We start from the raw sequence: 216,778 nt of genomic DNA, 5'->3' as shown, positions 1-216,778 counted from the left end.
AGGTTTTCATTTAAATGAACTTTTAACTGTTTGTTTAGTGTTTTAGGCTTTACATTTTTTTTTCTTTCTGTAAGCATTTGTTTACATAGTGTTTACAATTTAATGACGCACAAAAGCTTTTTAACTCATTCCAGCTTAAAACCTCCTAATGCTTTAATATTTCTGTTTTATTTGTTTCAGGTTACTTATGGAATATGGTAACAGTATTCAAGCGAACTCCATTTAATATTCTTTTTACTTTATATTTACTTTTTACTAACACTGTTAGCATTCTCCATTTGGAACAGTTAATAATTTGTATCAGTTTCAGATGTTTGTTACAGCCAAATATGTCATGAATCTGATGACTGAGGAGCTTTTATTTAGACACGACACAAAACAAAATGATAGGTGTTAGTGTATTCCCAGTTTGACACCTGTTCTCTCTCTCTCTCTCTCTCTTTGTTATAAATTATTTAAATGTACAAGTGTTACATACTTCAGTCTACCCGTCTATGCACCTTTTCAGAATGCATGCATGCAAATACATGCCAGAAAATCTTGTTTTAGACATTCCACCGTTATCTGTTATTCTGAGTCTTAAACTACAGTGTGCTACGTGAGTAGAGAGAAGAATTCAATTAACTGTTGCAATAGTTGTGTATGCTTCATAACCTGTATTTTTCCAGTGATGATAGATTCTACAATGAAAAAGGCAGTCAGAAAACAAGATGACTCGCCAGAAAAAAATAAAACAGTATTTCGGTGTAAATAGTTTGAATTGGATTGTGAACAATATAATTCTTTTTTTGTTTTTATCAATATGCCACTTTTAAAAAATGTTTGACACATTCATTATGTGTCTGTGAGAGAATGCATTAGTGATGTGTGCACATGCATGAGTGAGTTAATGAATCGCTAATCCATATTGTGAAGTCAGACTGTTGGTCCACAAAGGGGAAATTCCTTCAGATTAGATTCCTTGGTCTTTTATTAGGATAAAGAGCTGTGATGTATCGAACAGTAGCAGACGACCGGTCCCCACCCAGTCTTTCAATTCTTGTGCCTCTACAGGACACTGTCCAATCATACACCCTGTGAGGGCAGCAGTGCTCATTCATACCCCTCTCAATGAGAGGCCTTTTGCTCCTGTCATTGAAGACACCCATAATTAGCTGACCAACTCAGCTTGACATTTACTCAAATACTCACACACACAAAAACTTGTAATCTCTTCTTCTAATCTATTGCCCCACAGAGGACAACCAATGGAGTTTTTGTTGGTACCCAAAATAGTAGTCCAGTTGTGTTATTGTTTCTTTTTCATGACGTAAAAAAGGAATACATTGTGTGTTTGTGTGTGCTGTAAAAAGGGAAGTAATTATTTTAATATTTGAGATTGGTGGGAGCTCTGATGAATAGGTTACTGTTGCCCTTTGGATCTTTTGTAGGGTGCCCAATATGGAGCTGTTATTGCTCATTTAATGCATTTCACCCTATACACTACTGTTAAAAAGTTTCTGGTTGGTAAGATATTGTTTTTATGTTTTTGGAAGAAGTCTCTTATGCTCACCAAGGCTGTATTTATTTGATCAAAAATATAGTAAAATGTCGTAAAATATTTAAAATGTTTTCTATTTTACTACATTTTAAAATGTAATTTATTCCTGTGATGGGAAAACCGAATGTTCAACAGCCATTACTCCAGTCAGAGTATGATCCTTCAGAAATCATTTTAATATGGTGATTTGGTGCTCAAAAAAGGGAGTTATTCAAGTTTCTGCCTATGTCAAGCATCTCAAATCAGTCATTATGTTTCAATTTGGTTAAGTTGTTGTCTGGGTCACAGAGATGCTGATTCAATTACATTTTAAGGCTGTTCTTTTGACATTTAGACAAAACCATTTGGAATTCAGGCACCGACATTTTGGCGGCTGCTTTTTTATTTCCCTCAACAAAAGAAATTCCCTTGTTGGAGAGATGTCACACTTTTTACCACTGATATATACTGCAGATGCGACTCACAAATGCAGCCATGTTTCTAATTGTTATTTAGCAACCTCTGAGTCTTATTTTACATGCTGTTACAGTTTGTTTTCCACCCTCAGTTTATGCAAGTCATTTAACCCTCTGGACTCAACCTCAGGTTGTTCAAGTGGGTCTGTCACTGTTGGTAAAATACTGTAAGCTACTGTAAGTGTCTTTATAAAAGCATCAGCTACAAGGCAAATTACTCATTATTTACTAACAATTCTAATTGCTTTACTTTGGTTTTCAGCTTGTTACATATTGGGCCTCTTTCTACACCGTGGTCCTGAACATCAAAATTATGAATCAATTAAACATGTGCAAGGACTTACATTGGGCATAGTCAGTGTTATTTAATTCAGTTACAGTGTGCAAGTGTTGTGATACAGTCTGAACATGTCTTTATCAAATTACTTTGAGGTCATAGCCCACAAAATGTTTAATGCACGTAAAGCACTGCTCTACGTAATAAGATAATATTGTTTTGAGGATAAAAAAAGATTATGAAAGCGCTCTCTGATTTGCAATACAGGTCATTTTTTTAAATTATGGATTTAACTATGTGTTCATAACACCACTCATCCACCACAAACTACTGCCTCTAAATAGGGGCTGGGTATTTCTGAAAAGCGAACATGCCTTCTGTCTATTCTTTAATTGTTTTTCCTTCTTCTTTTTGTCTAAGTTATTCTATAACAATGACCAAACTTTTGCACAGCACATATAGGCATCCACAGGAATGGTCTTTGCATAACATAAACATATAATCAAATTACCCAACCTGATCCCTCATATACTTATAAGAAAACAATGCATTGTGTATTTTAATACAAAGTGTAGTCATTTTAATCTTAACCCTGGGTGTTGTTTACTTTTCTGAATGCAGAGCCAGAGTATCGCACCATAGCAAAGTGGCTTGTGCAAACTCGGTTGTGATTCGCAAGTGTAATTTACACATTTAAAGATTCTAAACAACATGCATTGGAGCGCAGCCAAATATGCAATTAAGGCAGAGACAGAGAAACCTCACTGCATGGTTGGTTTAGATGCATCCATGATGTGGACGTAAACTACAGTGCCCTCTTAATTCGAGATTTCCTGTAGGACACGTTCCATAGGCCTGTTTTTCTGTGGAGGCCCATCCGGCACCCAATGTTGACATTCATAAATAAATGTCTGTAAATAAAACCAGGGCAGAAGCTTACATTTTTATATTATTTTATAATTGCAGCTGCATGACATTGAAAAAAATATATTTTTGCATACTTTTAATAAAAACTTCTGTACAATTTCATGAGAAATATAAATGACAGTGTAGTTTATAATGAGCCCTTTTTGTCCTCAAATGTTAGGAGAAACTGGTAAGTGTTAGTAAGACAGTACAGTTATACCAAGAAGTAATAACGAATAAAATGTAGAAGTAACACTAACAGACATTTTTTATATACAGGTCCTTCTCAAAAAATTTGCATATTGTGATAAAGTTCATTATCTCCCATAATGTAATGATACAAATTAAAATTTCATATATTTTAGATTCATTGCACACCAACTGAAATATTTCAGTTCTTTTATTGTTTTATTACTGATGATTTTGGCATACAGCTCATGAAAACCCCAAATTTCTGTCTCAAAAAATTAGCATATCATGAAAAGGGTCTCTAAACAAGCTATTAACCTAATCATCTAAATCTACTAATTAACTCTAAACACCTGCAAAAGATTCCTGAGGCTTTTAAAAACTCCCAGCCTGTTTCATTACTCAAAACCGCAATCATGGGTAAGACTGCCGACCTGACTGCTGTCCAGAAGGCCATCATTGACACCCTCAAGCAAGAGGGTAAGACACAGAAAGAAATTTCTGAACAAATAGGCTGTTCCCAGAGTGCTGTATCAAGGCACCTCTGTGGGAAGGAAAAAGTGTGGCAAAAAACCCTGCACAACGAGAAGAGGTGACCGGACTAGGCTTGCCGCGATAGACGGTGTTGACGGTGTTACCGGTTTTAAGCCCCATCACCGGTGACATCACTGTGACACCGCGATGTCTTGACTTTTTTAAAGTATTCGTTTTTGCTAAAAATATTTATTTGAATTAATTAAAAATAATAATTATCAATTATGTAGTTCAGAAGAGAGCATACATTATAATTAAAAACTGAACTGTGCAGTGCGTGCCAAGAGCTAGTCACGTCACAGATCAGCAAGCATCAGGATTCCATTTAGCACGTGTGGAGATGAGAACGAGTCAAATAACAGAAAAGCTTATTTCGAAAGTGAAAGTATAACGCGCACGCATGTAAAAGCCAGACCTGCCAACTTTTGAGTTTAGGTTTTACACTTACACACGCAAGGTCTCTCGCTCGCTTTCCCTCTCTCCCGTACGCGCGCGCTACGCGGTTTGAAGCATAATCTCTGTCTCGCGTGCGCGCTCGCTCTAGATTCCAGGAGATTTTAACTATTTTGCGGTATAATTAGTCGATCACGAGTGGCTCAACAGGTAGATATATAGATAAACTCATCTTCCAGGGATTTGACCGACCAGGTTGACACTTCATGCGTGAGAAATCGGGAGTGTGGCGTGAGAGCGTGTGAAAGCAATCAAATGCGTGTGTCTCGCGGCCAATGCGTGAGAGTTGGCAGCTCTGTAAAAGCTTTTTAACCCCCCCCCACCCACCCACCCCACGGTGACACCGGGATTACCGGTGTTGTCAAACGTCGATTAACCGGTGGGAAATTTTCCTCACCGCGGCAACCCTAGACCGGACCCTGAGGAAGAATGTGGAGAAGGACCGATTCCAGACCTTGGGGGACCTGCGGAAGCAGTGGACTGAGTCTGGAGTAGAAACATCCAGAGCCACCGTGCACAGGCGTGTGCAGGAAATGGGCTACAGGTGCCGCATTCCCCAGGTCAAGCCACTTTTGAATCAGAAACAGTGGCAGAAGCGCCTGACCTGGGCTACAGAGAAGCAGCACTGGACTGTTGCTCAGTTTTGCATGTCATTCGGAAATCAAGGTGCCAGAGTGTGGAGGAAGACTGGGGAGAAGGAAATGCCAAAATGCCTGAAGTCCAGTGTCAAGTACCCACAGTCAGTGATGGTCTGGGGTGCCATGTCAGCTGCTGGTGTTGGTGCACTGTGTTTTATCAAGGGCAGGGTCAATGCAGCTAGCTATCAGGAGATTTTGGAGCACTTCATACTTCCATCTGCTGAAAAGCTTTATGGAGATGATTTCATTTTTCAGCACGACCTGGCACCTGCTCACAGTGCCAAAAGCACTGGTAAATGGTTTACTGACCATGGTATTACTGTGCTCAATTGGCCTGCCAGCTCTCCTGACCTGAACCCCATAGAGAATCTGTGGGATATTGTGAAGAGAAAGTTGAGAGACGCAAGACCCAACACTCTGGATGAGCTTAAGGCCGCTATCGAAGCATCCTGGGCCTCCATAACACCTCAGCAGTGCCACAGGCTGATTGCCTCCATGCCACGCCGCATTGAAGCAGTCATTTCTGCAAAAGGATTCCCGACCAAGTATTGACTATTGAGTGCATAACTGAACATAATTATTTGAAGGTTGACTTTTTTTTTTGTATTAAAAACACTTCTTTTATTGGTCGGATGAAATATGCTAATTTTTTGAGACAGGAATTTTGTGTTTTCATGAGCTGTATGCCAAAATCATCAGTATTAAAACAATAAAAGACCTGAAATATTTCAGTTGGTGTGCAATGAATCTAAAATATATGAAAGTTTAATTTTTATCATTACATTTTGGAAAATAATGAACTTTATCACAATATGCTAGAAGGACCTGTATATAGCCTACCTGTATATTATAATTAATTAAACAGGAGAAAATTCTGATTCAGATAAATAGTTCTGTAATTTAACATTCAATAACATGATTAAATCTATTACAAACTATAACTAGACTGAAATGTAGGCTACTTAGCTCAGAATTGTATTTTGTCCTAAAATTTCAACTTTTGCCTCAGTCAGAGGCTGCCTCAGAGGTTGGTAGCCATATAGTACCTTTCTAAATGGTGTTACAGTCCCAGGTCTTACTCTGGTTTGATGCTGTAAGGCGTGTCTGGCTGCTCTCCATGTGATACTGATGGGAGGAGGGCTCCTAAAAGTGAACCTACAGACCCGTTTCAACACTTTCCAAAGCAGACAACCCTCGGGACGGACTGCAGGGCGCATTTACACGGGCTGTTGGATACCTACTTCCTTTTGAACGCTCATTATTTTCCTGAGAGTGGAGAAACAGCGACGTTATTCATCATGGGAGCGACACCATCCGTGCAGCGGGACGCGAAGAGCCCTGAAGATGCGCCAGAGGACATCAGCGCGGAGCTCAGCGACGCTCAGGATGGAGAAACCCTAGATGGCAAGGTAACATTACGCTTGAAAAGAAATATTATCGTTATGAGCTGACGTGTGTGCGGATAAAAGAGGGGTAAATCGCTGAACATGCTCACCTAAGTATCCCCATTCGGGACCCCTTGAGTCAGATGCGTGGCGCAGCTAGTTATTGAGCTTTGCTTTATGTAACGTTAAACACCTGATACCTCCTGACAGCTAGCTGGGACTGCGTTTGTGTGATTCGGCTTAGCCTTAGCAGGTATAACGTTAGGCCTATTTGGAAAAAAACGTTGAAAGCTGTTTTCTTGTGCATGTTCTTTAAGTTTTATTTTAAGTTTAATGGGTAGATTTGCAGTAATGCAGTATTGAGGTAACGTTATAGTCAGATTGACTCCACTGGTTAGCGTACAGCAGCGGTGCGATATTTTCCTTTCTTTTATTCTTTTTTGCTTTTTCTTTTTTTGTCCAGAGACAACAATATCAGATTTCGTCAGGAAAAAGAAAATTGAGATATAATTTCATTTCTATCTTGTTCCCAAAACCTCATGATGAAGGTGAATGTTCTCAATATTTTATGACATGGGTCTCTGAGTCATAGCGTGGCTCTTTGGTAGGTGGTTGAATAAGTTATTTGTTTGACATCATACTAGAATTATCATTCAAGCAATTCTGCCTTTGAATATATTATTCAAAAGCAGTAGTGCTGTCAATACCGAATAGTAACATGAGGCTGCCTGCAGGTCAATCGAAGTCATCCTGATATTTATCACCACCACACGACACAAGTGTGATAATAGCCTACTTTTATGCAGGAGTTCTATAAACAAGAAGTTAGAGTTTAAAAGAGAATATAGAGTAAAAAAATGGCTAGTAGTTTGTAGTGTATATTCATATTTGTAGGATTTTTTTCTAGGCTTTGTGAGTTGCTAAGCAACAAATAGAAATAGAACAGGTTGTAAGTGGAGCAACAGTAATTCCCTTTATTTCTTCAGGTATTCTGTGATGATCACTGTTTAAGGTCCACTCTGGGTTTTCCATTTCCTGCTCACTGATGAGAGAAACCCACCTCAGAGTGATTCTGGGGCAAGAAAAAACATTGCACTCTAACAACACACTCGCATTGCAATTCATATTTATTTAATGAATTGGTGGCCAATTCGTACAATCACATATGTTTTCATACAATCTGCTTATTGTGCATTGATGGTTAGGGTGGGGATGGTAGTTCATACAAAATCCCCACCTCGTAAAATAGTGTTTTCCCCCCAAGAGATCAGGTTGGCTCCAAGTAATCTGGGACTTTTTCACTCTTGCGTGATGCCTTACTTAATTTAGACGAGACACAAATTTGCACTATGCTGTTATTTCTTGTCATGTGCGAAATCACGGGATGCATAACTTACACCTTGGTGTTATATTACTTTCAAAGAGCTATGTATCAAAATGACATTGGCTAATGTAGCCAGGAGAATGCATGAAGAAATAAGAGGGGTTTACTAGGATTCAGAGGAGTGAAAATGAGCATCTTATACTATGATGTACCATTACATTCTTGCATTATTTAAAGAGATGCTCCAATGGGTATTAAAAGGGTTAGTTCACCCAAAAATAAATATTCTGTCATCATTTACTGACCCTCATGTCATTTCAAACCTGTTTGACTTTTTTTCTTCTGTAAAACATCAAGAAAGTTGAACAATTCAAGTTATTATTATTATTTTGATCACATACACAGAGATGATCAAAACCACAACTGACTGCACACTATATTTTTGTATAGTCTTTTGACAATTTTACCTAATGTTAAAGGGGTCATATAATGCCATTTTTGTACAAGCTAGTATGATTCTTTAGGGTCTAAATTAAAAGTTTGTAATATACTTTAATTAAAAATTCTCATTAGTATTGTAAGAAAACAATTATTTTACCTGGTAAAAAACAGCTCTGTTTTCAGCACGCCGTTTCAGTTTATATGACTTTAAATGATCATGAGCTTTGCTGACTCCGCCTCTCTGTTCTATGCGTACACCAGAGCCGGCTCTGGCGTACTCCGTTTGTAACACAATAACCATAACACGTTGTTCAGTATAAACGTGGGATTATGCATTATATTGAGAACGTCATACATAGAAAACATGCCGTAATGTACCCTGAGTGTAAACCTTAGACGCATTCATTGGGAAGCGTGCAGCTAGCGATTTACAAGGATTAATATAAATATTAATATAAAGTTTAATAAAACGTTACACTCACTTCAGTTCTTCTGGAGCAGCTGCAGGAACACGAATAGATGGTACCGATCCTTTCAGGAGCAGCTTCTTAGGAAAACCAGCTTTATACCTCCTCGTTTATAAAGCAGTCTGGTGTGTGAAATGATTTGCGACGTTGCTCGTGGGGAATATTCCCTTCGAAAACAAACTCAGCCACTGCGTCTTCGGCGGTTCGGATTTAGGAACATTAAAATGACTGCTGTGTTCGTTATTACACCCAAGAACAGAACACCACAATCGCTTAGACGCCATTCTGCTCATAGACAGCTCCAGCATATCAACAATGACCGCGCCGGTCCGCGCGGACTATGATTGACAGCTCGCTCACGAGCGATGGCGGGTCTGTGTTGAAACCCTTCTGTCAATCAACAATCGTGGGAGGGGCTTCCGACCATGTGACGTCACAGGCTCGAACGGCTCGATTTGAGGCAGGGGAAAACATATAAGGAGATTAAAACAAAACCACTGGATGGATTTTTATCATTATATGATGGCTGTGTACAGGCACTGCCAACACACATTTCAGTACAATCAACTTGTAAAAGTGCATGTACCATTATATGACCCCTTTAACACAATGAAAACCCATATTGTTTACATTTATTATTTAAAATTTGCTTTCAAAGAAATAGAATTGAAAATTGACCAAGCCATTCAAGGGATGATCCCACTGTATTAATTTTACACATTCAGAAATAGACACCATATTTGCTTGTCTATATGCTCTTTTACATCAACCATTAGATACAGCCTTCTGGAGCTGTTGTTTACAGGTTTAGGTTTGAGAAGACTTTTACTAACTTTTGTAGGTAACATATCTAAGTTGTTCCTTACAGACGAGATCAGCACATAACAGTGTTAAATATGAAACTTTGCACAAAAGATATGATTGTTTTAGGAGAGTAATGTACAGAAGAAATGTGATAGGACACATTTTGTTCCAGACAACCGTTACAATTTGATGTTTTTTCCCCTCTCAAACAAAGTACAAACAAGACAATGACCTTGCATGTTGTTTCCCCCCAGCATTTCATTCTTCTTCTTCTTCTTCTTCTTCAGCTGTTCAGTTTTATATAAAGTGCTTGATGATGGTCGCTGATATTGTCTCACCAGCTGAGCTTGAATAGAGTATGCACCTTTTTAAAGGCAATCATAGATAGGTTAACATAGTTGTTGAAACAAGACCTTAGATACAAAAAGACCTGTTAAACCCATCCAGTTCTGAATTTTGACTGAAACATGTCAAGACCCGTTTGAGGTATGGAATATGCAAAACTCGAGTGTTTGTTATTTATCAGATAAGGACCCTTGAACAGGTGTGGTCTGGTGTTTGTGTGTGTGCGCTTTAGCAATACAACTACATGCTGTGTATACAGCGTTTGTGTGAGGCGCCCTACTGGAGATGTGGTTGATAAACATCCTCTCTGGCGCACATAGGAATTTTAGTAATTCCTCTCTCGCTTTCGCACACTCTAGAAATGGGTCAAAACATGGATGGGGTTGAACACCTACTCAGACATCCCCTCACATTGCAACATTTCCTCCCCCTAAAATGCCTCTAAAACACTCACTTTGTTGAAAAACCAACAGGGGCTGAACCTCGGCTCTCGACCCTTTTCAGGCTAAGTCCCCGATTCTTTTAAAGACTCAATTGCAAACATAAACTCACAATAATGCCTGTGTTGGCCTTACAATGAGATACACACACAGGCCTTTTCCCAAACCAACAATGCACTGATTGACAAGTTCATAAACACCCTTTAGTTGTGATTATCTGGATTAGATTCACACTATTCAACACTCAGAAGTGGTTTAACTTGAATGTGTAAACTTATTTTAACATTATGAAGGATGGCATAAAACCCTTTACATGTCAGAGCGGTAATGAGAGAGGGGTGGTGTGGGAGCATTTGCAATCAGATAAGAGCCTCATAAAGGATGGGACCCGAGAAGAGGGGGGAGTGGAGAACGAAGAGAACAGAGGGCCCATTTAGGATGGACTGGAGGACAGGTCCCGGGGCAGAGGGGTGCTGTGTGTGCATCGGCCCGAAGAAAGAGAACTAGGGAGAGAGAGAGAGTGATTCAGGGAGGGGGGCGTGGGAGAAAGATGGCTGGTCTGAATGGGAACATATCATGTAGAATGAGTGAAAGAAAGGGCACTGGGAGGGAAAACAAAGATGGATAATTAGCTTGTGCTTTTCTGCTAGGGGTGATGAGAATGGTAAAGATAAGAAATGGAGAGGGGGATACAGTTTTCTTTTTGTGAAAGAAATGAGAAATAACATTCTTGGTTCAAAAGAAACTGAACAGATGCTGTATGAGATGTCATGCTGACTCTCTAGCTGTCACATTACAGGTAGTGTTGAGAAGTGAGATTCAGGTGAGGCCAGGTGGAAAAAAAAACGTACTGTTAGATAGACAGAGCAAATGTGAATGGATGTCCCAATTCTGCCTGATCTCCAGATCTCAACTCAATTGTGTCATCTTATTATGAAACTTATGAAACATAGCTTTAACAGTAAGGTCTAATGTAATAACATTAGGTATCATGAACAATATTTTTGTAATTTCTGTTAACTTTATTCATGCCATCACAGACAAGGCTTAGGTCTAGTCACTCACTACAATGCATGCTTGTCTTAACCGAAAGTAACTTGCACTGACATATCTTAAAATATGTCAGTGCCATTGATTGGTCCCAAGATGCACACCAGTAATGCTTTTTTTCTAGCTACTTAAATGTCCTAGTTTAACTAAGGCCTAATCCTGGCTTAATCTAAGCGCTGTCTGTGAAACCAGGCCCCAATGTATAATGAATAAACGTGAATTAACAATGAACAATATTTATAAAATACTATTAACCATAACCAAGATTAAAAAATGCTGTAAAAAAATGTTTTCAATGCAGTTCATGATACCTTATTCATTAACTAATGTTAACAGATTGAACCTTATTGTAAAGTGTTACCAAATAATGTTTTATATGAAGTCTGCACTTCAGCAGTTTTTGAATCTTCGTTCACATTGTTGATTAAAATCAATCTCCTTCTGTGTAACTGAGGACCCTGACTTGAGATCAGTGATTGTTCATAGAGGAACAGTGCTCAATGAGTCCTTTGGTCAGAGGATCTGATCCAGGATCAGCTGATGAGTGCAAATAGGAGCTGGAGTAAGATTATGTAATATAGGATGTGATGGAAGTGCACACAGACATCAGGGGATCAGTGGTTTAATGAGGGTTTGGCATCGGCGGCCTGTCAGGCTGTTTGCTCCTCGTCCCATTCATACTAATGCACCAGAGTGGGGACTTCCTGAGGTTTGACTAATTTGTTAAATGCCTCAATCAGTTGAAAAAGTTGTCTGTTTAGCTACATCATGTAATATAATATTAAATAATATAATATAATAGTCTAAATAAGTATAGGCCTAGAACCTGCTGATCATATTGATGTATTCATTTCTTTAATGCAATTGTCATATCACAGTTTTGAATTGCAGTAAGGAAGAAGTAGGCTGTATGAAAAGACCATTAGTCTTTTATTAGAGGAGAGAGGGAGGCACTTAAAGTAATTCACTCAGATGAAGGATGCAGATGGAGAGTGAGCTGTCATCAGCCAGAGAGAGGAAAGGTAGAAAAGAAGAAAAAACAGATGAGTGAAAGGTGGAATGAGGAAAATATATTTAGTTATGATGTCAGGTTTTGGAAAAATATTTCGTCCCTTCTTTATAGTGATAATCTGTCTATGAGGTGTTTAGTGAGTGTTTATTACGTTTTTGTTGGGTAATTACATTAGTCATTAAAGGGACCACCCTGTTTCAGAGCAGGACTTCCTGTCCAGAAAAGGAAATTAGAGGAGGCATGATGCTAATGAAGTAACTTCCTGTTTAAAGATCCAGTTATTCTCCTGATTATGTGTTGAACTTGTTTAGACCAGATATAGTCACATGGAGCTTGTCTATGTCTTGACAGAGGAACATGTCTATTCTCAAGTGTGCTTCTCAAGGGTGACATAATAAACAATCCACTTTTACTGAAGTCAAACTGAATCACTTTTATAAATATATAACATGCTAAAAAATTTAGCAAAAGATGTCATAACTATATATATATACATATATATATATATATTAGTACACATATTCCATGTAGTCTTTCAATTGATGCAAGTACAAAAAACAAGTGCAAACGCCAATTCTTATATAAAGAAGAAATGCTGTTAACATTTGTTTTAGATGGATATAGCAAGTCACACTGAAAGACATGCCAGCTTTGTATATACAATAATGACATTTATAATGTTACAAAATATTTATTTGTCTAATAAATACTGTTTTTACATTTTTTTACATTCATTAGAGAATCCTGACAAATTTGTAATTGTTAAAATATTTTTAATATTAAGCAGCGCAACTGTTCTTGAGCAGCAAGTCAGCAAATTAGCATAATTTCTGAAGGATCACTGAAGACTGGGGTAATGATGCCATCACAGGAATACATTTCATTTTAAAATATAGTAAAATAGAAAACCTTTATTTTAAATTGTAATCATATTTTACAAAATTGCTGTTTACACTGTATTTTTAATCAAACAAAATCAGCCTTAGTGAGCATAAGACACTTCTTTCTAAAACATTATACTCTTACTGACCACAAACTTTTTCAACTGTATTGTATATGCATTGATTTGTTTACTAATGTATACTTTCATTTGGAGGAGCTTTAATCCGCATTTGTGTTTAGAGATACAGGCAGTCCTCTCACTGATTCTGACCCTGCCAGTGCCATGTCACCCTCTCTTTGGCTCTCTCTTATGAGTAAGGACCTGTTTACATGGGTCAAAAATAGAAGGGTTCTATTTTCACCAGCCAACTCTCATTGTCCTCCTCCATCACATTCACTCTCTTTTTTTGTTTTCCACTCCCCTCCTCCCCTCTATCCCTCTTTAGAAGTAAAGTTGGCCTCATAAAATGTTAATAAGTGCCAGAGTTACATAAAAACACAGTCTTCCAGAATAGAAAAAAAAACAGAGGCCATTGAGGGCAAAGGTAGAACGAAGAGACAGTTTGAAATACACAAGACGTACCCTCTTTAATTAACAATATGGAGCAAAGAAATATTTCTTTCTCCTTTTTTGCCCTTAGTTTCACTTGTTTTCTCAAGTAAACAAGCAATTCCATCGTATTTCCTTATCTTCACTGTAGATGGGCTTGTGCTGATAAAAGTAAAGCACTCTCATTTTGGAGAAATGCTTTCATCAGGAGTCAGCATCAATAACGTTTCATTACTGCCCTGCCAGAAAAAGACAATCCCAGTCAACCGCTTACTTTTGTCTGCACTTCAAGCTCAAGAAACCTATTGTACTGCTGAACAACAACTAAAGGCTCCTAGATGGGTTTGCTTCACAGCGTAATACAAATGTAGTGGAGACTATTGACATTTGAATATAAACATCATCGGGAAGCTTCACTAGGATGGATTCTGGAAGGCTTTTGGATTTAAATGTGAATCCTCAAGCACAGGTGAATGCTTTTGAATATAGGCTACTTTGGCTGCTTTAAATGACTAACAATCATGGATTAAATTATTGGTATTCTCGTGCATTTTGTTTCCAGTTAAGTTATATTTATGAACAAAGGAAGATGCTGAGGGTGTTGCTAACAATAAAAAAAAAAGCAGTGTAATGATGTTCTTTTCTCTGAAAATTGAATTGGTCTGGCAGATTGTGGTGTCCAGCTGGTCCCAGATTGTCTGCATGCTAGTTTTATTGCTTAGTAATGCTGATGTCATAACTGTTGTTTCTCTGTAAATGGGCAGATGCAGGTCGAACTGTGCTTAACACAGTCATAGATCCACTAACCCATGCAGTGTTTTCTGTGATGCTTGTAGTAGCTATCAGCCTTAAAATCAAAGAGATTATGCAAATATAAACACTCCCACACAGAGTGGCAATGATGATGTCAACAAAATTAGGCAGAAGCCACAATCAGTGGACGGTACTGGATGTAATGTCATCACAGACAGGAACCACTCCCATTCAAATGAACCTCAAAACATGATCTGATATGTATTTGTTCTTGAAAAAAAAAGAGATGGCTGCTGAGCTTTAGCTGAGATTTTTGCAATAATTATTTCACTGCTCTTTTATTTCAGAAATGAATCAAAGATTTAATTGATCATGATTCTTTAGCAATTCTTTGTATAACAGTTTGTCTGAAGCTGCAAAACAATCTTAGCCATCAAAATGGAACCGCTCTTACAGAGACACTAAAGGGCAAATTCACTAAACCATTTAGTATGCTGTATTTCAGTGCAAACCCCTGCATCTTCTTCACTAACCACATTTGGCTGGCACGTTTAGCATTGCTTTTACCTCTTGTGGAAAGCATTTTCTAGCGATGATGACCACAGTAATGCATCAAATCAGGGAGAAGAGCATTATACCGTGTATATAAATCTAGGCGCATCCATGTAGCCGAGTACAAATTGTGTTCAGCACAGTTTTTGTTTTTGTGCTTATACCATATTTGCATAATAACTTTAGTGAATCTGGAGCAAAAACGCAGACAGCATATGCAAATAAACAATGGTATATGAGTACACATTTCAGTCTTTGTGAATCTCCCTTAAAGGGATAGTTCACCTAAAAATCTAAATTCTGTCATTAATTACTCGCCCTCATGTCGTTCCAAGCCCGTAAGACCTTCGTTCATCTTCGGAACACAAATTAAGATATTTTTGATGAAATCCGAGAGCTTTCCCCTTTACTACCTTTCTGGGCCGTGAAAGTGGTGATTACATTGCAGTCTATGGAGGGACAGAAAGCTCACGGATTTCATCAAAAATATCTTAATTTGTGTTCAGAAGATGAACGAAATTCTTATGGGTTTGGAACAACATGAGGGTGAGTAATTAATGACAGAATTTTCATTTTTGGTTGAACTATCCCTTTAAAATAGGATTTTCCTTGTTTATGAATGCATTGCATTTTAACGGTGTGGGTGACCTTTAGCTGTGCCCCTTCGGGAGATGTAGTTCAATGAGATCAATGAGATGTTGTAATTAAAGTGTGGATTCCACTTAACATAGAGTCATAAGGCTTTGGCAGATTCATCTTTCTACTCTCCTAACAGCTCTTCTGAGTTAAGAGTTAATGATGATATTTGTACCCAGCTGTTTGTGGTGTTTTCATCAACATCCCTTAACAACTGATTTCTAATCATTGATGAAAGGATGTGGACAATACAGGAAGCTTGATAGAAGATTGTGCTGGCTGTGATGGAGTAAAATCAATATTGAAAACAGGCCATATAGCATTCATTTAAGTCATGGCAAAGCATCACTAATGGATAATAATTATGACTCAGTGTTTGTGTGTAAATGGCTCAGACCACCATGGTGAAGTGGTTTGTTTAGACAGTGTACTATTTCTTCATGAGAAAGGATACTTTTTGTGTAGCTTTAGATTATTTATTTATATTGGTATGTAAAACTTTATTTACATAGAATTATTTAAAACAGAGTTTACAAAGTGCCTTGCAGAAGACACATAAGTAAACGTTCACATAAATACGTATGGAAGCAGACTCAAAAACAGAATAAGAATAAATAGAAATAGAAAATAAGAAATTAAAATGAAAGAGGAGAATGAGATTAATTGGGGAAAAGGCATTTAAAAGTCTATTTAAAAGTGATAATTGAGTCAGCTGCTTGAGTTTTGTAACTGTAGTTTCATAATGAAATCAGATGATCTGAGTGATCTAGCTAAAATATATTTAGTAATCATATTGCTAAGGTATAAAGGACACTATTAAGTGCTGGAGTTATGTACGTCCTCGGCATAGTAAAACAGTCTTTCTCTGTAGATCATTTCTGTGTCTTATTTAATTGGTCTGTGCCATCCATAAAAATTATGGTCTCCATACAGACAAAGCCCATTTCAAGGAAAGTTAGATCACTCTGCAGCCATATTTGCAATGCTCAAATAGTGTAAAAATTTTTTTTATCTGACTTTACCAGGTGTCAATTGGCTTTTTTATTTAGAAGGCGGACCACATTGCGCATTGCACTTTCTGCCATTCGTAGTAATATGAGTGCACTGTCTTGGTATAAAACATTATGACCACCTGCCTAATATGCTGTTGGTCCTTCATGTGCTGCCAAAACAGCGCCGACCCACCGAAGTTGACCTGTGGTATCTGGCACCAAGACGTTAGCAGCAGATCCTTCAAAGTCCTGTAGGGTGCGAGGCGGAGCCTCCGTGGATGTACATCCCACAATTGGATTTAAATCTGGGGAATTTGGAGGCCAGGGAAACACCTTGAACTCTTCATAATATTCCTCAAAAATCATTCCTGAACTATGTGTGCAGTGTGACTGGGTGCATTATCCTGCTGAAAGAGGCCAATTCCACCAGGGAACACCATTCACCTGAAGGAGTGTACCTGGTCTGCAACAATATTTAGGTAGGAGGCACGTGTCAAATTTACGTCCACATGAATGGTCGGACACAGGTTTTCACAGCAGATCACACTCCCTCCACCAGCTTGTCGTCGTCCCACAGTGCATCCTGGTGCCATCACTTCTCCAGGTAAACGGTGCACACATACACGGCCATCCACGTGATGTAAAAGAAAACGGGACTCATCAGACCAGGTGACCTTCTTCCACTGCTCCGAGGTCCAGTTCCGACATTCACCCTTTCGACGGTGGACAGGGCTCATCATAGGCACTCTGATTGGTCTGCGGCTACACAGCCCCATACGCAGCTGAGTGTGATGCACTGTGTGTTGTGACGCATTCCTCCCATAACCATCATTAAAATGTTGTGTGACTTGTGCCACAGTAGACTTTGTTTGCTCATTGCTTCATTGGCTTGTACATCGATGAGCCTTGGGGGCCCAACACCCTGTCGCCGGTTTGTGGTTTGTCCCACCTCTGATCACTGTTGGTAAATTCTGACCACTGCTGACCAGGAGCATCCCACAAGCCTTGGCGTTTCAGAGATACTCTGACCCAGTCGCTTAGCCATAACAGTTTGGCCCTTGTCAAAGTCGCTCATATCTTTTCTCATATCTTTATTTGCTTACCATCTAATCTTCCCAGACCTTAATATGTGGTCTTGTTAGGAGATGATTAACGATATTCGCTTCACCTGTGACTGGCTTATACTGATGAAACGAGATGTTATTTCAAATGGGAATATAAACAGGTGAAACAATAAAAGGCTTCAGAATCGAGCCTGGAGGGACACCCAAAAGACATCACATTACATGATGTTTCATTAAACAAAGTTCGGGAGGAGCACGTTCAAATAATCAATCTAATTAACTTGTCATCAACAATCATCATGTCTATCCCATCAGCATGAGAGGAAGCATATATAATGCACTCAGTCGACTCACCTACACTCCTCTACAGTTTTTCAGCAAGCCTTCACCACCCTGACACCTTACACTTGGCTTGTTCCTTCCACAGCCAGCAATACAGGGGGAGTACTCTGGGTTTGGGCCGAATACCGAGTCCAGAGCCCTCTCCTCGGACAGCACGCCAAATATGTATACCATTTATTCTATCTGACTTATTTGTAAGTGTGAACTCGTGAAATTGTATTGTAAGTATGGCACCGTTTACATGGTATTGTAAGTATGGCATCGTTTACATGTCTCCAGTTTGATACTGTCCCCATATTGTTTGTAACATTGGCCCTCATTTACAAAACGAACGTACAACAGAAAATTGGGTGTATGGTCATTTCCACGCAAAACTTGGCATTTATCAATATAGACGTGAGGGGTGGCTACGATCAAATCTCATGTCAGGTCTCAGCTCGTGAACGGAAGTTTTTGAGTTAGCGTAAACTTGCTTGCAGCATAGGAAATCTGTTGGAGAATTGTAATGAAAGCATTTTGTTTAGAAAAAAAATTCAATTAAGTATAAAAGGAATAAAACAAAATATATTTCCCTTAAATAATGAAATGATTAACAAAAGAAAAAAACTGTGTGACAAGTAGAAAAGGCTACGCTCGTTTTTGTGACACTCTAACGCATTGTATTTGTTTTCTTTATATCTTTATTACATCCAACTTCACGAGCGCACACACAACATATCAGTTCTAGCGTTGCTAACTTGATATTTCAGCCATTCATCATCAAACTAAAATGCAGTCAACCAAACATAAAAGTTACAATGTTCAATTTAAATGGTCCGCTGTAAAATCAGCATGGCCAGCGCCCAACCAAGCACATTTTGGATATTGGAACACGAGTGAAGTACAAGGCCTTGTTTACATAATAAATATAATTTAGCAACCAAATGTTAGATTGCGAATATGGAAACATTTGGATTTGTGTCGAATGAGAGATTTTATTGCTATTTTCATTCTTGTTCTGTTCTGAATACCGTTAAATTGAATGGATTTGTTGTGGATTGAGGGGAACTAAAATAGCCTAGGCTACAGTGTTTATAATGTTTGTAAATGTTTCGTTTTATTTACCCATATTTAATATACAAATACATTAATTTAATTGTTTATTCATTTAATTGCAATTTCGAGTTTTTTTGGGGGGGAGTGAGATCAATTTCTCCTTCATGAGATTACTTCCTCTTCTTGGCCGGGTTACGTTAAAATCTATGGGCAAGGCTTTCTAAACCGTGAATTTTTAGGGGCGTAATATTCAAATGACGATTGTTTTGAGCTGCCACATTTATCTAGCCTCGTGAGACCATCCTGATCTCGCGAGCTTTCAAGGTTTCACTCGCAGATCAGTCTGGATACTTTCCGTTAAAGAAAATTTGGGAGCAGTTCACCAAACGAACGTCCAATCAGCGTTGGCTTTGAGGCGGGTTGAGGTGTGACGCAACGAGAAGCGCGTCAGTTCAGTCTAAAGAACATGTCGGCTTCAGCGGATGAAACTAGCATCAGCGTGGCTATCGAGCAAGTTTAATCGGAATTACAGAGTATTTCTTCACTGAAAGAAGAGCAAAACACTGCTCTGGAGGCTTTTCTCAGAGGAAAAGATACGCTCTGTTAGTACGTCATATGCTTCGTTGATCTGATTGGTTGATTTGGCCCGTCTATCACCAACATAGGCCAATCAGCTAACCAGTATTTTCGTCCCTTACCAAAACTACTTCAACGGAAGGTTTCCAGATGGATATGCGGAGCAAATCCATCTGGCGGAGTCAGGTTAACATTTATCAATGTGCAATCATTCGTACGATGGGATTGGCAGCATACGAATGTTTCATAAATCATTGTAAGATGATTTCTGTGCTCGTTTCTATGTTAAATTGGTAAATGAGGCCCATTGGGTTTGCAGGACAACTAAACAAAGGAGGAAGGAAGCGAGGGGAGGAGTTAAGGGCATCCTGTATCAGGCGCATGCGCTGTTTCCCCTTCAATGCAGTGCAGAGTCTCATCCACAGTGCTGTACCAAAAATAACTAGATGATGTCCTCTCTCTCTCTCTCTCTCTCTCTCTCTCTCTCTCTCTCTCTCTCTCTCTCTCTCTCTCAGAGGACAGAATAACTCTTCTTCATCCTTGAAAGACAAATCGTGACTCATGCCTCTTAACAAACTGCTGTGTTCCCTATTTCTGGTAATGGTTCAAGTTTCTGTATATGAGCGTTGGGAGGTGGACGTTAGAATGCACATATTAAATTTGTAGCATCCAGGGAGAGTTGTAAAATCGCAGCACAATCATGTATTGATTAAAAGGTCATATATCGCTCTGGCTGGCAGCCATGCCAGGACATTTGGAAAGGTTATCTTCAGATCTATACCGAGAGTTACAGTATATAGAAAATCCTAGAAGGCCCTGTAGTAAACACTGATTGCATTTTCTGGTTTTATTAGAGATAGAGATGATGTCTGCTGTTAAATTTGGTTTGTCTCCTCCTGACTGTATAATGGTTCATATACATATGAACATACTATATAAAAAGATTCATATACAAAGTTTTTGAAAAGTTTTTCTTTCTTTCTGTGCAACACAAAAGATGATATTTTGAAAAACGTTGCTAACATAAACAATTTTGGTGACTGTTAACTTTTACTTTATGGACAAACAAAACACGGAGACATTTCTTAAAGCTGCAGTCCGTAGCTTTTCCTCTTTGTCGCCATCTCTCTGTTCGAAATCTGTAACTGCAGTGATTCGCGGAATTATCATCTTTGCGTGGGTTGTAAATCGGCATGAAACAGCGCGGATGAACACAGTGCTTTGAGGCGAGTGCTGCTGTCAGTCACCGCGCTGTGTGGATACTGTCATACAGAATCACAGATTCACTTTTTGAAAGTTTGACCAACATAAGAATTTTCATAAGAAAATGTCTTCTGAACAAGTAAGTAACATCCATTTTTGTTCTGACCAACTAAGGGGGAAAAAGCATTCGACATGATAAGCTTCGTTAGATTTAATCAACGCGATTTACAGCAACCGTGCAAATTATAGCCTACTTTGTTCTCAAATTGTTCATGTTAACAACATCACATCAGCATTGCGTGACTAATGTTAAATTTAATGTGTTTTATGGTTACCTGTGTAGTTCAGAATTCATATTCTCCATAATAGCAAAACGAGAAAGGCACAACAAAGGAAACTCCATAACTGTGTGAATTAAGAAAACGTACTGTTACACGATTGAACTATTGAAATGTCTTAACTTACTTGTTCAGCAGAAAAAAGCCGTCTCTTCTTCCGTTTTGAACCCCTTCAAAACACGGAGTTCACGCACTTTTCAAAAGCCCCGCCGATGTTTAAATCCTTGTGTTCGCATGAGACGGTTTCTTTCTCTTTCTCTAGCCACCTTAAATCCGAAGTACGAAGTCTTTTGGGTTTTATAACTGCTGAATCTCCAGTTGACACTGATGATTGTTGTTTGGATCTTTCTGGATGCCATAAGTTTAATCATGTAAAGTGCTGCGAGAAAAGCCTATACACATCTAAACATCTCATCACGCGCAGTATAGCCGAAGGAGCCGAAACTCCTTCTTTATGTGTACGGGTGTGACGTCATGACGCAAAGACATGCTCGAATTTCCTGCGGAAACCCACCAGTACCACTGGAATTAAAATCATTATTACAAGCTAACCGTTTTGAATCTAGCTATGGCAAGCAGATAGTTTTGACCACTGGCATAATACGTTTTTTTTTAATATAATTATTTTGGATTATTTTTAACTTAAAAAAGTTGCGGACTGCAGCTTTAAAATATCTTGTATATTCCACAGAAGAAAGTCAAAGTGATGACATTTTTTATTTTTGGGTGAACTATCCCTTTGGGATTCTTTGAAAGTGTTTGTGAATGTGCATGTCTCCACCAAAGCTGGTCACATGCTTCTACCACAGTAACATTGTTAGGGCATAAAATAAAATCAAGCATGTGAGAATCACTTTGAGCTCGACCCCTTTGTCTGAAACAATTCTGCATCTTTGGTTGGATAACAAGATCATGTGGCTGTTGGTGGCAGTGGGTGAACTAATTTTCATGGAGTTGTATCTAATCTTCTAAGGTCTTACAAGCGAAAATGGTAAATGCACTTTCTGTCTCTTCAACAACAGACGGGAAATGTAATTTGAAAGTGTAAGTAGTCACAGTTCACGAAAGTGTATCAAAGACCCTGCATCACTGACAAGTAGTTGGTCAATTGGTTAGGCCAGATGCGTGCTGACAGTTTTTGTAAGACCCTATAAATATGGTCTAGTGACGGCCATTTAGTGCAGAATTTTTCTTTCACTCAACAAGAACTTTCACTTTTTTTGCAGTCATAAACTGATCCAGTTTCACTATCCCCACCAGATCCTCATGTTAAACTCTGACTGTTGTTTAAAGTAACAGGAAAGTCACATCTGAACATTTCCTTTCTTCTTATGATCTGAATCACAGGAGGACCCTTGGGATAGAGTGAGAGGCGGAGGTTTATTGTTTCAGTCCGACAGTGAGGGGGGGGGGGGGGGGGGGGGTGATCTGGGACGGTCCAGCCGATCTGCCAGAGACACAGGGAGGTCCTGTCCTATCACATTGATGTTTGCTCATAAGGGTGGCCTTAGTGACAGCTGTTAGGGGAGTGGAAGGAACAGAGGACTCCCAGTATCGGCGGGAGACAAATAGTGGATCAGGAAAATGCACAGTGGGGTGGCTCGCAGCTTGGAAGGCTCTCCGCACGGACATTTATGTGTACAAGTTCCTGGAATTCGTAACAAAATCGCTCCTTTTTTGTATATACCTCTCAGTCTGTGCCAAAAAACAAATTGCTCTTTCATCAAACAAGAAGTTAAGAATTCACTGCATATGTTTCCATGAAACAAACAATCTGAAGCCAACACGAAGGACGTTTTAGCAAAGCAAGCACTTAATCTCTTTACAGCCTTGCAGATATGTGATTTATCAAGTCAGGGCGAAGAAATGCAAAGCTGTCACTATGCTATTTGTAAATGTGAAGCTCAAATCCCTTAAGTTTGCCAAAGTCTAATAAGTTTAGGCAACAAGATGATGTGTTTGTCTGCCTTTTGAAGCCACAGATCTTCCCCTTCAGTGAGTGAAAAAATGGGCGGTTTGGACTGACACTCTGGTTTTGATTCAGACTTTGAGAATGCTGATGATTTGTGGACCTCAAAGACTGATCTTGAGCAGTGTTACTGATTCAAATTGACTCTGTACATTTGATATGATAGGCATGTAAGGGCGCAGTATATTTTGGTGGCCTTATTGTCAGGATCAAGTTGTAATCGCTAGCCTGTTCAAACACTGGGGCAGTTTACCACAGTAATACTACACTGGTGTAGATTGTTTGTGAAGTAAATGACTTAACTGAGATAGACTGAGGTTTGCTGTGTGTTGCCAGAGACTGATCGTTTCACATCTGTGTTTGTGTCGAAGGAGATGATGCATGCAGTTTGTGGTCTCTGAGGCTCCAATACTGAGTATGTGTTATCCAAATTCGGATGTGTATCTGTGTGCTTAACCCCCTACACAAAGCAAGTCTTTCTCTCTTGTGCTGGATGAGTAGTTTACTGTTTTGAAATTCAACTGAAATTTTGAGCAGATTAAGTTAAATGAGATAAATATGTGTATATCAAAAACAGCAGTTTGTTGTCCCAATAACTGTCTCACTAAGTAAATCTCCAGAAAGCTGCTAGCAATCATTGATTAATAGAGTATGAAAATGATGTAGCCAATTTGTCCTTATCAATAGTGAATGAAAGCATAGTGTTTTGGACCCTATTGACTTTTATCATATGGGCATTCTTCAAAATATCTTCTTTTGTGTTCTGCTGAATTTTACTTTTTTGAGGTGAACTGTACTTTTAATACTTAAGTATAAGCAATAGGTGAATGTGATAGGGCAGGAGAGAGAATTATAGTGTTATAGTTATAGGGTTATATTAATAGTTTGGTGGCTTTTATACAGTTTTATACAGTGTAATAAAATGCTTAAAGGGTTAGTTTTTTTTGTAAAATTCTGTCTTTATTAACTCACTCTCATGTTGTTCCAAACCGTTATGACTTTGGATGAATGATCCCTTTAAGGCAATAAGAGCGATTAGTTCCTCAGTTTCAATTTATCTGGAGCTGTCTGCTGATTTTAACATGTTCAACCATCAGCTGCTGATTTTGGATAGTTTCTGAATCGGAGGTCTTAGTTCCCTGTAGACTCATTTGAAAACAGATTCTATCATGTTTTGTTTCCACACTCTGCAAACACGCCACAAGAGTCCCACAGAGTTCAGTGCTCTGACCACTGATATTGTCTGTCTACAGCTTGATTAGTACATCACGTTTTCTCTTATCACTTCTATAATGATGATACACAGGTTCACATCTAAAAATCCCCTTGTGTTCTCAGTCTGTATCCCTGACCTCCCTAAACTTCGAATGTTTCTCATAATTACCTCATCTACTGCTTGCTTCACTCTCTCCTTTCTCAGAATTGGCAGAATTATATTTAAACTCTTGCATGAGGCACATATATCATTGTGTACGAACTAGTTCTCCATTTGTCCTTCTATGTTAGAAAATGTCTTTATCCTTGCCTCCTGGTGATGAAATGACATTCCCTAAATACAGTTATACCTGCTCTGACAATTCTACAGCATAGTCTTCTGACAAATATTTAGAAATATAAATGCCCTATATATGGTATAATATAACCAAATTAGATTTATAACCCAATTAGAATTATTATTAAGGGTGCATGCTAGTTCTTGCTGTAAGATTCTTGCTGTAAATCAAATGATGAAGAGGGATCCATCTTTCCTCTCCTGTTTTCTCTCTGTAATACAGTCCTCATCAGCAAGGGGCCAAAGGGCAGAGGTTAACAGGCACGGATGAACCATGACCCCCCCCGAGGGGATTTTTATTGCGTTGTGTCCCGTATATTTGGATGCGTATAGTGGGGTTCAAGTCTGGGACCACTAGTGAAAAATTTTAACTTTTCTAATTTGCAAAATTTTTCTTCTTATCTTATCAAATTATATTATCAGCAGCATAATTTGAGTGAAAAGTTGAATTGAAAAATTAACATAATTTTTTTTTAAATGTCTTTGAAAGTTTGTCCCACATTTTCTGTAATGACAGCAGCACTCGAGCTGCATGAACTCCACAAATTTGTGTAAAGTCAAACAAATAGATATATTTTCCAAAATCAAGAACTTGTAGCATTGCTTACGTGTCATGTAATGTCCCCTCTGGACCTCTCACAATGTATATGACAATTTTGTTATTGTGCTATGCATCCATTTATAATCTGTAGTCATATAACACGTTTGCAGCAGTGCTTATGAAAATTGCTGATATACTAGCCTGGCCTTTCAGTTTTATGAGATAGCTATATAAGAGTTTGATATATACGATGATGTCTGTAGTTTACACCCTGCTGAAGGCCGTTTCTCACACTGTAATTCTGTTTAAATTGCCCTTTAAGAGACTGAGGCCACACTGGGAAAATGATGTCTCAAGTGTTCAGGTATTCTGCAAAATATATAAATTATCTAACCGTTCATACCAAGAGGTCAAGGTTTGTCCATTATTGTTTTATTATTCTAGTGACAAAAAAAAATTCGAATTATATCTTAAGTTCATACAGTGATATTCATACACTTATAGGGGCTCCACTTGTTTGTGGTCATTTTAAATCTGTAAGTATGTCAGTTTTAATTTAAAGTATACATTTATTAACAGTCCAAAATGTCATTGAGATCAACAGTCTTGAAAACCTCCAGAAGGTCACAGATCTGTCAGATGAATGCTATAGTACTAGTATTTGACAACTGGATAGATGTTTAGAAGGGCATAAATTCTCCTCTCCTTTGCTGTCTTTTTCTGTCCAACAGTGAAGAGATTTGCAACCTCTCTGCAGAGTGATTTGTGGGATGGACAGCCGTCCCTGAACCTCTGATCTGCAGAATGGAACAGAGAGACTGCAGAAGAGGGGAGGAGGAGGAGGAGGAGAGAAAAGGAATCTGACAGATGACTGCAATCTAGGGCAGGAGAACAGATGAAAGCATTAAAAAGATGGGGGTATTTTCAGATAATGAAGTTTTAGGAAAGACATAAGAACAGATTCAAACTCATCAGGGGTGAAAAACGGGATAAAGATGCAACCCCAGCCCAGACAATAAAAATATTTTGTAATATAACATGTAATATTTAAAACACTTTATTATTTGTTTTTAACTCTACTGTTCTGCAGTAAAATTCTCTTTAAAGGAGATCTACATTTCTAATTTTCATTCATGGAGATAATAACACGGAAAAATGTTTTATATTATATAATATACAAATGGGTAGTTTTAGTTATGTGTTAAACCATGTCTAAATAGTATAAATTATGCTGCCTGATTCAATTGAAAATCCAAACATATATGTCATAATGGCAAAATTATTCCCCTAATATAATTTCATCATGACGATAAAATTCCCTTGCCCATCGTGTTTTTGACACTCATTGTGTTTTGACACCAAATGTTTCTCATTGAAAGCAATGAGTACCCTGCATATCGAACAATTACGCTAAAGGGGAGCCCTGTGTGTTAAAAAGTGATGCAGAGGGATCCTGACCAAGCGTCCATATGTGATGAGTTGGGAGTGAGAATGTGTGGAAGAAAACATTGTTTTTGTTGTATTAATGTACAGCATAAATGTGCTGAAATAGCAGAGCACAAGGCCAGTCACAAATCACATTTGTGACAACATATACACACTTATACCTGATGTCACACCTCTGTGCAAACCTCCCACCCACAAGTGTGTGGTGCCGTAAAGACAGATTGTGTTTACCTTTAGTTATTTCAGTTAAACAACTGTCACACTTAAGCACACTGACTCGCACATTCTGTCAGTTTTTGTTGGTTGAACAGTTGTTAAATGCCCCGGGTGAGTTATGATCTTAGCAGGAGGCTCAGACTTTGCACCTTTTGCAGAAACTGCCTAATTGGCCAATCAGAATTGTATGCATTTTAAAAACAGCAAGATTTATTTAGCTTAATTTATCCATAATCAATGTCGTGTCAGTTTTGCCCTTGTGTTCACTGTTATAATTGGTATAAAACCTTCCTATATGGATCAGTATGGTGATCTTGACTTTTTTCAGCTTGAAGATTTCAGCAAGCGTAGTAAGCATCAGGCTACAGTTGTCTAATAGTTTTTGCATGGATCTGATCAAGAAAATTACATGTTGAAAATTGAAGTAAACAACTCAAACAATAGCTGACATGATGTGACGTCTTTCATTAAATTACATTTGATCTTGTGATGATGTTCAGACAGTACAATTCCTCAATAAATTTATTGTGGAGAATTGATTTTCATAGTTTATTTATTGTTGCCAAATATGGAAACATTAATGTTAGTTTTCAAACAAGTGATATTGCTCACTAAACCTGGAAAGTTTTGGGAAAGTTCCCAAAGTTCTGGGAATTTTGGACAAAAAGAGAAAATGGGATGGTAAGATTTTTTTTTAGGGTTTTGAAAGAAGTCACTTAATTTTACAGAGGCTGCATCTATTTGACTAAAATACAGTAACAATAGTCATATAAAAAGGAATAATTTAAATATTATATAACAATTTAAAATAACTCTTTTCTGTTTTAATGTGTTTTAAAATTGAATAGTGTCTGTGATGGCAAAGCTGAGTTTTCAGCATCATTACTCCAGTCTTCAGTCACATGATCCTTCAGAAATCATTCTAATATGCTGGTTTGGTGCTTAAGAAATATTTCTTATTATTATCAATGTTGAAACTGTTGTGCTGCTTAAAGGGATAGTTCACCCAAAAATGAAAATTAAGTAATTAATTACTCACCCTCATGTTGTTCCAACCCCGTAAGACCTTCGTCCATCTTCGGAACACAAATGAAGATATTTTTGATTAAATCTGAGAGCTGGATCACTGCTACATAGGCTTCATAAGGGATAGAAACTTGACGGCCCAGAAAGTCATTGAAGAAAATGTTTAAATAGTCCAAGTGACTACAGTGGCTCAACTATAAGTTTATGAAGCGACGAGAATGCGTCGTGGAAATCTCTTGAACTCTCCCTTGTGGGTCTTAGGCCCACAAGGAAGAAAAGTAATAGTTGAATAAAGTCATTATTTTTGTTTGTTTTTCCGCACAAAAAGTATTCTCGTCACTTGATAAACTTATTGTTGAGCCACTATAGTCACATGGACTATTTAAACATTTTCTTCAATGACTTTCTGGGCCGTCAAGTGTCATTCCCTTAGGAAGCCTATGTAGCAGTGATCCAGCTCTCAGATTTAATCAAAAATATCTTCATTTGTGTTCCGAAGATGGACGAAGGTCTTACGGGGTTGGTACAGCATGGGGGTGAGTAATTAATGACTTAATTTTCATTTTTGGGTGAACTATCCCTTTAATATATATAGGCCTATATATATTTTTTTTTTTGGTGGAAACCATGATACACTTTTTTTCAGTTCAAAACAGTTCAAAAGAACTACATTTATTTGAAATAGAAATATGCTGTTACATTATAAATGTCTTTACTGTCACGTTTGATACATTTAAATGTCCTTGCTGAATAGAGGTATTAAATTCTCTTTGAAAAAATCGTACTGACCCCAAACGTTTAAACAATGGTGTATTTTTGACACCTTAAAAGTTATGGATCTGTTAATGGCAAGTGATGTCAGATCAGATGAAGGAAGGGAAGAAACATAGCTTTGATAGGGGAATTTGGGTGGGGTTGCCCCCATCAGGCTGGAATTCTGTGAACGGGCCTCGGAATGTGGAGAATGACTGTCAGGAGGAGATAGGCCTGGGGGTCAGAGGCCAGGATGGGTTTAAAGGACACCTGCTGGGTCACTGTCAAAGCTTGTGGCTTGAATCATCTCGCTTATGTTTATTTCTGCCTCTAAACAGAAATGAACTTTCTTAATGTAATTGCATCGCTCACATATTTTCCTCAGCCCCACAAGAGAGTATTTTGTGATTCCTATCACTGTTCTATTATTAAACTAGCCTGAAGCCTTTAACTCAATAAAATTGGGCTGCTCAGAGTGAAATGTCTTTTTGATATGATGCTGCTTAATGTCTGTGATTCTTGTTTTCTCCAAACCTTAAAGGACTTTAAAAGCCAAGCAGACAGTAGAAAGGGAAGGGAAAGGTGATAAACTATATCTTTATCATATACATACCAAAAATCCTGTTAACCTTTCAGAAGCTTATTTAAATCGGTAAAGTTACTAGAGTATAAAGGTGCTATTTAGATTACAGTCCTGTCCAGCAATGCTGACTGAATCCTAAATGTGATTGGCAGGCCACATTTTAGAATCGGGGCGTTCTGTCCTGGCTGAAATATTTACTGTACCTGTAGGAATTGTGAATGCTTGGTTATGTGGATACACCATCTAAATTCCTGAGCCAGTCAGATCAACTGTGTTTAAATGTTTGTAAATGTGTTTTTCTACATCAATGCTATTTTGAATAGGAATGTAGTCAACATGAAAGCTTGCGCTGAAATTAAAACCATGAATGTCAAATCCCCTCAAATCTTGGTCTTCAAGTTTATTAGTTATTCTCTTGCACCTGTTTTAACACTTTACTATATACACAAGAGAAGTGCCAAACCTTTAGGATGGTGCACAGCTCTTTTACTGGATCTCCAAAAGTGGTGGCTCCCTTTTGGAAGGTTTATATTTCAAATAAATGCTGTTGTTTTGAACTTCCATTCATCAAAGAATGTATGTACAAAACATGTATCACACTTTCCAAAAAAATATTAAGCAGCACAACTGTTTTCAACATTTATAATAATAAGAAATGTTTCTTGAGCAGCAAATCATCATATTAGAATGATTTCTGAAGAATCATGTGACACTGAAGACTGGAGTAATGATGCTGAAAATTCAGCTTTGCCAACACATGAATAAATTACATTTGAAAATATAACAAAATATAAGTTTTTTTTATTGTTATAATATTTCACAAAATTACTGTTTTTAACTGTATTTTTGATCAAATAAATTCAGCCTTGGTGAGTGTTATTCAAAAACATTTTAAAAAATCGTTCCGACTCCAAACTTTTAAACTTTAGTGTATACTATAATGTGTATATTTATTAAATAAAAAAACACACTTGATTATTTCTATATGGCGAAAATTCAAAACCAAAAAGCTAAAACTACAAATGAGTAAAGTCTGGTGCAAAGAGAGAGCAAGAAGCATGTGAGAAATTTTTACAATATATCACCGTTTTGACTAGCTACACTAAATTGTATCGCCAGTGCCCTGCTGAAAAGATCATAGTACAATTATGACCCTTTATCTCTCTGTTTCTTTCTTTCTAGCCTCTTCAGAAGAATGGACAGATCTCTATTTCCAGTCTTAATGGGAAGACAGATGATCAGACAGAGTATAATGGTCACACGGAGGAAAACCCACCGGCTGAGGGTATAATATGCTCTTACTATATACGCTTGTACATTTTGTGTATATATCACTCTTATATCTTTATTACCATGTCTGTGTGCGTGGATGACAATGACTGACACTAATAGTTGGCCGCCTCCCAGCATCAGGGGTCTGTGTGTGTGTGTGTGTGTGTGGCTTAAGATGTGATCTTTATCTTTTTATCTGTGTGCCCTCGTACCCCAGCTGATCCTTCCCATAATCCCCAGCTATCCTAGGGATGAGAACACCTACATAGAGGCTACAGTGAGTGGACACCAACATAGACCTAACAATGGACTGTGAGAAAACCCTAGAGCAATAATGCATACCGTGTTTATTTATATTCCTTTTTTGCATTTTTTTCTTGCTTTTCAACTCAGAGAGACCACCGAGATGCTGCCCCCCAATAATATTTAGTAAGTCATGACCTAGCTGACCCCTTAAAGAGACCGGTGAATGTTTTTAATAAGCTAGCCTCATTGCATGTGTCGAAATCTAAGGTGTCTTTTATTTTTGTGGTCAAATAACACACTTTTTTTTGTGATCAAATGGAGGAATTTCATCATAAACAAACTGAAAAAAGGAATCCATATTGTAGAATAACAAACTAGTATATATTGAACCATGAATTTGTACATAATTTAGGTGAGGAAACTGCCAAGATAGGAATAAGAATTTGCATTTCGATGTGTATAAACAAAGAATTGTGAATATAAAATAAGTAGTCCACCATTTTTCTGTAGCTTAAACAGTAGAACATAGCAATTACAACACTAAGGTCATGGGTCTGATTCCCAGGAAATGCATGAACTGATAAATTGTACACCTTAAATGCAATATAAGTTTCTTTGGATGGGAAGGATCCCAACTTTTCATGAGAATCTATTAGAGAAGTGCCCGGTTCGTGAATGAATCATTCAGAGAATATAAAATAATTATTTGATCACAAATTGGACATTGTTATTTCCTTCATGAATGCTATTTCTTGTTGTCTAAACATGTCTTAAACGTGTATAAAAGCAAGAACGAAAGAAAAATTGACTGGGAAACAGATCTTACCACAAAGGAAATTACAGGAAGCAATAAGACCAAATAAGACCAAATAGACTGTCTTCTGTGCCACATCTGACAGTGTAGACACATTCACATGCAAATAAAACCTGTTCCTTATCTTTGTGGTTGTAGATGCAGTAAGACATTATGTAGAAAAGTCTCAATCATGACAATACCAGGACAAGCCATTGAAATACTGGCTTTATTTAATCTGCAAGATGAATGCTATAATGCCAGCCAAGAGTTTTTAGCCATCATTTTCTTGCGTGCTCAGTGCAGCCATTCATTTTCTCCAACATCCCCAGAGTACCAGAAAAACCCCTGGAACGTGTTATAGAAGTGTACTGTGTAAAATGAATGTTGATATATCTGTCCTTTCTCCAAGAAACCTCCCAAAATATGATGCTGTCAGTTTTTAGTGTAACTTAACAATAGAAACCATGTACGAAGAGTCACAAAAAGTCACATGAGAGTGAAGTATGATTATTTTGGTGTCCACTCTGCCAGAAATATCTTGTGAAATGTCTCCTCTGCCAAAATCAACACAGAAGAAAGTAGTGCTCTCGATATTAAAAACACATTCATTTTTACCATTTCCTTTAATTAGCATCTTTTCGATTTTCGAATACCCCTAGCTTTTCAAATGGTCATGGACACACAGCCATACATGCACGCTTAATCACACACACCTGAATGAACTAAGGCACTTGCGTCAGCATAAAATTACAAACACACATATTTCCCTGACCTGCATCTGATACATTTAAACAAAAGTTTGCAAAAGAATGAACTTCTCCCACCCACTTAAACACACACACACACACACACACACACAAGCTGGCTGCCAGGCGTTTAGGAGGCGCGGTGTGAGTGAGTCCAGAGAGTGAGCTCAACCATTATCTCATACACAGTCCGCGTGCGTGCGTGCGTGCGTGCGTGCGTGCGTGCGTGTGTGTGTGTGTGCTTCGTAGAATCATTTTACCAGAGCTGCAGTATGATTTGCGGTCAGTTTCATGGAAAATTGTGAACATATTTTTATTTTGGTTGAGTACTTGTTTTCTAGTTCAAAATGACAAAAAATATTCAGGTCAAGGTCTTTTGAAACTACAAACTGCACTGATTTCTTATGTTGAGGTCTATTAGTATTAGTAACTTGAGGGATTTTCTTGACTGAGTAACCATTTGATACTATGAGTTTCAGTAATACTCAGACACACAGATGAGGAAAGTTGAGATGACATGAGAATGGAATGTGAGAAGTGTGGAGCGATGAAGGGCTTGGCAGAAAGAGAAAACCACAGGGAGAGTGTGAATATATATTTGATTAAGTGTAATTTTATTCATTTAATTTGCGCCAATAAAATTGTTTAAGAGATGTAAAGAAGGCATTAATCAAAAGAAATAAAAGTAAAAGCAGAAAGAGAGGGTAGTTTGATTTTTGTTTGGCTGTTAAACATTCGTCCTGACTATTGACATAAGGATATTGAAAGTGAGATTTGATCTGGATAGAGGGAATACACAGTTCAGACAATCAAATGTTGGCTTGATATTTTCCTTTACTACACGTTGACATAATCTCCCTAACGTATTACCTTTAGGTCATTCATGAGAAATTTGATTGTCTCATATTGTCATTGAGCTAAGTCATGTCGAGAACTAGTTGTATAATATTACACAAAAAATATTTTTCAAATTAATGATGTTCTTTCAAACTTTATATTTATCAAAGAATCTTGTAGATATATATATATATATCAGGAAAGGTATCACTGTTTCCACAAAAATATTAAGCAGCACAACTGTTTTCAACATTGATGATAATAAGAAATGTTTCCTGAGCACCAAATCAGCATATTAGAATAATTTCTGAAGGATCATGTGACACTGAAGACTGGAGTAATGATGCTGAAAATTCAGCTTTGCCATCACAGGAATAAATTACATAATATAAAATATATTAAAAAGAAAACAGTGATTTTTAAATGGTAATAATATTTCACAATATTACTGTTTGTACAGTATTTTCTATCAAATAAATGTAGCCTTGGTGAACATAAGAGACTTTCAGAAGGTAGTGTGTAATATATATATATATATATATATATATGTTTGGATTGCAGTATCAATGACATAGCTACATAGAGCATAAGTAATCCAAATGGACCATAACAGTGGAAATTATGAATTATGATGTCACTGTTACAAATTATACCTTGCACTGTGACAGCTCATTGGAGTAGCTACTTGTTAGGTACTTTGTAAGAGTCATTGTCAAAATGTCCTTTCCGAAAATTGAAAAATTAGCTGAGTGAAATAAAATGACCTAATTGTCAAGGAAACTGGTGAGGGAAGAGGAAGCAATGACGCAAAAGAACGAGCATTCTTCCTGTGCTGCATTCCTCAGCTTCCTCTATCCATAGAAAGCAAAGGAAACGGCAAGAATAACAGGGAAAGCTTGATATAGAGATATAGAGAGGAAGGTACGAAATGAAGAGATTGTGTTTTAAAGATAATGTATTGAGCAAAATCAATTGAAAGTATAAAGCAGGAGAATGCGGGAAACTTAGAGACAGTCTTCTGATAGGAAGCCAGATCTTCACACAGCTCTCATTTCCTTTTCCTCCCATTATTTCGGCATCATCTTCCTGGCTCGAGGAACTCGTGCATAGTTGAGGGCGTGTGTATCTGGAAGTATGCGAGTACGTGTGAGAGTTGGGGTCTACAATGACGTCGTAGCATCCCCTGCAAGACCCCAGGCCAGTGGGACGCCCACCTCCCAATGGTCCCAGCCAAAACAGACTGCCGACTGCTCACGTTTCGGTGTTTGATCGCATTCACCTTGTGGAAAAGATAACACGGATGTCATTCTGAGTATTGGATCCACAATGCCAGACCATGACGGCGATTGGCTGTTGGTAATTTATCATATCTTACTACATCAGGCAAGATTAGGTCATTCATATTAATTAAGTCCTCAAATATGACTCAGCTTTTGAGTGATACATACAGGAAGATGTAGAGGACAAGCTTCCTCTTTCGAGGAATGTCCATTACAGTAAATGGGAGTGACTCACACTGTCTTTAGTGTGTGAGAGTCTGTTCTTATTGAATTCCATTCCTATGGAGTCACTGGGGACAAAAAGTCTTTCCCATGTGTCAAATCCCTCTGATCTGAGCCCCATGTCTCTGTCTGCTGCTATAGATCACAATAAAGTCTGAGGGTGGCTATTCATCAGCTATTCAAGAAGAATTTCCCCTCTAGCTTTGCACCCAAACACTTATGTTGATGTCTAGTGCTATAGTCCGGTTCAGTTTAGAAACTTAAACATCACAATAACATTTCAATCAAATCATTGTAATACAATTTGTGTCTGGTCAAGTGAATAATACAGAAAAAGCTTTTGGTTTTTGGCTGAGATAAAATACCAATCTTAATCAGATGAGTTTCTGCATAGTCTTTAGGTTCCAGACCAAACTGGATTAGAGTTGTTATCACCCCTTTAGAAGAAGATTTCAGCTGGAATTCGCACATTCCATGGGAACAATGGCAAGGTGTGAGATGTCTGATTAGACCCTTGTATGCTGAAGAATCTCACTGGCATTCTTCAGCCATCCTCCTTCAACAAAGTTGAATGAAATAAGTTGCCTCAGTTAACGCTTTGAATGGACCATTTGCACTGTAAAGTGGCAGCATCAGTACATTAGCACTAAACTACCTAGTCTGAGACGCAAATTTGAATATAAAAAATCACTTTACCTGCTAACCTTTCGCTTATAAACAATTCACATTGTTAATAAGGGAGACATTTTTATTAAACACAGTAAAATATTTCAAAGCAACTGACATCTGTCAGAAAAGGTTATATTTTAACATAATGTTCAGGGACCACCCCCCACCCCAGAAATCTATGTGGCAACTTATATATGGAATATTAATCACAAGTCACTAAAATGTAAATATTCATGTTTTTCTGACTGTTTTCTCAAGGCAAAGTCAATTTGCAAGGACAAAACATACAACTTTACATTTTAAAATGTTGATGTAAATAAATAAAATCAAATAAATATTAAATAAATAAATAAATTTAATGCAAAATACAGCTTTGGTTAGAAATATGTTATATGGCTACATTATATGGCTGGCACACTGAAAAAAGGGTGTAGAATTAATCATTTCCATTCAGAAATTGCTACATTTCACAAATATTAACAAAGACATGAGCAAAACATTGATTTTTTAACTAGACAGACTGAAACAGTACTTTCTTGTAAAACTCAATTCCAATAATCTTGAAAATAATTGTTTACAGTTTTTTCACTCACAATTGGCAGGTGTGGCAAAAAGTTGTATACTTATAGCAGAGCTCTTGGACTGAGAGTGTTGTGGAGAACATGTAAAATGTGAGCTCGGTTGAGTGAAAGGGAGAAGAAGCAGAAAGATAAAGATATAGGAGAAGATATTGTGGAGTTCCTTGTTTCACCCTTGTCCATTTTATATGGAGCCTGCTGTTTAGGAGACGGGAAGGGGAGATGAAGCTCTGTAAAACATCATGTACAGAAATGCCTTTGATAACATGAGTAATCCTCCCTCCCTTCACACACACATACACACATTTTAACTATGGTTTGACCATTTCTTTCGTTTTGAACAAAAAGTTGGAAAAAGGAATGTTTGTGTGAGTGGGTGGAGGGAGTGTGTGAAGAGGAGTGGAGGGGGAAGAAAGAGGGAAACTCATTCAGTAGAGAGGGGCTGAGAACAGCTGAAAAGTTGAGGAGGAGGAGGGGGAGAGGGGGGGTCATGGGTGGGGTGGTCCCACATAGGACATGTGTCAGTGTCTGTTGAAATGTGTTTTACCCTCCCGCTCTCCTCATTCTCACCCAGAAACTCAGAAGAGGAGACGCCTGACCCCAACACAAGCTCACAGGACAGAGAAAGAGAGGGAAACAAGAGTGTAGCTTTAAAGCCAATCAGCTGATCATAGTCTGAGAGGAAGCAGGACATTTACAAGAGGGGAGTTCAAAAACGCATCACTGTCATCGAGTTAAACTGATTTTTTTCTTTTTTTTTCCTTAAAAGAGATTGTAAAAGTTTTTGAAATGCTTGGGACAATAACTCTAACAGGTAAGATGCATCTAAAATCTATGACTTGTTATAGTTGGGGCGTATTATGGTTAATATTTTAGGACAGGGGAGCAATAATAAATGAGATCGGCACTGTAGGAGTGGATCATCTTATGAATTTATTCAGTAATCAGTCAATTCAGTAAAATTGTGGACAAATTCTAATAAATGATCTGTAGCCTATGGTATCATTGTGTAGAGGCTAATGTTATTAAATAGCCTACTTGAATATTTGTTATTCATCAAAAAAATATAGAATTTTTCATTCAAGTAATTTATTGCTTTCTCTGACATATCTCAATTTTTTGTGTGTGTATGTTTAATTATTTTTGCATTTCATTGATTCTTGGTCTTTGATAGAATCTAGAACTTATGGAATATCAGGGATTTGTTTTTAAATTAAAAACCGTTCTGTATATTGACAGTGTGAAGCATTAACCATTAAGTGTGGGAGACCAGCCTAAACCTTATGTTTCATTTCAAACCACTTCGTATTAATTTTTAGTATGTGAAAAAAGTACAGCTAGGTGGGTTTATACATGTAACGTATAGAATTCTTGGAAATGTTCAGAGCTGATGGGCTATAGTGGTCTCAGATGTCCTTCTTTTTAAGGAATTTTAATGAGTTTTTAAGCCCTTTAGATCTTAGTCAGGGTTCTCTACAGAGTTGATGTGGGTGTATGGAATTGATTACCTTGCTGCACATGACTTCAGAGAGTGTTTTGATTAGCTGGGGATGTTTATTAGGACTTTTTTGTGGATGTTCTTATCTTTGTTTATAGTAGTTTAATCTATTTTGTCCTAAATTGACAATTTAATTTGACTTCAATTGGCTTAAAGGGATAGTTCACCCAAAAATGAAAATTTTGTCATCACTCACTAACCCTCAAGTTGTTACAAACCTGTATTAGTTTCTTTCTTGTGTTGAACACAAAATAATATATTTTAAAGAATGTTGGTAATCAGGAAAAAATGATATGGAAGTCAATGGGCCCCATCAACTGTCTGGTTACCAACATTCTTTAAAATATATTATTTTCTGTTCAACAGAAGAAAGAAACTTACACCGGTTTGGAACAATATGAGGGTGAGTAAATGATGACACAATTTTTTATTTTTGGGTGAACTATCCCTTTAAATTTCATATATGCTCTAAACACATCTATGTCAAAGGGAGTCACAGAGTTACTAAAGTGTAGTTATTTAGTGCAGGAGGTGGGGTAGTTGGCCTGGTGGGGGTCGGACAGTCAGTCTACCGCTGCAACTTCCCTAAACACACAGACTCCACTAATGAACAGCCTATATTTGCATGTAACAGCAAGGGGTAGTGGGTTGTTGACCATTACCTCAGGCCCATCTCAACAAACATCCACCCCTCCCCCACATTTTTTAGAAAGCCCTATCACACCACTGTGATTTCAGATGGCATCTTCCCCCACCCATTCCAAAATGCTCACCCACAGTTTCACACTTTAGCAGCCACAACAGACACGCTATTTTGAATTCCTTGGCTCGAGTTTCCCCAGTATGAGCCACCATTAAGACAAAGGCAAATGTAGGGCAACTGGCGGCTTCACCAAGTCTTTGACCCATTTTGTCTTTAATGTACTCATGTAAAAATATACATGCATATATACAATGTGTCTTTTTGCATGAGAATGTGTGTCCTTCATATTCTTAAACTTAACTTGTTAGTTAAAACTATAAGACGAAACATCTGGGAATACACCCAGAAGGAGATGTTTTTTTTAAATAACATAGTAAAGATTAATTAAAAACATATAATCTATAGTTGCAGATTTATCAAGTCCTGTATAATGTAAACAAAAAAACATTAGTGCATCTTTAAGGTGGGTTTCTAGTTTAATGATATTTCCTCTTTCCAAATGTTTGTCTAATTATGGTACTACCCTGACATTTAGATCCCATCCAACTTTAACACTTTTACAAACACTGCACAACCAGAAATGTTTAAATTATAAACCTTACTTGTGTTATAAATCAGTCTTCCATATCACCGAGGCTGGGAGATTTCTGTCTGTCATTCTATATGGCTTCCCATAATGCCCGTTTCCCATTTTACAATAAGGATTTTAATCATGGTAGTTTAAGTTCCAGGATGGACAATAGTGTGGGCCCCCACCCCTTTTAGTCAAAGCAGGAAAAAACAGAGGCCTATTGTGAGACAAAGAGGACAACACAATACAGTCTTCCTAAGCTGAAGTTTAGATTTTGGTTTGGTCTGTGGGGGGTGGGGTGATTTGTTGTATTGTAGGGGGATGGGGATGCCTTTGCATCACAATACCATATTGAATTGTGGGATTAGGTTTGTGCTTCATTAAATTTAAATCATATATTGAAAACATGGAGCTCCATTTTGTTTTAAACCTACACAAAATTGATTGATGAATTTAAGAGTGATTTTCCACGGAGTGACCACAACACGATAAAGACCATCAGTATTTTATTTTAATGACCGTCTACTGATCTGAAAATCTGAAATGATGGTAGGCAATATATAAGTCAGTCCAGTTGTTTCATTGTATGAGTTTCAACGTTAGGGTAATCAATCCAAGACTTTACCAGTCACATAAAAATAAAATTGTTCTAAACAATGTATAAATCATTTTGACCTCTGGCTTAAGTTGATTTGGTTGATAAATGGGTTTGCTGCCCCTTTAACTCAGCCTGTGTCATATAATTGCGTAGGAAGGCAAGTAATGTGATATCCATACATTAAAAATGCTTGGAATTTGTTTTTAAAGTCACTGGGTGGGTTTCAGACTCCAGAGCAAGAGCAAGCAGAGCCAGATGTGAATGGTCCCTTGCTAGGTTGGATGTCAAAGGGAAACTGAGCCTCCAGGAGGCCCACACTACATCCAAACTCGACTCCCTCTTCCAAGCCCCACACCCTCAAAACTGACCCACTCCTGTCAAAACACAGATAGTCAAGGGAGGAATTTAAGACATTATAAGTTTGTGTGTGTTTGTGTTCTTTTGTTTATCCCACCTGTTGCAATTTTAGTTTTTAAAAATATCGGATGCTTAAGAACTGGACACATATACAGGCTTATGGTAGATTAATAAAGTAATATTACAAACCACCCCCTTCATTATGTGTTTGCTGTGTTTTGTTAAATACGGTCAATTTCATAGTCTACAAGTTTGGCAACATAGCCTGCATAACTGTGAAGCTTACAACATTGAAATTTCCCCTGGTTGCCTTGATGTAAAATCTTGTCATCATTCCCCAGATTTTATTAGGAAAGAGACCAGAAAATGTAAGCTTATTATCAAATTACCATCATATGCCTGATTAAATCTGTACAGGGGGTGAATATTTTTGCAGTTTTTCTAGCAATGTGGCTCTGATTTCCTTCAAATGCCACAACCCTCCATCTTGAAATAATTACATTAGATCATGTATTTGCTTTTATTGCTCTAAATAGTTTTTTCTACACTTAGTCATTTTGAGAATTGGCTATCCATAAGAGACAAAGGACTTTTATAAGGCTTTGAGTGTTATTACATTTGATAATCTGTTAACTCATTCCTTGATGATTCTAATGATTATGGCTTCATTTATGCCATTTGTGAACTCAAGTATATTGAACAACTGTAACTGAAAAAAATGTACTAGAAACTTTACTAAAACTTTGCATATTTTTCATTGCAGTTGGCCAGACAGACACAATCTCCCAAAAAGAAGACAGCCCTGAAACAATTGAGGTGCATCAGGAAGAGGTTACCCCTCAAGTTAATGGAGAGAAAGGAGACGATTCTGCAAATGCAAATGAAATTACAACCGCAGAAGAGAAGGTGGTAGAAGAAAAACAAGAGGAGACAAATGAGGTGGGCTTCAAGAAGATATTCCGTTTTGTTGGATTCAAGTTCACACTGAAGAAAGACAAGAATGAGAAGACTGAGCCTGTGCAACTTCTGACAGTGAAGGAAGCAGAGAGTGGTGCAGATGCAGCTGCTGAGGAAAAGAAAGAGGAACCTGCAACAGAGGAAAACAAATCTGTGGAAGACAAATCACCAGAGACCACAGAAAAAGAGCAGGAGGCCACGACTGAAGACGTGACTGATAAGGCAGAGAAACCAACAGACCAAACTGTAGTTGATACCCCATCAGAGACTGAAAAGGCAAGTGATGGGGCAACCGAAAAATCTGCTGAAGAAATGGGGACGATATCAGAGAAAGAACCAGAGTCAGAAGTGTCAACTGAATTGCCCACAAGTCCACCCTCTCAAGAGACACAGAGCCCCTTTAAGAAATTTTTCACTCAGGGAATCTTTTCTAACCTGCGGAAGAAGACAAGCTTCAAAAAGCCCAAAGATGAGGAACAAGTCAAAGAAAAGTCTGCAGAGGAGGACATTAAGGAAACTGAGGAGACAGCAGATGGTGTTGTTGAGGGTATAGAGGAAGCTAAAGTGGATGAAGAGAAAGAACCAGCTGAGGGTGAGCAAGTAGAGAAACTCTCTGAAACAGTTGAAACTGCAGCTGAATCAACTTCCACTGAGACAGAAAAGACACAAGATCTTAAACTAGAGGCTGAGACTACAAGTGAAGCTGAAACTTTGACTCAGACTGAAACTGCTGAAGCTCCAGCTGCTGAAACTGTTGATGAATCCCAACCTATTGATGATGCAAAACCAACAAGTGACAAGCCAGATGGTTCAGATGAGGTGACGACTGAAGCTGAAATCCTGTCATCTCAGGAGAAAGCCAAGGCTCAGGGAAGCCCACTTAAGAAACTGTTTACAGGAGCAGGTCTAAAAAAGCTGTCGTCCAAAAAGCAGAAGAGTAAGAAAGAAGCTGAATCAAAGCAAACAGAATTAAGTGAACAAGCTGCTGAAAACATCCAGTCTTCCACTGAGTCTGCTGAGCCCCAAAAACCTGACAGCGGAGCATCTTCTCCAGAAGAATCTGGTGAGCATCTTGTAGGGGAGGTAACTCAAGCTGAAGTGGCTCAAGCCGTGGAGCCTGATGGTGAACCAGTCACTTCTGACAGTGAGAAAAAAAAAGATGGAATTTTACCTTGGTCCTCTTTCAAAAAACTAGTCACTCCAAAAAAACGAGTCAAAAGGCCATCTGAGAGCGAAGATGAAGCCCCTGGAGATAAACCCAAATCTTCTACCCTATCTTCAACTGAAAGTGCCGTCTTCGATGAGAAAACTGATGAGCCTAAACCTTCTGAAGAGGTACCATCTGAGTCTAAAGAAGAATCACAGGCAGAATCTAAGGCTGAGCCAAAAGTTGAGAAGCCTGAACCAGTTGCAGAGGAGTCAAAAAGAAAAATGGATACATCTGTGTCCTGGGAAGCTCTTATTTGTGTGGGGTCAGCTAAAAAAAGGGCCAGAAAAACTTCTGATTCTGATGATGAAGAACCTAAAATTGAGGAAGAAGTGCAGAAGTCTGGAGAAGAGCAGACGAAGACTGCAGAGTCCCCTCTTGTAAGCTCTGGTGAAGCTGATCATGAGAATTTGGCTTCTTCCCCCGAACCAGAGGAAGAACTTGTGTCTACCTGGGAGTCCTTCAAGAGGCTGGTAACCCAGAGGAAGAAACCTAAAGCAGAAGACAAGTCTGATGAAGCCTCAGGCCCAGAGCAGACAACCTCTGACAGTGAAATCCCCAAAGAAGAATCCTCTTTCTCTTTGAGGAAATTGATTCCACGCAGAAAGAAGAAGTCTGATGGTAAACAAGAGCAGGTTTCTTCTGACGTTGGCTCTGCAGAGGATGACTCCGACACTCCAGCTGTGGTGCCTCTTTCAGAATATGACAATGAACCATCTGAAACAGTTGCGGTTAAGGCAGAGGAGGTGAAGCAGGAATCTGCACCAGTAACTCAGACAAAGGCTATAGCTGAGGATAGATCACCATCTTGGATCTCAACCACTGTGGAAAATGTTGAGGATGAGACAGAGGGAAAGCAATTGAGTGACATACCCGAAGAAGGAGACACAGCTGCCACACCCAAATCAACCGATAACACCATTGCAGAGGACATTGTCGAGCTTACATCAGAAGCTGTTACGGCCCTTGAACAAGTAGAGGAGACTGAAATGGTTTCTGCTGTTTCACGCGTTACAGCATCTCCAGTTACATCAGGTGAGACAACTCCTGTCCCAGGTGATGGTGTAGAGAAGACTGATGTAGTACTACAAGAAGCTGTGGAAACTATCAGTGTTACCGAAAGTGCCATAGCTGTCACCATGACTAAGGAACAGGAAAACGTAGTTGGCGTCATCACTGATGCTCTTCTGGGTGAGTCAGACATCAAGGAAGAGAAAACAGTCTTGGTTGCACACAAGAAAACAGAGGCAACCGCTGTTTGCACCGGCCTTGACACTAGTGAAATAAAGGCAGTAAAAAAAGAAAGCCTCAATCAGAAGCCTTCAGTAGAGTCAGTCACAGTTGTTACTCAGGCACTAGTCACAGCGTTAGCTATTGAAGACAAAACGCAGGAGCCTGAAAAGGTCAGTGTGACTGAGGATAAGGTTCATGAGGCTCAGATGAGTGTAGGCCAAGTAGAGCTCAAAGATGAGCCCATAGACAATGCAGTTGAGGACAAAGCACAGTTTGAAGAGATGAAGGAGATATCTGAAGCTGAGAGTGAGACTGTGAATGATCTCCAAGAAGTAGCAGCAGTCAAAGTAGCGCTTATCAATGCTGTACAACAGGAACCAGAATTTCTTGAAGAGCCGGTGGTGGCAAAAAAATCCCCTCAGGTTGAGGCTGCAGGTCCTGTTGAAGCAACTGTTGAAGAGTCAATCTGTGCTCAAACTGTAGAAGTCACAGAAGTTACTGTTGCTGAAGGTGAGAAAGTGCGAGAACTGGAGGGTCTTAAAGAGGCATTTGCCACTGTTGAGGTAGCATCTGTGGAGGGAGTTGCCATGGCTGTAATAGAGGAGGCCATGGCAACCCTTCCAGAGGTGCCTGTTTCTCAAACTGCTGGGTCTACGGAAGATTGCATTCCTGTTGTGGCCACCACTGAAGAATTTGCAGTCATCAAAGAGACTGTCTGTGTTATAAACTCAACATCTGAGACGACAGAATCCCATTCAGCAGATCTAGCTCATGAAACTGTTATGGAAAAGGTTCCTCTTGTTCTTCCCACTGGTGACCACAATATCCAGGTTATAGTGAATGATGTTGAGGTTGTCTCTGCTCAAGGAGTCATTGAGGGAAACTTTGAAGTAGCCTCAACAAAGGTTGGTGTTGTGTTTGAGGAAGTTATTGAGAATGCGAAAGAGGAAACTGAAGTGATCCAGGCATCCCAAGTGACGGAGGTAGAAATCATTGAGAAACAGAGCAGTGTTATTGTGCAAGAGGTCATTCAAAATGTTGTGGAGAACCTTGCTGAGGCACATGCAGAACAAAAAGTGTCTGAGAAAGCCACTGAGGAGGTGGAGAGCTGTACCACATCAGTGGAAGTCAAACTTGAAGAGTTCCCAGCGGTTTCTGAAATAATTGAGGAAAAACCTTCAACAGAAGTAATTTCAGGGGAAAAAGCTCCACTAGAAACAAGCCCAGAGAAACCAAAGGCATCTGACAATAGCTGCAAAGACGACAATGAACAAACTTGGATTGTCACCGAGAAACCAACAAAAACAGTCAATGAAGCCATCCTGATCTCTGAAACAGTCCCAGTCTCTATCACAGATGAAATCCATGCTCAAAATGAGGAGGTTGCCACAGTCTCTGTGGCAGATGTGCATCAAGAAACAGAGGTAACAAAAAGTGAAGTTGAACTAAAGCAAGCAAAAGAGACCAAAGAAAGTGAAGAAGGAAAAAGTCAAGTTGAGTCAAATTCCACAGAAGTGCCAACAGAAATCAAGCAAGAGACACAAGATTCAGAAGTTTCAGAAGCCATACCAGAAGAAAAGATGACAGAAACATCTGCAAGTCAAGACCAGTTTGTAGCTGAGCAGTGTCAACTGGCACAGGAGGTACAGATTGAGACTGCACAGGAGTTTAACGTGGGTTTCATAAATGTCATAGATGCAGATATTCAAGACATTGAGAGAAACATGAAAGAAGACGGTTCAGATGGTCAGGAATCAGTAGTAGACAGGCCTCAGAAAGACTTGGAAGAGCCTCAAACGAAGGTTTCAACACAGGACACGACAAACCAGGGAGAGTCCAGAGATCCAGATTGTCAAAAGACGGATGCTAAATATTTACCTGCCAAGCTGGAGACTGCTACTGAGAAGACAGCAAATGCCATTGCAGTAGAGGAGGTAGTGGAGGAGGTGGAGAATGAGAATGAGCCTGTCTCCACAGAGGTTGTCACAGTGTCATGAGCAGGTTAGTCTTTATAAATTTATTGAAATTGATTTGTTATTTTTATTTTATTTTTTTATTGTAGAACAAAAAAACAACTATAACAAAATATTAAAATGTTTAAAATTAGTTTTGTTCATCGCAAACAAAGGAGAAATAAGGTTCACATTAGTTAGTAAACTTCACCATCAAACTTCATGGTACCTTTTTAAAAGCTTCAATTGATCTTAGTTTTATTAGGGGTGGATTTCCATTCGGTGAGATGAAAAAGCTTTTGTTCCATGTACCAGTATCCAAGGGACCTTCGGTATCAAAGCAGGAATGCCGCTGCCTGACCCTTCACTTCACTGCTGGGTCTTAAAGGGAAGCTGTGTGAAGAGAGATGAACTTGTGGTGAAAGACCGAGTCTAATTCCCCACCCCCTCCCTGATACACTCTCTTATTCTCTTCCACTCATCAAAGCTTTTAATATGTAGTTAGAGAACCAATTAATTTGATAAGATACACTGTATGAGCAAATACAAACCATGGTAGTGTCATATCAGCATATGAGCAGATAAAATGATAAAAAAATCATAAAAGTTTTACTCTATGATATTGATAGATTATTATTCATTCAATTAAATAAGTCTTAAAGTACCGAATGAAGAACAATGCTACCTGACTCTCCATGTCAGTTTCCCCAAGAAATGATTAAGGAATGCTGGGTAATAATATAGGAGGGGCACTTGAATGGGTAATACTAAATTACAGTAAGTACATTGACATGTTTAGTTTTTGTGTAGTCAAGTTACAGTTTTCATCGAATACATGTTGCATGTCATGTCTTTTGGAATGTGCGCACAAAGCTCTTGATTGTTTATGATAGTATGATTATTAATGAAGCCAACCTGCATTACCTAGATGAATTAAAAAGATTAATTATTGTTTTAGTCCGACTTGAATCAGAAAGTGCACATAAATATACTTGATACTCATATTACATTTCAAAATTATTACTTATATTCGCAATAAAAACATTCATAATCAGAGGCAATTCCATAAAATAAATACATGTATTACTCGTCACCTATTAAAATAATTACACTGTTCAATGAGCCCTAATGTTAAGTGTGACCAAAAAAGGAAGGGGATGGGAGAGGAAAGCTGGGCCTGGGTGTGTCTGCTAAATGTTTGATGAGTGCTAATGCAGCACTGCAGTAGAGCAGACGCTGGTGATATATAACATCGCAGCATGAGCTTTGGTGCAAGGCTCACTCTCTTCTCTCTCTCACTACCCCCTTTGCCTTGGTGACTTGTGCTGAGTCATACAACAGAGTGAGACAGTGGTTTGGAGGCACAGAAGATGCAGTGCAGATGGAACGAGCAATGCGTGCATTAATGTGAAATGATTGGTGACAAAGTAGGATAGTAGCTCGTCATGCTAATTGATTAAAGAGCTGTGAGAAGAGCAAAGGAAAAGAGTGCAAAGTGTATTGTAGTTTTGCAATAGCATTTGAATTAACATTAGCAGACTTAGCAGTGTAGCCTACCTGATAAATAAGCTTAAAATTTATTGCAAACAAAATGAAGAGCTGAATGTACTAGCATTTGGTTGGCTTTTTTTCTCATCACTTTCCTTTATGTCTTGCAGTCTGCATGTAAAAAGCGGTCACATGACTGGGACACCGAGCTTTCCGGAAAGCAGGAAGTGAGTGGCAGCCATGGAGGACACTAAGAGACAGTGCTCTGTCCCCCAACTCCCAGAGCAAGAGACTAAAGTTCAATCTCTCTTCTCTCTCTCATTTAATCCATCCATTCATCCCTCTATTCCTCTTTCCTAATTCACTCTCACTCAGCTACCATATCAATGAGGTCTTGTGCCTCACTGGACTTATCAAGTGATGTCCCCTATTCCCACTTTCCTGTTTTTTGCCAAATTGCTTCAGATGCCATGTTTCGACGTGTAACTTACGATGGACATTTTCATTTTTTTATTAGTTGTTAAGCAGTCTGCCGAATGGAGAGAATATGTATGTGTGGATCTTGTATGAGCTAATGTGTGTTTGTGATGGAGTAGGAGGGTTGTTATTTTGTATATTGTATTTATATCTAAAATATTCTCTCAACCCTCTCAAAAACATTCTAACCCTCTAGAAACCCATTGAAATTATGATGTCATGCTGGTGTAAAATTACAAAATATTATTTAGACAAGTAATTTGAGCAAATATGGTACAGATACACCTTCTACAGCTATAGTAAATGAAAAAGTGCATAATATGCTGTGGCTGTAATGTAAAAATGAGGTCAAATTCAGTGAACACTGAAACACAATATCAAGCCGTTATCATCTCCATGCTCACTGTAGATATACCACTTTTCTGTCCCTTACTGTGAAATGTTGTATTTTTATTATGTATATTTATCATGCACAATCACAATGAACGATTTTACCATTGATGCGTGACATTTGATATTTTAAGAGTCAATTTGATTTTGCTTTTAGTGGTACCCTGTGAAAATAGATGATCACGATGATGATAAACGCCTGCATGAGTAGGGATTGTTTAAAAAGGGACATTTTATTGTCCTCAACATACATGTGCACTTCACTGTTTGACGGCCTTAGCAAAATGCATGTTTTAACACCTAAAATGCACCTGAGGTTAAGGGAAAACTGTGAGAAAATTGTGCGAGGAGAATTGTATTTACACCATCTATTGGTAAACTCCAACACAGGTTGTCCAGTTACACGTGGGTTTGATTCACATATAAGTGGGTAGTCAGTAATATAGTGTAGAATTTTTTTCCCCCGCATTTCTAATCTCTGTAACAAGGACTGTTATTTCTTTGAAAGACATGTAGAAGCCTTATTCTCAGTCTCTTTGAAATGAGTAGTATTGTTGCCATACATGCAGACAATTATGGCAAAGAAAAGCATTTCAAAATATGTAATTTGACAGTTGTTGCATATTTGGATGATGATGGTGGCAAACTGTTAAAGAAAACGTTTAGACTGTCAGAAAGCAAATGACAGAGACTGAAAAGGGGATTCCTATCTTCAATAGAAAAACAGCTCTGCTACTACTGTCAAGCTTTGAATGAACAACCCCCTCACATTATTTTCTTAGCTTTTTATAATACAGTCTACTGTGAAGCTCTTTAACGTTTGTACAAATTGTATACCTATGTACCTTAAGTCATGTTGTAATATTAACAAATAACCAATGAAAGCATTAAGGAATGTTATAAAACCAGTAGCATGAGCCTCACCACTTTTTGTATTCTTCAAGCTGTTAATAGTATGGACACAAAATCATGTCTATATTTCATTCAAATAAAGCTAGTGTAAATCAAGCTGACTAGGTTTTTTTTTCATTACCCTTCTATGTGGTTTTGTTTTTGAGCGTGTATCGCCAGGTGGTGGGAGGATTCTGAAAATACAAAGTGAATATAACTGAAATGGCATGAGTAAAATGCTGGGAATATTCAAGCAGGGTAAACATTAAGTTCAATACTTTTTTGCAAGTTTTGATGTAGTGGCACCGCAATGGTGCCATCTAGTGGCTCACATAACTAAATTTAAACGAATAAATAAACCTATGCTGTTTTGCTTTTCAAAAATAAGCAGCACTGCTATTTTGTAATATTAATTTATACTATTATGTGTATCCCTCTGATTGTTAATTTCACATGGATGGAGGAACAAAGGCAAAATATTTGCCCTCATGATTGGTTATGTGAGAAGGATCCACAGTTTACCAAAATCCTGTACAAAATTGCCTAGCAGAGAATGGGCTTAAAGTTTGGTGACAGTAAGACTTTTTAATATTCTCTAACGCTCACCAAGACTGCATTGATTTGTTAAAAAATAGAAATACAGTAAAAACATAGTGAAATATTACAATTTAAAATAACCACTTTCTATTTATTATTTCAAACGTAAATATTTTAAATTTGTATATATTTTTAAATTTGCTGAATAAATATATTTATTTATACTCAACCCACACTTTTGAACAGTAGTGTATATTAAAGAAAACAACATGCACACTTCAAAAACATAAGTATTTATTATCATTATTCACAATGAAAATGCAAAGGAAGTATTTTTTTCCAGAGACAACTGTTCAAGTTCCTGAGGAGCAAGAGATCACAGTATACTTGCCTTGGCTTTGGGGTTTGTGCGTTTGAGGGGGCACCTTTACCCCTCTCCTCCCCTCCCTATAACTGCCTCAATGGGTAACAACTTGCATATGTACAAATAATAAAGAGTTGTAACAAGACTACAGAAAAAAGGCATTCCATTGCATGTATGATTACACATAATTTGGACAAGGCCTCCTCCTGTCCCTTAACATCACACTTAAATTTATTTGTAACAAAATAAAGCAAATGGTCCTTCCTGGGCTCTAATTAGCTATTCAGTAGTAACTTAACTCACAGTGCTAAAATATATTCCTAGGAGATCTTTACAAGGAGCAAGATGGAAGAAATATTTAGCATTGATTGTAAATTGCCCTGGTTTAAAATGGTTAAAAAAAGACATTTCCTGACGTAGCACAAGTATAATCAGAGTAGTCAGGGATCTTTAGTAGATATCAGTGCTTTAACAGCATGACCTCACTGTCAGTTTCATTAGAACATAAAGACCGTCAATGCAGAGAGGACAAACATACAGACACTTGTGCTACACTAAAATGGATAATATTCGACAGTAAATGCATTGATCAATATACAACCTTTGAGATTATAAAATTCTTTGTAAATAAAGCACTGTACATAAAATTAGAAAAGTTATACAAGGCTCAAAAATAAGCAAATTAGGAGCATACTCGAGCAAATCGATTTCATGGCAAAATTCAATCTGGGAACAGTGACAGAAATGTTTCCCTTCAAGCTACGTTATGTACATGTGTACGATTGGCCACAGTGTTTTCTAAATTCACACACAGTAACAGCTTTGATTAAACACACAGCACAACTGTAAACATGTTGAAACCACAGTGAGAGCAACACAACCAGATTACTGATGAGCTGCTGTTGCCGGCAAACAATTTTACGGCATGGATGTTTATCATTTAGGTGGTATTGGCACAAAAAAAGTTCTGTAGTAAACGTGAACAAATGTGAAATATACCGTGGGTCACATTAACTCTAATATAAATGATGTTCGACAAGTAATCTGGCACTGAATGAAGGTTATCTACAATTGCACCTTGCACTTGCTAACCCAAAGCATGTAATAAAAAATTAGAAACAGAAAGAAAAACTTTGAGATCTGTGGAACTCCTCAGAGGCACTGGAAGATAAAGTTGACTTTGATCCTCGAACCTTTGATGCAAACTTCAGGTTAGTCCGATATTGCATGTCCAAAACCGGTTGAGGTAGTGAAAACATTTCTTAAACCAATATCCACACTCAGCTGCTCAGATCTCATTTTTCATGGAGGCGACATACAAAATCATTTTTGGTGCTATGCTCATGAACTTAGGATTTTGAGGATTACTTTTTATTTTGAGGATTACTTTTTTTTTTTAGCATTCTATCGAGTTACCAATCCAACCTAATGTAAAGTCTAGACTGATCTGCACTGAGACGAACGCAGGATTCCAGCAGTTCACTACATCCTTTTCCTGTACAGTTAGACAGAGGAAGAGCTTTAACCGCAACAAAAACTGCAAATGACCCGAGTAACCAACAAAACCCTTGAAAGAAATACAGAATGAAGCAGGAATTTGACTTGTTGGACTAAACATACAGTAAATCTGTTATAAATATACAAACCAAATTTATGTTAAAAAAAAAAGAATAACGCAGGAAGCAGTATTTTTCAGCAAAAGTAAAATCCCCAGAAAAAATTACATATATATAACAGAAATTTCGATCTGTAGCTTAACTTCTGATCATAATTTACCCACAATTCAAATGCAATACATTAAAAAACAAACTATATTTTGAAGTGGATGAATATGGAGCTACTCCACAAAGACTTCCTCTGTTTTGATGGGTGTTATCAACGGCCCACCATTGGATGAATCCGAGCCTTCGTCTTTGGCCAGGTTGTCACTGTTCAGCCCACTGACGCCCATTTCTCCAGCCACTCCACCCGAGAGCGCCCCCTGGTTGAAGCACAGGTGCTTGATCACCTCATTGGGGCTGGAGAAGGTCATTTCACACACATTGCATTTGTACGGTCTCACTGACGAGCCTAGAAACAGCGCCTCCATTTGGCTGGAGTCATCTGCCCCGCACAGCTCCATGCTCTGTCGGTCCACCATGGTGTACGCTGGCTCCGAGCTCAGGTTCATGCAAACGTGCCGCGCCGCCTGGTTGGCCCGGCAGAAGCTCTTTCCGCAGGCGCTGCAGCGGTACGGCTTGCCTGTGTGGATGTACATGTGCTCTCTCCAGTGGCTTTTCTGGATGAACTTGCGGCCACAAGTGGAGCACTCATATTTCCTCCGCTTCACTTCCCGCTCCATGTCAGCCGCACCCTCTAGGTTGTCAATATCAGCAATATCGGATGGAGGAGGTGTGTCCGCCTGGGGCTGCGCCGTGTACAGGCTGATTGCAGTTGTCGTCGGGATGGGCATGGCGGTTTCAGGATGCGCCGAGTCTTTTAAGTACAGATGCTGCTCGCTGTCACTGGCCACATCCACAATGATGGGAGTGGCTGCGGAGGCTTCGCTGCTTCGGAGAACTTCCTCCACCTCTGGTGTGGCGGCACCTCCGGTCGCCATGGGGGAAGCCGCACCGACGGACTCTAACACAAGGGGGAGCATAGCCTGAGTGTGTAGAAGCAGGTGCTCTCGTAAAGTTCCTCGCTGAGTGAAGCGGCCCCCACAGACGTGGCACGTATAATGCTTCCTCAGAGAGGTATTTCTTCTCATGATGCTGGGCTTCACATGCAGAATGGTGTTGGTGTTCAGGGAACATGACGGGGCCTCACCTGCAGATGTTTCCATCTCTGACCCTTCCCTCACAAACTGACTGATGCTCGCAGATGCTTCCACCTCCGTTTCTGTCAGATCGTGCCTGTGCTTAGATCCAGGCCGCATCAGTGAGGTAGCTTTGTTTGTGGTTACGCCCTTCCCGTCGAGTAAACCCCCACCTTCTAAGTCGAACGGCGAGGAGAGATGCGTTCTCGCTGAGAGGCGGTTTGTGAGTGTGGCCTGTTGGTCTGATATCTGAATGCCATAGAGAGAGGACGAAAGGGGAAGGTTGACCTCAGGGTGTGCCTGAGTTGCATGGTTAGACAGACTTGCCTCCTGAATAAGAGGGTAAGCATGGAGGAACTTGACGCCCTGCTCCAGGCGAGCTGGGTCGATAAGCTGTGTCGCCAGTTTGCCGGTGTACATCAGATTGAGGAGGTAGCTGAAGATGTCGGGCTGAATGTCAGCAGGCTTCAAGCGGACGCAGTCACTGGTCGAGAAGACAAAGATTCAACGTCAAAAAAACACCGATCTTTGTGCTGTGGAAGTGCTTTAATACTTGCTTATTAGAAAAGAGCAAATTTTAGCACAAAATATTTATTGTTCATTTTTAAAGGGTTAGTTCACCCCAAAATGAAAATTATACCATAACGTACTCACACTCAAGCCAACCTAGGTGTATATGACTTTCTTCTTTCAGACAAACACAATCAGAGTTATATTAAAAAATATATCCTGGCTCTTCCCAGCTTTATAATGGGAGTGAATAGAGCCGGAGTTTTTGAAGCTCGAAAAAGCACATCCATCCATCATAAAGGTAATCCATACAGCTCCAGGAGGTTAATAAAGGCCTTCTGAAGCGAAGTGATGTGTTTTTGTAAGAAAAATATCCATAATTATAACTTTATAAACTATAATCACAGGCTTCCGGTAACGGCCGTATGCGAGTCAAGTTCCGGCAGAAGTGCTGACACATGACGTATGGATGTAGTAGAACACATGAGTGACCATACTACACATGACGTAGGATGTAGGAGAAGCATAAGCTTAGGTGAGAGTTAGGGGTGGGCGATATGAGCAAAAATTCATATCACGATATTTTTCACTGTCTGGACGATATCGATATTATATCGCGATATGAGAGAGAAAAAAATGGAATCACATTTTAGTACACCTTAGTTAAATTACAGGCAAAATATGTATTTTAACACTAGATAACTAGAAAAAGGTGAGGCATTTCATTGGACATAGACCTGAAATGTGTTTTTTTATTGTGCCATTTTTTTTCTCAAAAAGTGCAAACGTGCAACATGAGGTAGGCCTGAATGCACGTGTTATGTCTTTCCACTTTTTGCTCGTCTTGTCATAATGAGAACCGGCAGCGAATGAAGACTTTATTGATTTCTGAGTGAGAGCCGTCTTCGGGTGTGCTCTGTCTCCGGGAATATCTGTTGTTATAGTTTTGCTTTTTTAAATTAGTTTTTATTTTAATATCGTTTTCAATTTTGCTTTAAATTTCAGTTTAGTTTTAGCTAGTTTCATTAACGGTTTTGTTAGTTTTTATTTTGCAAACACATTTCTATATAGTTTTTATTTTATTTAGTTTCAGCTTTAGTAATAATAGTTCAGCTTTAGTAGAGCAAACAGAACACTTCCAGTGTAGACCAAAGCGAGACGTTTAATTTAAGTTTAATGTTTGCACAGATTACAGTTAACTCTTGTGCAGACATCTTAATAATAAAAATAAAATAATGGGTTGAGATTGAACAAAGCACCAAATAAATAGAACTTAAAAGTATACAAGAAAAAAACAATGAACATTTTCATACAAAATAATTCATTAGTGTAAGGAGACAGAATAAAGGCCTACAGTTTGTACAATATAAAACCCATTACGTCTATGGAGAGTCCCCACAAAGATAGTGGACCAGTGTGTGTGTATGCGCGCGCTTATGTGTGTGTCGTGTGTATGCGCGCGCTTATGTGTGTGTCGTGTCCTGTTATTCATAGCCTAACGTTACATTGCGGGGAAATGTCTCCACGTGGATAATATTATTAGCAGTAAATGTTTTGTAAAAACAAAGATAATAATTGCAGCTTTCAGCCTTTCAACCTTCATGAAAACATGACATCTCAAACATACAGTAGCCTGGAACTTTAACGTTTTTTTGTGCTTGAGGAACTTGTTTTGGTGTTGCACCCGCGTCTCGCAAATGAAACGGCATTCTAAAAATGCTGCGCTCAAGTTAAAAGTCAAACTTGCGTTTTATTACCTTTGGTATTTCCCATTCCACGACAAAATATGCATCCTTTATGAACAGCCGCTTAGCACTAGCTATGTGTTATTGAGCGCGTCACAGGACAGCGGTTAATCGCCTCAGCAACTTCACGCGTATGAAGCGCCAAATCAGCCACTTCCTTAAACAGCGTATTCGATTCTGTATCGTCATTAGTGTTAACAGTTGTAAAGAGTACCAAATTGAACAAAACAATAAAACTGCAAAATTTGAATTAATGAATACGGTATCCTCGGTATCGCAAAATCCATATCATGGCACAACATAATACCGGTATTCACGTTCATACCGGTATAGCGCCCACCCCTAGTGAGAGTAGATGCCTCTCCTGGTTCAAACAAACAGGGCTGGGCAACAAACTCAAGCTCCTCTGACATTTCTCTTTAAAAATTCTTGCTTTAGACTTCTAATTCAAGACAGGTGTTTTGTTTGCCTCTATCCTCTGCGCTCCCGTGTTCGTCAATACGTCATACGTCAGGTCAGAGGTTACTCCTCTGCCGGAACTAGACTCGTGTACGGCCGTTACTGGAAGCGAGTGATTATAGTTTAGAAAGTTATAAACATGAATATTTTTCTTACAAAAAATTGCTTCGCTTCAGAAGGCCTTTATTAAGCTCCTGGAGCCGTGTGGATTACTTTTATGATGGATGGATGCGCTTTTTGGAGCTTCAAAAACTAGATAGCTATTCAATAATATTCACTATTGGGAGTGAATATTTAGGTCATTCACTTCCATTATAAAGCTTGGAAGAGCCAGGATATTTTTTTTTATATATTTATTTCCGATTGTGTTTGGCTGAAAGAAGAACATTTAATACACCTAGGATGGCTTGAGAGAGTAAATTATGGGATCATTTTCATTTTTAGGTGACCTATCGCTTTAAGGGATTATTGTGCCTTAAAAAAACACTTCTAAAATATTGATCTTAACAGTACTAACATGCACAATCTCTATTGGTATCAATTATCAATATTGGATATTTGTGCATGTTCATTTCCTTTATAACATTTTACATTTAGATTACCTTTGCCATCATATGACGCTCACCTTTATTTAACATTTAAAAACACTAATTAAATAATAATGATAAATGTAATCTTTAAGGCTGGAATACACTACACAACTTTTGCCTAGATATTTCCCCCGATCTGCAGTCTGGATGAGTTAGTTTCCAAAAGGCAGAGCCATCCTGCAGATTTTGGGCAGTTGGAATTGGCAGATTTTGAAAGGGCACAGACTAGTGTTTTTAGCTTCACACAATGATTCTATCCAGTCAGAGGATATTGAACAGGTTTAATATTTTGGGCTGATTTTAGAACACATTGTTTTTATTTGTCATGCGTCTCCTATCAATGAAGCGTATGCTTTTTTCTGCGCGAGTTTGTTGTGTTCGGGGGACAGCTTGAAAGTCTGGTGCAGTTGCGCTATATGTCAGAGCGCTGACCACGAGGCTACCGGCTCCGACATGATACAGTTTTACACTGTAATCATTTACAAACTCAGCAAGTGTATGATGCCTAGTGTTTTAAGAAGTGTTCTGATTTGAAAATTTGTGTAGTGTATTCCAGCCTTTAGCAAATCTCAAAATGATTATCAATTTTTATACAGCGAATTATTATGTTGTGATGCCTAAATTCATTGTAGCATTGGAAATGATTGATTTTAGTAGTTAGTGTTTTATTTTATTTTTACTTAAACAAAATAGTATAGAATTGTAATGTTGGTCATTTATTGATTATAACATGAGAATAATTATCACCTTACCATATCAACACATCCCTAGCTTAGGCACAAATTGGACTTTAAAAATAACATGCAAAGCTTTTACCTGTCCTGGTGTATAAAGAGCATTCTGAAGTAGTTCGAGAATGCGGCCAGTACGGCCTTGTGTGCTTTGAAAAAAACATCGCCGATGGCGACCGTGCAGTCACACAGGAAGCCAAACTCCCTCTGTGCGTTGAGCTGCTGAAGAAGGATAAGACCATGATTGGCCAACTCCATACTTCCACCTACACAGAAAGGGCCAGAGATGACAGTCAACTTCCTGTCTACTACAGACCACAATGCACCAAAAAAAGACTAGAGTGAAAGAAGGTTGTTAAGTTGTCTGTTGACCTGGACTTAATCAGCAGTGAACAGCCACAATTATGAATTCAACACTGTTGGATTAACAAAAAGCTCAACTCTAAGGAACACTTAGCATAGGAATATTACAACCAACCAGTAATATTGCTCATTCTTAGGGTTAAGGATTTGAACAAACTTTAACCCTTAACCCCAAGCATTACACTTTGGCACAAACTCTTCCCCCATGATTTGTGCTACTAACATGAACCTTAAACTGTGTGTCTTGTTGGGAATGTGAGCTGTTACTTCAAGCGATAGGATTTAATTACAGTGCTTTTAAGGCACTCTGATACAGCATTTCATTTACTAAAGCCTAAACACTAATTATTTTGCTACTTTAGACTGGCAAATCTACTTCTCATTCACACTGAGCAATTCCTATTGATCAAGCTGAAGGAAAGTTTTGCTGAGTATGCATTCTCAAGACATTTACAATCAGAAAAGCTGTATGTGTGGTTTTCATATTGACCCTCTGTTTGAGATATATCTTGAAAAATGTTCAGACCTTGAATTATAACAAATCAGTTTAAATGTATTCTTCATATAGAATAAAATTATAGGAAAGGTTTTAATTCTAGGGTAAGAGAAACAATAGGATAGAAAACTATATTATCTGAATATTTTCATATCATAAGAAAAATTCCTTAGAAAAGATATTTAAGACAACTAACTGGTTATTCAGCTTGCAAAAAGACACTCAGACTTGTAACCCTGAAAACACAGTCCCAACAGAGCGGTCAGATACAGCCAAGGGCCAAACATCTGAGGAAACCTTTGAACCCTGATCCCTGAGGTTATTAACCCTCAACTACCAGAACCAGCTCAACAGCCTCTGTGCCTTGAGTGTCCATTAGCCTAAAGGTCGATCACAGGCTTTGGCTTTGTGTGTCACATGACTGGCTCTTCAGACAGCATTCCTGAGGCTACTTACACACAACCCCTCTTGGGTGGAGAAAGGACGCACCCGTAGAGTCTACAGACTCACTGTCAGTGGTCTTTGAAAGCATGGGCTGTAACGTCACATAGCTGTGTGTAAAAAGACTGGGGGCGGGGTGACTCTTCTTCAATCATCCAATCCCATCAGTGATTTGGACTATACTGAGACCTACTGGCCTGGCCTGGATGAAGTTCACTTCACATCAAAGCCGTTTGCTTATCTTTTGTTTTGTTCATTATCATTTTTTGGTCTTCAACACATACACATATATAAATATTGCATAAAATGATTCAATCCCAATTATATTTTGTGTTATTGATATTGGTGCGATATTGGTGGCATGCTCTAAAAAAATGTTTGGTTGCTTTGTAAAGAACTTTGAACACTGTCTGAAAGTGGTTGGTTTGGTTAATAGCTTTTTCTTTTAAGCAGCTACAAAGTTTATAAAAAAAATGACAAAATTTGAATTGAAGCAAAAAATGGTATTTAAAAAATTGGACTAAAAGAAAAAGGTACAAGATCGTGTATTTAACTGCTTTAATGAGAGAAAGAATTACAATCCCATAAAGCATTGCGAATTAAATTGAGTCAAATTAAAAACAAAGGGGGAAAATATAATACTAGCCTACTTATTTAAAGATGCTGATTATATATTTATATATAAAGCAACTGTTAAAAAAGTATGTTCTATATAATATGAATATACTACTCATCTCACATTCTGTTTTTCGGCTAGTATAACAGTGAATAAGGCATATTTGGACGCAGAATGAATGTCATTCGTGGAGCTTCATGGAAGCTGGCAGGCACTAAAAAGATGTTTTGGCAGGCGATTCTCTGTTTGGTGGAGATTCTCTGCAGAATCATGGGTAATGTATTTTTCCCTCCAGAAATTTTACAGTTGGATTATAAATTGAAATAATGCAGACTGACGGCTTCACCAAAAGCATATACCACTGACTACAATCTTGTAGCTCACAGTATGTCTGTCTGTAAAGGTTTATGTTATTGTTAAAAATCAATTCCCATATAGAGAAAATTTATGGAATTTTTACTTTGTGAAACCGACTGTTGTACTTTACTGCTCATTGCATTTTGTCATGTGATGTCAATATGGCAGCACCTAATGAGGAAGTAGAATAAAACTGCTCTTTCTAGAAGACTGATGTCGAATGGGTGTACATCATTTCTAATATTTCCTAAAAGTCTGTTCATTTCTTTTTGGTCTACTTTTAATTCGCAAAACTTATTGAGTGGACCTTTAACTTTAGTTTTTTACTCAAGTCACCAAGCTTTCAGCAATCATCAAAATTTGACGGAATATACAAACAATGACATGACAGATTTTATGCAAGAACACTTATAAACCGCTTACAGGTGTTTCCTGGTACCGAAACATATTTCAAACGAGCATTGCAGTTCCTCTTAACTCCAGCTCCAAACCAATCGCTACAGCTTCAACTTGCTCTCATTGTGGTTTGTAAACTAGCTCCTCCCACTACGGAGACACGTGGAACGGACAGATCTCCCGCAGAGACCGACCACTTCCGCAATCTGCTTTTCTTCGCAAATAGAAAATAAACCGTCAAAAACTGAAACGTGATGACTGATCCGATCACGCGCAGACGCTCGCTGCTCGACCAGCACATGATCCAGCAACCTTATCTCGAATATAGCGTAAAATCACAACAATAACAACGATATAAACCCAGATCGGAGCTTAGCGAGCATCAGAGACGAGAAGCAAAAATAAACGGAGCTTCGTGAAACGGACACACACACACACACACACGGGGGGAAGGGGTGGTCACCGAATAAATAAACTAAACTAAAAAAACAACAAATACAGAAATGAACAGTTAACGATAAAGGTTGACTGGTGTAAACACCCACGTACCTTTCCTCCGCTAGAGCGTGTGGAGTTCGGTGAGTCGATGTTCAGTACCGGGGGACTTGTCCGTTGGGCTCGCAGCTGCTCTGTTCCTCTCAAACGCAGCATTGGCGGCGATGGTCGTCGGTGTTTTCCGGTCGGGTTACGTTACAATCACATGACTGTCTAAAAGGGCTTAAAACAGCGGTTGTAAAACCCACTTCCCTGGGATGCTAAAACAAACGGTCTTTGGCGCTAAGAGCAGCTAAAATGAGTGAACTGGTGAACGAGGTGTGTCTGTCGTTCTCCTCGTGTGTTCACGGTGCGGCGGAGATGAATGTTGAGCTATCATTCAGAGGCGACGATCGTTGGTGAACGTTACACATAAACGGATTTTAGTGGAGTTGGATAGCCGTAGGTCACGCTACCCACCCCCACATGAAGATAACGTATCGAGACAGATACATGCAGCAGGGCTAACGTTATTTGCATTTCAGTTGACAGACTGAGCACTTTTACAGCCAAGAGAAACGCGCGTATAATTCAAAGAACGATGATTTCACACCCACAGGCTACAATCAACTTAATGAGGCGGCTTATTATTATTATGTTAAAAATTATACATTTAAAAACTCGTCAAGTTTTTTTAAATGGCGAACAAATAAATATGGAAATAAATCATAAGCCTATTTATTTATTTATTCATAATTGAGTGTGTGTAATGTTTATATATATATGTGTGTGTGTGTGGGTAAAATAAGTTTAGTCATTTTTAACCCTAACTTATTTAAAACATGGTTAAAAAATGTATTTAAAAAAATGGTTTGGAGAAGACCATCAGATTATTTATTTATTACCATTTTTGCAGGTTTAGTCCTCCATTGGTTTACATCTTTTTATGTATTTGCAACAAGTGTTATTAAACATTGTTTATAAAAATGGTAAGAGTCCTATTAATTTTTTTGGTCACGTCTTTAAAAGATACTTGTTTGAAAATCTTACCATAATACCATAATAAAAAAGCAGATTTTTTTTCTTTAAATTTTTGTTTTCCTTATGATACCAGAAAGATGATCCCATTCTATGTTCTTCTCACTAATCAATTAATTTTAATGTAATTATTTGGACCATCCTGAGGTTCTTTATCTATACGTTAGATATTATTCCTTTAAATGCATTTAGCCTTTAAATAGCTACATTTTGTTGTAAGAGGAATTAATTTGATTTCCAGAATGTCTTTTTTAAGAATCGCTACCTTGAGAAAATCACTAGTTCCATTCTGAACAGTGCAAGAGGTGAAAAGATGTACATTTTCCTTTCCAGAGTTTCTGAGCTTTCACCATGCTGAGGGCAACAGGATGTGAGCTCGCTTGACCAGGCCTGCTAAAGATGTCAGGAAATGAATAACACTGAGGAATCACATGAACAAATGCATGCAAGAATTGTGAGAAAATGTTAAGAAAATATAGAAGAGTAGTCTACAGCCTGGAAGTTTAAGACAGCAAAATGAGGATGCCAACTTTAAGTTGTGGGTTTGCGAAAAAAGAACAAGGAAAGGGAAGTTGAGGGGTGGTGTCTCAATACAGAGAAAACAAGCTGTCTGTTAGGGCCATGTGGTCTGGTGGGGTGATAACGGCATCTGGCCTGGGACTATGGTTTCTGTTTCCAATTTCTGAAAATCACATTAGAATCCAAAAATATGGTTTAAAATGGTCTGTCTGTAGACATAATAATAAAAATGTAACTGTTTAGTATGTTAGTATAGTACCTATATCAAGCGAGCAACATGTTTGTGCATGTATATTAGATACATAAAACCTAAGACCTGATTTATCTTTTTTTAAATCAATGACAGTTAATAAGTAACAACCCATTAGATTCATATTTAAGGTCTCTTTCATGAAAAGGATATCCTGAGACTACTAACCTGCTGAAAACGTTTAAACCAGACTATGCTGGTCTTTTCTGGATAAGCTATTGTTTAGCTCTGTGGCCGGCTGGTCACCCAGCTTGATCAGCTGAAAAGTGCCCAAAACCCTCTGAAACCAGCCAACACACCAGGCTGAGAGGCCAACTACAAACCATCTGGTTAAAATGTTTTCTTTTTCCCCCACCTGTGCAGGCTTTGAATTGAATTATAATTAACTAAATAAAAATCACAATGTACTTTGTGAATGCATCTGAATATTGTCATGTCTGATTTGTTTTTGTGACCAACATGGCTTACACAGACCGGCGGCCACTAGAGGACAGTAGTGTCAATGATCACGAGAATGACGAGATACTGATAGCTCAAATTGGCTTATAATTCCTCGTAAAAAAACAAACAAATACCATGCTCATTTGTGTGATTTAATGTATCACCGCGATATGCGAGTGAAGGACACAGAGTGTATTAAATTATTTTATACCTTTACATTACATTGTTAATTGGTCACCATCGTTCTTAAATAAAGTTTGTTGAAAATCTCTTGTCCTTCCTGTTTGCATTGCAAAGATGGAGGTAGAGGGAACGGTCCCCCCGCTGTCACTCTCTGCTAAATTTGAGGGGTATGTCTTTATAATCATAGTTTAGCTTCCATGCTCACTGTTGACGTAATTTATATATAATTAGGCTACGGCAAGAAATTCATCGTGTTGTTCAATTGCAATGAATGCATGCTACGTTTAGTCAAATAGGCAGCCTGACAGCCTGCCATCATTAGTCCCACAGATCATGTGTGAAAAGGAGATTTTCAAAAATACCATTTAATCAGTTCTGGCAATTTTACAGTATAGGGAGTTGTAACCTTACCTGTAAATTACCGATATGATGATGTGTGTGTGAAGAAAAAAGAAAAAAAGAGATTATCGGTAATTAGCACGCTTTGCACTTACCACTGCGTACTAAACAGCATACTGTATAAGTAACTATTGTGCGTCTCGTTTTTTAAAGAGCAAAAACAGTGTCTGATCATCCCCTTACGCCTGCCAGCCCATAAGTAAAACATAATGGTCAAAATGGGACAGATACAGTGAATACATAGAGAAACTGTGGATGAAGAAAATGTCGCAGATATGCTGTATGGATATGCGACTAACCAGCTTTTTAGACACTTTGTGACAATGACAACCAGTACCGCCTTTTATCACCTAATATAAAATACTTTATTTACTACTTTTTAGATGTAGCCTTTCTTATTCCTGAAATTACTAGTGCTAGTGAAAGTTATGTCTCGTTACAGCTAGGAGTTTTTTCATAACAAATGTATCTTTTTGTCTGAATCATAGAATAAAATAAAAAAAACTAAACAATAATTACACACAAATATTTAATTATTTGCTATTTTTAGGTCCTTTGCCTATCTGACTGTGAGAGATAGACTACCAACCATACTCACAAAAGTGGTAGACTCTTTACATCGTAATAAAGACAATTTCTTCAAAGAGTATGGAAAGGCATGTATGATTTTTCATTTATGTTCAACATTTTTACAATATTCAATATTTTCTCATGTTATTCATAAAATAAAATAAGCTTGTTCTGACAGTTTTCTCAGATGTAACTTCTAGATGATGTGTTTGATCAGGAGGGCATCCAGGCAGAGAAGAGAGCCATCTCCTTCCTGTCCAAGCTGAGGAATGAACTGCAGACAGACAAACCTGTGCTGCTTCTGACTGATAATGCTGAGGACACCGAGGCCTGGAATGAATACTTGGGTAGACAGCAGGACCTGATGGAGGACGGGCAGCCTGTCAGCTGGTTCAAGTCACCATGGCTTTATATGGAGTGCTACATGTACCGAAGGATCCAAGAGGCTCTGTATATGAAGTAAGACAAATCAGCTTAATACATAATGAATACAATTTTAAATTAAAAAAGGCCAGAGAAGTTATACTTGAGTGAAATTAGTACTGTCACAATTTTACTCAAAAATCAAAGCATCTTAAAGTTTAGATTAACTTTTAGTATCTAATCATTAAAAAAAAAACCTTTTTGTATTTAAAAATAACAATACTGAGTAAAATAACCTGTTTAATAAAATTTTTTTCAACTTTTCAGACTATGTAAAGAGACAATCTAAAAAAAATCATGATAAAATCATTTTATCATGAAGACCATTGAAATATGACTATACATTATTGTACTGTACAGCTCTAAATGAAATTGTGATGAGTAAAAAAGTATGACTTGCTTTAGAAATACTATAGCATGGTAATTAGTGAAGTAGTTTATACCATTTTTTGTCTATTTTTAAATCAAAGAATCATTTCAAGTGTTATCTTAAATGTGCTTTAAGTTGTTTAATTTTTTATATTTTGTTAAATCAAGGGTCATTTATTTAAATGCTCTCCGTCGCATTGATACATTTTGAATAGTAAAATTCATTTATTTCGTTTGTTTTACTTTGTTTCCTAAAGTCCACCGATGGATAACTTTGACGGCTTTAAGGAGGGAAAGACGCAAAGCTTCTTTAAATCTCAACAAGCAATTAAATCCGTCTGTACATACCTTCAAGAGCTCATCACCAACATGGAGAACATGACTGAGATGCAGCTGCGAGAGAACTTTCTCAAGTTGCTTCAGGTTAGTATTAAGCTCTTAGCTGCAGCATAATTCAATGATCCCTGCCATTAAAAACAAATGTTTATGCGACATGGTTATGTTTCTATGACATAAGAACACAACACCAAAAACAAGGAAAATCGATTTCACTGAGCCGTAATCATTAACTTAATGACTCTCATCTTTAATTTAGAACAAAGAATCTTATTAGCCAAAATGACATCAAGTTTGCGGTGCCAAGTAACATGCCTAGGGGTGGCTATTGTTTTCACCATGTGCTTGTCTTTTTTTATTGATATTAGACTGTTGGGGATAACGTAATGTCACATAATCTTGTTTATTGTGTATTTTGTAGGTCTCTCTGTGGGGAAACAAGTGTGATCTGTCCATCTCTGCCGGTCAGGACAACTCTCAAAGGTCCAGTCCCATCGATTCTCTGCCTGATCTCCGGCGCTTCATCCTAGTGGATGACTCCAACATGGTTTGGTCAACGCTGGTTGCTGCTCAAGGGTCCGGAACCGCAGGAAAGAAGCATGCAAGAGTGGACATTGTTTTAGACAATGCTGGTTTTGAGCTTGTTACCGATCTGGTCCTTGCTGACTTCCTTGTTTCTGCCGGACTAGCCAAGCAAATCCGATTTCATGGCAAGTCCATTCCATGGTTCGTCTCAGACGTCACCAAACAAGACTTTGAGTGGACCATCATGCAGACCATGGCAGCCAATCACAAGTGGATGTCAGCTAGCGGTGTCCAATGGAAGCATTTCATGAAGGATGGCACCTGGTCCTACCATGACCACCCTTTTTGGACCATGCCCCATGAGTTCTGCGACATGGCTCTGGATGCAGCTGATCTCTACAGCAACCTCCAGGGCTCTGACCTGATTCTCTTCAAAGGAGACCTGAACTACAGGAAGCTGACTGGCGACAGGAAGTGGGACCACACGGTTCTGTTCGATCGGGCGTTAAGGGGGTTCCAGCCTGCCCCTCTCTGTAGTCTTAGGACACTGAAGGCTGATGTTCAGGTGGGCTTACAGCCGGGCCAGGCAGAGAAGCTCAACTCTCAGGATCCACACTGGATGACTAATGCCAAATATGCTGTGGTTCAGTTTTCCAGTCCACACAGAGAACGGTAGAGGTGTTTTTAAAGGAAAGAGAGTCCTCACTGATGAGGGAATTAACAGGAAGCAAGAGATTAAGTGATAAAATGCACTAATTAAAGATGCTGCTTCAGTTATCAACATGCCAAACAAATGTGTTATGATGTTTTATCTTTGCTTGTATTTTTTTTTTTATCCAACACTTTTTTTTGCTTGGAAGCAAATTATGTAATGAACCGTAACGCTTCTGCATATCAAACACTGAAATTAATATGAACCTAAATTATGTACTTGTTGATAGAACAATGAAGTTTTGAAGAGAAACCTGGCAGTCTTTTGGTCATAGTTTACAGTATATGGTTTTCTGTTTGTACTGCTGATGTGTATTGTGTACAAGTACAGTTACTTAAAGAATACAGATGTAAACATTTAGACTTGTACATCCATAACAAGACTCCACAGATGTCTTGTTTGGTTGTAGTTAAATGTTATTGTCCAAAACTCCTTGAGATAGTGAGAAAGGTGTATGTGTTTCTGGCTAAAATGTGTTTTAAAGTATATAAAAGAGGGTTTTTTTTTCTTCCAAATGTAGCCTAATAGTTTTTGGGCTTTGTATTGAGTGCATAATTGAAAAAGAAAACATTAAAGAAATACATTAAAGAAATACTGTTTTAATAAAACAATTCTAGTAAAGTAATGGCAAAACTGAATGTATGAGGACACAAATTCAAAGGGGAATTTCATGAAATGCAGATGCGCCTCCAAGGTTTTGTTTTAGCCAAGCGCTAAATCACAATCATTTGCTAATGTCAATACATGTTAACACATTATGTTTTCTGTCTGATAAAAATACTGGCCATACACCACAGTGTTTTTATTGTTTTTTCATCTTGCACTTTAAAAGCAGGTTTACTGTTATGGGCAGTGTGGAGAATTGCACCAAGATTGTTTCTTTTTAAGCTTATTTATGAGCAAATTGGAAACAGTTGCTAGTCAGGATACTGTGCTTATGTACGCACACTTGTTAAAATGGCAATTCTGTGTTTTGAATGCAATTGAACAAAGTTTAGAAATTACATTTTTCTTTTAACTCTTACAATGTAATCGTATTTAACAATTAGTTCCAGAGAAGCAGTTATGAAATTACGCTGGCAGAAATTCTGCTTTTTGATCAGTCTTGTTTTGTGTTTTTCTTTCTTAAGTTGTGTGTGGATGCTTCCTGGGTTTTCCAAGGAGCCTTGCCTCTACAGAGCAGCAAAGAAAAGAGTCAAGAACCCCTAAAGCAGTGATGTTACGTAATAAGCACATGAACGCTATCTTTTTGTGTTTAGGGGTCAGCTGAGGACTGCATGTATGCGTTTTTCTTTTCCTGGAAATCAAGGCCATGGTTTTGGTCTTTGAACTGTTCTAGTTCTAGTTCTCTTCTGGCCAGAGCTAAGCTCAGATTTAGACTTAAAGATTTCAGTTGGCTTCAAATAAATTATTGTAAGATGTATTGTTGTTTATGTAGTGTTTTTAAGCTGTGAGAAATAGACAAAAAAAAAATCAGCTAATGTTTTAATTAGTAGCATTAGTATGTTTGAGGACAGAGCTGAATATTTTAATATTTTATTCCTGTGATGGAAAAGCAGAATTTTCAGCATCATTATTACAGTCTTCAGTGTCACATTATCCTGCAGAAATCATTATAATATGCTGATTTGGTGCTCAAGAAACATTTCTTATCACCATAAATGTTGAAAACAGTTTTGCAGAATATTTTTGTGGAAACAGTGCTACATTTTTTTCAGAATTCTTTGATTAATAGGAAGTTCAAAAGAACAATGTATTTGAAATATATATATATATTAGGGCTGTCAAATGATTAATCGTGATTAATCACATCCAAAATAAAAGTTTTTTTTACATAATATATGTGGGTGCACTGTGTATAATTATTATATATATATAAATACACACACATGCTTGTATATATTTAAGAAATATTTTCATGTATATACTGTATATAGATTTATATATAATTTATATTATATATAAATATAAATATTTTATATATAAATAATATTTTTTTCTTAAATATACATGCATGTGTGTGTATTTATATATATACAAAATAATTATACACAGTGCACCCACATATATTATGTAAAAAAAACTTTTATTTTGGATGGGATTAATCGTGATTAATCATTTGACAGCCCTAATATATATATATAAATGTATAGGCCTTTACTATCACTTGATAATTGCAATGCATTCTTACTGAATAAAAGTATTAAATACTTTTAAAAATATATATTTTTGACCCCAAACATTTAAACAGTAGTGTATATTACTATAATAATAATGTTTTCCCATTTAAAGAGAAATATAAACTCAATTAGCCAAGGCCTCCCATACAAAATTGAATGATGAGCACAAACACCTACACTCTTTCCATTTCAACTTTAATAGCTGCCGGTACAGAGAACTGATTATCATCAAACAGACTTGTTTGTCCCTCGTGAACCTCTTGCAAAAATCATTCAACAAAGTTAATAAATTATTTGAAGTATAATTTCCCATGTCTGTAGCATGTAAAGTGGAAATCCAAAGGTTCTGACAAGTGAATCAGGTGGTGACCTCCTATCTCTTGTTTACCTGGTTGCCATGACCTGCTCTGAAGAGTGACCGTCAGTATCGACCTGTCTTTAATTTGTTTACCTCTTCTTTTTTTAGCCAGAGCGACAGACAGTGAAAGTAAGAAGGGCACAGGAAATCAGCGATACAGTAGCGCGGGGATGCATCAACGCTTCTTGTGATGGGGCTAAACTTATAAATCAGAGGGCTGATTTGAATTTTGGTAAGGACTTTGTAAAGGATTCAACCAATTTTTTTTTTTTTCATTTTCAAAATAAATTATATTCCATGTGCTCTGTTGATCTAGTGGTTTAAATTCAAGCATATCGTTCTATTAGTTTCAGTTGAGTTTCCTGTCCTCTCGGTTTCCTGTTTAATAGAAAGGCACCTCATCTCAGACTAGACACCTTTCAGTTGTAGTGTTGCTCATTGTGTTTTATCCTTCCTTCAGTGTAATATTTTAAGCTAGAAGAAGGAAAAGGAAAGAAGGAAAAGGTATTTTAAGAAAAAACGAAAAGGAAAAGGGAAAGCAGCCTCACATATCTTAGAAAAACATCACATTTTGACTCTCAGCCCAAGAAAGACTGGAGGAGTAGGCAGAGGAGTGGGGCGGAAGCAAAGCAGAACAAGGGAGAGAGATTTTGAGAAAGACAGTGGGAGGTGGAAAAAAAAGACTGAGCTTAAAAAGACAAACAGTCTTTTGGTGGTTGCTTATGAACAGATTGTACCCTAAGGTTGCGTGTGTGTTTCCATGGTGATGTCTGGAGGGCAGACCAGCGGAGAGGCTGCTGGTACCAGGCAGCGACACAGGACCAACCTGAACCCGGAGAGAGAAGACCTGGAGGGGCTTTCCTCACCGCCCACTGCCCACAAACTCTCGCCCATGTACCCCAAGGAGGAGCACAGCGCAGGGGGCATCAGCTCCTCTGTCAATTACCTTGATGGAGCCTATGAGTACCCAGACCCCACACAGACCTACGGCACCACGTCACCCGCAGAGCCTGCCTCTGTCGGATACTACCTGGCTCCCACGGACCCCCACGCACCCCCCGTCGAAGAACATCTGCAGACGTTCGGCGGCGAATCCAGCAGCCCTCTCATGTTTGCACCCACCAGCCCTCAGCTGTCCCCGTACCTGAGCCATCATGGAGGACACCACTCGACCCACCAGGTGTCCTACTACCTGGACACCTCGTCTAGCACAGTCTACAGGTCAGTGCAGCTTGAAATATGAGCCTCGGTTGTGCTGATGTTTTGGACGCCATTGTAGTTGCAGAATTCCAAGTTCTAAATGAACTAAAAAATAAAGTTGGTATACAGGTTATATTGGTTTTAAGATATTTTGTAGAAACTGAAAATCTTTGGTTTTATCTCTTAAAATCAAGTTTCTATGGCCATTTTCATGTTGAAATCAAGGTTAAACTATAGTAAATATAACAGGAAAGGGAACTACATAGGATGTTTTAGATCACAAAAAAGACATGAAATATTGTCAGGTGTTCAGTTAATCAGATGAGGTTGTTCTGGGGGTCATTACCCTGATTTACACCTGATTCATTGAGGCAGAATGTTTGGTCTAGCACTCAAATCCTGCTTGGATACATGCTTACCGAGGTTAATTTTGACAAACAACACCTTACATAAAACCTGGTGAAACCATTCTGGCACATTGTTCATTTTGTCAACATGTTTAATTTGCTTACTAAATAACCATGACTTTTGTAATAATTGAAGTACCGTTATTGGCCAACATTTACCATTTGAACATTTACACTAAAGTATTTTGTTTTAGCCATTACAGATTTTACAATATTTTAAAGGTGAAACTTATTTTAAGGCGGATGCATATATTTTATACACATAGAGTATCGAATCTTTTTTTATGTTCCTAATTGTTATGGCTATAGGTTTGTGAGTTGTGCATGACTAATATTTAATGCTAGTTGGTCTTTGGCATGTGCGATCATTTACACTTTTATTGAGAATGTACACATTTTTTCATGTATACATTTTCTTTCTCTTTACAGACTAAATGGTGATGAGATGTTGTTGGTCAGAAAGTACATGCTGATCTCGTGGTTAGAACAGGATATGATACTTATGTTTGTGCTGTTAATTATTAGAATTTCTTTACTTCTTGGAAAAGAAGGTTAGGATTGTAAACACCACTATCCGACATGGGGACTGAAGTCACAAAAAGAAGTGTACATTTGTAAAGTTTCTGATTCAATTCTGTCTGTAGGCCTTGAGGAAAGTACAATTAGTGAAAACAACCGTGGAATTGAAATGATCACGTCCTGTCTGAATGCACAGGGAGCACATTTTTCACTTTCAAATAAACTAAGAAGAAATGAATGAATTTAAAAAAAGCACATGAGACCATTTTTAGTAAAACCTGGTGTTTAAATCTTTTTTTCAAAGGCGTATATTACAGTTTCACTTCAAGAAGTGACAATGCATCTCTGCTTTAGGCTGCTTGGAGACCTCAGTTGGACATTTGGTGGCATTGGACATCACTGCAGTCCATTTATGAGGTTATGCAATATATCTGCTGGACATCAGAATTAAAGATAAAATAAATATTTACAAACACTGGAACAAGGGGTCAAAAGGAAACGGGGATGGTCAAACTTGTCCGCTGTTTGCAGTCACGTACATGTTCTCCTAGGACATTACAAACTTGTATCTCAAAACCTTAACATCGATGTACAAAATAACAGAGTTTTTTTGTTTGTTTATTTTTAAATAAGTGCCAGTGTTGGATATTTAATTGTGTATGCTTATTACCTTTATTTTACATTTATATGCTCACTAAAAGTACATTTTTAATTGCACTTATAATTTAATAATTTATTAGCAAATCTCACAAACGATATCTATAATGTTGTGAGGCCTACATTACCAATGTAATTTGTTAAAATACGATCGTCTTCAAAATCTGTCATTTATCGACCATAACATGGAAATAACCACTTATCTGCCAGAATTTTAATAGGCCTACTGAATTATTTGTAAGCGTGCCACCTAGTAAATCAGTAAAACACAAAAGTCAGTTTGTCCTCAATGGTGGTTGGAACTTGGCCTGGTTGTTATCATTATTATCCACTGTATATTGACATCTGACCTCTGTCTGTCTCCAGGTCCAGTGTGGTGTCTTCTCAGCAGGCAGGTGTTGGTCTGTGTGAGGTGTTGTGCAGTGCGACTGACAGGCAGGAGATGTACACCGGATCAAGAGCTGCAGGAGGATTTGATTCAGAGAAGGAGACGCGCTTCTGTGCGGTGTGCAGTGACTATGCCTCCGGCTATCATTATGGAGTCTGGTCCTGTGAGGGATGCAAAGCTTTCTTCAAGAGAAGCATTCAGGGTAACCAATCCTTGCGGTTCTGAACATCAGCACGGCTGTGATTCGGCTGCAAGTACTCTCACAGCTAAGCTTTGCTGACATTCAGAACTGATTGTTTAAAGGTGCATTGTGTAATATTTAGGATCTGCAAACAGAAATGCAATACAATATACATATGTTTTCAGTGGTGTATAAGACTTTATAATGAACCGTTATGTTTTTATTAACTTAGAATGAGCCAGCCATTTCTATCTACATACACCGCGGGTCACCTTACATTGAAATAGCCTTTTTTTTGTTTTTGCGCCGACATGTTTCTATAGAAGCTAAACGGACAAAGTAGCAAGTTACAGAGCGCGTTTCGTCACTATGTTGTTCTTCGTGCAAAGAAGCTATAACGTTAGCTAAAGTCAGCGAATAAAACACTGACACAATGATGAACAAGTAACAACAATATTCGCAATAACATATCGTTTTGCTGAATAATAAAGTAAACATAATTTCTTAATTTATCTTTGTAAAGAAACCTCATTGCTCATGGCTACTCTCTGCAGACGATGACATATTTTCATTTCCTTTCGTCCACCGTAACTTTTGATGGTTGCAATTAGTAACCTCACCACTAGGTGCCGCTAAAAATCACACACTGCACATTTAAAACAAACGCAAATATTAAAGCTGCAGTCCTATACTTTTATTGGAGTTATTTAGTCTATTTTCTATTTTTGCCGCTGAAAATAGATCCAAACTAAGCGTGGGCAGTCTGTTTCTTTTCCGAACAACATGAACAACACGTTTTGCGTTTAAAACGGGAGATGCAGAGCAGTTGGTGGAGGCAAGGTTTAGAAAAGCGCTTTTTGTTCCTTAACTTATTTTAACTTGAATGACGCGTTTTTTAAAACGCGTGTCATGCGCGAGACGCGGCAAAAGACACGAGGCTCGAGCACAGTCTAGCGCGTGTTTAGGTTTACATAGTTAAATAGAAAAGCAGTGAAGTGAAATGCAATTAAACATCAATTTCATGTGATTGACAGGTTATCCCACCCACCCTCGCGCCAAAAAAAAACACGTCATCAGAGAAGAGTTAGCCTATCACTGCAAGGGTGATGGGAAGATATTTTGATTAAAGTCATCATGAAATCAAAATTGACAATTCTTATTTTTTAAGGAATATTGCATAATTTATGTAATATTTGACTCGGATAGACTCGCGAATTCTGTTTCATGCAAACTTTAAAGTAACACTATGTAGTTTTTCAACCTTCATAATATATTTCCAAGACCCTTGTGATGGTACATCGACTTAAAATAAGTTAAATGACACGTCTGCCATAGCCTGACGTGGTCTGTATCGCTTCTACTGGCACTATGTAACTTCGGGTTTCGGGTAGGAACCCGTGCACAAAAAGAACTACAAAATTCGACTGCTTTACGGCTGTATCCGTCACTTCCCCCACCACTTCCTCAAATTGTCTGTGGCCATTGCAGACATTCCAAGTCTCCCGGGAGTCTTCCGCATATTGATAGCGTCTCCCTGATGCCCGAAAATTAGTTAAAATCTGCCGGAATCTAGAGCGCGCATGCAAGACAGAACATACTGCGTGCATAACATACATAGCGCGAGCATGGCAGAGAGGGAGAGAGCGAGAGACCTTGCGAGTGTGCCTCACGAAAGCTAGTCAACCCGCCACCCCCCCACCCCCCGTCAACAATCCAGTCACCAAGATATACCTCCCTGAAATGACTTCTTGCAGGTTGGGATGTCTGCCATTGTTGATTCCAAAGCCGGTGCTGGATAAACAGCAAGCGTGCGCGTGCGACAGTAGGCTGCGGAAGGCTAAATTATTTACGACAGCGATAATGGACAAGTCCGCTTCCAACCTGTAGGGCGACCGCAGAGGAATAGTTACTTGGTGTTGCTTTAAAGGTTACGAGGGCACATGAGTTAAAAAAAATAATTATGAGCATGGGCAAATCATTTATAATAAATTGTGCAACATTCCATTAAAAAACAAGAATTGGCCATTTTAATTTCATAGTGACTTTCAAGAACATACTTGCTCAATAAAAGTTTGCATTTGTTGATTGAATTCTAGTAGGCTATTTAGTTTATACATAATGCATAACAATGGACATTAATCCTCTGATAATAATCCTCAGCATCTGCAAGCAATACTAATAACAAATTTATCCTTGGAAAAAGGTTGATAATTTAGAGCACATAGTTTTCTCAGTCACCTAATATGAAGTCCAAAAATATATGGGTGCTGGCAAAAAGAAAAATAATAAGATTTCTATTTTCAAGTCAAGCCCTTGTGCTTTCAAATACTGAATGAATGTGTGAAAGTGTGCAGTAGCCTATGTAATCATCCTTGCATGTTCACTATAAAGGTGACAGAAAAAGGTGAAAATCAAAGTCTCACACGTGCTAAATCTGACAAGAGGCTGACATGTACAAAGGCAGCTCACAGATGTCTCTGCCTACACCTTATTTGCAGTTCTGTATTGTGTTGGAGGGGGTGCAGACCTGGCTGGGTTTGGTGAGATGTAGCTGTAGATGTAGATGTGTTGAACTTGACCCTGACACACAAGCTCCTGATGAGCTCTTTCCTGGGGCAGGTAACTGCTGCTGATTTAACTGCCACTTTGGTGAGGAAAACTGAGCGAGAAACTGGAGGAAAATGACTGTAAGTGTGTGCCTGACAAATGGGTTTCAGGACACACTGGGTGAGGGGAATTACAGTGAGAATAAGAATGATAGAGAGACATGATGACAAGAGAGAGAAGACAGACGGGACAGGAAAGCAGAGAGAAGAGCAGAAGCAAGACAATAAAACATAATTAATAGACAATACATTTTTACGTTCTGCGATTTGAATTTGAGTATCCTATAATTGTTTCATATAATTAGAATTTGAAATCCCTGCAAATTTTTTTTTACAAAAACCTTAATACCAGGTTTTCTATGAGGAATAAACAAACGTTTTACTTTCTTTTTTTTCTTTTTTTTTAAGATTTACTTTAAAGATTCCCGCCCAAAAAATATGACAACCTATCTAATATGCTGTTGGTCCTCCGCATGCTGTCAAAACAGCGCGACCCGCCAAGGCATGGACTAAAGGTGTCCTGTGGTGTCTGGCACCCAGATGTTATCAGCAGATGTGAGCACCTGCAGGGTGTGAGGAGCCTCCGTGGATCGAACTTGTTGGTCCAGCACATCCCACAGATGCTCAATTGTATTGGGATCTGGGGAATTTGGAGGCCAGGGAAACACCTTGAACCCTTCATCATGTTCCTCAAATCATTCCTGAACAATGTATAATGTGTGACAGGGTGCATTATCCTGGTGAAAGAGGCCAATTCCACCAGGGAACACCATTTACATGAAGGAGTGTACCTGGTCTGCAACAATATTTAGGTAGGAGGCACGTGTCAAATTTACGTCCACATGAATGGTCGGACACAGGTTTTCCCAGCAGATCACACTCCCTCCACCAGCTTGTCGTCGTCTCACAGTGCATCCTGGTGCCATCACTTCTCCAGGTAAACGGTGCACACATACACGGCCATCCACGTGATGTAAAAGAAAACGGGACTCATCAGACCAGGTGACCTTCTTCCACTGCTCCGAGGTCCAGTTCCGACATTCGTGTGCTCATTGTAGGGGCTTTCGATGGTGGTCATGGGTCAGGTACTCTGATTGGTCTGAGGCTACACAGCCCCATATGCAGAAGAGTGCGATGCACTGTTTGTTCTGACACATTACCATCATTAAAATTTCGTGCGACTTGTGGCACAGTATAGACTGTTGGTAAATTGGTAAATTGTCATCACTGCTGATTGGAAGAAACCCACAAGCATTGCAGATGACGGTTTAGGAATTTGAAATTGTTAAAGGGATTTTGTTGAGCAGTGGTTTCAGGGAATAACCTGAGTCTTTCTAATGGGCTCGGTGGTGTGAATTGCTCTCAACAGTTCCCAGGGCATCTTTGCTAGCCACCCAAAATGTCTTATTACACTAAAATGTGTTTGCTACTATGATCTTGTTCACATCCAAATTTTGTTATGAATATTTTGGATTCTCTGTTGTATAATATCCTATTACAAATATACCTCATTAGGATTATGTGCATGGTTTTTGATGTCCGTGTGTGTGTTTGTGTGTAGGTCTGTGACATTTCTGTCTGTGACACACTCATCTAATTTAAATTTTCATCTGGAGCACTGGAACAGCATGTACCTGCTCTCAGTGCTTAATCAGATCCAAGGACACTGATGCACTGCACTGCACTCTTTGTCGCTTGTGATGGAACAATATTTACAGATCTCTAATATGGTCATGGAGTTAAAAATAAAAAACGTCTCTGAAAGCTGATCTTAAAAAAGTAGTCAAATAAAGAAAGATCTGGCATATGCTTTGGCATTTTGCTGTTTAAGCAAGAACTTGAAGGATAAAAGAATGATCAATAACAAGCTCTACTTTGTTCCTCTGCCTCTAGGTCACAATGACTATGTTTGTCCAGCAACCAACCAGTGCACTATTGACAGAAACCGCAGGAAGAGCTGCCAAGCATGCAGACTACGCAAGTGTTATGAAGTAGGCATGATGAAAGGAGGTACATAAAATATTCCTACTTTTCTCTTCCTTTCTCTCTCTTTAAGTCTCACATAAACATGAGCTCCCTCACGATCATGATTTTAAATAGCCTCTGTCCAGGGTTGGGCATAATGCAGAATTTAAGAATTGACGGGAGACCGGGGATGGTTGTAACATGGGGAGAGTTGTAACACCATCAATTTCACCAATTAGAGATAAGATAGTCATGAGATAGTCATGTGATCACTTTAGTATTTTCCTACTTCCTACCCGATCACGCATGGTGATTGTCAAGGCTGGAAACTTCACACACTATATAGAATATAACTACATAGAATATATAAAAACTGATTTTGAGGTCAGAAAGTACCATTTTTGACCAAGACTATATTTTGTTTAGTATCTGTACTATTGCAGATAAAATTGTATTACTTATTAAATAGTAGTTTATATGTGATGCATATTTTTTCCTGCTAATTTCAAACCACTATGCTAAAACTGCTTGCTAAACTTTGACCGACAGCGGTGGGGAGGGTTGTAACACTTATTTAAAAAGCGTTACAACCATCCCCTTACATACTAAGAATATAACTAAGAATTTTTTACAGAATGACTAGGGCATGAAAAAGAAAGACTGACAGAGGTGTCTCTGCCAGTGTTTTAAATAAAGTGGTTTGCATGGAGCAATTTAACGACTCAAAGCCAAAGGAGGTTTGGGTGAAATGCGCCCTATATGCAGTTTCTGGGCCCATCAGGACTGCACTCCAGGGCTACCGGCATCATTCATCTGTCAGCAGCTGTGACTCTGATTAAGAATACACACATAGACACACACTCGAACACACACATGTTGGTGCAACAGCATTATGAGGACTCTCCATAGGCGTAATGGTTTTTATACCGTAAAAACTATATATTCTATCCCCCTACACTGCCCCTATCCCTAAACCTACCCATCACAGGAGACATGCAGCATTTTTAATTTTTAAATAAAACATTGTTTTTTATGTTTTTTAAGCCATTTGATTTATGAGGACTTTTGAAATGTCCTCATAAACCACCCATAAGTTGTAATACCAGTGTAATACACATGTCATTATACAAATTTGTGTCCTCATAAATCACATAAACCAACTCACACACACACACACACACACACACACACACACACACACACACACACACACACACACACACACACACACACACACACACACACACACACACACACGAGAGAGAGAGACATTGTTCTTTTATTTAAATAAATCTGGTTTTCAACAATATCATATGGTATGGCATCCATTTTTACTTCTTTTGTCTAATTGTTACAACTTACCCCAGCATGTGTTACACAACCTACCCCGGTAGTGGGGTAGGTTGTAACAAAGGAACACCATGTATTTTACATTAACTCATGGGTCTGTGATATTCTTGTAAAGGGTTGAATTGGTTCCATTTGTAGTAAACAAATGTGGGTACTTTGTATAAAAGTTTGAGACCTCAAGCTAAAAAATTCAGCAAATAGGTGCTGAAGCAAAAAATGTTACAACCATCACCCGGTCTCCCCTACATGAATGTGAATTGGCCGCAACACACAAAAAGGTGAATTTAAATTTGATTAGGAGGGATTTATTATTATATACAATTTTATTTATGTTTTATTTATAGATTTTCCATCTTGGCAAATGTTTGTAAATTAATGTGTGTGTGTGTGTGTGTGTGTGTTAAATGTAAATTAAATATACACACATATACAAAAAGGCATGTCTCCCATCAACTACCTCATATAATCAGGCTGTGACAAGCTTGTTCACATTTAGGCTACTGCACAGGCTTTCATCTTTCTCTTTTTTCAAATTGTTTGGGCCGCATCTTTTCCATTGCAGGTATTCGTAAGGACCGCGGTGGCCGCGCTATCAGGCGTGAGCGGAGGAAGAGCGATAATGAGGATCGTGACAAGAGCTACAGTGAGCAGTCAAGCCGTGTCGGACTGAGGACAGCTCAGGACAAGAGGAAGAAGAGCAGCGGCGGGGTGGTCAGCGCTTTATGCATGCCACCTGACCAGGTGCTGGTGTTGCTTCTGGGTGCAGAGCCACCGGCTGTCTGTTCACGTCAGAAGCACAGCCCCCCGTACACCGAGATCACCATGATGTCCCTGCTCACAAACATGGCTGACAAAGAACTCGTCCACATGATCGCCTGGGCTAAGAAAGTACCAGGTGAAATCTTTCAAAGATCAATTAAGGTTGCTTTAATTGTGAGTGCAGCATCAAAGAAAATGTTTTTAAATGTGAAGGAGGCACTTCTGAGAAAGTGTCCCCGGTGACAGCCTTGACAGTTTTTGTAACCGTGGCAGCAGTTTTCAACAGCACAGGTGGCAGAGATTCAAATGACGAGGTCACAGGCACAAAGATAAAGAGCATGGTGTTATTACAGTGATCTGTGCTGCGGCTCAGTTCGATTGGCCTCCAGCTGAGCTCAGCACACATAAAAACACCTGCTGGGACTTTAAGGGAGACATTATATTTGATGTTCAGATTTCTTAATTAACCCTCCTCGGAGAAAGTAAACAATTTATCTCATGAGATACAGCGGACAAGACTTTAATGTTGTTATATGTGGGTGACAACACCAAAATTTCATATTCCAGAATTATTTACTGAAACATGCTAATCATTACTCTTCTAACCCTATTTTATACATCACAAAGGAAGGTCATTTCAATCATAGAAATTAAATATGCCTTATTTTATTTATTATTTATTTTTTAAGTAAGCATCACTAATATTACTAGTATTAAAGGGGACCTATTGACCTTTCGCCGGCCCCTCCCCCAAAACGGCCATTGTCCAATCACACATCATAGCAACCGTTACTATGTGAGCAGGTCCGTCAAACATTGACTCCATGCAAGATGGTGAAGCGGTGCGCCCACGGCGTTTTTAAATCGGACACTAGGTACCCCGAGAGATTGTCTGGAGGAGTTGTGTTCTTTCCGTATCCAAAGCCGAAAACTACGGAGCCCCCCTAGTCCCCCCTAGTCCCACAAGATAGTATCAAAAAAAATTATTGTAACTATCTCGTGGCCTCAAGATAAGTAACTCGTGGCCTCAAGATAGTAACTCGTGGCCTCAAGATACTATCTCGTGGCCTCAAGATAGAGATACTATCTTGAGGCCTCAAGATACTATCTCGTGGCCTCAAGATAGTATCTCGTGGCCTCAAGATAGTATCTCTATCTTGAGGCCACGAGATAGTATCTTGAGGCCACGAGTTACTTATCTTGAGGCCACGAGATAGTTACAATAATTTTTTTTGATACTATCTTGATACTATCTTGAGGCCACGAGTTACTATCTTGAGGCCACGAGATACTATCTTGAGGCCACGAGATAATATCTTGAGGCCACGAGATAGTATCTTGAGGCCACGAGTTACTATCTTGAGGCCACGAGTTACTTATCTTGAGGCCATGAGATAGTTATAATAATTTTTTTTGACAAAGTAGGACTAGGGGGGCTCCGTAGAAAACACACAACGTGAGCGGTGCCTAAAATGGATAAAACAGTGTGGACGGCCCCACTCCCAGTTAAATGTGTCGAACATGGTTAACTCGCGTGCAGCGTGCGTGAGACTGAGACACTGAGATTAGTCAAAGAAACTTGGAGAAAGCAGATCAAGAGGATCCACAAAGGAATTACGTTTTCTAAAGGGTTGTTGTTAACATGATATTCTCAGGGGAAAATGAGCAGCAGTCAACTAGCAGTGCAGCACCCGTAGACTACAGTTTAGAGGAGTGCACGTTCGCAACGGGGAACGCATGAAGTTTAAGTTACTTGACAACATCAGTTCATATATCAATATCGTAACGAATAGAAATAACCTTAAATAATGGTTTAATAACCGGCTGTGCTGGTTGCATTTGAGGTAGCAGGTCATGGGGTTTCTCAGATTTCGTTTGAGACCGGTATAAGCATTAGCCTCGATAGTAGTCGTGTCACCTTCATTGCGTATTTTTATATTTTGAATATATCCCTCCACTGCATACTGTAACCCCTTTTGCCTCGATCTGGAGGATATTGCTGAGGTATTGCTCCAAAAAAGGTCACTGACACGCACGGGTATACCTCTTCCGTCATGGCAATCTGTCGCGCTGGTCGTGTTTGACCATTTGTTTGAAGAGCGTAGTAACAATAACTAGGGGGCGTGGCTTTTGCAAACGGTCAATTGTGCCTAGGGTTGCCAACTTCTGAAAAAAAAATGCAGGACATATTACTATATTTTGGCGATTTCGGTTTTGTTGACGGGATACGGGATGGTGGATGGGGATGGGGGGGGGGGGTGTATCTCGCAGGCAAGGTCTCTCGCTCTCTCCCTCTCTCTCCGCGCTACACGGTTTGGCGCTGACGCACATACAGTAGGCTATGTTCTGTCTTGCATGCGCAGCTCTGGATTCTAGGAGATTTTAACTAATTTACGTGTCGTGTTGCTGTTGTATCAGTCAGATCAGCGTAGCACTCAATAATCGGGACAAGAGAGGTCCCGATCGGGACAAATAAATTAGGCCCAAAAATCGGGACGTCCCGGCTAATTCGGGACAGTTGGCAACCCTAATTATGCCCCTTTTTACCAAATGTAATATAAGTCTCAGGTGCCTCCAGAATGTGTCTGTGAAGTTTCAGCTCAAAATACCCCACAGATAATTTACTACACCATGTTGTAAATGCCCATTTTTGAGTGGAAGGAAAAACATGCTGGTTTCGTGCATGTATCTTTAAATGCAAATGAGCTGCTGCTCCCCGCCATACTTTCAAGAAGAGGGCAGAGCCACCAGACGCGAATAGCGCGTCAAATTCGTGCCTACCGCGTCTAGTTATACGCTTGAACACTTTGAATCCATTCGCGCGTCAAGAGCGAAATTGACGCGCGTAAAAAACAAAAGTTTGAAGCGCAATTTACGCGCACCACGCGCGTTAGAATCGAAACCAACATTTTTTATGTTGATCGAGCATTCATCGAGAGAGTCACCGCTCTGTATTTGCTCTGGAGAGCAGAACGGCGGCGTATGGGTTATCGTCGCCGTATTTGTGTCCACCAGACCCTTCGGAGGCGAACCCAGTTTGGCGAGTTTCACCATTTCCTCGCTCCAGGAGCTGCGCCTGGATGACCGCTTTCAGCGGTACTTCCGCCTGTCCCGCGCCCAGTTTGATCACCCTCGCCCTCATCCACCTAATCTGTCATTTATTTTTGTTTTGATGATAAATGGAGCCAGCCTCCAAAAGTGATTAACCTGTCCTGTGATTTTTTCTCTCTCACAAAACACTGTCCAGACACGAACTTATCCACTATAGTATGTTGGTTGTCTTCACATTATAATAATATTTCATACAATCTAGATATGGAATAAATAGCATTCAATACAAAATGAATATGTCTCATATATTGAAATCAAGTTTTATGTCATAAAATATTTGCTTTGTTGTGCATTAGAACCACACCAGGCATTTAGGCATTACAAAATAATTTATTGAAGCATCCAGATACTTCACCACGTGAAAGCAGCAAGCAGCTAGGGTCCTGATTGGTTAACGCGGCGCGAATTGACGCCAAAGTTCTGATTTTTCAACTCGGGCAGCAGATGCGAATTCGCGTCAAACGCGTGAATGCACAAAAAGCACTTAATAAAATTATTTGCGCGTAACGCGCCAGACGGTCAATTCGCGTCTACCGCGCCGCGCTCTACGTCTCATTCGCGCCGCAGGAATTTTTTACGCGCGTAACGTGTCTTTGCATTGACTTAACATTGAAATCACTCGCGCCAGACGCTCTATTCGCGTCTGGTGTGAACGCACCATGCCTCAGATGAACTCCAAAAACTAACACAAGATCTGTTGGTTTTGATTATCATCTCTATCGCGGTCATGCTCACATGACATTGCAGTTCTTCATCATCATGAAAGTTTATTATCTGCATGCATTTTAAAGCCATATCAGTCTAAACTTCTGATATATGGCTTTCTGAGTGCACACATCCGAAGCACGCGCACAGAAATCTGGCTGTCAGATGGCGTGTCCCGTGAGTATTAAACGAAGTTCTCTTTCACATCTTATTGCGCTTAAACTGTCAAATACACACGAGGTTATGTCTAAAACACACGAAGTACACATAAACAGTCGGTTATGTCTGTGAATGTATATAGCAAGAAAAGAAATTGAATGTTTATATTAGACCTGTGTATTAAAGTGAAAACAGCGTAATATATAGCATACTGCTGTATATGCTGTTGATATGAATCAAAAAACAAAAGAAAAATAGAAAATCACCCTCTGCGCTTGACTGAATAACTTAGTAGCTTTAATAAGAAATGCTCTGGCGAGGAGATAAACATGGCGGACTGTGTACAGCTCACTCAGGGGAGGAGCTAAGTTAATAGGGCAGAGTCCGTCAGCAGGTGTGGGCGGGGCCTAAGCATTTGTGATGTCACAAAAGCTACAATCTGCAAATGGCTTGTTCTGAGACACTGCCAGTGCTTATGATTTATGGGGATTTAAAAAAGAGGATTTTTACTATTATAGGGTGGCTGTGTACACACAGTGCAGACACACATTTATGTTCAATTATGCATAATAGGTCCCCTTTAAATTTGATTTACAACCCGTCCTACAGACGTAAATGATACCTCAAATCTTGCAGCTTGTTGAGAAGAGGTGAACTGTTACTTTCCTAAGTGATGGTGGCCGGTGAAAAATCCCATAGATTTACATTGAAGGAAGGACCTTAACCATATTTAGGGACCAGAATATCATAGAAACTTGGGGTGAGCCAAGAAATCATTCTAATATGCTAATTTGCTGCTCAGGAAACAATTCCTTTAAAAAACATCTTACTGATCACAAATTTGTGAAGGGCAGTGCATGAAGCATGATGTGATTGTTCTCTCCAGGGTTCCAGGACCTCTCTCTGCATGACCAGGTTCAGTTGTTGGAGAGCTCTTGGCTGGAGGTGTTGATGATCGGCCTCATATGGAGATCCATTCATTCACCTGGAAAACTCATCTTTGCTCAGGATCTCATCCTCGATAGGTACTGGATGTTCTGAACCTCCTCTTGTAGGACAAAATAAATCATTAAGTTTTTCTACTTTTTTTTTGGCATACATACAACTCATTTATTTAGGCAAAAGCAAAAAAATAAAAAAGCACCTCGAGCAAAAAGCAAAAAAAAAACTTAATCTAATGACTATTTTAGAACCACTTTTATTCATCTATTTGGACACGGAGAAGTGCAATCACACTCTGTGAAGCTTTGAAAACACATTCAGTTGTTTTGATTACATTTAGCCTCGCTTGACTGTTAAGAGTAATGGCAAAGCACCAACATGCCGTGACTGAAACCTGTGGGAACACCTGTTATACTCCAATGAAACTCGGCTTTATTTTAGTCTCAGACAATTTTACATGAGACTGATGCTGTGAGTGTGATTGTGGGAATGAGCTTTTTGAGATGTCACATTGACCAGATGCATTGCCTCTACTTGTGCCTATTTTTGCCTCAATTTCTTAAAGAACATTGAGCTGCATGTGGTTTTATCCCCCGCAGAAAGGATTTGGCCCAGCAGAGGGGTGTACCTTATAAAATGAGATTGAATGATTGTAAAATGAAAACTAGATTGTTAAAAAGGATGTGAACTATTTACCTGAGAGCCTTGTGCTCCTCTTCAGAAGGCCATGTCACAAGTAGCATGTAATTAAAGAGGACCTGATTGGGAACAAGCCTCTTTAAAGGGCTTTTGAAGAACAGCATCATCGCTGACTAAGGAAATACGAATCTAATCAAAACTAGCATCCGTAAAAAGTGAAGCAAAGTGAGCTTGGAGGTTTAATAGAGCATCCTGGAAGACGAAGGAGAACGAGTGAGTAGAATTGGGAAGAGACTGAAATGACAAGATAAAATGGTTGAATTGGAGAGAGAGAGAGAGAGAGAGAGAGAGAGAGAGAGAGAGAGAGAGAGAGAGAGAGAGAGAGAGAGAGAGAGAGAGAGAGAGAGAGAGAGACTGCTAAGATAGGATAAGAACTGATGAAAGACAGAATATCTACAGAGAGTCCATCACAGGTCCAGTCTTTGCTCTCACGCAAGCAGCAAACAGCATGTACAATGCTCACAGAAAGAAAGAAAGAAGAAGGTCCATTTTAAGGCACATATCACAGTAAATGGCACAAACGATCTCCTAGCATATATAAAGTGCTGGTCTTCCTCTTTACAGGAATGAAGGAGAATGCGTCGAGGGGATGGCTGAGATTTTCGACATGCTTTTGGCGACTGTGGCTCGATTACGCAGCCTAAAACTCAAGCTGGAGGAATTTGTATGTCTTAAAGCCATCATACTTCTCAATTCTGGTGAGTCTGTGGTAACAGAAAGTCAAACAGATCATAATTATGCAGTTCCCTGGAATACTTGATTCTGATTGGTCAATCATTCAGTCTTCTCCACACAATCCCTTCCACCTTCATCAATGTCTGACCAAAAACATAGCATGCTATCATGTTATGTTGTAGATAAACAAAAGAGCTTTTCTAATCCAGTGCTATGCTAAACTAGAAGGCTAAACTGTTAGCTTGCTAACTGAAGGCTAAAAACAAAGAAAGGGAAATGTTTGATTTTAAATGGAATAAATAAATATAGCTGAATGTAACTTTTTATGTAATTAAGTCAGCCGGTCATTACCACAAAATAAACCCCTTCAGGATCCCTTTTTTGGAATCTCTTACTTATTTAACTGTGCACTACCGTATAAAAGTTTATAGGTCGGTAAGATTTCTTAAAAACTTTTGAAAGTCTTTTCATGCTCACCAAGGCTGATCAAAAGTCCAGTAAAAACAGTAATATTTTACTCCAGCCTTCAGTCACATGATCCTTCAGAAATGATTCTAATACGGTATGCTGATTTGCTGCTCAACAAACATTTCTTATTTTTATCAATGTAAATTATTATAAAAACAGTTTTGCTGCTTAATATTTTGGTAGAAACTGGGATATGTTTTTTTAAATATATATATAGGTGTGTGTGTGTGTATAAAAATAAAAATAAACAACATTTATTTGAAACAGCATTTTTTTTTTCACTTTTGATCCATTTAATGCATGCATCAGTGCTATATAAAAGTATCAATTTCAATCAAAAAATTTAAATAAAAACAAATACCAGTAAATAAATCCTCAAACTTGTGCATGCTAATGTACTCAGCATCATCTATGCATAAATTAATGTCATATAATGCATGTCACACACACAACCCTAAACATGTCCCCAGGTGTCAATTCATATGTAACTAACATATGTTTAAATAGTTATTACTTCATCTTTTCTGTCTGGTCAGGTGCATTTTCATTCTGCTCCAGTCCAGTGGAGCCCCTGATGGACAGCTTCATGGTGCAGTGCATGCTGGACAACATCACTGATGCCCTCATTTACGGCATCAGTAAATCCGGTGCCTCTCTGCAGCTGCAGTCCCGGCGTCAGGCGCAGCTCCTGCTACTGCTCTCCCACATCAGACACATGAGGTAAACTCAGACGGATAACAAATCAAAAGAATAAAACATATACCGTACACTACCATTCTAAAGATTTGGGTCTGTAAGATTTTATTTTTCATTATGTATGCATTAAATTGATCCAAAAATGTCAGAAAAGCAATAATTATTTTTCATTTTAAAACAAATGCTGTTCTTTTGGACTTTCTATTCATCAAGGAATCCTGAAAAAATAAAAACATGGTTTCTACAAAAATCAAACAACACAACTGTTTTCAACATTGATAATACTAAGAAATGTGTCGAGCACCAAATCAGCATATTAGAATGATTTCTGAAGGATCATGTGACACTGAAGAATGGAGTTATGGCTCCTGAAAATTCAGCTTTCCATCGCAGGAATAAATGACATTTTAAAATCGATTCAAACAGAAAACAGTTATTTTAAATTAAAATAATTTTCACAATATTAGTTTTTGTTGCATAAGAGAGTTGAAAAAGGTGTTTTACCCATTTGATGGGACCTTCTTTCCTTTATTAGCAACCATAAGTAAGGATATTGTTGCTGAATTTTTATTGCTCGTATCAGTCAAGCACATGTTATATTTGCAATGTTTTGTTTTTTTGAAAGCAACAAAGGAATGGAGCACTTATACCATATGAAATGTAAGAATCGAGTCCCGCTGTATGATCTTTTGCTGGAGATGCTGGATGCCCAGCGATTCCAATCCCCAGGAGAGGTGCAGCGACTGGGGGCACAGAGTGAGAAAGACCCGCCGTCTACACCATCCACCAGAGGACCTGAAGCCATGCAGCCCAACACTGCCTGTCTCAGCCAAAGTCCAGACCCCTGACCTATCAATCCCAACAGCTGCAGAATGTGAAGACTGCCAACCAGTAATAAGAACTGTGATTCAAGAGTCTCTCCTTGTGCCTTATCAGAGTACACTTTAGATTTTAATCTAGAAATGAACACATTTGAAAATGAACCTATTTGTAGAAACACACAGGTTGGCTCCCAAACACTATACATCTATGTTCACTTGATTCATGAATTTCTTTTCAAAGCTTATTACAGGGATTCAAGACATTTTCTCAGACTTGAGAAAAAGGGCTCTTTTTGGTGCACTGAGAGACATGTTTCTGTAGAAGCTGCTAATTTTTCTTTTCTTTTAATATCTATAGAGTGACAGCTTTAACATCACAAACTCACTCAAAATAAAAATAAATTAAATTAAATAAAAAAGGACAACCAAGAGCTGTTGAAGTGCATTAGAAACTAGCATATTTGCAAGTAAAATCTGTTTAATTGCTAAACATTTAGACATTGATTATTCCGCCACTGGATTAGAAAACAGGTGGCGTTATATTGACATTTCACTGTCAAATCTGATCTGTCAGTCACAGAAGTAAGTGGTATGTTAACTCATTTTTCATGTTACTACATGAAATTATTTACATTATGGCAATAACAATAACTATGTATAATTACAATCAGGTCTTGATATAAAGTAACATGAACACTAATATAAAGTGTGACCAAACTGAAAACAGCAGAGGAGAAAAGTTACTCTTAGAACAAAGAAAAACAAGAAAAAAGTAATTGCATAAAACAGTTTATGTTAATGCATCATGATTTATTCTCGCAATCAGAGAGCTATTTCTCGATACGAATCATTGCTCTTTTTAATGTTAAGATTAACGTGATTTTAACTCGAATGGCTCAGTGATGACATTAGTAGCATCTTTTTTTGTGTACAAAGACGTTTACTTATTGGTTGGCTGATATCACAAAATCTTAAATCCTATTTTTGCTGTTTTGAAGTGCTGTAATTGGTTTTATAGCCATGTTAACATGACATGTAAATGCTAACGAGCTAAATTTCCTCAATGTGAAGGACACTGACTGTCTTATATTACGATGTAAACTACATTGTCACATTTTTCCGCAAATCTGTGAATGTGTTTGGTCATAGTCCAGTAGACTTGTACTTTGCATTTATCAGCTATTATATTTGATACTTGAATGTTATGATTGGTACAGTACAAGTTTTGATTTTGAAGGACCTACATGTGCAAATGTTAATTTGGCTCAACTAATTATAAAGAATAGTTGAAAAATATACTAAATGAAAAGATGTGTCTTTATTGTCAGCATTAGCAAACTGTACATAGATAAATAGGCATAGACATTGTAATCATAATGAATGTTTTTGTCATATTGTCATATCACACAAATTAACAGATGATGGTAATGACTGTTTTACATTTCTGGACAAAAAAAAAAAAAAAGTTGTGAACGTGCCATAAAATAAAAATACATTTAAATTCTCATGCAAAATCTTATTTAAATAATATTGAAAATAACTTTTTCTACAGTTTTAAATTATAAAAAAATAAAAATAAAACTTTCTTTAGCCTAAGCAAATCATTTTGGCCATTTACTTGGACGGTATAAGTGCAGTACCTTATGCTTATGTCAGTGCTATTTAATACATAATTATATATGATTTTTCCTCTGTTTCCTTGGGACAGAAGATGTTCACCAGTTTGGCTGTCCAACACTGGTCTACACGGCAAGGAGTTCAAGAGTACACAGTTTAGTGAAAAATTAAATTAGCAGCAGTAACTATACAGGAACAGGAACAATCCGCTTTGGCTAATACTAGTCCATTCTGTGTCCTGCAGTGTAATATGAAACATATGAAGGCATTAGTAAAGTCTCATACAGGTGGTGGGCCGTTGGTGTAGCGAAGCATGGGATGAAAAGAACGGGCGAAATTGTTGGCATGGGCACAGCTGTAATCCTGCTCAGTCATGGGTACCAGACAGGTCAGGCCCACTATGAGCAGCAGTAGGAGCTGCAGTGGCAGAGCCGCCCGGAGCACTCGCAGCAGAAAGGGCTGGCAGCGAGCCACAGCAGCGCCACCTTGTGCCCCGGAGGAACCAGAGTGAGATGAAGCGCAGCCAGAACCGCTGGGCAACCTACGAAACATCATACCAATAGATTATCATTTATAATGACAAGCACGGAAATGTCTCGGGTAACACAGAGCTTCTACTATTCAGTTTATCATGTGATTCGTTTTTAAAAAGTTAACCATCTTAAACCAAGCAAAACCATTTTTAGTGCCTTTCACTGTTTGCAAATAATCATAACTTGCTGAAAGATTGCACACATTAAATCTCAAGATTGTTTGTTCTCGGACAGATATCGCTTCCCATATTTGTGTTATAATCAAAGACACTACCATATTTTGTAATACTTCATAATATATTTCATTAAGAAGTCACAAAAAACATGATATAATGCTTAACAAATCAGTAATTCATGTACATTCAAATATTAAATATATATATGAATTGAGGTGTCATGGCATTGAATGTAAATTAAAAAAATATATACTTTTGTTAAGCATTACATACATGTTGTGTTTGCTAATGTTGTTAATGAAAGTTACTATTAGGTTTTACACAATATGGCCGCCTTTATGTATTTTTCTCTGATATAAGGCAGAGATGAGCGTGAGGGCATCATAAAAATAAAACTGCAAAAAACAATGAAAGCAAAAAAAAAAAAAAAAGTACATGGTTTGGAAAATGACTGATACATTTCAATATTTTCACATGGCATCAAGAATGGAGAAAGATGATGGACCCATGAGGATTTTGAACAGTTTCTTAACGGTTTTTGTGTTCAAAGTTCACAAAGTTACATCGTCAGACTCAATATTATGTTCTTGTGGAAAAACACATAAGATTACTAAGAATCCTTGACTTGGAACCAAAACAAATTAATTTCTTAGAACTGAACAGCCCATGTGAACTCCTACCGCAGAGGATCTGACCTCTGATCTGAATGGTTCTGATGGTTATGGATCTGGGATCTGGATCTAGAATGAGTTCCATCATCCCCCCTGCATTCTAAAGCCGAGAAACAGGTACCTGTGACGTGGAAGCCTGGCTGAGGATCCTGGTTCTGACACACTACATTTGCCTCGTAGCTGTTGTGCAATGAGCAAAAGGGAGGGAGGGAGGGAGGGGTAAAAGAAAGAAAGAATGTTTCAGTCCCAGCAAATAAAGACAAAGCTTGTGGTGACAAGCAGAGACATATAGCCAGGCCATCAGTATAATCACAAACCAGTAACAACAAAACAAAAGGCAGCAGCAAAATAGGTGGCAATGACAAAAAAAATATCTTGCAAGGTGCAAGAAACCTGGCTTTCCGCACAGACACCTTCAAACAAATCCACTAAAATTGACTGTGGCTTGATTTGATTCAAAGCACGTCTGAACGGTAAAGCCAGTGTTTCACAAGAAGTGAAGTACTTCTTGAGCCACAAATAAACATATTTCACAGGGGGATGAGGAAGTGAGCAAATATCCAAGGGGATTTTGTCAATGAGAAATATTTAAGTGGAACTAACGTAGTGAAAATTTCCCCCCGATATAAGCTCAACCGCCTCATTTTAGCAGGTCAGTGACCTTCACGGCATGCCCGAAATAAAATTTAAAAAAAGGGAGAGGAGATGCATTACCGATTGTCGTTTAGTAGAAACGCTGACATCTGAAACAGGACTGACCGATCCAGAAGTCTCTGCGTCATCCGTAACAGACCAGAGGGACGCATCCTGTGAGTTGGGTGAAGATCTGAGTTTTAGCTTTGAAATGGAGTCTGGTATTATGGACAATGTCCCTCAAACTGATGGAAAACCGGCCACTGAAGAGATGAACAAGTAATGAATGTGCATGTAGACTGACCTGTCTGTTCCCAGAAGTCTGGAGCTCTTTTTCTAGCAGCTCTAGGTCTGTGTGCACAGCCTTCAGGAGCAGTTGCAGACGGTTCCCGATGACGTGCACCCTCTCTTGGGCCTCCAGACACTCGCTGCCATGTGCCTGCACCAGCAGCTGCCCCGAGAGCTCCTGCAGACTGTCCACCTTCTGCTCAGTCTCCGTCAGCTCCCGCTGGATTTGCTGCAGACAAACGTGTATCAATGTAGTTTAGCTTGGCAAACATTTTGACTATGGATTAACTACAATTATTATAATGTAATGCCAAAAAACATTCTTTGACCTGTTAACTGGCACCCCCCTTTTTTTTGCATAGACATAAAAATCACTATCCAAACTTAAATGGTTGTAATTCAGGAATGCTTTGGAATATAGACCTATGGCTGGTCTTGTTTTAAAGAAGACATTTTCCAGATTATTGTAGAAGTCTAGAAATGATAAAAAATGAAACAGAAAAAAAGTTATATAAGTTTGAGTTTATGAAATGGTGTAATGTAAAAATATAATTATTAATATTTTATATAAAATATATATATTACAAAATATATTTTACTCTAAAACTGCAAGAAAATTAAAGACAAGAATCTGAACAAGTTGTATTCCAAATTTTAGGTTGATATCTAAAAAAATGAGCTTTCAGTAAGATTTTATTTGGGCGCAGTACCCAACTTTTTCACTAGGTGAACACCAGACTCCATTACTGCCCATATAAGGGCGCCTCCATTTTCATATATGTTTTGAGTGATTTGAACCATGTATTTCCATAATTTTCATACAATTTATGAAGTAGACATCCTATTCAGAAGTAGTATGGGTGGTTTGGCAGTATTTGATTTGAATTCAACCTCTAATAAATGCATAAAAAGACTACGTTATAGCGTTATAGCTCGCAGCCAATCAGAAATCGAGAATCCATACATTTTTCTTTATATTTAAAACATTTTCAGACCTTTTTTTCTCATAAAATGGAATTGGTGTTATCTTTTGAACTCATGGCATGAAAACAAACTGAGGTTTCTACCAATCTTTCATGATTTTTCGTGTTTATTGTTATTTCAAAATAAAGGCCTAAATACTCCTAATGAATATGAAATATTCTTGTTGCAAATTGATAAATTACTGCTCCTCTGTAATTTATTTTAGATAACAGCCACCAAATATGAAAACTAGAGATTTTAAGCTTTCAAATGATATATAGTTTGGCAATATTACTTTAGGTTTTTACTAAGATATTATTGTTTTAAACATGCAATGGCAAATGGGCAGGTTAAGAGGTTAAAGTACACTAGATGGCCATACTATTTTCAACATACAATCTCATGGGATGCTCTATTGTTAATCTGTATTTATTCTGCATTCAGTATTGGGTAAATAGGCAAATTTGTGTTCAGTTCATTTCCATCCATACCAAGAAGACCTGTTCAGAGGTACCTTTAGCACTCTGTAATGAGCTCGTATTGTATGGCGATCTAGCCCTGATGCAATTGGGATAATCTCATTCCTCCGGCGGTCAATGTTTTCCAGCCAGAGAAGAAGACCATGACTCAGCTCATGAAACTCCTGTAGAGAAGCAAAAAGTGTGAGAGACAGTATTTGCCCATTTGTGTTTTCCGATTATTATTACATAATTTCTTATTATCAATGTTAAAAAAAGTTGTGCTCCTTAATATTTTTGTGGAAACCATGATATGTTATTTTGCAGGATTTGATGAATAGAAAGTTCAAAAGAACAGCATTTATTAGAAAAAGAAATCTTTTGTAACATTATAGATGTCTTTACTGTCACTTTTGATCAATTTCATGCATCCTTGCTGAATGAAAGTATTACTTTCTTTCAAACAAATAATCTTACTGACCTCAAACTTTTGATGGGTAATGTAGCAGGTGCTGTGTGTGTGTGTGTGTGTGTGTACCTGGCACTGCATCAGAGCATCCTGGAGTGCTTTTCTCCAATCCTTAAGCGATTTTCCCAGTCGATCCCAGCGTGAGTTCATCTCCTTGAGTTTCGCTTTCAGTTCCTGGCTCTCCTCTGAGTCTGACTGGAGGAGTGCAACGCTATTTAAGTTGATGGACAGTACTTTGGACTTATGGGAATCCATGGCCTTCTGTAACTCCTGTTGAAACAAAATAAAGTGTTTGTGTTAGAATGTTGTGTGTTGGTTTTGGAGATTGCATTGTGATATGTATTTAAGTGCAAGTCTTATTTTGGTTAATCAGGACTTCAATTGTTTATCTCTGTTGTTAAATCGCTCTGAAATGAAGGTCCACTTACAATCTTTGGAGTGTATGCATGTTTTAGTTTGTGTGCAACTAAAAATAAACTGGTGAAATCAGGATACAACATACACTCTGTATGTGGGTCAACGGGATGCTGTGGATTTCCTCTTGTTTATTTCTGTTGCTGACATCCTGCCTGATTTGAAATGTCTGTGTGTGTGTGTGTGTACCCATGATATTTATTTAACAGTGAAGACATATGAGCAACCCACATATGGAGCTGTCAGTGACAAATATATGTTTACAGCTCGGGCATGACTAACTATTATATTTACAGTAATATGAAATAGTACATTTGTACTTTCACCAACAAAGAAGATAGAAATCATTCTTTTTCAATGAGATTGCAATGTGGGCCTGCCCTGTGACCAAATAAGCATATCAGAATGATTTCTGAAGGATCAAGTGACACTGAAGACCGGAGTAATGATGCTGAAAATTCAGCTTTGCCATCACAGGAATAAATAACATGTTGAAAAAAGTTTTTAAATTATAAATATTTCACAATATTCCTTTTTAGTGTATTTTTGAACAAATAAATGGAGCCTAGGTGAGCATAGGAGACTTCTTTCAAAAAAATTAAAATAATCTTACCCATCCCAAACGTTTAAACAGCACAGCAGTGTACAGAAACACCTTTCTACTGCAGAATGTTCATTCTGATTCCTTGCCAAATTAGAAGGCATCTTATTTATAGCGGCAACAGAGCTGGTAAGTCCTGATGCCAATTTGTATGGCATTCACCATGGGTCATCTTGGGATTTCTAATGGGCTTTTAGAACAGTGGTTCTCGAACCACATACCTTATTTTACTCTAAAATTGAAAACCCATTATCTATTCCAGAGGGAACCCATGGCAAATTAGCCTTTGATGAACGCTTAATAAGGTCATGTGATAATAATATTGTTGGCTTTTATGTTGAAATGTTTACCATCCAAATTCTTCTCTGGATTTTAAGACTCCAAACAGAATAGCGCTGTAAATCTTGTTTGCGATGATTTTCAAAAGCTATGGCCAATTGTGCAGCCCACCAATAGCATTAGGAAGGAGTACTTACTAAATCCCTGTGTGAACTGTTCAAATATGCACAAACACATATTCACAAGTACAAATATGTTCTTATAAACAAAATAGGCAACACAAACCTTGAGTTTTCTAATTCTTTGCTCAATAGTGTGTATATCTGCACTATCTTTCCCCCTCAGCTCTGCTAACTTGGCCTCGGCCTGGCCAAGCCACGCCTCCATGCTGTCCAGGTCAGAGGTCATCTGTTGCCATAGCACCAGGTCTTCTCTCTGCCTGTGATCTGATTCTGCAGACTGGGCCTGGATCAGCTCCCAGCGCTCAATGACACCTGAAATATGACAATCATAACAATACCATCACATTTAAACATAAATGTGTACTCCGCAACCTCAGCGTCTCTGTGCTGGACTAACCTGTGCTCTGTGTCTCAGTGTTATCAGGGTTGCTCAGGCCTGAGAGATTGTCCTCTTCCTCCTCCAGCTCGCCCTCAACCCTCTTGACCGCTTTCAGACTGCCACGGCAATCATCCATTAACCGCATCTGTGCAGAGCAAAGGAACAAATCAAACGTTCATTAACTTTGCCACATACTGTCATTAGACTAAACGGGCTGAGCAGTACATCGAATCTGTACTTACATAGCCCATGTAAGAGGTGTCGTGGCAACCCATAGTGCCATCTGTCTGTTGGAGACTGTAACGGCTGGTGTCCAGCATATTGTCTAATAATCGAACTGCTTCACCTGTAGGAGTTCATGTATTGATTAACGTGGGATGTCACATGACCATCTTAAAAAATAAGGATCATTCTGATCACATTGTGAATGTATTAGGAGTTTTGTAAGCTTTAAAACATGTTAAGTTTTATTCATGTTATTTGCTGAATATGGAATGTGAATATTATACAGAGAACTTGCTTGTTCTATATTTAAGATATCTTTAGTTATAACAGTGAAAAATTAAACAAAATATCAAAAATATCAATTTCATTGTTGACTGTTACATGCTGGAATGAACGAGCATATGTAAATCTGATCCATGCATGTGGTTCCATGCATGTACGGTGGCTGAGAGAGCTCAACGCACTGCAACTGAAGAAAACACATGCAAATAGAAAAAAACACCAGCAAATTAAGAAAACATCATGTTTGACAACACATTTGCTGCGAATACTCACAACGCAACCAAATACAGATACATGCTGAAAATAGCACAGATCACAATGTTTCAAGGGGACCCCAACAAGTGTGAACCTGGCTGGGACATGCTTAATGTTCAATGTCTACTTGTCAGAGGTGTTGTCGATAACCTGAAAGGTGAGTTTTTTTGTTTATTTTAGCATCCTGGTCGTATGTGCATTGTGAGTATTTGAAGCACATGAGTTGTCAAACTGATGAAGAAATTCTTAATTCTCATAATATGTTGGTGTTTTTTCTTTTGCATGTGTTTTCTTCAGTTGCAGTGAGTTGAGCTCTCTCGGCCACCGTAAACACAACCTAAGATCCGCTTTACAGAAGTGACATCACCTTATACATTTTTTTTGAAAGAAATAATTATTCAGCAAGGATGCATTAAATTGATCAAAAGTGACATTAAATACATTTATAATCTTACAAAAGCTTTCAATTTCAAATAAATGCTGTTCTTCTGAGTTTTCTATTCATCAAAGAATCCTGAAAATGTATAATAAGAAATGTTTATTTAGCACCAAATCAGCATAGAATGATTTCTGAAGGATCATGTGACACTGAAGACTGGACTAATGGCTGCTTTAAATTCAGCTTTGCCATACCAGGAATGAATTACATTTTTTAAATTCATTAGAAAGAGAAAACTACACATTACAAATAATAGCAAATAAATATTTTTTTTTTGTATGGACTTTTATTCAGATTCATTGCTTTTTCTTTTATTCTGCTCTCAATATATTAAATACAACAGAGGACACAGCCTTGCAATCTGGTCACTAGATTCTAGATTTAATGAACAATATCCTGTGAATTATTTCCACTGGACTACACTTCGAAACTCTTGGACTTTCTCTCATCAAATTCTCAACTCCCTCTTTTGGTTTATTTTCAAGGAGGTGCTTTAAAACTTTATTTTCTCCCTTTTCTTCAAATCGAATGGCTATTAGCATCCTTTGCTATGAGAAAGCTTTTAAAGTTGGGAAACGCAATAGACCAGATCTCTCAGAATGTTGGACATGCACTTTAAAAAAAAAAAAAAAATCATGTAATTCATGCATGATATTTAAAGGGACTCTTCAGCATGCAGTGTAGTTTAATTTAGTATTAATTTAGCATGCCACAACATATTGCCTACCAGAGGAGGACCTCAATGTGTTTTCTGTTAATTTTATATAAGCCTCAGGGCTCTCAGGAATCACTACATCTGTGGAAAAAAAAGATACACAACAAGACATACCAACAGTTTATAGAGAAGACCAGTTCAGGGTGTTGGACACTCAGTTGGCGCATTATCTCATGAACATCCTTCAAGTCAAGCACACTCACTTGTAAGTGCTGCAGTGGCCATAGACAGTAACTCCTCATCCTCATCTTTTTGTCTACCCCGCTCTGTAGACATGGTATGGCCCATGGGCTCCAGGTCATAGTCATGGTCCCATTCCAGAGGGATGGAGTCTACGCTGGCAGGGGTGTCCCGGCCAGAGCCGTTTGTGCAAGCAGGAGCAGTGGCAACTGAAGGTGGTCTGCTAGGTGTCTGAGACATGGCATCATCCTCACCCCACTGAAGGTCTGAGAGGTCACCTGACTCCAATTCACGATCTGAGCCTTCACACTCATCATCGGTTAGCTGTGAACAAGAGGTAGCACGAAAGTGAGAACCACCTACTCTGGCAAAAACAAAATTCACTGTATGAATTAAATATACATTGATCCTTATTAAAAATACAAAAGTTATTCAGGCAAGAGCAGTGAGTGATTTTCTCTTAGTCGTTTGATTAACATTAATGACAGCAGCAGGTTTATTAGGCTGCTGTCACTTTTAGACCGAATGCATGGATCTAATACAATGACACTCATCTGGTTTTCACCCCAACTGTTTATGTTCACTTAACACATAGCCATCTGTGTTTATATGAATACTCCCCACGATAGGCGTTTTGACATAATTGTGTGTCTATTTGTCCATTTAAATGCAATAAGCCACAAAAGAGAACTGAATTTGGGATCAGATGCGGTCTAAGTGGCTGTTTACACCTGGCCACTTCATGCGTTTTCTGTGATCGGATAGCTATCCGATCGTGAAAAGACCAGGTGTAAATGCCCTCCGAAACGCATTCGAGACGGATTTGAATCCGATCGCTCAAACCACATCAGGAGGAGGACTGGGTCGCATTCCAGACGAAACTGGACAAGTGTAAATGCATCTGGTTGTTGAAACTACATATGTAAATTTTACTCCTCCCAAAAATGCTAAAAAATAAACATGTGAGAGCGTGTTATAGGCTATATGTAATGTTATAGCCAGATATGACGGCGCTACTGCAACACGCATCACCGCAGATGAGCAGCTGAGCATCTATTCATCAAGCCAACGAGCAAACTATCGCAAATCAAAGTGAAAGTAAGTCGCAGACGCTTAACACACAATCATCATCAAGAACAGCATTGAGTTCTTTATTAACGGCTTATTGTACTCAACTCTTTTTAACATCATGCACATCCTGCTCTTTATTTTCTCATTAATGCATGTTTCTTTCTAAAGTGTGCCACACATTCTGCATTAAAAACAATATAGCAAAATGTGTAACGTTAGACTCTTTATATCGTCACAACTATATATCGTCATACCGCCCAGCCCCTATGTTGTATTCATGTGAATATGTCTCACCGGCAGGCGTGTGAGTTTCCTGTAGTAGCGCTCCACCCGACCAAACACCTCCCTACAGTATCTCTGCAGCTCATCCAGCTCTTCCTCTATGACAGCAGCATCCAGAGGCTCACTCTTCTCCATCAGCACCTCCCCCTGCCCAAACACACTCTCCATCTTTCCCATGTTCAGACTGATCTCCTGCTGGAATGCCTTTGGCACACAAGTGATCACAAATGAATTTTAAATTCATTTTAAATTAAGTAAATGTTCTACAGAAGTAGAGAAGAGTTTTCCAGGTCTAAAATCATGCAGGTTAGTGAATTGTCAATGTATAAAAACATGGAGAAAAACTTTTTTTGGCTATAATATTAGGAATGAATATTTTATATGTAATTCATATTTTAAATGCTAATCATTCACACGCACACACACACACACACACACACACAGCCTTCACCTTTAGTTGCCTGATCTTGGCCTGAACGTCACACTCTGAGAAATGCTCGATGTTGGTGAGCTGCAAGTCCATCTCGGTCAGCCATACCAGAATACCATCTCGGGCTGTCTCAAACTCCTCTCGCTGACCAATGAAATGCTGCAGGACAGAAGAGGGACAAGTCAATGAATCACACAGCTCCTCTGTGTAGTTTAGGTTCTGCATCAATAGTGATTTTTTACAGAGGTTCTGAATATAATTAAAAGTATCAACAAGGTAATATTTGTTAATGTTTTTGGAAGAAGTCTAAAAAAACGGTAAAAACAGTAATATTATAAAAAAGATTATAACTGTTTTCTATTTCAATACATTTTAAAATGTAATTTATTCATGTAATGCAAAGCTGAATTTTTAGCATCATTACTCCAGTCTTCAGTGTCACATGATCCTTCACATGAAATCATTCTTTCTGAATAAACCGTATTGACCCCAAACTTTTAAACAGTATAACGTAAAATTGATAATACATCACCTTAAGCCTGCGCAAGATGGCTGCTACTCTCCTCTGCAGTATATCCCAGCGTCGGTTCCCATCATGCACCATTTGTCGTAGTTGGCAGGACGAGTCTGTGCGGTTTTCACGTGCCAGCCTTCGATACTGTTTATTGATCAGCTCTAGCTGGGTCAGACACTCCTGCACCTGTCTCTGAAACGCCTGTGATATAATAGCAATGTATGTAAGACCAGCTGGAAGTATCTCACCATTGCAAATAACACCATTACATACGGTGGAAACAAAGTCTGAGATTCACAAATAAACTGGTAAAACTCACTTGCTACTCCTTGTTTTAGTTTGAGTTATGTGAAGCATTTTTAAAAGATATCATTGTTTTAGCACGGTTAGCAAGGTTTATTCATTTGTTTCAGTCAACAATGACAACTTTCAAATTGTAAAAGACTAAAAGGTCAAATTGGACTGGATAGTAGTCATTGGATGATAGCAGTGAGACGCGTGCAGGGGTGACCCCACTGACCCAGTCTCTAGAAAGTGAACGAGCAAATAATGGAGTCATCATAGTAAAGGCTGGTGACAGATACTTGATATCTTTTTTTCTTTCCCAACAGGATTCTTATCAATATTTGTCTCCATTCAGGCCCCTTTCTATGGAGCCCCTAAAGGGACATAGTAGTGGGAAAAAATATGAGACGGGAGGGAAAATAAAAAGTCAATGCTTTTGCGTTCTCTCGCAAATGTTCTGCGGTCCACCGAGAAACTTTACGTTCGCTCGCAAAACATCTGTTGCAAAATATTTGCGAGCAAAAGCAAAAGCATTGACAAATAATTTTTCCTCCCATCTCATATTTTTTTCCTTCATGTCCCTTTAGGGGCTCTGTAACTTTCTCAGTTGTCCTCTAGACCAGTCCTCGCGCCTTCCTGCTCTACACATTTTGTATGTCTCTCTTATCTGACACACTCAGTTGAGGAGTGGGTTCTGTTTGACCGTATGTGCACTACGAAGTGGACTTAAAAGGGTATTTAGTCATCTTAAGAGAGATTCCAATCCGAAGCAGATGTGTTTGTATGTGGCTGTTCACAGGTGTAAAGTGCGTGAGACGCGACAGTTACAAGTCAACTATCATGATTACGGGTTAAATAAGATAAAAAGACATATCACCAAATTACTTTTATTTTCATATTAAACATCGCAACATTCATTTATCATTAAGTTTAGGGCTTTTGTATTAGACATTAGATTAAGTGAAATTTATCATTAATATTTATATGTATTATTATAAACATGTAAATTAAATGAAAGTATGGTAATTTATATGATATTTATTTACAGAAGTATATTATTGGCATCATACTATAATATGTTCGACTTGAGATTCGTCTGTGTTTAACATTGCAGGATGTTTTGCGAATGAACGCATTTTGTCAAGCAAAGTGAACTTCAACAGATATCACATGCTCAGGGAGTAGGGAACAGTGAACACGTCGTAGGGACCCTGTCAATCAGGACGCACCCGATGATGATCTGAATCAGGTGTGTTAGATAAGAGCGCTATACAAACTGTGCAGAGTGGAGAGGCGTGAGGACTGGAATTGGGAACCCCTGTTCGCACTCAGTACCTCAACCCCAGTGACTCTCACTGTGGATTTCATAATACCTCAAACTTCTTGAGCTCCTCTTTAGCGACGGTGTACAGCACTCCAGAGGAGTTGGGCAGAGCTGCTGTCCTCTCTGACACTTTCAGCCATTCTTCAAAACGGGAGTAATCATCCAGAAACTTCTGCCACAACCTCCATGTCTCCTCAATCCTGCAGAAACACATACAGTGGGGTTCAAACGTCTACACAGTCCACACTAAAAATTTACCTGGAAATATAACTGTACAATATCATCCATTTAAAAAAGACAGCTGTTAAACATTTCATCATGTACTAAAGTCAACTCTGAATTAACCTGCATACAATGAGCCAGTAGGCATGGCATGCTCTCACACCTGTTCCTCTGGTGGCCTGGTTTAACTATCCTAAACAGCTCACTTTCAATGTTCTTACCTTTACAGAATTATTTTTGATTGTACTGTGGTTCACTTTCATCACTAGTGGTCAAACATTTGGGTCTCCTATGCTGCAAGGCTGCATTTATGTGCTCAGAAACACAGTAAAAACCTACTATACAGTACAAACACACTCACTTGAGCCTCCTCTCCATGGCAACAGCACAGATGTTTCTCCAGCGGCGGTCCAGGCCGCGTGTGGCCTGCTGGATGGATTCGCAATCAGTCTCTGTGGCACAGGCGTCACAGTCGTGCAGCAGCACCTCACACAGGTTCAGCACTGACGCCACACCGGTGCTGTGCTTCTCGATGTCACGCTGCAGATCCTGCAGAGATCGAAGATTTGTACTGAGCTTCTCAAGACATCTGACATCACGATCATTTAGGCAGTTTCTGTTTCATTTCAGTTTATTAGGCAGAGGAGCTTGCAGTCATCCATTTCGCCATAAATTATGTTGTTGCATCATCAGGTCCAAAAACATTAAGAAACCTCGCCTTTTTACAATCATATGATAATTTGTCTCTAATGCAGGAAGAGGATGATGTGTGCTGGTTGTTGCTGGGTAAAGTAAGGATACATGATAATGCTAAAACAGTAACTGGGTCAGGTGAAGTCAAGTTCTTTTTGTCTAAATAATTTTAACAGGTCTTTAAAATATAGTAAGAAATGTTTGTGTGTCTTTGTCTGTGAATGAATGTAATTTCTGTGTGTGTGTTACCTGTTGCTGGTTGAGTTTTCTTTGGATCTCGTGTGAGTCACAGGTCTCATAGACGATGGGACGTGAAAGTTCAGTCTCGACTTGAGCCAGCCAGGAGCGCAGACTGCTCATGTTCTTATCCAGCTGCTGCACGGCCACCAGTGTCTCCTTCAACTTCTTTACCCTAAAGACCCCCAGAGACAGATTGTATTAACATCAGATTCTGATTCAGCATAATCACAAATACAGAAAACATGAAAAAAGTACAATATGACAAGCCAAATGAATGAGGACTGTGCAGTGGAAACATATTTAATGTTTAGTCAAGGTAACTTGAGTTGAGATCGTCTCTCTGTCCTGAAAAAAAAGATGTACACTCAATAATTAATTTTCATGAATGTTTTTCTGAATAGTCATATTTTGATTCGAAATACTTTTATCGTATTGTCTTTCCATAAAACAGCATGTTAAGTTTAACAGACAAAAATACAGTTTAACGTCAATATAAATTTAAATAAAAATAAAATATTATGATTATTTAATAATATTAATAATGCATATTTAGTATTATAGTAGTTTGATAATTTTCTATTTATTTTTGTCAAATTTAATCTGAGTAAAAAAAGTTTATATCGTAATGACCATGAAAACAATATTGTTAATTTCTACTTTTATCACAGCACAATAAGCTGAAAAAAATGCTTATACAATGATACTGCTTACAACAGCATTTCTCTAGCATCTTTTAAACGTTTTCAATGTAAATATAAACATATAGTTTACATATTCTTAAATACAACATTTGCATTACATTGTATAATTTTAATAAAAAGGATTTATGAAGTTACTTTGTCACTTGTTAACTGATGTGAGGTCAAGCTGTATTGCAAATATAACAACATAAGCAGAGACAGTACGCAATCCAATGGTGCCAGAGTTTCCTATAGTTCCTGAATCACATGCTCAATGCAGTGCTACTGTCACACTCACGCATACCAGCATAGCATGTTTCAGCAGTGCCACCATTCCAGATTTATATCTCAGAAAAATGTCTTATCTCAGGTTAGATATAGAGCAAAGAGCACTGATGCAGGGTGGACATGTTTCAACTTCAGCTAGCTTTTGGTGTATGCTGTAGCAGTTAGCAAAAACATCGACAGAGTCTGACCTGGTGAGATAAAGCCCTTATGTAACCCTGGCATTTGAACGGTTCAGTGTGACAGTGCTTTAAGCTACATTCCTGAAGCACAAAAGTTAAAATCTGAAATGAATCTGACACACTGAAATGAAATCCACCACAACAACAAAGGAAGGTCAACCAATGCAGCATGGTAAAGCGTTTTCTTCAACAAAGTGTCTGATCAATGATGTACATTTTAACAGTCACATATGTGGAGATTAAGTTAAACATCTCAAATACATATTTCACCCACATAAACTAATAAACCTCTTTTAGACACTCCGCAATTAGACATGTCAAAGTATGACACAAAATATCAAATACAATACACTGCAACTTCCAGTACTGCATTAACATATCTCAAACATCAGCAGAATATGTAATATGTAAATGATAAGTGAATTATATCTTTTCCTGCCTGTTAATGTCGCAGTCACACTCTGGCAGATCAGAGTCCTGTTCAGGGCATCCTGCCATGTCATCAGTGCCCATTTCCAGCACCATTGGGCATAATCTTTCCAATCAAGTGTCCCAGAAGAAAGAAAAACTTCCCTGTCAAAAGTCACCTTCTCTTTCGTCTGAATAACAGTGTCCAGGCTTTCTCTACTGCCCTGGTTAGTGTGTGGGGTATCTGACCATGTGTGTGTGTGTGTGTGTGAACTGCTCTCAAGTGCAGGCATGAGCAGCTGGGAGTGACAAATACTGCTGTGGCTAAAATAAGAAGCCAGTCATTAGCATGTGCTGATCAGAGGACTGGAATGTGTATGTCTCATTATATATATATAAACAAAAACTAAAAAAGTTTGATTCATTAAAAAAAGAATTTTAAGAGAAAAACAAAGATAGCAACCATTTTTAGCTTCTAAATTAAATGTAATTTAATTAACTTAAAAAAGCATTTGTTTTGCATTTTTTTTAATGGTCTATTATTGTTGATGTTGAGGAAAAAAAAAAGGAAATTGAAAAAAAAAGAACATTGGAACATTGGAAATGTGTACCTACTTAACCATATGTTGGGGATATATTTGTACTTAGAAGTGAGCTAAATCTGACCAAAAAAACCTTTTGGTGACATCCTCCTTTGTATAAATGGTAAAAATGCATTAAAAATTTCTGTTAGGGTTAGAGTGTTGGTTAAGATTAAGTTACTAGCTGTGTAACTACTGTATAAAAAAAACAATAGAAGTCTGTGGAATGTCCCTGTTCAGATAGCCAAGTAAAAGTGTGTCAGTGTGTGTGTGTGTGTGTGTGTGTGTGTATAAGAAAGATTTGAAATATGTTTGCTTCTGAACAATGTGGATACTTTTGCTTGAGCAAAAAACTCTGCACTTAGCTCTTTAATTCAATCCAAATGAAAGCATGTCATTCTACTACTACTACTCTATAAACTTTAGGGAAAACTCAAGACAGCAACCGTCGCACAGAGCTAATGCACATGAGTGAGAGTGAGAGAGAGAGAGAGAGAGAGAGAGAGAGAGAGAGAGAGAGAGGGGATGACACCCTCTCACATATGGGTCACAGTGAAATCAACACCACACATGTGAGAAGCTTTCAGAATTGACTGCAGGAAACTTGACTGCCCCAGTCATATCCAGAGACACCATGGTGTCATGTTTAAGGTGCTGGTGCAAAATACTTCCTTTCCACCCATGGGCCAAATGAACTGACTGACCCATCTGGAAATATATTTTTGTATTTATGAATTAAAACATTCTGTGCTTGTTCTGGCAAAGATCAACTCTCACAAGCATAAAAGACACAAATGGCAAAACAATTGTAAATGTAAATGTACAACAAATATAAAAACCATTGTCCTGCAGTTTCATTTTAGAGACTCACCTAGCTGCTATAAGGTCAAGCAGATGCTGCCAGCGCTCATTGACTTTGCTGAGTTTGTACTGGATTTCTGCAGCTTTGCTTTCATGGCTGGCCTGAGCCAGTCTCTCCCCCATCTGTTCCAGCTGATGCTTGCTCTCCGTGGTCACTGAGATCTCTTCCTGATAGTCCTGATAACAAAGAGATTGCACATTTGTTAAGTTGAAAATTCATGATTATACATTGGTTTTCACATATTCAGTGAAATAAGTTTGACATCCTTTAGTTTAAATAAACTAGAATCTATACTTAGCAATCAAACATTTCGTTTTTTACCCGCAGGATGTTTTATAATTTAATTTGGATAATTATTGACCAATTTCTTAGTGATTTCATAAGAAATAAATGTGTTGTGAATATATGTTAATATCACCTTCCTGAGCTTTTCAATCATCTCCTCAATGCTGATGTCGCCATTCTGTGAGACCTTGCTCTCCATGTGGGTGAGCCACTCACACAACTCTTTGTTCTTCTCATTAAACACAGCCCACTCGTTCAGCCTCTCGCTCACCTGCTGCCTGCGCAGGGACAGCTGCGGGGATGACAGACAATGATCGATTAATATCAAGTGTTCAGTGAGCCCAGAGTAAGATTAAAGAATGACATAAAGGGCAATGAGAGGAGGTGCAAAAAGGTTGGTGAGCAGAATAAGGACAGGAAGATGTCAGATGGACAGGTAGTATTTCAATCTCTGAAGTGTCATGCACCAAACTTCCTTCCCAAGGTCCTTCCTTACCAAGAGGCATCAGGGTGAAGTGGCACGAAATCATTGCAATCGTTTATACTACTCTGCTCTAAGCAAACAAAGAGCCATCAAGATCTTTGATTCAACAATATAATTTCACAGGCAAACGCAAAAAAGAAAATCCTGCCATCTCAATTTTTTTCTAATCACTATTTTTTTTTTCATTTAAGGGCTCTCTGGAAAGCAAACAAGCCTTCTCCAAACACAAAAACAAGCACTTCTGGGAATTTTAGATGATTATTGGGTAAACACTAAACATAAGCATATGAAAGTGTAGTTTTGTCTTGTTTTCATGTAAACAATATCTAAACATCCTTAGAGCAAGATATATTTACTTAAGGAGAAGAATTGCATTACATATTAAGACTTCTTTATTATATATCTTGAGTTTATTTATTGTTTTTTTTCTTGTTATAAGAATAAACCTTACTAAATTTGGTTAGATTTATGGTCAGAACAACAATTTGCCAATGATTAAGAAAATTATTGGATTTTTTTTTTATAAGAGCTATACTATCTTATGAGAAAATCAACCTATTGAATTTACCCAATATTGTAATCAATTTGCAAATCAGTTCATCCCTTTACATAGCCATTATCTAAAGTTATTAAAACTTTATGAAAACTTAGCGTTTCAGTGTCTGAGTTTGTTCTCTGTGCTGTAGTCTTGTGAAATGCCTGTGCTCATGGCAGGCAGCTGTGCATAGACCGTGTTATGGTGTAAAACAAATGTGAAGGGACAGACTGTTTGGCTGATGTGTGTACCTGGTGACAGGTCTCCTCCCACTGTCTCTGGAGTAATATCAGTCTCTCGTGTAGGACTGTGAGGTCATCAGAACTGAGGCCGCTGGAGAGAGACTCCCTCAGAATACACAGCCCGGCTACATCATCAACCCAGCCTTCAATACTGCCCTCCAATTCCTATCACACACACATACAGTACACAGTCATGAACACTTCATAAACAAAACAAAAACAAAATGAAGATAAAATAAAAAGATTTACAGTTCAAACTGCAACTGGTGAAAATAAAGTCTGGTCACACTTAAGTTTAGGGCCCAATTATCACTATTAACTAATTATTAACTAGGACCTTTGCTTCAATAAACACCTAATTACTGCTTATTAATAGTTAAAAAAGGTCATTGTTAAGTTTAGGTATTGGGTAGGATTAAGGGATGTAGAATATGGTCATGCAGAATAAGGCATTAATATGTGCTTTAGAAGTACTAATAAACAGCCAATATCCTAGTAATATGCATGCTAATAAGCAACTAGTTAATAGTGAGAATTGGACCCTAAACTAAAGTGTTCCCTAAAAAAATTAGGATTTAAATAAATAAACTAAATTAATACAATTTAAATTACAGTTCAAATTGTAACTGCTGAAAATAAAGTTTTAGGACTTAAAAAAAGTATTTAAACAAACAAAATGTAAGATGCAAAATAAAATAAATCAAATGTTTGAATGTCTTTAAATTACAGATAAAACTGTATCTGCTGGTTTCATTGATCTAAAACAGAGGAATATTGTCTGCACATATTCTTCCCCTCACACACACAAACCAGATGACATTAATTGCATTTTTGTTAATATTAATATCTCGGCGAGCATTCACAGTGTGTTGCACTGTATAATCCTAATACAGATATGGTATGTGACTCACAAATAACAACAGTCAACAAGACATTAAGCACATAAACACATAATCTGTGTCAAGACATAGTTAGAATAGAAAAAGCTGGCGACACTTTTGTTTTGTTGCTGCATAAGCACGTCCTACTAAACATCAGCGTCTCTGCTAACATGAAGGGTTGTAGCATGATTAGCATGCACCTCAACTTCTTTCCTTCAGGCAAAGTCAAAGAAACTCTTGCTGATAGTCTAGCTCAGAGAGATCAGAGGTTGATGTCACTTTCACAGAGTTTCTGCTACACTACACACACCTCTCGAATCAACCCTTCTTTGCAGATAAAATATGAATCAAAGTGTCAGGGCATTACACACATTCTACATGAAGTAAGCAAGGGTATTATTAATGACTGCTGCTGGTTGACAGCAGCAGACTGCACAAACAAATATGTAGAATAATTATCTAGACCAGAGATGCTGTTGTGTTATCACGTCAAATCTGGTAAGGAAATGCTTTAACACAAATGATAAGAAAGATACTTAGATGTTGCTGAAGCAACACGTTTCTAGAAGCTCATAGGACACAAGATGAATCAGATTTCATTTGTGCACCTTGCAGCGAATCTGTTCTGTGTGCAGCTCCTCGTGGTGGTCGGGTAAAGGCACAGAGAGCTTTAGCTTGAAGTCCCTCAACTTCTCATGCGATGCAGCAATTCCTTTCTCACACTGATCCCAGTCCTGCACACATAGCCAGAAAGAAAAAAATATTGTGAAATCATGAGAGAGAGTGAGCATGGTTATTTTCAAGGATTCCACGTCCTTTTATGCCACTCTGCAGTTGCTGCAGTACACAGTCTGGCAAGGTATGCCATTATGCATTTAAGAAACATCAAGCTTTGCAGTTTTTTGTGCACTGATGATAATGCTTATTACAACACTCGAGGAAAAGTCGGATATAGACATACAGTGGTCATGACATTGGTAATCAGGAGGACTGTAATAGAGAAAGTCATATGTAACCAAATCCAGCCAGGTCTTTATTTAAACGTGGCCAGAGCAAAGGGTCATTGTCCCGAGACAGAGAAAGATTATCATGCAGAGATAAAAGCAGTGAGGTACCTTCTAATCATGTCATCTGAGAAAACAGATGGATGTGGAAGAGAAAGGAAGAGAAAGAGGCAGAGCCCGAAGGGAAGAGGAGCCATTTTCCTTTGCAATCCAAATTTGTTGTTTGTCCCCAAGTGTGCTGCGTCAAAATGGAGCGGATGTCTCCCTGTCCCTGCTGCCCTGTGTTGGCAGTGCAGCACCGCTCGGACTCCCCCCCACAGTACTGAAGATATTTCTCTCGCCTTCAGCTCTCTCGCTGCCTCTTCCTCCCGTTCTCCCTCTTTCATCCTCCTCACACGCACACACTAAACATGATGTGCACACTCGCTCACTCTCCCTCTTATTATGCTACAGTAGCTTGCCTCTATTTGCTCTGTAAGGTCAGATGCAAAGTCCTTCAATGTGTCTCTTTTCTTTTAGGAAAAGCACTATGAACAAGAGATCCATTTATAGGTTTGCAGAATCTTCGCTCCGTATATATTTGTTTTTTGTTTTGCATTATTTAACACTGCAGCTATATTTTCATATTTCTGATATTTGTAGCTCAAAATAGCTTGTAGCCCTGATTTCACAGAACACAGAAACAATCTGAACTTGAAAGTTTAACTATAGACGCAGCCCTTAAAAATCGGTGACATATGATGTACTATACAAATCCTACAATTTTTACAAATCACATAACACTGCAACAAGAACTTCTCCCACAATGCAACAGCATGTCATATTTATACAGTGGGGTCCAAAAGTCTGAAATCACATTGAAAAACCTGACAATAAAAGCCTAAAAATACATTTTTAGATTTGTAAAATTAATACATTTAAAATAAATCATTTTAAAGTAAACATATTTAAAATAAATAATTAAAAAATAAAGAAACATTTTACAAAATTCTATACTATTTCTAGGTGACTAATCATAAGCAAATTATAAAGCACTTTTTTTCTGAAATTAATTTAAATTTTTAAATTCACAACAATCACATTGTTGTGCTGATAATAAATTAGTAACCTATTAATAATGCAAAACAAATATATTAGAAAAATGCCATTTTTACCAGTGGTCTCAGACTTTGGCCACTAATCATACATGTGCTTATATCAATCAACTCACAGTAAAACACATCCAGCAAGCTGTCTAAAGAAATGCAAATAACCAAACACTCTACTCAACTTATTCAACTTTATACTTTTTCAATTATATAAACAACTAAATCAAGCAAATAAGCAACAAGTCAGTGCAAGTTAGTGCACCCGAATATGTTATTATTAACATTTACTCTTAACTCACCCTTAACAAAGAAAGCAGTTCTTTCTTCCTTTCATCGAGGCGGATGTTAATGGTCCTCCAGTGCTCCTCCACATCAGTGAGCTCAGTGTGAAGCGAGGCCTCTGCTCTGGCATCAGCCCACAGGAGGAGTTGCTTTCCAGCCTCCACCGTGAGGTTGTAGCTGCCCTGTTGCCTCTGGAGCACACGCTCCTTCAGCTAGAGGGAGAAAAGTGAACATCCATATTGCTTGAGGCTATTTGCAGGTGGGTATTATTTTTTACACAACTAAGGCTGTGTCTTTACCTGTATGTGGTCTAACATTCCACGGATCTGCTGTAGTGCTACTGTTGCTCCCTGTTGTTGGTCTTCTGGTTCCAGTGACACCTCTTGCAACCAGTGGCGCAGTTTCTCTATCAGATCCGTGTACCGCTGCCACTGCCGAACCAAACTGTCAATAATACCCCGTCTTTGCTGGGCCCGCCTCACTACGCCTTGCCACTGGTTACTAAGCAGTGCCAGTTTCAAGCCAAAGTCATCCCTTTTGTGTAAGTCAAGATGAAAAGACTGTCACTTCAAGTATTTTTGAACGAAAGAACAAGAATAAACAAATAAACTAACATTACCTGTCCTCCACTTGTCCCTGATTCAGTAGCTGATGTCCATCATTGATGATAGAGTATAGAATCTGTTGTCGACTAAACATGTCTACTTGGAATAGCTACCCACACACACACACACAAAAGAAAAGAAAAAAGTTTAGTAGAGCAGTTCTATAATGTAGATCATTAAACTATGACTCAATGCATTTTATGCTGTATATTTTGATTATTTTTAAATTGATACATCTTGCTAATATAGCCATCTTATAATGTGAGTTTTGAAATGAAAAACTGAATATTGCCATCAATATAATGGGGACAAAATTTGTCCTAACAAGAAAAATATTTCTGGAATTTCTCGAACACTAAATCAGCATATTAGATTGATTTCTGGATGATCAAAATACATTAATAGAAAACGATTGTTTAATTTTTTACTGTGCATTTATTTTATCAAATAAATGCAGTCTTGGTGAGCATACTAGACTTCTTTAAAAAACGAAATCAGTAACACTACAATAAGGTCTCATTTATTAACATGAATTAATACTTGTCTATCAGTACCTCATGCTCTCTCTGCTGGTCTAGCAGGCTCTGGTAGTTCCCAGAGATCTCAGCGGCCAGCTTCTCCTCTGTTTGGGTCAGGAAGTTCATCCAAGCATCACACTTCTCCAAGAAGGTCTGTCTTTGCAGTACCAGGGCTTGAAGGTTACTGCTCGAACATATACACAGAGGTACATGCAACTAAATATTACACATGTTTTTGGAGAACACCAAAATTGAACATCTACTGTAGATCAAGAGTAACCACACATACCTGAATCTCTCTATTACGCGAGCAGAGTCAGATGACCAACTCCTGTTTAGGTTCTGCAAACGCTTGATTTCATTATCGTTGAGGGGAAGCTGATAACCCAACTCATTCAGACGTTCCAGATCAGGAGAAAGACTACTCAGCTTTAACATTTGGGTCTATAGACACATGGATATGAGAATGTTCAGATGTTTTTATACAACCTAATAATTTTACAGGAAAATGGTCAACAATTTTTACCTTAAGTTTCTCCATGTGTTCCAGCACAGATGAGATATCTGGAGGTCCAATTGAGTCTGGTTCCTTCAGAACCTTCTCAGCTTCTTCTGACAACTGACTCAGAGAATGCAACTCCTTACTAAATCTCTCATAGTCCCTCACACCCACCTTGAGGAAAGGAAGGAGAGAAAAACATTTATATTTGACAGGCTTTGCAGACTGGCATTTGTGAAAGTTACAAAATGCAAGTCACACATGCAAGAGTGTCAAAACTATGAAAGTGAGTGTGAAAATTATTTTATTAAAATAACTGGTCTAATTTAAAATATACACTACCGTTCAAAGGTTTGGAAACTGTAAGACTTATTTTTTGAAGGAAATTAATACTTTTATTTAGCAAGAATGCATTAAATTGATCAAAATTGACAGTAAAGACTTTTATAATGTAAAAGCAAATAATTGCTTTTAAACTTTCAATTCATTGTTTGAACTGTATTTTTTAATAAAAATAAATGAGCATAAGAAACCAAAACATCAAATAAACTTACTGGCCCCAAGCTTTTAAACAGTAGTGCATATTTTATTCAAATAAATGTGTGAAAACTGTATAAATGTTCTGTTTAAAGTTTAATGTCTATGTGCACAAGGTCAAATCTGAATCATTCAAACCTCTAGCAGAGACTGCTGTCTTTGGAGGGCACGTCCAACTGTTGCCAATCGCTGAGTGAGTGACAGGTGGTCTGTATGGAAGGCTGTCATGGCAGAGGGGTCCACTTGTTGTCTCAGCTGCTCTGAAAACTCATCCAGCTGCTGCAGGACAGACTCTACGGATCCCTCAGCCGCCACGAGGCCCTAAAAAAATTCCAGTTTTACAAAGAGGAACACTGTGGCAATTACTACAAAGATTTTACAATGGCACACAGTTGTCAGAATTACCAACTGATTACATACTTTTGTGTCACTGACATAAACACAAATATTTAAAAGGCTTGCAAACCTACCAAGCATTTATAAATCCTCACCGTTACTTCCTGTTCTGTGATGTCTCTGTGGGTGGCGCTCTTGAGTAGATGTTCCACCTGTTCCTCTAGTTTCTGGATGTCGGTGCAGCTCTGAGCATGAATTGCATTGTAATGCTGCCACAGCTGCAGCAGGCTCTTACTCTTCCTCAGCTGATCTGAGATCTGCTCCAGCAGCGTGTTCCACCTGACAGCAGATCAGCAGAAGATCAATGATTTCGGATCACTTTGTACTGATCACTGTCTTCATTAGATACTAGAGGCGTTTGAAACTCACCTGAGATTTACGTCACCCAGTGCTGTGTTGAGTGAATCGCTCACAGAGGGATGACAATCTCTCAGCAGCTGTTGCGTTATGGAGCCCAGCTTCCGTAAACTGCTCTCCTGTTTCTCCAGCTCATCTTGTAAACTCTGAGACACACAAATACCCATGGTGATTTTAGGTTCTTGCTCCAAATAATGCTAATGACATCTCATTCGTGTTTTGCACAGTTTTGCACCTCAAGATTCTCTACTTGAACCTGCACAGCTTCTGGGGAGCCGGTGAGAAGGCACAGGCGAGAGATGGTGTAACGTCCCTCCATCAGGTAGCCTTGAATCTCTTCATATGCTTGTTTATATAGACTCCATTGATCCAGCACTGACCGGAGACTGACCGTCTGCTGCCCCACCTGCAATTACACACAAACCTCACTTAAGACTGGCTGAATGTTTTGGTGAAAACCTGATTATGAAAACTGAGTGATAGTACATATTGTGTCCATTACTATGTGAGCGATGCAGCTTCAAAAAACACATACCAATATGTAGTTATTCAGTGAAACAAATTCAAGGTAAACAATGTAAATGGCTAACAACTCTTTACAATATTATTTTTCTCATTAGTTAAAATTACTAAATGCATTAACTAACTTTTGATACAGTATTTGATACAATACATTTGATACAGTATTTATTCATCTTTGTTAACGTTAGTTCAGAAAAAACAATTGTTCATTGTTAGGGTTCTTGTTAGGGTTCATCATAATGCATGGCCATTAATATTAAAGGATACAATTTATTTATTTTATTAATGTATTACTAAATGTTGAAATGAACATTAACCAAGACTAATAAATTCTTTATAAGTATTTTTAATTGTTAGTTCCGGTTAACTAACGTAGTTAACTAATGCTAACAAATATCGTCACGAAGATTACAAATGCCAAATCTAGATGCTTTACTGAAATGCATTACGTGAAACATACCATGTGATCCAGATTGGCCCAAGACTGGTTTAAGCCTTTTAGGGTGTCCATAATAACAGAGCTGGCTTCGCCTTTCTTATCCTGGATTAGTAAGCATCCTTTCTCTTCAGCCCTCTCCAGATCCTTCTCTTTCTCCTTTACCAACACTTCCATTTCCTAGCATACACAGACACAGACAGTCAGATCAATCTTTCAAAACAACAGAGCACATGGATTATTTTGGTATTATTTATGCAATCTTTACCCATGAATCCATATAGAGTTTACTGTGTATTGTGTAGAGCCTAACAGCTAGGGTGCAGTATCTACCTGACAATCTTTAAGTGCATTCTGGGCTGAGGAAACATCCTCAATCCTGTGCTTCTTTTTGAGTTTCTCTTCCTGTACACTAATCCAGGTCTTCAAGGTCTGAACCACATTCTCAAACTCTAACCAGCTTTTAAGCAGACCCTCTAAAACCTGAATCTGTAAAACACAGAAGGCACCAGTTTGGTATATGATAAAAAAAAAATTATGGTCCAAAAGTCACAGTCCACTTGTTTTTGGCATTTTTATAATTTTTTCAGTACAAAATATATCATCATAATAATTTGAGTGAAAAGTTTAATTAAAAAATGTGTTTAAAACCTAATGATGCACGTTCCAGCAAAAATTGGGAATTTTCTAAATTTATGTCTAACCTTCTCTGTAACGAGTCCCTGCAGTATCTGCCAGCGGCGGTTCATGGCCCCAAGACGCTCAGCAAAGTCAGTTTTGTCACTGCGTTTCCCCTCCACGTCTTGACTGCTGATTTGCAGAACTGACTGATTCACAAAGTCCACAGTCAGCTGCTTACAGGACAGGTCAATCTGAAAACCCTGTTGAGAGGGGTCAATAAAGACAGAGAAATTTGGTATCTTTCATGGCGTACAAAATGACTAATTCCATGTTTTATTATTTTGAAAAAACAAGACAAAACAGTTCTTGCAGCCTTTTCTAACTTTTTCTTACCTTGTATTTCTGAAGGAACATTTGCACAACCTCAGATCCCACTGCCCCCATGATCTTCTGCTGGTCCTCTTGGATGATATTCTCCATGAGGGATATCCAGCTCATTAGCTCTGTTATTGCATGACGGGATGGCAACTTCTCCATCTGCAGCTGTTTGTCACATGGATGCAACTTTTAGCATAGCCACGTGAGCCTGTTCATTATCTGCACACCCTTCTTTAACTGAAATGGGCCAGTGAAACCAGCCCCAGTTATCATACCTGGTGGAGTTTCTCCTGGACCACAGGGATTCGGGTGAGAAGATCGGCCCATTGCGTGTCTACCTGGGACAAGTTTGCCCTGAGTGCCGCCGTGTCCACTTTTTTAAACCGGAGTAGCTGATTTCCCTGGCTCTGAACTGATGTGCGCAAAGACGACTTGGCGTCCACTTCTTTGGAGAATTCCTGCAGATATAAAAATGATATAGAGTGTGTCTGTGAAAGACATGTGAGACCTAAACCTCTTTTATTAGGATATTTAATGTCTGTTCTCACCAGGAAGGCATGAAGATGGTCTCTGACGGTCTCTAGCTCTTGAGGTACTGTAACAGACTGAGTGCTCCAAAACTCCAGGCGGTCTAGAGCCGAACTCAGCCATTGGCTAAGCTCAGCTGACTGGCTCTGATACCTACAATGAAATATGAAGACACCATGCGACATCAATTAACTGAATAAACAATTAGGCCAGATTCAATAAAGATTCTACAGTAGTCATTCTTTAAGGCAGAAGAGAATCTCAAAGAGAAAGTGATCAGATGTTCTGACCTGATCCAGTGTTTGAGGGTGGAGTCCAAGCGGTGTAGCTCTTTATTGATCTTGGTGGTGGTGCTGAGCCAGTGCTCCCCCAGCTGATTGAGCTGAGTTTCCAGCTCTGAGCAAGACACATGTAAAGGCAGCCTCTTCTCATCCTCCAACAACTTATACAACTGCGGCTGCCACTCAGACATACCGGCCTTCAGACGCTACAGAGAGTGGGATAGTCAACACACCCTTCCTTTTAGTTTTAGATTTACCCTTCCTTGTTTTTGAATCTTCTAACATTCCTAATGTACACTACCATTCTATAATTGGGATTGAAGTAACAGTAAAGATTTCGATAAATTATGTTTCTTTAAACTTTCTATTTATTAAAGAATCTTTTAAAAAGTATCAGTCTCCACAAAAATATTAAGCAGCACAACTGTTTTCAACATTGATACAAATTAGAAATGTTTCTTGAGCAGCAAATCAGCATATTAGAATGATTTCTGAAGGATCATGTGACACTGATCATTGAAGTAATGGCTCCTTAAAATTAAGCTAATTAGTGAATAAATTACATTTTAAAATATATTCAAATAGAAAACAGTTATTATAAATTGTAATCATATTTCAGAATATTACTGTAATTTTTAATCACATTTAAAAATCTTACTGACCCCAATCTATAATCTGTAATAATACATGAAGGTGTAAAGTATAATTCTACTTTCTTAAATTCAAATTCACATCATGTTTTCTAATTTAGATTCAATTTAAATTACTGAATTGATTAATTCAAAAGGCATTCTCAATTTGATTTCAAATACATCACAAATGCGATACTATAACGTAATGTCTGTAATGTAAAATAACGGTTGGTGTTGTATTGATTTTATGGCGTAACAGTGTCTGATTCAGTGATCTATGTGTGTGATGGAGTTGTACCTGGTATAGAGCAATTCTATCCCTCAGTCTGTCCTCTGTCTCTTCCACCAGGCCTACACTGGGAATGTTGCTTTCCACTGCCTCCAGCTGCCTGTACACGGCCTGATAATCACCCACCAACCTGCTCCACCACTGATAACACAAAACACATGACAGTTATTTACTCCATATGCACTTATTATAATCGGCATCTATCTTGTATTGAAACACAAATCCACAAAACCTCCAGGATGCCCTCCAGCTCCACTCCTCGTTTGTGAGCCTGTTTAAGTACAGCCTGGGCCTGAGCCACAGTTTCCTCCAGGCTTTGGACCTCCCGCTGCACCACCAACCCACTGACCTGCCTGAAGAAGGCCTGTGTCAGGACAACATGTGTCTCTAGCCCCTGAAAAAACTCCTGCAGGAAGAAAAGACAGACAGAAAATATGAGTACATGCTCTCGAAAAGGGGACCAAACATCACTATATAATAAATTATTTTAGAAAGGAGGTGGCATTGACATTCACATTCTTGAGAGAATTTGATTGCATGAGATGAGAGTCATCAATATTTTTGGTTGGTTTTCCTGGATAAGAAAGACTGTAAAATGTATATGTGTACACTATTGTTTGGGGTTTGTAAGATTTTTTTTTAAGTTTTTGAACAAACGTGTCTTATGCTCACCAAGACTGCATTTATTTAATCAATAATAGAGTAAAAACAGTAAAAGTGTGAGATATTATTACAATTTAAAATAATAATAATATTAAAACCAATTAATCACAAAACACGGCTGTTGTACCTTGTGTTTGTCTAGGAGAATCTGAACCTCAATCACTGATCCCACTTTCATTTTCTGGTCAGCAGCCATTTTGTCCTGGGCGGTGTCTACCAGATCTACCAGGTCTTGCAGAGCTCTCTCATACTGAGCCTTTAGTACCAAACTCTGGTTCAGCCCACTCCGTTTGGATCCCACCATCTCCACCAGAACTTCATAAGCATCCTGCACAGCAGAACACAATGTCAAGTGGAAAGTAAAATGGAAATCATGAAATCAGCAACTGTAATTGCTGTTTCTAAAGCAAACAGCAGGAGAGAGAGAGATGTGTGTACCTGTAGTTTCAGCAGCTCTTGAGTGCAGAGCTGGCTGGGCTGCAGTGTCTCTCCTCTGCTTCTCATCTCAGAAACTTTCTGTTCAAATTCCCTCAGACTGTCCTCAGCTTCTGCTAGAATCTGTTTACATTGAAATTTTCATTGATCTTACTCATAATCGATTAACAAAGTATTGCTTGGGGTCATGCAAACATTTCTGTCATTTTAAATGTGTGTCTGACCTCCATTTGTTTAGAAGCAGGCCGATCCATAGCTGCATTCATTTTCTGCAAAAGCTGGTACTTTGAGTCACCGAGTGCAGTAAGCAACAGTCTCAACTCAGTCTGTGAAATAGACAGAGGAAAATGTATTTGTGAGAGAAAAAGCAAGCGAGAAAAAACAATATATTGATTAAAAATAACCAGATACAAGCGACATATACCTGGAAAACAGTGAGTTCCTGCAGCTTGTCTTTCATGCTGTCACATCGCTGCTCCAGCACTGTGTCCAGCAGCTTTAGTCTCCCCTCCAAACTGTCTAACACTTCCTCAACCAAAACACTTTCTCCACCTTCATCCCATAGCCGCTCCGTCCCTCCGAGCACATCCCGACATTTACAAACCTCCTCGCTGACATTCTTTACCTCCTTACCCAAACCCTGAAGAGACAAGAGCAGAAAATATATAGTGGCAAAAAGTGTTAGTGTTTCTTATAACAAAAACACTTTATGACTCTCATGAAAATGACTATGTCTGACCTCTAGGTGGCCCAGGTGAGTCTCTGAGTCATCAGATAATAATATTGGGCCAGATACGAGCTCATTCTCAGCATTGTCCAACCAGGAGGAAGCTGAGGACACTGCCTCATAGAGAGCCCTTTCCAGAGCACATGCACGCTTAGTGTCAGCGCCCCCTGTCTGTAGGGAGGACATAAAGGAACGAATAGCTGAAAATAAATCTTTGCTAGTTATAGTAATACAAAATCCTGGTGCAGTTTAACATCATGTTAAAATGTTCAGTGGCAGTACCTGAGGCAAGTCCTCCAGGTCTTGGCTGAAGCCTTCAAACAGACTTCTGGGTGACAGGATATCCTGACTCACTTGCTCCCCTCTGAAGAGTCCACAGGGACTGGACACTGGCTGGTATACCTAAGAGAGAAGATGGTCCTTATTTAATTAGAGCACAGAGGTAGCTTTTATGTTTTCTTCTTTTAGGGGACAAGAAATTAGTGCTGCAGGGATTTTGGCCAGAACTTCTGGTTCCATCGTCCTGAAGTCAATATTTTGGGTTTTTGTTTAAATGCCTGAAAGGTCAATATACTTTAAAGTTTTATTCTATGACATAAAATACATCAGTGATACCCCTCCTGATGTTTTTAAAGCTTTAACTTGTCTTGTAAAAGGCAGTTGCTAATAAGTCGCTAAATGGGACTACAAAGGTTGTAAGGGAAAAGCAAAGCTAAAGTATAGTGTTGAAGTTGATTATGTACCGTGTGACAGTGTGCCTGCTCCATTGTGTTTGATGACAGCTGTAGTTTGTTGTTAAGGTCTTTGCTCAGGTTCTCCCATTTGAATCTCATTTGATCCTTTGTGCTCATGCTCTCAGGCCATTGACCATCAACCCCTTCAGAAAGTTCTGCAGGAGAACTACAAACAGTGAAGAAAGAAGCTCATTATGAGTCTGTGCTACATACACTTGTCTTTCATATATGTTTGCAATATAGCTGTCAATTAATTAAAATTAAAACTTATTAAAAGAAACTGCTTAGATGATATGACAATTAGTAATCAAATCACAATTAATCAACTCTATATCATAAATATTTGCTAAGAATAGTCACCATATGAATACTGATCCATGATTAATTGCTTTAATTAAAAGGGACAAATCTTTTCTTGTGTATAGTGATGTGCATCCAAGTGTAACAGATTATGGAAAACTCAAACGTGGAAGCAGATGAACACAAGCTTGCACAGGTGGGGTTTAAAGCCTACAGTTCAACGAAAAGTGGAAGTCAGGTCCAGAATGGCTGGTATATGAATCATGTGCTGCGCCGATTGTAGGACGTTCAATGGTAAAAGGGGGGTTTGTGTGAAGGGGATTTCTTTTGTGGTTGGGACAAGTCAAGACAATGAAGGACATTAAACGTCTATTGGTATTATCGGCAGTATATCATCTACACGGACGAAGACCGGTTTGGGTGTGTACAGTGATCATTTACAATTAAAAGGGTTGTAACTTTAACTCAAATAAATTTTAGCAAGCCATAGTCAAGTCAAGTCGTTTTAACTGGAAGGTCAGAGTTTAATTAAACAAAGGTCAATAAAAAAAAACATGTATGGATGAATTGTTCACAATAAGATGTATAATACGCATTAAGAAAATATAGAATTTTTTGCATTTCATGCCGACTTCAATATTGCATTATTTTATCGCACCAAATTTGTGTTAAATTGGCAGGCCTGGTTTTTAGAAGAGCAGTTATAGTGTGCTAAAGAAAGACGTGAACATGTAGATAATGGACAAGTGAGCAGGACCGACCTGTCTCCATTAGGTGTTGTTCTCTGTGAGAGAATCTCCTCCCCTCTAGATGCTACAGACTGCAGTAACTTCTTCTGTTCGCCAAGCTGCTCCTCTAATTCCTGCATTATATATAAGAGCTGATGTCAAAAATCGAAATCCATTCCTGCCCATTCAAATGCAACTAGGATGTTTTTCTAAAGACCATGTAAATATCAGCATATGATGTGCTAGTTAAGTTTATTGATATCATGTTTTTGCTCAACATTCATTGCTTGATTGTCTACCCTCTGTCTTTGCACTGTGTCTTGATGCTGCTGGTTGCGTGTGGATCGCGCCTGAATGAGCCAGTCCATCATATTGGGGCTCTGAGACAGAGACGAGTCTGATTCAGTGTCCTCCTGCTCCTGAAGTGACCCCTTAAATAAAGACATAGAAGTCAGTTAGAGATGCTAATGTATGGCAAAGTGCCTGGCAATGAAATTTGTCGTTATATAGTATAGACAATTATACAATTTATAAATTATAAAAGCTTTGATTAGATTATTTTCTGCACAAAAATATTATATCAGATACAAATTATTTTATAGAACAATTAACCTAGATTCATTGACACAATTTATTGGAAACACACACACATACACACACACACACACAAACACAAAAACATCTTTTCAGTAAGTAGAGGTTAAAGGTCAGTCATGACTGTCAATAGGTGATCGACCCAAATCAGCTTTGCATCAGGCTTTTACATATCACCAACCAGTCTCATTTACAAGAGCTGGGTGAAAATTCCAGACCTGCCCCACAATTTGTTAAAGGTCTTTGTTTCAGATGGATGTTTCTGGAGAGCAGTGGAACATCTTTCACAACAATGAACAGAGCTTGGCATTTTTCTGTACCGCTGTTCACAATGCATCCATTGAGGCGAGGATGTGTTTTTAGTGGTATGTGTGGGCAAAAGTACTGACTGACGCCAGTGACCTGTTCTAAGTATTCAGACGTTTGGCATTTTCTTTAATTCTACTCAATTATAGATTTGCTTCTGTTCTTGGGCAGCTCTTCTGTCACTGAACATTACTTTGAGAAATTGTAGCATATTCCTCACCTGGATGTGGGTCTGTTTGTCTTGGAGGATGCGCTGTAGCTCCAGCAGACTGGATTTGAGGCAGTATAGTTTGAGGGAGAGCTGCTCAGCGTCACCCCGTGTACCGGCCTTCCCCTCCATCAGCAAACTCTCACTGTGCACTGACAGCTCAGACAGACACAGCACCTTCTGCTCGATCTCCAGTAACATGTTCTAGATCAGGAACAAAAGATTACAAGACTAAATTGAGAACCGGTTAGATATGATTCAGCAATGTGATTCATATTTTAGGATTGTTTGTGCTATTAACATTAAGTCAAACACCTTCAATTAAATTTAATTAAACATTAATCAATCACATTAAATTAACAATCATGATTTGGGTTTGGTAAAATATCTTTTTAGTTTGTTGTTTGATTCAGAACCACATGTTTTAAGACAAAGTTCTATTTTAGGTGCTACCATTGTAAATTCAAGTAACAATACTTTCAGGAGTTACCATAAAGATAATGTGTCAGATATGGGTCAAACACCCCGCATGCAAAAAACACAACAGAAGGTGTGTAAAAAAATACGTAAACAGGAGACGTGTGTAAGCAGTGACTGATAATCTTCTTAAGCTGCTTAACCGAGTCTTCAGACATCTATGTCTCTATCATACTACATGCACACTAGTCCACAGAAATGAGTGTACTACTAACAATTGAAACAATAAAAGACATTTTTAAAAATCTACATTTTGAATAGATAGGGATGGGTCTGCAGGGTAGCTGGAACTGAATGCTGGTCAATAGAGGAGACAGCCTGTGGCATTCACTAGTGAGAAATGAGCAAACATCCACTGCAGTAAGCTAAAGGTCAGGGCCACCCTGACTTATCACAAAGAGTCTAACTCTCAGGTTAAAGGTTAACTTGATCCCTACAGCCCTCTAATTACAACACAAAAGACATGTGTGTGTATGTGTGTGTCTCCTTGAAGAAATGCAGACATGCACTGTGGGACGTCCCACGACTGCAGGGAAGAAGAAGCCCCTAATCCTAATGACCAACAGAATGGGACAAAACCGACACAGCTAAGCAGATTTACTGCGGCCCACTCTAGTGACTTCAGAGATGATTAGCCACCAGAATCTGATGAATTGATTGTTTACATGCTAGAGAAAATCTATAATGAATTTTACATAACTCAAATTTTGCCATAACAACTCAGATCTGACTTTTCTAAAAATGCTCTGAAACTATGAAATTGGTTATCTGAAATGAAATAATGAAATGAAATAAAATAAATGCTTTTTCAACCCAAAAAAGAATGAAGCCTCATTGTTTGCATTGAAAATGCACTATAGGACAAATTAAACAAATAATCAGTATATTTATAATTATTTGTAAATTGAGAGTTGTTTCTTTGCAGTGCACATGACTTTTCAGTAGTTCAATTCAAAAGGTGTGAACAAAAAAGTGTCCACAATCATACAAGGTCAAAAGAACAATAATTTTTTCATTTCAGTTCATTTTCCCATAAAAAATATCTATATCATGATTCACACTGTTATCAACCAACATTTAGGAATATTGTGGCATGTTTTTTTCTTCTATTTCCCACGCCTAGTCTCTCACCTGGCAGTCGATCAGCTGTTCCTCCATATCCATGTCCTGTGGTTGTGGCTGAAGAGTGGAGCTCAGTGTGGCACGTGTGCTGAGCAGCCAGTTGTCAAGCTCCTCTGCTTCACTATGGTAACGCTGTAGCGCTTGTTCCTGCCTCTGTTCTTCTAACTGCTCGCTCAATCGCTCCTGCGGGTCAGAGAATGCACAACATTGAATATGCTAAAAGCAAGGGTATGTAATAAGTTGTTTCTTGTTGGTTCTTCTCAAGCCAAATTAGTCAGTGTAAAGTGGGAGAAGCTTTCTAATCATATTTTTTAAAGCAGACAAAACTCACAACTATTGCCATTGCTGAAAAACAAGTGTGAAAACATACTTCCAGTTTGTTCAGTATTCTTTAATTATGCTTCCTGGAAATATGTTTAGGCTTGCCTGTCATTTGGTTTATGATCTGTAATTATTGGTTTTTAATCAGAGAGATGTGCTGATAGTTAAATCAAAAGACTAAAATAACTACTACTAGGACACACATGACAATTTGAAATGACCAGTATGTGCTTAACAACAGTGCGTAAAATAACCAGAATAATCTACTACAATCCTTTTTTAACAGACATTTACATTTAGCTGACGCTTTTATCCAAAGCGACTTACAATTTCTATATATGTCAGAGGCCGAACGCCTCTGGAGCAACTAGGGGTTAAGTGTCTTGCTCAGGGACACATTGGTCTCTCACAGTGGATTCAAACCCAGGTCTCTCACACCAAAGGCATGTGTCTTATCCACTGCGCCATCACCACCCCCAGACAATGCAGATTTTTTGCCGTCACCATTACTTTGCATGATATTACTCCTGCTCACCTCCAGAAGTTGTCGCTTTCCGGAGGCTTTCATGTGGATGGTGGCCATACGCTCTCCCAGTACAGTGAGGGTTGACTGCAGGGCCAGCTGGTCTCCGGCATCTGCCTCCAAACTGTCCTCATCCATCTGCAGCTCCCGGGAGAAGCAGGCCTGCAGAGCACTGATCTCATCCTGGAGCATTAGGATCTCATCCATCAGAGCCTGAAGAACAACCATCAATCATAAAATTGCTTCTATTAATCTCTGGTTTCATTAGTATGTTGATTTGCTCTAAGTGTAAACAATAAAGTTACATTAAAGGCTACATGCCACAGAAAGGAAGATACTTCTAGGTAAGAGATTAGTTTTAGACATAGGAGAAGTTGGTAATCTAGAGGGTAACTCTGTCCTCTGGCTTGTATCGCTAGTCCAGCTGTAGGCTTGAGTTTTTATGTGATCTAGCTTTAGTGCGGTCATCTTGCTTCATCTGATCCTCTGTCTCTCTCACCTGGTGGGCGGCCATCTGGCTCTCAGGACTCTTGCTTGGCTCTAAGCCCTCATTTAGTGCGGTCTCAATGGACTCCATCTTTGTGGAGACGGATTGCAGGGTCTCCTGATAGTGCTGCTGCCTCTCCAGAGCTTCATATAGGCTCTTCTGCTTCTCACTGATCTGTAAAAAAATATATGCTAGCCAACGTATGAAGAAGTGATTTGGATTTTGTAATGTGAGATACATCTATGGATATTTACCACATTCTTCAAAGTCTCCCATGAGCGTTGTAGGTCGTCCAGGTTTGCTGAGGAAGCTGACTCCATGGAGGGGTCATACAGCTCCTGTAATGGAGCTCTACATAAAGGAGCTCGTCCTGAACCCTACAAAAGACGTAAAATTACGTCAATGAGTGTGTCTGAGAGTGTGTGCATGCATGCATGAATAATAAACCAAACTGTGCTTGTTCTATTAAAATACAAGAAAACAGTAGTGATACTAAGGTGTTCTTGTGTCTGCATTTTTTAGATGTTGCACATGTACCTAGTAACAATATTATGGCAATTTTTTTTTCACACACTGAAGTGGTTAACCATGCGTTTGCCAGATGCTTAAACATATCAAAAATCTGTGCTAACCAAAACATTGTTGTCACTCCCTGAGGCCATGTTCAAATGTGTGTCAACTCTGTTCATTACATGGCTGATGTATGTTTATACAAACAGTCAGAATGAAATCAGAGATAAAGTTCCTCAAGAAAGTCAACTGAAGAATAGAGAGTCCCACTGCAACAAAGTTCAAGTTCAGGGAAGGAGGAGGCGGGAACCAGTGAACGTTAAACATAAATTTAATGACAAAATAAACAAACAATAAAACGAAAGTAAAGCGGCAGCCCCTCACAGACGACCTTGTGCAAACATCCACATCGCTATGATCAGATTTCTTTCTTTTTTGTTTTCCCATTGCTGTCATTTTTGCTGTGTGATTATTGTATTGAAAGGAAAGCACGCATATTTACATATTCATCTAAAGCTGCTCTCAGTAGCGTGTGCGGTGTCAGGATGTTCGCTAACAGTATAACACTGCTCATATATTTCAAACATCTTTTTACCCCAAAGTGAAGAACGAAAAAGAAGTGAGTATAGCGGAGCCTTTAGTTGGACAAATAGGGTAGTCCTTTCTTAATTCAATGCTGCTGTTTCGGGTTGATTGGAAAGCTCAAACAAACAGAAATGTTTTGAAAGCATCAAATAAAGACGATAGAAGTATTTAAAAAAAAAAAAAAAAAAAATCCTAACAACACCTCTACAATTCCAGAAAAGGTAAGGGAAAACCGGTCCCATTTTTCAAATTCCCAGATATTTCCAGGTTTTCCATGATCTTGGGAACCTTCAGACTAACATTTGGGCTTTTCACACTTGAAATATTTAACCATGGGTCATTCTAAACCCTGGGCGAAGAGAATCATGTTTCACACTGCTCATAATTTACCCGAGATAAACAATTACTCCTGGGTATTCATACCCTGAAATTCATACGTTTGAAAGTGTGGAACATTAATTTACCCGGGGTTACAAGTGGTGTTTAGAATGACGTTAACCCGAGTTTAAGCACAGTGTGAAAAGCCAGATTCATATTTAAATCAAGAACAGAACAGTGGCTACTGTAAGAAATCAATTGGTCAAGTTCAAACTGAGTTAAAGTGGGTTAGTGGCTGATCTGGGATAAGTTGATTAAATGTGATAAGGTTGGTAGGTGTTAGAGAGGTATGGGTTAGAGCCACGGGATACCTGAGAGGTGTCAGCGTTAGGCTCAGGTGAGGGTGATCTGCAGGCGGGGGGAGAGGAGACCTCACTGTTGGTGCCCTCCTCACCAGACTCCTCTGTGACCGGGGAGAGAAGAGTATGACAACGGCCTGCCGTCATCTGATCATTAAAGAGCCAAAGAGACAGAGGAAGAAAGAGAAAGAAAGATACATCAACAGTGAACAGGAGTATAGCACCAAAGGAAGAAGGGAAAAAACCCAGAGGAAGAATATTAGAGAGTTGGAAAAAAGTATACTATCATTCAAAACTTTGGGGTCAACCAGATTTAAAGTCTCATATGCTCAAAAAGGCTGCTTTTTAAAAAATCAAATATAGAGTAAAAACAGTAATATTGTGAAATATTACTGCAGTTAAAAATTTAATTAATTCTTGTTAATTCATGTCACATGATCTTTCAGAAATCATTCTTATATGCTGATTTAGTGCTCAAGAATAATTTCTTATTATCATCAATGTTGAAAACAGTTGTGCTGTTTAATACATACTGTGAGAATACTGTGAGAAAGGTCATCATGTATTTGAAACAGAAATCCTGAATTTCTTGACCCAAAACTTCTGCAGTAATGTATATTCCCTACGGATCTGACAGGAAGTAATGATTCAAGCAGAAAAGCTGAATAAGACCCTGCAAAGCAGCACCAGAGAATTACAGACAGACCACATTTGTTAAGAGTAGCCATGACTAAGCCCTTCACAGACCTCTCGTCATGATAAAAGAATGAACCGGGTCAGGAAATGGGGCCGAGGATATGCACAGACTCACTGTAAAAATACAATAAGATGGCATACGATAATGAATTGTGCTTGCCAGCACGAACTAAAGTAATCTGAACCACTAGAGCACTCCAACATTAGACTAAATTTAGATCTAGCTCCAATGACTGCTGAAGTACCGCAAAGCTACACTCCTTTCTCTGCAAGTCTGTAAGGACTGAGCGACACAGCTGGAGCGTGAGCTGAACTGTTGGCGGGTTAATGTGGAATCCGGTCCTGATCATGACTGATGCAACGCAGGGCAACTTAAATTTCCTAATAGTGTTGACAAAGTCAAGGCCAACTAACACCCTCATCCTGTTTCCTGTTTCAGTAACAAACAACAGCAGGGATACACAATGCAAAGGCACATACAACCCTGTGGGAGAAACAAGAGACCCATGGCCCAGTCCTAACATGTGTACAAGTGTAAATCACTCACCATGACAACAGAGGGGTGTGTTGGTGGGTGTTTGGGCATCTCTTCCTCCTCATCCTCCAGCTCCTCTAATCCGTCTGAAAGGCCGTCAACCTCGCTGACCGTCAACAGCATGGTAGCATGCTTGGCTTTCAGAGTCAACATTTTACACTTGGAGTTAAGGGCCGAGATCTGCTCCTGGTAGCCTTTTATCTTCAGGGCCAGTTCCTGTCACAATGACACATTACATTATTATTCCACTGAGGTCCATGCAGCTGGGTTACGTCCAAACATATGGTTCCTGGATTAAGTCCCATAGATGAGGAGTGAAAAGGGGGTTAACGCAGAGAGCGGCACCGGCGAGCTGAGCTGAGAAATTCCCCCTCTCTGTCTGTTTGCAGTATAAAAAAAACAGCACAGCCGAGCAATAGCTCAGTCAGAGGCATTTTGAGCTAGCAGCCAATCAGAGAGCGGTAGGAGAAGCCCGACAAGCCAAGCCTTCGGGTAACGGTGAACGTGATTGGCACAGAGCTCGACCAACTGGAGAGAGTGGGAGGGGAGTAGAACCAGGAAGAACACTTCCTCCCCCTAACCGGCCAACTCACACACACACAAAGACCACGGGAACAGGAATTGAGGGCTTTTTTCTTCCTTCCCTTCACTTCCTCTCTTTCCACCAATCCCGAAGCTGTTTTCCTGACAAACAAAAGAACTGGGCGAGAGACTTAGAGCGGAGGAAGGGGGCTCACATTGCAGATTTTGTATGGCCTGCAGAGCCCCCCCCCCTCCTCCTCCTCTCCCTCTCCCTCCTCCTCCTCTTCTTTCTGTCTCTCTAACTGTCATTCTTTCGCGAATACACACAGACAGGCCAGTCTCTGATAATGAGGTCATGTGGGAGAAAGCTGCAGCTGCAGCACTCGGCTCTGCAGAGGAAAATAACCCTGGGTAATAAAGCCACAGCTGCCGCCCCAACTAAAACAAGCTGTGCTAATAAAACATGGGGACGTGAGACTCAGTACAGGTTTAGGTTTATTTTTATTTGGTGTGTTTAAACACTCTTGTCTTTAGGGCTGCAGAATTATGGAGGAAAAAATAGAATTGTGATTTAAAAAAAATAAAAATTATGATTGCGACTTAAAATGTGATGACTGTTCTTGTTTGTAGGGATGCACAATTTTTCATATATATATATATATATATATATATATATATATATATATATATATATATATATATATATATATATATATATATATATATATCAATAAAAAATAACAATAATAAAAAAAATAACTATTATTATTATTATTATTATTATAGGCTACAGCATCCCCAGGACCCTACAGAGACAAGCTGTTTGGAGAATGGATAGATAATAATAATTATTATTAAAATTATTATTCCTAAATAAAATATTAAACAAAAAATTATTTAAATTTTTTCTGTAAAAAAAAGAGTATTTAAGAAAATTATATAATAATAAAAAATCCTTACAACTGTAAAATTACAATACTAATATTTATGAATGTCTTAATTTTCAAATGTTAACCCATCAAGCTTTTGTGTTGGCGGAAAACCACGTAAAAACTCAAAGCAGATGCACAGATGAGTTTGTGTGGAGCAGCATTTACTGTGAACCGAGCCGCTTAACAATCGCAACCTTCGCGATTTGATCACACAAAGCCATATATCAATTTGATTAATAGTGTAGCCGTACTTGCCTTCATGTGTGTGAATGTGTTTGTGTGTGCAAATGTAAAGAAACAGGGCAAAAGGGCGTGAGAGAAAGAAATAATCTGATGTTTCTCAGGACAAAACAGACTGAGGTCAAAGATCGCAGAACTACCTTACACCCATTGAGAACACGTTAGGAATTTATGGCCTGACTCATTCCAGTCCAATGTAGGTAAACTAGCAAAGCAACGAGGTGAGTAATAGCTAAGACAACATGTCTGCAATGAACTGTGAGATTGACTGACTGATGCACAAAGCAAGAATGATCATAACAGATTCCAGTGCTTTTGTGAATAAACAGTATTTCAAAAATAAAAATTATGCCTTAAGAATCTATAAAAGTAGTAAAAGTATGAAAGAAGGATGTCCTTCCTCACCTCATGATGTTGTATCTGTGTCTGAAGCTCATGTATGTTTCCTGTGGCAACAGGGCGGTCCTGAATGACACGGTGTGCCTCTTCAATAAGTCTCTGTAGGTTCCTGACTTCCTGTTCGTATTGCTCATACTGCACCATGGCCTCCTGGGGGAATGTAAGAGAGATGAGCCATTAAAAACACAAGTGCCGACCCCAGATGAATCCCATGACTGTGCTATATGAAACCATGCAGATCCATTGAAGTGGCCAAATTCGACACTTCTGTAGCATTTTATATCTACCACTGAAGCCCCTTTATAATGTCAGTTATATGTTTCTTGCATCAAAAACAATCATAATTTAGTTTTAGAATTAAATAGGTTAATGCTACTGTACATTTAAGACATGTAAAATGGGGCCAAAAAGACAACTAATCTAACTAACTTTTTTATATATCAGCATAAACATTTGAGTGAAAGCTTGAATTGAAAAATCAATATCAATATGAGTACATCTTCATCTCAGAATATGTTGCAATCTGTGTGTAGACAAGATACCTGTAATATATTGCACTGTTGAATGGTATTGTGTTGGAGATGGCTGCTTTCGTGCTGAAGACTCTGTGCAGTTACACATAGCGGTAATGCAGCCATTACATCCTCTGGCAGCCGGAGGGCGCTCTGACACATCTGCATAGCCTGCACCTGCTGCTTGAGACCCTCCATCTCTGACAACAGGAGCTGAGCAATAAATATTCATCATTAGTTTGATGGTACCAGTGATAAAATCAGAATATCTGATTTCTGTGTCAGAAAAAAGTTTTTTTCTTCATTATTTATTTTTATTTTTTGTTTTACTTAGGAAACATATTATATAATTTGTACATACCATATTACATAACATATACAAATTTAAAACAAGATAAATTTACTTGAGAAGCAAAACTTGTTACTTGAATATTTTTCAATATGTTTATTTTTGCCTACCTTGTTGTCAACCTTTTTCGTTCTTGTTTTAAGCATAAACCATAAACTAAATGTTGTTATATTTATGCATAAAACAAGAAAATAAACTTAATACAATGTATATTTTCTAATAATAAAGATCCTTACTGGAAAAAAAGAATAACAAAATAACTAATAATTAAGAATAATTATTTTTGCAGTGTATGAATGTGGCCACACTACCCTATGCAGTACAGAATGTAATGACTGAATATTCATCAGAGAGTAAATGCATTAGATAAATCAGAGGAATGTTCGTAGAAGTTAGTAAGAGTGATCGGTGTACCTGTCTCTGAGCCAGCTGTTCTCTGAGGCTGAGGCGAGCCAGATCAGGGGAAGCCAGAGTCTCCTGGACTCTCTCTATGGACAGATGGAGGCTCTTCACATCACTCTCCAGTCTCCCCAGGTCCTACAAATAGAAAGACACACAGTAGGATCATTATGTTCATCCCCAGGGTGCGATTTGCCGAGGGGGATGCGTGGGATTTCCCCCTTTCTGGTCAAAGTATCCCTGCCTCTGCTTAATTATTTGTATCCCCGGTGGGGATAAATCTATCCCCCCCCTCAAAGTGATCAGTGCTACTACAATAGTGGCGAGACGGATCACAAAACTTATCACGGGTCCGTGGTTTGATTAAAGTCAATTTTATTTTAAAAATGCGCTCCTTCGGCTGGCTCTGGAATAGCGGCCGCAGCCTCTCTGTAATCACCTCTCTGCAGACTTGCTCAATGTCCCGCGCACGGCGCTATCTGATTGGTTACTCCTCACAAGTAATAGCCTATCAACACTTGCGAGAATGGGCAATAGAGCTGTGTGTCGGAGGCGTTTAGCGCGGCGCGGTAGACGCGAATTGACACAGATGATGCATCTGTCTTTTCTATCATTTCACTGTAGCTCAGCATCGCGATGTAACGTTAACGGTGTTACTTTAACAGTTGTACAACTTTTCTACTGGGATGGTTTAACTTTGCAATCAATCCATGGTTCAGCAGACTGATAGAAGTAGCCTAGCCTAAACTAAGTAAAGCGCTGTAATGTGAACTGTCAGTGCGATAGAACAATAAAATTCGAAATGGACCACCCACTGGAAAGCTGCGGATTTTCCCCCAGGAAAGCAGAAAAATACTGTTTTCCTAGTATGATGAGGCCTACACTATAGTCTATTTATGTTTAAGTTGACACTACGTTGTGCCATTTAATTTTGCCATTCATAAATAAGTCTTTTGACATGTCAAGCCGAGTGGCACTATCCATGGTACTGGGAGGGGGATTTAATCCTTAGGCTACGTGTTTTTCGTTGTGCGTGATCACAGTTCATATATAAGCTATTAGAGTAAAACATATTGCGTTAGGCTACTTCATGAGTTAATAAGAAAAAAGATTTTACAATTCCTGCAAATGCAGTGATGAAGTTCATGTTCTCATGATTTATTTTTATGAATAAAACTTTTTCAAAACATCCCCCCTCTGTTTTTTTCACAAATCGCATCCTGTTCATCCCAATTGAACATGTTGGCTTTACAGAGACAAATATCTGTAATGTAATAGTCACCCCCCTCCGTCCCCCACTCAACTCAGCCCAGCTTACTGACCTCTACATCCCTCCTGCTGCTGAGACCTAACCACAATCTCACAACTACTCAATAGCTTGTTTTCATATGACGTCACGCCACTGCGTTGCCATGGCGCGAAATGCAAATGGAGGGCAGGAAGTGATTTGCTGTATTTAGAAAGCACTATAACAAACTCAAAATGCCTATGTTTTGCGTTGTTTATGGTTACTTAAATCGATCAAACCACGAGGAGTTTTTATCGTGTACCGAAAGTTGTTGTTCATAAGGGGGGAAAATGCAAGAAACTGACCGAAAAACTCCGGAAAAAGTCTTGCAAACCTACGTCTGCGGTCAGGAGGAGCCGAATGGGAAAATGCCTGTGTGTGCAGTGATCACTTCGTCAAAGGTGAGTTAATACAACTTAAGTGGCTATGTTTGTGTAACGTGTAAGTTAATGTGTAACGTTTCCGAAATTTGTAAAGTCAAAGTATGTCTGTAAGACGAGGTAGTTGCTGATATCTGCCGCCTCGATGGCAGGAAAACCTTTCAATTCAGTTGAAAAATCGCTCCTCTTCATAACGTAAGGATCACGTCCAACATATGTTTGATTTTTTGTTTATATTTTTCTCTTGTAATAGCGTGTAAAGTAGTACAGTACGGACTTTCCTCCATCTCGTCCATTGCGCTCTTCACTCCCTCCCCTCCATCTGAATTTCGCGCGTCATCATAATCACGTGACTGAAACCCAGCTATTAACCATTATGTTTTTATTACCTTAGAATGAGACATTTATATCTACATAACCGCGGGCACCCCCTTCTATCAAGGTCGACATATTGTGACGTCATGTTTCTACCGTAGCCGACAGCGAACAAACAGCGCTACAGAGCGCTTTTCGTTCATACCTTGAAAGAGAAGCCGCAGAAAGCTAGAAGCTAGCCATAGACACCGTGAGTAGTGACTTTTCCCTTGTCAGTGGTGTAAAATATGTAGTTGGATTATTTCATGTAACTTAGTTCTTCTCCCTCGCTGTGTTATGGCTTTGACAATCAGCTGATTAGTACTATTGACCGTAAAACAGTAACGTTACAGGAATCACCAACCCGTCGATCGCGGTCGACAAGTCGATCTTGGAAGTATTTTAAGTCGACCGCGAAGAGTTTTCAAAACCAGAGAAAAAACCCAATATTTTTATTCATCATTATTTATTAATTTGTGTGTAGTAAATGGTGTCTAGGGGATGCGGAGGCGCGCTGTTACAATCAAGTCATTTTTGCCGCGCGCACCTTTGCGCTCATGCGGACGCGTCGAGTATAAAACAATGCTTTACGCTTTGACCAGCTCAGCCACAACCCTACAGCATAACAGCTCATATTAGCCAGCTAAACTTTTACTACCCTGTTAGAAAAAATATATAGTTGCATAGTTTCATGTGGTTCTTCTCCCTCGCTGTATTATGGGTTTGCTATGTGGGGAGAATGTGCTGGTTACGTTCGTGAGACAATCAGCTGATTTCTATTATTATATTATATAAGACCCTTGATCCTCACCTGACTATGGCTTTGTAAACTTTATCCATGATGTGGTTTATAATGGACTTATAAAGTACAGAAACTTGGCTTACTTAGGCTATTCTCTGCTGTCTCAGACAGCAGAGAATATGTTTGTCCCGTTTTAGCCACCGTAGCTTCTTCGAAAGGGAGGGGTGAGCAGTGGGCTGAGCCATTAGTGCAACTCGCAACCGAACCGCTAGATGCCGCTAAAATCTACACACTGCACCTTTAAATAGGATTCAAAACACTTTCCCAGGGTGTCACTGAGCAGAATGAAATGAAACAAACAGATAATCGCACTATTGAAAATTCTGTAATTTACTTCAGAGAACAACTGCTAAATGGCAAGACATAAGCCCAGAGAATACAAGCAGCCGAAGTGGGCCTACATTTGTATAAAGTGGTGCTCAGAACCAGATCAATGTAGCTCTAAAGAGTGCAAAAATGAAGAGAGCATGAGCTGAGAACTATTAGTAGCTATGGCTTTATAGTTGAGCTGAAACAGTAATGGCATAAGTATACTAATTATAAAATGGTTTCCTTAGACAAGTTAATTATATACTAAAATTTTATAATGTATGCATTATATACAAATGTTTGACTCCAGAATACTGCCATTGACCAATCAGAATAAAGTATGCCAGAGTCATATAATACGTTTAAAAAAAACACGAAAATGAAGAACAGGGCATATTGTATTGAAACCTTTACATTTTAAAATGAGGAGTTATCCACTCTTTAATGAAAAATGGAAGTACAAACCAATTTCTTCATGGCTTGATGCCAGTTATATAGTTATGACATTCATTAAGCCAGGTAATTTATGATGACTAATTTATGGGCACAAATTTTCTGTACATTACTGATTGTATGGTTTAAGATAAAGCTATAAAAGAATGTTAAGATAAAGCAGTGTTTAGAAGATTTTATGTATTTTATATATACTAGTGCAACGCTCGTGCAAAATTAGTTTTTGTGTGTTTTTAGTAATTGTTGGTTTGGTATGTTTGAGCTGCTGAATAGCCTATGCTACTATTACACAGGAGCCTAAACTCTGAGAAAACGATAACATTAAGCGCACCAGAATAAAATATAATATTCAGAATTAAACAGTGTAGCTGACTTACAGATTCAGTTAAATCGCTACTTTTTCAAAAAAAAAAAAAAATCGCTACTTTTTTAAAAGTGAATCAATACTTTTTCAAAAAGGAATCGCTACTTTTTCATAGTTCTATACACAGTTTTTCATAGTTCTATACAGTTTTTAAACTATGTATAGTTACATTGTAATAAACGTATAATTACATTGTATTAAATGTATAATTACATTGTAATAAATGTATAATAAAAAGAATCGCTACTTTTTCCCAAAAGAATCGCTACTTTTTTCAAAAAGAATAATGTAATAATAATGTAACAAATGTATAATAATAATAATGTAACAAATGTAAAATAACACTGTAATAAATGTATAATTACATTGTAATAAACGTATAATAACACTGTAATAAATGTATAATTACATTGTAATAAACGTATAATAACACTGTAATGTATAATTACATTGTAATAAACGTATAATTACATTGTAATAAATGTATAATAACACTGTAATAAATGTATAATTACATTGTAATAAACGTATAATTACATTGTAATAAATGTATAATAACACTGTAATAAACGTATAATTACATTGTAATAAATGTATAATAACACTGTAATAAATGTATAATTACATTGTAATAAATGTATAACAACAACCTTGAAAAGAATCGCTACATTTCTCGAAAAGAATCGCTACTTTTTTACTTCAGAAGTAAACAGTGTAGCTGACTTAATGTTTAGCTGACAGAATGTTTATTTTTAAACCACAATTTTTAAACCACAACCCTCTATAATCAGTTAAAATCCACAAATGAATAAGCGCAACGATTCAGGGAGCAGCTACACTGTGAACTCGAGAAAACGCTACGCTTGAGCAAACAGTTTGTGAATAGGCTACTACAAATCATGGCCATGAATAAAATATAATATTCAGATATTTTTAAACCACAACCCTCTAATGTCAGAATGTTTATTTTTAATAAATTTATATTTATTTTTATTTGTGCATGGTTGAAAGCAAATACTGATACTGACATAATGACATACAATAAATATGAAAAATTGAACTATATATTAACTACTGACAACTAACTGCTTCTGAATAATTACAATATTCAGAAGTAAACAGTGTAGCTGACTTAATGTTTAGCTGACAGAATGTCAGAATGTTTATTTTTAAACCACAACTTCAATGTGTGCTTCTTTTACCGATAAATTTACTAGAGATGCACCGATTGATCGGCTGGTGACCGGAATTGGGCGATTTTCACGTGCTCGGCCATGATCGGCGACCGGCCGGTCAGTCTGACATATGCCGATTTTCTGCCGGTCAAATGCACTCGGGCGCCACATGATTAACATAGCGCAACATCAGCATCACACGTGCACACGGAACGCACATGTAGGAAACCTCGTGAATTACGGCCGTTTCACACCGCAAACGTGAGCAGCGCGTATTATTTCCTGCGTGCATGTTAATCAATGAGTGCATTCACACCGGGAGCAGGAGCAGCGCGTGAGCGTCGAGCAGGAGCAGCGGTGAAGCGCGGGTTTCGGTGCAGAGTCTAGTTTTGCTGCACTCCTCAATTAAATTACGCTCAATTAAAGTGAAAGCACACTTTTGATGGACAAAATAAATATGATTTCACACAAAAGTGCCCAAAATGCACAGAATTTGCATGTCTGGTGTGTTTTAACAAGAACTGGAGTATATGTCAGAAAAGAAAATTAATTTTCTTTTTGAAATGAACACTTTTTTTTAGTTGGATATTGGATGTGAAAAGAATATTTGTGTGTGCTGTAAAGTGGTTAGAAAAAATGAAATCGGAATTGGATAAAATCGGTATCGGCAGGTCAAATTCTGAAAAATCGGAAATCGGAATCAGCCTAGAAAATTGTAATCGGTGCATCTCTAATATTTACCGATATCTTTTGCATTTCTAATCCAAACATTGTCAAACTCTGCACTGCACTTACTCGTGCCCGTAGCAAGACACCTGTCAAGTTTGAAATCCATCGGACTAACGGTTCGAGAGATATGTGATTAACAGACAGACAGACACACAGACAAACGTTCCTGTAATTTATAGATAGATATTTAAAAAAAATTATAAGTTCCACTGACAAATTTGATAAAAACTGGGATCTTCTACTGAATATCGGTAAAAGAAGCACACCGTTGTTGTGGTTTAAAAATAAACATTCTGTCAGCTAACACGGTTTACTTCTGAATATTGTAGTTAATTTAGAAGTAGTTAGTTGTCAATAGTTAATATATAGTTCAATTTTCCATATATATTGTATGTCATTATGTCAGTATCAGTATTTGCTTTCAACCATGCACAAATAAAAATGTCATTGAACTTTTCCTGTGTAATTGTAACAATGAGCACTCAAACACACCAAACCAACAATTACTAAAAACACACACACAAAACTGATTTTGCACATACATACTGTCAAATTATTATTCGATGAATCGCGATAAAAAAAAAATACAGTACACACACACGTATAATATACAGGTTATATAAATATAATGTAGCCTATACACAGACACGCATACATCTATCTACAAATTACAGAAACATCTGTCTGTGTGTCTGTTATTCATATATCTCGGTAAAAGAAGCACACATTGAAGATGTTTAGATGATGTTTAGAAGGTTGTGGTTTAAAAATAAACATTCTGACAGAGGGTTGTGGTTTAAAAATATCTGAATATTATATTTTATTCTGTTTTTTATAATTGTAGGATTGATGTGGGTGTTTGTTTATTTTTTTAATTTGTAAATGTAATTCTCTGTGGTACCCATACACCAATTTAATAAACAGACTAATTAAGTCTAGCAAAGAAGATACAGAATGATGAGGAATTATACTACTTATCTAATTTGCCACTAGATGGCAATGCCTTTCTAAATTTACAGCAGACTTGAAGCTTGTAGCAGACTAGAAAAGGGGTTCCCAAACTTTTCCATGACAAGGCCCCCCAAATACCACTAGGTTCTGGCCAAGGCCCCCCTTTTGCGGGATGTGTTATTGAACCCATCGACAATACTACGGCAAATGTAGAAATAAATAAATAAAACATCTAGGTGAACATCAGATTATGTGATGGTGTTTGATACCAGACAATCAGAAAGATTATAGAGATGCACCGATTACAATTTTCATTGAGTTTGACCTGCCGATACAGATTTTAGCCGATTCCGATTTCATTTTTTATAACCACTTTACAGCACACACAAATATTTATTTTCTATAGCCTATTTATTTTTATTTTTTTAGTAAAACACCATATACTTTTACCCAAACTGAATAATAAAAACAAGTTTACATGGGTAAATTTTATTTGGGTAAGTCTTCATTTTCTTTTCTGACATTGCCTACTCCAGTTCTTATTAAAACACACTAGACATGCAAATTCTGTGCATTTTAGGCACTGTTTGTGTGAAATCATATTTATTTTGTCAATCAAAAGTGTGCTTTCACTTAATTGAGCATGAGCAGCGCAGCAAAAATAGACTTAGAATAGACTTAGATTAAAAATAGGCGCCGAAACCCCCGTTTCACTGCTGCTCACGCGAGGCTCCTGCTCGCGGTGTGAATGCACTCATTGATTAACATGCACGCCGAAAAGCTCTGCTCACGCTTGCGGTCTGAAACGGAGGGTTCCTACATGTGCACGTGTGCAAGTGGGATGCTGATGTTGCGCGATGTTAATCATGCGGCACCCGAGTGCATTCACGTGAAAATCGGCGAATTCCGGTCACCAGCTGATCAATCGGTGCATCTCTAAAAGATTAGCATAAAAAGTATAATGTTCAGATAGGCTATGCGACAAATTATTATAATGCTATTTCATATCAATACTCATAATAATATAAATATTTTTACGTTTTATACTCCGTTTCTTTTTTCCTGCCAACTTGCTGCGGCCCCCACTTTGAAAACCCCGGGACTAGAACAGGGATATTGCAGTTTTTTTAAACAAAATTACATTAAAATCAGAATGGTTTTTTTATTAATAATTATAAATAATAGTGTTATTTACAGCTGAATACGAGACACTGAGACTTGACTATAACTCCATTCAGCATGACAAATCACAGCACACTACAAACCCAAATGGGCACATGCATTGCCCATTGCGAAGTTCTCATTATATTAGTTTTTATGTAGTGTGTGTAATGTATTGTTGTGAATTACCTTGGCTGCATCCTGTAGTGTCAGGAGTCTTGTTTTGGCTCTCTGCTGCAGCTCTTCAGCATGTCTGCTCAGATCTGCCACCTGCTGGTGGAGAGCATCTGTCTGGACCACCTCATCCAGCAGACCCACCCTCTCCACCAGACCCTCAAACTCTCCTTGGAGGTCTTGCCACTGTTGTAATAAGGCCTGATTGAGATATATCACAAAATATCGTTAGATTTCTGCCCCAACAGCTACTGAAAATCCTGAGAAATTGTGATCTGGATAAAGCGAGCGTCAAAACCTGATGGGTTCTAATTTGCTCCTGCATCTGAGAGGCTGGACTCCACATCATGTTGGCTGAAACAACCGTCTCTGCTTTTTCTGTCCAGTTGAGAGTTAGCGTAAGCATTTCATTAAATTCTTCAAAGTTCTTCTCTGCCTAAAATAGAGAAAAGGGCCGATTTGTTGAACACACTTTATAGAAAAAATGATCAAATTTAAAGATTAAGTGTGTAATTTCTGTGCCACTAGCATCAACAAACAGAATCACAAAAATAATGACTGTTTCCAAACAGGTTTTTCCCCAAAGCTGACCTTCTGAAGGCATGTGGTCCTTCCCTCCGCCAGTCTGCTGGTCTGAGCATGAAGCTCGGTCAGTTTACTCAGGCTGGAGCCCAGCTGTTTAGCTAGGAGAGGGTTCTGTTCTCCAAACTCCTGCACTGCCACATCTAACTCAGACAGAGCACGGCCACACTCCTCTAGTTCCTCAAATAGAGTCTGGATTAAGAGAGAAAAAAAAGTCGAAAGAAATGGCAGGTTAAAAAAACACACTGTTTAAAGTTAATATGCAATGATTAAAAAGTGTTATAAGAAATGACATGCCGCCTTGTTGCAGTGTTGTTATTGTTGACTAAAAATAAAAGTATTCAAAATATTTTTTAGAAATTGAAATTAAATCAAATAAAGCTGAAAGAAATTAAAATAAAGTACAAATATAAGATGAAAAACTTAAAAACTAAAATTACTAAAACTTAAACTAAAATTAAAATGAATACTGAAAATATCAAATTAATAAATAATACTAAAATGCCTTGTTGTAAACTACACTCATTCTGATATATTTAGAAATCAGGTTGCGAGGAAGTCATTTTGGAGTACAAGCATGTCATTATTTATAGTGTGCACTTCAGTAATTAGGGCAAGTCTGTACCACAGCTTCCAATGCAGTGCTGTATTCATACTGTACCTCTGTCTCCTCTTTAGCCTCCTCAACATCCATGGCCTTCTGCTTGAGTTTCAAAGAGATGAGTTTGACTTTCTTTGATATATCCTGAAGTCTGGAGTTAAAGTCTTCTTTAATATCTCTGCTGTGTTGGACCTCTCTTTCCCGTGCCTGCACCTGAGCACAGGAGAAAAAAATAGCTAAGTGATAAAGAGATGTTACTTAAACTTTCAGTAGTCAAAATCAATACCAGTTACTGATTTTCTGTTGGTCAATTAGGCTGCATAGGTCTAATGCACAGAGCTTATATTTTGACACAAATCCAATCTTTAGTCTCGCCTGTTTACATTTACAAACTGAGTTTACATTAATTCCTCACCAGAATTAGTTTGGTACCTCTATTTTTGAAATTCCTAATATGAATGAAGGTACCTGATTTTCTGCAGAACCCAGAGCCAGTGTGATCTCTGCCAGCTGGGTGCTGATCTCAGAAGGAAGAGTGGCATGGAGGTCCTGATATTTCATCTGCTGACGATCTGCAATCTGCTCAAGGTTCTGGCGATGAGACTGCATGCCACCATGAGCCGTCTAGCAGAAACCATAAAAACAAACCATACTTATCATGAGTAAAGTAAACCGGGTTGCAGGATTTTAAAATGCATCTCTCCACTGTGCATGGTGTGCTGCAGTACCTCCAGGTCAGTGAGCAGGTTATCCAGGTCTGCGGTGGGACTCAGCAGCAGCCCCTGGGTGTCCTGAATCCAGCCTTTCAGCAGACCCAACTCCCTCCCCACTTCCTCTCTCTCCAGCAGCTCCACCTGCACCTGCTGCCGGCTAGCGCACACCTGCTGCAACAGACTGAAGGAGAAAAAGGAAACAGCAAATACATATTATGCCAATGGACAGAAAAGTAGGGGTGGAAATTTTTAAAAAATTTCTGGAATGGGTTTCATGACATGGAACTGGAATAGTGTTGTCTCAACTCTGTCTTTCTGTGCTTGAGAGTAGATATTAAATCCATACAATTATTTATCTTTGAACTGACAGAACGATAAAACGACAGAGATCTGAAAAGGTAATAGAATTTAGTTGATAGATAACCTAAACATTTAAATTCTAGCAACAATTTCTTGGACAAACGGACGGACAGAGATAGACAGATAGACATACTTGTCATATTTCTCCTGAATGCTCTGAATCTCCAGCAGACAAGGGTTCTCTTGGTTTTGGTGTTTGCTGGGTGTGGAGGGTGCAGCGACGTGAGGATGGAGAAACAGGTTGAGCACATGGTGTCTGATGAGGGTCAGGGAGCTGCTCTCTCTCTCCACCTCTCGACTGAAGGAGTCGTGGTACTCCAGAAGACTGTGTAGGGCTGCCATACTGGAGGCTTTTTCCACCATGCTGTCAGGAACGCGACTGTGCAGGTCCTCACAGACAGCTCGCATTTTCTCCAGCTAATCATCGAGAGATGTGGGATGGGTTAATCCAATAAAATTGTACTCCTGTTAATAAGTGCAACTATCATGCTATAGCATTCATTTTATTGTAAAAAAAAAAAAAAAAAGGAAAGAAGAAAGAAAAGAAACGTTTTTTTTTGGTTTTGTTTTATGTATAACTTTATACATTTATCGTGTTCAGTTGCCATTTAATTGAAATGTTTCAAGTTTTGGACGTTCATTCAGCTATGTAGATTTAATATGTAGATATTGATTTAATATTTAGATTTAATTTTATTGCTTCTCTTCTGTAAACGCAGTTGCTGATGTCTTAACCCCGTTCTTTCATTTAATAAATGTAAAATTAGGGATAAAGTACACTCCATAAATTCTTAATGACTGTTTCACTTTTAACTGAATGTAAAAAAATTATATATGTATTGCATTGCAGAAGGGGGTTAAGACATCAGCAACTGCGTTTACAGAAGAGAAGCTATCAGGACATCAAAGAACTCTTAATAATGAATTAGTCATGAAACAGATGAAAACAGCTCTTTGTGGTTTTTAGCTCTCCTCTCTCTCTGTGCTACATAGAGTTCTGCAAAAACTATGACTCTTTCTTACTGAGTGATGTCATATCCTTAGCGGAACAATGAAACAGGCTTAGGTCACAAAGAAACAACACGGAATTAGTGTGCGCTGCCAAAAATAAACAAGACAAGGTACTGCTAACATTACTGTGATTCCAGCAGAGATTTATGGGAGAAGTGATGAGTTGCCAACTTCCATGTTGGGCTATTTTGGTATGGACTATCATTGCCAAGCATTACATCATTCCCAGGCCACTGTCGGCATCTGATGCTCTGGTCTGATCTCAGATCCACAACAGGGGCTCACTGCTTACAGAATAACTGCTTTTACTTCATCATAACTCATGAATATGGCATCATTGGTTAGACTTTTTCCACAGTTAATAGGAAATAATGTTTGTTTGTTTGTTTGTTTATTTACTTAAAAATATTTGGGCACCTAACAATTATTTTATGGTATTTTGTATCTGATTTGCACTGATTGCATGAGTTTGATTACATTCTCTAAATTTAAAGAGCATCTTAGTGTAATAAGTTGTGAGTATCTACTCATGAAGTTCCCTTACCTTCTCCCTGGTGCATCTCCAGTTATCTGCAGAGTCTTGGAGGGCTTTCACCTGAGCTCTAGCAACACTGTACAACCGAGTCCACCGTTGGCTCAGTGAATGGACCGACTGAGAAGTAGTGTCTTTTATTGCAGGCTGATCAAACTGTGCTGCTTTTTCTTTCAGTTCATTTAGTGCGTCTTCAAGACCCTGAACTTGTAACATAATTCTCTGTAGACAGAAATGGAAGCAATAGGAGATATTTAGAATAACTGGAACACCCATATCAAAGTCAATGTTTAAGGAGTTAGGCAAGGAAAGAAATGCATAGTCACGACCTGGTATAAAAAAAGCCTGTCTTCAGCTTCTTGCTCGGAGTTTGCTCTGGCAGTTGTAAACTCAGTCATCCTCTTCTCAACTTCATTCATCTGCCTGATAACTTTATCTGTTTCATCTTGGAAGGATCTCCACTGAGTTATGCTTCTAACAAAAAAATAAAGTGAATGTGTGTGACTTCAAATCCAGTTGTTAAAAAAGTATAAACTTCAATGCCTGTTAATCATCATATTGTTAATATGAACAAGGCAATGCAAGTTTGAGTCTTGTGTGCAATATTTAAAACTATTTAGATGCCAAAACCTTATTAGCATTACCGTTCCAAGTTGTCTCTACGTTGTTTTAGCTGCTCAAAGACCTCTGTGCCCTTGTGATGAGACTCCACACAATGCTGCTGGATTTGCTTAAATACAGAAGGGCTCAAAAAGTCACCCATTTGAGGGATTAGATCTCGTATTTCTTGCCTCGTACACTTGACAGTTTGTTCCCGGCCTGTTATATTTTCTAAGTCCTTCAGACAGTCTGAAATTTTCTCCAGGTCTACATTATGTGGGGCCTGCTCAAGTAGAGAACCAGCTTCCTCAAACCACTGCTGGATGGATTGCAAGAAGTGGTGGTATCTCTGGAGCAGGGACAGAACAGACTGCAAGGCCACCTGAGGATAAACAGGTGTATTAGCTCCCTTTAGTATTTCATAACAAAGTCAGAAAACACAGACTAACTGTCAGGAATTAATATAATCGTACCTGTTTAGCGTTAAAAGCTTGTTCAAGATCATCCTTCAGCTTTGGAATATCCATCAAATTGGTTTCAAAGAGTTTCGGAAATGGTTTTTGGTCACTGATGCACTTCTCTTTCTCTTCATTAGTTAGTACTTCTAATACTCTAAACCTAGATTTCATTTCTTCTTGAAGTGCTGACAGTGATCTGACCTCCTCCTGCACAATTTCAATTTTTGCTTCTTCAAATATTGATGGACATCTCAATTGATCCCTAAGACTCTTGAGCCAGTCTATTGATACTTTACTATCACTTTGATAATCCTTATTTCCTAAAAAACCTCTCTCACATTCTTCTATGTGTGTATTAATCCTTTGCTTTAAAGTAAGAAGTTGTTCCTCCCTGAAGATTACCTGAGTCTTAAGGGTCTCTAAATCAAAGTGCTGGTTGAGGTCATCGGTTTGTGCTTTGAGACCCTCTGGATAGGAACTAACCACTTCAAGACATTTTGAAAGGTTGTATAGAGTAGATAATCTCTCTGTGGCATCTACCTCCTCATCTGAGTCAAGTTTGTCAAGCTGTTCCTTTAATCTAGTGATGCTATAGTCCATTTTCTCGATAACTGCTTGGTGGTCATTTAATATTTTCAATGTTTTCTGTAAATCTTTCATCCTGCACTCTATCTGCTGGTTAAGACTGCCGTGGAGATAAACTAACTGGTCAGTGACTTCAGGAGCATATGGCTGACCCATGCTAAGGAAATCCTGAGTTTTAACTCTAAGATCTTTCATTCCCTGAAAGAGATTTGCAAGACCATTCAGGAGAACTTCATAATTGTTGTGCAATCTTTCTCCCTCTTCTAGACTTTGGTTGGCTGACATCTCTAAACTATCACATTTCTCCTGAAGTTCCTGCAAAGCTTTTCGTGTGACATCAATGAGGGACTCAAACTCCCTGCGCTCCAAAAGCACTTGTTGAATCCTGTCGCGTTTCTCTCTAATCAACAACAGCATGTCATTGTACTGTTGTGGAAGGCCATTGAGTTTCTCATCTAGGTAGCAGTGGTCAACCTCATTTAAGGTGGGAAGAATCTCCTGTCCTGCCCTTTGGACAATAAGCAAAAGATTTTCATACTCTGAAGCATGATCAAGAAGCTGTTGGTATTCGGTCAACTGGTTCTGAAGGTCTTCGTCATTGCCGCTCAGGTCAATAATTGGAAATGTAGCTACTTCTGCTTGTTTTAGCCACTCACAGATCCTGTCAAGGTCCACTTTAAAGTACTTCCGAATGACTAGTGCTTTCTCTAGATTCTGCAGATGCTCCATGCTCTTTTGCAAGGAGGCTTCAAAGGTGACTTGCAACTCCTCCAGCTTCTGAAGGGTCACCTTCTTTTCCTCCTCGGTTGCATCCTTTACTAATTCTCGTCCCTGTGTCCAAAGTGACGTGAGCTCCACCTGATATGCTCTTAGACTGCTGGTAAAATTCTTACAAGTTGACACCTGCTTGTGCAGAACATTTGGTAGGAGCGCCACATGATCATCTGCAAGAGCCCTCTGCTCTTGCTTCCGGATCCATTCAGCTGCCCTGTCGAGGGCTTGTAGGAACTGTGTTCGTTCTGTAAATACTTTACTGAGGCTTTTACGATATTGAGCTGCCTTAGTTCCAAGCAATTCTACTTCTGCCTGTGCTTCCTGAACGAAAGTCTGCAGTTTCCTCCTTTCATTAAGTCCTAGGCGATAGGAAAGGCTGTTAGCATCTGTCACAACCTCTGCCAGAAGCTTTTGCTTGGCCTCCAGTTCTGCACAAAAGCTCAAGTGATCAAACAGAAAGCTTTGGGCCAAATCTGGAGGGGGACTGGTCTTAAGAACCTCAGAGAGGGACGGTTGCTGCAACTCAGCCCATTCTTGTGCCTCCCGCAAATGGTCCTCAATTTGACTCAATTCTTCCAGTGTTTGGGCTAAATCTTGGATTTTCTTCTGGACAAGCGATTCCACCTGGGTCCAACGTTGCTCAAGGTAACCAACCTGCTCTTTAACCAGGTCTCTGTCTTCTAAGCTCAGACGAGGCAGGATTCCGTGCCTATTATTTCTCAGGTCATCGAGCACACATCTCTGGTCCTGCAAGTCTGTGGACAACTTCTTTAAGGCATCCAGACACTCAGCTGTGCTCTCAATATCTCCCCTAGAAAAGATTCAGTATTTTTGTGAACAAAGAGAAGAATGATGTCTGAAGAACAACACATGGTAACTATCAAACATGAGTATGTTGTGCAAAATCTGAAAGGGAATATTGCATGCCTGGCCAATTGATCCCATTTCTTGGACAGCTGGTCAAACAACTCCTCCACCATACAAATGCAGTCATGATAGTCCCCGCTTCTCTGTAGATCCTCCTCTTTCTGTTCCAGCAGCTGTGCAGCTTGTCTGCCCAGATCCAGCCAAGCACAGCGCAGGCGCCCAACTTCCATAAGCTCGGGGGACTCCTGACCAGCCGTTAGCCTATTAATGCTTTCTCTCAGCTGGGTCAGCTCAACCTGCCTGGCGCGCATCTCCTGGATAAAGTCCTTTGTGAAATGAAATATGGGGTATTATTAATAAATGCTGCCTGTCTTTATTTGATATCCTACCAAATGGACAGCTCTGGATGACGCCCTCTGTCACTGGCAGAGAGTGAGCTTTGAGGTAATTGGGGTTTTCATTCAATCTATTGTTGACAATTCTCAGCACATCCAGAGATGGTAATATGTGCTATTTTTCATACACAATGAAGGGGTCTGCCTGGACGCTGTTATTACAGGCACTGACAAATCAATTCACACATCCATAATTACACCCAGACGAGTAATCTGGGGAGAAATCTTTATTAATGAATGAAGCTTCCTGCCAGGAAATGTAACAGAGGGCAAAGATCGCCAGAGCTTTCAGCAATACATAATAGACTGTATCTGATTAACTGATAGATCTCGTACAAAACTTGTGCATAAGGTATTAATGTAATATTAAATTTGCAGTAGTGTTTCAGTAAAATCTCATATAACCCTTGTTTCATAAAAATGGGTAATAATTTTGCGGTCTTCAAATGGATTTCATCTGGAAACAAAGGTGTCACTTACCTGAGCCTGGTCCAGCTGGTTCTGAGCAACCTTTGGCTCGAGCTCAGCTGGCCTCCTCAACATGCTCTGGAGGAGTTGTTCAGCCTCAAGAAGATGAAATTCAAGGTTGGAACGCAAGTCCTTGATCTCTCTCCAGTTTTCTCTTAGTTCTTGAGATTCCAGCATCCTCTCCTCAATCTGTATTAGGCAGAAAACATCTCTAAACATTTTCTAACCAAATCCAATGTTTATGATGGATTTTAATATTTTAAAGTGAAAAACTATAAAAACCTACACAAACATTGTTTGAAAAGCAAAATAAATTATGAAGGCATGGTAAAAAAGGTTTAAAGGTTCAATGTGACTTTCATATAACAAAGGGAAAAAAATGTAAAAATAAAACAAATGCAAAGTTTCTCTGGGTGATGTAAAAGTTTTAAAAGTGAACACAAACGCATTGAGATATAATTTCTTTCTCCTATCACCATATCCCTTTAAGGGTTCTGTAAATAAAAGTGCCCATAGTAGAAGAAACAACTAAAATCTGAAGTTAGAACATTAGAAACTTTAATGTATTTATGTCACTCACCTGAAGTTTGACCTGCTGTATTTCAGCAGCCGTCTCTCGTACTTTCTCATCAGAAAGATCACAGGTAGAGCACACCAGCTGCAAATAGGTACTAGCCTGCTCCTGCAGAGTTCGATCCTGCTTCATCTAATGAGACATTTAAGAGACCCCGAAAAACCAAATAAGGTAGAGTTGATTATACATAGACGCTGGCTTTCTCATTGCAACTTAACTGTGCAGGAAAGCCACTTTTGTGTAGAAACACAAAGCAACATAAAAACCTATACCTGTGCTAGCGCCTCCTGTAGGCAGAGTGGTGCATGTGCAGGAAGCTGTATCTCCTCTTGTACATTTGAAACCCATCTCTGACACTGTTGCAACGTATCCCGCAGACTTACGTGCTTCTGCAGTTCCCGATCCAGACTCTGATACACCTGCACAAACAGACAGAAGAGTTTTGCTTCAAAATAACCACACTGTATTTAGTGGCCAAAAGTAATTGGCTAAAATTTAAACAATGCCACCTATAGGGGTCAAAACTGACTTAATTCATAACAAAGCATTTAAATTATGGACATCAAAGGGTATTTAAAGTAATCCGTAGCTGCATAAAACAGGAACAGCATGACTCTGACATATTTGAGGAGTAAAAACGGAGAATGACATGGGTGGGGCATACAGTTAACCATGCTAAATCGGGTCAACATAAAGTAAAGTCCATTTGACAGGTGTTGAATGCTCTGGCATCCCTAATCCCATGAGCAGAAAAGCTGACGCTGATTGACATTCTTAATTCACAAGTCCTTGCGGGGGGCAGGCAACGACAGGCTTTCTTTGGCAGACGACAGGAGTTGGCAGAGTACATGCAGACTATGGGACTCATTGACCAGATTGCCAGGTGGCAGGATTTACCGGATGGCATTGTTCTGGCAAGGTTGGCACAAAATGGTATGGGGTAAAAACTAGCCAACCAGAAGGGAAGGGTTTTATCAATGCCTCGGCTTGTTTTGACGGAATTGGACTTGATGGGCTAAATAAAACTGGCACGGGGAAGGGGCCGAGGTATTAATAGACTGGGTGGTTTGCTCAGAGAGTGACTGAGCAGGCAATGTGTCAGATGGCAGAGAGTGGTTGTTGCCATATTAGGGGTGTGTGTGATTAGGGTTCTTAGAGGAAAGCAGGTGGCAGCTTTTTGTGGGATACTGCAAGAGCTGGAGTAGGGGGGAAATGGTGATTTGCAAAGGGGGTATGTGCTCACTTTCATTGCCGTGGGCTTTAATGATATGCTTTCATGGTGAAATGATTTCTTAGTGCCTCCTGATGTGTCTACTTGTAATGACACTGGCATGCAGAAGTCAAAATGGCAAGCACATTTCATTGCCAGAAATCCCTGGTTTATTGACTGCCTGGTAAGGGTTGTTTAATCTGATTTAAAAGACAAGTACACTGAGAGGAGGATTCACTTTAGTTGGTCCTGTGCAACTAGGAAGCCAGGCAGGGTGGATTAAAATAATCAAGAGGTTCTGGCAGAAAGCTGGCACGCTGGCAGAATTTTCTAACTATATATATTATTTGTTTGTAAATAATGTTTATGCTGTTTGCATAGTTTGTTAAAAATTTAAATTAACAATGTAACTCTGCTGTCATTTCTTCTTAAATTCATTCTTGAATTTAATGAGTTTTTAAACTGTCCAACACCTTTTTCCACCCCATTTTGACTTTTTCGTCATTGACAAGACATAATCGGCTGCTTTTAAACACCTAGTTGATGTTTGCAGGCACATTTACAGGCCAATACCGTTGCACCAGTGTACTGGTCATCACTAAAAGACACATAATTATACTCCTACCTATAGAAACTGTGGTCTTTATATAATGTCATAAGTCTCAATGCACAGTAAACATCGGCACAATGCTGGTCTTGTACTTTTGTGTGGCCAAGTAAACTCACACGCTGGGCAGTGCTGCAGATGGCAGAGTAGCTGTCTCTTGCTCCCTGCTGGTGGTTCTGAATTTGCTGGCGAAGCCGTGCCTGGAGGCGCTCACTGCAGCCGGACAACAGCTCCTCTCCCTTTTCCTTTAGTGTAGCCAAACGCTCCTCAAAACCTGCTATCTCCTCCATAATAGCCTGAGATGAGACATATAAATTTAACACAAAAGATAGTAGTAGCATTAAATATTCTTGAAAACACTGGTATTAGCAGGAACTCTTGACATTATGATTTCGAACGCGTGTAAACAACGTATGTCTTATTGGATGTTTAAGGGGTTTTGCTTTTCTGTGAAGCTTTATGATTTGTCACCTTGTGTCTGGCTAGTTGCTGAGTGGCAGCTTCCAGGCCACCGCTTGATGACGGGTCGGGAGTCACCATCCTGCTGGACATCTGCAACAGCCAACGCTCAATTTCCTGTAGATCTTTGTGGTAAGCTTCCTGTTTCTTCACCTGGCCCTCCAATCTGTGAACATGGGTCTAAGGAAATACATTTAAATCACAGAAATGATCAAGACATTAGTAAGCACTCCAATTAAAGCACCTATATAAACACACAGCTGGAAACCCTCTTGCACAATAAAGAGCTTCTGACAGCTGCAAGCATGAGATGAATTATTTGAAAGTGAGTATTCATGGCACTGTTTGCAGGGTTAATGGATGCAATCTTTAAGGAAATAGCACATTAAAGCCTCCAAATATATTCAAATTATTAAAGGGGAAATAATCTACATTTTAGTAGCATTTTGTTTAATTTACAATTTAGTTTAAAATGATACTATATATATGACTGTTATCCTTCCGAATTGCTGAAAACAAGCATTGATATGTAAAAGTGGCAGGTCATAAATTAATGCCCTGAAATCATAGCATTTTCCATGTTATGTTGCATTTAAATGATTGTAGTATTTTGTAGTCATTATGAGCTCACCCTTGCTGAGCCACACAGCTCCTTGTAGTCTGCCTGTAATCTGGTCATGTTGTCTGTGATGGAAGGGGAGTGAAGGAGGGTCAGCAGACTTTCTCCTTTCTCTAGCACAAAGCTCACGGCAGAATCACGGGATACCAACAAAAGCTCCACAGCCTGGACACAAGAGAACATAGAATACAGATACAGAGATATACACTGCGCAGTCTGTGGGGTGAGATTTTAATACTTTTATTTAGCAAGGACACATTAAATTGATTAAAACAGACTTTTGCATAGTAACAAAAGATTCCTATTTCAAATAAATGTTTTTCTATTTATCAAAGAATGAATGAAAAAATATATCACAGTTTCCACAAAAATATTAAGCGGCACAACAGTTTTCAACATTGATAATGATAGTAAATGTTTCCTGAGCACAAATCAGCATATTAGAATCATTTTTGCAGGATCAAGTGGCACTGAAGACTGGAGTAATGATGCTGAAAATTCAGCTTTGCCATCACAGGAATAAATTACATTTTAAAGTATATTGAAATAGAAAATATTTATTTTAAATTGTAATAATATTTCATAATATATTATCAGTTTTAATTGTATTTTCAATCAAATGTGTTAATATATACATATTTATATACTATTAAAAAATATAAATAAAAACTGATTATAAATGAAAAACTGACTGCATTATTCATTGACAATGCTGCTGGTGGATATTTTAAAAATGACACATGGGGGAACTATCACTTTTGTTGATGGAGCTAGTCACAACTACACATTTCATATAGGTTGGAGACTGTAAAACAATTCACCCACCTTGTACTTGGCCAGCTGGGCTTTTCTCTGGTACAGTTCTGCTTTAGGTTCAACAGTAGAGCTGAGCAGAGCTCGAGTCTCCCTAAGCCACTGCATTTGGCCCTTGTAGCGCTCTTGGAAATCTTTATAGAGCACAATGCTCCTTTCCAGGGTTGCATGCTCCTCCCGTAGCCCCAGAATAAGCTCTTCGAGCTGTGATCGCCCCGTTTGCACTTCCCTCTCTAGCCTGGATGCTCCAGGGTCATCCAAGAAGGAAACGGCCTGCTCCGTTGTCTCTCGAAGTGTTTTAAGCAAGCTGTGACCTTGATCCATCTCCCCCTGTAGAGACTGCGGGGTGAGAGAATCTTTTAAACAACAAATGAAAGGGTACAAAAAGAACGACAATAACAAACAAACAAAAATCAATAATTTAATGAGCCACAGGAAAGATATTTATGCCTTCCCCAGTGTGCAACCAAGACATGTACAGTATTTCCTGTTCCTGACAGCTTCTGATCCCTGTATTCATGTAGAGCTTCAGCGCTCCTCTAAAGTGGTCTTTTCTGATGGGTACTTTGAAGCCTGTCGGGCTCCTGACACCTGTGTGCGGAGACCCGGTGAGGCCCCGGACAGAGATATGAGAGGAAGACCCAATTACCCAGGCCTTAAATGGGCCTGCCGCAGCGGGGTTTCCCCGGCAACGACCGCACTCAACCCCTCCTACTCCTTTACCTTTAAGCGGGAAGCTTCTCTATATGATATCAGCCTGTTGTCTCTAAAAAGAGCAGTACATGAGAGGTCCCTGGCTGTCCGGCAGGATCTGGAGCTACTGCTGCGGTACTGACAGGGAAAGGAGCCCCAGTGTTTTAATGATGATCTCCACACACAAATAAGGAAATGAGAAGCTAGTGATGCAGAGAGATGTAGAATGCAAGGATAATTGGGCCAAGAAATATGATCTGGCCAAAGAAGCATACACTTAATTGGCTGTTTATTAATTCACAAATACATGCGTCTAAACCGCTGTCGTTTAATGGAGTGGGTGTACATAGTACACAACACAGACAGTTTCTCCATGTCAATTTGCTATTAGTGTCTGTGTTGCACCATTGATCTCAACGTGGATTAAATGAACCGAATGAGTTGTATAGATATGTATACATGTGTGAGAAGGAAGAGTGTGTTATGTGATGTTGAAGCTGCAAGGGCATTGCATCAATTACACAGTCTGTGCCAGCAGGTTCCACAGACAGACCGCTCCTTCATCTCAGCTATCACAGTGGGGGAGTGTGTGAAGTGGCTGGCTGTGTGTGTGTGTGTGTGTGTGTGTGTGTGTGTGTGTGTGTGTGTGTGTGTGTGTGTGTGTGTGTGTGTGTGTGTGTGTGTGTGTGTGTGTGTGTGTGTGTGTGCGCTTGCACGTAGGGTGCGATCGCACTAAAGCTTTCTTTTGCTTTGTGTAGTAGACATATTGATCATATCCTTAAGATGACAAAGAGACTTGTACATGTGCACACACATACACACAGATTGACTCTTGTGATCTCAAATATGAGTGCAAAACTGTGCCAGGCCCACTGAGAGTCCTAGTCTGTGGTGTGCGTCTGGGCAATTTAACAGGCCAAATCAATAGCTGTTAAACCACCGGATAAAAAGGGTTGACAGTTTTATCTGTTCCTTCAATTTTAAGTGTTTATCTTTATTTGCAGAAATAAAATTATATATATATATATATATACAGTATATATATATATATATATATATATATTAGGGCCGGGACTCGATTAAAAAAATTAATCTAATTAATTAGAGGCTTTGTAATTAATGAATCGAAATTAATCGCATTTTAATTGCATAAATATTTGACCTGAGAACAGTGAGAAGTAATTTTTTTCACATGGATTTTTAGTATACCATTGAATAATGACTGAATAGTGAATACATAAGCTTAAGCAACATTTTTTGTTCAACCAAGTCAAGCAGACCAGTGCAATTTTTGCCATTAAAAAAAATTATAATACACTAATAGCAATGGCAAATTCCTTGTTGCATAGCTTGCACACAACCATGCTCTTATCGACGCTTCCATCCGTTCGTTTTTTGTAACAAAATTTCCCATCCACCGGCCAATCAAAGCGATCTCGTCAGCTTCTTCGTCATGAACGCTAGTTGGTGCGCCAGTATAATCGGTCCGCCGAAACTCATCCAGTGAAAAACGTTCCGCGGTGCAAAAATAAGTGCGATTAAAACAAAAAATTTTGTGTAATTAATTAACGCGTTAAAGTCTGTAATTAATTAATCTTAATTAACGCATTAAAGTCCCGGCCCTAATATATATATATATATTAACATGCTAATGTGTGTGTTATTTAACTATGCCATACCTCCAGCCTCTTCATCTTTTTTTCCATTGTAATGCGATCGAGAGCTTCTGTCCTTTCGGTAACGATTTTAAAATTCTTCCTTGCTGCGCTCAGCCAATCAGAGAAGGTCCTGAGGGCATTTTGAGCCTCTGTGATGTTCTGCATCTCTTCCTGGAGCTGTTTGAGGGTCTCCTAAATGACGGAAGGATGAATCAAAAGGCTCATTGTCAAGAATGCTTGCAATTCTGTCTCATCAGCATGAAGGGTTTTGATTGATCTAATGCCGCACACTCGCTAGCATTCACTGCTGGGGACTTGAGGCTAAGCTATTTTGCCGCATTCTTCTCTTGACATTCAGATCCCTCATGCACGTGGCACCAATTAGCGCCTTTGCGCTGTGCTGCGCGCACACCTATCTGCAGAGATGTAATAGCTCTTGACTGCAGTGCATGTGGTGGCCTGTTGTTTCTCACAGAATAATTACACGCTCTCTTCAGTGTCGCAGCCAGGGTGTGTGTGCATGTTAGAGAGAAGTGGGCAGGAAGGAGAGGTGTTACAGCAAGTGTTAAAAACAATTCGGTTGCTGCCACAGAAGCAGCATCACCGATTGATGGGCAAGATTGGATCCAATATTGTTTAATTACAAGCTCAGGTCTCAATGTGGGCGAGACATTGATTTTTCCAGCGTGTAGTTTTTTTGTTTTTTTTGCCATCACAGAGGGTCACAGGAGCTGGTTTACCAGGCTGGATAGCTTCCAATGTTTAGACAGCTGAGAGATTAGACTCATCAGTGTGCTCTGACAGCAAAGTGAGTGAGCCAATGACGCCAGGTTCTACTAACATAATTGTAGAGAACGAATATGAAGTAAAAATTCATATTTAACTGAATAAAAAATTTCCATTACTGAATTTTAAAAACAATAATTTAATAATAATAATAATAATAAATTATTATTATTATTGGACTTTATTTTTAATTTTGGTCCAATTATTAGTATTATTGTCTTTCTGTTTATTAATAATAATAATAATAATAAATAATTGTAATAATTTTGAGGTTAATTATTAGAAGGGAAGAAAAGGGGAGAAAATATGGTTTTTAAATGCCCAGATGAAAAGATGAGTTATTTTAGTATTATTTATATACTATTAGAGTATTTATTCATATTTTGAATTAGCTTATATTTTTATATTTTCAGTTTTCATTTTACTTTTGTTTACTTAGTTTGTTTTAGTAATTTTATATATGTTTGTCATTTTTATTATTTTATTATTATTATTATTTGTTTAATTATTAGTTTACAAGTTTTTATTTTATTTTATTTTACTTCAATTACCAAAACATTTTTTTAATAGTTTTAGTTTAACAAGAACAACACTGGGAGAGGATTTGGGGAAATAAACACAAGATCCCAGTGTAAACCAGTGGAATAATTAGTGGGATATTATTCAATCCATGGGAAATAGGGTGGCCAGATCATAAGACTGCATGTCTGTCTGTTGTCTTTTTCACACGATTTCACATGATGCTGCATAATTGCATAATAATCATCAAGTACATAAGAATTGTTAATATATAAGGGTGACTTGCCTGGATCTGTAGGAGCAAGGCATGGTAGCGAGCAGTGAGCTGGGTAACCCTGGTACTGATCCGACCACTGACATGAGCATTCTCTACGACTTGCTGTGCAAGAGCACTTAGACCTTCCACCTCGGCCTGGCGGTGAGCAGCCTCAGTCTGCCACCGCTGAAAAGAGGGAATGAAAGGAAAATGTCAACTGTATACAGTACATGAAACCAGAGTGCAGTATTTCTGTATTCATCAGGCATACTTATAATGCAACGTACCTTCAGGTGTTGTAGCTGGGCCTCCTTTGCAGTGACATCAGATCGACGGTGGTTTCTCACCTTAACTTTCAGCTCAATGTCAACCAGCCATTGGTCTAAGCTTTGGAATAAACCTTCTAGTTGCTGAACTCTTGTGAGGGCCTGCTCAACCTGGACTTTGGTCTCCCCAAGGCGGTCTTGGTACCCCTGCCATTCTGTCTGTGCTGTTTCCAGGGCCCGATCCTCAATTTGAGGGGCACCCCAAGGTATGACTCTTTCCCGACTGGCAAGGACTGAACTGAGCAAGTTATGTCCCTTAGGGCAATGAGACTGGAGCATCTGGTAATGTTGTAAGACAGAAAGAATGAAAGTTAAAGATTAGGTAGTGCTGAATATTTTTGCCTATAATATTAAATTCAGAAAAGATCACAGTTATAATAACCTGCAGTTCTTTTAATGTGTTCTCCAGAGCATTTACATCTTCATCTAGGGGTGAGAGGAGGGCCAAACTGCTGTGTTCTTGCTCTAGCCAGTCTTCAAACATGTGCAGCCCTCGCTGATACTCTTGATGGAGAAGAACCAATTCTTCAGCCTTACTGACAGAAGCCTGAAACACCAGTAGAGTATATTATTTCAAAAGTTACTCCAAAAGAAGCATAACAGAGTGCAACCATTTTTTAGCTGCTTGGTTTCTAAATGTATTTTTTCCATTAATTTCCTCTTTTGGAATTTCAAAGGGTTTTGAGTAACAGACCACACCAACTAGATCCAAAATCACATGTTACAAACTTGGATTTGAGTAAGAAAAGGATATGAAAATTGGAAAAAAGACTTGTGTGCTTAATGTCTTTAATATTGTGAGACCGCTAATATTGTGAATTATATAAGTGAATAAGAAACAACGAGGGTACGATTTTAAACAATTATATTTTAAGTTTATTGGAATATTTATTGGAAAATATTCATATACAATTCATATAATTGTCACGTTCTGCGTGTTCTGTTTCATCTTCATGTACTTTTAGTTTATTTCTCTACAGTTACCTGTTCCCTTGTACCTGTACCTGTTCAATAGACCCGTTCGTCATTTAGTTTGTTATCATTGTGTATTTAAGTTCCTCCTTATGTTCAATTCAATGTCGGGTATTGTCGTGGTTTGCACGCTGTTACTTTGTCTTATTCAATGTGGATTACCTGAGTTTGTTTTATTAATAAACCTTTTGTTCATTGGAACCATTTTGGACTTGTCTTGATCATCATCATCTGGACTAAATTGAGACAATAATATAGTTCACAAATATAGTTAATGTGCATTGCAATGCTTCATTCGAGTGGGAGGTCACTGCTGAGCTCTTTGGACTCAAATTCTGTTTCCATGGTAACAACAGCTTATCTGATTGTTGAAAGATCTTTTAAGGGTAATAGATGATGTAGCACTTCACTGGGAATTTGGCTATTAAAACTTTTTTTTATTATTAATTAAGCTGAAATCATACTGTTTTATGGCTTCTACATAAACATATATCATTGCTCAGCAATGTCAGAGCTCTTGTCTTAAAAGATTTATATGTTATTGTAAAAAATCAATTTCTCTATATAGAAAATGAATGGGATTTTTACTTGCAGAACTTTACTGTTGCGCTATACACTATTTCATGGACTCACTAGTCTACGGTCTACAGTTTGACGTTCATACCTTGGCTTTATCTTTGACGGTTGCATATCTCTCACTGAGTTTCTGGATCTCCTGTTGAGTGGCTGTATGTTCAGTCATGTTGGAACCCTTGGTAGCAATGGTCTCTAAAGGGCTAGAGTGGCTAAGAACTTCCTCATAGAGAAGCTGTAACAAAACAAAGCAATTAATACTTTGAGGTTACAATTTCTGATTTAACTGTAAGAATATACAACTGTTACCTAATTAATAAATCCAGTATTATATAATATTATATTTTATTATAGTATATTGTAATATAGCCTAAGTATTGTAATTCTCTGAGCTAAATAAATCTTATGAAAAGTATCAATTTGCCTTGGCACGGCCTAGATTGGCTGTCTTGTCCCTCATTTCAGCATAGTGTTTGTCTGTGTTTCCAAGGCTCTCTTCAACGCGCTCCATCCAGCACTCAAACTGACTGACGTCCTCTTGGTAACTGGTCCAGTGTGACAAGGCACCTTCCAGCTGGCTGTAAATGCAACACATAAACAAGACATCTACAACTTCCACACAGACATCTGAAGAGCAAATACCTCATGAAATACTTGAGGTATAACAGAACTGACTTGAGGTATAACAGAGGATAAATATACAAAGACTGATGGAGAGAAAGCTCTCGGACCTTTTGCACTGTATGGATGTTGATAAGAGTGATTCCCAGGAGTCTTTGAGGTCCTGAATTTGCTTGCGAACCACTGGTACTCCCTCAGCTGATGTGTTCCTCTGGACAGATTCCCCTCTGGTGATGAGCATCTTCAGTTGGATTTCTCTTCCCTGACAAGCTGTCAGTAAAGCCTGGATCCAATCAAAAATACTGTTACCCACCAAACATGTACAAATGAAACATCCAAACTAATTTATGAGCCTTAATTCCTTAGAATGTTGTCCTTAGAATTAGCAAAATCTGCAAAACTGTACTATAATATATGTATAATAATTATAAACGACAATGTACCTCGAGCTGGCCCATTCTGGATATAAGCACATTCTTGTCAGATGTGGGGCATCTGCAGGTCTTGAGGACCTGTTGTGACTCAGAAACCCAGTTCTGAAGTTCCTGAAGGCCCTGTGAAAATAGCTGATGCTCCCCCACCACTCGTTCTACCCTTGACACCTTCTCCTGCAGGAGGCGGGCGAGAGAAACCAAGACTAGTGAAAGACTGGACAAATGAGGTGATAAGTACATTTAGGAATGCACAATACATTGATGCAATATTGGTTATCAGCCGATTTTAGAGATTTCTTATCTGGATATTTAATTGTGCAGCTAATTTGTTTCTGTTTCTACATTTAGATTACCTTTGCCGTCATCTAATACTCACATCTTTAAAAACACTAACAATTTAATAACACTGTTAAATGTAATATTTAGCAAATATAAAAATGTATATAGCATTTTCATACTGTAGATTATAATATTGTGATGCCTACATTCATTTGAAGCATTCAAAAATATTGATTGTAGTTTTATTTTTAACATATTTAGATAAAATAGTATATAATTTGAATATTGGACATTTATCAATCATTGGCCATAACATGAAAATTATTATCAGTGTCGGTCCGAATTTTAATATCAACGCATCCTTCATTGTATAAATCATCCCTCGTTATATAAATCAGTATACGACATGCTTTTCTATAAAGTAAGCAATCAAACAAAACTCAGAGAAAGGAGACAAAATTCAATTGAATTCAAATTACTAAGAACAGAACAAATGCAACAAACGACTCCCTCTCCAAAATTCAAAGCATATCAATAGAAATATATAAGGTTTTTTTTCTCCATTCTGTCACCTGATGGAGTTTGGCTTGCTTAGTTGGGGCCAGTAATATTATTGATTTGACTGAACTGAACTGAGCTGGATGATGACATCACTTTTTTTCTCCATAGCTAGATTGAACTTATTTCATAATTGATGATCTTTACACTTTTAACTGAATCAACAGTGAACTGACTTAAGCTGAATAATGACACTGTTGTCTTTTTAGAGCAGAGCTTTTAGAAACTAATAGAACCAAACAGGCCATTTATATTGAGCTCATTATCAATCACAATCAGTGGTAATAATGGACCAGAAAGCACAAGACTGATGAGGTAAACAGACAGGTAGAGGAAGTTACCTTAATCAGGTTGCTCAGGGCCAAGTAGCATGCAGCTAGCTGGCAGACGCGATGCACAAAGCTCTTCCCAGCACCCTGACCATCCCAGAGCCCATGTGCTCGCCCTCTCAGCCCTGCCAGTTCAGACTCTCTGGAGCTCATCTCCTCCAGCAACGTCTGAGGGGGTGCCGTCGGGGGTCAAAAGGCAAGCAGGGGTTACAGGGGAATAAAGATGAATGGTCATGCAATGAAAAACCACACTAAAAACCAACATGAGCTTTTGGACACATCCAATGAGATGGACAGGTCACATTCTCCAAACACCAAAATAACTTTTACTAAACACACTTAATACACCAGGGCACAAAAGACCACCACAAGCAAATTTCTTGCTTCTTTTCTTTAGATGGAAAAAAAAACAAGACTGTGAAATTGTCAGTTAGGCAGACACAGTTCATGATAATAGAGTCTATCATGTTGGGTGCACTCTGGGGATAAAGGGATTAAGAGGGAAAGTGGGTAAAAGCAGGGGAAGGGGAGATGGGAGGGGAGGGGAGGGGATGGGTAATCACTCAGAGGACCTCTACACACTGTACAGATACACTGTTGGAAATGTAATTGCCAACAGAGCAGACAAAAGCGCCCAGCAGGCGACAAGGCAATACAAAAATAGAGATGAAAGATCTCGTGATAAGGCAAAAATAGAAATGTTTATCTTTTCAACCTCTATTCTACGTTCATGTTATTATGAGGTTGTATATAGGTTTTGTTCGAGTGCATTTGTAGAGCGAAAAATTAATTGCATCTTCTCAGCCTAATCCTCAAAAGTAGCTAAAAGCTCGACTCAGCAGAACCATCGTTGACAGACAGGGTTTATTTCATTATCTCCAGCAGATCCTACTTCTGTTTAACTCATTTAATTGAGCTTAAGTACAGCAAAATACACAGTTAGCTGATTTCATCTGATCATTTAATTACATGTTCAAGTAGCTAGTAATGTTAAAAAGACATGAAAAGAAGAAAAAATCTTTTTTTATACTGTCCACATTTTTAATGCATAATCTATTAATCATAAATCAAATGTTCTCCTGTCAATGAATTACATTACACGGATTTCCAAGGTACAGCATGTGAGGACTGGAATCTCAATAGTAGTGATTGAAATCATTCGGGTAGAGCAAAGCTCTAATGAATAATTATGAATTCAATAAGACTAACTGAGTGTACCTGAAGTTTGGAGAGCTCTAGTCTCTTGGCAGGTAGGTCATGGAGGCGAGCGCTGCTCTCCTGTACACTGATCTCGGTCCTGTTCAGCCAGTCTTGCAGAGGCTCCACACTTGCCTCAAAGTCCTGCATCTGAGACTGCAAGACCTGAGAGCACATATTCACATCACACTTGTACCTCAGGCTGTATGTGGTTTTTACTTATTAAAAAAAAAAATGTGTAGAGACAGTCTCACGCCTGTTAGAATACAGTGTTAAACACTAGCCATGTAGTATTTTTGATGTACAGTGAAAAGGATAAAATAAAATAAAACAGTAATATGCAAAGATATTATTATTAGAAAAGGTTGCACACATGGATGGATACAGTGTTAAACACTATGTAAACAGGATTATATTAAAATAAAATAAAATAAAATAATAAAATAAAATAGTAATATACAAAGATATTTTTATTAGAAAAGCTTGCACACATGGATGGATACAGTCTTAAACACTATGTAAACAGGATATAAAAAACAAATAAAAAAATAAAATAGCAATGTGCAAAGATGTTTTTATTTAAAAAAGCTTGTCACACATGGATGGATACAGTGTTAAACACTAGTGATGTAGTATTTTTTATGTAAAGTGAATAGAATATTAAAATAATTTTAAATACATAAAATAAAATAGTAATATGCATAGTGTAAAAAAAAAAAAAATCACTCATCTCTACCTGCAAGGCCATCTCTCTTCGCTTTAAGCTGTCCACCAGGCTCTTCCAGTCATCTTTGGCTACGTTCGCTTTGGTCCTGATGGCCTCCACTCTGTCGGCAGCCATCACGCTACTAAGCTGCTCTCCATACGTCAGGACAGCACTAAGTCTGGCCTGGCCCTGGTCCTTGTCACTCATGAACTCCTGTGGTGCAGAATGAGCAAGACGTCAGCCGCACAGACACAAGTGGACTATCACAGAGCAGAGGGCAGCATGTGCAATGAGTCACGTCCAGACATTGACAGGCACCCAGCAGGGATCTCCCACCATCTGTGAGGCGTGCACTCTTTTTGCCGTATTTCTCCACTCAAATGGTACAGATGCAATTATGTATGACCCAAAGCATGTCTGTCTCTGTGTTGGTGGTTCAGGGCAGTAAGCCATGCGGAAACATTGTTCCACATTTGAAATATATTTGATGGTAAATAAAAAATGAGCAGCGTTGTTTCCATCTTTCTATTCTCAGTAACCCTGTTCCCCTTCTTTCTTCATATCTCTTCCTTTTTATTGTAGATAAGCTATGCTAGATCTAGTCCTACACAGAATCTGTGCTGATCTTTGCCTTGTTCTCTGCTGATTGTGGGGAAAAATCTGCAGTATTCTGTGGAATGAATTTATGTATGTGACAAATGTTAAACAGAGCCTGAACTGGTTTTGCTTCAAGACCCAGATTTTTTTTATTGGACATCAAGCGGCGACCCAATACAATGCCAAAATTAGCGTGCAAAATAGAATTTTAATGGTTTCATGCTCTCACTAGTTAAAACTTTCCGGCACAAACCACACAGTGTTTTTTACAATAACCTATTTTATGTTCAACAGAAGGAAAAAACTAAGGTTTGGAACAACACGAGGGTGAGTAAATAATGATTTTGGTGGTAGATGAAATTTTTTGGTGAACTATCCCTTTTAAAGGCTGATAACCTGTTTATTTGGTAACGTAACTACTATATACATGGTTATATGATTAATTGTATTTTATTATTTGCATTATTTTTTACTCGGGTAAAAAATAGGTAATCAGAACAGACCTGTGACACATTTTTGGGTCAGAACTGAGTAGGGGTGGAACGGTCCATGTATTCGTATTGAACCGAAACTGTACGGGCGTCACGGTTCGGTGCACGAATTTACACGGAGAATACACGGTATAAAAACAAATAAAACTCGCGTGCAAATTAATTAATTTAATGGGGAACTACTGTTAGATACGCGGGTTCTTTAGGGACACATAATCTGTACCATTGGCTTAGCTCTGAACGCGCGTTCACTTCAAACGTTGGGTTTACGCGCGTCCTATTCGCTTTGGACTAGCGTCGAACTAGACGCCATAGATGCGAATTTGACGCTCTATTCGCGTTTGGTGTGACCGTATAATGGGCTGCGATGTCAAGATTGCAATGCTGGAGTGTGTGTGTGCGCACGAGAGAGAGAGAGGCGCGGGCACGATCGAACAACATAAAAAACATACTCCATAATTTTGTTCAGATCATTAAACCTGCAAAGTGTTTACTTATATTTGTGTACACTCGCAATAAAACACAACATTGTGCTTTTGTCACACTGTAACCTACAACTGTGTCACCCAACCAAAATCACACACACACACTGTTTTAAAAGCAATACATATTTATCCAACTCCATTTCAAAACAGTCTGTGGGTCCCATCTTTTGGACATTCATCATAGTGCATTGGTTTTCATTTCTTGTCCTCGGAGCACTAATCTTACACATTCTACATTGATTAAAAAAGAAAATCGAATGTGTTTTTAATGGTAGTTTTATTTTATACAGAAATCAATTATTTATAATTCAGATGAGAATAATGTTACATTGTTAATTAATAATGTTAAGTAAAATTAAGGAAAACAAATATATTGATCTGAAATATAGCAAATTAATTTTAAATTAATTCAGGTACAATTACCAAACATATCGCAAGGTCTTTTTGTCTTTTTATTAATTTAATTAATAAACTAATTATATAAAACTATTGTAGGTGCACTACAAATAAACTGGTTCTATGCCTTTAATAATAAAACTTATTTTAAAAATACAATGCCTTCTCCATTTTTGTTTTGCTTTTCCCTCCATTGTACCAAAATCGTACCGAACCCTGATGTCTGAACCGAGGTATGAACCGAACCGTGACTTCTGTGTACCGTTCCACCCCTAGAACTGAGCAGTTGAGAACCACTGGCAATTACACTATTATTTGAAAGACAGAAATAGAAAGCCAAAATATTTGAACACACAAGGGGCAGGAAATTTTAGATATTTGAAAAAAAAATTGCACATTTTCATCCACATCAAGCTATGTCTCTTTCATCACAGCTATACACAGCAAATACATTACTGTGCATTTTCCCTGTGCTCTCACAGGTTTTCTACTGTTCTAATTGAAGTCATAAATAGCCCAGTCTGGCACATCCTTGGCTAAATGGTGGCCTCATAAACTGGCCCATGGGACATGAGAATGGGCTATCACTTTATCAAATCCTGGCTACTCTTACATGACAGGGATAGAGACAACCCGCTGTGGCCTGGCTATAGCTAATGTTCCAAGAATCCTGAATTTTGCCCATTTAGTATGAGCCCTCCTGGACAGAGAGTACTGTCCACAACCATTCCACTCACCTGGATCTGCTGGAGGGCGACGGAGGCGTCCTGGATGCTATGAGGGGAGTCAAAGCATTTTGCAGTGGAGATGTTGGCATTGACCATCCACTGCCGGAAGTCATGCAGAGAAGAACGGAAGCGTTGTTCCAGCAGTTTCTCCTTATTCTGACATTCCCGGGAGGCTCGCAGGCTCAGACTAGAGAGAAATATGCACAGAGGTATTAGAAAAGGAGAGGGTAAAAAAAAAAAAAGGGGGATGGGGGTTAAAATGTGTGAACATAGGGGGGTGATAGTGCAAGGTGAGCAGACATCTGTTTCAATGACAAGCTCTCTCAGAGGGAGAGTTTGGGAATCAGAAAGTGAAAACGCAGCAGAACCAGCATACACAAGAATACAGTGGCATATCTGCACAGCACACAGGTACACACGAATGCAGACGAGGATAAAGTGGACAGTGGAGAGAAGATAAGCATGTTTTTTTGCTGCTATACCTGAAAAGCATGCTAACGAGGCAAAGCCTGCTGTCATGACAGGTGCTCTCAGCTGAAACGCTCACTTTAGATGCAGCGCTATGAGGTGCAATATATCACAACCCTTCATTCAGTTCAGTGCACTGAATTTATGTTTTAATGTATTCCATCAATTAAATACAACATGTGTGAAAGTACATACCTACAAAACAATTAAATATAATTAAATAGAGCTAAATTGTTTTATTTTTTGTATTAATTTATTCTATTTATTCATCGCTGTACTCATTTATAACACTTTTTATAAATATAAATTATTCAATTAAATAAATATTAAACCATATTAATGAAATCTAAACAAACAAACAAATAGTTATACTTTATTAATTTGTATAAATGATTATATTATGTATACATTATTCTAAATAATTTTCTTATATATTTACAGGAAGCTCTGTAAGAAACATCCACCTTCTACATGTCTACAACGGCTAAACAAACTTTCAGGGAATAGACTGCTAAACAAAACCAGGTGGTGACCATTTAACCTCATGCATGTGTGCTACAGCACTCACCTGTTGTGTAGCTTGATGAGAGCACTGACTCTGTCCGTCTGCGGACCCAGATCACTGGAAAACCCACACAGCTCATTGAGCTGCGCCTTCAGCTTCTCCTCCATAACTTCAGCTGTCTGAAGCCCCTCCAGAACACCCTGATGGACACACACACACACACACACACACAGCAGGGGTGAGTGTCAATGCACAGGTCACCCTTGACACCTAAAATCTCATTTATTGGCTTGATGCTTCTTCACGCACACACACATTTGAGCATTAACACAGCTCTATTCAACTCCAATACAAGGCTTCTTACAAAAGCATTTCTGTTCTTCAGCGAGTCCAGGAAGCCTTCCCACTTTTCCAAACATGCCTGAGATTGTACAGAGCCGAAGTGGTGCCTCTTTCTCTGTGCTTCCACCCTCCCCCTGACCCTATCTTTAAAAACAAGAGGGAAATGCTTCCCTGACTTCCCCCTATAGAACACTTCCTCCTGTAATCGCTCTCCTCCTCTTCCTTCTCTCACTCCTCCCTGTCTTTCACTTCACAGGCTGTGGTTCTCCCTCTCTTTCACACTCTTTGGCGGCTCTCGTTCACTCCTCCCCGCCTTTGACATGTTCTCTCGTTTGCTTTCCCACTCTTTCTCTTTCCCTCCCTTTCACATTCTCCCCGCCTCCTCTCTCCCTCTCCCTCTCCCGGTGGGAGTCAGCTGTCAGATGTTGAGGAGCTGGAGCCGTGCAAACGAGCGTGTAACACAAACAAGTCTGGACACCGGAAACACCAGATGAGAGAAAGTAAAATAGAACGAAAGAAATATTGAGGGACTTGAGGAAAAAAAGGAAGAAATAAAGGAGGGAAAATCTGCAATCCTTTTTCAATTATCTGAGCAGCAAGCGGTAGATGAAAGTATAAACAACCTCAGCAGCAGGAAAACATATTATGACCCACTGTTTATGAGAAAGAGCCAGACAGAGAGAAAACAAGACAAACAAGAAAGGGAAGGAAAAAGAAAGATGCTCTACAACAGGAGTTTTTAAACTGGGGTCCGCAGGGGACTTCTAGGGGGTCATGGAAATTTTTTTGAGAAAAACAGGGTAAAAAAAAAAATGTACAAATGAATATATAATAATACAAAAATGAGATTAGAATAAGTATATTTAATCAAACCAATAAATGAATAATTAAATTAAATAAATAAATGTATCTAACAGTAATTTACTATCATAAATAGAATAAAATACAAGAAACTATATATATGCCTTTTAAATTTTAGGAGGGGGGGTCCCTAACACGAGTGGTCCTTGACATCTAAAAGATTACAAACCCCTGCTCTAGACTAGATGCATATCATTTCTGGATTTAACCTTGTAAACTAGTTTGTTGCTTTAAGAACGATACAATTCTTCCACAAACTGTGTTGACTTTCCAAACAGTACATGTCTGTGTGAGAGCTTACATGTACACTGTAATTAAGTAGCATTTACCTTATACACTCACCCTTCCCTCTTCATCTCTCTCCTCTACTCAATTACCTTGGCGACCGTCCATCCTTCCACCGCCGCAGCTCCGCTATTCCTCCGCTCGGCGGTGCTCAGTCCCTCGCTCCACTCCTTCAGCTGGCCCTCCAGCTTCTCCATCTCTTCCTCCAACTGCGCTGTCAGCCGTGTCTGCTCCCGCTCGGCCCCTGTCGCCGCGGCTACGGCCGTCTCGAGAGCGTCGCGAGCTCGTAGCGAAGCTCCCTCCCACTGGTGCAGCGCTCGAGCCAGTGCCGCCACCTCTCCATCCATCAGCTCGCAGCCAGCCGCCGCTGTGTGCCTTCCGGCTCTCTCCGCGCTCAGCCGCACGCGCCGCAGCCGCTCGCGCCCCTCGCACGCGCCGCGCTCCAGCAGCTCCTGAAGGAGGGAGGGAGGGAGAGAGTGAGAAGGAGAGAGGGAGGGTAAAGTTGCTACGGAAACTGCGGCATCAGTGGCTGCTTGTTATCCAAGTAGTGGCGCCGCTTGTGATTCTCACGACGGTGAAACTGACTGACTGAAAAAAACTCACATCCGATCAGATCCTCGCGCTTCAGAGGATGAACGCTAATCTCCCACACCTCACCTCGTTTTTCATCAATCTAAATTATCATCATTTTCATACATATCCACTTTCATACATGCAATTAGAAATTCATTCATTCATTCCACAATGACAATTATCTAATGTAAAATAAATTGTAATTGTGCAATTAAATGTTTTATTAATAAATGAAGTGTTATTAATAAATAAACCTAAATGTTAGTAAATACAATGAAATAAAATAAATAAAAATAAATAAAATAGTGCGACAAAATTGCATTTGCAAAAATAAATAAATAAATAAATAAGTGTATAATATTTTTTATTCATTTTCGTTATCAATCACACAAAAATATTATGATAGATTAATAAAAAAAAACTGGAAAGTGAAGATATATTTATTTCAGGTACGTATAAGAGCTTTTCATGCAAAGTAATGCTTGTTCTAAAAAAAACAATTATGTTCAGTTAACAGATTTTAATGCGATTAAAAAAGGTATGATTCCTGACAAATAAACTACAGCTTCAAAGGTAAATGGATGGAAAAATTTATTTGAATATAATTTATTTAAAGTGCTGCTGTGTAGTCTTATTATCATTTATCCCATCTACCACTCACTCATTCTCTCTGACTGGAATTGATTATCCAGGGAGAAATGTGCAAACAGCATAGAAATTTCCCACCAATTTTCGCCCATTCTCCCCCTTTCTTAACGCCTCTTATTGCTCTCTCGGTGCCTCTGGTACTTTTCCCTCATTTTCTTTCTCATCAAACACAAACCCCATGTTATGAAGATTTTCTTTCTCATCAAACACACAGACAAAGTGTTATGGAGATAAGCAGACGGTATAATGAGCTAATCAGCACAGAAATATTGCAGATCCATAAAAATAGTCAAATCTAAGCACCCTCTGCATCCATTGATTTGTAGTCCTGTGACAGCATGTAGTACAGAAACACTGACCTTGGAAAGAAATGTACATGCTTCTCTTCCCCCACTCACATAAATGTTTCAACCACACACACAGAGTTTAACAAACGAATGCTCCATTTAAATATTGGAATACACTCGGGTATTTTGTTTATTCTGCGCATTACCTTTTTGTATATTTTTAATATTCTGCATTCCTTTGTACCATGCAAAGCAAGCCGAGTGCATTGCTTCTGTCAAGAAACATCTAAAGACTCTTTTGTGCACATTTATGATAACTCACAATTGGTAGTGCACTTTTAAATGCACTCTTTCAGAAAATAAACACTCTTAAACTTTTAATACTAATTTCTCTATTTTGGGCTTTTCTGTAGTGCAACACTTTTTGTTGTTGTATTCCTCTGTAGTCATTTTAGATAAAAGTTTCTGCTAACTGATTTAAATTTAAATTAAATTGAAATATTGATTTAAATTTAAATGGTAAATTGTGTACGTGTATACTGCTGTTGTATTCTGTGCCCCGCTATGTTGACTGGCAGCTGTTGCAGTATAATTTCCCTCATGGGGTTAATAAAAATACTTATCTATCTATTTATACACCCACACTTTCATAATCATATGTGCAGATGAAATGCAATTATGCATTCATTTCATCAGTGTCTCAATTTGACGTGCAATCTCACACCATCTCATCTGCTTTAAAGAATGGATTTGTTCTTTTCATTTCACACCATTTACAATGAAATCTGATATTTGTAAATGAGAAAAAAAATGCAGGTTCTCTCTATCATTTTCCACAGAGGCTGTCAAGAAACCCTTAGAGAGAAAACAAGCTTGATTACAGGAAATGGTACATCTAATTAATGTGTAAAAGCTTTAATGAATTATGAAACTGAATAAAATATATTTAAATTGCATGCTTATTTTAGACAGATGAGGACTTTATTAAACATAATGTTATTGAAAATGAGCAATTGACACAAAATCATATTAGAACAAATTACATGTTCTGTAGTATCATAATGCTTTTTCTGTCAATAAATAGGCAATATTTTCATTTTCTTACCCGGACTTCAGTCAACTTCCGACTTAAGGTGTAAGAGTCACCAGATGGGTCAGAGCATTGCTGAAGTTCCTCCCCTACCACCATTAGCCAATCGGTGAGCTCCCTGATTGTTTCCATGTACTTCTTATGCTCGATTACAACGTCCTCTGACAGTCTGACTCTCTCCTAAATAAGATAAAATATAAATAGCATTTCAATTTTAATATGAACACTCTCGTTCACTATTACACTACAACTATCCACTAGACTAGACACTGACAATACTTCACCTCTGCTGCAGCTTTGACATCCTCAAAATGTGCCCTAAGGAGAATCATTTCTTCCTCCTCAAAGACGGGGTCACCAGTGCGTTTGTAAAGTTCGGTCGCACTCTCCTCCAGATAGCACAGAGCTCCCTGGTGGTCCTCCACATCTGATGACAGCAAGTGCAGTCTCTCCAATTGCTTTCGTTTCTCCCTGAGTCCAAGCTGGGGCTCAAGAGGACCCTTAACCTCCAGCCCTACTCCCTCCAGCCACCTCTGCAGCTGTGCACGAGACTCCACAAACAAATCCCACTGATTAACGGTCCACTCTAATCGGCTAAAACACAAAGCAGATAAGATATCATTTAGATTTTACTTTTTTGTATATAGCAGATGAGTATATAGACAGATAGATATAGGGCAGATGAGAATATAAACTAAGAGATATAGAGCAGATGAGTATATAGACAGATAGACACAGTATAGAGTAGGTGAGTAGATAGATAGATAGATAGATAGATAGATAGATAGATAGATAGATAGATAGATAGATAGATAGATAGATAGATAGATAGATAGATAGATAATAGCCAGATAATAACTTGGTTGCCATAGTGATGATTAGTTTAATTGAATAAAAGCTCAGGAGGCTGCCACCTGCAGTCAAGCACACTTGCCAATTAAAAAACAAACCACTATGCTCCCACTCTTATCTCTCTTGACCCAAAATACTTTAATGGTCCCGGTAATTATATTCCTATTGATGTGTCCATTGTCGTAGTTCATTTTCCTTCAAAGCCAACTATTAATTGAACTAAACTTCTGCAATGACAGTCATTTATAAGCTAAGCTAAAGCCAGGTCACCTGTGGCAGCTCATGGCTCTCAAGAGCAGTGCCGCCCATGCGTCCTCAGCTTCCTGATGCTTAGAGCAAATCACTCCTCGTTCCACTTCTCCACTGCTCTTGATGACCAGCTCTGCTTTCCCAGCTGCCATGTTGAGCTTTACCTCGCCCTCTCCCTTCATAAGCAGGATATCCTGGATAAGAGGAAACAAACACAAGTTACAGCTACTGCACAGATACAGAATAGCCATTCTAAAAATATTATTTCCCCCTAAACAGTATCATGGAAATGTCAGTTGAATGTTACATAGATGAGAGGGTGAAAATAGCCACCAAAAAAGAGGATTAGGAGTGGCAGAAAAATACAGTTTGTAATTTTACAATACATAACAATAAAATACACAATTATAATAAATGATTAAATAATTAGATAACAATAAAATACAAATTATATTTGTATGAAAAAAAAACAGTTGTTTCACAGTTGTTGTTTTCTATGATTTTTCTGCATGTACCTGTGCTTGCTCAAGTTTCTCTTCCACCTCCTTTTTACTCCCCTCCGTGTTCTCTAGTTTCTCTAACTTTCCCTCGACATCCTCCAGCCAGATTTCCACTGCCTTCAGCGCCTCCTCGAACGCCTGGTACTCCTGTATTCTGCGGAGTCGACTTCTTGCCGCTTGTAGCAAAGCCTCGTGGTTTGAGAGCAACTCTGCTGCCACACTACCCCCTGATCTAGATCTTCTCTCTGTTACAGTGAGAGAGGACTGACACAGACGTTCAAGAGATGCCCTGTGACAGAAAACATACAGCTAGCTTACATTTAATCATGACTTACATTGTGAACATTCTCACATGCTGTTACACATGGTACTTCATACACACAGAGACAGACTGTCCATATGTACCTCCTCATCAGCAGCTCTCTGTGGATTTCCTCCACACTTCTCAGCTCTTCTGAACAGTCGGGGGCTGCAGACTGACTCTCACCCCACAGAGGAACATCTGTCTTCAGTCTCACCTCCAGCTGTTGCAGCCAGTCGCTCAGCTCCACCACACGAGTTTCATACCTTAATAAGATCAAATTCACTAAATGTACCCTAAAATCTGACTACATTGTAAGCTACGGTACTGTGATAGAGGTAACACAAAATTGTAAACATCTTGTTGATGTTATGTTAAAGGATCATTTTTTACTATGCAGTATATTTTCATGTCCCCATTGTCTTAATACAGTATATTGCCTAATACAGTTATTCTTGAACAGGGAATTCTCAACCACACTTCCAAAGGAGCCCCAATAATTTAGTTATATACTAACATAATATTAATTAAAAAGCACACTAAAAATAAAGATGTACAACATTAAAGTGACATCATGTTATTGAGTTCATTACAACAGCAGTACCATAGGTACATTTCAACTTAGATAGGAGGGCCTTTGAATATCGTCTTGGACAAAGGTGGATCTTGGAGTCAATCTATCTAAAATAGATTTAAAAGATGGAAATCATATTTGTTAGTTCTCAACACAATATCATAATTAAGTGAACATGGGGGAATTTATCATTATTTCACTACTCTGATTTGAGCAGATGTTACAATTTCTTACCATTTGCACAGGTGGTACACACTCCTAACATGAACCACTGATTGATTATTTATTAATAAATATTGCAGGTGTTTCTTTTTTCCCCATTTACCATTGCTTTGTGAAATTTGTGGGATTGGATGTGACAATACAATAATGATACAGGAATAATGATGATAAAATAAACTATTCTTTCAACTAGCAAACGAACCAGTCCTAAATAACTGCTTTTCGATCATAATTGGATAATATTGAAGTAGCGTTATACAAAACTGGATATGTAATGTGGATCTGGATCAGTTCTGCATTGTTGCCAATTTACAAATCTCCGCCCACACAGAGGTCATTGTCGAAAGAAGAGGCTTGCTATTGACAAGTGCAGCAAATGTGTGTATTAAAGTTCACCAAACTTGAACCCAACACAATTCACACAGGGAAACCGGAAATACCTAATCGTGACAATTCCCATTGAAATTTCGCTGAGCATCAGTACATGTGACCACACCCTTTTTTTCCATCCTCTAAGGCTCAATCCTGTTGGACAGTCTGTTTTTTCCCATTGTCTTGCCATTTTGTAAATGATCAAGTTATTATGAATAAAATTTTAATAGTGCCTGAGCTTAGATTGTAGATTCGAAAGCACTACTTACCCGTTTAATAGGGTGGCACTTTCTTCCAGGGACCGCATGCGCTGTCTGCATTCCATAACAAATGCATCCAAAGCATACTGACAAGAGTCCAGTTGCTCCTGTATGCCTCCAGTCCCACCTTTAGTGAGATGCAACAGGAGTCTCTCTCCATCCTCACAAACCTGGGCCAAACGCTCCTCACCATCCATGACTTCCTCTACTGCAGTCTAATAATGAGGGGATAAATGAATCGTATTACACGAGGGACACAATGAGCCACTGTTATTAATAATGTTAAATGGCTCTTAATCCCAAATTTCAAATCCAGAATAATCCCCTATTAGATTGAGGTCTGAAATGCTTCTTTATTGTTTTACTACTGATTAGTAGGAGCATTATTGCTTTGCTCTGGTGCAATGTTTCATTACATGGCTGAGTCATTTGTTGCATGACGCTACCTTGAGTTTTTGTTGCTTGGATGAAATGGCGACAGCATTTCCTGTTTGCTCAAAGCAGTCCTCAATTCCAGCCCTTAACTCAAAGAGCCAACAGTGAAAAGCATGTGCTTTCTCTAGTAGAAGGAAAGACAGAGAGAGAATGACAGTCCATAAGAAGAAATGTATGTGAGCTGTTGCTGCATGCGGCCAGATGGACCGTGTAGGAGTGTATGGAACAGCTCTCTGTTGTCTTAGTAACCAGCCTCAACCAATTCCACCGGGATCTGTCATAATGTCAGTGGGAGGAAGCATCTGAGGCACAGGTGTGTGGCAGTCACGCTTTTAGGGAGTGCCGTGCAGAATCATTTCAAACAAACATAAATAAATAAAATATCTATTACCAACTATTCATGAGCCACTTGAATGGTAAGTGGCTTTAAACTTCCATCTATAGTATTAGTTTTGCTCATAACTGACACCTACACTTCTGTTCAAAAGTTAGGGGTCAATAATGATTTAAAAAAAAAAAGAAAAAAAAAAGAAATTAATACTTTTATTCAGCAAGGACACATTAAATTGATCAAAAGTTACTTTTATATTGTTCAAAAAAATTCTATTTCAATTAAATGCTGTTCTTTTGAATTTTCTATTCATTGACGAAACCTGAATTTCACAAAAATACTAAGCACCACAACTGTTTTCAACATTTATAATAATAAATTAATGTTTCTTAAGCACCAAATTAGCATATTAGAAGGATTTCTGAAGGATCATGTGACACTGGAGACTGGAGTAATGATGCTGAAAATTCAGCTTTCCCATCACAGGAATAAATTGCATTTTATAATATATTCAAATATTTTTTATTTATTTTTTTAATACAGTTTTACTGTGCTTTTGATCAAATAGATGCAGCCTTGGCAAGCATAAGAGACTTCTTTCAAAAATATATAAAAAAAATCTCACTGAACTCAAACTTTTGAAAGACAGTATATATATTTTTTTATTAATGAATTAATTTAAATTCACTCACCATTGAAGCGCTGCAGTAAAGCATCCTGAAGTGACCCCAGGATCTGGCTGCGGCGTTGTGTCACTTCCTCATTCCTCTTGACCAGGTTGGAGACAGCATCACCCAACAGGGTCAGGTGCTGAGTTGGGTACGCTCTACACAGTGCCCTGAGAGACTCACTTGCAACGTCCAAACTCACCTCCAACTGTCTCTGTGACTTCTCAACCTCCTAAACGACCAGTGTGGAATATACAGGGCATTTAGTTTTTAATCGAATGCTAAATGGTAATAAAGACCCCCATGTGAAATGAACTTGTTTGGATACATTTCCATCCAAAATTTCATCACAGTCTTTGGCTTGTGGATTGTGTACCAGATTGCACATGATTAGACTACATGTATTCTTACTTAGCCTACTTTGCAGAATCCTACTGCTATATTAAAGTCATATTCTGTCAATTCACTAACCTTGATTTTAACAAAATTCTCTGGGTCAGAGGATGTTGAAAACTCTGATAGTGATTCCTCAGAGGTCTTCAGCTGCTCTGAAATCTGGGAAATTAGGTCTTGAAGCTGCTGCCTCTGGGAGTTGAAGTCTTTATACATTCCTCTGGTCTGTTCGTACACCTCTAAAGCATGGGAAATCTGCTTTCTCAGATCTGCAGCCATCACCTCAAAAGGCCAAAAACAAATTCTAGATTTACCAGTCACCGTGATTAGCGGTGTGTTTTATTCTCTTTACATATTTGATGTAACATCACTTATCACAACAAATGTCACAGCTACTGCTGATGATTACCTGAAGTTCAGTGTGTGTGTGCTGGGTTTTCATCAGTTCCTGTAGCTCTGTCATCTTCTCTTGCAAGGTCTTCAGTTCGTCCTCCTTATTGTCCAACTCCAGCTGTACAAACACAGAAATGAAGGGAATTACATATTTTGGTATTTTATCATGTTTCCTTTACAAGGTTAGATTTGGCTTGGCTAAATGGATCTCACCTTGAACTCAGAGAGGCGCTCCTCCATGTCATGGGTGGAGAAGAGACTGGCAGCTCCCTCACTGAGCTCACAGACAGAGACAGCACTCCAACACTCTATGTCATTGGCCATTTTATTAATGTCATTCCACAGCTCAAGAGAGCGGGTGTACCGACTGATGTCTGCATCCATACTCTCAGAGATCTGCACAATAATGAACACTGGCCATCAGTGCATCATGTGCATAATATGGTGTGAATAATAAGAAGACCACAGTTGAAAGACCAGACGCATCCCTTATTCTGATGGTGTAATGACTGTATCTCATACTTCTATATCACCATCCTCACGATGTATATACAGACTTTTGTTTTGACTTAGTTCACATACTACTTTGTTTATCTATGCTTGTACATTTCAGTGCTTTATTAATTTATTTGTTTTTTTGTTGGTTTTTATCAATACCTCCCTGAATTGTTTCTTTTGTCTTTTCCCAGCCTGAATAAGTCATAAAAAATGATGAATAAATCATAAATAAAAAAAGGCAAAAATACAATACTTATATGAAAACCAATGATGGTCAATATTATACATTTGTATTTGTTAAAAAAATAAAAGGAAAATACAACACAGGAAAAATATCAAAAAGTTGCAAAAAATAAACAAAGATTTTAACTCATTTCCATATCACATTCTGACATAAAATCAGTTCTCCTTAACTTGTAACAGTCATTTGTAGGAGCAATCATTGTTAATGATTAATTCCAGTACACAAATGAGCATGTTTACATGCTTGACAATAGATAGACGGCCTCTTGTTAGATAAATCCCTGCTCAAGATATTTCATAAAGTGTTTGGGACTAAACCAAACATGCCAAATAAATGACGCCTAAGACATCTAATCAAAAGCATAAAATACACTCACATCCAGCCACCGATCAACAATGGCATCCATCTCCGTTGTGACATTTTCACTCTGAATGCTTTCATTTGGAAGCTTCTTTAACACACCGGTGAGGAGTTTGCCTGAACCAATGAGCTTATTCAGGTCCTCCTTAGTGGTCGCCAGCTCCGGCCTCACTGCTTCCAGCTGCGCAAACAGAGATAACAATGTTACCTGTGTGCTTGTTATCATAAATGTAATCTGATGTTTAAAATGTGGCACACACTGAGGCACTAACCCGTGAAAGAGCTCTATGGATGTCCTCAGGGTTATGTGGGTCCGACTGGGCCGCAGTGATGGCATGAGCTCTCTCTATGACCGAGCTGATCCTGGTTCTCAGGGTCTGGTATTCCCTACAGAGCTCCAGCAGGTTTACACAAAGGTCATGGCTTTATGGGGACAAACACGAGCAGCCAGGTCTTAGATTTTAGGCTTAAAGTGAGTGACATCAATAGTATCAATAGAAATACGCAAACACACACTGCAGTCATGGCAATAGCTCAAAACACTCTCCCCTTTCTTCAGTTTCTTTAATCTAAAGCATAATCTATTTAGAGATTCACCCACATATCCATCAAACAGCGCACAGAAAATAAACCACATTTAAATTGCATTTAAACATGGCAACAGTCGCAACCTGTCAAAACATCCATCCATCAACCCACTGGCCCAGTCCAGCCTCTCCCTCCCATAAGTCATCCATATCAAGTTCAATTTGACAAACCATTCATCTATCCATACACACACCAAGTTCCAATGAAAACTAAGTGTACAGTCTAAGACTTGGGAACCGTAGCAATATACTCACTCCTCCACAATAATCCCCCTAATCCTCTCCCAGGTGGAGTGGACCACGGCTACGTCCCGTTTGACTTCCCCTGCCAGCTCAGAGTCTCTGTGGGCCAGTTGTTCTCCTTTTTCTCCCAACCACAGCTGACTGTGCTGTAGGGCCTGTAGCTCTTCTTCCAACTGCTTCAGCAACCACAACCTGACAAACACATCGGATATTATTAAAACAGCATAGCACAAAATATAGGTTTGCCATCATTACAGTAAAATGACAAAACTCACACATTTATCCAAAGTAAACAACACCTCAATATCAGGTCCACATTTTTTGGCACGTAAAACATACACAACCATCATACCAAAATAACCACAGCACAGTGTTGACATTTATAATACGTCACATCAGACAGGCCTCTAAAGACAGTAATGGTAAATAAAACACAAGTGCCTGTACCTCTGTTGAAAGGCCTGTGTGCTGGCCTCTGTAGGCCATGGTATATTGGCTCTGTACTCCAGCTTTGCCAGACTCCCGAGTAGCAGCTCCTTCCGTCCCCTAAAGGAACTCCACATGGTCGCTAGAGCCTCTGCCTCACTCTGCTTTGTCCCAATGCTCCTCTGAAGCACCTGCACGCTCAACGCAACATCATCCACTAGCCCTCTGCAGGACGTTCTTTCCTCCTCTGCCCCTTGTAAATGAAAGTGTGCCTTGTTTAGGATGATATCCAGGCTAATGGCATGCACCTCTAGAGATGCTAACTCCTTGGCAAGGTCTCCCAGTTCCTGATTTATGTCCCTGACTTTGGAGTCATCCCAGCTCTCTCTTCCTTCAACCTCTTCCTGGAATGTCTGTAAAGAGGTTCTGGCTTTATTATAAGTCTTACAGAAGTCTTTTAGTTTGAGTACTGCTTCATCTCGATGCTCTACTAAACTCTGTGCTTCACTAAAGTGTTGAAGGCAGTCCTCCTTCCTGGTCTGGAGGTGCTGCAAGTCTTTTGGGGATATAGACGGGCTGAGGGCATCTAGATGTGGCTGTAAAGACTCCAATAACTTTCCTTGTGTCTGAAGGGACGTCTTGTCCTCCTTTAGACCATTGGAGAAACCAGATAATTATATATATTTTCAATTAAGACATTAATAAAAGAATGATGATTGGATGATAAAATGTAATGACATATTGTACCTTGGTTTTGGATTCAGCAGACTGGAGATCAGTGATGCTGACTTTGCATGTGCTTTGAATGTGCCTGAGGAAGTTCTCAGTCCACTGAGTCAGATCAAGCAAGACCTGACTGAACTGCTCCAACTGAGCAAGATGGGACTGAAACTCCTGAATCCTGAAAATACCAAATTAAAGGTCAACAACTACTCATCAAGGTAAAGGTACACTGTAACTTTATTTTGTTCAAAAATGTAACAAATTTATGAGCAAGTACATCATACATCTATCTTACAAGCTGTGTTTTTGTCTTATCCTGAATCACTATGGTACACCTATAATAAGTGTTTATATTTAGACTATTTTAGATCAAGCAGGATGACAACTGCTGCAAAGTAGCTCAGTACCTGCGTGACTCATCATATAGCCTACATAAACAGAGAGGAGGGTTGGGCTACAATGTTCTTCCTCAAGACGCATGCATTTGTATTTATTAACTGCAAGAGAGCCAAAAGTTACAAATATATATATATATATTTGCCCAGTCAGTAACACTGACACAGCAAATATGCAAATAAGGACTTTAACCCGGGGTTTAGGAATGTGCAGTGTGAGACGGCATCTTATGAATACCCATGATTAACAGTTAACCCCGGGTATTGTATGAGCAGTGTGAAACATGAAATCAAGATAAACATGGATTCCATTTAGAATGACCCAGGGTTAACTATTTCAAGTGTGAAAAGCCCTATAGTGTACCTTTAAATATTCAAGGCATACTTGTAATGCAAATTAAACAATGTAAAATATGCAGTGAAACATAATTCACACACAATTTTAACACAATAAGACCTGCGAGACAAACCTTTGAATGGTAGTGTAAATATACTTTAGTGAACCATGATTTATTTACTAATGCTAGTCAGAGGCAGGTGCTATGGTAAGCAAACCCATTCTAGACTAATTTTGATTGCATAAAAGTTTGTATATACCCCTTAGTACAAGATGAGTCATTAATATTTTTAGTAAATTTTCTGGGAGAGAAAGAGAAAATTTTATATGTGTATATTTTAGGAGCACATGAGCAAACAGATGACAAGGACAAAAATATAAATTATTATTACCTGAGTGGTATATTAGTACTGAGAGAACACCACCTCTCTTCCATGCTACAATGAAGATCTCTAAGCTCTGCAGTCCTTTCCTCTGAGGCTGAGGAGTACAGAGACTCTGCTCGGGTCTCCAAACTTTCCAACAAAGACTCCTGAGAGGGAACTTCTGACTGCATGTCCTGATACATCATAAAAAAGATTTTATTGGTTCCTTGCCATTAAAGTCATAGTGTCCCGAATTGTTTTTGAGAGTTTTAAAATGAGTGATGGTAATTCAAACAATCAGCATTAAACATAAAGAACCATGGATGTGGAAAACGAAAACAATTCAATTCAATTCAATTCAAATTTATTTGTATAGCGCTTTTCACAATACATATTGTTTCAAAGCAGCTTTACAGAAAGTGCATTTCAGAAATGTACATAGAAAAGAATAAATAGAAAACAGCCAAAATACCTTTCAGACTTCGCACTCACCTGCAGCATCTGAAGCTGGCTCTGTAGCTTCACATTGTCTGTGGTCAGGTAGGGAGAATCTGAACTGCATAGATTTTCACACCTGTTCAACCAGGACTGCAGAAGTGAGAGATCTTTCTCACCTCTAAAAAAAGCAGACAGCCAAAACATTGTTTTTTATATTACAATCTTTTATTTAAGTAACAAAAATCACCTTCATTGCAGTCAACACGCATTATGTAACAAATAAATATGCAAACACATGCCTTTGCCACAGAGTCAACAGGTTCTCCAGTTTTGATTGTTTTTCAGTGGCTTGCTGGGTATATAATTTGTGAGCTTGTTGAAGGTCAGCCACAGCTTTCTCCATCCGTCCCCCATCAGACAGCCTCCTCCAGCCCAGACTCAGAGACATTAGCCTGGGCCCGAGCTGCTGTAGACGCTGCACTACATCCTGAGAATGAAGGAAATAAATGTTACTCTAGCGGCCTCAAATGCCTTTTATATAATCATATTTTTAAAGTCAACAGTTAAGTGAAAATGTTAGCATATGATCTATAATAGGGGTTATGCGCAACAGCTTCCATGTTCAGTAAAACAGGTTGCATTGCTTCCGTTTCAGGTCTTTTGTATGTGCTTTGATAAATATAGAGCCGTTTAATTTAAGATTTAAGGAGCGAGCAAAGATGAGCATACATTGAGGTCTAGAAGTTGTTTTATTTTCTTCTTCTCACTAACATCTAGATATTTAAATCGCATAAAACGCCAACAATAACACTTTTCTCATTGCGGATGCGGATGCAATGAGACCTGTTTCCCTGTTTGTTCATGTGACATACGGCCTCTTGTACTAATGGCCCTCTGGTTGATTGTGTGGATTATTTCATGCAGCCCTTCAAGTGTAAATAGTTTATCCTTTAATCCGGTCTGCAAATTGATTTTTACTTTCTGCATTTTGGTTTGGTCTTCGTTACCCCGCAGTTCTCTTAAGGATTATTAAACAGCAGTCAATATATTTTTCCACAGGGCTTATTATATCAGCCCTAAAACATAAAAACAAAACTGAAGCTGTATCCTAGGAGACGGCAACAAACAGACATGCTGCAGCTAATCCAGTCACTTAATTTGAAATAAAATGTAGTAAAATGTAATATTTATAAATATCGTACTGCACATGTGAACTGATTTTTATTTATTTTAGTTGTTCTTCATTTAAATAACTTTTGATCATTACAATTGTGATGATTGTATACTGTATATACTGGTAGAGTGGCCCCCAATTTGAGTTTTACACCCCTGGTCTAGATAATATATACAGTATGGTATGGAAATTGATTTATTTAGGTCTTTAAGTTGTCTGTTCCAAACAAACACACGTAATACTAACCATATGTTCATGGAGAGTTTTATATGTTCTTGATGCTGATGTACATGAAGTAACTGGTGTGTTCAGTTTTTCCTGTAGTCCATTCAGCAAACCTTCAACCTAAGATGAGTGAAAACATTGAGTAAAACACACACATCCAACATGACTTGAATAATATATCAGACCAGAGTAGCACAGAGAGCCATGTATATAGTGTTACCTCATTGAGATCTTGAGTAAATTGTTTCGTATTTCTCAAACTAGAGTGAAGCTCTGCCTCTCGTTCCTCCATGCTGTTCTTAAACTCTTCACGGTATCTTTCAATCTGCATCAGACGTGCTTTAATCCGCCCAGCCTCATTCGGTGCAATGAAATGAATTAAAGATTTAAACTCTGTCTCCAATCGGCTAAAGATGTCCATCTTCTCCTCTAAGGCCTCCTTTAACATCTAAGAGGGTAAACAATGAGGAGACATCATTCATTGAGCGCTAAATGAAACCTATCATGTTGTCTGGTTGATTTGGTTATGTTTATTAAATTACAGTCTTCTGATCCAGGTCATTATCTCTGTTTACCTCCACCGTGTGAATCTGCTCATCCAGGTTGGCAGAGGATCCGCCGAAAGCTTCAAGCTCCCTCTTACTATCACAGACCCAGGAGAAGAAAGCCTCAGACTCACGACTGAAACTTTGCCACCATCTGTGCATCATCTCCAGATCTGACACTCTATTGGAACAGATACAAGCAGGAAAGAGACACCCCTTGTGAAAAATAGTACCCCTGAAAAGAGTACTTATTATGGAAATACTGTACTTTAAAATAATATACTTTTTACAGAGTGTACACTTAAGTGGCCTTTTATTTAACTAATATTATAGTATCTGAAAGTACAGTTTTTTTTTTTAAGTACACTACAAATAGCAGGTCTATTCTGAGTGAGGTTGATGAAGGTGCAGCAGACTATTGCAATCTGGCATCATACTCTTGAATTGTCTGTAATTTTCTCTATTTCAGTAAGGTTTACTGGCATTTACAGTAGGTTGCTACAAGAAAAAAGGTACGTAATGTGAATTGTGCAGTATGCACAGTAGATACCGGCATATTGACTTAAAGCTGTCTTACATTTTCCTGAGGCTGGCTTGTATCTCCTGCAGTCTTTCTTTTGTGGATTGGGCCTGATCCTGTAGTAAAGACTGATTGTGAGAACCAAGTTTAATATCTGCTGCCTTCTTCACCAGGGACTCGGCTCGTACAGCAAATGTGTTACCCTGCTCATGAAGCTCCTAAACAAACACAGATATGAATATTATTCTCAGTCCAAAGTTCAATAAACATTTAACTACTATATTTTTTTGTCTTTGCTCTCACTTTAACATTTTTCATTTCAGTCTTGAGGTTGTCCAGGCTGCTGAAGATAAGCTCCCTCTGCAGGACAGGACTGACAAGACACACAAACTGCCAGATGGCCTCTCTCTCCAAATCAAACTCCTGCCATGTATTCACAGTGACCTAAAGAGCAATGAGAATGACACATTACCAACTGCAAGTAAAGTAAGTGATTGCATTTCTTTCGGATTATTCATGTTGCATTATAGGGTTACATTTTATTCACAAAACGTAAGTGTACACAATGTTTGACTTCTTGAAACAAGTTTGGACCTCTGAAGAGAGGGGCATTCTTAGGTCTTGAGGCCCACAATTGTTCACAACAATATTAAAAGTCCACATTACTTTTACATTTGTTTGTGATTGTCTGGATAAGGAATTTTGGTAACACTTTAGTTTAGGGTCCAATTCTCACTATTAACTAGTAGCTTATTCGCATGCATATTACTAGTATATTGGCTGTTAATTCATTCTTATGAAGAACATATTAATGTCTTATTCTGCGTGACCATATTCTACATCCCTTATACCCAATACCTTACTTAACAACGACCTTACTAAATATTAATAAGCAGTAATTAGGAGTTTATTGAGGCAAAAGTTGTAGTTAATAGTGAGAATTAGACCCTAATCTAAAGTTTGGGCTAACCCAATTTTGAATTACTTTTAAAATGAGTCTACCAGTGTTGGGAAATTTGCTGAAGGAAATTCACACCTGTACAGTAGACAGCTTTCAAAATATTACAAAATATGAAACACAAAAACGTATTAGTATTGATGAATTGGATCAGGTCAGATAATGGTTAATAAAGTGAGATTAAATACATAAAGTATATTTGTGCAACTTAACATATTTAATTATAGCAGGTTTGCTTAATATTCTGAGTTTGCATTTCACTGTTTTTATTTTCAGGAATACTGAATCTGTTTTTGTTTAAGTGAGATGATGCTCACATTTAGTCTACAACTACAATAACCGTCATGTTTACACAGCGCACACAACACCTCTGCACTTACTCCAAAAAATTAATTCAGATATTTTGTTTTAAATTTAAAAGTAATGCGCTCTTTCAATAGTTACTTGGAAAAAGTAATCTGATTATGTACCTCGAGTTAATTAACTGAAATTGATTGAGAGTCGAGTCTAAAATGAGGAGTGCTATTTGTTGCATCACTGAAAGTCAGCCATTTATGAGATTTAATAACAGTTAGGATCCTGCCTATGAAGCTAAATCGCTATGATCTAACATATGGAGATCTTTCCGAACCGTTTTTTTTTACAGACACTTTAAGGGGAATAAACTGAATTATAATATGGCATATGTGTAAATATCATTGGACTGAAAGTGTTACCTGCAGGTGTTTCTCCTGAGCTGCCCAGTCTTCTTTACCTTGAGATCTCACATCCGTCTCTTTTGCTTCCTGTGTCTTCAGATTTTGCTGAGTACACACCATGACAGGGTGACAGAGAAGAAAGAAAAAGGGAAAAGTAGAAGGGAGGGGAAAAAAATGAAATAAATGATCCTGAGATTCACCCCTTGGAATATTATGCATGAGAAAGAATCACTTATTCACAGCAATCAGATTAGCAAATACAATCAACATGATTCATCATGTCTATTGCATTATATGTGTCAACAAAAATGAATTCTACAGTCCCTACCTGGTGAATAAGGAGCAGCTGTTTGGCTTCTGTAATATTCTCTGCATTCAGTATTCGTCTGTGCCCCTGTGTCTGAATCACCTCCTCCTCCTCTCCAGTCTTTATGTTCCCTTCATTGGCCACTGCAACAGGAAAATCCTGAGAAAACAGTAAAATAGTTTAACCATGCAAAATGTTAAACTGTTAAACCACAGATATCTGTACAATAAAAAGTTCCTGAAGATGATATGCAAATATGCACATGGAGAATTGTATGCAGACATTTTCTTTCCAAAGTAAACATGGCACATGACAATTGCAACAGTACAACATGCATTAAACCTAGCAGACATGAGGACCACTCTTCACCTCAGACAGAGACAGCAGCAGTGCAGAAAACTGCTGTGAGAGTTTATCAAAAGCAGCCCTCTGTGTGTGAACCTCACTCTCAGGACTTATCTCCTCCAGCACAGCGAGACGAGCTTTGAGCCAGTCCAGAGTCTCGCCCTGAGCCTTTACCGCCCGACGCTGCATCTGCAAAGGGAAGCAGAGGGAGGTCAGCTGAAGTCACATAACAGACAGTGGTCTGAACACACATACAGTATCCAGTTTGCAGATGAGCATAAGTCACATCGATTTGGGGTGAGCTCACCTGGAGAGAAGAGATTTCAGCACCACTTTGCATTTCCTGCTGGGAGAGAAGCCATCCAGACAGCTCACTGAACCTGGAGCACAGCACAAAAAAACAAAAACATAGAAAAAGAAATTCTTACACAACCTGCACATATGTTGTCTCTTGTCGAAAAGAAAAGTGCTGAACTGTATTGAATGTGTACTTACAAGCATATTTTAAAAAACTGTACTTGCAGATATTATATTTATTAAATAAAAGGCCATTTAAAATGTAATTAAAGAGAGTACCATTTTATCACTTTCTTAACACACGTTTAATGTCAAATTAAACGTTTTACTTTGAAGTACATTTTAAATCATTGTTTATATATCATATAATACATTATCATTTACATTTTCATTTATTTGCATTCAAAGTGTTTCAAACCATTACAATCAGTGTGCATTTAAGCATATAAAAATTATGCTAAAGTGTACTTCTTTTTCACACAGGATGTTTTAGATGTTGATGTGCTGGGTCTCTACCAGGCTTCTTAACTACCGGTAGCTTAGCTTAACTCATTTTTCTTATTCAACTAGCCTTATCAGAAAGACTTGGCCGTTAAACTAGCCTCACCAGTTTTCAGAGTTCCCATACATTTTACACCATTCTAAGGAAAAATCTGTTGAAAATCATAGCATTGACAGAATTTGTCCAGTAATGTGTCTCATTTTGTCACTCAGTATTTGCATCTCACCTGGCATGCCACTCTCTCCATTTATCCATGTGCAGTTGTAGTTTCAAGTGCGTTCGCTCTATTAAACCCATGACCTCTGAAAGATGATCTCTGGTTTGCTCCAGTGTTTGATAGCCTTGGTCATTTTCTGGAAGATCCTGACAGAGATGCTCCATTGTCTTTAGTCGCTTCTCACATGCAGAAAGTGTGTTTTTATGTCTGAAAAAGGCCTATAAAGATACATAAATACCGTAGATTGAATAGATAATTCTCAGGTTATGAGAATTCCATGATCTTTTTTTTATCGGCTCTATCTCACCCTGTGTTCTTTGATCGTTCTTTCACTGCCGGCTGTGAGCAGGGCTTTGTCCTCCCTTTTCAGCTCTATCCTACACTCCTGTAATGTGGTCATCACCAAACGCCTCTCTGTTTCCACCCGGAGTCTGAGCAGATGGAATGGAGCCTCGGCTTGAATGTCCTGGGAGGAAGAAAATGCATCGAGATGAATCCTTTACACTGTAAAAAAAATATTTTCATGATTTGTAGTCACAACTTTTCATCTTTTGTCAATTCAACTTAGATAATTAATGTCGTTTAGATAACACAATATTTTGAGTTTCTATTTATTAAACCAATCTTAAAATTTGAGTTAATTGTATTAACTTAAAAATTGTATTTCAATGAACTCAAAATTAAGGCAACCAGGTGACTTACTTTTTTAAGTTAAACCAACAATGCTTTTTTGTTTGTTTTTACAGTGTAGCTTCCTGTTCCTGTTAAGTTGTCTAAATTTTCACCATTTTTGATCTTCCAACTGACCTTCCATTGCTTGTGCAGTCTTCTGACCGTCTCTCGCAGACTCCGTTGGTCTTCCTCGGAGATGATATCAGTGAGGTCATCACAAGCCTTTAAATAAGCACTTAAAATGTGCTGGTCTAGTCGCCCAAAGAACTCCTGAGCAAATAATTACACACTTAATTAGAAGAACAGGACAAGATAAATATGCTTGAAGCAAGGGTTCGCCGATTAAGACATCAATGACGTACATTGTGTTTGCGGAACAGCTCATCTGGGTCTCCCCTTTCCTTTAAACAGGCTTGGCCCACACGCAGCGCCTTCTCCAGGTCACCACGAGACTCCTCAAACCTCCGCATGAGGTTGCCGTTAGTCTCTGCCACCTGCCTCCACTCCAAAGCCTCCTGCATCAAAGCCTGATCAGAGCAGAACACTGTCAGAACAGCTCTGCAGTTGATGGACAAATTCAAACTATATCTCTTTATCGAATAGTTATTTTTTCTTCTGTGGAACACAAGCAAGAGTTAGAGAAGAGATGCAGCAGAGGTGAATATTTTTATTGAAGACTGACTTCAATTTTGTATTGCCCCAGAAGACTTTTTGGAAAAATTTTATGGTGCTTTTATTTTGTAAAAGTCAGTGTTCATTGTGTTGTAAGGGGAACATTTTAAAGAATTCTTATTTTAAATAAATGATTTTTCCCCCCCTGTGTGTTCAGTAAATAATGACTAATAACAATTTATGAAGTTATTCCTTGCCAATCATATTGAGAAATACAAAAAACACTTTTTTTAAAACACAAAACACCTTTTAAAGGTGCTATATGTAACTTTTCTTCTAAAATTAATCCTTTTTTTATTTCCTGTGTGTGAAGGGGTTGTAATCACACATTACAATGATCCACTTGTCGGGTTTTGCTATTACCTCTGAAGGCCAATATTCCTATTTCTATGTGAAGTCTCCGGGTCGGATTCTCTCCTTTTTATATACAGTCTATGCGACGGCACTGCAGCTGACGACATGGAGTCTGATAACACCAAAAAACGACCTGCCTCCAGCTCAACACAGACTCCAACACAAACTCCACATAAATATAAAAAACACAAATGTATCTGCTGAAGCTCGTCAGGCCAAACGTGAATCGGATCGACTTAGGACGAAAACACGGATCAACATTGGCAGAGCGTTTGAATTATGGAGAGACCTCCGCTATTTTTATTGAGGTAAATTACAAGTTTTCAGATATGCTGAAATAAATAATGGTAAACTGTAATGATATAGCAACATACATGAAATGGAATACAAAAGACTGTTCCAGGATAACAAAAAGTAGGTGCTTTAGGATGTAACTTTTATGTACTAGATCTACTGTCTAACGTCACTCATCCCACTACTGTCACATTGTTTATAATACACATTTCCAGACACGTTCAGTGCAGTAATGTTACTTCCTACGATCTTACTGTTACACTGAAATTGTTCAGTCTAGTTCACTAACCGTTTTCGTTATCATATTATACATTCATCTATGTTGACATTGCTGCCTGATTGCGAAAGATACACGAATAGTTCGTGAAATGCCTTATGCTAGATAACACCACATGCCGGCTAAATGCAGTCAATGTAACGTTATCATGGTACGAGCATGGAGCATTAGTTCAACGTCAAGCTGATAAAAGTAGCCTATTATTGTAACGTTGCAGTGGGAGTTTACATGAGTTTCCAGCATGTTGTGTGATGCTTTCTCCGGTGTGTTGAAAGTCTCAGTGTGGCCGGTACCATGAGTGCTCGCTCTTGTGTTCGAGCACGCGCGAGAGCGCACTTGTAAAAATTGGTTGCAATCTGAAACATCACCGATAGAGGCCGCTAAAAAATACATATAGCACATATAGAAATCTGAATGGCAAATCCATTCAGATTTCAGCATCTCAGTGTCCAGAGGGCAGAATGATAGCAGCTCACTTTTATTTGATCAAAAATTTGATTTGGTGCTCAAGCTTCTTTTAACTTTTCTTGTCACTTTTAAACAACTTTCTAACCCCACTGTTTTGATTGGTAATGTATGAAAGTTTTATTGCAGAGCTGTAATGTAGTCTGACCTGTGTGGTGGTCTGAATCTCCGTCACTCTGTTCTGTAGAAGAGACATGTCAAAATTCTGTAGGGATTTTGCACAGCACAGCGCCCTCTGTAGAGACAGGTAACTGCGCTCCATAGCACAAACACAGCGCTCACAGGTCTGCTGCTGTGTTTGTAGCTCCTGCAATTTTTTTTATAAAACATTAATTATAACTCTCCGTCAATTATATAAAGAACAATTATAGTTGACAGATACAGGCAGGTTTATTTTTCTTATTGAATTCTTGTGGGATTACAAAAGACAGCCACTTATTATTTGTCACATCATTACTGTTTCTCCACACTGTATTCTTCATGGTCTGATAATCTTTTCCTCCCAGTGGTCTGTACTGACCTGACACATTTCCTGGTTGTGTTGCTGGGTGATGATGTGTCCAGCGTGCTCCGCTGTCTGGTAGAAAGCTGAGATTTGTTTCTCTAGCTCTTCTAACAGAGGAAATAGAGCCTGGCACTCCCTCAAAATTAAAGGACACTTTTCTTTCAGCTGTAAGGATACAAACAAATAATTACATAATTTATTCCCTGACATATGTCATATGAAAACTATATGATATAACTTATATCATTCCAAACATATTTTTGTTTTTTTTTGTTTTGCGGTAAGTGAATGGTGACCAGAGGCTGTCAGGATTCAAAACTAGTAGCATAAAGTGGGTAGCATAAAATGGTCCAAATGACTTCCATTCAAAGTCATTTTTCAGATAAAAATGATATAATTAATAATATAATACAAGTTAGCAAACATTGCACAAACCTGGTGGAGCTGTGCTTCGGTTGTTGTTATAGTAGAAAGTGCTTTAGCTCCACCAGCACGAACAGAGTCTTTGGCCAGAAGCTGTGCAGAGTGAGCAGCCACTTTATGTTGTGCTTCCACAGCAGGTAGCCTGTGCTTGATGTCCTGCAATATGTGTGTAAATTAAATCAGAAGGCTTAGGTGAAACTCAGATGGACAAAATTGGCATTTATCATTTCTGAGTGGCCAATCTCACATACAGAGAAAAAGATTAAACAATATATACAGCGAATGTTGAAACCTTTTTACCTCAACATCCTGCATAAAGGCTTTGACATCCAACAATGACACTTGAAGCGGTGAGGTAAGTTTGGTAATGGAAGTATCCAGAAACTCTTGTATGTCTGTGCTGACATCCTGGTGTGTCCTTACAGTATGAGTCTCAGGAAGACGAGAGTACTGTGAAAAGAGAAAAACAGACTGTATAATTTTTATAAATAAAGAAATGGTTTGCTTAAAGGGTTAGTTCACCCAAAAATGTACAATTATCTCATAATTTACTCACCCTCAAGCCATCCTACAGTAGGTGTATATGACGTTCTTCTTTCAGCCAAACACAATCGGAGTTATATTAAAAATATCCTGGCTTTTCCAAGCTTTATAATGGGAGTGAATAGTAACTGATATTTTGAAGCCAAAAAACGTCTAGATTACGACTGTAACCTCTGTTCCCTGAGAACAGGGAAGGAGACACTGCGTCGAAATGCATTGGGGAAACGCCTCAGGCTTGACAGGTGTCTGAAACTGCTATCGAATCATGGCAATCCTATTGGCGGGCGACAGCCCATGATGTCATCATCGTGCGACCCGGAAGTATAAAAGGGGTGCCTTGCAAACATGACAATCACCCTATCGTCTGAAGGGACTGTTTGGTAGGCAGGCCCCAAGGCATGGCAAGGAGACGCAGTGTCTTGTTCCCTGAGAGGTTACAGTCGTAACCTAGACGTTCCCTTTCGAAAGGGAACTCGCACTGCGTCGAAACGCATTTGGAAACGATATACCAACGCCACCATGCTAAGGGGAGTGCATGCCAAGTGGCATTGACAACCGTCAGAACCAGCAAATTCAAATGAAATGCTAGAACCACCCACCCTCAGGTCACACTGGGCTGTCACTGACAGCATTCCCTACGGTCATAGCCCAAGCTATAATCCTCACAGGAAAACCACCATAAACATAGTTTACCGAAAGGCCTACCTGGGCCTGCTCAAGGGCTTGGAACCACAGCTTCAAATTAAAAGGGGTCCCTTCTAGGGAATGTGGCTAGGTAACCCGAAGGAGTCCCAGCCAATCACTATTCAGGGGAACATACTCACCCGAAATGCCACCAGGCAGGCCTGATCTGGCGTCACTAACATTGGATACTTCAGCCTGGCCAACTTCCTGTCTGTCCAACGACAGAGCCTCTGGACACTTGCCTTTAGATAAAGCATCCAACCCGAGGGACTGCAAAGCTGACAGTTAACCACTTGGCCCAGATCTCAGAGACGGGGTATCCCGGAGAGCATGACTCAGCATAGCGCTTACAACCCTTGCCAGCGAGGGGAGTTTCTCTGCTCGATCCATGGATCTACCCAGCGTTTGTGTTTCAAAAGACTGAGGAGGCCTGAGAAGGTCTAAGGGCTGATCTAACTGGGACTAACTGGGAGGCCTCACGAGAGGCCTACGACCGTCTGACCAGACTCAGGAGTCCGCGTACTCAGTGACCCTCAGTGAGGGGAGCACATGGTCCGCTTGGAAGGCAAAGCAGGCTGTAGGCAGGATAAAAAGAGGTTCCTGCAGGGAACCAGTAGCAGAGAATGAATACTTTAGTCAAACCAGGGCACAAGCTCGCCTTCAGAAGCTGCCTGCTAAGGCCAGCTGAACTGGTAGCAAGCGGCCACTAGCTGCCCAAACGCAGCATCGCTGGGAAACCACTCACAGGGAGGCCTGGTGAGGCCTACTACCTGATATCTAGTCAGGCTAGCTGTCCAGTTGCTTGTCCTTGGGACTTCGCCCTCATGGAGGCCTGGTGAGGCCTACTACCTGATAACCACCATACGTGGGAACTCACCTTCAGGAAGGCCTGGTGAGGCCTACTAACTGATAACCACCCTATGTGGAAACTCGCCTTCAGGGAGGCCTGAAGGGGCCTACTATCTGATAGCAAGCTAAACAACTGGTTGCTATGAACCCTGAATCCAGATGTCAGTCCCAGGGCGGCCTGCAAAGGCCAGCCAGTCGTTTGGGGCTCAGACTCCTGAAAGTCTTCTTATGTAAGAAACCGACTCCATGAACCAGAGAGGTTGGGGACTGAGCTACATGGTGGCCTGATAAGACCAATCGCCTGACAGTGGTTAAACCTAATTGGCTGATCGTAATCGGGGCTCGCCTCCAGAGAGGCCCACTGAGGCCAATTGTCTTATTGGCCAGTGAAATAACAGTCGAGCACTCCATGATGGGGCTCAGGGTCAGGAAGGCCTGCTAAGGTCAGAGACTGATATCAACACTGCTGTTTGTATACCCGTCACTCGAGACTCACTTAGAGGATTAAAGAGGCCTTCTAGACCTGAAGCAAGTCAGTGCTGTTAGCCATCTTCACACAGCTGGAGACTCGCCTATCAGGGAGGCCTGGCCGGGCCTACTAGCTGATAGCAAGTCTATTCTGCTACAAACGTACACTGTTGGGAACCCTACTACACCAACATAGCTATTGGGCCCACCCACAGGAGGCCTAATAAGGCTAGCTACCTGGTCGCAGCTATAATGTATGTCCCACAATGTTGGGACTCACCTCCGAGGAGGCCTGTTAAGGCCTACTACCCATCAGTGAGTCTACTGCCCGAACTACTAAGGCCAACCACCAGAGGTAAGCTGGCCTCAAGAGCCCTCTTGGGGGCTGCCTGGTCAAGGAGGCCTGCTGAGGCCTATCACCTAACCCCGCAGCCTTCGTTGGCAGATAAGCTGTTTATACAGCGCCTACAGTATCCTGATACCTAATCACATTGCCAAAGGCAGTGTACTCAGCAACAAAGCAACACCCTTTAAGCAAGGGGAGTACAACATACACCACAGAGTCAGGGGCCTACCATCTGTACGCATGGGCGTCAGCTCATGGCAGTGCTCTGGGTTCACGGGAGCGTACTTCGAAACCCAAAAAGTAAGTGAAGGTTAGAACTTCCCGCTCGACCTGAGCCATAGTGGTGCGAGGTAGAATAATACAGAACTGAGAGTGGGATACTCACTACCTACCCTGTATCAACAGGGGAGTACCACCACCTAACCCTGAGATTCAACAGGGTTCGGGCCTACCAGTGGCTCGAGGGGTAACAGAACCTTATTTGCGCCCAGCCTAGGGAAGTGGGGGGCTTGATTGCAAGCCACCCAACTACAACCCATCGCTCGAGCAGGTAGCCAGTGAGCTGAGTGGAGCCTATTCTGGCGGCCTTGGCCCATATACTAGTTCTGCACGGCGGGGTCGGGCAAACAACAAACCAGTCTCTTCGTGAGGCGAAAGACGGCCTAACTCTGCTCAAAAAAGACCTATTGAACCGGAGAGGCCTTATTAAAGGCCTAACCCTAGGTCCTTACTACTCATGCCTCTGCACCAACCTGCATTACTTTTCTCACCCCCGAATGCAGAGAAGGCCTTGGCCGAATGACTCCCACCATGGGAGAAGGCTGTCATATAGGGATGCTAAAAAAGTCTACATTCACATAGTGAAGGGCCAGAGGCAGAAATGCTTTAGCAGAATGCCTCCAGTATCCCTAGTATAGCCTAGGCCAGCTACTACGGCAGCCCTGGTGAGGGTCCGCCTGTAAGCATAGATCTGCCTGAGGGCTCGGAGGACCCACAGCCTCAAGACAGAGATGTCTCATATGAGGGCTGCAAAAACTCTCAGCCTGTATGAAAATCCAAACAGAGCTCAGGGGAGCGATGTACTCGGGACCAAACAATGTCAGACGGCCCTGTGGGCTGGACATAAGATCTATCTGAAACTCCAGCGTCAGTCAACACTCCAAAACCAAAATGTTTTTTTACCGTAATCCTCTAGCGTTTACAGACAGAACAGTCCCTGAAGACGAAAAGATGATTGTCATGTTTGCAAGGCGCCCCTTTTATACTTCCGGGTCGCACGATGATGACATCATGGGCTGTCGCCGGCCAATACGATTGCCGTGATTCGATAGCAGTTTCAGACACCTGTCACGCCTAAGGCGTTTCCCCAATATGTTTCGACGCAGTGCGAGTTTCCTTTTGAAAGGGAACTGCAATCACTAGCTTCCGGTAAGTTGATGTAAGTTGATCGAGTTGATGTAGGATGATGGAGTAGCGAAAGCTTAGATGAGAGTAGACGCCTCTCGCGGTTCAAACAAATAGGGTTGAGTTAAACAAACTCAAGCTCCTCTGACATTTCTCTTAAAAAAAATCTTGTTTTAGACTTCTAATTCATGAACAGTGTTTTTTGTTTTGCTCTATCCTCTGTGCTTCCGCGTTCGTCAATACGTCATGCATCGGGCCAGAGTTCACTCTTTGTTGGGAACTTGTCTCGCTTATTAAAGCCAGTGATTATAGTTTATTAAGTTATAAATATGAATATTTTTCTTACAAAAACATATCGCTTTGCTTCAGAAGGCCTTTATTAACCCCCTGAAGCCGTATGGATTTTTTTATGATGGATGGATGTGCTTTTTTGGCTTTAAAATCTCAGTTACTATTTACCCCCATTATAAAGCTTGGAAGAGCCAGGATATTTTTTTATATAACTTTGATTGTGTTTGGCTGAAAGAAGAAAGTCATATACACCTAGGATAGCTTGAAGGTGAGTAAATATGGGATAATTTTCATTTTCAGGTGAACTAACCCTTTAAAAATGAACCTCATATGACTTTCTTTCTTCCACGAAACACAAAACTACATATTTCTAAAAGTTCTGACATTATGCTAAACGTCTTTGGTGTTCCATTAGAGAAACAAAAGTATAAAGACTTTGTGAAAGAATTAATATTTTTGGGTGAACTACCCCTTTAAACTGACCAGCTTCTTTTCTTTAAGATGTGAGCGAGTGAGAAAGTTTGTTTACCTGTTTGACCTTCAGAAACAGCTCCCTCCATCTTCCATTGAGAAGCAGAAGCTGATGTTTTACATCACGTGTCACTGTTTCATCACAGGTCTCGATCAGAAAGTTGCCTGCATCGTTCATAGCAGCGTGCTGGTCCATCCACTGCGGAAGGTTACGAAAAAACTCCTGGAAAAACAACGGAGAGTAAGAATGTATCATAAACAAGCCTACTAGTTATTTTTAGAGACATGGCTACATGTACGTGGTTGTCTTACCCGTTTGGTGTTCTCAGGTTGTCTGAGAGCCCCCTGAGCATCCTCTAGCCAGGCCTGCAATAAGGCCACGCAGCTGTTGTACCTCAACCAGTTACACTGCACCTCCTCCAACATGGACCTTACGCTTCGCACCTCCACCGACAGACTCCTCCACTGATCAGACACCTCTCGCAGCAAGAGCTTTACCCCTCCCTCAGCTGAAATGTCAAAACATGAACATACAAAAGCAGAGCAGATTCATGAATGTACTAATAAATACATACTGATAAATCTAGACTAGAATCTAAAACTAACACTGATACTAGTATTAGTACACTAATACTATTACTAGTACTTACTAATAAATAAATACTAATACATCCTTGATGTCAACCACAATCATTATCCTTACCTTTTAAAAGTTGCTAAACCTGTTTATTTTTGCTATCTTAATTATTATTGCCATTTTATATCGTAACCATAACATTTTATAGTTAGTTCATATGATTTGTGCATTTAGCATTGTTTTCCCCCTTCTATACAGTTTTGTAGTATTATTAGTATTCTATTATAGTATTTATTAATATTTTGAATCAGCTTTAATTTTTTTTATTTCATTTTTAAGCTAAACAGAATTATGTAATATAGCTTCCAAAATTATTTGAAGCTAAACAGAATTATGAAAACAAAACAAAAATTATAAAAAATAGTGATTTTTATTATTTTGTTTTGTTTTCATAATTCTGTTTAGTTTCAAATTACTTTTCTTTCAGTTTTAGTAATTTTAGCAAATGTGTTTACAAGTACTAAAATGACTAAACTGAAGTTTACAACCTAAGCTTGCTTTATTTCAGTTAGGTGCCAAGGCAACATTTCTAATTTTCATAAAATGTTTCATTTAATATTTAAATTTTATTTTATTTCAGCTTCATTAATGAAATCTATAATATAATATAATATAATATAATATAATATGATATAATATAATATAATATAATATAATATAATATAATATAATATAATATAATATAATAATAATATAATATAATATAATATAATATAATATAATATAATATAATATAATATTCTGTCTACAACACTTTAAGAACATACCAATGACCCATTTTTGAGTTACAGCCAACCAGTTGAGTAGCGCTGCAATAAATCATCGTGATAAGATGTGATTGGCTTCTGGAAGACCTATTTTGTGATCTTCCAATCACACTTCAGATATATATCACAAAGACCACCCCTATGTTGAGGTTGCCTTAGGCACGGACAAAGCAACATGTTGGGAGTCTATCGCCCAGAGAAACCCAATTAGAATGCAGTATCTGCACTAATGGACTGGAATTCCCTTTTGAGTTCTGTGCCTGGGAAAACCTCATTTACCAGTAGCCCGAGGAGAGAGGAATGAGCGTAGAAAGAGAAAGAAAAAGCAAACGGAAAAGAGCAAGAATGAAACACAGAGAGGGAGAACGAGAGAGAGACAGAGGCAGCAGGAAGATGCTACAGGCACAGACTGATTGACTACTGAGTCCACAAGGATTAAACTCACTGAGGGTGAAACAAGGTGAGCTGCTATCATTCTGCCCTCTGGACACTGAGATTTAAAAAAAAAATCTGCCTTTATCTGCCCAGCCATGATATGATTTGTACATTACAAATATATTTGTTGGTTCACTCAACACCAAACGAAATTTACTCAGCACAGGATCAAAATCTTTAAGGGTGGCCCCCCTCTTACCCATATCCTCTATATTCAAAAATAATAATACATTTTTCTATATTTGATGATTCTCATATAAAGTGATGAGAAAAAGAAATAATTGCACAGTGAAACACCTGCTTGAAAGTTGTACTGCTGTTACCAAACTATCATTTAGCAGTCACATAGGCATATAAAACACAAAATGATTCGGAACTTGAAGCATACCTGAGCTGTCAGCTTTAATGTAGAGCTCAGCAGCTTGTATCAGAGCCTGGTGGCTAGTTTCATACTTCTCAAAGAACTGCTGTCCCTCCACAAATGACTAGAGATGCAGAGAATAAACAAAAGTAAAGATCAGATCATTTAATTGTGCAATCAGAGTAATTAGTATCTTTAACAGATCTTAGGCTATACTGCATTTGATGGAACGGCCTCAAATATTACCATGTATGAAAACTTATTTGTATGGTTAGGCAATGAAGGAGCTGAAAAAATGCTAAATGAAAAGAATCCATCTAGTTTGTAAACTTACACCATAGCTTTGCAGCAGAAGCTCCATTGACTCCAGTCGGCCGTATTTAATGATCCAGGATTTCAGCTTGGACTCAGCTAGTGTCAAAAATGCCAGCATACCATATTTCGTTTCCCAGAATTCCAGTTTGCTCAAGTGAATGTGTGAGGAGGTAGATATGTAGTTTAATCTGAAAGCAGTTTAATATTTTAGGTTAATATTATATTATAATACAATTTATTATAAAAAGTTGTATTTATAGCCATTGCAAATTTAATTTTAATTGCAATTATAAATTGATCTCTATATTAATCTTCGGGGTTATCTGTCATGGTTTTTACCTCTCTGCCATGTCTTGCAGTTGTTCCATGGGAATCGGGACATTATTAACACATCTGTCTCTGTGGATTAACTGCAAGGTCTGCTTGTGTCTTTCAAGAAGCCTTAAGATCTCCTGCACAACCAAATACAGAAAAATGTAAGATCCAGTACTCATGTTAATAATGGATAAAGTGAAGGTTCTGCTAGTCTTGTTACTCATTAATAGATTCCCCTTCATCCATTCTCCAATACCTCATACACATTCATACAGACAAACACAGACTTTCTTATTCTGTTTTACCTGGTCGTGTAGTCGCTTTTTGTGAATGGATTTTGCGGTCTCATCATGGGCTTGCTGAGGGACCAACTCCTCTCGTAGGATCTTCTCTGCTTGATGTAAATACATACCAACTTCACCCAGAGGATGCGGCAAACCACTATCCAGCTGTAGATGCCAATCCAAAAGCTGCAGGCAGGAAAAATAACTGTATATTATATATGTCTTTTACTTTTAATAAGTAAAACAAAATCAGCTAAATCTACCGTGAATGTCCTCAAATGGACTAGAGTTTGGATTAGGGTTAGTCTATGTATTCTAATCGGTTTTCTATAAAAAATAATTAATATGTATGGTGTATCTGACCCTTGCAGACAGCCTCTCCCAGGCCTGTTTGAGCAGAGCCTGATCTGCAGTCAGCTTGCCGTCCTTCTGAGTGGACTGAAAACATGTCTCCACTTTTCTTCTCTGCACCTCAAACTGTACACGAGAGCGCTTGAACGTCTGAGTGAAAGAAAGAGCGAGTGAATGAATGAATGAGAGAACTACAGGTAATTAAATTATTAAAATTCTGAATATTCAAATAATGCCCAATGTAATGCTAATAGGAGAGAGACAGCAAGATAGCACAACCTATCAAAAAAATGACAAAGCAAGAGAAAGGGAGAAACAGACGCATGCCAAAAGCTGAAAAAGAATTTAAACAGCCAAATTGCACATGCATGTATTCATGCAATAATGGGCTCCAATTTTCCACTTTCTCTCTACCCATGCGGTCCCTGCTAGAGCTCTGACTCTTCTGAATATGGAACATATCCGTGGGCGCTACAGACGTCGCTTCACTGGTGTGTAGTGCCCATGATTATGAAAGCAATGAGAGCTCTCAGCTGTAATGTATATTAGCGTTGTCTGTATGCGTATGTGGGTGTGTGTTTCAATGTTTTGAGCAACCAATGTTTTGTCTGGGATCTACTATATTTTTCACTTTTTTTATTTTTCTGACACAGAATAATGATAGTATACACACAGTGGTGTCCGAAAGTCTGAGACTACACTGAAAATCTGAAATCCCATGCATGCCTGACAGCATACACTACCATTCAAAAGTTCATTTTTTAAACAAGTCTCTTAATAGTCTCTCACCAAAGCTGCATTATTTGATCAAAAACACAGCAATTATATTGTGAAATATTATTACACTTAAAAAAATAATAATAATTCTGTGATGGTAAAGCTGAATTTTCAGCAGCCATTACTCCAGTCATCAGTGTCACATGATCCTTCAGAAATAATTATAATATGCTGATTTGCTGCTCAAGAAACATTTCACATTTTTATCATTGCTGAAAACAGCTGCACTGATTAAAGGGATACTTCACCTCTGGAAAGATGAATGTGTATTTAAAATGGGTCATTTATGTAGAAGAAATGTGAAATTATTTTTGAATTTGGAGCTCTCTAGACTGAGAAAAGCCAGAAAATGTATTTTTGGCTTATGTGGATGAAAGACAACAACTCCCAGAATGCACTTGCTTTGCTGCCCAAGGAGGCCACGCCTACCGGTAACAGAGCGCAGTAGTTAAACAACAAGTCTAGGCTACTAGTGAGTCTCCGTGATGAGTCTGCCCGGGATTTAGAGATCGCCCAAAATGTCCGGGATTCGGCTTTTGCGTTCTACAGTCGCCATTCATTATGTTTACTGTGGCGAGCAGGACGAGGCTAGGGCCGCGGGAGAACGGCGCGAGGCTGGTGGCGTGATTACCGATGAGCGACCCATGTGAGACGCATCGGTCTCGTATCTCTCACGGAGGAGCGGGAATTTTCTTAGCAATGTTAAAACGCACATCAACCTTCGACTTGTTTAGCGTTCATCTAAACACTACATTCAGATTCACCAATCGGAATGAATTCAGTTAGACTGAAACAAAGGGTGTGCATGTAAACAATGAATGGCGACTGCAGAAAACAAAAGCTGAATCCCGGACATTTTGTACGATCTCGACGGCCGGACATGTCCGGGAAAAAGAGGATGAATGGTAACCCCTACTACTCAGCTTTCTCCTACTAAGTTACTCAGCTTTCTCCACAGAACAAAAGCCTGCTAGCTTAGCTTCCAAAAAAAGATGGCTGACACTATGTGTACATTCTGTGAGTGAGATCCCACCCTCTATGGGCGGATTGAGAACATGCGGGACAGCCCCTAGCCCCCTACTACTGGCTGTAGTCTTTTTCGCGTCATCGGAGGATTTTTTCCAGACAAAAAATACATAAATCTCTCGTCTCAGGGGGATATGAGGGTGGAAAGCACGGTAATTTGAAAATACTACAGGTTTTCTACTAATACAAAGCTTAATGCTAAATCCTGAAGTATCCCTTTAATATTTTTGTGGAAACCACGATTTTTTTTTTTTAAGGATTCAATAGAAAATTCAAAAGAACAACATTTATTGGAAATATATATTTTTTTCTATAGGTCTTTTCTGTCACTTTTGATCAATTTAATGCATCCTTACTGAAAGTATTCATGTTTTCCAAAAGAAAAAGTCTTACTAACTCCAAATATTTAAATGGTTGTATAAAGCATCAAAATTTGCATAAAATTGTGGAGTGATTTTGTGCTGCTGTCATTAAAACAAAGGGGCTAAATGCTATATAGGCTACTAAGGCAGGACAAAAAAAGGATGCCATTGGCTCCTGAAAAGAAACAGAATCGCTTCATTACGATGGCTGTTCAAAAGCATGATTCACTGACTAAATAAATCTGTTTCATTTAATAAGAGTCATTTGTGACATTTTAGTCACGGTCTGGATCTTTGTAAGAATTTCATGTTATTTAGTTTCCAACTGCTGATTTCATTATTTATAATGAAAACAGTTCTATCAAGTTGCAAAAATACAAAACAGAAGCATTTTCACTGGTAGTTGAGACTTTGGGACCCACTGTATATCAGTATTACTTCGACCAACAGCCACACTGCTTTCTTGGACTTTGGTATCAACAGTGGGCATTTAAAAACCGAAATCACTTAAATCTAACTAAGATTCCTAGACCTGGTTTCACAGACAGGGCTTAGATTAAACCAGGATTAGGCCTTTAGATCAATTAGGACATTTAAATAGCTTTTATAAACGTGCCTTAGAAAAAAGCATTACTGGTGTGCATCTTGAGACAAAACAATAGCACTGACATATTTTAAGATATATGCAAGTTTCTTTCAGTTAAAACAGCTCTGTGAAACCCGGGGGCTAAAGTTTTATTCAGGTATCCAATTGATATCTTATGTGGTCTACATGATGACTGAGTGAGACCCTGAGCTCACCTGGTACTTCACACCAAAACTTCCTCCATCCCTCTGAGCTTGAGCACAGTCTCTCTCCAACTGATCTGCCCACGCTTTCAGCTCCCTCAGTGTCTTACGCTGCTCCCTCTGAGAGAAAAAAAGAGTGCTGAGTTAGTGAGGATTGTAGAAACAAGACAAAAAGCAAACATTTGCGAAGATTTAAGGCCCTTGGGGAGGTCTACGCTCATCATTTCCTTACCTAAAATAAATTAATGCACTTTAAACCCCCGACTCAATACAATTTTGCTGTTCAAACATGCATCACTAATGCCACATTTATAAATCTAACGCAGACTTTGTGTTCCTGCTGCTTGCAGAGTTCTTCTCCTCCATTGTGCAGATCTGCCCCAAACCTCTCCACGGGGGAGCAAGAAATCAGCTCTGCGGGGGCGATACTAATCATTTTACACACATTTACCCTCCCTATTATGAATTAGGAACAAGATCGAGAAAGTGAGAGCAGTGTTCAGCTAATTCTAATGAAATTAAGTCTATTCTTCCGGCGCTCATCTTACATTTTGGCATCTTCTACGAGGCAATGCCTTTGGGTCATCAAAATGATTATATTATGACCTTGCCAACGTCTGCTGCATGATCTCCACCCCACCTCCCAGAAACGAATACTATCACAGGCATGCGATGCCCTGGAATATTAAAACCTAAAATTGTCTTAGTTTAAATGTATAACAAAGAGGCAAAATGGTTCAAATGACAGTGACTCTGAAACACTCGCAGACCGTGGCATGAGGGAACTAAAGGTTTCTACAAAAGAACCAGGTGGTGACAGGATTAATTCACTGCTTCAACTTGATTATGAACCATTATTATTCTTTAAAGACTGCTACTAATGCTAATCATCAGGCTATCAGTATCAACGCAAAGCAAAGCAAAAAAAAGAAAAGAAAAAGCCAAAGGTAATTATTGTCATGTTAATGTCACCAAAAAGTTCCAGTTGTAATGCAAATGTAATAGTGAAGGGAGTAAAATTATATGGGACATATTAAAGCCGTACAATGCCCTGGATTATTAAACCTGATCCACACAGTATCGAACCGCTCATGATGAAAAGGAAGGCAAAATACTACTGAAAGGATCTCAAACTACATGGCACAGCAGCAGCAGGTGGAAATAGTGGCGGAGCAGTCAAAGCAGGCATAATGCGTTTCATACGAGCAAACGTACCTCTAACAATTCCTCAATGGCTCGAGGAGCAAGATAAAACTTGAGACAAAAAAGGAATGCATGTAAACAACAAGACATTAGTGGACAAAACAGAGGGTGGAGAATAAAGAGAGAGATTTAGTGTAAGAAAATGGTGAGTAGAGAGATGTGACTCCACAAATAAGACAGATTGTTGATAGCGATTATTTAAGAAATAGAGTAAAGAGCATAGGCATCTAACCATGAGACAGATAGTGAATGGAGAGCTGGTTGAAGTTTGGTTGTTGGATGAGAAATATTATAGTGTCGTACCTCTTCTTGCTGTCGGCCAATCTCTGTCTCTTGGCGGTCTGGGTGATGCTTCAGGAACTGTGCCACATATGTCATGATGGACTTCTCATCTGGCTTATCCACATCCACATCTAAATCACAATAAAGATTTACATTTACAGCCATTTTACAAGTTGCAGCAACTTCTGCAATGAAACCCTGTGTTCAGATGAAGCCCATAATAACTAACCATTCAAACGCTACCTTTCTTTGCAAAATGAAGGTTTGCCAGCTTCTTTTGTTTAATTTTTTACCCACTCATTGTGGTTCATTGCTCTGTGGCAAATTTGATTTAATTGATTTTTTTCAGTCACAGTCATTTACTTTTAGCTTTACCTCCTGTCTCCTGTTTTTGTGCATCCATGCATCATCATTTAGCATAACACACCATAAAATTACCTACTAAAATTTCAAAGATCATATGCACAATATGTTCTTTTGGGTATTGTGAAAATTATCTCCACCAGTAATTGCAACTTTTTTTTATATAATGCTAGTACACTGGTTTGTCAAGACCAAAAAACAGTGCATTTTACATTGAGACAATTCTTTGTATCAAATACATATAAATTCTAAAAACTTTGTCTGTTTCCAGATACAGTATGAATCTTTGAATATCTAATTTATGGATTTTTGGTCTGTATATACCACCATATATTTACATTTTCCATTCACTTTTCTATTTTAAAATGTAATTTATTCCTGGGATGCCAAAGCTAAATTTTGATCCTTCAAAAATCATTATAATATGCTGATTTGGTGCTTAAGAAACATATCTTATTATTATCAATGTTAAAAACAGTTGTGCTGCTTAATATTTTTGTGGAAACTGTGATTCAATCTTAACAACCTTATTCAAGGTGCAATATCTAGAAAACAGGGATATAAAGTCGACATTGTCTGACAGAGGCTTCACTGGTGGTTCTTACAAAAGATCCATGGTTGACAATGTCCCTTGACTCACCGTTTACTATTTGTTCAGTCAGCTTTACCATGTCTAATGGGCCACTAATCGTTCAAATGTCAAACTTCATTTGTCAGACTCATGGTAGGAAGCATGAGAAAGCTCAGATGGCGTCTAGGAGGTCTAAGACTTAACCCCTCCATTAAAAATTCATCAATCACATCCTCTGTGAGTGGCATGCTGCTAATTTGAATTTAAGCATTTGGCGCTTAGAGCCTTGTGCAACACAACTTGAATGTACACAGTCCAAAAAAACACATTTGTATTATATACACATACCATCTTTTTTGCAGGATTTACATCAAAAATATAGCCTGGTTAAAACCAGACCATTCTCAGTTGTAACTGAGTTATAGTCTGGCAAAGCTTCATAGACAAATCATTTCCAAAGGGGCGTCACCAACGGATGTAGCTCAAATGCCTCTGGGGCAATTAGACCTAAAACCAATCAGAGCGATGAAGGAGCTGACGTATGCAGAGCGACGTTCGTCTGTTATAGAACAACTTAGGGCGTTTTCACACCTGAAAGTCCGCACCAAGGTCCGAACCAAAGTTCACGTTTTAATACATTTTATACTTTCAGAAAGTTTTGGTTTGGTTTCACACTGCAATTATGCGAGCGCACTAAAGAACTTTACGTGACATACTTGCGTCCTGTCGTCATCATCTATGTGGGCTGCATCTTGACATTGATTGGTTTGTATGGACGTGCGTCTGACGTCAGTGTGTTGTCAATTCGGCGGGTAACTTTGACAACATGAATGAACAGACGAAACGCATATCGTTGCAACTATATTGTTATTTTTATGGCATAATTACCTGCAGCACCAACTATACACAAGGCTAGGTCAAATTCGCCAAATGAACGTCCTCGTCGTGCGAACATTTGCATTTTTGTGTGCGTTTTTTCCAGTTCACTTCTTATTATGTCATCAGACCATACTTCAATTAAAAACCTCGTCTCCTCCTCTCCCCATGTGCCACGGCTCATTTTTCCTACCACCTTCTGTTTTTTCGGCTATGCGGGAACCACCGGAACTTCCTGTAAAAGGTCTGAAAGTCCGAACCATACAGAAATGCTTTCACACTAGAAACGAACCAAAGCTTTCTTCAGTTTGATCCGGACCAAGACTACCTCTTTTCGTCGGACCAAATTTCATCTGTTTGGTCCGGACCGTGATCCGGGGAAGGTTTCACACCTGTAATTTTGATTCGGACCAAACTGAAAAGTCCGAAAGTCCGGACCAAACAAGGTAGGTGTGAAAGGGCCCTTAGTTTGAATAAACGAGCAGACACTGATTATCTACTTGCTCTACGTTTATTTAAAATTAACAGCAAGACAACTAGAAGTGAATGTGCTTTTCATTAAATAAATCACACACAGTAAACAAAACCTTAACAAAAAAAACTTTGCAATGAATTTTGCAATTTAGACGCGCAAACTGGGTGCTCGGGCAGATTCGGCTTGAAGTTGTTCATCCTCGAACGCGGCGCCGTGCGCGCTGTAACAAAAAAAGCCGTGCACACAGCCAAGCGAAATGGGGTCTTGCCGGTCTTGCGCACCGAACGCGTCATTTTTGCCGCGCTCCTTCGCGCTCGTGCGGACGCGTCGAGTATAAACAAGGCTTTACTCCGTGTCAGCGAGCTCTCTGATCGGTAAAGGGGCACAGACCTCTCCCGAATCATCTCCAGCAGTAGCAGCCTCCGAAGCACCACTAACTCCGCCTCCGTTTCCCTCGTAAGCTGATATTAGTATTTAAACATTCTATATGATAAAAATGTTTGTGAAAAAAATAATAACATGGTTTTGGCGGTTATAGAGTTCTAATGACGGTGTTCAACTAACTGTCACACCCCTAGTTCCACGGCGGCATCCATCTTTGTAAATGTACAAAATCTGCTTCACCGTCGCTGTGCTGTCGTCATCGTGTAAAGCCCGCCCCAATGTTTCTGATTGGTGCCGTGATTTCGACAGAGTAGAAATGGGCTTGAATGAGCTCTTTGCCAGACTAACTTGCAGAGCAAATCTAAATTTGCCGGAAATTGTCTGGGTTTTCCCAGGCTATCAAAAATAGACTCTGAATCAAAAATCTAGTCATGAATTGGATTGGATCCTTCTCAAGCGACCAAAAGCGGCAAACTTCTATATAAATTCTATATATTGTCTTAGATTGAAAAAAAAAGCATTTGATTGGTATCACCTTCAGGGTCAAGTATTCGTGGGATGCCCAGTTCTCTCTCAGCCAATGAGAAGGCCTCTTCAAGGTTATCCCTGTTAGGTCTCCTCCAAACATGTTCCATGTTAACCAGATGGGGTCGCAAAGCAAAGATAACAGCATGAAAAGCTACCCCTGTGCGCCAGCTGGGGCCAAAATCCTTCACATCGAGACCCAATCTCCTGTAAACACATGCGTAAGTACGTACATTATGTCGAAACCATGAAGAATGCAGTCATATGCTTTACTTAGGGAAACGGGATTACAAAAGCAGAGAACAATATATTCATTCAAGGCCTTGCACAGGCACATATCAACAATACAGTTCTTACTTTGTTGCAGTGGTCTGGACCCATTTGAGCAGGGCTCTCTTGGCCCCGCCCTGAAAAGAAAGGCGGGGCTTGCGTTTGACGGGCGAGCTACTGGTCTCAGTGCTGTTAGAGCTTTCCACTGATGAGTTACTGCTAGATTGAGGTTGTAGGGCTGGTAGATGACTGGTCAACTCCTCTATCTGCACAAGAAGATGGAGAGGAAATTTTATATATAGCTACTGAAATGATAGAAACTTTCAATTATAAATGGGGTTTGAAATGTTTCCTCTCCTTTTTTTTTTACCTGGAAATATAAGATGATGGTCCATATCAGCCCCAGCACTATAGAAGGCCTGCCATCAACCACATCTGTTGTGTTGATGTTAACTAGCTTAATCTGTTAAGCAAGAAAATAAAAACCTCAAACCATTATATTGAAATACATATTTCATCCAAAAAATGGAAAGAAAAAAAAACACTTACACATGTCATTTCAAAACAAAAAAAATTTCATTCTTCTGGTTTAATGTTTCCATGGCTGTCAAGCAAGATTTTTATTGAATACTGACTAAGTTTTTTGCTAGCTATTGTACTGTATGGCTTCAGAAGAATTGGAAGAAAGCACAGAGTTCACATGGATCCCTGTCAATCTTGTTATTGTTAAAGGGATAGTTCACCCAGAATGAAAATTTTGTCATCCCTTTGATCCAAACATGTATGTGTCTTTTTTTCTGTTGAACTCAAAAAAAAGATATTTTAAAGAATGTTGGTAACCAGACAGTTGATGATAGCAATTGTAGGACTTCCATTATAGGAAAAACAAATACTAAGGAAGTCAATGGCTACCGTCAACTTTCTGGTTACCAACATTCTTTAAAATATCTTATTTTGTGTTCAACAGAAGAAAGAAACAGGTTTGGAACAACATGAGAGTGAGTAACTGATGACAAAATGTTACCTTGACACCTAACTGTAGTACTGAAGTTTAAGTACTAACAAAAACTAAACTTGAAATTAAAGTTAAATAGAAATATTTCAAACTAAACACAAAATTACTAAAAATTAAAGCTAAAAAGTTAATATAAAAATAAAAGCTAATTCAAAATATCAAAACATAATTGAAAAACTATAATTGTATATAAATAATACTAAAATAACACTGATCCCTACTTTCATCGTATGGAAGAGAGCAGCTCAGACATTCTTCAAAATGTCTTCAAAACCTTTTCTATTCCACAAACAACATCCTGATTCAAAAAGTGATAGTGTCAATCACAGACATTGTAGACAGTCACAGAAAAGGTCACACTAACCGGAGATCCTCTGTATGCCGACTGAAACGGTGACAAAACAAAAGAAAGAAAGAAAAAAAAAAGAAGAATAGAGGTCATTACATGCTGTTAACAAAAGTGTGGCTCATCAACTGAAGGACATGTGATAAGGACCCCCAGCTCTGAGATAACCCAAAACCCTTCAGTGACAAACAAAGTGTGCATTTCACCCATTGTTATACACACACCAAGGCAGATACATTAAGAACCAGCCACAGATACAAGTTCAATGAATGACAAATTCACACAAAAACACACGCACAAACAATCATAACATCCACTTTCTTTAAAAAAAAAAAAACAAAAAAAAAAAACAACCCCATCCATTTCCTTAAACTATTGTGTCCCAGATTGGATGTAAAAGTACAGTTCGACATAATACAAAAGAGTTCTCTACTCTGGTTTCTCCCACTGTGCTCCACAGGGAATAGAGAGAGATGAGAGAGGGATGACAGAGACAGATAAGATGGTGAAAGACTGTAGCTTACGAAATGAATCCTCCGCTCCTTGAGAGATCAGATACACAGACAGACAGACCACCTCAGGAGTGGGAGGCTTAGCTCAGCTTCATTCACTGACAGGCTGTATAATGAAAGTCTGAAGCACAGCTACACAGTAAATGAAATATCTATGTCCTTCTCCCCAGAGAGATGGTATGAAAAAATATCCTGTTTATACAGGGGAAAAAATGGGCTACTTTTCTCCAAATCACAATGGTTTTACTATGTACTGTATATCTATGTTTATATACATATATGACTGTGGAATTTTAATACAGTAGACTTTGTCTTTTTCAAAACAGGGTCCTGATCACCTTTTTAGGACTTATTGTGAGAATGCATAGCTGACTGTACATTATCTAACCCTTAATTAGTCCATTTGTTCAGCTTTGGAGCTCTCAGAGACTCCATGAGGAAAGCTCATTGCTACATGTGAGGCAGCAGAGACAGATTTATAATATGGTGACTCAGGACTAAACCTCAATAAGGAAAATGATTTCAGGCTGAGGTGTCAGAATCACCTCATAAATCTATGCTGAGCCATTCTAATTAATCCATAAATCCTTCATTTGTTGCTGATTTGAACGAAACATAATTCCTTGTCGTTTAGAGTAAGAATTAAACTTGAAATAAAGAACCAGGTTTTCCTTCTCTTTGTCTCTTGTGAGACAGTGCCGAGAGCGCAGTATCAGAGCAGAGCGGGGGAAAAGGTTGTGTAGGTCAGACTGAGTGGTTATGACCTGGAGCTGTACACCTGAGCAAAGCACTCTGGGAATGGACTGCCTTACCCTCCTGCCTTCCAGAAACTTGAGCGCTCTTCCCACGTTAGCTACCCAGTGGATCCTCCTCAGCTTGCGGCCCTGCTCGCATGGCTGTCGGATGGGAGAGGATAGCACAGCAGACAAAAGGAAAACGGTGATAGACAGAGGAAAATACCCAGCAAGGAACAGGGCGAAAGAGATGAAAACAAACAGAAAAGCAGAAAGAGACAGCAAGAAAGAAAATGAGCAGGATAGTTATATATAGTACAGAGAGAAAGACAAAAGAGAATAAGAATGTAAACAAGATGACACCAAATAGATGACAAGAAAAAAAAAAAAAAAAAATCGAAGCACCATGTGCCACTTGGTATATCGATTGTTACAGCACTCACAGACCTGAGGCATCGCTAGCCTTATGGGATTGTTTACTGAGAATGTGGGTATTCACATGTGCGCTTATGTGAGTGCTATAAATGTGCAGTGAATACACTGTGTTATTGGACTTGTATTATCATGTTTTCTATAAATTAAAACAATGTCACAACATTAAAACATATACCAAGTGGCACATGTTGACTATATTACGGAAATTTAAATCTAAATGGGACAATGATGTTTAAGTAATTTGTACTGCTGTTAAATAACTTAAAATAACAAAGGATAATCAAATACCAAAACAAGCAAAAGCACATTTAGCTTACCAGTTTGTGACCAGACAAGACTTCTAGAAGAGCCAACAACATCACTCCATCTTTAACATCTTCAAAGAGATCGGAGACCACCAAAGGAGGGTTACACTGCACAGGGAGGAAAAAACTAACATTTTACTTTTAAATATCTATTAAGTACCATAGACAAATAGAACTATATAAGACAGATAGAGTGATAGAGTTAGAATGATAGAAAAATAGAATGATAGAAAGATAGAACGATAGAACAATAGAACAATAGAAGGATATAACAATACATAGAACGATAGAATGATATGGCAATGATAGATAGACAGAATGACAGAACGATAGACAGAACGATAGAATGATAGAACGTACGATAGAATGATAGAACGTTAGATAGAATGATAGAACGATAGAGCAATAGATAGAACGATATAATGCTACAACGATAGATAGACAGAACGATAGATAGAATGATAGAACGATAGATAGAATGATGGAATGATAGAAGATAGAATTATAGAGAGAATGATAGAATGCTGGAGCGAATGATAGAATTATAGAATGGTAGAACGATAGAACAATAGATAGAACGATAGATAGACAGAACGATAGAACAATAGATAGAACGATAGTTTTTGTCTGATATCCTGAACATAGTTGTGACGTGAGTTTGAATCAAAAGCTTTATGATTAAACCCCAGTGGAGATTGGTGCTGTCGGTCTGTGACAGTGACGAGTTTAAGAAGCATCTATAAAGCCTGTGTAAAGTGCTGATTCTGGAGTGTCTGACCTGATGAAGCCCCTCCACTAATCCAAACACACAGCTCCTCTTTACCCGGACGACACATCCAGCATTTCTCTTAAGACAGCAGTCACATGACTGGGATTTGGAGTGAAAAAGCAGCCGGGTGCCAAAGTCATTCATGAGGAGATTAATATGAAACATGAAAGTAAGTGTGTGTATGCGTGCGTGCGGGTGTGTATAAAGTGAACAAAGTCAAGAGAAACGACAGTGGAATGACCTTAATTAGAGGCAGAAAGGAGAAATGAGTGATGATTTTTAAAAGATTAATTCTTGAAGCATTTTTGAGAGAGCAGGGGGAGGAATTGCTAAGATATTCCAATTAGCTCTAAATAATTCAAAAGCTAATTGGATAAAATCACCTTATAGGATATTACATTAAAAAGAGGCACTTTGAGTAATTATGCAACTAATGAAAAATAAAGAGAAAAAAACAAAAATGCACAAGCAGCAGGGCTTAACAAACTAATTATCTGTGTCTGGTTATTACTGATGGAAATAGATTGTCACGGCACGCGCTACTGATGTATTCAGCGGAGTGACAGCGTTTAGCTACGGTAGATGCATGTTCTGAGTAACCCAAACAAAGTTCATGAGAACATACAAACGCCTGAGGGCCACTCGAACTGTTTTCAATATCAGTTAGAGATGAGAGAGACACTGTTACGGGGTTCAATTAGGGTTGAGAATAGGTCATGGCTTAATACTGTTCTACTGCAATTTGTACACCAATCATTTTTAAACCACCCAATAAAATAAAAGAAATAAAAAAGTGACATTTAGATTTATTTTATATTCTTATTTTACAGATGGGGTCCAATGTTGTATGGCACTGACTTTTATTAGATGGAATAAAAAATAATAATAAGAATAATAAATAATAATATATATATATTTTTAAATAAATAAAATAAAATAAAAAGATTTTTGGGTGAACTATCCTTTTAAGAATGATACAGTATTATACCGCAATGTTGATCTAAAATGTTAAAAATGTAAAAATCTATGATAAAAAAAATCTAAAGTTTTTACTTTTATATTGCCAATCCACTTAAGAAAAAAAAAGACTAAAATCTATGCTGGAATTCTGACTCTCCCTCATATATGCCTTTTCTGATTGATAAAGTATGAATGATCAGGAAAATGCTTTCTTGTAAATGCAAATGTGGGGTATAAACATAGGCAATCACAAATGTATGGATTCCCGTGTGTTTGTCATGGTAAAAAAAAAAAAAAATAGACATTAAGTTTTTATTTGGTTCAAAAGTTGTCAAAACCCTTTTTCGGACAGCGGCCATATTGAATTTTAGGGAATTTGGGGGGTCTTGATATACCCAATCATAAATGTAAGTATTCCTGTGGGTTTCCCATGGTCAAAAAAAGGTCAACTAGACATCAAGTTTGTATTTGTATCTCATCTGGCTCAAAAGCTATAGCCGAATCCCTTTCAGGCGGCGGCCATATTGGATTTGGCCGCCATCTTGGTCTCAGGGACCATTGGCTCGGGCGCCCTGGCTAAATCATTTCAGTATGCTCTCAGCTACATCTGTGCCAAATTTGGTGCTTGTAGATGAATTTGCGCAAACAATGGGGTGTAAGGCCCCATTCTACAGCCCAAAATGCTTTTTTGGACAGCGGCCATATTGGAATTGGAGGATCAAGGGGTCCAGATATACTGGGTCATAAATATAAACATTCCTATGTGTTTCCCATGATCAATTAAGCTGAAAAACATATCAAGTTTGTATCTGTAACTCATGTGGTTCAAAAGTTATAACCGGAACCCTTTTCGGGCAGCGGCCATCTTGGATTTCGCCCTAGCTAAATAATTTCAGTATGATGTGAGCTACATCTGTGCCAAATTTGGCGCTTTTAGATGAATTTGCGCGAAAATGTGCTTAAGGCCCCCAACTATAAAGAACCCTTATTTTTTAAGAGTGTGAGGGGCCTATCTAGATTAGAAAGCAGTGGTGCAGTTTATGAATCTGTGGGTACAAATGACCAAATTGAGGGTACTGTTAACAAATCTGTGAGCAGTAATATTAAATCTGTGGGCACTGATTACTGAATCTTATAATTCAGAGAGAAACCTGATGGGGCGTTCATTTATGTCCCATGACAAAGCAGGTGCATCCAGCAGGGTGTCCGGGTGGCTGCTGTGTGCTGCTCACCCATCTGACAAACACATGAGAAATGAGCTCATCCTCAATATTGGGCATGCCATAATTAAGCCCTAACCCTGTCTGAGAGGATTTGACAAAATTGAAATGGAGGGTGGCCTCTCTTCCTTTCCATCGCATTCCTCTCTCTCTCTCTCTCTCTCTCTCTCTCTCTCTAGTGGCTAATCAAGTTGAGGCTCTTAGGCAGATTAGTGCTTCAGTCCTGCCTCTCTGATGTCCTTCAAATTTGCAAGTACATGTATGAATAAAGAGACCTGAGGCACTGTGCATCCTGTGATGGTATCTTTTAATGAATGGTTTGTAGTATGAGGATTCTGGTAAATCTTTTAATGCAACGCTGATCAATTCTGTCGGAATTGATTATTGGGTTGAACCAGGACCTTGATCTGAAGCGAAGCAGATCTTTTTCCCTTTTGTAAGAAGTTTAGACCTTTACAATTTCACAAGACGTGCACAGAGAACAGGATGCCATTGTCTATACAATTACAATGAAGAACATTTAAATACTGGAGCTTTCAAGCTTCAAAAATGACACAAAAACCCATAAAAGTGTCATAAAAAGTGGTTCATAAATACTGAGCTATATCACAAGTCTTCCAAAGTCATATCATACATTATGATGAGAACAAACAGAAATTAATCAATTACAATCTTCCCATCCAGTGACTTCCAGAGTTTGATTCACTATCAAATTTGAATCACTATGATCAACTGATTCGATCAAAAGATCTGGCTCAAATGAAAGATTCTTTCATTAAACCACTCCTAATTGTGTTCCACGGAAAAGGGAACATTACATCAAGGTAAGAAATATGAATGTTTTATTTTTGGCTGAATTATTCCTTTAAGAATGATATACACACACTCCATTACTCACTGATCCATTTAAACAGCGTAGACAGCAATGATAATAGTAAGCATATATTCCTATTTATATAACTCTAGGGCAGGAACCTGTTCAAGGGTTAATGCTTCACCGAAAACTGCAAACTCTGCAAATGACTTCAATATGAAAAGCTGCCAGTGGGCATTCAAGTCAACATACAAAAGGCTCTGAGGCCCAACTGCAAGATTTCAATCACTCACTACTGAAACTTGGAACAAACAGACCTCATTTACTCTGTTCACACCTAATTACATTTCATTATCTATCATGGACCTGTGTGTGCATCCTCTAATACTCTTTTGATACTTCTTTAAAGGAATGAGTGGAGAGACAGACGGTGTGGAATTCTCATTCTGTTATCTTACATGCTAAGAATTAAACCGGTGCCTTTGGGCTAGGAATTATAGAGCTGGAAAATCACTGCAGATGATTTGCATTAGTGATTTGGTGGCAGGATAGAGAAATACCTGAAACGCAAATCTAAACATGCTTGAAACAGTGATCACTAAAATAGCACACACAGTTTCACTTCAGTGCATCAGTCTACTGTATGTTCATCCTGTCAACAATTATAAGAGTCATATTTCTTCCTATTCGGCACATGCAATCTCAAACTTCTCCCTCAAATACTTGAGAGTGCCGTCACCAAGGCAACATCATTCAGCAGTGGGATGAGGTTAAAGGGCACCAGCAAAGAAGTGGGAACAGCGGGAGCCTAGGATGGTGTGGTGGTGTTCCGCTATTGAACAAATTATTTGGATATACAGAATGTAATTGATTCTGACGCTTGTAGAATCAGTTCAAACAGTTATATATTTGCAATTTTAATGAGACAATCCCCATTTCTGTCCTTCCTGCACACACATTTCATAAAAAAAGTCTCATGTCTATTGAAGCAAAGCAATAGGATCGTGTCACATCTTTTTCATACAATCAGATTCCATGTCCAAGTTCCAAGTCTTCTCTATCTCTCTTCAATGCAGTCCACTGAAAACCTTGATTTCTGAGCTTGAAGGTTTAAGCGTTGAAATTTTACCAATTTGCTAATTAACCAATCAACTATCACTCCATGATACATCAGAGTTATTATTGTTAACTAAATATAAAACTATTAAAAATTGTTTTCAGTAATCGAAATAAAGCAAGTTAAAAAATAAATAAATGAGTCAACTCATCATCAATATTTCTTCTAAAATGTGTTTTTCTCCTGATTCACTATAAGCCTATTATATCATAAGTGTTTATATTTTAGACCTTACGGGACGTTTTTTTGTGGGAAATTGCGTGTCACTCGTCCACGCGTGTCTCGTCATATCTGTAAATAGTGAAAATTTGCTGCGGCTACATTGATGTGTGTATGGTGTGGGATAGGTTAGTTGTCACAATGAGAGAGAAAAGTTGACATTGAGCACGCTAAATCTTGAACCTCTCTGAATCACCCATTTTAAACAAATACTGAACAGAGGAGAGTCTGCACGCAAAAAGAGAACGCGACAGAGCTTGTAATAAAACAAGAATCAACATTGGCTTGGCTTTTCAAAGATGGCGGGAACTGGGGGATTTGAAAAGTTGTAAAAGGATTGCGGAGATGGTCGTTTTTATTGCTCAACAGGTGAGTAAGGTGTTTTATTGAACAGATAAATGTTCATATGTAGCTCTCTAACAGAGTTAATTGTAAAGCATTATCTATTGTGAAGGGTCATATTCATCCGCACAGCTGAAGCACAACCAAAAAAAAGCTCTTCCGCAAAATGCATGCGGTTTTGTTTTTTAACCACTAGTGGGCAAAAAAAATTACATAGTGTACCTTAAAAAAACAAACATAACTTTAAGTACTATAATGACTAAAATGAAAACAAAAATAAAAAATATGTTAAAGCCAAATTGGAAAAAAAGCATATAACAAAATTACTAAAACATAAAACTAAAATGAAATAGAAAAATAAAAGCTAAATCCAAATATGAATAAATACTATAATAATAATACTAAAATAACACTAAAGTATAAAAAAAAACTGAGAAATAAGATTAATTTAATATAAGCCAGGCCTACATGGAACCTGCTTGTAAATGTGCTTTAAAATTTTCAGAAAGCATCCTGTCATGCAGAAGCTGTTTAAATAGGCGTGGAAACACTAAACCTGAGGATTCCGGTCAGTGAAATAATCAGAGCATAAACTCTAACTGTCATCTTCAAGCAAACTGATGCTATGAATCTCACCACCAACTCTAGCAGACAGGTCCAATATGTCCATGACAGATGATAATGAGCAAACAGATAAATAAATAACGTCCAAATGTCAACTCTTCTGTGGTTAACATTTTACGCTGGAGAGGCGCTGGTGTGCACAAAATACGTATTCCCCACAGATTGATATTTCAAATCAATTTCCTGCTCCTCGTCACAGAAGATTAGCCAAGTCAGGTCTTGGTGATCATACTGGAATTATCTGGAGTGGCAGCTAATTAAAAACGGCTTGACCAGTCACTCTTGTCTTTACACACAAATCAAGCTATTATTACATGCATATCATAGCTAAATGCTTGTGTTTATACAAGCACCTGATTCTCTGGAAGCTTTTAATAATGTCCCTGCCTGTTGTGATAATGGAAATTCAAATGATTTAAATGAATATTCCAGGTTAAATACAAGCTTAATCATGTGGCAAAATATTGCTTACGACAAACATTTCTTCAAAAAAATGTACACCGTTTCAATAGTATAGCCACAAGAATTTTAGTGTGAAAAAAATTGCTTATTAATCTTTTCTGTGTAAAGTTATATTCAATTTTACTACTTTGTTGTCATGAAAAAAACACACCATAAACCCTAAAACAACTGTAAGAATTATAGCAACAACTTTACAGCTCAAATGACATACGTTTTAACAGACAAATTAATGAGTTTTTAAAAGTGTTTATAGATAATATTATAACCTTCACATTTTTGTTTTCAAATCCTACAAAAATAAGCCCTATTGCAAGAGCAATATTACACACTGTAGTGTTACATAGCTGTCTATAGGTAAATCCTGTCAGCAGACTGACTGTACCCTGGTAAAATGAGGCACGGTAATCTAAAGAGGAGATTAAAGTGTATGTTCATGTTTGACCTAGACGGGAGCCACGGGTCTTGTGACAGATTACTGCAGTGTGGAGAGAGGTGGTTTCAGGTGCTTATTTTCTTGAACACATGAATGAATGTATGTTAGTTCAGAAACCTCACATGACTCGGCTCACCTTTGCCAGATGAGAGTTGATCCATTTTGTGAAAGTTCGCTTCTGCACAGCTTCCTGCTCATCTAAAGTAAAGACAAAACACAACACACTTCAGAAAAGATCTTAAATCTTAAACCAAACTTGAGACATTACTGTAAGATCCATCAAGAATCACAATCAAATTTGGTTCTTGGTCTGTCTTAAATTTTAGGTTTATTTTCCTTAGACTGATTATCGGTTTGACAAACATTTTTTACCAATATTTACACTTTTATAATTATTTGGTTATTGGTTCTTTAAAATTGAGTCCATTGAGTAAATTTAACTTTAATTTAACTTTCTTATGCATTACATGAACACTTAATATATATGAAAACTTTTTTCTCATATGAGCAACACATAGGATTTGAAACATAATAGCATAGCACAAAACAATGCACAAAATAACACAAAATTGATAATTCATTTCAAAACATTTCATTCTTAAATGGCATAAACAATAATACTAATACATTCATAATGCATTATTGTTGTAGTCAACAATAATTAATCACATGTCGTTTATGCATATTGGTTTTGCATATCAGTTACCAAACTCATAAACATAAATATAATCTGTATCATATCGGTCTCAAACATAATTAAATATAGCCTGGGATCCAGGACAACATTAAATAGGTGGGCACCAGATTCCATCCCCTTACACAGAGAGCAAAAACGAAAACCCAATTTTCACAAGCTCCCTCACAGTGATATTTGCTACTGTATCCTGTAAGCAAATGAAAGCAGCATAAATATGTCATTCTCTAAACAAAAGCCTCAGTCCTGATTCTGAACTGCAAGGTGACAGTAATATCCTTTCTCCTAACTGTTATATCAGCATGAGACGACAACTGACACAGAGCCAGCATCTTTAATGAAAGCACTGTCTGATGGATTACACTGAAGCCGGTCACTATGACACACACTGTCTGTGTCTGTGTCTGTGTGTGTGTGTGTGTGTTAAAAAGAGGACTTGGCTCATGCATAATGCAGACCACATGTGCCAGTGCCATTTGTGCTAAAAATCTTGTATTTTGTGAATTAATAGTTCGATCAAGCCTATTTCAGAGCTAAAGCAATCAAATATTGATGAGAAGATGAGTGTGATAGATGGCATTGGCAATAGATTTGCAGCTGCATTGGTGTGTATTACAGTGTGTATGAGTGTAAGTGTGTTCCCAGCCCACCATCATAAGGACAGGGTGACTTTGAGCGGGAAACACAGATGCAAACTCACTGTATAACACATTCACCCACAAAATGTCTCCATTCTAGCTATAATTATAACCAGGTGTAATTTTTCTTCTAATTTCTAATTAAATCTCCAAAATAACCAGCAGGATTAATCAACACTTCCTCGACTGTCTTTCTCGCGCAGTCAGAAATGATCCACACTGCATCCAAGAACCTGCTGAGCTGTTTTGAACATTTTCTACATGTGTGCACAGGACGCCCTACAGATGACCCTGTCACTCCCAAAAATACCTCCAACTCGACAACACAACAGTAACACGTGTACACTGTTAAAAAGACAAGAAAATATTATTTCAGTCTATCTACTTAAAAATTTAAAGTTTAATTCACTGTGTTGCCATTTCTTTGTAATTAATTGTGAAATTAGCAATTTCGGATTAAAAATTGTTTCAGCATAACATTTCTACATTGTATAGATGCACAAAAAAACAGGTTAAATATGCAGATCTGACAAAGTATTGTACACCTATAAACACATGTAAATTACTTACAAGTGCATGTCTATCATTGAAACCAGATGCATTTATAAACAAGCACGGTAATCTCTTACCACGCAGGTGTCGATAAACCCCTGGCACTAAGTTGAGGGACGTGCCAGACTTCTTTTTGGCAGCTACATCCTCCCATCGTCTTGCCACTTTGCCCTTGACTTCCATTCCCACAGTGCCTCTGTGATCTTAAGTCCATGAAGAGCACATTCACCTGTGACGGTCAGAGGTCTTTCACAGGGTCAACTACTCTCAGCCACCCTCTTATGGAGCTTTTGCTGTTCTCTTAAATATTAAAGAATATTAAATATTCTGATCCGTTGCAGAGGACAGCCTTCATGCACCTCTTTTTTAGGTTCCCTACTTCCTTCTCACCATCCAACACAAGTAATCATAGTGGAAATGTCCTGTCCATATCCTTCCTATGTAACAAAAAAAGAGTGGGAATGTGTGCATGTGTGCAGCACCGGTCTCAGCATCTCTGTCTTTACACACTCTCTGCAGGAACAATTCCCCTTGTGCCTCCAACCAATCGTTTGTATGGGAATGTGTGATGTCATCACACATCTGAGCGTATGAGTGGAGGGGAAGTGGTGTGCGTAGATGTGTTGTGAGTCATATAGCCTGCAAAGCACACTCTTTAAAGACTGGACCAGGCAGGACGTGCTCGGCACTGAGATCAGCTGAACTCTCTCTCTCTCTCCTCCCACAAAATGTATTGGATTCTGCGGTTCAGGAAAAGCCGCCTGCCTGAGCTGATTAACTTTGCCTGAAAACACTGCTCGATCTGATTTACTGCTACCAGTGGCTTTATAAACCTCCTAGAACAGTCAAACAAAACAACCAACCCTACACTGCTAGATGCATCATTGAGATGTGATGGGACCTTTTATGACACATCGTGCTATAAACAAACATGCTTTTAGAATAAATGATAATAATTATAGAATGCAGTACAGGCTTGAGATGCATAAAATAAATATGTTATACACTAAAAGAATAGCGAAAGTTAACACCACACCAATGTTGCAGGTTTTTGAAAATTAAGATATGAGAAAATGAAAAGCCGGGGGAGAATGATAATCTTTAAAATGATGATAGTTTCATTAATCATGGGTATAATTTTCTCTTTTATTCGTCTCCTCCCAAAGGGTTTTTAATGATGGAAGTCATTAATATCAAATGGCCTCTGTCATATGCTATCAGTCTCCAGTTATCTTCACTTCTCTTCTCAATCTGTCTTGCAATATCTTTAATGAAAATCTCTGACAGGTATGCGCATGCATGTATTTATTTAAGAGTGCTTATGAGACAAAGAGAAAGACTTGAAGTTAAGATGTCATGTGTGGTGAAGGGATACAAGAAAGCTAACATTTAATTTTAATTGACATAATCTAAGCAGACAACAATGCTTTGCTGTAGACGTGACTAGTCTCTGTCCATGGTCCTGAATTGAACTGCATAGTGCATTGACCAAAAACACCATCAAAATGAAAGAAAACAAGCCTTGAAAAAAACAATGACTTATTTTAATACCATAAAACTAAGAATGAAATGTATGTATCCATTTATTTATTT

General features: G+C 38.7%; 5 protein-coding genes across 9 annotated transcripts; 3 read left to right on the top strand and 2 right to left on the bottom strand.

The window, feature by feature from the left end:
• The first annotated feature begins 6,136 nt into the window (after positions 1–6,136).
• akap12b (A kinase (PRKA) anchor protein 12b) lies at positions 6,137–48,354 on the top strand. Of its 2 annotated transcripts, XM_056259920.1 has the most exons (4): positions 6,137–6,401; positions 30,452–30,554; positions 40,406–45,040; positions 46,650–48,354. In XM_056259920.1, the coding sequence occupies exons 1-3, from the start codon at positions 6,291–6,293 to the stop codon at positions 45,034–45,036; spliced, it is 4,845 nt and encodes a 1,614-aa protein (XP_056115895.1). In that variant the 5' UTR covers positions 6,137–6,290; the 3' UTR covers positions 45,037–45,040; positions 46,650–48,354. The 2 variants fall into 2 exon arrangements, with proteins under 2 accessions (XP_056115895.1, XP_056115896.1); XM_056259921.1 differs by lacking the exons at positions 6,137–6,401; positions 30,452–30,554 and adding an exon at positions 36,436–36,729.
• A 2,163-nt stretch (positions 48,355–50,517) lies between these two features.
• Positions 50,518–59,698, bottom strand: zbtb2b (zinc finger and BTB domain containing 2b). The gene is made up of 3 exons (XM_056259930.1): positions 59,189–59,698; positions 56,056–56,236; positions 50,518–52,419 (listed from the first exon to the last, which is right to left on the bottom strand). Exons 2-3 carry the CDS (start codon positions 56,226–56,228, stop codon positions 50,976–50,978), a joined length of 1,617 nt encoding a protein of 538 aa, XP_056115905.1. The 5' UTR covers positions 56,229–56,236; positions 59,189–59,698; the 3' UTR covers positions 50,518–50,975.
• A 1,862-nt stretch (positions 59,699–61,560) lies between these two features.
• armt1 (acidic residue methyltransferase 1) lies at positions 61,561–64,855 on the top strand. Its single transcript, XM_056259931.1, has 5 exons — positions 61,561–61,711; positions 62,494–62,599; positions 62,731–62,972; positions 63,563–63,728; positions 64,063–64,855. The coding sequence occupies exons 1-5, from the start codon at positions 61,659–61,661 to the stop codon at positions 64,840–64,842; spliced, it is 1,347 nt and encodes a 448-aa protein (XP_056115906.1). The 5' UTR covers positions 61,561–61,658; the 3' UTR covers positions 64,843–64,855.
• Positions 64,856–67,533: 2,678 nt separating this feature from the next.
• On the top strand, positions 67,534–85,751 carry esr1 (estrogen receptor 1). 4 transcript variants are annotated; one of them, XM_056259929.1, is made up of 9 exons: positions 67,534–67,648; positions 68,193–68,637; positions 70,566–70,789; positions 75,268–75,384; positions 77,252–77,584; positions 82,310–82,448; positions 83,629–83,762; positions 84,744–84,927; positions 85,529–85,751. In XM_056259929.1, exons 2-9 carry the CDS (start codon positions 68,309–68,311, stop codon positions 85,749–85,751), a joined length of 1,683 nt encoding a protein of 560 aa, XP_056115904.1. In that variant the 5' UTR covers positions 67,534–67,648; positions 68,193–68,308. The 4 variants fall into 4 exon arrangements, with proteins under 4 accessions (XP_056115904.1, XP_056115903.1, XP_056115902.1 ...); XM_056259928.1 differs by having other exon boundaries at positions 68,160–68,637; XM_056259927.1 differs by having other exon boundaries at positions 67,546–67,648; positions 68,198–68,637.
• Positions 85,752–87,020: 1,269 nt separating this feature from the next.
• On the bottom strand, positions 87,021–215,383 carry syne1a (spectrin repeat containing, nuclear envelope 1a). Its single transcript, XM_056259933.1, has 146 exons — positions 215,263–215,383; positions 213,438–213,499; positions 206,354–206,449; positions 205,680–205,763; positions 204,374–204,394; positions 203,365–203,457; positions 203,082–203,260; positions 202,735–202,931; positions 199,552–199,661; positions 199,261–199,299; positions 198,058–198,165; positions 195,104–195,241; positions 194,762–194,926; positions 194,481–194,593; positions 194,161–194,329; positions 193,854–193,950; positions 191,939–192,135; positions 191,685–191,849; positions 186,871–187,020; positions 186,583–186,726; positions 186,163–186,312; positions 185,791–185,949; positions 183,943–184,107; positions 183,716–183,850; positions 183,216–183,374; positions 182,918–183,126; positions 182,200–182,272; positions 181,917–182,081; positions 181,569–181,706; positions 181,259–181,345; positions 179,888–180,028; positions 179,642–179,802; positions 179,095–179,245; positions 178,740–178,967; positions 178,541–178,639; positions 177,420–177,607; positions 177,175–177,298; positions 176,710–176,876; positions 175,610–175,763; positions 174,884–175,509; positions 174,449–174,628; positions 173,879–174,029; positions 173,623–173,787; positions 172,718–172,900; positions 172,521–172,622; positions 172,190–172,393; positions 171,743–171,950; positions 170,731–170,843; positions 170,294–170,499; positions 168,961–169,122; positions 168,571–168,844; positions 168,077–168,249; positions 167,239–167,548; positions 166,970–167,134; positions 164,449–164,808; positions 162,932–163,068; positions 161,905–162,082; positions 159,229–159,411; positions 158,514–158,657; positions 157,308–157,463; positions 156,139–156,303; positions 155,806–155,978; positions 155,499–155,652; positions 155,166–155,309; positions 153,912–154,076; positions 153,491–153,808; positions 153,234–153,389; positions 151,664–151,834; positions 149,304–149,630; positions 148,491–148,643; positions 147,872–148,039; positions 147,520–147,696; positions 145,856–146,002; positions 145,590–145,715; positions 145,022–145,198; positions 144,207–144,472; positions 141,936–144,090; positions 141,507–141,844; positions 141,192–141,336; positions 140,875–141,084; positions 139,453–139,736; positions 138,975–139,140; positions 138,715–138,870; positions 138,307–138,459; positions 137,655–137,837; positions 137,362–137,499; positions 137,079–137,264; positions 128,939–129,061; positions 128,206–128,388; positions 127,670–127,813; positions 125,583–125,786; positions 124,352–124,486; positions 122,822–122,944; positions 122,580–122,741; positions 122,093–122,293; positions 121,246–121,419; positions 119,650–119,841; positions 118,829–118,960; positions 118,563–118,663; positions 117,511–117,667; positions 117,050–117,169; positions 116,780–116,938; positions 116,465–116,680; positions 116,265–116,366; positions 116,044–116,163; positions 115,733–115,933; positions 115,175–115,348; positions 114,952–115,083; positions 114,031–114,227; positions 113,761–113,893; positions 113,488–113,670; positions 113,228–113,377; positions 112,918–113,094; positions 112,547–112,702; positions 112,238–112,393; positions 111,491–111,661; positions 111,268–111,401; positions 110,994–111,177; positions 110,641–110,823; positions 109,993–110,139; positions 109,756–109,910; positions 109,503–109,650; positions 108,963–109,057; positions 108,643–108,877; positions 108,361–108,555; positions 106,578–106,703; positions 105,098–105,253; positions 103,961–104,119; positions 103,552–103,718; positions 100,554–100,716; positions 99,973–100,160; positions 99,439–99,589; positions 97,799–97,981; positions 97,288–97,425; positions 96,849–97,040; positions 95,507–95,807; positions 95,316–95,384; positions 93,630–93,733; positions 93,406–93,532; positions 93,112–93,320; positions 91,602–91,802; positions 91,120–91,248; positions 89,659–89,871; positions 89,436–89,528; positions 88,843–88,901; positions 87,021–87,882 (listed from the first exon to the last, which is right to left on the bottom strand). Exons 1-146 carry the CDS (start codon positions 215,366–215,368, stop codon positions 87,621–87,623), a joined length of 26,211 nt encoding a protein of 8,736 aa, XP_056115908.1. The 5' UTR covers positions 215,369–215,383; the 3' UTR covers positions 87,021–87,620.
• Between the last annotated feature and the right edge of the window lie 1,395 nt (positions 215,384–216,778).

This window comes from Rhinichthys klamathensis, unplaced genomic scaffold, assembly GCF_029890125.1.
Source record: "Rhinichthys klamathensis goyatoka isolate OS25496 unplaced genomic scaffold, OSU_Roscu_1.1 h1tg000170l_1, whole genome shotgun sequence".
In the NCBI taxonomy this organism is placed as follows: Eukaryota; Metazoa; Chordata; class Actinopteri; order Cypriniformes; family Leuciscidae; genus Rhinichthys; species Rhinichthys klamathensis.
Note: the sequence above shows the minus strand (reverse complement) of the source record. Positions and strands in the feature narration are given on the sequence as shown.

Bases quoted from the DNA above. Each gene is read 5' to 3' on its own strand.
- syne1a (XM_056259933.1), bottom strand. From the start codon at position 215,368: ATGGAAGTCAAGGGCAAAGTGGCAAGACGATGGGAGGATGTAGCTGCC. The intron at 172,901-173,622 runs GTGAGTGTATTT...ATTATTGTGCAG, and splicing joins TTGTTGATCGGTGGCTGGAT to ATCTCTGAGAGTATGGATGC. The intron at 149,631-151,663 runs GTATGGCATAGT...CTCACCCCGCAG, and splicing joins AAAAGATGAAGAGGCTGGAG to TCTCTACAGGGGGAGATGGA.
- zbtb2b (XM_056259930.1), bottom strand. From the start codon at position 56,228: ATGGAGTTGGCCAATCATGGTCTTATCCTTCTTCAGCAGCTCAACGCA. The intron at 52,420-56,055 runs GTAAAAGCTTTG...CTTCTCGACCAG, and splicing joins CTCTTTATACACCAGGACAG to TGACTGCGTCCGCTTGAAGC.
- esr1 (XM_056259928.1), top strand. From the start codon at position 68,177: ATGGTGATGTCTGGAGGGCAGACCAGCGGAGAGGCTGCTGGTACCAGG. The intron at 77,585-82,309 runs GTGAAATCTTTC...TGTTCTCTCCAG, and splicing joins CTGGGCTAAGAAAGTACCAG to GGTTCCAGGACCTCTCTCTG. The intron at 82,449-83,628 runs GTACTGGATGTT...TCCTCTTTACAG, and splicing joins CAGGATCTCATCCTCGATAG to GAATGAAGGAGAATGCGTCG.
- armt1 (XM_056259931.1), top strand. From the start codon at position 61,659: ATGGAGGTAGAGGGAACGGTCCCCCCGCTGTCACTCTCTGCTAAATTT. The intron at 62,973-63,562 runs GTAAGACAAATC...TGTTTCCTAAAG, and splicing joins CAAGAGGCTCTGTATATGAA to TCCACCGATGGATAACTTTG. The intron at 63,729-64,062 runs GTTAGTATTAAG...TGTATTTTGTAG, and splicing joins ACTTTCTCAAGTTGCTTCAG to GTCTCTCTGTGGGGAAACAA.
- akap12b (XM_056259920.1), top strand. From the start codon at position 6,291: ATGGGAGCGACACCATCCGTGCAGCGGGACGCGAAGAGCCCTGAAGAT. The intron at 6,402-30,451 runs GTAACATTACGC...CTTTCTTTCTAG, and splicing joins GAGAAACCCTAGATGGCAAG to CCTCTTCAGAAGAATGGACA. The intron at 30,555-40,405 runs GTATAATATGCT...TTTTCATTGCAG, and splicing joins GGAAAACCCACCGGCTGAGG to TTGGCCAGACAGACACAATC.